Source organism: Sphaerodactylus townsendi, linkage group LG08 (genome assembly GCF_021028975.2).
Source record: "Sphaerodactylus townsendi isolate TG3544 linkage group LG08, MPM_Stown_v2.3, whole genome shotgun sequence".
NCBI lineage: Eukaryota > Metazoa > Chordata > Lepidosauria > Squamata > Sphaerodactylidae > Sphaerodactylus > Sphaerodactylus townsendi.
In genome coordinates, this window is record NC_059432.1 from 94,090,139 (window position 1) to 94,378,496 (window position 288,358).

Sequence of the window (288,358 nt, forward strand, 5' to 3'; positions counted from 1 at the left end):
GAGATACAAACAACCCGCTATGCAGTGGTGGGATCCAAAAATTTTAGTAACAGGTTCCCATGGTGGTGGGATTCAAACTGGCGTAGCGCCAATGGGGCTGGGCGGGGCACGACGGGGGCGTGGCTGGGCATTTCTGGGCGGGGCTGTGGCAAGGACGCAGCCGCTGCGCCGGTCCTTGGGCAGGAAACGAATGTACGCAGGCACAGGCTGCCATGCACGCCGGTGCACCTCCTGCTAGACTGCTTCAAGTTCTGCGCACTACTGCTGAGAAGAGGGGCATAACTAAGGCAAAAATCACGTGGCAAAATCACCAATTAGTAACCCCCTCTAAGCACACACAAATAATTAGTAACCTACTCTCGGGAACCTGTGAGAACCTGCTGGATCCCACCTGTGCCGCTATGTATGATCCTGGTTCTACCCCAGGGTAATTATGGCATGCGGAAAATGCCACTGACAATGTATTTTTGAGGGAGTTTGTTCTGGTTTAGGTTTACTAGACACCAAACCCTACTGCCCGGTTACATGGTCCCCCAAACCATCATGTCCAGAAGGTTCTGTACCTGCAGTTCCTTCACTCTTAGTGGGCTTGGGGATTTTCGCCAATTCTCCCTTTTTTGCTGTAGTTCTCTACACTGCATCCTACTTTGTTCTGTTTATTCCTGGATTACAGGATGACATTCCAGGAACAGCAGGGTCTGCAGGGGAGACTGTGGGAATGCTATTCACAGTTCATAGGATCTACCATCATGGAATTCTTCACATTATGAAAAGGTCCTCACTTTTGTAAACTGAGCTGTTAGAACACATATTAGCCCTAGAGGAATCTGGCAATGTTCCTCTGATGAGCTGGGAACTCCTACAGGAGGCTGAGAGATTGATTTGGGCAGGGTGTACAATTTTCATAACAAACACTTTGACTATCTAATGGGAAAAATAGGTAATATCCTTTTCTTACCCGTTCCTCTTTAAACTTTCCAACAGTCCACTTGACAATAATCCAGGTGGTAAAACTGATAATAAACGCCGTCTGTTAATCATTCCACTTACCCCCTAAGACTGCTCTAAATTGAAATAATTATTTTGGGGGCTTTCTTGTGCATACACTTTGTGCCAGCTACCACCTAAGTGGAGTCTATTATTGCTCTTCTAAAAATAATAAATGATCTTCAACAATGAAGCAATGCATAAATATTTAAATGCTGCAGAGGACCACTATCATCATGCTGCGTGGGTTGCAAACCACATTGGCTCAGCTAAAGACACACAGCAGGGGGAGAAATGGTGTCCCTGAAGAAGATATGGTTATAGAGCAGATACATTTTATTGTGGCACATTTGCACTGAATTAGTTGCTTCCCCATTGGCCTGAGTGTTGGAAGGAAATAAGGAACAGATCAGACCACAGATATTAACACATTCACACATATACACACACTGATTGTGCACTGTTCTTGACAGGTGGTTTATGCAACAAACCCACAGCTATTTTTTTTCCTGAAATAGCTATATAAGGCACAGCAGCCATACAGCAGATCCAAAAGCTAATCATCTAAATTGCTGCCCCATCATTTTCCCTAGCACAGTTAGAACTGGTTGAGAAATCTCTATTTTGGTGCAATACTGCAGTTATTTTTTTTATGGCAAAACATGACACAAAAGCTGAGTTAATGTTTTCTACTAATTGCTCAATCTTATAGATTAGTTTCAATGTGTGATGATGATGATGATGATCATCATCATCATCAACAGCAAATTCCTCACAGGCCAAAAACAGCGCCCCTGGAATGGTAAAAACGCCATTCCAGGGGCGCTGTTCACACAGCTGCCACCTCTGCATTGAGGCATTGCCGTGCTTCCCCCTCCCCACTGGGGCAGAAACATTTTTTCCTGCCTTGCTCAATGAGTGAGGCTTTTGGGAAACAGTGTTTCCCAGCTGGCTCCATGCAAATGGCACTGGGTTGGAGGCACCACTTTTTGGCACCTCCATTTCCACCCACACTTACCTTTTCTCCCTGCAGAGCTCCGCAGGGATGGGGAGGCACACCCATGCTGCCCTTCAACCCCCAGGGGTCCAGTTAAAAGGGTCAGTGAGCAGGTGATGTGAAAGACCTCCACTTGAGATCATGGAGAATGGCTGGAATACATTCCCTTGTGAGGCTTGTCTGGTAATTACCTTACTTTCTTCTATGTACCAGGTTAAAACATCCCTTTTTATGAATAGGCTTAATTATTTTGTCTGTTTAATGGTGTGCTTTTTTGGCCTGTTTTATCTATATTTTGGCCTAAGGACTGTTTTATCTATATTCTTTTTGGCAGCTTTATGTTTGTGTTATAGTGTGCCTAATGTGTGGCTTGAATTGCAGTGGGGGGTGTTTTGTTTTACTGTTTTCACTGTAAACCACCTCGAACAGATCCTGAAAGCAGTACACATTTTTCTAAACAATTAGTAGTTTGGGCAAATTACTATTTGCCCAATAGTATTTGCCCAATTAGTATTTACTATTTATTTTTCTAAACAATTAGTAGTTTGGGCAAATTACTATTTGCCCAATAGTATTTGCCCAATTAGTATTTACTATTTATACTACATCACTGCATTATTTGTGAAGCCTGTGGAATGTCCAGGGTGGGAGAAAGAACCATTTGCCTGTAACAAGTGTAAAGGGTGCAATTAGCAAGCTTGATTTGCATGTGTTGGGTGGGATCCATCCATTTAGCATGTGAGTAACCATGAAGATAGCATAATCAATTAGTGAGGGCATCTGCGTTGTAGTAGCCTGGCCTTTTGATCCCTTTGATTGCTTACTGCCTAGAATGGTGGGTGGTGTTCTGGATAGTGTTCACTAGCCCTTCGACTGCTTACTGCCTGGAGACATCCTTTGTCTGGGTGGTGTTCATTAGTCACTGTCTTAATTCTAATGTTTTTCAGTACCAGTAGCCAAATTTTGTCCATTTTCATGGTTTCTTCCTTTCTGTTAAAATTGTTCATGTGCTTGTGGATTCCAATGGCTTCTCTGTGTAGTCTGACACATTGGTTGAAAGAGCGGCCCAGAATTTCTCTGTTTTCAAATAATATTCTGTGCCCAGCTTGGTTTCTCATATGTTCTGCTGTTGTTGATTTTTCCAGCTGAATTAGTCTGCAGTGCCTTTCATGTTCCTTGATTTGTGTCTGGGCACTGCATTTAATGGTCCCTACGTAGACTTGTCCACAGCTGCATGGTACGTGGTACATTCCTGCAAATCCCTCTTATCCTTTGCTGACTGTAGCATTTGTTGAATTTTCTTAGGCCCTTTCCGCATGGGCCAAAAACGCCGGCCTGGGGGTGGTAAAAACGCCGTCCCCAGGCCGCCGTTCGCACAGGCGGTGCTGCTGCAACGCAGCAGCGCCGACCTGACTGCGCTTCCCCCCCCCAGGGTGGCGTCAGGCCGCCCTAAACAACAACCCTTTAAAGGGTTGTTGTTGGGGGGAAAGCGTCTTCCCGGCGGCGCGGTGCGAACCGCGCCGCCGGGAACATGCTGTCTCCCTGGCCCGTCCCACTCACCTTGTCCCCGTCGTCGCCTCTCTTCTAAAAAAAAATAATAAAATGATCTTCTTCAACAATGAAGCAATGCATAAATATTTAAATGCTGCAGAGGACCACTATCATCATGCTGCGTGGTTGCAACCACATTGGCTCAGCTAAAGACACACAGCAGGGGAGAAATGGGTGTCCCCTGAAGAAGATATGGTTATAGAGCAGATACATTTTTTTATTGTGGCACATTTGCACTCGAATTAGTTAGCTTCCCATTGGTCTGAGTGTTGGAAGGAAATAAGGAACAGATCAGACCACAGATATTAACATTCATACACATATACACACACTGATTGTGCACTGTTCTTTGACAGGTGGTTTATGCAACAAACCCACAGCTATTTTTTTTTTCCTGAAATAGCTATATAAGGCACAGCAGCCATACAGCAGATCCAAAAGCTAATCATCTAAATTGCTGCCCCATCATTTTCCCTAAAGTACAGTTAGAACTGGTTGAGAAATGGCTTTGGTGCAATACTGTAGTTATTTTTTTATGGCAAAACATGACACAAAAGCTGAGTTAATGTTTTCTACTAATTGCTCAATCTATAGGATTAGTTTCTAATGTGATGATGATGATGATGACTATCATCATCATCAACAGCAAATTCTCAGGTTGAACAGCCACTTCTGGAATGGTAAAAACGCTTATTCCAGGGGCGCCATTCACACAGCTGCCAATTCTGCACTTGAGGCATTGTCAGTGTTTCCCTCCCCATCTGTGAACCAAATGATGCCCTTGCCTTTGCTCAATGAGTGAGGCTTTAGAAAACAGTGTTTCCCAGCTGGGCTCCATGCAAAATGAGACTGGGCTTGAGGCACCACCTCTTTGGCACCTCCATTTCCACCCACACTTACCTTTTCTCCTGCAGAGCTCCTGGGTGAGGGATGGGGAGGCACACCCACGTTGCCCTTCAACCCCCCAGGGGTCCAGTTAAAAGGGTAATAGTGAGCAGGTGATGTGAAAGACCTCCCACTTGAGATCAAGTGGAAGAATGGCTGGAATACATTCCCTGTGAGGCTTGGTCTTGTACTCAATTACCTTACTTTCTTCTATGGCAAAAACCAGGTTAAAACATCCCTCTTTATAGAATAGGCTTAATCTATTTTGTCTGTTTTTAATGGTGTGCTTTTTTTGGCCTGTTTTATCTATATTTTGGCCTAAGGACCGTTTTATCTATATTCTTTTGGCAGCTTTTATGTTTGTGTTATAGTAAAATGCCTAATGTGTGTGGCTTGAATTGCAAGGGGGGGTGTTTTGTTTTACTGTTTCAATTGTAAACCACCCTCAACAGATCCTGAAAGCAGTACACATTTTTCTAAACACTAGGTGGTTTGGCAAATTACTTCATTTTGCCCAATAGTATCTTAGCCCAATTAGTATTTCTTACTATTTATTTTTTCTAAACAATTAGTAGTTTGGGCAAATTACCATTTGCCCAATAGTATTTGCCCAATTAGTATTTACTATTTATACTACATCACTGCATTATTTGTGAAGCCTGTGGAATGTCCAGGGTGGGAGAAAGAAACCACATTTGGCCTGTAAATAAGTGTAAAGGGTGCATTCTCAGCAAGCTTGATTTGTATGTGTTGGGTGGGATCCATCCAATTAGCATGTGAGTAAACCATGAAGATAGCATAATCAATTAGTGAGGGCATCTGGCGCTTGTAGTAGCCTGCCTTTTGATCCCTTTGGATTGCTTGCTACTGCCTAGAATGGTGGGTGGTGTTCTCGGGATAGTGTCTTCACTAGCCCTTCACCGCTTTACTGCTCTGAGACATCCCTTTGTCTGGGTGGTGTCTTTCATTAGTCACCGTCTCTAATTCTAATGTTTTTTTCTAGTACCAGTAGCCAAATTTTGTCCATTTTCTAAAGGCTCTCTCCTTTCTGTTAAAATTGTTCATGTGCTTCTTGTGGGATTCCAATGGCTTCTTCTGTGTAGTCTGACACATTGGCTGGAAAGAGCGCCCAGAATTCTCCTGTTTTCAAATAATATTCAGCCCAGCTTGGCTCATATAGGTTCTGCTGTTGCTGGGATTTTCCAGCTGAATTAAGTCTGCAGTGCCTTCATGTTCCTTTGATTTTGTGTCTGGCACTGCATTTAATGGTCCCTACGTAGACTTGTCCACAGCTGCATGGTACGTGGTACACTCCCTGCAACTCCTCTTATCCTTTGCTGACTGTAGCATTTGTTGAATTTTTCTTAGGCCCTTCCTGCATGTGGGCCAAAAAACGCCAAGCCTGGCGGTAAAACGCCGGCCCCCAGGCTTCATTGCCGTTTCAAGAGACAGGCGGTGCTGTTGCAACGCAGCAGCGCCGACTCCACTGGGCGCCTCTCCAGGGTGGCGCCACAGTCACGGTAAACAACAAACTCCCTTAAAGGGTTGTTAGTTAGGGGAGTGCCTTTCCAAGCGAAGCAGCTGGGTGCGTAACCATGGCTGAATATGCAGCTTTGTTTTTCGATTGTCTTTGACCATTTGCCAAATGCCATTGCTGGCCATCGGGAGCTGGCTTCAATCGCTGTCCTCCTCCAAACCCGCGGAGGTCGGAGGGCAGCGTATGGGCGGGCTTCGACGGCCAGCAGGCGCACGACGTGGGGACAAGCAGTGAGTGGGACGGGCTAGAGGAGGCGGCTCCAGTGCGGAGCCATTCTGCCATTTGGCCGGCCTTCACAAGTGTCCGGGCCACATAGCAGATGCGAATGGCTCTCCACGCCACAAGCGAATTCTCGCCGGAGTGGGAGAGGCTATGCATAGGGAGGGGCAAAATGAAATGGCCTAAGTGGGAGTCTATAGGATTGTTTCCTAGGTTATAGTTTCTTCATCAGCTTTCTATAATGACATCAGTGATTCCCTTTGATGTATGGTAAGAACACACCTCTAGGGTGGCTGTTTATCTCTTTCAGGGAGTTTGTTCTTCTTGGTCTCATGCAGCTCTTCTGATGTCTGTAGCAGAGTAACCATTAGCCTGCAGAGCCCAGTTTAGGCGATTCAGTTCATCTTGAAGGAGGTAGGGTTCACAAATTCTATTGAAAAACTATCAAAGTTTTTATTGTGCTCCTTTTCTGTCCTGGGTGATGATTGGAGTTTTTATGTAGCTATCTATCAGTGTGTGCAGGTTTTCTATATACTGTGTGGTCCCATCTAGAAATGGTAGCTTTCCCTCATTTCTTTTTCCATAGTAAATTGGATGTTCGGGTGGATATTGTTAATATGGTCCAGAAGAACTAAGCAAGTGTTGGGAGGTCCATGTATTTCTTATAATGGAGGCAGCTTGTTCTGAATAGCAGTTGCAAAAATGAACCATCCTGGAACTATCTTCTGCTCCAGTTAAACTCTCAACACTGGCTCGTTGCTTTGAAGAAGAAAGGAGGGGTACTCATGAGCACTACACAGGGCACCACTGCATTGATTTAAACAAATCAATGGTATCAGAGTTAAGGAAGTTCTTGGAGTGCATTTGGTGAGCTTGTGTCCAATCACTGGATTTTCAGAGAGCTCTACAAATCTTGTCAGTCAAATAGTTAAGGGAATCAATCAATGGCAATCGGGAATGCTTAGAGTACTAGACCAGTCTCCAAGGATGTTTGTGTGCTGCAAAGCGTAAGAGTGAAGCCTTGTAAAAGGCAACCATCATCATATAAACTGTTTTGTAGTTTTATCTATACCTGGCACCATTAAAGTGTCAGCCCAGCTATAGCTGACACCTTGTGAGATATCGCCTTTGTTCCCCTCTTTGTTTTACTTCAGTGTTTTCGAGCAACTGGATGCAGCACCGGCTCCTTGTTCCTTTGTTGGTGTAATTTCTCTCAATTGCCCATTGTTTTTAGAGGTTCATGTTTTTACATTTTTCTTCAAAATCTTACAAGATTACATTTCAACAAGCCTGCCTTGGAAATTACTTCCCTCACTAAATCCATTTCCTCTGGAACCAGTAATCTTGGTTGCTTCTTGTCACCTGTAGCCGTTGCCTGGACCTGCTCCTATTTAAATGAATGAGAAAAGTCATCATAAAAGATTTATTTCGGCTGCCCCATTTTTTCTTATTTATTCCTAACATTCAGCCCATTTACCACAAGCTTCCTCACATTTCAGCAAACAGCAAGTCTTCCTAGAGAACAAATTGTGCTATTTACTTCTGTCCTCCAAAGAAACTAATGATTTTGTGGGTGAAATGTCCAGAACAATGAGAAGAACTTCGTAACAGAAGAAATATATCTTTGGTAAACAATTCCTGGTGTAAAGCATGACATTTCAAGGAGCTTGGTATAAGATTTCTGGTCTTTCTACTTTCAGGATAACTTGTATCTGGTTGTTTTGCTAGAATAGAAACCATTTAGACAACCAAATTATCTTGTGGTGAGCCTCCTTATGCATGGGTAGCAGTTGTTTATATTGTCTTTCCAAGGTATCTTGCCAAATTTTGGTAACATATTTGGTTAACTGGAGTTCTCTATTTAGCCATAATCTACTAGTAACAAATATAAGCTAGTGACTGGAAAATGATTTACTGAATGACAGATGGCTACAGAACCACCATCTGCTCTCAGAGAAATACCTTCAACAGTTGAGTTAAGAATAGCACTTGATGTAGTTAGTTTTTATACTTTCTCATAATCAGGTATATAAGTTTTCTTAAGGAATAAAAATGGTCTGAAATACCAGAGAGAAGAGGGCCATTTCTCTTGTCCTCTCTGAGAGCAGAGCCAAATTTTTATATAATTTTTTTTAAAAAAAACCTACGGTTTAGGGCCTTGGATTAACCTAAATACAGAACAACTCCACCAAATTATGAAATTACTATTTTTACAAACACAAATGCTTGGGGGTCACTGCTAGAAATCAGCATTTAGACTTCTATTGCCAGAACTAAGAATAGTCAATATTGCAAGCACCACCCACCCAAGTCACCTCCACATCCTCTCACCCCACCCCGCCTGCCAGTTCCCAAGGAGGAAGGACATCTTGCCAGTCCCACAGTCTGCTAGAAGAAGAAGAAGAAGAAGAAGAAGAAGAAGAAGAAGAAGAAGAAGAAGAAGAAGAAGAAGAAGAAGAAGAAGAAGAAGAAGAAGAAGAAGAAGAAGAAGAAGAAGAAGAAGAAGAGAGGAGGAGAGGAGGAGAGGAGTAGTAGTTTGGATTTATACCCCACCTTTCTCTGGATGCTTATAAACTCCTTTATTTTCAGAGAGGATCCTCTGAAGATGCCAGCCACAAATGCAGGCGAAACATCAAGAGAGACATCGTTATTAGAATAGAATTTAAGCCTTAGGATAAATTAGGAACTACACCCTATCAGTTTTCTGTCAGCATGGCCAATTGGCCATGCTGGTAGGGGCTGATGGGAATTGTAGTTCCTGAACATCTGGAGAGCCCCAGGTTCCCTACCCCTGTACTAGAACATAATCATACAGCCTGGAAACCATACAACACCCCATTATCAGAATACTATCAAGCACATACATAGTGTACATTGAATACTAGAATTCTTACAATAATTTAAATAATCCAGAGGCTATTTAGTACTAACTTGTATTATGTGTAGACTCAGAAGAGAGAGCTGGGAGTTAGCACAAAGAAGAAGCTAAAAAATCAGAGTTTTTACCTATTCTATTCAAATTAAGAATAGGGAAGTTGTTAGGGGAGTTTCAAAGAATCAAGATGGCTTAGCCTTTAGAGCTACACAAACTGGGAGACTGGGAGTACCCACAAGGAGTGTTTGTCCAAGTCAGATAAAACCCAAGTAAATGTTTCAGGTAGATTTGAACACATCAAGCTGCCAGTAGTCTATCAAGGACAGTGCTGTCTGTTCTGATGAACAGCCATTCTCCACGATCTCAGGTGGAGGTCTTTCACATCACCTGCTCACTGACCCTTTTAACTAGAGTTTCATGTCAGAAAATGGCATTAAGTAAAGGGTGAAGTCACCAGAATCCCCTTTATTAGATAGGAAGGTGCCAATGATAGGGAGGCATTATGCCAAGAACACCTTTATTGAGCCAGAATACTTCGAACCTTTGTCTAAAAGCATTTCTGTGCTTGAATGGATCAATATCTCTCTTGAACTACACTGTGCCAGTTAATATCTCTCTGACCTTACCATTTTGCCCATCAATATTTCTTTGGATTTGTCATTGTGCCATCAGCCTGTAAGACCAGCAGGCTGGATGTCTCTGCTCCTGCCTCTTCTCCTGCCATCTCACCTCCATTATTCTGCAAATTGTCCAAAACTATACTTCTGAACCCCAGATGAGTAGCAGACTTGAGTTGATCACGAAACCAAAGCAGAGTGCAGCTGAGAAAAAGACCAACGAAATGAAGCCTTAATGGAAACATGTGTATGAGGAGGAAAGCCCTTCTTTCACTGCCTTTCACTCATAACAGCTTTTTGCTTTAATTTCAGACCTGGTTTAGAATCACTCCCAGTGGCGGAGCTACTAGGGACTGGGGGGCACATTGCACTGAGGGTGCGCTTGGCCTGGTCCCGTCCCACCAGCCTGGCCTGTTTTCAGCAGGCAGAAAGCTGTTTTCTGCCAGCTGAAAAAGGTAACTGGGAAGCCACGGGGCGGGGGGGGAGGAGGAGAGAGAGGAGGGGCCATGGGGGAGAGGCCAAGAGGGGCAGAAAACACTGAGTACACCCCAGGCACACTCCTGCCCAGCTATGGCCCTGATCACCCCCACTACCAAACAAACTTAGTTCACCAGATTAGGCTCTCCCGCTCATGTGAAGGGGTGGGGAATCAAACCCACTTCTCCAGATTAGAGTCCACCACTCTTAACCACTACACCACACTGGCAAATGTCCTCAGACTGCCCAGACAATTGGGCAGTATTCACCTACTGTGATATATCGGGTGTGAACAGCCATGAAAGACTTGAAAGAAAATATTTTACACTCCACATCCCTGGCAGTGAAGATGAGGAGAGATTACAGAAGTTCAAGGCTTTGTAGGACAAAGAAGCTGCCTGATTAATATCCCAAGACTAAGTGACCTGGTTGGTGCTGACATTGTAGATTTTACAAAATTCCCCCAAACACCCTGCAACTGGGCTTAATCGACAGAAAACTAGCAGGAGAAAAAAATGATGTGGTTTTGGCTCCCTCAAAACAGAGAAAAATCACTATGGCAGACTTTCTCTCACTTCACAATTTCTCACCATGTATGCTGATAACACAGAATGTGACCAGAAAAAGGGATATAGAACTGGAAATGGGCTCAAGTCTGAATACTAGTGGAACCTGATTGTCACATGAATCCAGCTGCAGATATAGGGCTTAAAACAGATTCAGCACAACTTTGGTAGCACAGAAAATATAGCCTTACACTTGTTCAGGGTTTTGATTTCCTTTGGGATGAAATACTTCAAGGCAGTTTGGGATGCATTCTTTGCTATCAACCATAGCTCATATTGCTTCTGCCTGAAACGTATACTAAATATTACACCAGTTTGCTAAAACCCTGGGGTGGAATTTGTTCTTTTTTTGTCAAAGAAATCCTTTGAGTCTCAGTTGTCCATTTATTATATGGCTTCTCTCTCTCTCTCTCTCTCTCTCTCTCTCTCTCTCTCTCTCTCTCTCTCTCTGTGCCATATCTCTTTCACTCGTTAACTCTTCTGTTGTTTTCAGGTACTGTACAGATGTAGTTTTCCTTTCATACACCTTTCTATTGCTAAGCCATTGATTGGTCAAAACTTAACATAGCTTGTTAAGACATCCCCAATACCAGGCAAAGTTCTGGAGGGTTCTACCAAAGCTCTGATTTCAGAGGAGCAGCCCAACTACAGAGAGAATGTCTAATTCATTTATGGGATTCACTTTCACAAGATGAGGCACTAGGCAGAAGTTTAGACGTCTTTAAAAATGGATTAGGCAAATTTATGTCTAATCAACCAGTCAATGACTAGTAACTGTGATGGCTAAATGAAGCCTCCATGGTCAACAGCATCATAGCTCCAGATACTTTATGGGAATGACATACCTCATGGAAAGCCAGTTGTCTTGCCATCCTGTCCATAAGCTTTCTACAGAAACCTGACTGGACACTGTTTATAGCAGCATGTAGGATTAGATGGACCTTCTCTCTATGTTTTTAGGCTGCTTTTTCTCCAAAGAACTCTGGATGGTATACATCAAAGGTCTGCAACCTATGACCTTCCAGATGTTCATGGACAATGATTCCCACCAGCCCCAGGCAGCATGGTCAGTCGGCAGAGCTGATGAGAATTGTAGTTTATGAACATCTGGAGGGCCATAGGTTGGAGGCCCCTGATGTACATGATTCTCCCAATTATACGGGTACCAAGAGAGCTTTGACTCTAGAAGGCTTACACCCTGGAAATCATGTTGGTTTTTATGGTGCTACAGGGCTAGAATCATATTCTTCTACTGCACGCCAACATGGCTACCCACCCAAAAATATCACACTCTTTTTTTTAAAAGGTGTACATACCTTTTCGGTGATCATCCTACAATTGCCTGAATAGCTGGTCAATCTTTCCTTTTCTTCACATCAGGCAGATTCCTTCTTAACCAGCAACACTGAGCAAGCAGTTTTGTAGCAAATAGGTCACACAATCTTAAAAGGAAGAAAGCACATCCTGTAAAAGTGCTGTTCTCTGTGCTTAGCTGTGTGTTATCAACAACCGTTTCAGTGACCCAGACAGAGCAGAGGGTAACAGCTTGAAGAGGATTATAAATCAAACTGACCACAAAGTCTCCAAGTCTTTAACTGTGTAAGGCAATAGGGCTTTCTGGGTTTTTTTTCCTAAGGTATATGTTTTCAGCAGGAATTATGCTGCGGATAAACTGAAAATGAGTGTACAACATTATGCTGAGCGCTTGTAAATGCCATGCCTTCCTTTTTCCATGAAGTTCTTATTTGCTGTTCTGGTCACACATCCAATCACCATGCTCAGTTGTTGGTTGTTGCTTTTTTTCATTTGTTCAGGGTTTTTTTTTTCTTGCGGGCATGATAAATGGGCCACTGTCTGCACCAATCCTGTACACATTGATTTGTGTAGGTTTTTTACACACAATATGTCATGCACACAAGTCAATTGACACATGATTGCTAAGCCCTGCAACCAGTTTTATTATGTATGTTGAGTTTTGAAGATTGAGTCTTCCTGCATGGCAGGTTATTGGACTTGATGTCTCTTGTGGTCTCTTCCAACTCTATGATTGTATGATTCTATACAGAAGCTTCCTCATTTGCTCAGTTTTTTTAAAAAAAATTCTATCTATCTTCAGTGTGAATTTGGTTAACAACAAAAAGTTGCTAAAATGGTAATAAGTTTTTTTTTTCCTCTCCCCCTTAGGAAATCCTGTCGAAATATAATTATATTTTCTAATTACCTGATTTCCTCATGTAGCAGCATTCTATACCCACAGGATCTCTTTTGCTGTTGCTATTCCATCTCAGACAACATAACTGTGAGTACATTGTTTCAGTGATGCAAATCACATTCAAAATTATTCACACTTCTCAGTGGTGAAACTATCATTCCCACCTATCCTTTGAAATATCTTGTTCACTTTCATTTTATTTGGTTTTGATTGTAACTACAATAGGGTAATGAAGTTATGCTGGCACAGAGGGAAGACTGTGTTGAATAGCTCATTGTCATCAGATCTCAGAAGCTACGATAGATTGGTATTTGGATGAGAAACCACCAAGGAAGACTGCAGAGGAAACCACCTCTGCCTCTCATTTGCCTTGAAAGCCCCTTGTTGGGGTCAGGGAAAGTCAGCTGGGATTTGACAACATATATGTAACTATGTCAGCCAAACATCCTAATCATTAAAGATATCTGAGTGTTTCTTTGGGGTCCATTCCTTCAGAGGGAAATAATAGTGTTCTTATTTAGGCCTGGGAACATAAGAAGAACTTTGTTGGTTCCGACCAGTGGTGTGTCTGGTGCAGCATCCAGGCTCGCTCATTAGCCAACTAGTTCCTTTGGAGGTCAGACAAGGCAAAGAGGCTGAGGCCTTCTTTTGATGTTGCCTCCGGCTCCTGGCACTGACATTCAGAGGTTTACTGCCTCTGAACATGGAGGTTCCCTTTAGTTACCCCAGTTGATAGCCACTGATTGACCTATCCTCCATGAATTTGCCTAATCCCCCTTTTAAAGCTGTCTGTGGCTGTCACCATCACCACATCCTTTGGCAGCAAATTCCATGTTTTCATCAGTTGCTTTGTAAATATGTATTTCCTTTTGTGCATCCTGAATCTACTGCCCATCAACTTAATTGGCTTCTGCAATACCTTGCAAATTTCAGGGATCACATAAGAACATAAGAAAGAGCCTGCTGGATCAGACCAGAGTCCATCTAGTCCAGCACTCTGCTACTCGCAGTGGCCCACCAGGTGCCTTAGGGAGCTCACATGCAGGAGGTGAAAACAATGGCCTTCTGCTGATGCTGCTGCTCCAGAGCACCTGGTCACATCTAGGACTTTATGTAAGTTGTGAAATTGAGGTCTGCACCCTGCCTTATCCATCACTGAAATATCTGCCAGCCCGTGAGTGACTGGTTAATATTATCAGACTTGGAAAATTTGGGCCTAAACATCACATGAAGAAATGTTGACACTTCTGTAAGAATTCTGAGGGAAATCAAGATAAATTTCAGGAGAACAGGCAATTCAGACCAGGTTTACACATGTCTGAGGCTTGGTGCATATACTATGAGATATTGTGCTGTCATAATTATTTATGTCCTGGGTTTTCTTGTTCACACATGAAATCCAGGAGGTGAATGATTGCAATTGTTCAATATTCAGCAACAGATGGATCTTGCCTAAGTTACACAGAATTTCACCTAAAGGTGTACAAGACCTATGGCTACCCATGGGAAGGAGAAGTAATTGAAATAGATGTACTTTACCTCCAGTTAGAGAAAACTGCAGATGGAATGGTACTGTTTGACTGATTCCTGAGTGTTCAAATCACTTTACATTAATGCATAGGGCGGCATGCAAAATGTAGCTATTATTTTGGCTTCAGAACTTTGCCTTGCCACTGTGTTTCACTGCAAGATTTTGAAGCATGCATGTGAATATAGAATTCAATGAAATATTGGAGGGAAATGACAGCAAGGCATGGATCTGAGGGAAAGGAGGGGAGAAAGGCTGATCAGGAATTTTAGATTTTCCAGCATAGCCATCCATATTTCCCATCAGCCCCTACCGGCATGGCCAATTGGCCATGCTGACAGAGGCTGATGGGAATTGTAGTTCCTGAACATCTGGAGAGCCGCAGGTTCCCTACCCCTGGCCTAGACCATGTAGGTGGCTATGATATCTGATCAGCGATTTGTATTCTATCTCCAACTACCTGGCTTCAGCACCCCTAGTCTGGTCTTTGCTGAGCCACATAACTCTTCAGCCCCTCAGGTGGGGAATCTGAGCTTCAGTGCCAGCACTGGTTGGAAAGTGTGTGGTTGCGTCATGAGAATCCCTCATGTCCAGAGATGGAAATATAGATTAAAAATTATTTGCATGCTCATATTCAAGTCCCAGCATCTGCAGCTAAAAGGATCAGACGGTAGGTGATGTGAAAGACCTCTGCCTGAGACCCTGCATAGTTGCTGCCAGTCTGAGTACACAATGGGCGAATTCCCACTGCTTCCTTAGCACGGTTTCGGGCCACTTACTAACACGGTTTCATCGACGTCCTCCCCATGACTTCTGTGGCAGCAACCGTTTCTGATTCTCATTTTACCCATTAATGTGTGTCCCGGCAGAACCTGGATGCAAGTGGGTTGGGCCCCGTTACCACAGTTTACGGCTGTTCTGAGGGGAGGAACAAGGTTTGGAACCTGGAGTTGTTCCCCGCCCCAGAGCGTGACGTGCATTTTGCACAGCCAATCAGTGCAGTCTACTTCCGGGTTGAGATCACGTTTCTGAGCATGTGCAATACAAGTGAAGGATCGCCTGTTCACCGATTTAACGGTAAAACTTTCAGAAAATAGTTGTTGTACAGTAAATGACAAGTATTCATAGTGGTTGCACTTCAGCATTCGCACAGGTTTTTTAATGGGTAAAAATGGGTAGTGTTTCTGAAGTGGCTAACAGGTCCCACCCAACTGAACACCGACCAATCAGATTAGGGCAATGAAGCGCTATCACATGGCTGTGGGGATTGCAACGATGCCTGCACCCGGGAGTGTCTGCTGTGTGCTCGCTGTTGTGGGGCGGGAGAAACTGCGGTGAGGAGGACACGGATTCACAAGGAACAGGTTTGGATCTGCTTGCAATTTTCAAGTGGGAATTCGCCCAATACTGACCTTGATGGGCCGAAAGGCAGGTTGCATAAGGTAGGTTTGGGACATTCCTGGAGATTTGGTGGTGGAGCCAGTGGGGAGGGGGGGATTTGGAGAGGGAGGGACCTCAGCCATGTATAATACCATAGAGTCTACCCTTCGGATCTGATTTCTGTCATCTGGAGATCAGTTGTAACTGGTAACACTAGTATAAGGCAGTGTCATGTGTGTTCGTGTGGTTAGTGTTAATGCAGATGTAAAAGCAATAGTGGAAAAGGGCTGTGGCTCTGTGATAGAGAATCAGCTTTGAACACAGGATTCCTGGAATTCAACCTCTGTTAAAAGGATCTCCTGGCAGTTGGCATGAAAGATCTCAGCTTGGCCTTAGGTAGCCGCCGAGTAGACAATACTGGTTTTGATAAGCCAATAGTCTGAGTCAATATAGGGCAGCTTCACATGTTTATGAAAAGTGGTGCAGAGAGCATGCAATAGAGGAGGGGGAAAGGTGCAGATCTTTTAACCCAAACCACAGATTTTACATCTGTACTAGGCCTCCAGTAGTGGAGACTGTACTTTCAAATGTCAGGTGGGTTTTCTTGCAGAGTATCGGTTCAAGAATCCTTTCTGTCTCCTCAGGCAAAACTGTCTAATCCATTCACTCCGGCATAATTATTTATGGAGAATGCAGCCATGGAGAGATGTCATCATTTCCGATATCAGCCTGTATTTCCTGAGATTTATAACAGCCATGAAATATGTACTCCAGTGTGGTGTTTGGCCTTGAAGCTTTCTATGAAGTCACGGGGTGTGTAAGCAAGCATACAAGGCGCGATACATGAAGCGCATGCGTGCAAGTGCATGCAAGGAGGCGTGAGTGTGTGTGTGTTCACTTTGCTGTTGATTAAGAGGAGAATAGATATCAAGTAATAATCCAGTTCAGTAAAATGGCATGATGAGTCCATATAGTTGAAGATCTCCTTCCCCACACCCCCACCTGCTGCCTAAAGCACATAGCAGTTTTACTTTTTAAACTTTTAAATCCTCAATCTTTGTACCATTCCTCTCTGCCATGGAGACAGGAATATTTCCAGATTAATAGACAGACTAGAAATCCATTTAAGGATACACCTTTGGAAGCTGCTTCTCATTGTAATAAACTGGTTAGTTGTTTCTACAGGCAGAGTGATAAACTTATGCATTGTTATGGAGAAGGCCACTGCTGGCCAGAGACTGAGGCTCTGTAGTAGCATAGAACGTTCTATGTGCAGAAAGTCTGGTTCATCTGGTTCTTCGTCTGGTACCTCCAATTAAAATAATCTCAAATAACAGATATTACTAAACCTTTCATTTTATTGCTGCTAGGCAATAGAGATAGTATCAAATAAGCAAATGGCCCGACTGGATAGGTTATAAGTATGATGCATCTTGTTTGAGTCTTGTTCATGATCTGAGTAATTTCATTTCCTGGTTCTATAAGGATAAGGATGTGGGGTGTTGGTTAATCAGATTTTGTTTGGAATTAACTCGTTTTATCATAAGATCTTTTGACTGGTAGCCTGTTGTCTATTCCAGATGGGAACCCAGCTGAATTCATCCTTGGAGAGACCTTGTTGCGTAAACTAGCATTGCAGAATTACTGAATGTTGTGACCACACTGTTTCAGTTTGTAAATTGCCATTTCTGACATGTTCTCCTTGCCTGGAATGGATTCACCTTCTTTTTTCCCAACTGTGCAAACACAAATAGAAAGCATTGTTCAACATGATCACTGGTTTAAATTATCTATAAATATGCTCTTGGCACTCTGACCTGCATAGCTCAGGCTAGCTTGATCTCATCATATCTCAGAAGTTAAACAGGGTCATCCCTGGAGAGTATTTGGATGGGAGACTTCCAAGGGAAAAAGATGCTCATGGCCATCAGAACATCTACTGTCAGTGAACTCCAGAATCACTCATTGAGTTACAGTAGTATTTCCTGTTGTCTGCCAAAATCATCTGTCCATCAACTTTATTGAGTATCCCATGTTATGATTGAAGTCTATAAAATTATGGATGGGGTAGAAAATGTTGACAGAGAGCAATTTTTCTCTCTTTCTCACAATACTAAAACCAGGGGGCATACATTGAAAATGCTGGAGGAAAGAATTAGGACTAATAAACAGAAACATTTCTTCACGTAATGCATAATTGGTGTTTGGAATATGCTGCCACAGGAGGTGGTGATGGCCACTAACCTGGATAGCTTTAAAAGGGGCTTGGATAGATTTATGGAGGAGAGGTCGGTCTATGGCTACCAATCTTGATCCTCCTTGATCTCAGATTGCAAATGCCTTAGCAGACCAGGTGCTCGGGAGCAACAGCCGCAGAAGGCCATTGCTTTCACATCCTGCATGTGAGCTCCCAAAGGCACCTGGTGGGCCACTGCGAGTAGCAGAGTGCTGGACAAGATGAACTCTGATCTGATCCAGGAGGCTCGTTCTTATGTTCTTATGTTCATGTTCTAATATCACAAGAGGAGCAAAGCCCACAATTCATTAGCCTTTTCTCATAAGAAAGAAGCTTCAACCCCTTAATCAATCTGCTCTTTTTCCATTTCTGCAATAACCCTTTTCTTGAAAAAAAAAGATATGGCAACTCTTTCCAAGAAACCAACTTTTTCAAGCCTAGTGCAAGGATAGTTGGACCTTTGGATTGATTCACCTGGTCCTTCAGTTTCAAGCATTTATTTTAGAGAGGACAATATAGTTCTTGGAATCCAGTGAGAACTTCGAGGAGAAGCATGTCAACCAAGACTGATTCTGTTTGAGGAGAGTCTCTTCAGTACAGTATCTGTGAATGGTTTGTCCCCCCACCAATGTACACTCTCCACAAAAGGCATTTTCTGCATTCCACATCTGAACCACCCACTGACACAACCATTATCCTCAAATACTTCCAATGGAAACCTGAGTTGCCTCCTGTGGTGTGAGTTCAGAGGGAGGCATGCCACACTTTTGAAAAGAAATGGCCTCCAGTTAGACTTGGTAACCCTGTTCTGCGGGAAACAGCCAGTGCACCGTCCTGCCTTGATGGGGCTTCAAGCTGTTCCGTAACTGCTGGCTAATTTTCACAAGCTTATTTCACATCTTTTAACTTGTATTATCTTTTTAAACTTGAATTCGAAGGCAGTAATTGCACAATCAGTAGCCTGGTGAGGGGATGTTTTAAAAACCCCTCAGAGATGGAAAATGTGTTTCTCAAGGGGCAGTCAGTGATGAAGTGTTGGCCATGCTTTTTTCTTTTTTTAGGGATGAAATACATTATGCCACCAACAAGGGGCTCAGTTGTATATCATTGTGATTGCATGGGGTACCTTCAGCAGAAATGAGCAAGCTGAATTATTTTCAGCGGTCACAGTTTTGTTTCCCATTGGATTAGTATCTTTTTGTCTTTTTTCTCCCCTGTGGTGCGCTGAGTATCTTTATATATCTCATGCAGCAAAGGATCATCAAACATTTGCACTGTTTTTATGCTGTTTAGTGTGCATAAATTTGTATTTAGTTACAAAGAGCCAGTGGGGTATAGCAATTAGAGGGTTGGACTAGGACTGTGGTGGCGAACCTATGGTACTCCAGATGTTCATGGACTACAATTCCCATCAGCCCCTGCCAGCATGGCCACCACTGGACTAGGATCTAGAAGACCAACGTTTTAATCCCCATTTGTGCCATAAACGTTCACTGGGTGTTGTCTCAGTATAGTCTTCCTCACAAGATTGTTGTGAAGTTAAAATGGGGGAGAGGAGAGTGAGGGAAGTAACTTTGGGTACCCATTAGGGAAAAAGGCTGGGTGTAAATAAATAAACAAACAAAAATAACAAAAAAATCTGGAGTTTCCCTGGAGCTCTTCATTCAGTGCTAAGCCCTGTGCCCAAGAAGAAGGCCCACTCCACATGGGCCAAAAACCATGCCCCTGGTATGGTAAAAACACTGTTCCAGTGGTGCGCTTCTCATGGCTGCCGCCTCTGCAACATGACAGCACCGTGCTTTCCCCCCAACTGGTGGGGTAACACCGCTTTTTAAACTCGTTCAATGAGCGAATATTTTCAAAACCAGCGTTTTGAACCTGGTGCCGAGCAAACGGCACCGGGTTGGAGGCGCCACTTTTGGGCACTTTCATTTTGTTTCTAAACTTACTTACTCTTCCCTGCGTAGCTCTGCAGGGATGAGGGGGCACACCTCCTGCCCTCCGACCCTTGAGGCGCTGCTATGACCACAAGGGGCATGTCCCCTTATCCCTGCAGAGCTGCGCAGGGAACAGAAGATAAGTTTATGAACATAATGGAGGCACCTATGTGTGAAGGTGCCTCCATGGGCCGCGGCAGCTCCAGGGCTGCCCACACGGGAACATGCAAGTGGTCCTAGGGCTGTACCGGCATCATGTATGCCGGTGTGCTGCCACTTCACAGGCCCATGTGGAGTGGGCCAGAGAGACACAAGCATTTCAAAACCAGTTTGTGTCCTTAATTCCTCAAATGTCCTTAGTTCTTACACCCCAACTCAACATAGTAGCTATGAAGCTCTGCTGACTTGTCAGTGTGAATAACTGACATGTGTGCCAAATTCACACCAGCTTCATTTCCATCTGTAGAACTGCTGCATATCTAAGGCTTACAGGAGAACTCGAGCTTGCGCTTTTCAGCTTGTTTGTTTTCATTCTCGAGAAGACGGAAATAAGCAGAGAAATGTTAACTATTCAAAACTTTTCTTTGTGGTTGCTGTTTTAAGACAACATGAATTCCTAAGCAGTGGTTTGTATTCTTTACGCTGTTCTGAAAAAAAAAGAAATAATGGAGGAGTGAAACCCAGAAACATCTGTCTCGTTTATGGACTGGTGAGCACCTTCATTTGGATTTCTATTTGCAATTGGAATGCCACTGAACCATATGACATATCTTTAAAAAAGAAGGGAAGAAAATCTTTTCTTCCGTCTGTCATGCATGCTTATGCAAATTAATAGTGATGTACTTACCAAGCAAAAAAAATTGCAGTGTGCATTGCTGTTTGGAAATGGGGATCTCTAACACTAACACAGTATAATACCACAATCAAACAAACAATGGCTTCATTCCAAGTTGCTCTTGTGAGGGAGTCACTGCCTGCACATAAGGTCTACAGTAGACTTGTGCGTGAAAGTTTGTTTTGTTTTTTACCTTATTTACCGAAGAAGAGAAGAAGAATTTCGATCTATACCCAGCCTTTCTCAATCACAAAGAGTCTCAAAGTGGCTTTCCTTCCTCTTGCCACAACAGACACTTTCTGAGGTCGCCCAGCAGGCTTCATGTGGAAGAGTGGGGAGACAAACCAGATCAGAGTCTGCCACTCATGTGGCGGAGCGGTGAATCAAACCCGATACTCCAGATTAGAGTCCATCTGCTCTCAATCACGAATCAACCATGTTGTCTCCCTATTAATTCCCAAAGGTCCATGTTTCATTATTGTATTGTTTCATATGGGGTTTTTTTTGCTTTCATTATTGTTTCATGTTCATAATTCTATTTCTTTATTATTTCCATTGATATCAGTGAAAAAATTCCCCTCCCCTTGTTCGGTCTGTACTATCAAGTTTTCCCATTCAACTTGGACAAAATTCAGAGGAACTGTAGTATTCCTCAGGAATACACACTGCCAAAATTCAGACAGAATAAAGTTCTGAGGCAATGAAAGATACCTACCCTGGACACTCCAACAGGTATATACACTCCACTTGCTTTCCCAACATCAGATCCTCTGAAGATGCCAGCCACAGATGCAGGCGAAACGTCAGGAGAGAATGCTGCTAGAACACGGCCATACAGCCCGGAAACCACACAGCACCCAAAAGATACCTATTATTAACATTACAGTCCAAGGGGACTTGAACAGTGACACAGACAGCCCAGCAGCTGTATCACAACAAAGTATCACAACGAAGAGGCAGACCGACAACACAATGGTATTTGGCAGTTTTAGGTGGGTAAAGCATCTGGGTGGACAGACAGCAGGAGGAGGATTTTGTGGTGGATTTGCTCAGATGGGGGATAAGGTTTGGAGAGCTGCAGGCAAGCAGGGGAACACAGGCTGCAAGGGAAACATTTGGCACAGCGAGGCTGCCTTTGGAAGGACAGAACTGATATATGTCACAGTTTTGCAATGAACTTGAGGCCAGGCTGAAAATTCATTCAAGAAGTAAATCCTTAACTTTCAGATACACAGAACTGATGACCAAATAGGTATAGTGCAAACCTCTCTCCTACAGCAGATCCAGCAAGCACCAAAAGGAGGACATAAACAAAACGGAAACCAGAAAAAGCTTTTATGCCTCAATTAGTTACTGAGCAGCAACTCCTCCCCCCCCCCCGCCTTATCTGTTGAATAATATAGTGTAATCCAGCAGAACCCTGGCTGCATAAATGTCTATTGGAGGGTCAGAGGGAATTCAAAATCAGTTAAAATGACAGCACCCTTGGTAAACAATGTGAAATTGCTTCAAATATGAATAACAACATTCAGCATTACAAGCATCTAATATAAACACAACAGCTGTACAACTAGAAATTAAATTGTGGTGGCTATGAGCATAGCACAACTGAAGTAGACAAGATCTTCAGTGTTTTTCAGGAAGAGCATTCAGAACAATGGCAAACAACAAATGGTGCACAGTAGTACAGAGAAGAAGAAATCCAAAATGTTAACTAGAAATTCAGGGCTGCTTTTCTTTCTGTTACTATGGCTGCTGCAGATCTTTCTCCAGCTTAAGCCTGCAAGGACATTATCAGTTCTTTTAGGAGGTTGGAGGGTAGCATGGGCGTGTCCCTCCAGAGCAGCTAACATCCCCCCTCTGCCCCACAGAGCAGGCAGCTGCCTGCTCCGTCAGGCAGAGGGAGTTTCCCTGCCTGGTGCCGCTGCCTCCCACAGTGCGAGAGGTGGTGGCTCCCGGGCAGTCCACAGATGTCATGCCCCCTTTGCCCCATGGAGCAAACAGCTGCCTGCTCCGTCAGGCAGAGGGGGTTTCTCTGCCCAGCGCCGCTGCCTCCCACAGCACGAGAGGCAGCAGCACCAGGCACGCCCTACAGAGCAGCACTGGAAGGAAAGGTGAGTGGAAGGGCCAAACCGGAGGCGGCTCCATGTGGAGCCACCTCTCCGGCTCCATAGATCTTCAGGGTCGTGGAAAACAGGTCCAAATGGCCCTTTGGGTAGTAAAGGTTGCCGACCCCTGGCCTAGAGTAACAATAAACAGGCCATAGAAGCCAAGGCCTCTGGTTCTACTTCCTAGCATTGGTAATCAGAGTTTTGAGACCTCATTTCAAGAATGATCTCATAAGACCCACTCTGGCTATCTGGATGACACTGAGGGGAGTGGGTTCAAAGCAATGAATCCCCCAAAGAATATCTGGCAACCCTACAATATGGTGGTATATTGCTGAAAGGGTAGAATGGGCTGTGCTGTGCCACTTAAAACTGCAGGTGAGAGATTGTACTTTTTCAAAGTCCCCAGACATTTATTCACTTCTACAAGTGGAAAGCTAGCACAGCAGGTGCAAAGGGAGGACAGTGCCTCCCTCCCTTGTGTTATTCATTTTATTTGCAGAGGGCTCTTAGATCAGGGGGCATTAAGAATGTGACCACCGGACTACACCCCTGCATTCCCTTTCTACAGTTTCACAAGTTATCACCTGCTGTTTGAGCCCGCCCAGCCTTGGGGAGCATTAAATTGGAAACAAAGAATGCATAGTAAGCATGGCTGCCCTATTAAATCCTCTCAGATTTTACATTTCTGTTTTATTTCACAGTATTCTGAAAGAAAAAAGAGAGAGGAGTGGGAGCAAGTAATATAAGAAAATCATGTTAAGCTTTTCAGTGGAAGACAGTATTGTATACATGTTTCTGTGTGTTTTGAAAATCACAGATCTCTTCAGAACTTGTTCCCGTTCAAATAGGTGCCATTCTGATACCTCAGATCAAAAAGGGGGAAAAGAGAAAAAAAAACTGAAAGAAAGGGGGGGGGGGAAGCTTATTTATAACGAGTACAGAGGCTACATTTTTGACAAGATGCTATCTACAGTATAACATAATAACCCCTTTGTGTTGTTTTCCCAAGTTGTCATTAGCCGAGGAGAGTGTCATATTTTTTCCTCAGCATCTTTATTTCCATGACCGGATCTTTTGTCTTGCATCTCTTGTCAAAATGTCAGCCAAGGAGGGCGCAAATCTTTTCCCTCATGTCGGGAAATATTCTGAAAAGATGTTGTTAACTTCAGTGTCTTTTGTTGTTTTAAAGTGGAAGCTTTGAAGCAACGTTGTGCTCTGGAGTTGACTCTTGGGTAGATGATATCCTTTCTTGTTATCGCTGAACTCTCTCTCCTTTTTTAAGACAGGAAAAGAAGTAATATGGCTTGAGCATAATAAAACATCTGTGTCATTCCGGGGCTGTTCAGTTTTCTGATGAATTCATTAGTCTGTTTGATAGTTTAACTCAGACCAAATCGGGCCTCAAAGAATATGTGTGTATCTCTGTTGGCCTTGGAGAACATAAATTGTACTGGAGAGAAAGATATGCTCACTCTTCTGTGCTCTCAGGGAAAGGTCCAACCTAAGTTTTGCGCTGCCGGTTTTGAAACTGCCAAAAGCTGATCTGGTACTGAAATGGACAAATATAAATCAGAGAAAAACAAAATCAGATAAGGGGTAAGAATGGGGCAAGACCATTAAAATATCATTGATATGGGGTACGACAGTTTAAATATAATTGATATGCAGCAAATAAATAACCAGGTCTCAATAATAACAGCAGTTGGGGTAAAGAACAATGGCAGGTTTGTCCTACATCCATAGAAGCTATTGGGGGTGGGGGTGGGGGGGGCTTGAATTAAGCCAGGTTTGTTGATCTTTTAAGATGTATGTTTTTTTTTTCGTGTTTTGCACGTATTGTTTTCATTTGTTAGCCAGTGTGGCATAATGGTCAGCATACTGAACTGGGGAAACCAGGACTCAAATTCCCTTTTCCATTACAAAACTCACCAGGGAAACCTGAGCCTGTCGCTTTCTTTTTCCCTTTCTCTTTCTTTTTAGTCTACCTCATATTAGATCTTTAAACACAACCCCTGCCAGGTTGACTGAAAAGATGGGGAGGAACTTTTTGCTTCTGTACATTCACTGGATCATCTGAATGGCATCTACCTGTGGAGGAAGAGTCTATGCATGTACTCGCTCCCCGTGACTGGGGACACTGGTTTCTGAGGCTGTTTCTGCACAGCCAAGGGAGAGAGCCTGCATTGGCATTAATCATGCCAATGCAGCTCTGAGGCCGTTCACACAAACGGCCCCATGGGATGCGCAGCTGTTGGAGCAAGCTTTGCATAGGCGTGTCCCCTTCCCTCCTCAGAGTGATGACAGAGCGATGGCTACCAGCAGAAAGTAAGGAGGCGTTTGGGGCCGGGGAGGGGAGGGGAGGGGAAAATGCCAGCTTCCACCCACTGCCGTTCGCATGGCAGCAGATGGAAGCCGGCGTTTGCAGGAAAACTCGCTTCCCAAGTGAGTTTCGAAAACACAGTTTTGACGGCAGCAATGCCAAGTGAGTTTCGATTTGGCAGCAATGCCGTTGCGAAGGATCCCCGCCAAAATGGTGTTTTACTGGACTGAAGCCGTTGCTTTCAGCCTGTGCAGAAAGCACCTGAATGTTGCCTAACATAGGTCGTTTCCCCACTTACAAAATGGAGGTTATAAGCTGTGGTTTCCTTTGCTGCGGGATCTTTTGAGCGTGGGTTCCTGGTCCCCACCACAGCCTCCGCACCCTTGGTACAATGAATGCAGCAGTGGCCACGCAGCAGCTACGCAGGACTCCCCACAATCCACTCAGTGGCTGTCCTGATTGGCTGCGGCGTTGTGCTGGGACGGGAATTTTTTTTATTGTGAAAAGGACGAAGCAACATCTCCACGCTTTGCTGAGGAATCCACGTAAATTTGAGCAGACACAATGTGCCCATGTGTGCTCAAAATGACTTCCAGATGTGGATTTTAAGCATTTAAAATAAAAAATAAAAACCCAGGCTGTGCACGTCCTAATTGGACGGTTGGCTCTCGTCACCAGCAGCAGCAGGAAAATCAAACCCAGAGTCACCCCCCGGGCTTCCCCACTCCCCCATGCTCGGCGCGGGGTTTTCAAAAAGGTGCTCAACCATTCAGGAGCAGAAATGCCCAGCACTGAGGAGGAAAGACAGCCACAGAATTGGGGTCGTTGCGTGGTCGCCGCTGAGGTAGTGGGGAATGTGGCAGGCCCCCACATTATTTGACGTGAATAGCAGGTGGCAAATGGTGAGTGGGGAAACGACCACAGGGAGGAAGCATATGCATGGAAAATTTCTTTCTGTGTAGGGTGCTTTGAAGCCAGTGATCATCTGAAGGCAGGCAGACAGGCCTGGGATCTAATGCCCAGGGCTGTCAAGCTCCAGGCATTTCCCATTTGAATTTCTAACCTCAACATGTTTTTTTTGGGAAGAAGGGTTAGGGGGAGGGGTAATTCTGGAATCTCCACATGGTGGCTGGAGACCTTCTGCTATTACAACTGATCTCCAGGTGACAGAGATCAGTTCACCGGGAGAAAATGGCTGCTTTGGAATGAGGACTCTATGGCATTATACCTTGTTGAAGTCCCTCCCCTCCCCAAACCCCATCCTCCTTAGGCACCACTCCAAAATCTCAAGGTATTTCCCAACTGAGAGCTGGCAATTACACCTGTGCCTGCTCTCCATTTCTGTGTATTCAAGCTCGGCACAGAGGAGTAGTTCTTTGCACATTTTGTGAAGATAAAATGGAAATGGGGACCCAGGATATTTCTCCAACTTCCTTGGAGGAAGGGCTGGCTAAAACTGTAGTTAATCACTTTTCAAACTTTAAATCTCCTTGTTGAAAGCCATCTTGTAAGCACTGCACGTAAATACATTAGTAGATTATATATTTTTTTCCAAATCAAATCTTGTACTGAAGTACAGTGATAGTGATAGATTGGTTTTACCCACTTCAAAACTTCCCATGATTCATAAGTGACAGCTTTCTACCAGGGAAGAAAAATGAAAGAAAAGCAAGCCTAATGTGTTTAATCTGTGCTCAAAGGATAAATGAGAGAACATACAACTCTTCGTTATTTTAGTTTACTTCTTGTCCTGCAAAGAATTACTGCCTCTCAGGATTATTTTTACAAAGCAAGAGTGAAAGAGGGTAGAAGAGAAATTGCATCATACTGAAAAGGGAAGTACATCCAGTCTCTCTGGAGATTACTCCAGATAATTTTGATGAATGGTCTTCTCATCAAATTGCTTTCAAACGGTTTAGAAGTGATTTCTTTCCGAAATGTGATTGTGCCACTAGGAGGAAAATGAGCCCTTTTTTTGTCTGGCTTCATGGCTGTTCCATTTGGAAGGGCTGCCAAGGCACAGCAATGATAACAACAGTAAAAATTACAGTTTGCCAGCATGCCTTTTGTCATGGGGAAATAGTTGTATGTATTAAAAGTGTACACACACCCACATACAACAGTTACTTCCCTTTGCAAACGAGGCTGATTTATTCCAGTAGGATGAAGTTTGTATTGTAAGTGGTCGAATGCAATGGAAAACCCTTTAATAATTGTGTAGAAGGAGGCATTGGAAATTGCAGAGAATAGCAGATTAAAAAAATCATCCCTTTCCCTACAGATTAGGTAATGGGGCTGGATAGAGAAAAGGCAAGACAGAGAGAAGCTTATAAAATTATGCATGGCATAGAGCTGAGTTCACCAACGTGCTTCCCTTGAGTGTCATGGTGCCTGCCACTTCTGGCACCTATTGAATTTTTCAGAAGGAGGAGCTGTTCTTCAAGTGAAATGTGGTAGCAGCCACAGGCACAAGAAGATCAGGACTAATGGAGAACATTCAAGGTTTCCTTGTAAATCTGATTTACTGCTTCCATGAGTTTCTTTTGCAAAGCGGAGAGGGAGCTTTATTCCAGTCTTGGAGACCTGGGAAGTGAACTGTGGGTGAATTTAGTGTTTGGGAGTATTCCTATGCTTGGCTTTCTGCCTCCAAGAAGCCAGATTATGCTTCTAACCAAAGTACAGAGCATACCAACCTTGGCTGACCATGGCCAGGCTCTCAATAAGGCAGCTTCATGTATTGAGCGTGATTGCCACACAATTCTTTGACAAAGGGAGAAGGGCTGGATTGCTTTTGGTTCCAGTACGTACAGCAGCCATTTTGAGTTTGGCTCCACCTTCTGTGGCAGCCATTTTAGGGTGGAATTCTCCACCTCCTTTCAATATACCAACTGTGCCTGAATGCATTCCAAAAATCCAAAGATGAATTCTAAAATTCAGAAGATGCCTGCATGCTCAAAAAGTTTGGAAAAAGTGGGTGTGGAGAAAGTTGACAAGAGAAAGTGAATAAATGGATAAGGAGAACTTGTTATTCCCCTTCCATATTAATAGAACGTAGGGATGCCCAGTTTCAGATGGGTAGCCATGTTGGTCAGCAGTAGAACAGCTAGACTCAAGTTCAGTTGTGCCTAAGAGAGAAACAACATTATTGGGAACAGGCTTTTGAGAGTCAAAGCTCCTTTTTTCAGATGCCCAGTAGATTGAAAAGGCTGTTGTGGGTTTTCTGGGCCATATGGCTGTGCTCTGAAAGTTTTTGCTCCTAATGTCTCACCCGCATCTGTAGCTGGCATCTTTCAGAGGTAAGATGTGTTTGTCTTTGTTCGGTCACATGCACAACTGCATTTGCATTCACACTTGTAATTGCCTTTCCAATTGCATTTGCAACTACATTTGCAAATGTGTGTAGCTTCAAGACTAAGGTGACCAAATGTTCACCTTTTTAAACCATTGGGGAGGGATGCGCGCGCGCGCGCATGCGCGCACGCAGCCTCAGGAGCGCACTGCCTTCTGGGGCACTCCCCTGTTTCCCGCCCTGACACAGGGTGGGAAACGGGAGCACCCCAGAAGGCAGTGCGGCAGCGCAGGAGGCTGCCACACTGCCAAACCCGTTTCCCGCCCTGTCACAGGGGAGTGCCCCAGAAGGCAGTGTGGCAGCCTCCTGCCCTGCCTTCTGGGGCGCTCCCGTTTCCCGCCCTGTGACAGGGCGGGAAAAGGGGAGCACCCCAGAAGGCAGTGTGGCAGCCTTCCAAAAATCAGGACATTTAAAAAACCATGCGGGACGCGGGACAAATTAGTCAAAAGCAGGACTGTCCTGCCAAAAGCAGGATGTCTGGTCACACTATTCAAGACCCACAGAAGGAGTACTCACACGTGTTTTTCCAGCCATCAGCTGGCCACCAGCGGGACTTGGGGGGAGGCAGAGACACAGTCTGTTGTGAAGAAACTCTAACCAAAATCACTGAAAAAAAGAGCAGTTGGGCAGACTTTTGAAAAACCTAGGCAGAGAAGCAATTTTATGAATTTCTTCTGGCTGTCCCTTTCAAAGAGTGGTTAGTTTCAACTGAAAACATTCAGATGACCTTGCTGCAGAAGTTTGGATTTGCTGTGTGACAAGTAATAGGCTGAAGGAAAGGTTAAGCAGACCTGTGTTGTGGAATAGGTAAGCATGGGAGAAACAGACAGGGAAGATGGATGGCCCAAAAACTCCCAATAAAGAACAAACCATCAAAGGCTCTGGGATTGCCTTGGGACAGTTTGGAAGACATCTCTCCCTGCCTGGGAGTTTCTGTAGTCCCCATGTGTGTTCCATCAGAACCATCTGCAAAGCTGTAATAAGAGTTCATCCATGCAGGCAACATCCACTGTGTTACAATTACTGGCTGAGTTGTTTGTGGCAACCTACAGCTGCAGCCCAGCACTTGCCAGGTTTCGGTGTCATGCGGTTCATACAAAAACTGTCATGAGGGGAGAGGCTGTCAATTTGCTTTTCAACATGCTCTTCGTGTTGTGTTTGAAAGCAAAAGAGAAGGGCAGAAAAAGTAACAACATCTTCTTTTCATTTGGAGTGGGGGCAACATTTTAGCCACGTAGGGTGGTATTTTCGGGAGGGGTGTGTGCAGCACCCTGCGATGAGAATGAAGCTTCCGAACCAGCTGTGCCGAAATTAATGGCCTTTGTTCAGGTTGATGCTAAGCAAAGGATCATCTGGGATGTATTTTTCACTGCCAAGTTCTCAGCTTTGGAAAATAAGAGCAGTGGGCTGTCTTTACATTGGAAAGGCATTTCGTCCAGGTACAGGGTTTTATGCACTTACCATTATAGTGTTCGTCTGGTGCTCTCTGGCACACAATGAGGCTTCTCTTGCGCTTATATGGCACTTTGTTCATATTCCAATTTAGACCATTTAAAGTAGGTCTTCCACAGGGATTGAACAGGCCAGAAGACCTCAGGAAAGTCAGCCATACAACATCATATGGGGAAATTGGAGTATTTTTTTTCATATAGGATCTGTAAGCCACTTTGACTTCTGAAGGCAAACAGATATTTCCCTGCAAAAAGGTTTCACATACCTAAGAATAAAAATGTAGCAAGATGTCCAAGCAAAACCGGTTTAAAGCTGAAGGATGAGAGTTTTACCAGTAATGTGTGTATGATTCTTAGCCACTATGCAGCAGTGGCGTGGTGGCTAAGAGCAGCGGCTAAGAGCAGGTGCACTCTGATCTGGAGGAATCGGGTTTGATTCCCAGCTCTGCCGCTTGAGTTGTGGAGGCTTATCTGAGCCTGGGCACTCACACACACCAGCTGGGTGACCTTGGGCTAGTCACAGCTTTTCAGAGCTCTCTCAGCCCCACCCACCTCACAGGGTGTTTGTTGTGAGGGGGGAAGGGCAAGGAGATTGTAAACCCCTTTGAGTCTCCTTCAGGAGAGAAAGGTGGGATGTAAATCCAAACTCCTCCTCCTCCTCCTCCTCCTCCTCCTCCTCCTCCTCCTCTTCTTCTTCTTCTTCTTCTTCTTCTTCTTTTCTCTCTCTCTCTCTTTTAATATGTCTGCCTTGAGAAGTCAAAGTAGGTTAAAAAGCTCAACAGCATTTTAGCAGCTGTCCTAAAGAGGGGCCTACAGAACTTGTGACCCAGCACATACTGTTAGTGAGGGTGGTGAATTGTGAGTGTGCACAAGCTTATAAAGCAAACTACCCTCAATCAATAAGCTTCAACTTTTTCCAAAAAACTGCTCCAGCAATTTTTAAAGACCCCTGTGGCACAGAGGAGTAAGCTGCAGTACAGTAGTCAAAATTCTTCTCACAAATTGACCTTCGATCCCCAGGGTACCCCCTCAAAAAAAATCTCCAGTTATTTCCTAACCTGTACTCACAAGTGCCACCATTGTGTTTGTGCTCTTTCCCCAAAAGCTGAGAGTGATGTATGCACCTGCTAGACAGCCAGAGTGGTATAGTGGTTGAGAGTGGTGGACTCTAATCTGGAAAACCAGGAGTGGTTCCCCAAACCTACACAAGAAGCTTGATGGCGAACCTTGGACTAGTCACAGTTCTCTTTGAATTCTCTCAGGCCCACCTACCTCACAAGGTGTCTATTGGCTGCTGAAGGGGTGGGGCTTCTCACATTTGTAAATATTTTCAGTTAGTGCTGAAGGGGTGGGGCTTCTCACATTTTTAAATCTTTTCAGTTAGTCTCTGGAACCAGCAGAGAAGAGGAGCAGTGGAGAACAGCAGTGGGCCAGAAAGGGCTGAGGAGCTCTGATTTTTCTTTACAGAGGGCTTTTCTCAAAGCCACATCTTTTAAACAGTGTATTTTAAACAGGGGGTTTCTCTTTTTTTTCTCCTTGTCCTAGGGCTGCTGATTGGTGGAGGCTGCTGAAGGGGTGGGGCTTCTCACATTTGTAAATCTTTTCAGTTAGTGCTGAAGGGGTGGGGCTTCTCACATTTTAAAATCTTTTCAGTTAGTCTCTGGAACCAGCGGCGCGCGCAGGTGTTTTACTAAATAAGAACATATTTTAAGGGATAGTAGAAGGTATAGAAACCTTAAGAGGGAGGCACTAATTAAAATCAGTATTTGAATATCTAAAAAAATTAGATATGAAGGCAGGAAGCCAGCAGGGGGAGGGGGGCTTTCCAGTGTTTTGCACTGAGTGTCACATGTATGACTATCTGCCACTAGGGCAGAAGTCATGGGTGTGCCCTCGCTGCAATGAGCTCCTGGCACTCAAGGAACGTGTGCGTTCTCTTGAAGCCAAGGTGACAGACCTGGCGAAGCTGAGAGAGGCAGAGAGGGCAACAAACAAGGCTTTCAGGGACCTAGCAGCCGGGTCCCACTCCCAAGGTGACATCTCTTCAGATGTCATGGAGAATGAGAGTCTGGGTGACGGAGGGTGCCAGTCTGAGGTGGTGGAAGATGCTCCCTTAGATGGTTCCCCTTCCTTAGCTGGTGGTCAGATATCCTCTCGCACTGAGGATACCCCTCAGGGAGGTGGGGGGCTCCTTGTAGTGGGTGATTCGATCATTAGGAATATAGAGAGTTGGGTTTGTGAGAGGCGTGATGACCGCATGGTGACTTGCCTGCCTGGTGCGAAGGTTGCGGATGTCACACTTCGTCTAGATAGGCTGTTAGACAGTGCTGGGGTGGAGTCAGCAGTTGTGGTCCACATTGGTACCAATGACATTGGGAGATGTAGCCGGGAGGTTCTGGAAGCTAAATTTAGGCTGCTAGGAAAAAGGTTAAAATCCAGGACCCCCAAGGTGGCATTCTCCAAAATACTACCTGTTCCATGCGCAGGGCGAGCTAGGCAAGCGGAGATACAGGGTAACAATGCGTGGATGAGAAGGTGGTGTAAGGCAGAGGGTTTCAGCTTTGTCAGGAACTGGGGAACCTTTTGGGATAAGGCAGGCCTGTACAAAAGGGATGGGCTTCATCTTAACCAAAGAGGAACCAGGCTGCTGGCGCTCAACATTAAAAAGGTGGCAGAACAGCTTTTAAACTTATCCTTGGGGGAAAGCCGACAGGAGCTGAGGTGACTTCAGTTCGGAATACAGAGTCCATGGGGATGCAGACAGAGAGGGAGGTTTTTCTAAATCAACCACATACAAGCGAGGAGCATAGCAATGTGATAAGTGATAGTGTCTACAAAAGGCTGGAGGGCAAAACACATAAATCCCAGGTCAGGGACAGAGACAGAGTATACAAGTGTCTCTATGCTAATAGTAGAAGCATTCGACCTAAAATGGGGGAGCTGGAGTACAGAGTTTTGAAGGAGGACATTGATATAGTGGACATCACAGAGACATGGTGGAATGAGGAGAACCAGTGGGATGCTGTTATCCCAGGTTACAGGCTCTACAGGAAGGATAGGACAGGGCGTATTGGGGGTGGGATGGCCCTCTACATCAAAGAGAGCATAGTGTCACATAAAATAGACAATGCAGGGGGAGCTGATTCCCCTACAGAATCACTGTGGATATCAATACCAGGTGTGAAGGACAGTTTAATATTAGGAATATATTACTGTCCCCCTGACCAAAGTGCACAAGAGGATTCTGAGATGGAAAAAGAAATTAGAGAGGCCAACAAAAGCAAAAATGTCGTGGTAATGGGCGATTTTAACTATCCCCACATAAACTGGAAAAATGCATGTTCAGGTCATAGTAAGGAGAGAAGATTCCTGGATATGCTAAATGACTGTGGCTTAGAGCAGAGCAGATGGTTGTAGAACCAACCACGGGAGATGTGATCCTAGATCTAATTGTATGTGGGACCCAGGACCTGGTGCAGGAAATCAGTGTTGTTGAGCCGATAGGGAACAGTGACCACAATGCTGTCAGATTCAGTATCTCTGCATGCGAACAAGTGACAACTACTAATGTAGTTACATTCGCCTTCAGAAAGGGAAATTTCTCAAAGATGAGGGGGATAGTGCACAGGAAGCTGAAAGAGAAAATCAAGAGAGTCAAAAATGTCCAAGGTGCTTGGAGGTTATTTAAAAACACAGTCTTAAAAGCTCAGCTGGAATGTGTTCCGCAGGTTAGGAAAGGCAGCGCCCAGTCCAAAAGAAAGCCACTATGGTTAACAAGGGAGGTTGAGGAAATTATTAGGGAAAAAAAGATGTCTTTTAGAAAATGGAAGTCCAACTTAACTGATGAAGAATACCAGAGAGAACACAAATGGTGGCAAAAGAGAAGCAAGTTAGCTGTAAGGGAGGCAAAAAAGGATTATGAGGAACGCATGGCTGCGAACATCCACACCAGCAACAAACAGTTCTTCAAGTACATCAAAAGCAGGAAGCCAGCTAGGGAAGCGGTAGGCCCGTTAGATGATGAAGGAACAAAAGGTGTGCTAAAAGATGACAGGGAGGTTGCAGAGAAGCTGAATGAATTCTTTGCATCTGTCTTCACCCAAGAGGAGGTGAGGAAAATTCCTGCACCTGAACCAAGCTTCTTAGGAGGTGAATCCGAGGAATTGGCAAAGATAGTGGTAGACAAGGAAGAAGTTCTGGCAGCCATTGATAAACTAAATGCTACCAAATCCCCGGCCCAGATTGCATTCATCCAAGAGTTCTTAAAGAGCTCAAGCATGAAATTGCTGATGTTCTCACATTAATATGCAACTTATCCCTGAAATCAGGCTCCATCCCTGAAGACTGGAAGATGGCCAATGTCACACCAATCTTTAAGAAAGGGTCTAGGGGGGACCCAGGAAATTACAGGCCAGTCAGTTTGACATCTGTTCCTGGTAAATTAGTAGAATCTATCATTAAAGATAAAATTATTAAACATGTAGAAAAGCAAGACCTGCTGAGGAAGAGTCAGCATGGCTTTTGTAGAGGCAAGTCCTGTCTTACAAACTTACTAGAGTTCTTTGAGTGTGTAAACAGACATGTGGATAAGGGGGAACCAGTAGACATTGTCTACTTGGATTTCCAAAAGGCTTTTGACAAAGTTCCTCACCAGAGACTGTTGAGAAAACTCAGCAATGAATAAGAGGGGAAGTCCTCCTATGGATTAAAAACTGGTTGAGGAACAGGAAACAAAGGGTGGGTACAAATGGGAAGTTCTCACAATGGAGAGATGTAGGGAGTGGTGTCCCCCAAGGATCCGTTTTGGGACCAGTGCTCTTTATTTTATTCATAAATGACCTGGAAGTAGGGGTGGGTAGTATGGTGGCCAAGTTTGCAGATGATACCAAATTATGTAGGGTGGTAAGAACCACAAAGGATTGCGAAGAGCTCCAAGCAGACCTTGATAAATTAGGTGAGTGGGCTAAGAAATGGCAAATGCAGTTCAATGTAGCTAATAAATGTAAAGTGATGCACATAGGGGCAAAAAATCCAAACTTCACATACACGCTACAGGGGTCACTGCTAACAGTCACAGACCAGGAAAGGGATTTGGGCGTCTTAGTTGATAGTTCCATGGGAATGTCAACTCAATGCATGGCAGCTGTGAAAAAGGCAAACTCTATGCTGGGGATCATTACAGGAAAGGAGTTGATAATAAAACTGCAAGGATTGTCATGCCCTTATATAAAGCAGTGGTAATTAGAGACCGCACTTGGAGATACTGTGTTCAGTCTCTGGTCTCCACATCTCAAAAAAAGATATCAAGAGATAGAAAAAAAAGTGCAGAGAAGGGCAACGAGGATGATTGAAGGATTGGAGCACCTTCCTCTCAGATGAGGAGAGGCTGCAGTGTTTGGGACTCCTTTAGTGCTTGGAGAGGAGACGTCTGAGGGGGTGGGGATAAGGATTGAAGTCTATAAAAATTATGCATAGGGTAGAAAAAAAACATGTTGACAGAGGAGGAATTTTTTTCTCTCTTTCTCACAATGCTAGAACCAGGGGGCATACATTGAAAATGCTGGGGGGGAAGAATTAGGACTAATAAAAGGAAACACTTCTTCACGCAACGTGTGATTGGTGTTTGGAATATGCTGCCATACAGGAGGTGGTGATGGCCACTAACCTGGATAGCTTTAAAAAGGGCTTGGACAGATTTATGGAGGAGAAGTCAATCTATGGCTACCAATCTTGATCCTCCTTGATCTCAGATTGCAAATGCCTTAGCAGACCAGGTGCTCGGGAGCAGCAGCAGCAGCAGAAGGCCATTGCTTTCACATCCTGCATGTGAGCTCCCAAAGAAAGGCAATCCTTCCAGGTGGAGCCACTCACGAGAAAAGCAGATTGCTGGACTAGATGGACTCTGGTCTGATCCAGCAGGCTAGTTCTTATGTTCTTATGTTCTTATTGTGGGGAAAGGAAGGGAAAGAGTTTGTAAGACACTTTGAGATTCCTTAGGGTGAAGGAAAGCAGGTTATAAATCCAAACTCCTGCTGCAGTCAGGAATGCTTTGTCTCAGTTATGTGATGCTGGCCACCGGGTCAGGTCCACTTGCATGGCATACATTTCCCTATTTTGCCTACATTTTGCCTATATTTTGCATACATTTCCCCATTAACAATCTGCATACATTTACCCATCAACACTGGGAAGCTGGGCACATTGTTGGGGTGGGGGGTGGGGAGCCCTTGCAAGCTAGTGGCAGGAAATGGCACACAGACAGACAGTGATGGGGGATGCTAATGGGTGGGACGTGGCAGTGGCCCACACCAGAAACTTCAGGCCCTGGCAGCTGCCTCACGTCTGGATGTGCTGATGCTGGTCCTGAAGTGATTTTTTTGAATCTCATTTTATGATGGAGCTGGTAAGTTCAAGAATTATGACATGCCCAACTTGTTTTGGATTTTTAAAACGTCTTCCAGCTTATTCAAGGCTGATCAAAACATCATCAAATTGACTAGGGCACAAATTACGTTTGCGGTCCCTTTCTTTTTAACTTGCACTTTCTTTTACGCCCAGCAGTCTGTCTTTACTTATGCTTTCATCTCTCTTAGTGCTGCAGTCATCTTTATCTGAGATATTACCAACAGTCCTGGAGAGATCTCTTGATTAATCTCTTTCAATACAGTCATCTGGCTAACCTTCTCGCTTACCCATATTTTGTAAGCTTCATTGTCTTTTGGAAGGAGAAAAAAATCTTCTCAGCTCTGCCAGTGCAATTGTTTGGGCATTAATAATAAGCTCTTTGAGAAATGCCTTTAATGATAACATAATATCTCCATAATAGCCCATTGCTCTTTGATATTTATATCTCTAGTGAAATCGTACAGAGGTATCTCTTACAGCCTTTTTCATCTGAATTAATCACTCTCTATTGAGAAACCTTGCGGAGTCTGAATTTTTTCTACTTCTCATGACCTGCATAATTTTGGAGAAAGATACCGTATCTAGTGATACACTTGCTGGAATGCTGGGGGTGGGGAAAGAATAGGCAAAGCAATAGTTTACCTTTTGGCCACTCAGCCACAATAATCTCACTCTTTTCCTGAACATAAACACCTTTAACATCAGGGCTACCCAGAGTGTTTTCGGGACTTACAACAAGCATGGTTGTTAAGATTTCTAGCTCCTGGTTGGGAAATTCCTGATGGAGGGCAGAGTCTTGGAAGGAGAAGGAGGTCAGCAGGGGTGGAATGCCATAATGGGATCTGAACTTTGTCATCTGGTGATCTGGTGATCTGTTATAATTCAGGATCCACCTAGAAGTTCGAAACCATAGTCAATGCAGGGATTACATGCATGAATTCCATAGGAAGAACTTCCACAAAGCAGGGTGGGGAAAAATGCCCCGGGCGGGCCACCATTCGGTCTAGTGGGGGTGGAAAATCACCCCCTACAACCACACCCCTCATCCTTTCCCCCTTGGCCTGCCCTGGCCTGCCCCTGGCAGGCTGCTCCTTCAGCCAGTGAAAGATTTCAGAGGGTACCCCTCGGCCCAGCCCCACCAGGCTGCCTGGGACCGCCGCTGGTTCATGTAAGTGGAGCGCAGGGCTGCGGAGCAGCTCCACGGACACTTCTCTGCTTTCCCCACCCCTGCGAGTAAGGGCAGGCCTGCGGAGCAGCTCTGCAGGCCCTAACCTGCCTCCCCCCAACCCCATGAGCAAGGCTGGGCCCTGCCATCCACCCTAACCTACAGCTTCCCACTTTCCCACCACCCAAGCCTCATTTTCTAACCTTCCCCCACCCCTACCCTCACTTTACCTCCCTCCCCAACCCCAACCTAACTTCCCACCCTCCCCACCCTCATACTCACCTACCAATCCCCCAGCCACTTTCCACCTCCTCTTACCCCTAGTCACACCTTTCAATCCTCCCCAATCCAAGCCTTACCTTCTAACGCTCCCCACCTTCAAACTAACCTACCAACCCTTCCCTTCACTAGGCACACTTTCAAACCCTTCCTCCACCCAAAACCTTACCTTTCATCCATCCCCCACCTCACCCCACTCCCCTCACCCCACTCCCCTCCACCCTGCACCTATCCTCACCTTCCTTCCTATCTCAAACCACACTCTTCAACCTGTCCCACCCCCAAGCCACAAATGCACACCCAGGTAAGTATCACACCTTGAGAATGGTGTGGTGGGAGCTGCTCAGTAGTGGGATTCTAATTATTTAGCTACCAGTTTGCCCCCTCACTGTGCCTCCTCAGCCAGCCACTTGCTGGCTGCTGTGCCCCCCCTTTTCAATGTTGGGCTGGGAGGAGGTGAGAGAAGGTGGCAGCTGTGGCTTGGCCTGTGTGCCACCGGGCCAGCTGCCTGGGGTAACCTTCCAAGGGATGCAACCAATGGAGGCCTCTGGCAACTGCCACCCTACTGGAGGCTTCCCAGGCTTCCCGGCTGCTGCCCTAGCCTGGGATGGCCACCATGGTGCAGCCTGCCCTGGTGGCCTTCCCGGGCTAGGGCAGGACGTGCCTCCAGCCCAGGTGTTTGGCCTGATCTGTGGCCGCCCAGGCTACCTCCCCCCCAGCGTTTCCCAACTTGGAGCCCCAGGTTGGGGAGGAGACCCAAGCCAAAGCCCTCTACTGCACACATATGCACACACTGCCTGGCTCGGCTCTTCTACCAGGGGAGGGGGAGCGAGGGGCTTTTAACAACTGGTTCATCCAAATTAGGCCAAACTGGCTGATTCCCACCACTGGGGCTGCTACATTATGACCACGGCCACACCGACCAGAAAATCCACGACAGCCAGTTAATTCCAACTGTGAAAGTCTTCGACAATACATATGAGTGTGAAAGCTGGGAAATGAAGAATGCTCACGAAGGAAGTTGATTCATTTGAAATGTGGTGTTGAAAGAGTTTTACAGATACCATGGGATGTCAAAAAGACAAATAAGTAAGTTCTACACCAAATCAAGCCTGACCTCTCCCGAGAAGCTAAAATAACTAAGATGAGGTCCAAGCCTCACTCTGATTAAAATTGAATTCCTGTTCATTTCAGCTGAGAGAATTAATTTGCAGGCACATTCATTTGTGATTGGGATACTTCATACAAAATGCATGGAAATCTCTTTGCCTGTTCCCTGCCCCCACCCATGCCGAAGGACATTGTGGACCTTTGGAAAAGGATTTGGCTTTCACAAAGTAAACCTACAGACACTTTCCTATTTGTAGTGGTTCATATGATCCATTCCATTGAATAACAATTGGATGGATTTGTTGCTCTAATTTAGAAATGACAATCCATGCACAGAAGCAGAGTCCTTTTGTCAGGCTCCGTTGCTGGATTAGGAGTCATGCACATGATCCAACCAAAGTGATCTGTGTGCACATTTTCAGTGTGGACTGGGATAGGTATTTCCATGTATTATATAATCCAGATCAATGTGCACAATCGCATGTGATGTTCCAGGCATGAAACAAAAACAAATATTCTAATACACATAAAAATGTTTACTGTGGGTGTATTGTTGTCACATTTGTATAAGTTACAAAAATTAAAGCTCTGTTGTATTTTATGACACATTTTTGTACAGAAATTTATAAACATCATCATAAAAGACAATTACATATAGCCCATTATACACGGCATTTCATCTTTATACAGACATTTTAGTTCCTGGGGTGGAGGGTGGGGAATCAGGCCAAGAAAGCTCTCTTGTCATAATGACTACCCTGTTACAATTAATCTTAAAAAAGAAATCACCTGCTATTTTACAAAATTATTCTGCTTCCCAACTTATTTATGACTTGATTCAACGGCTAAACAAATACTCCAGAACTGTCAGATAAAACAATATAAGGCTTATTTTTTAAAAAAAGTGAAAAATGGGCTGTGTGACATATTACCTATGGTTGTCACTATCAATGTTTTCATTAGCCTATTGCTAACATTTCTGAACAAAATACAATTGATACATGAATATAGTTATTTCTGATGGAGAGGTTGTCCGCAAAACTCGTTTTCTACATGCATTCAAGTGCTTATTGTCCATTTGAGTTGGTGTACTTTATGAAGGAGGAGGTTTTTGCCAGTGAAATCAGCTTTCAGTATCTGAAATAAAAGGGATTGAAAAAAGAAGGGGGAAAGGTTATTAAATACCATTTGAGGAACATTTTGGAACGATAAATACATGAAAGTCTCTCTTATGGTTTGACAATGCTGGAACCCCATTACCACAGAATACTACATGCATAGGAGTAGATCCTGCTGAACAACAACTGAGTGAAGAAAGTATTTGACCAGAGGAAGTAACCATTTCTACAGCTGCATATGTTAAAAAGGGAGATACGGTCCAACATAATTTCAGAAACCATATGCTCTGTTTTGGCTTCTGTTCTTCAGATATTTTTTTCTCAAACAAGGGGTCTCCACATTCACCTAAAATTATGGTGACCATCCTAACTCAGTGGGCTCTATATGAGATCCAGTTTAAATAAGCCTAGGTTGTGAATGTGGAATTGTATAGTATAGCCTGATCTTGTCAGATCTCTGAAGCTAAACAGGGCAGGTACTTCGATGGGAAACCACCAAGGAAGACTTTCCAGAGGAAGCCAACAGTTAACCCCCTTTGGTGAATCACTTGCTTGGAAAACAGTAAGTGATCACCAAAACTTGATGACGCACACCTAACTAAACTGGCGGGGAAACCAGAGGTGGGATCCAACCAGCTCACGGTTGATCTTGAAAGCGGTGTGACTTTTGTCTCCCTGAAGACGATTTGCATGAAAACTAGCCGATTTGTGATTATATAATTGCATTGTAAAGACTTGACAAGAAGAGCAAAGCACTGCAGAAGGGAAAAGGTGTGGAAAAAAGAATGAACCAACCATATTTGATCTGGGAAGAATTCTATTGTGTTTTAGAAAGACAAGAGTGGTGGCAAAATTGGGATGGAGGATATCAAGCAAAATGTAGTCAGTGTAACGTTTAGAGGTAGGAAGATGATCACAGGTTAAACATAAGAAAAGAAATGGTTCCATTCAAGTTGAAAATAGGACACTGTAACCCAAATAAATGTGTAGCTTTAATTAAAACTCTTGGAAAGAAACTTTTGTGTGCCAGGAAAAGTTTTCAGAATTTTTTTTTAATTTCCTCCTACAAATGTGAGATATAGAAAGAGAGAGATTCACTGTCACTATAATGCAAGATCCCTCAATTTCATTGGAAAATGTTTGTTATAAAAGAAAGAGGGCAAGGGGAGATAGGATACCTTTCAAATTACGGCATGAAAATGCAGTATGGAAATATGTTCCCTTTCTGAAACTCCATTCTACTGAGGGAGACAATAGAAGCCTGAAGAGCATTTACTCTATACTTGAAAGCAACCAAAGGTCAATAGAAGAAAGCAAAGAGCCTGGCAATGAACATGAGGGGAAAAAGGAGACGCTGGGAGAGATTAACTGAATGCAATTTATTAGAGAAAGGAAACAAAAGCTGGCCAACAACTGTGTTTTCAGTAAAGGTCTATGTCATCGGAAAGCGATTCATTCATGCAAGTAGCTGCAAAACACAAAAGCAAAGCAAACCCCTCAAAATATACAGAATTAACACAGGGCAAGATCCCCATGCAATCTTTCCATTAGTTTTTTTTTCTGCAGAGGGGTCTAATAATAAGGATTATCCTGAACTGAAATTCCTATTTGGCATGATGAACTGAATTTAGGAAACCATCCATAGCAGCACAGCCAGATCTACTAACTAGGCCATTTGTGATAGCTCCTAGGGGAATGGCTGAGTGGCACTTTTCCAGAGTCATCCTAAGAATACTTTTCTGAGAATGAGCCCCACTGAGCAGTGTTGAGCAGCATTTTGAGTAGATCATCTTAGCATGAGCAGAAACACAGAATAGAAACACTGATAAAACAAGATGACAGCCATAGAGTTTGAAGAAGACAGAAACAGTGGTAGGGATGCCAGGTTGGTGCGCATGCACATACAGAGAGAGAGAAAGAGAGAGAGAGACCTTTTACATCTCCTGCTCCCTGATTCATTTATGGGACCTTTGGCATACTAAACAGATTCTCCACCAGTGAGCCACGGCCCCTGTCTCAGCATGATAATGTTTTACATAGATTATCAGCATTTAACAGCCTTTCATCATGCAAATCAGTCTAGTTGCTTTGCAGTTAAGCACAATTTATTTAATGAAACATATATCCTGCCCTCTTCCCAACCAAGGTCGGGCTCACGGCGGCTTACAAAATTTTAAAACATCAACAATACAATAAAACAGTATGAAATTTGACATAACTGAAACCTCAACACTGAATCCATTGATGGTGAATAAAATAACATCTCATCATAACCCATACCATATATTTCTCCATCCCAACAGTTATTCTGTGTTATCCGATAATGGGGGCGAGCAGAGCACAGGAGGGAAGGATATAACTTTTGTCACGGATAGATAAGTTGATCGATGGAAGCAGTTTGAGTTTAATATTAGCATCATTTGCTGTCCAAGGGTGGATCATTTTGTGCTAAGCCCTTTACCAATAATACACACTACTCAATTGCTGGGGTAATAAATTGGCCATAGCCATTTTGTTGAGCAGAAGCGTGAGGCTAAGCATGGGTCTGGATCTGGTCATACGGGTACATGCTACAGCTCAGCAGGGCGGGCACCCCAACCAGAGCTTCGTTCTACTGTGGGGCTCTGCCGGGCTGATGCTCCTGGCCAGAGATATTCCCCTTCGGCCCGGTTCATCAGGGCAGTTGCCTCTGGCCGTTACTGCTGTTCCAGAGGGGAAGGCATATCTCCCTAGCTCCCTTCCCCTTGCCCTTCCAGAGGGCATGCACCATGCGCCAAACGGCCAGAAACTAAGCTATGACAAAATAAGCATGCATTAACATAGAAAAAAAATAGGGAGAGGCGGGTGGGCAAATCGTCAGCTGATGAGCACATGGCCTGGACAAAGGAGAGCAAGCTGCTTTAAAGTCTCAGCTCCCTCTCCTTTCTTCCGGTGTCACTAGCCCTTTTCAAGCATGGCTCTCCTTCCCCTTCCGCCCTTACCAGATGGCACCAGCAAGTCTTGCATTTCCCCACCCCGAGCAGCAAACGCGCCATGTGGTGATTCATAGGCGTCTTTCTAATCAGGCACAATTTGAAATTACTCGCACATTATGTATTCTGGTGGCTGGGCATGATGCCAATTAAAAGAAAAGAATACTACTGTGTAATGCTAGAAATGTAAACAATGCTAAAATAATGGAATTTTAAAAAAATCGATAACTACTTTGTTACCTACCTGGCTTTCTGGATTATACTCAGGGATCACATAATCTATGCCCCCATCATAAGTAATGGTAACATTTGTGGCTGATGTGGCTGCGAGTCCCCAGATATGAAGGGAGCCAAACTGCAGAGGGACCGAGTCCTCTAAGTAATTGTTGTGATCCACATAAACATTCAGTGCATTCTGGGGAGAAAAAGACAAAAAAAAGGATTCAGTAGGTGCTGAGATTGGCTAGTTTACTGCCAGCATAGTGTAGTGCAGGGGTCTGCAACCTGTGGCTCTCCAGATGTTTATGGACTACAATCCCCATCAGCCCCTGCCACCATGGCCAATTGGCCATGGTGGCAGGGGCTGATGGGAATTGTAGTCCATAAACATCTGGAGAGCCACAGGTTGCAGACCCCTGGTGTAGTGCTTAAGAGCATTGGACTCTACTCCTGAAAATCAGGTTTGATTCCGCACTCCTCTGAGCAGCAGATTTTCCCAACTCCTCTACAAGAAGCCTGCTGGGTGGCAGCTTTCTTTGAACTCTCTCTGCCCCGTTTACCTCACAAGGTGTCTGTTGTGGGGAGGGGAAGGGAAGGGGATTGCAAGCTGCTTTGAGATGCCTTAAAGGTACAGAAGAGTGGTATATAAAAACCAACTCTTCTTCTAACCAAAGTAATTGATTATTCTTCCCCCAGGTCATTAATAGTTGTAAGCGGTATGTCCACTAGGGATGATTTCAGGTGTTCCATTCCCGCTTTTGTGTCCCCAAAGCTCATGTTTTGTTTTTACTTTTTCTGTGGTGCAGCTCAACCCTGTGATTCTTTATTTTATGCCATTTTCAGTTACTTGCATTGAATCTTTTCCTATTAAATGGATACATTTTTCAACCTTATTTGTGCACCAAGGAATCAGCACTATATACACTCTACATTACTGATACATATAAAAGGCACAGCTGTTTCTATAGTATAAGCAAATCTGCAACATTAGCAGCAGAAAGTGTGGAACCAAACCTGGTTGCAAAAATCTAATATAAAGTTAAAGGAAATATAATATAAATAATAATGCTCAATATAAAGAATTTTGAAACAGAGATTAAAGGGCCTGTTGAAAGAAGCAGAGGGGTTGGTCTCTCCATGATCTCTAGTTCAAGCACCAAGATTACCCCAAGCCATGAATATTTACAGGAATGTCTGTGTATAACACAAACATAGAATCATATGCAAAAGCGGATTCTGGATTGTGTGGGGAGGGCCAGTCAAACATGCATAGATCTTTGTGTGTCTTTATGTATAAATTCGAAAGAACACATATGGTTCAGGGGGGGAGGAGGCAGAACTTGCTGCTTTGATGTTGTTCCCTTTCCAAAGTGCATCTAGCATCTGTGCCTTGAGAATCTGAAAGGGCTTTTATTTGTATTGGTTATGTGAAGAAGAGTATGAACATCAGCTTCAAAATGATGCGGCTGGCCTCCACGCGGGCCAGGACCTTTACGGCCCCGGCCCCGGCCTGGTGGAACACCCTTTCTCCAGCTGTCCAGGTGAGTTCCGCAGGGCCTGTAAGACCGTGCTGTTCCACCGGGCCTTTGGAGTGTCCAGCCGCTGACTGGTGCCCCTCCCTGCTCCCTGTACTGTTTACATCAGGGTAATCCTCATATTGAAAGGCCCGCTGCTCTCCTTTTTGGGGAAGGTTTTAAAGGTGGGTTTTCTGGACACCTCTTATTTAACTTATTTAACTTTTAATTATTTAATTATCTGATTGTGTTAACCGCTGTTTAGATGGAATTTTAGTGTATTTTAGTGACTATTAACATTGTATGAATTGCATGAATTTTTATGTTGTACACCGCCCAGACCCCTTCGGGGATGGGGCGGTATAGAAACTAAATAAATGAATGAATGAATGAATGAATGAATGAATGAATGAATGAATGAATGAATGAATGAATGAATGAAACATTCACCAAAGTGTTATCCATAGCTATAAAGTAATGGTTATCTTCTGTTACATCTAGTTAAAGCGGGGGGGGGGGGATGAAATGGTAAATACATACCAGAGTTACTTGAAATGTTGCATAGTAGTACTTGCCCTCCTCATAGGTATCTGGAAAAATAAAGGGAGACAGAGAGAATATATTTTTATTACAAAACAGTAAGCTGGAATTTAGATCAACAGCATAAGAACTGAGATCCATGTCATGGAATGGAAGAAGAAAATTTACCTTTCTTTTCCATTCTGCGTTCATAAATACCTACATTCCTGGATCCATTTTTTGTTTTTGTTTTGCTGTCCTGCTCCAGTCGAGAGCCCACAGCAGCTATTTCTAGGCTCCAGATTAGTTGGGGTTGGGGGGGTGGGGGGTGGGATGAAGTTGACGGGTGTTCAAGAGAGAACTTGGTCCTGCCTTCTTGCCCTGAAGCCACCATGGGTTTTTTTTCATTCACTCATAGAATGAGCATACGATCTGCAACTCTGGGTTGTGAAATTTCTGGAGGTCTGGGGATGGAGCCTCAGAAGGGCAGGATTTGTTGGAGGAAGGGAGCTCAGAAAAAGCCTGACGCAGCTCAGGATCAGAGGCCCTTTCTGCATGGGGCCAAAAACAGCAGCCCAGGGACGAAAAAACACCGGTCCCTGGGGAGCTGTTCGCACAGGCAGTGCTGCTGCAACACACCAGTGCCATCCTGTGCGGCCCCGAGTGGCATGAAGGCGCCGCTTTCCACCTCCCTTCCCGAGGGAGGTTTTTGGAAAGTGCCGCCTTCCCATTGGCACGGTGCGAACCGCACCGCGCCGAAGGCGCCACTTTCTCATCCCCCCACTCACCTCGTCCTCCAGTGTCGGTTTGGAGGGCTGCTGAGACCCACCCACGCTGCCCTCTGACCCCTGCAGCCCTCCAGACCGACGCTGGAGGACGAGGTGAGTGGGGGGTGTGTGCAGAAGAGGCATAATTTCTGCCAGTGGAGAGGTGCTCTTCCTGCTGTGCGGAAAGGGCCAGAGTTTGCCCTCTGAAAATGCCATCTGCTCCAGGGGAACTGATATCTGAAGTCTGCAGATTAACTGTAATTCTAGAAGAAATCCAGGCCCCCCTGGAGGCAGGCAAACCTCCATAAGCATAGCATGATGCTTAAATCCTGTGATGGTAATAGGACTGAAGGAGGCAGGAGAGAGCATGTCCCTACTCACTTTTGCTCTGCATGTATTTGGTTCATAAAAAGCAAATTCTCTTAACCTAATTCTAGTTATTTGTGTACCATGGAGCAAGTTTTTTATCATATAAGAAAGTATCCTACAGGGTTGGCTTCCTTCCTTTGCTCATCCTTCTACCTTCATTTCTTATACCCTCCTTGCAGGATCACTCCAGTCTAATCAGGAGATCCAGATTTATTTCCCCACTCTTCCACAACAAGCCTGCTGGGTGACCTTGAGCTAATCACAGTTTTCTCTGAACTCTCTCGGCTTTATCTACCTCACAAGGAGGAGAAAGATTTTGGTCTCATATTGTCTAGAAAGACACTTACCAATACCAACTCCATCATCCCAGAAAAGCTGACCTTGAGCGTTACCCCGGTCATCCAAAGCAATAGTAAGCCCTAGAGGATTCAGCCGGCTGGAAGAAAGTAAAACTTTAGAAAAAAGTTTCTTAGGAAATGTGTACCAACTTCACTGTTGTTTTCTATTACTGAAGAGGGGGGAAAGAACATCAACATGTCAAAGACTTTCCCTGAAAGGCACAAGAAATACGATTTTAATCTTGGGGCTGAACCCTACTGGCGTAAATATTTGCTCAACATAGATGGCTGCAAGGATGATTCACACATGGACTCTAAGGACCACAGCTAGGTCTTTGAGACCTACAATCCTACTGCATGGATTTATGGGATAGAAATGAGTATCATGATTCAGGACATGAGGTGCTTAATCCAATTTTTTTAAAAGAAAAAGTCATTCTTAAATACAAAGTTGAAAACAAGAACAATGTTAATGGTCTTTTACTGCTGCTGCTAATAACATAAACACTCATGTTGGAAAATATAATGAATGGACTTTGCTCAAAGAAACCCCTTTAATAATTTAAAACAGCACATCCTTATGTGGAGCTTGCCACATGGCGGTAACCCAAATTTGCTGTCTGTTCAGCTAACGGTGGAGCTTTCCAGCACCAAGTGGGCACCAAATTCTATGAACATTTTTGTGCACTTTGACCACCCTCCTTGGCAATATTTTGGGGGAAGGCTCACGGTTAGTGCAATGAGATTAACGCGCTCTATCTTGTTGAGCGGCGCTGGCCAACTATGAATACCCAGTGTTGCAATTCAAGAAAGATGCTTCTATTCTGCTATGAAGATGAGAATGCTGACAGTCAGGCTTCCATATGCCTGTCAACGGATCCAATTAAATCAGGTAAAATCAGGTAAATACCATCCTACCTCACTGTTCAACACTTAAGAACAAGGAGTTGGTAGCCAAAAAGGTGATGAGTGCTAATTGGCTGAAGGGGTCCTGACCAGAAAGTATAAATCCAGACACAGTCTGGTTACAAGGAGACAATTAAGGAAACTGTATGGGGAAAAAACCCTCTTCTTCAAAAACTCAGTCCCCAGTTTTTAATACTGAAAATGTGCATCTCAGAAATCTAGAAAAGTATCCTGTTCCATAATGGACAGAAATGATGTTTATCAATATGATTCCGTATGTAATCTATGGTCTCCTGATTCTGTGGAGGTAGAAGATACTTGGAATTGCACATGAAACTCCCCTCACCCTTGAGTAAGATAATTTTTATTTATTATGGCACAGAGAAGGCTGCTGTGTTTGACATAGTTTCATTGCTCAAAGACACTGGACAGAAACTTGAAGGGAGATTATTTGGAACACTCTCATAAATTGGTTTGATCTCATAGGAGAAACTGATACAGTGGAACCTCGGTTTTCATTGCCTTCGGTTTTCATCGGTTTCGGTTTTCATCGATTTTTTTCAGTGAAAAATTTGTCTCAGTTTTCATCGATTTGCCTTGGTCTTCATTGATTTGCAGTAAGGTGCAGGGGTTTGTGGAGAAAAATCACCCGGACAAAGCTGTTGCAGGCCGTGTCTGCAACTTGTTTAATGACAATGTCTTGCCCCATTTCAGACAAATCTTAAAGAGGCATCAGAAACAGACCTCTTTGGACAGCTTTCTGGTGCGACATTGGTCCACTGGCTCTGAAGCTGGTCCTAGTGTTATTGTTAGTTACTGTTTTCAGCATTAAACACTATGTTTATTCACCAAAAATGTGTTTTTGGTATGTTTTTTGGAGTACTTAGAACGGATTAATTGGATTTACATTGATTCCTATGGAAAAGTTTGCCTCGGTTTTCATTGGTTTTGGTTTTCATCGATTCTTTTCGGACGAATTACCAATGAAAACCAAGGTTCCACTGTATTTACAACTGTCACAAGTAAATACAATTGTAAAGGGAAGACAAAGCCACAATAGGAAGTGCTTATTCTCCTTGAGAAGCTGCGTGGTGTAGTGGTTAAGTGCTTGCACTGCCACTCACACGGTCAGGAGTTGGAGCCCCCTGTGGGTTGGATATCCTGGCTGCTGGCTCATGGTCAACTCAGCCATCCATCCATTTCTTGGTCGGTAAATGAGTACCTAGCTCATAGCCACAGGGTAAAGAATAGCCGGGGAAATCAATGGCAAACTACCCCACAAAAACGGCTTGCCTATGAAATCACTGCTTGCAGTGGTACCCCAGGGTTGAACACGACTGAAGGGGAAACTGTACCTTTTTTATTCTCCGTGATGTATATCATTCATATGCATCACAATGCACACTAGGCTTTAGATGAGGAAAGTGATTTACTCTATGAGAAGTTTTACATACCTTGCTGTGGTGGTAGTCTCAGGATCTTGCCAGGGGATGATGTAACCACCTCGAATATGGAGATTTATATGTTCCAGTGGTGCTTGCAATACCTTGAACTGTTTTCGCACTCCAATGTACTCTCCCTAGAAAAATGTTAGCAAAACTTTTATAAGGTAGCCTTGTTCCCAGACCAACCTATTATGGTGGTGCTGGAATTCTGTTTTAGGAACACTGTCTCTATCCATCCTGCCAACTCTCAAGGTGCCTAAAATTGCCTTGCAAAAATGGGGAGTTCAAGGACACACTAAAATCTTGTCTGGACTTGCCTTCACTCACATCTGTCTTGCAAATAAGCCACTGCAACCTTCCCAAAGGGATTAAGTAATCATAATACCTCTGCCTTGGAAGCAGTTGCTTCCCATCTCCAGCCCTGGACTTTCCACCCAGTGAAGACTAAAGACCGGTTAATGTATTTTCCCAAGTGTCCCTGCCAGTGTTGTATTAACCCAATACTTCTTTCTCTGACTAATCTCTCCGTAACGACCACCACATTTACATTAACCTTGTTACAGAAACTATAATTTCATCAGTTTCCTCCAACCTTCAGGCATTCCCAAACTTGGCCTATCAAGCTAATGCCTCAACCATTAGATTGACTACTCAACATTTACAGTTGATGTCTATCTCTTGTCTTTCCCTGAAAAGGAAGGACTTTTCTTTATCCTGGGAGATTAAGGATCACTCTGCATAACCCTGAGGGCCCCTTTTTCACTATCAAAAGCCTCCTCTACCAGTAGCATTCAATATCTCTGCACATTTGCTGGTCTGTTGATTTTGTCCCACAGTGTATTGTTCTTTCTTCTGCCAGAGTTAAGCACAGGACACTATGCTCTGATCATTATGACCTTTCTGCTCCAAGATCAGGTGACTAAAACCCATATTCTCCCCAATTTCTTTCATCTATTCCAAACCTAATCACTCAACACTGCTTATATGATAGGATTGTGTGAGTTCTGCTGCTTTGAAGAGTGTTTGTGTACCCCTATTATCTCCAAATAAAAATGTATTTGCTCTCCTGCAAATCTCTTGCAAAAGCTGGCTTCTATATACATAGGCAACAAACATCTCGAGCTCGGCTGGCCTTTTCTTAAACCAACAGTCTGTTCTCACTAATTCTCCCACTCTAAAAGGGACAGACTCCCACCATTTCAGGTAATAGCCTTGCTTTGCAGGTGTACACTCCAACTCTTCTCATATGGTTCCAGCAGTAGAAGGCCAAAATTCAGTCTGCTACACTAATTTTACAGACTGAGAAGCCCTGATTTTGACTTTATTTGGAAACCATAAGATATGTGTATGATAGCCATATGTTAATAAATTATACAAGCAAAGTTTTAAATTTGCAAGGCTCTAGAATCTGAATGGCTGTTTATAGCTTTGCCAATGAGAACAATTATATGTACTGCTCATTCGTGCAAAATACAGACCTAGCCCAGCAAATTGAAGCAATTTAAAATCCTATTGAATTTCAATAGGACAGTTAAGTACATACTTAACTGCCTTCCTTTGAAAGCAATGAGACTAGCAGGGCAACTCTGTACAGAAATACTCTCATCCAAGCCAATTTAAATCACTGGGTTTAGGATGGAATAACTCAGCACTGGACTGCATTGTTGGGCATATTCTGCCTTTTAAGTCTTTTGTGAAACCCCGGATGCCAATTGCCCTTTTCAAAGTGGGACAGGACAGCTTAATTTCTAGCGGAAAAACATGGGCCTCTCTTCCATCTCCCCGCATTAATTTAATTGTTCCACTATGTCTTTGCAATAGGGCCAGGCTCTACTTAATTCACTTTATACCCTGTCTTTCTTCCCAGTGGAAACCCAAAATGGCTTAACCGTTCCCCTCTCCTCCACTTTACCCTCACAACAACCCTGGTAGGTAAGTTAAACTGACGTGTAACCAGAGGTGGGATCCAGCAGGTTCTCACAGGTTCCCGAGAGTAGGTTACTAATTATCTGTGTGTGGCAAGAGGGGGTTACTAATTGGTGATTTTGCCACGTGATTTTTGCCTTAGTTACGCCCCTCCTCTCAGCAGTAGTGGGCAGAACTTGAAGTAGTCTAGCAGGAGGTGCACCGGCGTGCGTGGCAGCCTGCGCTTGCGTCCATTCGTTTCCCGCCCAAGGACCGGCGCAGCGGCTGCATCCTTGCCACAGCCCTGCCCAGGAATGCCCAGCCCCTGGAATGCCCGGCCACGCCCCTGTCATGCCCTGCCCAGCCCCATTGACACTACGCCACAGTTTGAATCCCACCACCATGGGAACCTGTTACTAAAATTTTTGGATCCCACCACCACATGTAACTAATTCAAGGTTACCCATGACACGAGTTGGAGATGTAAACCTGAGTCCTTCATGTATGGGTCTGACACTGGTAGATTCCACACAGAACAAATATAACTTCTTTAGGATGTTATAAATAGCATTTTGGGGAATAACTTCACACAGGTCTCTCCCCAAAATGAGTTCAGCCCATTTTATTTCTCTAAACCCAGGTCTTTCAGAAATCATTAAATGAGCGATTTTTCCCCCCAACCCAGGTTGAGGATGATTCCTGCCTGCTGAACGAATGTCAGCAGATAGGAATCGCTTTATTTCTCCTACACAAACCTCTTACTTTTGCTTTCGCTGCTCGCACCTGCCATTTTGCTGCAGCACATTCTCCATGGAGATGCCTTACGGAGGTTTTCTCTGCCTGCAGCTCACCCATTTACTATTTTGCTGTCAAAAGTAGATGAATAAAGTTTGTTTCATCTAGTGATTCTGTGCACATGTCATTTCCCTCCTTTTTTGAGGGGGCGCTGTTTGAGAAGCTGTGGCAACAAGACCAGTGAAGTTGCAGTATGTGCATATTTGTGATGCTGCAGCTTGACAGACAGCTCCCTCAAGATTAGAAAAAGGGGAAATGACATGTGCACTGGATTGTGAGGCTAAACAAACTTTATTCATCTACTTTTGACAGCGAAATAGCAAATGGATGACCTGCAAGCAGAGGAAACCTCCATGGGAAATCTCCACAGAGAATCTGCTGCAGCACACAAAATGGCAGACGCCACAGTGAAATTGGCAAGAACTCCATGCAGCCGGTGGGAAGAATGATCCATTTGGGCTGACAACGCTTGTGTTCTCTTGCGCTGTTTCTAAAACAAAATTCTGAAACAAAACTTTTTATAATGTCCCAAAGATGTTACATTTATGCTGTGCAGAATCCCCCACTTTTAACCACTGCACTACATTTTGATGCTCTCTATGCCCCATTTACCCTCTAGAAGTACCATAGGTGGATTTTTTTTTCCAAATGTGTATGAGGCCTGTGAACAGAGGTGGGATCCAGCAGGTTCTCACAGGTTCCCGCGAGTAGGCTACTAATTATCGTGTGTGCCGAGAGGGGGTTATTAATTGGAGATTTTGCCATGTGATTTTTGCCTTAGTTACGCCCCTCCTCTCAGCAGTAGCACGCAGAACTTGAAGCAGTCTAGCAGGAGGTGCACCGGCGTGCGTGGCAGCCTGAGCCTGCGTGCATTCATTTCCCACCCAAGGACCGGTGCAGCGGCTGCATCCTTGCCACAGCCCTCCCCAGCAATGCCCCGCCCCCGGAATGCCCAGCCATGCCCTCGTCATGCCCCGCCCAGCCCCATTGGTGCTACGCCACAGTTTGAATCCCACCACTATGGGAACCTGTTACTAAAATTTTTGGATCCCACCACTGTCTTTGAACCCATCCATATAATTCAGCCTGTGTCTGAAAAAAACTAGAATTGTGTTTGTTTATTCACACATACATTTGAGTAAGATACATCAGTGCAATCCTATTCTGAGTTGCTCCAGTCTAAACACACTGATTCCAATGGAGTATCTCTGTAATTTGTATCTACACTTCATGTTATTTATTCTATTAATTTTCTATACAACCCCTTTCCTTTCGGACTCAGGGCAGTTCAAAACAATTCATGAAAAAACAGCATAGACTACAATAAACTATAAAACTGTAACACACACACACAGGAAGTATAGATTGTAAACTGAATCTATTATTTTACAGATTATTTATATAATCACACACACACAAAATCTGTAAAACCGCAGATTGTATTTAAAATATATATTTCCCAAGCAGATAAGATGAAGGAGAATATCTCATATCCAATGAGCTCAGATAATTTTTTAGAGAGAAGGAGGATGGAAAAAAAGAAATTGCCACCTAATAGAACAGGTGCCAGGTGAGAGTGGTGAGGGGGAAGTCATGGACGGTAACCATTGCCGCCTCAACCATATTCCTGATGGAACAGTTCTGTCTTACAGGCCCTGTGGATCTCATCACTCTGAAACTTGTATCTAACCTGAAAACAGCAATTTTGATTTGAACCTCTCTTCTGATTTAAAGGCACTTTTGAGTCACTTACCGAATGGTAATCATACCATCGTGCATTAGGAATGTAAGCATTCACCGACACGGCACCCTAGAATGGACAGAAATGAAGAACAACATGAAAATATTCTCAATATGTTTATTCATTAATGTATTTCCCCTGAAATGCTGCTATTTTAACAATGCTTACTTCATCCAGTACAGGGCTTATCAACAGTGCTGGACCCCACAAAAACTGTTTGTAGATATCCCATGTTTCCTTTTCATCCACAAACCTTGAAGAAACATTGTGAAACAAGAATTATTCCACCATTCAAACTCAGTTTCAATACACAATAAATCATGTCCTACTCTAAAGTTTCAGTTCAGTTTATATGCTACCTTTACAAGTTCAGGGCAGCATCCAAAGTAGAAAGTAATAAAATCATACATTAAAATAATGTAAAAGACCCCTTCTGCATATGCAGAATAATGCACTTTCAATTCATTTTCAATGCATTTCGCAGCTAAGCGGAATAGCAAAATCCACTTGCAAAGAGTTGTGAAAGTGGATTGAAAGGGCATTATTCTGCATGTGCAGAAAAGGCAATAGATGGTGACTAAACAATCTACTCTTAAATGGTAAGATACCCATCCCCAAACCCCTTTAGATCTCAACAATAAAATAGAAGGCATAGGGGGGAAAGGGGGGGATGGGAACAGTGAGGCCATTTTGATGGTAAAGGAACGGTCTCAATCATTTGATGGTAAAGGAGCTGTCTCAACCATATGACTGTTGGAACAGCTCTGTCTTACAGGCCCTGCAGAATTTCATGAGGTCCAGCAGGTCAAGAATGCCCTGGCCCTGGTTGAGGGTGGCCCTGTTTCATTGCTGTTTGTTTTTCTGAACAAGACCAGAAATACTGACAATACTTCTGGGCCCCAAAACCCCAGTGCACAAATTTCTGTTAGCTACCTATTATTTAACATATTAATCTTTACAAATCCTGAGAGATGTAAAGTGAAAATATTATCTGTTTTGCCAATTCCAGTCCACGACGAGGCCTGCTGGTGCCATTTACAAGTATGAAGCACTGAGTTGAAATCTCCTCATCCATAAATATAGCTGAACCTGCAGCGGTTACCCTTTCCCTGTGTAGCTTACCTCATAAGAGATGTGTAACATGAAGCTGCCTGATGTCAAGTCAAACTGCTGGTTTTTCAAGATTATTGTCTACACTGACACATGGTTATTCTCCTGGATCATGGCTACCTGATTTCTTTCTTTCTTTTTTATTTTTAAACTTGAGATGTCAGGAGTTGAACTTGGTACATTCAACTTCCCAAGCAGAAGCTCTGGAACTAAGCCACAACCATCGTGACCCTAAATGAGATACAAACTGTAACACATTTTGAACATGTAGGTTGGTTGAAAAAAAAATTAACAGCCAACCACCAATTCTGATCTGAATGTTGATTAAGACCTTGATTTTGATTACGTTCCTCCCAATCAACATTTCAAAGGAAGATGATGAATTCTTATTCATGAGTTTGTCTCATGACTGAAACCATGTCTAACCTCGTAGCATTCTTCCCTTTGGCTTCACCTTCTCTTTATTGTTTTTTCTAGGTGTAAAAGCTCAAGTAGTTGGATGTGTGGAGCTGCTATACGCAGATCTGTAATCAGCTTAGTTGTAGGAAAATACAGTAGATCTTTGCTCAGGGTTAAAGGGAAAAATCAGCTCAGTTTCTTTCTTTGTAAAAATAGTCATTTGCTTCAACCTGCAAGGTGAATGCTAAATCACTGCTCCCTTTTCTCACAGGCAGGAAGCACCCCTGCTGTGGTGCCAGCTGTTTTCATCCAGCTGTTTATTGCCTTTTATTAATTGCCTGAGTGAAGTTCTTTTTCGTTTCTCTATAGATGTTGGTGCAAACTAGACCAAGATTTCCACAAGATATGTGGCAGGGGGTGGGGGTGGGGATTTAGATGAAAGGGTTTCCTATCAGAGGGTCAGACCTCTGTAGCCCAGAAGTAGAGTTCTGCAAAAGAAATTAGACCCCAGCATATGGCATGAGGCCACCATATCAATCTACCCTGATCCAGATTTGCAAAGTGTCACAAGCACAAACTAAGAACCGTGATTACGACTGATTATGCACAAGGTGTCTGCAGAGAGTGCTTGGTGCTACCATATACTCAATGTTTCCGTGAACTCAGCCCTCCCGCTTCCAGGGATGGTGTAATCCCACCCCACCCCACACACTCTACAGGGGTGGCAGAAAGCAGATACGGGGGTTGTATGGCTTTAAAAAAAATATTTCAAGCATTTGTACCTTATTAAATTTAGCGAAATTATGAATATCAAAATGACAAGCCTCTCTCTCCTTCTGGGGCAGCAGGAAGCATGTCTATGTATGTGTGTGTGAAGGGGAGGGGAGGGGAAGAGAATAGCAGATCTAGGACATGGTCTCCTTCAGCAATGTGGTTCAGGGACCTGATCTGCCTCTTCATTTGGGTCTATTCTCTGGTAATGTGTGCCCAAGTGATTTTTCCCCTTTAATACTTACTCATGCAGCAAAGGACGTGAAACAGTGCTACCTTTTGCATGGGCAAGATGCATTAATGTGTAGAGATAGGGTAGCAGTCTGTATCGTATGCTGAGCGCATCCCTAGATATATTGATAAATCGTTCGTCAAAGGCTACAGGTTCTTGTTTCTGCAAAAGAAAAGAGAGTTGGTCCCAATTAGAGAACTTGCTCCTCTATCAAAAGAAAATGTGCATAGCCATCCATCAAAAGAAAATATTGCATCATGAAATTTAAGAGAATGAACAAATACATGATGATCCAATAAAAAGAGACAAACCCAATGACTGCAGTTGTAGATCTCATATAAAGCTGCCTGTGATCTAAAGCCGATTATGCACAAGACATCTGCTGGGCGATGGGAGCGAATGTCAATTGCTGCAAAATTTCTTACAGACATATTTCCTCAAGCCCCACTTTCACTTTGCATTCTCTCGGTGGCAAGTGAAACCATTCTAGCACGATTTTAATTTCCTTTGTTGCCAGAACGAGACAGATTTGCCAGTGAGCACAGCTTTGCCCTGGACATCTTCCCTCTGCCCACAGTGACCCTTCCCACACCCTTAAACTGCTGTCCACGCCTTCCCCCCTTGCCTCCCTCATGTTGCTGGTTGCTTCAAGTCACAGAAAAGAAGTTCACTCACACAGCCTTGGCCCAAAAACACCAACCTCTAATTCTTATATTAATATATTAATATATTGATATAATAGCAAAGAGTGCTTGGAAATACTAAGTTTCTTTGTTTTCTGGCAGCAGCAGGAAGTTTGTGTGTGGAGGGAAGAGGAGACAATATCAGCTCTAGAACAGTCCCCTTCTTTTGCAGCCTGTGGTCTTGGGACTGCTTTTATTTGGGGGGATTATTTTTGGAACAGTAATATCAATATAAATGCAGCTTAAAAGGCTAAGCCAACAATCTTACTGAATGTAATGAGATCTGTGCCTTCAAGGATATTTGATGGGCAAAGTTAAGGGAACCAAGCCTGGGAACGTTCTCTGTAGAAAAGCTCCATGGAAGAAGTGAGTGCCTCCACTTGGGTACACAAAGAAATATGAGTAGATCCCACTACAAACCCACTGTACAGAGAAGAGCCCCAAGATAAACATCCCATGCATAATGGTTTAAGAAGAAAGTCTAAACATTCTGGGAAGCTGATCTACCTATGTTTGTGCAAACTCTTTATGTAACATGCACAAGAAGATCTGGATTAATAGATATACACTGTTGGGATCTGAAAATCCAAGACACCAACAGGGGCAGCCATTTGACTAGTCTCTCCTGCAAGGGGGTGACTAAAAAGAAATAATGTTACCTTATGTAACCCATGCTATTTTAGGATTTGTGATTTGGTTGGATCTTCAGGTCCAGAGGACAAGAACTCAATGAACATATGCAGTTGGTAAGCTTGTTTACATATTACCAACTGCAAGGTCCGCACCCTCCTCAGTTGATTCGGCCTGGAAGAGGAGAAGGAAGGCCCACAGCTTAATTGAGGGAATTACTTATTTTTACAGGTCTGTGGTGGGCCCAATAAGAGAGAAAGGTATACTAGAATTTCCCCAATGTAACGGAAGGGTTTATTAGGTGGTTAGTTATGTTATGTTCCAGAGTTGATCCAGCCTGCAATAGAAGGAAAGCTCACAGCTTAATTGAGGGAATTACTTATTTTTTTAACAGTCCCAAGTTGAAGAAAGACCTACATCCTATGCAGAAGAACAGATGGGGTAAAGAAACCCTTCATTATTAATTGTTTGGACTTTCTCACTTTTCTTTATGTACTGGGCACCGTTAGTAATTGTAACTGTTTTGAGTGCTTTTCTTTTCTTTTGTATAATTGAGTTGTGCTATATGTATTATGATTTATCTCTAATTAATATAAACTTACTGTGTTTAAATTAAAGGTTTGTTAATTTGTTGAAGCAATTTCACATTTGTTTGACAAGCCACAGGGTGCTGCCATTTTATTAAATTTTAAATTTTCCTAGGTCTCCAATGGAGATTGATTAGTTGGTTACACTTGCATTTTCCAAAGAAAACTGAAGTCTGAAAAATAGGGGAGCTGCACTAAAGAAAGCCCACACCACAGGTAAAAAGAGTTGGAACTGGGCAGATGGCACACTATTGGGTAATCCACTTCTCACCGATTCATGGAATTTGGTCCTGCATTGGTCAGGAGAAAGCTGAGCTTGTAAATATTGTAGCTAAATAAGAGAAGCCTATATAATACAGGTGAGTAGGTTAATCTAAATTTCTAATCTAACAAAAGTAAAGAGAAGTGCTTCATAGAAATGTACCTGCAGAATAAATTCCTCCAGATGACAATGGCAAATAAGCTAAGGGATATATATACAGGAACAAAGAAAATAGGATGTAGAGGTTGGCCAGAGTAGAACAGGACAAAACCAGTTGAGACCAGTTGAACTGGGGAACTAGGCCACAGGGCAAAGCTTGCATCAGATTGTACGTACTGAGCATGCTTAATGAGCTGATGCACATTAACTTTTATGCCCCAGCATGAACAAGGGGTGTTGATAATGAACATATAGGAAGAATATGGGAGGGGGCAACACATCAAGGAGTAACATGCAGATCGGCAGACCAGAAAGTTGTGACTCTAAGTATCCTTGGCCAATGGGGGAACAGAGAGGGCGTGGTGAATTTGAGCAAAGGGAATAAGCATGCTTTGGACATAGTGTTTTGGTGGAGTCTACCCAGGCGGGGGGTCTTCCCTTTCTTTGTAAATAAAGCCACTTAAAACTCTCTTCTGTTGGTTTGATATTTGGTAAAGAAAAATTGGGTACCTCATGGGGAGGTACAGTACTATTTTATGCAACATATTGCCCCAGATTGTTGACGCACCATAGTTCCCATCACATTATGGTTTCTAGAGAAGGTGTAAAATGCTCCGAGCTGCATCCATCGAGCACAGAGTTCATAGGTTGTGTCATTGAAGAAGCCACAGATGTCAGCACCACACTAGAAAAGAACGAAACCAGGAAAGAAATTAAAATATCAAAGTCATACGGGATTGCTAGAAAAGGGGTTTAAAGAAATTCAGTTAATCCAATAACACAACTTACATAGGAGATTCCAAAAATACTGTACTCCATGATACCTATCAAAATGACAACATGGCATTTTTAAAATACATTTACACTTAAGTAAACACAAAATGATTTATGTAACAAAAAACTATGCTTTTCACACTTTTACATTAAACTAGATTTGACAATGAGACATCAAATCTCCCACTTTTTTAGGTGTCATGATAGGGCAGGGTGAAGTATTGGGGCCCATGCTAACTTCCTGATGTAAATCTCTCTCTCTCACACACACACACACACACACACCCAAAGGTCCTATTTGTAGGGAAACATTAAGGTACCCAACAGGTGCCATTGTCATTCCACATAATACTGATTCTAAATGCAAACTGAATTTTCATTGCATTATATTAAAAAATAAAATAATGCTAGTGAAAGTTATTCATGAGAAATCAGAAACTTTAGAGCATAGGTGTCAAACTCGCACCCCTCCAGATGTTATGGACTACAGTTCCCATCATCCCACGCATTCGACACCTATGCTTTAGAGTGTTCTTCTAGATTAAAGAAGTAATAAAGAGGGCAGATGGTAGGTATTTCAGTTGGAAATACCAGTGACCATGGTATCATACTAAGCATCTCCTGTTAGGCAAACTCTCCTTATTCCTAAGCAGGACATTACAGATGACAAAGTTATGTGGAGTGAGACTCAATAGGGGACACGGAGTTTAGACATCCGCATGGGCTTGAAATCTCATGAATATTTCCAGTAAAGTCACAAGTGACAGGAATACATTATATTGCAGTGTTTTGAAATATAATTTCCAAGTATTCCAAACATTTTTTATGAATAGCCCACTAAAGATATAGACAAATGATTTTCACTGTAAATGTTTGTGGTTAGATTCCACATAGACAATTTTCACTGTTGGAAGGGGAGCAATGACAGACATCCAAATCTCACATTTTTGGGGGGATCCCCTGTCCCACAGGATCAGCAATTTAGGAAGGATTTTAAGTGAGCGGGAGGCAAAGAAGGTCTGCTCCGCTAACGAAATTACCCTTCTGCCAGGGAAAAGTTTCTGCAGGATCAATACCTACATTTCCCCAATGATATAATATAACAGTATTTGATTTTAAACATGGGGTGTATTGATAAATGCATCCCAAGTTACTTGAATCTTGAGTCTTTGCCAGATGTTCTCTAGATGTTTGGTGAAATAATCCAGCATTGAACCTGTGTCTGGAGCAGACTGTGTGCCTGCTGAAATGCCTAACACAAGCTTTCCATGCTTATCTCTTCCCCCTAATGTTGAGGCAGGTTATGGGGGGATGGCTTGTACCAAGTTCTGAAGAAGGGTCTCTGTAACCCCCTGGATGCTATGCAAGCAGGTGCAGAAGTGTAGCTAGGCCAGAGTGCCCGGTGCGAACTCTGTGTTTTTCGCCTTCCCTGTGGTGCCCCCACCCCAACCCACACACTTGCGAGCCCCAAGGTCTCATGGGAAATGTAGTTCCCACCAGGCCATTTTCAGCCTGAAGGGAACAGGCTGCTTCTCCAGCCTGCACTGTTTAATGAAGGTAAATGTGTGTGTGTGGGGGGTGCCGTGGGGGGTCAGGGGGGCCATGGGGGGCAGGGACATTCCTGGTGCAACATGCATCCCCCGATCCCCTTGTAGCTCTGGCTCTGAGCAGGTGTCAATCGGCCAGAAATGACATTTCACATGACGAACAGAATTTCTACATATGTTCATGTCGCCATGCATGGCCAAACAGCAGCTTGTCTGGCATCCTAACCATCTAACAGTGCATTAAGGAAAAGGGGGATGCTAGGAGGGATTTCCATGGCAGGGGGCTTAAAGATGTCACATAATGATACAGGACATTTGGCTTTGGAGTGGGTGGGAAGTATTCCAGGATTCCAGTGCTGGGATCTCCTCAAGTTAAGATTTTGCCCTACTTCTACTGCTATTAACCTGATATCTTACAAGAAAATAATATGAATGATACGGGAGATTCTTCCTACCAATAATAGATTTCTCAAGCTGATCCCATCGTGCAAAGTTATCACCGAGCCAATGTCCTGCCCATTTTCCACTGGATGGATATGTTGAACGGGTAATAATGATTCCACGTTCTTTTGTGGCATTGCGCATACCACTGGTAACAGATACAAAAAGCAAGCACATTAAAGGTGTCTTTTAAAAGAAATATTTTACATACAAAAATAGTTGTGGCATCATTACATTGTTAAACAGGCACCCAGCGATGTAAAGCAAAGTAAGGAAGATTACACTGTGATGTCAACATATCACTGAATTTTGATTCCTAGATTGCTGGTTATTGAAGAAAGGAGAACCCTCCAGCAATCACACATTGCCATACTGGTCTGAGTAGAATGTAAAATGTTGAAAATAGCTCATTTTGTGGTGATAAAGACCTGTTCAACACCTTGAAACTGACACACAATATAAGCAAATTGAGGCAGTAAAACTAAGAACAGCAGAGATCCTGATATAGATGTATATTGTTTTCAATAAGAAACACATTTAAATAAGCATTAGAAACATTTTTTTTACACACTGCTATGACTGGGCAAACTCTTCTGTATTAACCAAATATCTGAATATCTTCAGATGCCTCAGGGTACTTGCCAATTATCCCTGTCTATGTTGTAGCAACCCACCCCTTTCTTGCCATCCCTAGTTGACCTAACCAAAGGCCAGGCCTAGGAATTCATCTCTGATATTAGCACAGAGCAGGTAAAAAAGATCCCCCCAGGTACCAATTCAAGGACACACAAACAATCCAACTCAAGGAATACACGATGATCCAACCATGTAAATTACTTACTAGTAGGTGGATTCTGCTTGGGACCATCCATACAGGTTATGCACATTATAGTGGCTTACAGGTGTGCCATCACGAAGTTGCTGTTCAACTTCCATGCATGTTGTCACCATATCCAATCCTCTCCCTCGTAACGCCAGATCTAAGAGGATGATAATGTAAGACCATGTTATTAGTTATACATTCATTGCAGATAAATAAATTGGAGAGAGGGAGTAATGGTAGCTTAAATTCTCTTGATGGCTGCTCAATCCACACATCATTTTCAAAAGGTATGAAGCAGACCAGGTTCCTTCAATCACGGTGGGGGGTGTGCTTGAAAAACAATTAGGGCACACTTTAGAGCAGGGGTGTCCTTTGTGGTCAAGCACCATGACACCCACCAACACCTTTCCTAGCACCCAAAATGTTTTTAGAAAATGGGTGGAGCTGTTTTGTGGTGATGCAAATGCTTTTGATTAGCTGTGCAGCTTTTTAAAGCGTTTACACCGCCACAAAAAGATATTCACTGTGTGACTGAAGGTAAGCGGAGCACATGCAAGACAATATTTTTCAACAACAGGTTCATTTTAAAAGTCATCCTGTTAAGCAGTCTTGAAGAATTACTGTTAGGGTTATGTGTAAACTCACTCCCTGATGTTTTGTTGGTGAGACTGATTTTGGTAGTGGCTAGTTTGTGGTTGTGCCGCCAACCTGTGTTAGATGCCTTCGAGCTGAAAAAAAAAGGCTGGGGAACACTGCTGTGGATGAAAGTGCCTTTAAGCCACTAAACGTCTTCCGTTTATAATTAACACTGAGAATATTAGAAGTTTGGGTGCCTATTTTATCCTATATGACCTGTATGGGTTATACTGTCAAACTGTGGCTTTTTCCGCAAAGAACATTTAAAATGGTTTGAAAAGAACTCTTTTGAGGAGGTTTTTTTGTCTGCATGGTGCAGAAAAATACAGTGTTTCAGACAAAAATTGTTTTTTTTTTCCTTTTTTTTAAAAAAAGACATCTTCATATCTTCAAACCTACAGAGACTTTAAATCTGTGCAGTCTTGCCAGTATCTACGAAGATACTTCAGATTTATTTGTATGTATGCCTGCAGGGGTCTGGGTGGTTACAGTGCAATCTCCAAAATAGCCCTTGGAGGGTGTTATTTTTCACATTTGGTTGCTGCACAGACATTGACTCTTTGCAGGTGCAGTTTTTTACCATGTGAAAATATGCCCCTCCCTGTGGCCAGTTTGGCTTGGGGAAATGGCATTGGGAGGAGGGTAGAGAGGAGCATTCACTCCTCCCTCTCTGTATTGTGGTTCCAATCAAAATCAGGCCCCTGCGGCACTTTCAAATGGAATTACCACAGGGAACTTGCAGTTCCAGTATAGTTGCAAAGTCTCTGCGCTGAACTTGTATAAAATGTAATCTGTAGTTTGGCCCTCAGAAGGGTTAGACAAGATTGACTTTGAATAAGGTTGCATTGTTACAAAAGTAACTTTAGATAGATCCTGCTGCGTGTGTTTAAAAAATACAGTTTCTTACCAGGCATATAAGGAGGATGATTTAAGGTCCAATTTCTGCAGCCTCCAATAGCTCCATCGATGAAATTGGATGGTTCGTTCATGTCCTATGGTAAATTTTTTGAAGAAGAAAAAAATGAAGTACATCATAACTGCTCTGGATTGAGAATTCCAGGCAATGTTTTTGAACACAATTACATTTAATAAAAAAATATTCTAGTTTCCTTTTTTTCTGGAATATACTTATTTATGTTTAAAATTCCATTGCACTTACCTGCCATAAAAAGCCTCAACATGACTTCTATTTAATTTCATTTATTTATTCAATATTTTTATTTACATCCCACCCTCCCCAACAGGGCAGCAACAACACAGAATCCAAATACAATAATAAAATAACCAACAGTACAGTATTTAACACAGAAAGACCAGTCATAGATGGCGAAAAATCTGTAAGCCCTCTGACCAATCCTATAAAATATATATATTTCTCATAGCAGTATATTTTCCTTTAAAAATCATATTGGCAAAAGCCAGTTGCCAAAAGCACTCCTATGGGTGTAGGTAGCCGCATGATCACCTGACCCCAGCCAAAAGGTCAAAACCACTAACAAAAGCTGAGTTAAGATAATGAGTTACTCCTGGCAACTTGGAGGTCTCATTTGAGTCACTAGAATGCTTGATTACCACACCTTGCTATAGAAACTGTTAAAGACAAAGAATATGGAAAGCTGGAAACCACACAGCCGGTAAGGGAATACCTTAAGATCTCCCAGAATCACAACTGATACCCACACTACAGAGATTAATTGTTCTGTAGAAAATAGCTGCTTTTGGAGGATAGATTTGATGGCATTATACTCTGTTGAGGTTCCTCTTCTCTCCAAACCCTGCCCTCCCTAGGCTTCACTCCTAAATCTTCAGGAATTTCCCAATTGGAAGTCCTACTCTTGGATCCTGATCTGTCTCAGTCCAGGGTCTGAGACACCCAAGTTTAAGGAGGGGAGAATGAAGTCATGTGCCCTGAGATCCTTGCAGGAGTGCAAAACGTGCTGAACAAGTAATTAAAATAAGAAGTATCAAATAGCTTATTAATCAGAGAAAGAATAAATATACAAAAGCTGGTACTAACAGTCCAAAGGCCGTCAAATTTAAGAGTGTTGTTGTAATAATTCTCGATTTCTCTTTGCCACCATCGTCCTGTAGAATTGCGCAAGAAATCTGGGAAAGCCACATAAGCCCGGTAATGCTGATAAGTGAAACATAAATAAATAAATAAAATTTAAAGAAATACATAAACTTGGACAAACTATATAGAACGAACAGAAATACAATAAAGACATGCATAAACTTGGACAAACTAAAACTTCTCTACTTGGACAAACTATAGAAACAAAAAGCTCACCTGGAATAGTTACATTAAAGCAATCTCACCATCATTTACCAGACCCATGAAACTCACAATGTAGAGTTTTTTTTAAAAAAAGTCAAAGCATTCAAACCAGAATCAAACTTTTTTTTGTTAGAAACAAAGAATAATCAGTGCAAGAGGGACGCAAACATACCTCAATTTGGTATTCAAAATTTGCATTTTTATCAATCGTTATATTTGGGTAATCTGGCCACACCTGGGGGAGAAGTTAGACATAGATAGTATGTTAATGTAGGATTCTTGAAGCTAGACAGCCATTTTAAGGTCTGAAGTGTTTCTGTATTTTGCATTATTTCTGCATAAAGTTGGGCAATTTGACAATACCAATTTGACAGTAGAAACACACAGAACAGGAGCATCAAATGAACACAAATTTAAATCTCCATCATCCATAGAATTGCCAACCTCCAGCTGATGGCTGGGATCTCCCGCTATTACAACTGATCTCTAGGTAACAGAAGTCAATACAGCTGAAGAAAATGCCTGCTCTGGAAGGTCAACTCTATTGCATTATACCCCACTAAAGTCGCTCCTCTCTCTAAACCACACCTTCCTAAAATCTCCTGGTATTTCCCATCCTAAAGCTGGCAACTGTAACCATCAAACTGATCCTATAGGCCAGTGATGGCGAACCTTTTCGAGACCAAGTGTCCAAACTGCAATCCAAAACTCACTTATTTATCGCAAAGTGCCAACACTGCAATTTAACCTGAATACTGAGGTTTTAGTTTAGAAAAAATGTTTAGCTCTGAGGTGCACATTACTCGGGAGTAAGCTTGGTGAAGCAACCGTGCAATGCTTTGAATGGATGAATCACAACCCTAGGAGGGTTTACTCAGAAGCAAGTCCCATTGCCAGCAACTGAGCTTACTCCCAGAATCATGCCCAGGCTAGCCTAGATGTGTGTGTGTGTGGGGGGGTGATTTTATGCCCCCTCCCACATGATGAATTCTGTGCACATGTGCCCACAGAAAGGGCTCTGAGTGCCACCTCTGGCACCCATGCCATAGGTTCGCCACCGCTGCTATAGGCATTCCGAAGTGCTTCTATATGGCAAAGTCAGATTTTCAACTCTTTATATGGTGGGATCAGGACAGAGGTGGGATCCAACCAGTTCTCACCACTTCTGTAGAAGTGGTTAATAACTTTTTCTGAGTGCCAAGAAGGGTTTACTAAAGCAACCTCCCTGCACAATAGGGACTGGAGGTGCGTGTGTGCGGCGGCACCACTGTTTGAATCCCACCACCATCGGAACCTGTTATTAAAATTTTTGGATCCCACCACTGGATCAGGACAATGGAAAAAAATCCTCTGCTTGCACACTGGCAGTGTACTGCAGTGGTTAGAGTGTTGAAGTAGGATCTGGGAGACATAGGTTTAAATTCCCATTCTCTCATAAAGCTTGTTGGGTGATCTGACCTCAGCAAAGCTCTTTTAATCATAGGGTTGTTATGAGAATCGAACTGGGAAAGATGAATGATGTATGCCACCCTGAGCATCTTGGAGGAATGAATGAATATTGAATTTGTTACCACTAGGGAGCCATGGTGGCCAGAGAAACAGGCCAGCAATTGTCTAGACAGTTGGTTAAACAAGCACAACTTCAGAGATGTTTTGTGAATGTAGCACAATGGACCTTCTGGTGGCTCTCCTACTCAAGTGCTAAATAATATTTTACCTTTGCCCATGGTATGTCATCCGTGCCGGGCCATGTGATGAAGACTTTCTCATTCATCCCATCTGTAAATGTTGGATATGGTGCAGTTTCATTGCCTGATATGGCTGGATCCTGAAAACAAAATGGCACTATTAATGAATTCCATTTCCTCCCTCGCCTATGGTTTGGAAGAAGAAAAAAGTCCAGAGGAAGCTAACAAAAACTATAAAATGCTAAACAAGTTGTCCATGGACCAGAACAAGGCAAATTACTTCCCCATTCTGAAGAAATCTTCACAGAAAATTGTATACAAAGAAACCTTACAATGGTCACTAACTGATTTAAACACATCCCGCTTCATTGTTGCGTTCACCACCAATACCTGTCTAGAGCTACATTGTATTGTTTACCAGAATGGGCTTTACTGCTATTTTTTCATAAAAGAACAGCTCATATTACAAGGAACCACCAAATTAATAAATAGGTAGGCAGTGTACCTCTGAATGGCTAGGGAGAGTTGGGTCAAACATTAGAGGAAGACGGTTACCCTCAAGTCCTGTGTGTGGACCTTCTGCCAGCCAATGTTAGAAACAGGATGCTTGACTAAATGGTCACTATAGCAAATCCAGCAGAATTCATATTAATTTCTCCTGGACAGATAATATATTCTATACACCAATTCATACGGAAAGCAACTCAAAAATGAAGAAACTACAAACCAAGATGATGATAAACCTTCTACCATCTCCATGAATTCGATCAACTAAATCAGGAAGACCTTGAAAGTGAGGGCTGAGTGTAAAGTCCAGCTGCCGTTCCATGTAGTCAATATCTGTATACTGTACATCCTGTATTAAAATGAAAGCAGTGAAGATTTGCAATGTTAGAGGTTTTGGGGTTTTTTTTGCTTAGCAGTGAAAATTAACCAAACATTACACTTTCCATAAATGCTAGCACAATTTTGCCGACTTAGGCATCCATCTCTATGGTTGCCATAACTTTGATTGCATCTGCAACTCCCCACAGCATAGGCAAGAACAATGAAAATTTTAATTCTCATCAAATTATTAATTACAGATATAATATGCAACGATGAATCTTATAAGGTTTAAAATTAGACAATTAAGTTTATGGTGCATGACACATTCACTGAAAAATACTACACTGTACTGTGCTTGAGTTTCTTTCTTCATTAATGGTAAGCTGTTATCAAAATGACACTTATGAACAAAGGGCTAAAGGAGATTAGAAAATTTGACATTCTATTTAGAATCTTCAGAGTCAATACCACAATCTTCAGAGTCAATACCACAACAATACCAGTTTATCTACATATCTGTATCTATAACTGTATCTATATAAATACACACACATACACATTTCCCCAATATTCTAGTTATCCAAATTCTCCTGAATATCTTCCCCACGTGTAGTTTTATATTCATATTATCCTCTACAAAGAGAACTTTTTATGTTATACAGAAGGTTTAAAGATGAAATACATGATATAATATTCTGTATGAGACTCCAATAAAAAAGAGATAGACTACCCATTGAAAGGGATAAAGTTCTTCCTTCATTGCAATGTCTTTCTCATGGATTGGGCCCCAAATACTCCCAAAGAAGCCATAGTGCTAAGAAGTCCTGAGCTTGATCTAAAAAGACTACATCTACATGGACGTTAAGTCCCCAAGCTAACAGTCTCTGTGTGTCAAACACCACAGTGCCAATAATTACCGCAAATTCAGAGCCTCGGAGGAAAGTCATATGGACAGTAGACTAGCAAGATGCCCAACCTATCCTTGGATCCAAGAACAAGGTACACACAATAATATCTTGTATAAGTTGCTGTGAAAGAAAGATGATGGAGTACAACAGCAACCCTACCCTTGACCCTATTCCACAGTCTGAGTCTGATGGAGGACAACATACCCAGCTAGTGTCACCTGAGTCTGAGTCTTACTTCAGTCAGCATGGTATAGTAATTAAAGTATCAGACTAGGATCCGATTTTGAATCCACAATCTGTCATAGAAACTTGCCAGGTAACCTTAAGCCAGTTATGTTCTCTCCACTCTGTTATTCCTGTTGGAGTGAACAACTAAGCATGTCTGGTCATTGGGGAGAGATGAATCACTCTATATGTGTATAAGTGTTATATTCTTGAATGGGATGCCCCTCTCTTTCTTAAGAGAGTTGCCTTCTGAGCCCAGTTCTTTCTCTCTCTGTTCTTTCCACTCTCCACATGGCTCTCCATGGGGTCACATAGATTTACAGGTCTCTCCTGTAGAAGCAACGTCTCATACTTTCCTACACATAATGCCAGATCAGCTGGCCACTTGTGACAGGGGAAAATACTCTTTTGATTAGGTTTTTCTCTCTTCCTTTTGACTGCAACCTGATTGTGAACAGAACCTACCTTACCAAATGTAAATTTCAATTGGTTGCAATATCCTTCTTGAGAGATTTATTTGCTGTACCCAATATCATGCTTCTATGACCAGGCAAATTCTACTATAATAACCAAATATTCCAATAATTCTATCAGAAGTTCAAGCAAAAACAAAATTTCCCCCATAGCAACTCAAAGCAATTAGCTACCAATGGTCTCCCCAGGTCTCAAAAGCAACTCTGAGGGAAAAAAATACTAACAACAAACTATAAATTGTCCCTAAAAGTGTGTGGTGGTAACAAGATGGGAAAATCCCTCTTCCTTAGCTGTTGGTAAAGAAAACATTGTTGGCTATTCTGTCTTCAGGCAAGCTCTTAAAACACTCTGTCCCTCCCAGTAGCATAGCGCCAAGGGAGTGGGAGGTGGGTGCATGACAAACCAGATGTGTGCCCCTGAAGGCATTCCGGGGGTGTGGCGGGGCACAGGGTGAACGCGTGCCCCTGGTGCAGTTCCCCCTTGCTCCGCCCCTGGTCCCTCCACTACCATCAAGTAGCCGGACCACTGTCGGTGAGTCATAGCCTAATTTAGCAGTGATATCATTTCAGTTTATTCTTTGCTAAAATTGGTTTTGGTTGGATTTCAAATAGCAGCACCCCACAAATTGCAAAATACCTACATAGGGTATCTCAGATGCCTTCATATCATCATAGAGGTCAGAGACTTCAGAATCATTTTGGTATCCATAGCGGCACAACTGGAATCCCAATGCCCAATAGGGTGGCATTACTGGTCGTCCAATCAGCTGCAAATAATACAATAAAATGGTTTTTATTTATTTATTTATTTATTTATTTATTTATTTATTTATTTATTTATTTATTTATTTATTTATTTATTTATTTCGGCTTTTATACCGCCCGATCCCCGGAGGGGATCAATCAGGAAACAACGTAGGGAAGAAATATAAACAATAATATGACCCCGTTCTAGTTGAAGGTGCATGGGCCAATCATGTCTAACAATGAAAGACTCAAGAGATATGTTGGTGATTTTTTATTTATTTATTTATTTGACTTCTATAATGCCCACCCCCGGAGGGCTCTGGGCGGTGTACAACAACTGATATAATCTAAAATAACAAGAAGAGCACATTCAATAAATACATACAATATAATAAAATTAGGGCTCTAAATTTCACATTTAAAACCATTTAAAACAGCGCATAGAACATCGTGTCCGGCAATTATGTGCATTAAGAGATGAATTTAGCCAGTTCACTTGTTGTAACAGCCCGAACATCAAAGATGTCTATACTGGATGAATATGTTGAAGCCCCTTTTACAAATACCATTTGCTGGGCAAGGCACATAATTTAATATTACATTTCTTACTTTTGTATATTGCTGAACCACTTGTTCTGGAGTGGGTCCTAAAACTAAGTAAAAATCCAGAATTCCTCCAATTGTACGGTAAGTTAAAGCCGGTGTTGGCTGGAAGGTGACATCTGGAAAATGCAGAGAATAAAATAGTAATGGATTATTGGAAGCTCTGAATGAATCAGTCAACAATAAAGTGTGAGTTTTTTAATTATTTAAAAGTGATTCTTTACCCATAGCATTACTGTTTAGCAAAAGAACACCATGAGCGTTTCCATCATTTTCAAGGCCCATGTAGAAGGGGTGGAAACCATAAGAATTCAATTTGTACTGTAAAAGTAAAAAGGAAACAAAAATATTTTTCTGCATCTATATATTTTTTCCTCAGAAACCTCTAGAAATAATTACTAGTCAATTAACTAAGTAATGTCTTTGCTATTGATTATAGCAATCGTTATTAATTGTACTTATTTATTGAACCCTCAACTATCCCCAGAGGTTTACAAAGACATAAGACATTCAAACAAATCTACTTGTACACATATGTGTGGGATCCCACAGAAGATTTCTCCAAATGGAACTGTCCCTCCTCTGGAAGTAGATTTACTACTTCTCCCTCACGTTCTGAGCAGCAGTAGGAAATATCAGCTGGGGACAAAAGATTCCTTGGGCAGCCATGGGCCTAGCAATCCCAGCTCCGGTGCTTCCACCATTCCACAAACTATATAAAATGAAGTTATTCAGGAGGACTTAAAGATAATAAAGCTATAGCATAACAGAATGGTTCAGGAAGGCACTTTATAAAGGTAAGGATACTCTGGAATGAATTTAGGATATATTATCTGATTGCTGCACCCATTAAACATATTAACATCATAATATATATTTTTTTGCATTCTATACTCTGTATCACATATTATATGTTGTTTTTATTCAGATTTTTGTAATCCTAGTCCATTGCTTATTAGATGACTCTTGAGACTGATTGTATTGGTTTGTACAGTATAACCCTCTTTGAATCTCAGGGCCTTTCCCCACTCTCCTCGATCCCCTCCTGCTCTCAGCACGCGGCATTCCAGGCGCGTGCCGGGGCGTCCCCACGACCCCGTGAAGGCGCTGTTAAGAAGAGCGCCTGGGATGCCACGCGCTCAGGGGGCGCAACAGCAGCAGCAGCGGGGCGGCTGTGCTGTCACAGCCCCTGTCGTGGGGAGTGCCGGGGGACCCCGCGCTACTCTCCTCAAGTAGCGCGGGGCTTAAGGTAAGTGGGGAAAGGCCCTTAGTCACAAAGGCAGACTATATATACAGTAAATAAATAAATTAAATGTATTGTTGAAGGCTGTCAAAGCTGGAATCAGCTGGCTGTTGTGGGTTTTCTGGGCTGGGTAGCTGTGGTCTGCTCCCTACCAGACCACAGTCATTCATTAACAGAAGAGCATGGGAAGGAAATGGCTGCTAGCCATTTAGCCATACACTATTCTATCAGGGCAAGTGGGCATTCCTGAGCTGATTTAAACTCTGGCAGGAAAAAGACAGGCTGCAGCATCTAGCTAACTGTTGAGTTTTGATCAGCTATGGGGGGGAGGGAGGGAGGGTTGCCATCAAATGACAGCTGGTTTATTGTGATCTCAGAGGGTCTTCAAGGAAATAGATGTTCAGAGGTAGTTTGCCACTGCTTGCCTTCACGTAATGATTCTGGACTTCCTTGGTGGTCTCTCATCCAAATGCTATCCAGAGCCAACCCTGCTTAGCTCCTGAAATCTGATGAAATTGGGCTAGCTTGGGCCATCCAGGTCCAGGCAACTACACAATACCAGACATAACTTTTATTCTTCAAATTTCTTCTGCAAAACATCTCAGCAGTCAATTATTTCTTTCTTTAAAAATGCATTTCATACGTTAACGCAATCTGAATAAATTTTATCTGCTTTGGAAAAAAAACTTAATTTGAACTCACCTCTTCCCCCCCCCCCAAGTGAGATGAATTATTAAAGCAACAGAAATCTAAACATCAATAACTTTGCTTACACCAGGAGGTTGATCATGAGTGAACATTCCCCAGGTTTGCCAATTCATATCCCTCCGGTATTGAGTGTGTTCAGTTTCTCCAAATCCATACACATACTGTGATGGCAGCAGAGTAGAAATCTGAATGAACATGTCAGTGAAGGTGAAGCCAGGCACCTGAGAATTCCAGCTGTAAGAGAAGCATGGTTACACTTATTGTTATTGTTTTTCTATACATTTTTCTTCAATCTTTTTTTTTTTTGCTTTTTTCAGTTGGTTGCAAGTTCATCCCTCCTTCCCCATGCCTAACAGGATTTAATTTCAGGTAGGAATGCGAGAATGGATATGATGGTTCCATCCCCCCCCCCACATAATACATGTTAAAGTACATTTACTAATAAAAACAATGATATAACTTACATAACTGTTCCTGTACTTCTCCGTATGATCTGTATGCCAAATGGTTCAGCGACAACTCTTACATCATAATGCCGCTTACTATTGATAATCGGTGTGCTTGGGGTGGAGAGTGGTACTGGAACTTCATATCTAGCATGGTTGGCATCTTTGATCTATGAATAAGATTGAATTTTAAAATGTGCAGAAAAAGTAGATTACACCAACATTACCTTTTAGGTCATTGCAATGCCCTCTTAGAATATAAGGTCAACCCAGAACACCAATTCAACTACTGTAATTTCAGTGTGGAAACTCATCTATATAATAATACTTTGCTTGGTTGGTATAGCATTTAACAGGCCAACCTAGAGGTCTCAATTGGACCACTGCTGCACCACTGCTGCACCACTGTGCTGCCTCCAGAGGGCTTCCAAGAAGTGCAGCAGAACATCTCTCCAGCTACCTGAAAAGCCCCCATTGTGGCAAATGGACTTATGTCGCTCAAAAGAGTGGTATAAGCCAAAGGCCTGCATCAGGAGCTGAAAGCCCAATGGAAGCCAATTAAGATAGGTTCCACCTCTAGAAATGCCACTAACTTGCCTCCAGCTGTGCCAACATCCAGGTTTGAGCTGGCACAATTATGAGGCCAGGGGCTGGCACAGTTATGAGGCCAAAGGCTACATCACCAAGCTGTGCAGCACCCACTTCCAGTCGTGTCTGCCTCCTCTGCCAGGACATTTGTCACTTGTGCCAGTGAGATGTACATCTACATTTGTGCAAGCCCACACTGACTCCCAAAGTCCGTTTGCCCCCTACCCCTGGATTGGGCTGCCCAACTTTTATCCCGTATATGATACAATCATCATGTGGTTTCCACACATCAGCGTTGTATTCACCTGGTGTAGCAATGTTACACAACAGTTTTGTCATTCAATAAGGGTGTCTTAAATTTTAGCCCACTGTGCATAAAAGCAAAATGACATTAGAGTGTTTAGTGACTTCCATTTGTTTTGCTGTAACATTCCCCTAATCCTGGAGAAAGGGAAAAGTTATATTTCTTACAACAGGACCAACCTTAACAGACACACTCACACAAAATTCTAGCAAAAACTAGGGCCCCTTCCGCACACACAAAATAATGCTTTTTCAAACCACTTTCACAAACTGTTTGCAAGTGGATTTTGCTATTCCGCACAGCTTCAAAGAGCACTGAAAGCAGTTTGAAAGTGCATTATTCTGCATGTGCGGAATGAGCCTAGGAGGCACAAAAAAACAACAACCCAGCAGCTTTTACTAAAGGTTAAAAAGTAATGATTATTGGAGAATTTTTTAATCTCATTTCACTTCATCTCCCAGTTAGAATTCCATTATAAGGGAAATAAAAAGACCAAAAAAAGGGAAAGGAAAGAGGAATAGGGACAAGGACATGGGCACACTGCTTCTGCACTGTCTCTGGCCACCATTCTACCATCCTTCCCTTTTGGATTGGACTGCCCATCATGGTTTAAATCAATTTCATTTAAATCATACTAGCAGGATACCTGTGCTTTGCTATGCATACTTCATCACAGCCTCTCTATGAATTTTGGGGTGAAATTCAGCATACTTCTTTACAGCCTGTTTGTGAACTTTGGGGTGACATGCAGCATTTTTCCTCACAGCCTGTCTGTGGACTGACGGGTTGGTTTTCACATATTTTGCAGCAGCTTCCTGTAGTTGTCTTTTTCTAATGCAATGTGTAAATCGCTTTCTGCATTTAATTCCTCTTCTCTCTTTAGCGGTTTCAGCAGAAGGAACAGGTTCGTATGCATTGAGGAGGGCGGTGTTAGAATGCAGTTGGTGCACCATTGGATAAATTGTGCTTGTTAATTGGTGGGCATTAGAAGAACTTGTTGATGTGACAAATGGAGTTAGAGCTGCAAAGTGCCCTTCATTAAAATGTCCTGTGAAACGATGCTATATATATAAATGCGAAATACCACTCACTGACTGACTGACTGATCAAAAGAACTGAAAAACCATCAAAAATACCATGTTGAAGGACATGAAACTCATGGTGTTTAACTGTCACCCTTAGAATGTTCATGCAGATGGCCAAAGTTGAACAGTAAATATGTAATAAGTCGAGTGGAAGTGAATATTTTGGAAAATCCTTTCTTAGCAAGCACCTGAAGCACATAACAAACCGGTGTGCCAAATTTCAACTTTGTAGTTTTGGTGGTTTTTGAGTTCTTTTGATGAGTCAGTCAGTCAGTGAGTAGTATTTCGTGTTGATATATATAGATTCACCGTGACTGCAGACCACTGAAATATGCAGACCACTGGGCAAAAAAACTGGTACCTAAAATATATTTTGGAGGAAACTGGCCAACATATAAATATATTTTGGAGGAAACTGGAAACTGAGGAGCAGAGAAGAGGAGCAGTGGAGAACAGCAGTGGGCCAGAAAGGGCTGAGAAGTGGGCCAGAAAGGGCTGAGGAGCTCTGATTTTTCTTTACAGAGGGCTTTTCTCAAAGCCACATCTTTTAAACAGTGTATTTTAAACAGGGGCTTTCTCTTTTTTTCTCCTTGTCCTAGGGCTGCTGATTGGGAGAGGCTGCTGAAGGGGTGGGGCTTCTCACATTTGTAAATCTTTTCAGTTAGTGCTGAAGGGGTGGGGCTTCTCACATTTTAAAATCTTTTCAGTTAGTCTCTGGAACCAGCAGCGCGTGCAGGTGTTTTACTAAATAAGAACATATTTTAAGGGATAGTAGAAGGTATAGAAACCTTAACAGGGAGGAACTAATTAAAATCAATATTTGAATATCTAAACAAAATTAGATATGAAGGCAGGAAGCCAGCAGGGGGATGGGGGCTTTCCAGTGTTTTGCACTGAGTGTCACATGTATGACTATCTGCCACTAGGGCAGAAGTCATGGGTGTGCCCTCGCTGCAATGAGCTCCTGGCACTCAAGGAACGTGTGCGTTCTCTTGCAGCCAAGGTGGCAGACCTGGCGAAGCTGAGAGAGGCAGAGAGGGCAACAAACGAGGCTTTCAGGGACCTAGCAGCCGGGTCCCACTCCCAAGGTGATATCTCTTCAGATGTCATGGAGAATGAGAGTCTGGGTGACGGAGGGTGCCAGTCTGAGGTGGTGGAAGATGCTCCCTTAGATGGGACCCCTTCCTTAGCTGGTGGTCAGATATCCTCTCGCACTGAGGATACCCCTCGGGGAGGTGGGGGGCTCCTTGTAGTGGGTTATTCGATCATTAGGAATATAGAGAGTTGGGTTTGTGAGAGGCGTGATGACCGCATGGTGACTTGCCTTCCTGGTGCGAAGGTTGCGGATGTCACACTTCGTCTAGATAGGCTGTTAGACAGTGCTGGGGTGGAGTCAGCAGTTGTGGTCCACATTGGTACCAATGACATTGGGAAATGTAGCCGGGAGGTTCTGGAAGCTAAATTTAGGCTGCTAGGAAAAAGGTTAAAATCCAGGACCCCCAAGGTGACATTCTCCGAAATGCTACCTGTTCCACGCACAGGGCGAGCTAGGCAAGCGGAGATACAGGGTATCAATGCGTGGATGAGAAGGTGGTGTAAGGCAGAGGGTTTCAGCTTTGTCAGGAACTGGGGAACCTTTTGGGATAAGGCAGGCCTGTACAAAAGGGACGGGCTTCATCTTAACCAAAGAGGAACCAGGCTGCTGGCTCTCAACGTTAAAAAGGTGGCAGAACAGCTTTTAAACTGATCCTTGGGGGAAAGCCGACAGGAGCTGAGGTGACTTCGGTTCGGAATACAGAGTCCATGGGGATGCAGACAGAGAGGGAGGTTTTTCTAAATCAACCACATACAAGCGAGGAGCATAGCAATGTGATAAGTGATAGTGTCTACAAAAGGCTAGAGGGCAAATCACATAAATCCCAGGTTAGGGACAGAGTATACAAGTGTCTCTATGCTAATAGTAGAAGCATTTGACCTAAAATGGGGGAGCTGGACTACAGAGTTTTGAAGGAGGACATTGATATAGTGGGCATCACAGAGACATGGTGGAATGAGGAGAACCAGTGGGATGCTGTTATCCCAGGTTACAGGCTCTACAGGAAGGATAGGACAGGGCGTATTGGGGGTGGGGTGGCCCTCTACATCAAAGAGAGCATAGTGTCACATAAAATAGACAATGCAGAGGGAGCTGATTCCTCTACAGAAGCACTGTGGATATCAATACCAGGGGTGAAGCATAGTTTAACAGTAGGAATATATTATCGTCCCCCTGACCAAAGTGCACAAGAGGATTCTGAGATGGAAAAAGAAATTAGAGGCCAACAAAAGCAAAAATGTCGTGGTAATGGGCGATTTTAACTATCCCCACATAAACTGGAAAAATGCATGTTCAGGTCATAGTAAGGAGAGAAGATTCCTGGATATGCTAAATGACTGTGGCTTAGAGCAGATGGTTGTAGAACCAACCAGGGGAGAGGTGATCCTAGATCTAATTCTATGTGGGACCCAGGACCTGGTGCGGGAAGTCAGTGTTGTTGAGCCGATAGGGAACAGCGACCACAATGCTGTCAGATTCAGTATCTCTGCATGCGAACAAGTGACAACTACTAATGTAGTTACATTCGCCTTCAGAAAGGGAAATTTCTCAAAGATGAGAGGATAGTCGCAGGAAGCTGAAAAGGGAAAATCAAGAGAGTCAAAAAATGTCCAAGGTGCTTGGAGGTTATTTAAAACACAGTCTTAAAAGCTCAGCTGGAATGTGTTCCGCGAGGGTTAGGAAAGGCAGCGCCCAGTCCAAAAGAAAGCCACCATGGTTAACAAGGGAGGTTGAGGAAATTATTAGGAAAAAAAAGATGTCTTTTAGAAAAAGGAAGTCCAACTTAACTGGATGAAGAATACCAGAGAGAACACAAATGGTGGCAAAAGAGAAGCAAGTTAGCTGTAAGGGAGGCAAAAAGGATTATGAGGGAACGCATGGCTGCTAACATCCACACCAGCAACAAACAGTTCTTCAAGTACATCAAAAGCAGGAAGCCAGCTAGGGAAGCAGTAGGCCCAAGTAGATGATGAAGGAACAAAAGGTGTGCTAAAAGATGACAGGGAGATTGCAGAGAAGCTGAATGAATTCTTTGCATCTGTCTTCACCCAAGAGGAGGTGAGGAAAAATTCCTGCACCTGAACCAAGCTTCTTAGGAGGTGAATCCGAGGAACTAGCGAAGATAGTGGTAGACAAGGAAGAAGTTCTGGCAGCCATTGATAAACTAAATGCTACCAAATCCCTTGGCCCAGATTGCATTCATCCAAGAGTTCTTAAAGAGCTCAAGCATGAAATTGCTGATGTTCTCACATTAATATGCAACTTATCCCTGAAATCAGGCTCCATCCCTGAAGACTGGAAGATGGCCAATGTCACACCAATCTTTAAGAAAGTGGCTAGTGGGTACCCAGGAAATTACAGGCCAGTCAGTTTGACATCTGTTCCTGGTAAATTAGTAGAATCTATCATTAAAGATAAAATTATTAAACATGTAGAAAAGCAAGACCTGCTGAGGAAGAGTCAGCATGGCTTTTGTAGAGGCAAGTCCTGTCTTACAAACTTACTAGAGTTCTTTTGAGTGTGTAAAACAGACATGTGGATAAGGGGAACCAGTGGACATTGTCTACTTGGATTTCCAAAAGGCTTTTGACAAAGTTCCTCACCAGAGACTGTTGAGAAAACTGAGCAAATGAAGGACTACGAGGGGAAGTCATCCCATGGATTAAAAACTGGTTGAGGAACAGGAAACAAAGGGTGGGTATAAATGGGAAGTTCTCACAATGGAGAGATGTAAGGAGTGGTGTCCCCCAAGGATCCGTTTTGGGACCAGTGCTCTTTAACTTATTCATAAATACCTGGAAGTAGGGGTGGGTAGTGGGGTGGCTAAGTTTGCAGATGATACCAAATTATGTAGGGTGGTAAGAACCACAAAGGATTGCGAAGAGCTCCAAGTGGACCTTGATAAATTAGGTGAGTGGGCTAAGAAATGGCAAATGCAGTTCAATGTAGCTAAATGTAAAGTGATGCACATAGGGCAAAAAATCCAAACTTCACATACACGCTACAGGGGTCAGTGCTATCAGTCACAGACCAGGAAAGGGATTTGGGCGTCTTAGTTGATAGTTCCATGGGAATGTCAAGTCAATGCATGGCAGCTGTAAAAAAGGCAAACTCTATGCTGGGGATCATTAGGAAAGGAGTTGATAATAAAACTGCAAGGATTGTCATGCCCTTATATAAAGCAGTGGTGCGACCGTACTTGGAGTACTGTGTTCAGTTCTGGTCGCCACATCTTAAAAAGGATATCGAAGAGATAGAAAAAGTGCAGAGAAGGGCAACGAGGATGATTGAAGGATTGGAGCACCGTCCTTATGAGGAGAGGGCTGCAGCATTTGGGTCTCTTTTAGTTTGGAGAGGGGAAGTCTGAGGGGGGGGATATGATTGAAGTCTATAAAATTATGCATGGGGTAGAAAATGTTGACAGAGAGAAATTTTTCTCTCTTTCTCACAATACTAAAACCAGGGGGCATTCATTGAAAATGCTGGGGGGAAGAATTAGGACTAATAAAAGGAAACACTTCTTCACGCAACGTGTGATTGGTGTTTGGAATATGCTGCCACAGGAGGTGGTGATGGCCACTAACCTGGATAGCTTTAAAAAGGGCTTGGACAGATTTATGGAGGAGAAGTCAATCTATGGCTACCAATCTTGATTCTCCTTGATCTCAGATTGCAAATGCCTTAGCAGACCAGGTGCTCAGGAGCAGCAGCAGCAGCAGAAGGCCATTGCTTTCACATCCTGCATGTGAGCTCCCAAAGGCACCTGGTGGGCCACTGCGAGTAGCAGAATGCTGGACTAGATGGACTCTGGTCTGATCCAGCAGGCTAGTTCTTATGTTCTTATGTTCTTAACATTTGAATGCACAAAATGTACACAGCCGCGTACCCCCTCTCTTATCCAAAATACTGCTTGGTAAATACTGTAGAAAACCAGTTACCTTGAATTGAAACATGTTGTCAGTATGGAACACCACATTTAAGCTCAGAGTATCAACAGGTGATGAAGTAGGATATGGGTTAGGAATGCTGGTGTTTCTGTGGAGGAGAGCTGACAAACCACTAGAATGTTCAATAAGGTTGCTGACCGAATAACCATAGTTCATAGGATAATAGCAGAGTGGAACACCAGGAACAGAAGAAATCTGTAATAAAATGAAAACTCTTCAGTAGTCAATAAAATGCTCCTGTGTTAGTTTGCTTTTATTAATTTATTTTTTGGCAGTCTTTGCCCATGATCCATCTGCACATGGACTGCAACAGTGCAACAATGGCCACTGTAGGATTGGCAGACAGCTGTGTGTTTCTGCTATATCCTCATCCAGCCTTTCTTCTTGGTCATAGAATCATAGAATTGTGGAGTTGGAGGGACCATCCAAGCCATCTAGTCCAACCCTCAGCTCAGTGCAGGATCAGCCTAGAAGATACCTGACAAATGCTAGTCCAGTTGCTACTTGAAGACTGCCAGCGAGGGGAAGCTTACCATCTTTCTAAGCAGCCAATTCCACTGCTGAACTACTCCTACTATAAAATTGTTTTTTCCTGATGTCCAGCTAGTACCTTTATGCCTGTAATCTATACTTATTATTGCAAGACCTATCCTCTCTGCTGCCTACAAGATCAGCTCCAAGTGACAGTCCTTAAAGAGAGCAATTGCAACCCCCACCCACCCAGCTCCTCTTTCCCAGATGGAACATTTCCAAGTCCCTCAGCCTTTCCTTTCAGGGCTTGATCTCAAGACTCCTGCTCAACCTCATTGCTCTTCTTTGCTTTTGCTCCATTCTGTTTATATCATTTTTAAAGTTAGGCCTCCAGAACTGTACACAGTACTTTAGATGCAGCCTGACCGATGGGGTGTACACTGGAGTATAACATCTTGCAATTTGGATGCTATGCCCATGTTATACTACTAGTCTAATATTAAGAAGATGTATATGCAAATATGAGCATTATTTTCTTACTGCCTGTACATATAATACCTATGCCTCTCCCAGACCTCCTAGCTTGCATACCCACACATACATTGTGGAGTTGTAGAGGAAGAAACAGGGCTCCAGGGAGCCACTGGCAACACATTCCTAGACAGGAGCTGGACCTATGCTAGAATGGACCATCAGCTCAGATTTTACTTGCTTGCTCCGATGTCATCTTTGTTAGGATTACATGTTGAACTGTATAAACTCTCTAGAGCTTTCGATGTAGGCAGACTACAAACTGTAAATACAATCAACAATCTAGAGATTAGCCACAATGCTGGAAACTCTCCAGGCCCATGCCTGGAGTTTGGCAACCCAAAAATTATTACCAGATAAAGAGAGGCAGGAGGCACAGTACCCTTGTTTTCTCTGCATGCACAGTAGCAGGAGGAACTATACAAAAGAAGCAAATGCCATTCTGTGAGGGCCTGTGATCTAGCAGATGGAATGCTGCAAACTCCCAAGAGTTCCAACCCAAGTATTAAAGACCCCTGCTCCACAGGAGAAGAGTCTTTATCAATTAATGTACTCCTGCTCCACAGGAGAAGAGTCTTTATCAATTAATGTACTCAGGCAACAAGAAATGGGTCTCTTCACACACATCACTTCCACATACCTCCCAGATACAGCCACGGAGTTCACAACTGGCTTGAGATGGTTCTGGATATGGGTGGCAGTTGAATCTTTCGTTTTCAGGAAGGCTGTCTTCAGGAGGCTGACCCCATGTTAATGAATATGCTAGCCCCAGGCTAAGTTGAAGGTCTTTAATGTGCAAGAGCTTCAGAAAAAAATAAGTAAAAAGCAGCAACAAAATGAGGGATTCCATTTTGCATTATTTGTGTAAGTTGAATTAGGATTATGATTTTATGGGCATTTGTACACATTTATCTACAGCTACCTATAAAATAGTATAATATAATAAAGGGGAGGAGGAGGAAAGATTGACCTTTCTGCATTCTTCTGCCAGAAGCAAGTAGGAAAGAACACCTGAGGAACAAAGCTTATTAGGACTAGTGGATTTCTTGTCCGTTCCATATTAAACAAATTATGTAGCCGTCATCTGAGATTTTAGCTTGTTATTTATGGCTTTATGTTTTATGATTGTGCTGGGATAGGTTGCAAGTCACCCTGAGCCCAAAGGGAAAAAGCAGCATACAAATGCAATAAAATAATTAAAAATAAATAAATAAAATGACCAGAATGTGGAAGGAGTGAGATCAGAGCAAGGGGCAAAGATGAGAAAGCTTGACTCTTTTAATGGGGAAGGCAAGTTAACCAGTATGTGGTGGTAAACCTTTAGCATTAAAGACAAAATTAGGGAGAATCCTCACCCAGCTACAAGACCAGACCTGATGGTTAATTCTGATTTTCGACATACCACCATAACCAACCAAGAACATTCAAGGAAGCATAATGCATGCCATAGTTTTCAAGTTGGGCTGGCTGAGACAATTGCCTCCCTGCCTGAATGTTCTTGCTTCTACTCTCATGACGGCTGGCACTCTTTTTCTAACAAATGGTCACAAATAGGAGTTGCTTTTCTTAACAACTGATCATCCCCAATCACAAATGAAAATAAATCAGAGCATACTGAGCCATTTTGGGGAGTGCAGGTGAACTGAAGATAAACAGACATTTTATCAAATATTTCTAATTTGGAAAAAAAAAGATGATAGTGAGAATAACATAAACAAAATTAAAATAAATTGTACTCGATCCAGAGACTAAAAGAAAGAAATCTCTTTAAAATAACATAGTTTAAAAATCATTCTCTTACCTTAGTTGTAAAGTTATAGGTTGTTGTATGATCAGACGGGATCACTTGACCATACTGATACACTATAACTCTGGGGGTGAAGGAAGATTCTACACCGAGGATTTTAATTTCAGCAAATTTTAAGTTGTTGGGGTCAAAATATCCTGAGTGGGCCACATTGATGTCTAATGCACGCTGAAAAACAAAATTGTCTTATGTTTCATTTATGATTTCACAATTGCTCACCTTTACCAGTCTCTTGCTCTGTCTTCTTTTTCTATGTAAGCAAGTCCTGAAACAGTATTTATTATTTTATCTATTAAAATGTCTATATCCCGCTTTTCAGTTTGAAGAGTCTTCAAAGATTGTAGTCGAAAAGCTATGCAGAGTTACTCCAGTCTAAGCATATTCAAATGAGTCAACTTATTCTGTAGTAATTCTCCTTAGGAATACACTGATAATGTATCAAATCACAGTATAAAACACTAAGGGTGGTCACTTTTGGGAGGGATATTTTTGGGCTTTGGATTTAATAGACTCAGAATTTTTTTCAATCCTGAACAAATGGGGGGGGGGGCTTCCTTTTATTGCTGCCTTTTTTCAGGTGAACCTCCCACCCCCAAATATTGACACAGTATTTTTTAAGGTGTTTCCTGGTTCAGATTTACCAAATGCCCACCCTACAAAACACTACAAAGAGATGAAGTAGTGTATTACAAACCCATTTAGCAACAAATGAAACTTGCTTAAGCAGTTTGATATTGTCAGGATTCTGAAAAACTAAGAAAAAAGATCCAAGATAAACCACTTTCCCCTCCTCCTTGCTTTTACTGACAACGAAACTTTGGAATGGTGTCATTACCTAGCAACAAGTGCTAAGGAAATCTGTGTTCCTTTTATTTTTTTCATAAAAAAACAACAACACTCCACTGTTGTTTTTTAATCACAATCTGGAACTTCTTCAGGTTTGTGGAAAGATCTGTCTTGCCCATTCACAGTGCCACTGGATTTAAGTATCCAAAGATTTGTTCAACTTTTCCATTAAAATATCAGATTGACTCATGCAGATATACATAACTTTAAAAAACTGTTTTGTCTATGGGAATTCCAAAATCTTGGAACTACCAAATAATACTCTCTGTTCCACGTAACTACTTGTCAAATTTCAGGTGAGGAACATGAAGCAAGCAGAACCACTCAAAGTGATCCAGATGGCTGAGCAATCTCAGTTTTTAGGTGTCCTGGTCGCAAACTATTTCAGATTTTTGAGATAAAACATAAGCACTTATCCAAGGAGCCCTGAAGCTGAGTGGCAACTATATACCCAATCACAGCTTTCAAGTTATTACAGTCAGAAACACTGAGAGAAGGTTTCATAAAAGTGGACACTTTACAAGGGGGCACCATGCTGTGGGAGTCTACCCCATTCCTCAGCACCTCCTTTCAGCCTCTACCATCTGTACATCTGGGCTTAGTTCCTGTGACATCACTTCCCTCAAGATCAAAAGTCGTTTGATGGGAAAGTTCCTCCTGAATTCATCAATTTAATCCCAAGACCCCCCCATTCCCAAAATAGTTGGTTCATCACATAGGAAAAATAACTATCCTTCCAAAATACTAAATCCACTGTGATTCTGAATGGTCTCTTCAGGAAACACAGAGAATAATCCAATCTAGATTACAGTCCATCTGTTTTACAAGTGCAAATGTACAATTTTAATTGTTCGGGGGGAAATCATCGTGGTTTTTGCATCTGTAACAATTATATATATAACCAGGTACTGTCTCCTATCTCATAAAATACTATATCCTCAGTGAGCAATAATACAGCTGTTCAAAGTCTTCTGTTCCTAGCTGGTCTATATTTGAATGCACTACATATGTTTGGAATTACAATGCCCCATTTTATCAAATGAAGAGACTGGGATTTTAACTGAAAAGCCCGCCACTTACTGGTTATTTGTCAAGAAGAGAGTAGGAAACAAGCATTTACACTGAGCTGTATCTAACCATACTCTTCCAACAATGATAGCAAATAACAGTGAAATAAATTCCTTCTTCACAATTAACATCTAATGGCTTGACAGGGAAACCAAATTAAATATGAAGCAGTAGTGCCAGGAAACCTATTACAAAGGGTCACTATTTTAGAACTCTAAAAAAAAGATAGAACCATCAAGTTTATTATTTTTACCCTGTGACTAGAACTGCTTTTCACTCAATATCACGCATAATAGCAATGTAATCTTATTCCATAACTAGAATAAATGTGAAAAAGTAACACCTTGACAGTGTCAATACCTATTACATGCATTTCAATTCACTGGCTTCCTTATTTCTTATAGAGATATTTTATTATAGAGGGCATTTAACACAGGGAAAGAAAGCTGTAATTTGGACTGGATTAATTTGACACTGAATTTTATTCTATTATCCCTATTCACAATATTTTTAAAAAGGCCTCCTGAGAGAATTAAAATCCTTCATTCAGGTAACTTGACCTTAGCTCAGGGGTCCCAACCTTTTTGAGTCTTTGGGCACCTTTGAATTCTGACATACGGTGTCGGCACAATCACAAATGGCTCTCATAAAAGGTGGAGCAAACCATGAAATGTCAAGGTGTGAGTTCATGTAACAGTAACTCCTCAACATTAAGAACATAAGAACTAGCCTGCTGGATCAGACCAGAGTCCATCTAGTCCAGCACTCTGCTACTCGCAGTGGCCCACCAGGTGCCTTTGGGAACTAACATGCAGGATGTGAAAGCAATGGCCTTCTGCTGCTGCTGCTCCTGAGCACCTGGTCTGCTAAGGCAGTACCTGGTCTGCTAAGGCATTTTAGGCAAAAGCTCTGTTTAATATGATGTCTTTTATGAACATATTGTATAAAAATATCCTTGCATACACACAGCTTTACTACATGTCTAAAGGTAAGATCTTTGTCCTAAGGTTATCAACTCCAGGTTGGGAAATATCTGGAGATTTTAGGGGTGGAGTCTGAGAAGGGTGGGATTTGCAGAAGAAAGGAACTTCAATGGTGTGTTACACCATAGAGTTGGCTATTTTCTTCAGGAGAACTGGTCTCTATCACCTGGAGATTAATTGTAATAGAAGACAAATTCAGTCAACACCTGGAAGTTGCCAACACTATCTGTGGCGGAAGCTGCTGCTGAAGCCACTGTTTAAAAAATCTGAATCAGATCTCCAACTGCCAATCAGAAGTCCTAGGGGAAAAGTCCCACCTGGTTCACTACTTTCTAAAAATCTTCAGAAATCTGGTGGCCACTCGTTATTTGGAGTCCAAAGTTGGTGGTAGGGATCTAGCCTAGCTGACAGGCCTGACATATTCCTGAACTCTGTTTCTCCTCTTTATCAATGTGGCTGCTCAGATAAGCAAGAAGAGCTGGTCTAAGACTTCATGAGAGCAAAGAATACAACATATTCCAGGTAGGCCAGGAGGTTCTTGCAAACATCTCTGCCAGGACTGTGTGAGATCTGGACTGAATTGTTATTTTCCTCCCTGTTAACACATCATTTATTTGTCATCGACACAGCAGGCCAATGCATACTACTTTGCATACCAAGTGCATTATTATGTCAATTACTTCACTTCAGATCAGCTTTTGTTTTCTTGCTGCACTCAGTCAGTAGAAGCAGGTTGATCATGTATCACTTGATCATTACAATTTCTCCTGATCATGTATTTTACCTATATGTTTACAAACTCAACCTATTACAGATAATCTAGCTGATTAGATTTCAACAGGCTTCTCTGATATATCTCAAGCCCTCTCTCTTCTTCTTGTTTGTCCAACAAACAGATCTAACATTGTTTACTGGACAACATGGATTAACACAAACTGTTTCCCACCAAGCCAAACTTCTCTCTCCATTCATTAACACCATATACACATGAATATATTGGTAAAATATGCTAGGTAAGTTGTACCTAGCAGTATTCTGTTCTGACTGCTCTCTAAGATCCCACATACACTTTTCCAGTTCAGCTACTTAGGACAAATTAATTGGAGATGTCAAGGCAGAACTGGGAACTTTCTGTATGTAAACAAGCACAGGTTTGACTGCTGTACACACTTCATTTGGGTTTGTCCTCAATAACCAATTGGAAACTTGGTACAGAATAGAAGCCTACTATCTGTTATCAGTGACTAGCCATAGGTAGCATATTACTTCCATTTTCTAATCTCTTCAGAAGTTGTAAATTTCTGGGATAAATGCAGGGTTACAAACAAACAAATAAATAGTGTACTGTATAACTGAGCCATAGGTCCTAAGGAAGCTTAATAGGAACCTCAAGAACTTTTTGTTGTTGGCCTAGGACTGCCCACGGAGGGTGGGAGGGAGTTTTTGCTGAGGAGTGGCAAAACCAAATATTCAAAGCCAAGTTCCTTGGGCAGTGGATGGGATATAATTCAATATGTAATATAGATAATATAGTTCATGCCAATCTGGGCAACATCTACAATCTGTCTGTCTGTCTCTCTCAATCACTGTAATATTCAAACACTACAAAAATTACTGATGCTTACACAGGACCGGACATTATCTAGTTCTTAAAAATAATATTCAGCTTCAGAAGTATACATACCTGGCTTGCATTAAAGGTTTGTAAGAGGTAAACACCATTCTCATAAGCATCTATAATAAAAAGGTAGAATAACATATTTTTGTGGATGCCCATTGTACATCAAATAATTAATGAGTTTTTTTTAAAAAAAAGTATAGACTCTTAATATATGATAAAGTAGGAAAGACTACAGAAAAGGGTAACCAAGATGATTAGGAGGTTGGAGTACCTACCCTATGAGGAAAGGCAGAAGAGTCTGGGCTTTTTTAGTTTGGAAAAGAGACAATTAAGGGCATACATTATAGAAGTTTATAAAATTATACACAGGGTACCCTAGAATACAAAGACATTCAATAAAGCTGATGGATGGTAGATTCGGGATAGACAAAAGGAAATACTTCTTGAATGGTTAAGTTGCTGACTTTGCTGCCAGAGGATGTAGTGATAGCCATAGGCATAGGCGGCTTTAAAAGAAGATTAGTCAGATTCACAGAGAATAGGCCTGTGAGTGCTACTAGCCATTGTGACTAAAGGGACTCTGGTGACTAAAAGGAACGTCCACATTCAGAGCCAATAATCCTCTTATACCAGTGCCAGAGGGTAACATTAGGGGAAGGCATCAGCCTCAGCCAACTAAGTCAAGGCCTATATACTCCGTACATACCAATTTTTGTTCCATCATCCCAGTAAAGTAGCCCTTGAGCAGCTCCGTTATCATCCAAAGCAACTGTAAGACCCATTGGATTTTTTCGGCTAGAAATGATATTTTTAAAAAATCAGTGATATAGCTTTCACAGTTCTTACAAATTAAGCTTAAATGTTTAGGACATTCTCTGGCATTTGGAACATATGATATATGTCACCTTATTTTGATCTCATGGTTTAATCTATTCCCATGAGAAAAACCTGCAATTTTTTTTAAAAAACCTACTTCCAAAAACCAGACATCTGACCATACCTGATTTTGGTATTTGCAGCTGGCAGTTGCCATGGGATAATATATCCTCCTCTGAGATGAAGGTTTATATGATCCATAGGTGCTTGTAAGAGTTTTGTCAGTTTCCTTTGCCCTATGTCCATATCCTATAAAAAACAAGTAGTTTGGTGTGTTACATCTAAAAAATCCCCCATAACCCCCCCATAAACACATGTATTCTACTTAGCTATGTACAATCATAGCTGATTATTGATACCTCTCCTAACTCCAGTGAATTCCACTGAGGTATAAATAGCATAATTCTCCACTCAGCAGATTAACTCCAGCACTTATTGACCACAGTCAAATTACTCTTGGGCCCCCAACCCATATAATGTCAGTCTTAATTAAACCATCTGAAATTAATGGGTCTTAAGTTAGTTGTTCTCTACTTAAGCACTACTAACTCAGTGATGGGATGCAGCCTATTTGCACCACTTCGGTAGAACCAGTAGTTAAACCCACCTCTGAGTGACACTACCAGTTGTAATCTCACCACTGAGTCCCATCACTGGAAGTTTGGAACCAGTTGTTAAATTATTTGAATCCCACCACTGTACTAACTTCTCCTGAATCCTTTCCAAGTGACTTTTCCAATGCTATGGCAATTACACATTGATTGAACTTAGCAGTGAACAAATTTTTCCCATTAAACTCCCATATTGTTTTGGAATATCACTGTTCATCCCCCCCGGGTATATAATACATATAATGGTATATAATACATGTATACATAATTAAATCAAGATTTTCCCCTCTTTTTCATTCTATTACAATAGTCGATCAATGACCTTATGCACATCCATAAAGTAGAAAAGAAAAAAATAGATATAGATGAATGGAAGGAGATGGAACTACACACACTCAATTATCTTTAATTCCACATGATGAGATAGTTATAACTGGGGGGGGGGGGAGTTACATTTGATCACAGGGATGAGGTAGTCTGGGAGAGTTATTGTTTTCATTGTTGTTTCTACATTCTCTGAAGATAATCTCTGGTTTGTTTTAACTTTTGCCCTTCCATTTTCTATGCTTCTGAGTTTTTTTATTGTGGTTCATTTTTTTAAAAAAAAAACTTGTCTGATTACCCTCAGGAAAAGAATTATCTGTTTAGTGATTTTGGGTAATCACATTCCACGTTACTTAGTTCTGAATATAAAGGATCTGCAAAGAGAGACTGCATGATCTGCCCTTCCCCAACACATACCAAAACCAATTGCAATGTATTGTGTGATTACCTCAATTTTTGGAATGCCCTGTTTTCCCCAAAACGTGATTGGTGGGGCAGGTAGGAGCCTCACCTGACTGGCAATATGGAAGGACTTTTATTCACACAGCCTAACCCAGAAGGTTCCAGTGGAGGATAATGTCGCTGTCGCTCCTTCAGAGGCCTTCCAGGCAGCATGGGGAGACAATATAAAAGAAAACCCAGGCCACCTGAAAGCTCTTTACCACCCAAACAGACTTACCCATCCTTGAAGGTGGCATAAGTCCAAGGGCTACACTGGGGGCATTTCTGGGCTGAAAGCCCATTGGAAGCCAACTACGGTCAGCTCCTCTACCCCTAGGAACAATATGTTCCTAGGGGTACAATATGTACAATTATAATACACTAAAATCCGCCCCCCCCCAAAAAAAAACAAGTGCTGGCTGAAATAGGAATGTGATCACTTGTTTCCAGAAGCCATGGAAGCAATAAGGCTGCTAAATTTCTCTTTGGCTCATTCCGCACAGGCAAAATAATGCACTTTCAAACTGCTTTCAGTGCTCTTTGAAGCTGTGCGGAATAGCAAAACCCACTTGCAAACAGTTGTGAAAGTGGTTGAAAACGCATTATTTTGTGTGTGCGGAAGGGGCCCTAGAAAGGAAGATGCTATTGCAGAGCAACCCCTCCTATTTTTTCCTATCAATTCAGCTACAAACAAAGAAGAATCTTAGAATTGAAAAGTATGAGAAGGTACTTTTGTAAATTGGGACCATGTTAGGTGGGATATAGGGACTGGTGCCTTCCAGGGCTCACTTAAGGTGTTGCATTTGACATATACAATGCAATCCAAAGCAGAGTTACACCATTATGAGCCCACAGATAACCCATTTTAAGGTCATTGCTCTCATTAGATGTATGGATGATTTGGATTGGTTAGGAGGTGAAGCTTTTTATTCTTTTCAGATGTTCAGTGTCTGAGTTTCAGTAGGAATGGGGGGAAGGCTGCTGCAATTCATAGAAACTTTTAAAAAGATTTTATCACATTCTTAGATCTAATTTTCAGAAGGTTTTTGTGTTTCTGGTTTTAAAGGGTTGTAATTATCTCTTAATGGTTGGTCCACTTAAAACTTGAATAGCAGGACATCAGCTTGACATTCTGCTACCTATAACGTAAGATCAGTTCATTATCCTTCCATTAATATCTAATGGCATCAATGTAAATAAAAAGGGGGACGTGGGTCAGACAAATATGACTGCATACACTATTATTATTATTTTGTAATTCTCACACTTCTCTTCAGTTATTCCTTTCCATCACAATGTCTCACCACCAAGCATTTTGTCTGTGCCACAGCCACCACTAATTCAATCCCAGGATCTTTTAAACAGTTGATGTCAAACCCTGTGTTCATATTTTTTTATCCAATGCACACCAGGGAGACCTAGGTTCAAATCCATGTTTGCTATGAAACTTACTATAACCCCACTTATCTAATTTAATTATTACTGTTATTAGAAGATGACTGGATTTATATCCACTTTTCTCCATCATAAGGAGTCTCAAAGTGGCTTACACATTCCTTCCCTTCCTCTTTCCACAACTTCATGTGGAGGAATGAGGAATCAAACCTGGTTCATCAGATTAAAGTTGTTGTGCATGTGGGGAAATCAAACCCAGTTCTCCAGTTTAGAGTCCACCATTCCTAACTACTACACCATGCTGCCTTTCCACCCAACTCAAGAGTCCCAAGGTGACAAACATTAATATGTTTTAAACATTAACATTAAAAATTAAAAATATTTAAATAAGCAAACACATCTAAACAGACAAACAGGGAGAGCAGCTAACAACAGTTAGCAAAGGAATGACAGACAAGAGAAAAGAAAATCTTAATCACTGCAAAAGACAATGATAGAGGGAGACAGAGGAATCTCACTGTGGAGGGAGTTTCAAAGATTTGGTGTCACAACTGAGAAGGCCTTTTCTCGGGCCACTTTCCATCTAGCCTCTGAAGATGGTATTATAGAGCCAGTGTGGTGTAGTGGTTAAAAGCAGGTGCACTCTAATCTGATTTGATTCCCCGCTCAGCCATTTGAGCTGTGGAATCTTATCTGTTGAACAAGATTAGCTTGTGCACTTCAACACATGCCAGTTGGGTGACCTTGGGCTAGTCAAAGTTCTTCAGAGCTCTCTGAGCCCCACCCACCTCACAGGGTGCTTGTTGTGGACAGGGGGAAGGGAAAGGAGATTGTAAACCCCTTTGAATCACCTTACAGGAGAGAACGGGGGATATAAATCCAGACTCCTCCTGTTCTTCTATTCAGTTTTACTGTGCTCTGTTGTGCTTTTACATCATTTTTATGCAAGTGATGCAAAAAAGGCACCTATATATCTATTAAGGTTTGCTAAGAGGATTGAGGGAAAAAGGATGACCATGGCCTGGTTTGGAGAAACAACAAAAAATAACGTATTGTCAAAGGCTTTCACAGCTGGAATCAACTGGCTGTTGTGGGTTTTCCGGACTGTGTCTCCATGATCTGGTAACTTTTGCTCCTAATGTTTCACTCACATCTATGGCTGGCACCTTCACAGAAGGAAACACATCTATGGCTGGCATCTCCATAGAGAGAAACACATCTTACCATGCCCCTGGAAATGCCAGCCATAGATAAAGGCAAAACATTATGAGCAAAAACGACTGGATACAGTCTGGAAAGCCACAACAACCAATCAAAAATAAACTTCTGAAGTGAACCAAAGTTATCATTAAATTCAGTAACATCCTTAAGTATAATCCTAGAACCAACATATGTCCATCTCAGCTATACTATCCTTATATGTAGACACTAGGGAAGAGAAGTATAAATCTATCTGTTTTGTGATGACAACCCTAACATTGCCATCTACCACAGGGAAAACCATAAATTTCTTCCATCTGACAGATAATTAGGAAGCATCTAAATACGGTCACTAAAGCTGTTGTTTTCTCTATGCCCTACAATGCCATACTAGCTCTGGGAATTGTAGCCAACAGCACAATGAAGTCATTGGGGCTACCCCTATTGAAATAATTTTATATCTATTTTTAGGAACTACTGTGTCCATTAAGAGCTTACTTCTATATATATTTACCACATATTTTGTCATAATATCCTTTTCCTCAGATCTGGCAGATAATTTTGCCAAATAATGAGACAGAGCACACAAAAATACGTATGCACGTACACAGGTATTTCACTTACTGTGTAATAATCATACCAGCGGACATCAGGAAAATATGCATCCACCACTGTCTGACTCTGAAATGTGAACACATGGATACATGTTATAGGCAAAAAAGAGTGATTCTAGTTTTTTTAAAATGTCCACATGTATTTATATTCTTACCTGTTCTAGCACAGGACTAATGAGCAAAGCAGGGCCCCAGAGAAACTGTTTATATATATTCCATGTTGCCTGATCATTTGGAAACCTAGGAATAAAATACTACATTACTATTGTGTGATGATATTATTCCCCAAGCATTCTCTGAGCATATTCTGCCTCATTTAGTAACAAATAAAATGGTCACATGCTAAAAAATAGCGATAAACTTTTTTAAAAATCCAGTTTCATCTGCCAACAGGTTTATTATACTAGGTAAAATTATAAACAAGTCCAGTAATTGACAGATGACAAAGACACCCTATTGTAAAACACAATAAAATGCATGTTATCATTAACGGATTTTGATAAATATTAACAAGAGTAAATACGCCTGGTTAAAGGTTATTTTGCACCTTAAAGTAATTTGATTCAGTTGCAATATGACTGACATATTCAGAACCTGTTTTGTTTCCCAAAGAATTCAAAAGAAATTATGTGAGTCTCCTTTGTGTGTGTGTGAGTGCAAACATTATGTTCAGATTATTGTGGTTATTTCATGATAGTGCAGCTATGAAAGGGTTGGCAACAATCAACATGGTGAGTCATCACAGCACCACAGATCTTATCAGTAGTGCTGAGTCACAGATCTTATCAGTACTATTGAGTCACAGGCAGGGCGAGGGGGGGGGGAACCGTTGAAGGTGAAGCAGTATATGCATGCTTGCAATAATGATAAAGAATTATTTTATGAAGAAAGGAGGCAAAAGTGTCCATAAACTAACCAAAACTACCAATAGTATAACAGGGCTGCATGTCAACAGCTTTTGTGTACATATTGTGATTAGAACCTTGGTGGTGATGTCGTGCATGGTAAAAGACACATTTATATATGCTGTTTTTGTTGATACTTGGAAGGGAGACATCTGAAGAGGATTCTGGAGAGGCAGGCAATGGTAAACCTCTTCTGCTTCTCACTCGCTTTGAAAGCTCCTTGCTCGGGTCACCATAAATTGGCTGTGACTTCATGGTACTTCACACACACACACACACACATGAAGCAACACAGACCTTTGAGCAAGGATAAGCAGGGTTGTTTGCGATAATAAGATTACATTGTGAGCTTCCACAGGCTATTTAAGACTTACTCATTCAGTAAAGGGCGGGAAACTGTGCTACCATGAGCATGGGCTTCATACATCAAGGTGTAGAGATAGGGGAGCAAAGTATATCTGATATTGAGCACCTTCCTTGACATTTCTTCAAATGCTCGATCAAAAGATACAGGATCTTGTTTCTGAAAAAAAAGACAACTTCAAGTAACTTCTAGACCTATGGAAATTCTCCAGACTATTAATATATATTGCAATTAGACCTCCTTATGCATTCATAAAAATATATATATATTGAGGAGTCAATTCAGTATGAAAATGCAGATAGTCTTTCCTATAAAGCCCTATACAGCTTCGGTCTTGGGTTCCTGAGATAGTGCATCCACCCTTATATTCCTTCCCAGGCACTGAGATCATAGGGGGAAGCCAGCCTGAATGTCCTACAGTGGCCTAAATGCCACAGGGCAAAAACGCCGTCCCCAGGGAGCCGTTCGCACAGGGGGTGCAGCTGCTTCGCAGCCGCGCGGCCCTCGCTCCGCCTGAGTGGCACAAAGCCGCCGTTTTCCTACCTCGCTCCCCGAGCGAGGTTTACGGAAAACAGCAGCTTCGAGCTGCTGCTGTGCGAATGGCAGCAGCTCGAAAGCGCCCTCCCCCCTTTCGCCCTCCACCTACCGTGTCTGTGGCCGTCCAGCGTGTCGCTGAGGCCTGGGGACACGCCCCCTGCCCTGCGATGCCGGAGCACTCGCGCAGGGCAGGGGGGAGTGTACCCAGGCCTCGGCGACGTGCCAGACGGCCACAGACATGGCAGGTTGGCTGGGTGACGGCGCTCCGCGGCGCTGTCTTCCCAGCTGTTTCTGGGACCGTTCGTGCGAACGGTCCCAGGGGGGTTGGGTCGGCGTTGTATATGCCGACCCAACCCCAATCGTGGCCATGCGGAAACGGCCACAAAGTGCTTTCCAGCAAGTGGAGGAGATGGGCAGTTGTGTGGACATCAATGAAGGGACATGTGCTGGTGAGTCAGTGGGAGTGGGACCTGCCACTGACCCTGGGTCCATGTGGCTGCCCCACTTCAGGATATGCTGGCACCAGCCCTGGTCAAAACAGAAATATAAGCCCCATCCTGAGCAAAGTGCATGTGTCTATTTGCACTAGTAGGGAACCTAGCAGATGCATAGAGCCATTTTAGGCTGGGAAACACTTCTCCCTGCAACATAGTGTCAGTCCAAACTGGGACCCCCTGCAGCTGTTCTTTCCAAAGGAAAAAATGTTTGAGAGCTTCAAAGACAGAAATCATAACATCTGGTTTGAGGAGGAAGGGAGAGATGTGGAAGAAAGAAGGAAAGGAAGGATGGGGGATAATTTTTTTGGGGGGAGGGGGTATGTGCCACATACTGTTGCTTTAGCCTTCTTTTCCTGCAGGGCAGCACTGCAGAGTTTTAACAGAAGAAAAGGCGCACTAATGAGTGATGTCAGGCAGCCCTTTCAATCTTTATTAAATGGCCTGAACAATACTGTGGCAAATTGGGTAAGACTGGAAGCAACGTGATAACCCTGAATCTGCATTTTTAAAGGCTTTAAAGGGCCTATTGAAAGGTGTGCGGCTGCCAGATAAAGCATTGAGCGTGTGCGTTTTAAAAGGAAACTGTAATCCTTTAGAAATATGCCATATAAATACATCTCATTTTGCTGCTCCTTAAGCTTCAGTAAGAATGTAAGTACTATTTTCTATTTATTTCCCCACTTACTCGATTAACCCATTTTCTACAACACTTTTCTAGGCTCGCACTCTTTTATTCCTCAGGGAACTGCTTTTCCGTAAAATGTTTAAGGAACAGGTAACTGATAAATGCTGATCCCAAGTAATTTTGCAGACTTATTGAGGAATCACATCACCAGCCTGTTTTATCACTGTGAATAAGGGTTAATTGGCTAAATGTAATTCCTTATATCTACAAATGAAGGTTAGTGATCAACAGCCTAGATATAGTTTCCAGTGCTGTGTAACAAAAAACTTCAGAATATTTTGACAGTGTCAAAGCACAATACGGCAGCGTAAAGCTTCCTTCTCTCTTCACAGTTTAGATCAATAAACTTAGAATTTCTACAACAAACAAGGAGGGAGAGAGAGGGGGGGATAAGAGATTTCTGAAATAAATATACTTCATAATTTGGACATAGGAGATAACAAGTATAAGAGAAAGACAGGAGTGATGAGACTAACTGGATATGAGCAAAGAAGAAGAAGAAGAAGAGTTTGGATTTATATCCCCCCTTTCTCTCCTGCAGGAGACTCAAAGGGGCTTACAATCTCCTTGCCCTTCCCCCCTCACAACAAACACCCTGTGAGGTAGGTGGGGCTGAGAGAGCTCCGAGAAGCTGTGACTAGCCCAAGGTCACCCAGCTGGCGTGTGTGGGAGTGTACAGGCTAATCTGAATTCCCCAGATAAGCCTCCACAGCTCAGGCGGCAGAGCTAGGAATCAAACCCGGTTCCTCCAGATTAGATACATGAGCTCTTAACCTCCTACGCCACTGCTGCTTCATATAAATGTTATTATATGAATTTAGATGTTGCAGAGAGACAAGGCAAGGTTTAAAAGGACGGTGTGTGTGTGTGTGTGTGTGTGTGTGTGTGTATTAAACAAGCACTGAATGGAAGAGTGAGGTCATAAGAAAGTGTCTGAAGGGAAAGGAGGACTTTGGAACTTAGGGGGACCAAATGTTCCCCCTTTGTTCCTCACTTGGTTCAGTTCCACAAGCCTTGTAAGGCAAAGTCCACCAAGCCTATGGATGAGGACAGCAATGTTATTACTTCTTAATAAAATAACAGACAAGCAGCCCCATCCAACAGGCCGGCTGCCAAGTTGCAACACTGAAGCTGTGCCAGCCCGCCACTTCCAAAGATACTTCCCAATGGTTTGGGGAAACTTAAAATGCAAAAAAGCCTCCCTGCCACTGGGAAGCCCCAGTTGGGCTTAATGGACTTATGCCACCTTTTCAGCGGTGTAAGTCCAATAAGAACTTTTAAAATACTCATTTGGACTTTTTTCCATAGAGGGTGACCTCTATTGTTAAAGTTGTCCGCTGTTGCGAAGCACATACCTCTGATACATTCTACTCATGCAAGTCCAGTGTCTTGCAAGGACAGAATGTGCACAGAGCCAGAGAAATGTGTCCCACAACACAGAACTACTTCTGTAAGGAGAACAATGCTGCACAACTGGGAGGAAACTAAGGCCATTTCCGCATGGCCACGCTGGGGGGTGCGTCGGCGTACACAACGCCGACGCAACCCCCCAGGACCGTTCGCACGAACGGTCCTGGTAGGGGCAGGGAAACCACTTACCTTCCCTGTGACCTTCCGGCACATCGCCCAGGCCAGGGGACACTCCCCCTTCCCTGCGTGACCACTCTGGAGTCGCAGGGAAGGGGGGCATGTCCCCAGGCCTGGGCAATGCTCCAGAAGGTCTCAGGGAAGGTACGTCATTCGGGAAGGGGGGGGATGGCGCCTTCTGGAAGCCGCTGTTTCCAGAAAACCTCACTTGGGGAGCGAGGTTGGGAAACAGCAGCTTTGTGTCGCTGGGGGGGGAGTGAGGGTGGCGCTGCTGCGATGCAGCTGTGCCCCCCATGCGAACAGCTCCCTAGGGACGGTGTTTTTGCCGTCCCTAGGGCGCTGTTATTGGCCCGTGCAGAAAGGGCCTAAATATCTGAGCCAAGGAGTTTGGAGGGGATACAAAAAGAACAGAAATACAATGTACCCATTTAAGGAGGTAAGAAGGCTGAAATGTATCAATGGCAGGACTAACAGAAGGTTCCAACAATCAAGGAAAGCAATAATCAGACCATAGGAATGTAGTACTTTTTTAAAAAAAGTTAAACGAAGCAATTAGAAAATCTGTGACCAACTTACCATACTTCCTAGACCATTGTGATTCCTGGCATAAGGATAAAAGGCTCCCAGTTGCGTCCAACGACTACACATTTCATAGTTTGTATGTTCATTGAAGCCACAAATATCTGCTCCAACCTGAACACATTACAAATAACAATGTTTAATTGTCATGTTTTTTTAAATATCAAGTAATTGTTTAAAGGTTGGAGTGAAAATTGAGACTTACATAGGACATTCCGAAGAGGCTGAACTCCAGTAGACCTGTAAGACAATGTGCAAAACTTTCATGGCACCTTTTAGAGTATTTGTTTTTGCCTTCCTCCATCCCCTTCAGATAAGGAAGGGAACAGGCAGGGACAGGCACATAGGTTGTAGATGGAAAATTCCCCAGTCCGTCTTCTAATTACTTCTCAGGAAGCCAATGCTCTAAAGAACCATTTCCCTGCCTAATACTCTGGAGGGATATGTCAGTCAGAATAAACAATGTTGATTTGGATGGACTAATAATCTATAAAGCTGCTTCATGCTACTGTTCAATTTATTTGAAATATTTATAACCCAGTCTTCTCCAGGATTATGGTATTCAATGTAGCTCCAAGATGTTCCATGAGAGTTTTAAAGAAAATCTCTGCAATATTGGAATAGCACAGAACAGCTTTTATTCCCATTAAACTGTTTCATTCCCAAGAATATTTGGGGAGGACCATAGCCAAAAGACAAAATTCTTCACCTGCAGAAAGCCATAGATTAAATGTCAAGTATCTGCTTCTAAAAGGATCTTAGACAAAATCCTTTGGAAGGTTTTAAATCGCAAAGCAAGATATTCTGAAATCAGGCATTCCAGATATGCAAGCAAACATTTTTAGTATACCCTGAAAAGTATATATGGAACTACTAAAGAGAAAATGTAATATTTAAACATATATTTCAATTATTGTTCTATGATATTGTCTAAAAACTCATGTACAGTATAGACTTCCTTGAATAAATGAATGTGAAAAATGATATGATATACTCTGATCAATGCAAAGAAGTCAAATACAAAGACTGTCAAGTGCAACAAAGTAATATTCACAGAAGAAATTAATGGAAATATGTTTTTCTTTCTGTTAAGAGAGAAGAAGAGAAGAAGAGTTTTGGATTTATATCCCCCCTTTCTCTCCTGCAGGAGACTCAAAGGGGCTTACAATCTCCTTGCCCTTCCCCCCTCACAACAAACACCCTGTGAGGTGGGTGGGGCTGAGAGAGCTCCAAGAAGCTGTGACTATCCCAAGGTCACCCAGCTGGCGTGTGTGGGAGTGTACAGGCTAATCTGAATTCCCCAGATAAGCCTCCACAACTCAGGTGGCAGAGCGGAGAATCAAGTCCGGTTCCCCCAGATTAGATACACGAGCTCTTAACCTCCTACGCCACTGGTGCTCCTTTGCTTGAGTAAATCAGTGCTTGAGTAAATCAGTGCTTAGATTAACATTTTTAGTAAATTACTGGAAGAGAACTCACACTTTCAGGAGGGCAGATATAACTGATACACCATGGGAAATGACCCTGAACTTCCACTATCAGAAAGCATCAGGAATATTTGTGATCAGTGTGAGTGTTCTGTATTGATACTGGAGCAAGTTTTTTTTTTAAATTCTTCCCAATTTACTGAAATAAAATGTAAATTAGGAAAGTTGATAGAGCTTGGATGCCAAACATTTTTTAATATGATAACAATGAAAGTAAGATCATAATTTACTAAACCTGGCTCAGTTCTTAAGTATGTTCGATTAGTATGCAAGACTCTTATCTAATATCTAATTGTTTGTATTGTTTATTATGTAGCTAGGTAACAGCTACTATTTATGTTGGACAACTGCAAAATGAGTTAACTAATTGCTTGAGTAATGAGTTCAGAAACTCAAAATTAAAGAAAGCTTGTTTCTTAAAGAAACACAAGCAACAAGAAGTCAACCATAGATACGGACTAATTGTTAGGAGCAAAAGAACTGGATTATGGCCGCACAGCTCAGAAAACCCACAACAGCCAGTTAATTCTAGCTGTGAAAGCCTTTGACAACACCACAAGTCAGTTTCTTTACACAAAATTTCTTTTTTTTACATAAAAACTCGTGCATAAGTTCAGCTTTGCCTTACCAATTATAGAAGTGGCAAGATTGGACCACCTTGAGTAGTTATCTCCTAGCCAATGCCCTGCCCATTTGCCACTGGATGGATATGTTGAACGGGAGATGACAATTCCACGTTCTCCAGTGACACTGTGTAAAGCACTAAAATTGAAAAAAAGTTGATATAAACAGAGATGGGAAAAAACACTTTGAAATATGTAGGGATATAAACAACTTCTGAAGACAAAGCTTCTCTGCTGTAACATAAAGGTTTAGACACAGGTTTAAAATATGAAATTAGCTGGATGAGAATATCAATTTGCCCTGCTAGTAATGCTCAAATGTATTTTGAGCATCATTACACCCAGAGTATTTTTTTTCCTGGCACAGAATGTTGAACAAACATTTTGAGGTTAACAGACTGTTTTGTATTTATTTAGCCCAGGACTTGGCAAATCTGTGGCTTTAGGAATTAAACCTGGGGGTCCTTGTAAGGAGAATAACCATCAGCTATGCAGAAACTCTTGTGCCTCTACCTTAAAGAATAGCCACTCAGAGGCCTTGAAACATTCCCCATATATTTTAAGGGGGGATTTAAATTTAAATGCCTCAATTGAAGTTTATGGAAATTCTTCCTGAGCCTCTCCCTACACCAAGTTTTATTTTTAAGGTAGAGGCACCAAATTTGCAGCACAGCTGCTGGTAAGTCTCCTTACAAGAACCCCCATGTCTGGCAAAAAATGGGTCAGGAGACCAAATTTTATTGGCCTATACACACATTCCCGATATTCATTCGTTCGTTCGTTCATTCGTTCGTTCGTTCGTTCGTTCATTCAACCTATATACAAGATATTTATTATATACCCAACCTAAGTACAAGATACAACATTAAACCATACTTATACAACATTAAAACATCCCCATACATAGAACCATCTCATCTCTATTGCTTCTTGATCACAACATCCTGGCCAACCACTCTCCAAAGTAGCGATTTGTAGCAATGTAGCCTTGCAATGGGCTACATTCCTTTCTCCAAGGCCAGGTACAGAGGGTTGCAATCAATGAGAAGACCTCCGCCTGCCGGGTGATGGCGTGAGGAGTCCCCCAGGGAACAATCCTCTCCTGAATGTTATTTAAAAGTATTAAACCCTCTTGCTGGATTAATCGGAAGGTTGGGTTAGGTAGTCATCAATATGCAGATTACACCCAAGTGTATCTATTAATGGACACCCATCTGGACTCCACCCCAGATATTCTGGTCAGTTGTCTGAGGGCTGTGGTGGAAAGGTTAGGATTAGGGTTAGGGCACAAAATGTAAAGAGCCTAAGTGTGTACCTAGATGGCCCCTTATCAATGGAGGCCCAGCTGTCACATGTGGCTCACATGGATTTTTATCATCTGCACCATGAAAGCAGATGGTGCTGTTCCTTTCCCAGACTACCCTAGCCAAAGTTGAGCTCCCAGCACTAATTCCAAGACATTGCCCAGAAATGAAATGTTGGTCATTAGATGATAATTGCCCAGTTCCATAGAGTCCAAGCAACTTGTACACATCCTCGGACCTGAAAAACTGAAATTAATCCAACAAAACAGGACCAGATGGGCTCTGGACACTTCCACAAGGCACTGTTGAACAGTAGAATCCTATCCTGTGCAAATCTGCATGACTGAAGCTCAAGTTTCACCGGACAGTGATCTGTCCATGACAAGGGACAAGTATTAAGTCCTTCAACTGACATATCACCCCCTCGCAACCCACGCCATCACAAAGACCAGGTCTAGAGTATGTCCAGTTATATTCAACCTTTTCCAAACTTGAGGTTTTTGTTAAGGAGAGTCACCAGTAGCTATACGTAAAATGTGGTACCCCTATTTAAAAAAAAAACAGCCCTCTCAAAGTCTCAGGAAGATTTCCTATAGGCTATCCTGGAGTTGGGGAGGGGAGTTAAAGGAGTTTAAAGGAACTTTAAAGGAGATGCACTAAAAGGAATGACAGGATTGCCCACTAGAAACAATGGGAGAGGCTTGAAGGCCCATTTGAGATAAGGGGAGCCAGGAATGCCGATTGACATGCAAAGGTTCCATTAAAATACATTAAGCACAAAAAGGTTTCAACAAAAATATGCAATGGTTTTTTAAGGGATCTGGGTTCAGATAGAGTGCTCTGGAACTGGAATGCCAGTCTCCACCTCACCAGCCATGAAATGAAGGCCTCTGAGTGAAGCAGGTGTGCCCTAGAGATCTTCTTCAATTACAATTGTCCTCGAACAACTGAGATCAGTTCTCCAGGAGAAAATGGCTGCATTAGAGGGTGAACACTATGTCATTATACTCTACTAAAGTCCCTTCTGGGTTCTACCTTCAAAATCTCCAGACTTTCCCTGTCTGCATTTGTCAACCCTAATTCAGCTTGATGAAAACAAATGTTATGGTTTAGCCTTTTCCTCTCTCTTGTTCTCTTTATGATAATATCTAAATGACCGAGGACTTTAAGTTCATGGGCGTTTCTACACTCAGCATGATCCCCCCTATGCCGCGTGCTGCTCTCAGTGCACGGCATCCCTGGCATGCGCCCGGGGGTCATCAAAAGGTGCCCTTTGCAAGAGCACCAGGGATGCCGCGCACTGAGGGGGCGCGACAGCGGCAGCGTCGGGGCAGCTGCGCTGTCACCGCCCCTCTCTTGGGGAGTGCCGGGGGACCCCGCACTACTCTCCTCAAGTAGCGCGGGCCTTATGGTAAGTGGGGAAAGGCCCCATGTCAGCCCACACAAAAAAATGCTGTTCTTTTCTTTTTCACTAAGTAGCAAAGGAATCAACCTAGCTATCTTAACATCATATAAGACATTATCTGAAATGGGATATAATTCTGTGAGGAGTCCACATAATAAAGTTGCCTTGCAACTGAAAAATAAAATTATTGAAGGATAAGGCTTGCCCATTTCCTTGTCCATTCACCCTATTACCCTCTTCAGTATTTACATTTTTGAAGTGAATTACTAAGATTATTAATTTAAGAATGAGTACACAAGACATTTAACTTAAAAGAATGATTCTGCACATCCTACATGGAATCCTTGCCAAACTATGCAAGCTTTTTAATTAAAGTAGTCCATCACAAACCACGCTACAAGCAAATGGCTATTTTCCCCTTTGATTTCTAAGAGTAGCAACTTAATAGCCTACCCAAATGCTGAAAACTGTTCTGTGTCATCTGTGAATGGACAAGATCTTGCTATTACAACCGACATTTTTTAATTTATTTATTGAAATTTACTTTTTGTGAATGCACTGATGTAAAAATGCTTTTGGAAGGATCTTCTCAGAGGAATCCCACTTGTGGACTCAAGATGCTGTGTCGAAGGTGGTTTCTGATAAGATGTGTAACTGATAAGATGTGTAACACGTTATTAATAAACTGGGTTTCCTATTTGCCTTCACACTGGAGATTTCACTCCTCCAGGAAGAAATTGCAAACAATCTGAGTTGCAGTGGCTCCTTTGGTTTCTCCAAAAAGATCGCTAGTGTGGCGATTTTTGTAAAACCCGAGTTGAGGGAACTACAATGGGCTGAACCGATTTTGGGGAAGAGTCCTGTGTGAAGTTCTTCTCCAAAATGGGATAAATAGATTCCTCAGTCTGTTACATTTGGGCTGTTGAAAAATAAAGCATTCGGCCAGGTGTATTTTAACACCAACAAGTAAGTACCATATATACTCGCATATAAGTCAACTTTTTCAGCACATTTTTTGTGCCGAAAAAGCCTTCCTCGACTTATACGCGAGCCACCCGCCACCGCTGCCTGTCGTCCTCCTGACTCACCCACTCATCTTTTCCTTTCCCTGGCTGGCTCAGAGGCTTGGCTTCAGGGAAGCTGCCACTCGGGCAGGGTGTCTCTATGATTTTCTTAAATGGGCAATGCTCCAAAGATTACTTAAGCCTTGTTTAAAACCTGATTGGGTTTCCCGGCTCTTCCCTGCCCCCATCTGCCCTGGCGTTTCCTTGCTTGCAAGCAAGGAAACACTAGTCAGAGAAGTTGCCTGCTTTTGGGATTTCCTTGATTGCAAGCAAGGAAACCCCAAAAGCAGGTGAATGCTCCTTGTAAGCAAGGAAACGCCAGAGCAGCTAAGGGTTGGGGCTGCTGTGGGGATCTGGGAGGCAGCAGGGGGGAGCGATCCGGTGGGGAGCAGGCACCCTGGCTCTTCCCTGCCCCCACCTGCTTTGAAGTTTCCTTGCTTGCAAGCAAGGAAATGCCAGAGCAGCCAAGGGCTGGGGCTGCTGTGGGGGTCCGGGAGGTGGGAGGAGCAATCAGGTGCGGGGTGGGCTCCCCAGCTCTTCCCTGCCTCCACCTGCTTTGGAGTTACCACCCAAGACTTATACACGAGTCAATAAGCTTTCCCAGTTTTTGGTGGTAAAATTAGGTGCCTCGACTTATACACGGGTTGACTTATACACGAGTATATACGGTAATCCAAATCCACCTGATAATTGTTGATGAGTTTAGCAATGACTATATTTTGTTTGTTACCAAATCAGTATAGTAACAAAGTAGTTTAAATGTCCTGAGCATCTAAGTGTAACTGAAGACAAAACAGCAGAACAAAATATGAACTGATGAGTGTAAATGTCTGTTTTTGTTAGAAACTTTTTAAAAAATGTCTGTATTATTAAAAAGATAAATAAAGCATCAAGGAAACTGAAGCCATAACAAATAACAATTACGACTTACTCATATGTCGGCTTTGTTTCTGACCAGCCATAGAGATTGTGGACATCATAGTGTCGAACTCGTTTTCCATCAGGTAGAATCTGTTCACTTCCCATGCACAAGGTTTTAAAATTCAACCCTCTGTCTTTGTCTGTCAAACCTAATTAAAGACAAAATTGGAGCCTAACAAAATGTACAAGGCAAGAGGCCTAACCTGAAAAACTTGTCAAGTGATGTGCTCTCTCTCTCTCTCTCTCTGCACTCACACATACACATAGTCCCTTGCAGTTGCGTTGGAAGGGGATATGCTTCAAGATGAAACAGACATACAGAGAAATTTGCATGTAATATTGATGCTCAAAAGGCATCTTTTTAGTGGTGAGAAGCTCTCCCCGCTTCCAGTGCTTGTGAGATTCTAAGACAGCAACACTAGAGGCAGTTTTGTTGTCATTGCAGATTCATCATAAGGCTGGCATTCAGTTTTTTTTGATTGAAAATCAGAACTGTGAGTACATAGTAGATGGGCTCTGGTTTCTTCTTTCAGGAGAGACAGCCCAATTGCCATGTAAGTGGCACTGCCTTCTGTAGTGTAGACGAGAGATCTGGAAATGAATCCTGGATGGAAAAGATGCTTTAGCATTTTCTTAAATTCAGTAAAATAGTAATTTCTAGACAGTATGATCCTCTGTTTCAACAGGGAGCTGCAATGTATCTGATGAAAACTGAAAAAAATATTAAGATACCATCATGGAGGACAAATTGATTAGTTGATCCTAGTCATGGTGACTGAAAGGAACCTCCATATTTTAAAAAAGTAAACCTCTGAACACCAGTGATAGGTGTCAATATCAAGGGAAATCCTTGATCTGTGCCTTGGTGGGCAGCTGATCTGTGTCTTGGTGGGCAGCTGATTGGCCGCTGTGTGAGACAGGAATAAATGGACATATGATCAGATCCAGCAGGGTTCTTCTTATTAAAAGGCAATGCCAGCAGGTAACTGAATCATTCTGTTTCCAGGGGCATCACTGACTGGGAAAATGACTGCACACCTCAAAGGGGTTACAAAGAATGTATGCACTTGGAAATCCTCTTTCAACTCACAAAATGTACACTATATCATATTTCAAGTGTTTAAAAATAATGCGTAATAAACACTCACTTGGCATATAGGGGGGATCATTTAGGTCAGATACACCACAACCATTAATTGCTCCATTGACAAAGTTGGCTGGTTCATTCATGTCCTTAAATTACAAAGAAAAGTAAAACACATAAAACAATTGAACATTTAGTATACTTACACAGAGCTATTGCATTAATACATTATATTTATGCAGACCTGCTACATTAATACAATAGACTCTTTTGTTGGTCATTTTTGTTTGCAAACTTCATTCAGACAAGATATTCTCTATCACTTTTCTGGGTTAAGAAAGAAAGAAAGAAAGAAAGAAAGAAAGAAAGAAAGAAAGAAAGAAAGAAAGAAAGAAAGAAAGAAAGAAAGAAAGAAAGAAAGAAAGAAAGAAAGAAAGAAAGAAAGAAAGTGTACTAGGAGGAACCACGACTCATGTCCATGCACCGAGCCTCACATGCGTGTTTTTCTTTCTATAGCAATGGTTTGTTTGTAGCCAGTAAGGCATTCCAAGTCTTCCTCTACATCCTCCTTCTTACCCTCCCTATTTCTAAACATCAGATTCTTCTGTAGACCAAGGAAAATATCTGTTTGGGTGCATTTAAGTATTTAGATCAATGTCAGTCTATACTTCTCTCATCTGTAAATCTGTAACTTAAAATATGTGCAACATGATATCGTTATAGTGTTGCTCCACTAACTTGAAGTGTTTTACCTTGCTAGTGCTATTTCTTGTTATTTGGCCTATTTGGATTTTTCTCAGTTTTTATGCTGATTGGGTTTGATTTCTCCATTCATAACTGTTGACTTCTGCTGATTTTTGTTGTTGCTTTTTTTATTTTGAGGATTCTATTAATTGCTTAATATGATACTTTTATTGGTTTGATTTGCATATGTAAGCTGCCTTGAGCCACAAGGTGGAGTGTAGATATTTTAATAAACAGTGTGTCAACATGAATTCAGTGAACGTTCATATAATTCAACCCCTATTAAGTAAGAAGGGTATAACTGTTTATAAAGCTAAAATAAGGTATTTATAGTTGCTGTTTCTTATATCAATGGTTAATAAAATAGCTTAGATATGATTAAAATAGGAGGAGACTTACAATCCATAAGCCATCAAATTTAATGCTTATATTTGGCTGCTGAGGGTTGTTATAGACTTCCTGGATTTCTGTTTTCCACCACTGAATTGTCTCATTGCGGAAGAAATCTGGGAAAGCAGCTTTAGCGGCATATAACTGTAGGAACAGATAATATGAAAATACGCATGAATCCATTGAAATTACTGGATTTACAACAAATCCAAATTCAGGAAGTACAGTAAAACACAGTTCAAACCATAAAAATCAAAGGGATCAAATAAAGCTCTATGGTGGGAATGAGTTTTGTTTTTCAGCCTGGAATGATCAGCTTTCTTTAGAAAAAAATATCTGCTTGCTGCACTTACGTGTTTTAAATCTGTGGAGCAAGACTGAATACTCCAGTACCTTAAAAACAATTAATCTGTACTAAGAGATCCTGAACACACACTTATCATGGTTCAATCTGTACATTAAGACAAACACACTATTTATCTAAAGGGGGATCCCCACCACCAACAGTATCCATGGTTTTTTTTAGACTCAAACATCCAAACCTTGCCACCTTTATGATGATATCATTAAAAGAATGTGGAGGACAAACATCTCACCTCTGTCAAGTACCCAAATCCCTGACAGCATCCATCTCTTTCCCAACTAAAACAATTTACCTGTCTAGGAAATTTACTCAGTAATATTCATGTCTGTTGGACAACAACTAAAGAACTGCTTGGGCTTGTCCAAGGTTAAGTTTTATTTTTTTTTCAAATTGAATCCTACTCATCTTGTATCTAAATGAGAAAGTGGGGCACAGACGATTAGTTTAACACTGCAAAAGTTCTGTTGTTCAGCATTCATTGGGACAGGGGATTGCTGATTAATCAAAGATTCAGGATGTTCAAGTTCATTGCTCTGCCCTATCCCACACCCAGAGGAATCCATAGTGACCAACCTCACCCCATTGGAAAAGGCAGGACAGTGGTCCTCATGTGTGGTAAGATCTTCGCTCCTGAGTAAGGTTGCCAGCTTCCAGGAGCTGGCTGGAAATTTCCTGCAGTTACAACTGATCTCCAGGCAACAGAGATCAATTCCCCTGTAGAAAATGGTTACTCAGGAAGGTGGCATTATACTCCACTGAGTCCTTCCCTTCCCCAAACCTCACAAAACCTCTTAGCCTGTACTTCCAAAATCTCCAGGTATTTCCCAATCCAGGACCTGGCAACCTCACTCCTGGGCCATGAGCCATCCTACACAGCAGGCAGAGAAGCAAGCCAGCTACTCAAGTGACTCTAGCAGAGCTGGCTCCTGAAAACTTGAGACAGGCTGAGGAAAAGAAGACACTTGGAAGTGCCAACTGTCAGAATGCCAGCAATCGCTGGAGGCATCAGGCTGGCCATGTAGACAGGAGCTCATCACACACCTAAATGTGGAGGACTATGGTGGCTGAAGGGGAGGAGTTTGATTTCTGGGAAATGTCCGTTAGCTAAACAGGGGTGTTGGGGGAGGGAAATGGTGCCCTGGACAAAATGGCACCCGGGCCCCACCCCTGTGGCCCTTGAAAAGCCCCCCGCAAAGCCCCGCCCCACAGAAGAGCCTCACTTCCCGCTGACTTCCTTCATTTCACCCATCAGCCAGCTGAAAAAAACAGCCTGCTCGACTGCCAGGGCCTGGCAGGTGGGGTGGGGCGAGGGGGGAAAGGGGAGGGGCATGGGGGCGCCTTCCCCACAGAGCCCCACCTCCCACCCATTTACTTTATTGTAGCCGGCTGAAAAAATAGCCTGCTCTGGCTGCTAGGGCTTGGCTGGTGAGGTTGGGTGGGGCAGGGGGAGGGGAAAAGAGGGAGGAGGAAAGGGGAGGGGTGTGGGAACATCCCCCACAGAGCTCTACCCACCATGGAGCCCTGCCCCCCCCCACTTACTTTATTTAACTGGCAGCCGGCTGAAAAAACAGCCTGCTCCAGCTGCTGGGGCCTGGCTGCTGGGGCAAGGGGGGGCAAGGGGGAGGGTTGTGGGGGCGCTTTCCGCCCCCTACGTGACCCCAATGGTGTGCGCCTGCAGCTAAGCATTCTGGATGATCAGATGCTATATCTCAAAGTTTTGACTTTGATTCCCACTTCTGTGTTGACTAGCCTGCAGAAACGGAGAATTGCAGGTTTGCCATGGCTTCCAACAAGCGTTGAAAACAGAATCATCTCCTCCTGAAAAATAGGCTATGCCTCCTTCAAGAGGAAACTGAGTATTGACCATCTCCTCTGTAATACTGTGTCCCAAATAAGACTCCCGAATAAGGCCTACAGCAGTCACCCTGAAGGATCAGGCTGACACCATCAGTTACATGACTACTGACATGGGGCGTTTCCCCACTCACCACGACCCCCGCTATGCCGCGCGCTGCTCTCAGTGCGCATCATTTCTGGCATGCGCCCAGGCTCTGCACGGGGTCATCAAAAGGCGCCGTTTACAAGAGCGCCAGGAATGACGCGCGCTGAGGGGGCGCGACAGCGGCAGCACCGGGGCGGCTGCGTTGTCGCCGCCCTTGTCGTGGGGAGTGCCGGGGGACCCCGCGCTACTTGAGGAGAGTAGCACGGGGCTTAAAGTAAGTGGGGAAAGGCCCATGATCTGTATGGTTTAATGACTTTCTGCATTTCTCTTCACCAATTATCTTACTATTTCTCTCTGCCTGAGAGCATAGAAGAATAAAATAGTATGCCTATCCAAGACTCCAACATCTCTCATGTACATGTGATTGTATGTTAGGCTTAACAAACTTCAGATGGTAGCTGCAATTCTCCTGCTATTACAACTGATCTCCAGGAGATGAAGATCATCTGGAGGAAATGGCCACTTTGGAATGTGGACTATAAAGCATGAGATCCCATTGAGATCCCTCCTCTCCCCAAGGCCTGCCCTCCACATAACCCACCCACCAAATCTCCAGATATTACCCAAACCAAAGTTGGCAACCCTATTGTATGCATATTGTTCATTTTTCTCCAATGGATCTGTTTTCACATTCTCAGAGTTAGTATAGGGCTTTTTTTACTGAGAGAGTGACGCACTTACTTCCACTTGCTGTTCAAAGGTTAGTGATGTATTCACAGTGGTAACATTAGGGTAATATGGCCACACCTAAAAGGGAAAAGTTGAAAATAACAGTTTGCTTAATCAGATAATGAAATGTCTAGCACACACGAAGCACTACATTTTGTAGATGTATATATATGGTTGGATCCAACAATCTATGAGGACAACTTCACACATGGACTGGAACTTACTAATTTCCTTTAAGCATGAGAGCCATTGAGCAAACATAGTGTAGTGGTTAAGAGCAGGTGGACTCGTAACTGGAGAACTAGGGTTTGATTCCCCACTCCTCCATATGAGTGACGGACTCTGATCTGGTAAACACCTACACCTGAAACCTTGCACTAGTCATAGTTCTCTCAAAACTCTCTCAGTCCCACCTACCTCACAAGGTGACCTCACAAGGTGTCTATTGGTGGGAGAGGGAAGGAAAGCAGTTTGTTAGCCACTTTGAGGCTCCTTACAGTTGAGAAAAGCAGAGTATAAATCCAAACTTTTCTTCTCCTTTCTATAGTAGTCTACCATATCCAGAAAATGATTTCTCTGGGATTGAGGGCACCCCCTCTCCAAAAAAAGAAAAATTAAACATCTCTGGGTTCCCTGTGGGACTTTGCACTGGGAAGGGCAAAACACCAAAAATTGATCCCCATCCCAGGTCATCATAAGTGTCCTCATGCTGCCAGAAGAGGGGATAATGGGATCCAATCCTTTGGCATTTTAAATGACTTACAAATAACAAAGGTGATGGTGTTGTACACAAAGTATTACCTTTCCCCATACGATATCACCATTGTTAGGCCATCTAATGAAGACATTGTTTGCAAGACCTCTTTCATATGCTGGATAAGGTTTGATCTCATTTCCTGAGATGGCTGGATCCTGAAATGGAGAACAGTTTTTATCCTTCTCTCTAAAAATTATTTGTCAGTTATGTTAGCCAGATATCTACACAATCCCACACAAACATGGACATTGAGACAAGGAGACAAACAGATATTAAAAGCAAAGATAAGAGAAGAAGAAGTAAAAATGTACTAACCAAAATGATGACAAATCTCATTCCATCTTTTTTCATTCTGTCAATCAGTGACGGAAGCCCTGCAAAGTTGGGACTGAGAGTGAAGTCTAACCGCCGCTCCATGTAATCAATGTCTGCATATTGTATATCCTATGGAAAAGAGAGTTACTTGTATGAATATGGGGGTATATACCGGGGTATAAACGTCAACCTATCAATTGTTATTGATAATTTTCATTAAAATTGAACAGTCAAAGCCAGGGATACAAAAAGTCCCTTAGATTTTCTTTTAGCCCAAGGACTTTTAAAATCTCTTTGGAATCACTCATTCTTCAGGTCGTACCAATTCTTCTGGAACACCTATCACTTTCAAATGCAATTTATCTAGTAGCACGATGACTCAGTTATTGAGAATAAAAGCAACAGGTTGCACTCCTGGGATTCTGGAACTCTTTTCACACTTCAATGGATCCTGCCACTCGTGAACACAGATATTGAATAAACTTTGAAAATTCTGCACAGTAGCATGTGGGACTTTTTATTTAATTACAGAAAAGTTTAGCCCTTGATTTATTTATAAGTACAATCTCAAATGCCTTTCTCAGTCGACTGAAGTCGATGGGCTTAGAAGGGTTAACTCTTATGAGGAATGCAATGCACATTTTCAGAAATGTCTAGACAATCATATAAAACAGGGATCATCTAATACCCTGTTCCCACTATGGTTGGAATGATGCTTCTACAGCAGGGATCAGAACTCTCCACAAAAAACACCTCTTTAGATTCTCCAGGTCAACTATACTTGTGTCAAGAGAATGCAAGAATTCAACAACAGTTATGCTGTATTAGATCTAGAATGCAGCAACAGTGGTCCCAGAAGGCCTACATCCATGACACAGAAACTAAGGTCTTTCCCTGTTGTTGCCTACCCCACTGAAAGCATCAGCATATAGAGGGGCTTTGCCTCTGAACATGGACCTTCTGCTGATTCATCATGGCTAGCAGCTACTATTCTCCATGATCTAGTCTCATTTGCTTTTAAAACCAACTAAACTAATGATTGTTGTATATATTCTGGGACACTGACTTGTCTTCCCCGAGAGCCAGGAGCTATCAAACCAGACACACACCAATAGCTTCTGCCCAACAGCCAAATAAGCTTGCAAATGACACAGAGCGAAAACAAAATAAAACAGATGCCCCCCTCGTTCTTAATGTTTATGCAATCATAACCATTTGAATTTCAGCAGGAGAGCTCCAGTCACCACAAGGAGGTTGACACCCCACAGGTTGTACTTTACTTTCCTCATGTGAACTCTCACCTACTTCCTACCACTTTGTGACTGGGACCACTAAATATTCATTACCAGTGTATTGTCTAAGGCAGGGGTAGGGAACCTGCGGCTCTCCAGATGTTCAGGAACTACAATTCCCATCAGCCCCTACCAGCATGGCCAATTGGCCATGCTGACAGAGGCTGATGGGAATTGTAGTTCCTGAACATCTGGAGAGCCGCAGGTTCCCTACCCCTGGTAAGGCTTTCACGACCGGAATCACGGGGTGCTGTGTCGTTTCTGGGCTGTATGGCTGAGTTTTAGCAGCATTCTAGCAGCGAAACGTCAGGAGAGAATGCTGCTAGAACACGGCCATACAGCCCAGAAACCACACTGCACCCCTATTCATTACCACTTTGTGACTGGGTACTACACCACTAAATATTCATTTGATGCTTTTGTACGATACATTCTATTGACCAGATTTTTTTTTTAAAAAAAGAATGTCAAGAGTCACAGCTACATGCAACTTACATAGGGGATTTTAGCTTCCTTCATTTTGTTATACAGATCCAAGATTTCTGCATCACTTTCATATCCATAACGGCACAGCTGGAATCCCAGTCCCCAATATGGAGGCATGACTGGATGTCCAATGAGCTAGCCATAGTAAACATTGTAGAAAGGTATTTTGTTATATTATTCATACAGAACAAGAGGCAAAATGACAACAATTTTAATAACAGTTTTATTTCTGTCTTACTGCAGTGTATTCCTGGGCAACTTGTTCTGGAGTTGGGCCCAAAACCATATAGAAATCCAAAATTCCTCCAATGGTGCGATAAGTCAGAGCAGGAGTTGGTTGCAATTTTACCTCTACAAATTTCAAAAAAGGTGGGAATCAAGAAAGCATTACCATGCACATTAACAATGACCAACATCTTTACCTCATCCTATTTATCCAGCAATTGTTCTTGTTTTATATTCTGAAGGATATGGTAAAAACCTTTCCCTCTGGAAAATTATAATTTTCCCCGGAGAGTTCAGTAACTGAGTAATTTCTCATTTCCTAATGATGGGAATCTCTGCCAGCTTGTACAACTGCTGCAGCTTGCATTTGGCTTTCTCTGGTAATGCTTCCTGAACAAAGGCTCATGAGATAGCAGTGTTGTGAGCAAATACAAGCAGGAAAAGTGACCCCCTGAAACAAGAATGCAATAATGTAAATGTTTCTGGAATGGCCACAGATTTGCCAATAGAAGAGTGCCCACCAGATAAGAGGTGTTACTTTCTTCCCCCAATTTGTTAGTTACCTGAGCTGGGAAAATCAAGTTGTAGTTCATGGGTATAGTTCCACAATGACATAGACTATTGTCATTCAGAAATGAAAATCCTTCAGAAGAATAAGAGAAGACTCACCCATTCCATTGCTATTCAACAATAAAACTCCATGTGCATTTCCATCTTTTTCCAGGCCCATGTAAAAGGGATGAACGCCATAAGTATTTTTTGCGTACTGACAGAAAAAAGAGGGGGGGAAAGCTTAGGACACTCTCTTTACTTTGTACATGTGTATTCAAGAAGAATGTATGATTGTTTTACTACAGTTGCCCTTCTCTTCTCCACTGGTCTTTGCTAACCTTTCTTTTGCTCACCAACAGGGGAAATGCAACCCAACCACACCTTTGCAAAGCAAGTTCCACCCAAACACTTACTGATTGGTTCCCCACCCGGGGACATGGCAATTTATACCTCACTAAAACATTCTCTTTTCACTGGACACAGTGTGTAACAGACTTTCACTGGACACAGTGTGTAACAGATACACCTCTGAAGATGTCAGCCACAGATGCAGGCAAAATGTTAGGAACAACACCAAATCACGGCCACACTGCCCAGAAAACTCACCACAACCAGTGCAACCCCTGTGTCCACTCGTTCTCCTGCAACTCATACTTTTTTACGCACCCCAGTTTGTCCATTTGCTCTCCCAGCCTCTCACTTAGTACTTTTTCTTCACTCCACCCCATCCACTCATCAGCATTCCTCTTTCCTGCCCTTCTGTCCTCAAATCTTTTTGGACCCCCTTCCCTCCTCTTGTTCTTAGGTGTCACTTGATTCAGCAACCTAAAATGTCACCAGACTTAATTTTTGTCCCTTAAGTGCCTCTGAACATGTGTAGGCACCTGTATTACAATTTAGAGGGTTTTTTTAAGTTCTACAATTTTTAGCTGGAAATTTTGGGATTTCAAGATTATTACAGAGAATGTGGATCGAACTCATGATAATGAACATAAAGAAATAAAACAATTGTAACAAGAAGAAAAGAACAAGCTCACTGAAAGACTTAAAGGTGTAAACCTTCAAGAGATAGATGTATAAAATGACTGAAAGTCACTGGACAGATTATTTCAAAAAAGTGCTCTGCATGTAGAGGCACAAAACCCAAACACCTGCACAAAATACCAGTTTGCTCATACTTGGCTCCAGAAGACACATAAAGATATTCGAAGTCATCCTCAGTATAGTCAGGATAGAACTTGGAGTGTCTGATAAGGTTTGTTAACCTAAAAGTCCAGGGAATGTGTATCATTAGATTATAGAAAAATATGAGGAAAAATGTCGTATAGGCATTATTCTATGTGTGCGTGAGTGTCAAGTCCTTTTGGGGTAGGGCGGTATACAGAACCCATGAATGAATGAATGAATGAATGAATGAATGAATGAATGAATGAATGAATGAATGAATGAATGAATGAATGAAAGTCCCATCAAGTCACTTCCAATGGATAGTGGCTCTATTAATCAATGTGCTCCAAAACATCTTATCATTAACACCTTTGAATTGTACCCTTCTAAATCCATGTACTTTCATGGAATTCTTCTTAGTGCTACTCTGACTAGGATTGCACTGGTAATCTTTAATTTTGTGGGAAATCCTGTATTTTTCTGAAGTGTAATTTTTTTTACCACCATTTAAAAGTCAGGATTAATATGTACGTTACTGATCAATTTAAGATTTATTTTTATTTACTCATTTATACCTTGGCTTTTTCCTAAGATGCACAGAATGACAAAACAATGAAAAAAGGTGAGTAAAGTATATCTAAACAAAACTATGAGAACTATAACTGCAAGAAAACTGTATGTTTCCAACAAACAATGCAATATACAGATAGAGATATATAAATTTACCTAAAATTTTACAGACACTAAGACTATAATGCTACTCCCTTTATAAAAATGCCCAGTGGAAAAATACTACAGTAGGCCTTTGTCATGTGCTTTGGTAGGGTTTAAACCAGGCATTTCATTATCTGAGATTTGGGTATCAATGACTTAGCTACCATAAACTTTGTGTGCTTTGACTTCTGAGTGTCCTTTATGTTAAGGTGACCAGATGGTCACCTTTGTAAACCAGGACGGGCGGGTAGGTGGGCGGCCGCGCGCGCAGCCGCAGGAGCGCACTGCCTTCTGGGGCGCTCCCATTTCCCACCCTGTGACAGGGCAGGAAACAGGAGTGCCCCAGAAGGCAATGCTCCTGTGGCCGCGTGCGCGGGAGGCTGCCGCACTGCTTGCACCCCAGAAGGCAGTGCAGCAGCCTTCCAAAAATCGGGACACTTCAAAAAACCCATGGGACACGGGACAAATTGTTTTAAGGCGGGGCTGTCCCACCAAAAGCGGGACGTCTGGTCAGCCTACTTTATGTGTAAAAGGGAATATCCTTGATGACTGAAGGAAGCCTCTGGATTGGAGCCTCGGACATTTTTCCTGAAACATTTTGCCAGGCCAGTGGCGAAATACTTTAATCTCTTGCTCTTCAGGTTTTAAATCTCCATTACAAGCCACTAATTTTTGCATTGAATAAATGGAACTACCAGTTCACATGTTCTTTCCAAAGGCACATTGGTTTATACTAAAAATCTCATCAATAAATGGAGATCGTTTGATCAAGCATTGTCTTTTTAGTGCATTAATATTTGTCTCATCTTTGAAAGAATCATGAATTTTACACTGACACTACTGCCTTTTATTATTTTGAATTGCTTTCAATGTCATTAAACATCTCCTTTGTACGTGATTTGATAAAAGGGAACTTTTGTGAGAAAGACACAAGACCCATCAGATCCAATCACTGCAAATGCCATGTTTTCGGTATTATCTCTATGACAAGTGTTAGACAATTATCCATCTATGGCCAAATCCCTTCTATACTGAGTTTACTCAGTTTAAAATTATTTTTTAATCCATCAAGAAAGCATTACTTACTTCAGGAGACTGATCCCTTGCAAACATTCCCCAGGTTTTCCAGTTCATTTCTTGCCGAAACTGCGCATGCTCTGTTTCACCAAACCCATACACATATTCTGAAGGCAAGCGGGTTGAAATCTGAATGAACATGTCACTGAAGATGAAGCCAGGTAACTGGGAATCCCAACTGCAATAGGAGGATTGTGGTCAGAAACAAAACAAACAAAATCATAAAAAGGACAGATAGGAGGGAATGACATTGCTGCTGAGAAGAGTGTTGAGAAGATGATTTTTCAAGCTCCTTGGTGGAAAGGGAAAGGGAAGAGCGATGTATTATTGTTTCCGGCAATAACATAATGGTGCTCAATACATAACGTAGTCTCAACAATTGTAATACTTTGTTCTTCGAAAAATGTTCACAGTAGTTTATTCCATTAAAGTTTCAATAGTAGGTTATAAATATTGTTATGCCAGCTATAAACTGCAACTCCTTCATAAAAGATTCCTCTCAAGTAGCATGTGGTGGATCCAAAAGTAGTGTTCCATTGGGATAACTACAAATAAACTAACAGAAGGGTGGAGAATGAGAAGGGCAAATTTGGTCGATTCCCTTTCTTACTATAGATCCCCACTTCACTCATGCTGTTTGTTTCCTTTATATTACCACATTTATAATATATATATATTACCATTTATAATGACCCTTATCTTTACTCCAGTAATTTTTCCATCCCACCTCCCCCTTATTACCTGTTTTGTTTGTTTGTTTTACAGCTAGATTGTGCTGTAACTGGCAATGGGAGTGGATGAAAGCACAGAAGCATCCAGATTATTTGTTAAATCCATATGACAACTTGTGATAGGTCAAAATTCCTTAGAAACGCTGTGGGTCATGATACCCTTATGTAGCTGGAGTGTCCAGTTCAAAATATTTGTTTTCTGGTGTTGTTATTTCATTGTAAATACCCCAAGTCAGTTTCCCAAAAAAGAAAACCGGCAAATATTTGTTGGGTATTCTGGGACAGCACATATTTGTTGGCTAACGTTTCACTTGTTCTAATTATTACTACACCTATCCATGACAGGCAGCCCACGGAACAGCCCTTTCCTGGCCCTTCCCTAATAAATTGTGCATCTCTGAGTGAAAGATAATTAAGTCTAAGAAATCTAGGAACTTAACACAAATAATGATATAAATATTCCTAGAATTAAAATCCTGAAAATCGCAAGTTTTATCACTGACTCACATAGCTACAGTATCACTCCTATCCTACATTCCTTTATAAGGAATTATCACAATAGTGGGGAAGGGATGGGGAAAACTGAAGTCAATATCTGCTTTTCCCCACTGGTGAATTCTCAAGGGGGAAAAACAATCAGTAATTACTCAGAATCTATGAGACAATTCACAGCAATGATGATGTTGAAAGGGGTTTGGTGATCTACAATACCTCTACAATGTTCTTCTCTTCTTAATGTAGGGTTTATCCCTGTTTTCTCTAATCATACGAGATGATAGGCATATAAAGGAAAAGATAAACTAAGCTTAGATTGTCACTTGCTGATCCGAAAAGAGCATAGCCAATTCACAAAAATCTACCAGAAAAAGGAGCTTCTCTAGAAGCTTTACACTCTAAAAATGATATTTCTTGAATTCACCCATCCCCTGCATTCATGTATAAATTATTGCATCATTACTGTAAACCAGTGTTTTCCAACCTTTTCGACATCACAGTACCCTTGCCCTCACTCTTCATATCTCATGGTACCCCTGCCATCCTCCCCCCACCTTCCCCTCCCAGTTCCCCTGCTTGCCACCCCCTACCTTCTCCTCCCAGGGTGAAGGGAAGCACAGGGGGTGGGGGTGGGGTGGGAAGTGGCTGCTGACCTTGCGGCAGGCCATACCCCCTGGGCCATCTCCACATCCTTGCTGGTGCTGGTGGGAGACACCACACAAATGAGGGGGGCCAGTAGCATTGCCGCAGTACCCCTGGAACATGCTCACTGCACCCCAGGGTACCACGGAACCCTGGTTGGGAATCGCTGCTGTAAACCTTCCCAGCTGCACCCAATTTCCTGCCTCCATACTCCACCAAACCTGCACATTCTCTCCCCATCGTCATCCTCCCAGTCTTAAATTCCAAACACCGACATATTTTGTCAAACGTCTTAATATCCACAGCTATTTCATCAGAACCTGAAAAAGTATATGGACTAGTCCCCCAAGCCATGTAAAACTCTGTGACAAATACAGCCTATGGCTAAATTGCTGCCTTCAAATCTAAACAGAGCAGCCACCTTCATTGCAATGCTTTATCATTCCCACATCAGTGTTTCAGATTAAGTACCTAGTCACCAAGGTGCGCACTGGGGAGTGGCTGTCAACAATGAGATGTGGGCTCTCTGCCCACAACCTCAGGCTTGCGTCTGAGTGATTAAGAGGGTCAGTACTGAGATATTACCAGAGTTGGTAAAAGGAGATCGAATTTTGGCACCTCATCATTTTTTATTTATGCATCTCTGTGTTTTTGAGCTTTGGGTATTCAGACAAGATCTGATCAAGTGTCACCTTCTAGTCTCCTACTGATCCATCCAGGGCCTCAGTCTGAACATGTGTAATCCCCACTTCATTAGGATGTTTATGACAAATATAAAACGAGAACTTGCCCGTTCTAATGACATCTTCTTATAGTTATAAAGGGTGGGAGTTCTCATTGCTAATATGGATGTGTTTCCTTACAGGCCACTCATGCCTCTTTTGAGAGAAATCTCCTAGGGTCCAAAGAACCACACTGTCATGCACACAAAAAGGAGCACTGGGAGTTATGCTTCTTGAGCACCTGTCCCCAATATGGCATCAAAAATTGATGGGAGTTTCCAAAGCAGTTTGTGATTTGGCAAGGGAGTCATCTTTTCAAAAGGGGAGAAAAATCCCAATTTCACTGGGTGCACAGGATTTTTTTTAAAAAAAAATCACATCAGCACACAACTCTTTGGCAGATTCATGCCACAGGTTTCAGGCCTGTGTGTATTAAGGTGCCTTAAAGTCCACTGATTAAAAATAGGGGGTTCAGTAGCTTTGTGCAAAACTGTCATCTGGAATAGTTTCAAAACCTTAGGGCAAATGGTATGTTGGGAAGAAACAAAGAATTCTCAAACCCAAACTTTCTTTACAAGGTAGCTATATGGAGGGCTAGAGCGAGCATGGGGTGACTATATGAAGGCGAGCATGGGGTGACTGAGCCTTGCCCCTATTCCTCTCTCTCCCTAACCATTTTTAATTGCCCCATATAAGCATCATGAGCAGGGGGCAGAAGGGGCTCAAGTCCTAGATGCAACAACTCCTGGGGGGTGGGAAGGGGGCTGGCTGTTGAACTTGCCCCCACATGACACTGGGAAGTTGCGCCTAATGCTTGAGCCCCCTGGGGCATTGCGCTCCCTGCAACCTCCGAATCCTGCGCTCCCTGAAACCTCCGAATTCTGCACCCTCTCCTTACCTCGCTACTGCTGCAGCCTCTGGTTGCTTTAAAATTAAGTTTAACTTACTACCAAGCAAGTGAGCAGCGCTATGGCCAGGAGGAGGCTGGGGTTAAGAATAGGTCAGGAAGTAAAGTAAGCTTAATTTTAAAGGAACACAAACTCTTTTTTTTGGCAGAGGAACAGAAAAGTGGCCCATGTTTCCCACCTCTGCCGTTAAAAAAAAGAGGCCAGTATTGCTTTGAAATTAAATTTACATAAGCGTTCACAACTAGGACTGCTCAGTGTCCTCCCCACTGCTGCAGAGTCTTGGGGGGGGGACACAATGTTAGTGTTTGCCCCAGGTGCCCCTCTTCCCCCTCCGAAATTTCTTATGAAGAAACTCAGTTGAGGGGAAAAAGTGGTCTGGAGATATATTTTGATGGGAGAAATGATAAGGTTGGAAAAGAATTGTCAACCTTTACATAGTGGCTGAAGAACTCCCTCTGTTACCATTGATCTCCCAGTGACACAGATCAATTTACCTTAAAAATGGCCTCTGTGGAAGGTAGATTCTTAAGGTATTGAACCTCAAGTCCTTACTCTTCCCAAACCCTGTCTTTTTAAGGCTTCATCCCACCCCCTGCAAATCCCCATGTATCTCTCCCCCTAACCACCAAGCTGGCAACTGTAGGCTGGAAGGAGTGAAGCACCCCTTCTTCCCACCCACAGTTCTTCCCTATCAATATCCTCTTCATTTCTGCTTGTGGTTGACTATCACCCCCATGCTGTTCCTGAAGGTCCCCTTACTCACAAGAGCTCAGTGGACTGTAATGGCGTGGAGAAATTCCATTCTGCAGGCAGAACTGCCTTTTGAAAAGGAAGATGGCCTTTGGCCGTCTGTAGAAGGTGCAATAAAATGTCACACAGCTATGCTACTATTTGAGGCAGATCTATTGAGAACTAGATAGTGTGAAGGCCTGTATTGCAGTTACATTTGTGACTCAGGGAAGGAAATGAGAAGCTGCCACTTTGGTGCAACCAACCAAGAAGGCCTCCATCTAATATCAAGAACAGCTGACCTCATGATTACTATTTAAAACTTCTGTCTGGCACAAGAAGTCAGGTAAATGAAACAACCTCCATACGAAGAAACATATTAGTATACATTTCATTAAAAGTCTACGTTTAGGCAAGATTGTAACGAAAGACAAACCACTGCATTGTCTGCAAGATGAACTTTTTAATATAATTGGTTAACTCAGAAGCTGGCAGGTGCACACGTTTAATTTGCTCACTATGCTCAAAGACACATAAGAGCTGGCCTACAATTCTCTGCCTTCAAAATGAAAATAATTTGAAAGAAGGTTATTGTACTAAAGTTTCTTTTCTTTTTTTGATCTAGCTATTTCAAGAGTCCCATTGTTTTTTTGTACAGTACAGTTGTGGCACAGTCTGCAGTATACGTGACAGAAGCAACTGAAACAATTGATAAGAAAAATAAACTCAACTTCCTAGTGAAGTCTACTGACAGGAGTAGATTGTTTATGTTGTACTGACATCTTTGCAATAACAGTGCTGACCTCAATAGACGTACACCCTTCACAGACCATTGACTTAAATAACAGGGTCAAGCCACATGATACGCCTGATAACTGTTGAGCTGTGGGCCTGCAGTTGGACTTGCAATCAGTCACATGTCTGAGGGTTGAAAAGAGCTAGAAGAAGGGGGCAAAAAGCTCCCCTCATCCTTTTCACTGGTGAGAGTAGGGCGGGCTGGGCTGGAAGCTGGAAGTTCTTTCTACCTTTGACAGTGCCCAGTGAAGGAGCACTTTTAAAGGAGTACTCTTTAAGGACTACTTCCAACGAAGGAGCACTTTTTAAGGACTATCTTGCTCTGACAAAGCAGCCAGTGAACAGCAGTATTAGCATTTCCTCCATGGTTTTATAGGGTGTGTAAGATATGGAGTGGGGAATGTAACAAGGCTTGGTTTCAAGGCACACTCCACGAAAAGAACTTGAATTAAAACATTGTGAGCTTCTCAACAGATGGAGCAGGTCAGCTAATGAGCAGTGCTGATTTCAGAGAAGATGAAATGGGATCATATGTATAATCATACATGATTCTGAGACTGTATGTAAAGTGAGAATAAGATCAGGTCTGAGAAACTATTCTTCTAGGGTCAGGATAACAATGAAAGCAACTTGGTTTATTTTGCCATTACGTATTACCTATTACATGAAATATTTACTTACAGGACTGTCCCAGTGCTTCTGCGCCGAACCTGGATGCCAAATGGGTTGTTTTGAATTGACACATCATAGAGACGATTCACAGGATCACTTGCAGGAGTGTTGGGGAGATTCAGAGGCACTGGGACTTCATATCTTGGGGTACTATAGTCATAAATCTGCAAAGAAAAAAGGAAAATAGGTATATAACATGATCCCATAATGTTGGGGATCATGAGACTGCAGGCACATTTGAAATTCTGACATAGCCTGGTGGGTACAGCAACAAAATGGCTGCCACGGGAAGTGCAGCCAGACACAAAATGATTGCCACAGTTTAACTTCAGTGACACAATGTAGATCTTGGTACTGTGGTGGTAGCAGCTGCCAAAGCAACTTTTAAAAAAATCTGCACAATTAATCAAATGTCCAATAGTCAATCAAAGGCCTTGCTAGGCAAAAGCCCTACCTGGCCTCACCCACTTCATAAAAATACTTGGTGTGTGCTGAGAAAGATGTTGGTGGGCACCGTGGTGCCCACAGATACCAGGCTGGAGATCTCTGCCATAATAGGTACCAGTAGCTTGTATTACATAGTAATTTCCCTCCTATCAATTATGGAAAATCTACCTTTAAAAGTCAGAATCTTATAACAGTGTTAGATTAGTCAAGAAAGCACAAGGCTGTTTCAGCATTAGCTGTAATCCCTGATTCACTATCCTGAATAGCATGCCGGATCTACTTTCTACTCTGGTAGTGGTGCTCTAGTTCATGGTGGTACAACATGCCCCACAAGGCTGAATGTATCTACATGCTTTCCAGGTACTTTACAACTTCCTATTTTTTGTAGATCCATGCCAGCTGCAAAAGACTGGGCCACTGATGGGCTTCCATACATGGCTAGTGGAATTCATTCAACTAGGTAGGGGACAAGCTGTGCTGATATTTTATAATGGTATGGGTCTGCTATGTATAGCTTCCCTTGTTGTAATACTGGGACCAAGCAAAAGTACTGGAGGAGGAGGTCAAGAGCTGATAACCATCTGATTGTAAGGATCAACTAGAAGACAGATAGTGTTGGAGGAGGCCATTTAGGCCACCTAGTTCAACCCCCTGTTCAATGTAGGATCAGTATAGACTCAAGTATCCTTGACAAATATTTGTCCAGTTATTGCTTGAAGACTGCCAGTGAAGGAGAGCTCAACCCCCCACCCTGGCAACCAATTCCACTCTGAACTACTCTTATTTACTCCTACTGTTTTGTCCCAACTTAGTTGAGATGTAACAAATTGGAGGAGGAATCTCAGGAACCCAGCTGATGTCCCTTCTCTTTTTTGCACCCTAAATTGTCTTTATTACACTCCCACCCCATAAGGTTTTGTCTGTGGAGGTCCCCAAATCCCACATTTTGCCTCTTTGTTAGTTGTTGTGGGGACTTCTTGATTCCTTTTCACCAGCTAAAAAACTGGTTGGATCTAAAACAATCAGTTTGCAGTAATTTCAAAGGATTTACCTTAAATTGAAGCATGTTGTTCTCATGATATTTCACCTCCAAGCGAAGTGTGTTAATCGGTGTTATTGTTGCTCTAGAGTGTGCAACAGATGCACTGTTTCCGTCAAGGTTTGCCACTAAACCAGAAGATGAGTATACAACCTGGTTGACTCTATAACCATAGGTACGAGGGTAGTAACAGTGTGGAACTCCTTGAGTTACATTTGTCTGGAAATGAAAACACATTTAGTGACAATGAAAGACAGGGAAAAGAATTTTCAGACAGATTCACAAATTACTTTAAGGAATTTATCAACATCCAGTGTCAACCAGTAATGGGTTATACTATTGACATACACATCACAACTGATCATTATTCAATTTCTACTGAGCTTTCTCAGAAACAACTCAGATGTTTTGATGGGAATCCCCCACGAAGCTTGGGGGAAAAACAAACACAAGGGAATTCACCCATAATTCTCCCAAGAAAGCATTCCTTTCTTTGTATGAGGAATCAGCAGCCAGGAAAGTAGGCTAACAATAAATAAGGTCTTAGGTTCATCCTTTAAAGTCTGAAGATTCCTGCATATGCTCATAAGCATCCTTCAGTACCATGGAATCAGAATTATTTTGCAAACCAGTTCACTGAAAATGTTAGTTATCATGTATCTAAGTGGCAAAGGCTCACATCTTAGCATATGAGCTTATTTGTATGTGTGATGAGTGTCTGGCTAATAAGGTGTACTGGTCAGACTGTTTGACTCGACCTAGAAAGCAGGCATGCTAGCAGACCAGCTGCAGCAGGCAATCTCTTGCACCTGTCCCTCCACACCCTGGGTTCAATTTATTGAATAGAAGGACAAAATTATGGGGGGGGGGATGTCACAAGGGACATGATAATGTCACTTCAGTTTTATTACCCAGAAGTGATGTCACCATGTCTGCAATGGAACACAGAAATTGGAGAAATTTCTATAGTGTCATAGATTTAGTGACATCACTTCTGGACTTACAATGACCAGGCTCTGCCCCACTCCCAAATCTTCCAGGGCTTGAAAGCACGGGGCTGGCAAGCCCACTGAGAACATCCAAGTTCAAATCCTGTTTGCCACCAAACTCACTGGGTGACGTTGGGCCAATTATTCTCTCTCAGTCTCGACTGGTTACAGGACAGTAGGATAAAATGAAGAAGAAAATTCCATTTATGGGTTGCCTGATCTTTTTTGAAAGAAAGACAGGATAAAATGTTTAGTGAATAAATGAGCTGGCCTTGTATCGTACCTCTGTGGCCATTGGTTACATTGCAAGATCTTTGTAAAATATTTGGGAAAGTTCTTAAGAGCGTCTGACAACACAAAACAAACAAGAGTCTTGTAGCATCTTCAAAGATTCTCGACATTTTATGTGAGGGGATAAAATTGTTAGACATAACATTTCACCTGCTACACTTGGCTGCAGAGCAAGCAGCAAATACAGGACTGAACCCAAATCTTTATGAACATCTCCAGATTAATGTCACGCATATCGTGTTCCAGCATCACTTCTCCCTGCCTGAATAGGAAGCCCACAACTGACGTACATAGCCGCTTGTAGTTGTGTCTTGTATTGTCCTTGCCAGTCTTCTCCAAGAGAATGAAGGGTGATGGAAGCTAGGAGAAAGATTTGTGGCTTCCGACTGCTTGCTCACTTGCCCTGTGGGCGGCAACAGCAAGCAGACACAGCTTGAGGCAGGCAGACAGGGCTGACCGAAGAGCAGCTAATGCTGCTAGTGTTCTTCCTTGTCCCTCTTGCCACCTGCATGTGCATTGAGAGAAAGGCCAGGAGCAGCAGCCACTGCTCTGCTGCTTACTCACCTGGCCAGGAGCAGCAGTGGCGTAGGAGGTTAAGAGCTCATGTATCTAATCTGGAGGAACCGGGTTTGATTCCCAGCTCTGCCGCCTGAGCTGTGGAGGCTTATCTGGGGAATTCAGGTTAGCCTGTACACTCCCACACACGCCAGCTGGGTGACCTTGGGCTAGTCACAGCTTTTCGGAGCTCTCTCAGCCCCACCTACCTCACGGGGTGTTTTGTTGTGAGGGGGGAAGGGCAAGGAGATTATAAGCCCCTTTGAGTCTCCGGCAGGAGAGAAAGGGGGGATATAAATCCAAACTCTGCTTCTTTTCTTCCTTCCCCTGTGGTAAATTAGCAGGAGAAAAAAAGTTCAATCCTTTCCCCTCGGGATGTATTTTTGATCAAAACTGGGCCCTCAGAGATTTTCTTTACCTACCAGAGGGAAATATACCAATGCCTCCATATATTATTTCCATATGCTGAAAAGCAATGAAGGAGGGTCAGTTTCAATTAGGGAAAAAATGGCCAAGAGGACAGAATTAAGCACTTTCTTCCTCCTCCATCTTCTCCACCTCCTCACTGCTTCTCAGATAACATGGGCAGCTCATTTGGCTGTGTTTTAGTTCCTTCCTTCCTTCCAAAAAGCCTTTGGAACACTGATCACATATCTCCTGATATGGTTATTACTTGGTCATTATCCACTTCATTCCAGTAAAGTAATGACATGATTGATTGCAGGTCATTTCCGCAAAGCATAATAGCAGATGTGAGGACAGAAAGAAGTCTGCTTCTTGGAATCAGGCCTGGCAACAGCCTCTCTATTCTCCCACCTCCCAACCCCCTAAACACCAAGCTGGGTCTAGTGGGACAGAGGTAGCATGCCACCCTCACCCACTGGGCCAGCAAAAGCCTCTTCATTCCCTCCTTCCCCCCAGCCCAACTACCAAGCTGGGCCCAGGAGGACAGCCGTGGAAAGCCACCCTCCCCTGCTAGGCCTGGCAACAGCCTCCTAATTCTCCCACCTACCTTCCCACTGTCACAAACACCAAGCCCGGCCTGCTGCTGTTCCTGCCTGCTCACCTCCCCCCAACTCACTGGTCACTTGGCCACTGCTTCTGGTAAGTTAAACTTTCTCTGAAGCAGCACAGTGGGGGGGCTGGGGCAGCCCAATCTATGCCACTGCTAGCATCCAAGTTATAATGCTCGTAGTCATTTAAGACTATTCTCTACTATGGAAGCACCCTGCACCACTACTGAATGCAATCAGATCTTTTGGTGGAAAAGGATACGGTTACTACATTTATTTATCTTTGTCATGTTCTAAGGAGCTTGGGGTGGCATACATGGCTTGGTTCCCATTTTATCCTCATACTGAAACTGTGAGATAGGTTAGATGGCAAGTGAGTAGTGGTCACAACAACACCCGGATAACTTCACAAGGCAGAATGGCAATTTGGAATCTGGATCTTCCCAGATCCTAGTCCAGAACTTTACCCACCACACCACACAAATTCCAACTGTCCCAAAAGCTGTACAGAGCTTCAAGAAGCATGCATGGTCATTCTAGTATTATTTAGGGTAAACCAACTAGGATTATGGGTAAACAATAAAATCTCCAGCCACTGGACAAGAAAAAAATCGAGACAAGAACTGTTTTTCTTGCTTACCTGCCAGATGCAGCCAAGAGCAGTACAAGCACTTTCAGTTGCATCTGGATAGGGATGACAATCAATCCTGTCAATTTCTTGGAAGATCTGGTTCCATTTGATGGTGTGTCGATCTCCTAATCTAAGTTGAAGACCTGTTATGTGGGCAACCTTTGAAAATCAAAATAAAAGCCCTCTTTGGTCAATAGCTGCATATTACTTCCTCATCCCTCTTGTCAGAAGCTAATTCTAGGTTAAAATACATATATAATCCATTACCTATAAAGCCTACCTAGTAAAAACAGCCACATTGGATTGGGGTCTTGATCTTTGGATCAAGAATCCTTGGATCATTGAAGTCTTTTCTTTTCAAGATAAAGAATATCTTGAAAAATAATCGCATTGCACTGGGGATCTTGATCCTTCAATCAGCTTTTGATTCAATGCATTTTCCATGTATGTACAAAATGCCTATATCCTTCATAGTTGAAGGGTAAATGTGTACATATTTTGTAGTTAGACATTAAAATCTGAGTTTGAGAAAATTCCTGATTACTAATCATTTAGGCAATAATGTGCCTGTATTGCCACCAGATACTGACGATTAGCATCTTAGTCTAATTGACATCAGTTTACAGGTAGCCTCTTTGGTGTCTCAGCATTTATTGGAATGTAGATTAAATGGAATTATAGATTTTCACCAGCCCCATAATAATTTTCATTGGCCTCTCAGGGTACTCTCACACTGCCTTGGAGTTTAGAACCAAGATAGCATCATTGTGCCCTACATATATAGTTCAGAATCTTAATTCCAAAAAAACTCCATGTCAGCAGAGGCGGAGCTACCAGGGGACTGGGGTGTGTGCACTGCACTGGGCGCATGCCTGAGGGGCAGAAAATTGCCCCCTATGCCCCCCCCCTTTACCTTAGTTCAGCCTGAAAGTGCAGGCTGGAAAAAGTGGCCTGTTCACTTGAGACTGAAAACTTTCATCAGGGCTGTTCAACAGTGGAATTCACTGGCTTGGAGAGCAGTGGAGTCTCCTTCTTTGGAGATTTTTAAACAGAGGCTGGAAGATTCCATGTCAGGAGTGCTTTGACTGTGTGTTCCTGCATGGCAGAGGGTTGGACTTGATAGTCCTTGTGGTCTCTTCCAACTCTATGATTCTATGTCCGGAATTAAGGAACACATCATGAAAACAACTGTTATGTTGTCAACCTCCTGCAGACATCTCAGCTCTGACTCGCCTCCAAGCCTTGATGGTCATAAAGTTCCCATAAGTTATTTTCTGCAGATCTACCAATAAGATCCACATTACAGAGTCTTAGGCCCCTTCCGCACACGCAAAATAATGCGTTTTCAAACCACTTTCACAACTGTTTGCAAGTGGATTTTGCTATTCCGTACAGCTTCAAAGAGCACTGAAAGCAGCTTGAAAGTGCATTATTCTGCATGTGCGGAATGAGCCTATGACTCTGTTGTGCTTGAGCAAATAACTGTGCTTCCCTTTGCACTAAACCAGTCAGCTATTCAAATGACACTAGTTTCTAATTTAATTGTCTCTTGGTATCTGCGGAGCAATGCATAGGATGACTATGATATTCTGACATGAAGTCCCGGTTACTGAAGATAATCACATGGTTAAATAGCTGCTTGACAGTTTTACCTCATGGAGGGCTGAGTTGAATGTTAGCTTTGCTAAATGCTCATCCTGCTCCTGTAGAACTCACCCAAGTCCTAATGGCATAATGTCCTGTACCTCCACCACCCTGGGCCACTTTGAGCAGCAGCCAATTGAAACACATAATGTGATAAAATCAGAACACTGATAAATTTGTTTTGAAGCAATGGAAAAACAGGAAATGCTACAATTTTCAGCTGCAACAGTGAATTTTGCTTAATGCTTACCTTTGGCATCAAGGCCCGTGTTAATTACAGCCATGCAAATTAGTGTACACCACTGCATTTAGCTGTCTCTTTTTTTAAAAAATTCTCTGATTCTATGCCACTTGGGAAGCCTACTTAAAAAACTTCATTTCCTGATATTTATTTAAACAGTTAGCAATATTTACCTGATCTCCGGCATTGTAACTGACACTGCTGGCAGGCACAGCATTTGAATTCACAGTCACTTGTGTAGGTTTGAGAGGTAATCCAATAATTTTGATTTCTTCGAACATTATGCTGTTTGGATCTTGGTAGGTGCTGTGTACTGGATTCATCACTAAGGTTTCCTAAAAAAACAAGGTATTTCTGATTTTATTGCTATTGTACCTCTTCAATTATATCTATATCTATATCTATATATAACACACAGTTAATGTCAAATATGAAACATAATGGATTCCATTTAGAACTTCCACATTTAAAGACAATTCAAAGTGCTTTTCCCACCTCTCCCTAAAAAAGTGAAAATTAAGATTTACAGAATTCACCAGAACAGCATGCTTTGTGATATAGGACAATACACCAAGAAATTGCACCCTTCACCCTTATGTGAGTGAAGCTCAAGTTTGGGACACAGTTTGGTGCAGGAGTGGGGAGGTAATCAAAATTAGTAGGCATGTAGTTCTAGACGCCCCTGGGGTCTCTAGGAATAGGGAAATAAACATTTTGGCAAACTAGGATCCACCCCTATAGCAGGTCAGTCAGCAAACAATGATTTGTCAACTGCCCGAATTCTAGCTACCACAGAATACTGAACTCTTTTATCATATGGTAAGAAATACAGATATAAAACATTTGGAAAACATTTCAATATTCAGTAAATATGCAGACAATATCAAAACTGAAATGTACTTACATTTGTTACATTAAACTGATAGAGGAGATAGTTTCCTGATGAAAATGCATCTAAATATTGGGAATGAAATATACAGTTGATTTTTTAAAACAGCATATTATGTGGCAAAAATTTATCACATTCATACCGGTAGCAGTGTAGCCAGTAATTTAGTAATTTAAATTACTCTGAGAAAGCAAATACTAAATGCAACTTCATCCCAATGTTGCCGCTTTCATAGCTTCAGAACACAAACAAAAATCACTGCAGGGCCATGTATAAATGGGGGAAAGTTTCTACATATGAGGAGTGGGTCTAAAGGGTCCCTTTACCACCACTGGGACCCATCGCCTTGCTCCTCCTTTTTTTCTTGGTTGAGGAGGGTTTTTTTAAAAAAATGGGTTATTTGCAGCAGGATGCTGTTTTTTATACTGTTTATTGTATTGCACTGAACGCTGCTTTTAATGGGGTTTTTAGCACTTATGTTTTTGGAGTTTATATTGGTTTATGATCTGTATTAGTTTGATACTCCATCTGTTTTTGTGTGTGTTATGTCGTGCACCGTTCAGAGCCCTTCGGGGGAAGGGCGGTATATAAGTCTGGTAATCAATCAATCAATCAATCAATCAATCAATCAATAGCTAGATGAAAAACAAAAACAAAGGCATAGAAACAATTTCAGTCCTTGCATGTAAAGCATGCTTGTATGATCTTGTAAGATATTGGTGGACATTCCAACAAATGGCAGAGGGGAAAAAAAGCATCAGAAAGGTTGGGGAATGGAAAATGACATCATTACAGCAGGAAGGAGCAAGGTGGTGGGAGTGGCAGGAAGAGGAGGAGAGTACCAGGTGAAAGATAGTAGGACAGGACGAGAGGAGGTGTTGACAAAGCGGTGGCATGAGGAATGAAGGAAGTAGTGTTGGCGGTATGGAGAGCCAGTGGGGACCAGCAGGAAAGGATCAGAACAAAAGTCCACCATACATGCTTTCAACTCCAAACCTCCCCCGGTCTGCCCAAAACAATCACTGGCAACCTAATTTCAGCCTCAGGGGTCTTTTACTCCTTTTCTACTAAGCATTCCCATTTTGGACTTATTAACGGAACAGAAAACCTTGAAAATAACTTGAAAAAGTTTGCCAGCAAAGTCTAAAATTGCAAAATGCTTTTGACTGCAAGGAAAATCCCATAACTCTTTAGAAAGTCTTGTTTAAGAAAATGATAACATTTCTTATTGGTTTTTTTTTAAAAAAATGGTACAGTAAAAACCCAGTTACTTTAGGTCTTGGAAAGAATCAAAGCATGTTCTCATTGTGACATGATACAGCCCAAGGCACTTGATATTTATTGTGGCAATTATCAGTCCAATCATCCTCGTTGCTGTTGTTGTTTTTCAAAAGGCAGTTCAAGCTTTAATGAGATTTAAATGACTGGAGATGGCCTGAAAGGTTATCCACAGCACCACGCTTCTTGCGCAAGGGGAAAGGAATGAATTGTGTTTCAGAGGCAAGATATGTAACTGTTATTGCACAAAGCTTTTTTAAAGCTATGGAACAGCTAGAAAAAAGACAGTTGCCAGAGAACCATTTATCCTACTAGAACCAGCACATTTTCCATGAAAAACGTTCATACACAAATGAAATAATGAGGCCTCTTTGCAAGAAATAGCATGACAGTGGCAAACAGTGCCAACATTTCTGCCCTTATGCCACTGACAATGTGTGTATAGAAAGGAGAAGGAGAAGAGGAGGAGGATAAGTTCAGATGTATACCCTGCCTTCTCAACCATAAGGAGTCTCAAGGTGGCTTTGGATCAAGATACTGAAACCCTCTTCCCCTCCTCTCTCTCTCTCTCTCTCTCTCTCTCTCTCTCTCTCTGGGTGCTGCTACCACAAAAGGAGAGAAGAGAGAGGCTTTTTTCAAGAAATCTATACATTTATTTTGGATATTAATTTTGAAGAGTTGATACCAATATAATTCTCTTTATATATTCCAACAATCTAAGACTACTATGGAAGATATATTTCATTTGTTTTAATTACATTCATAATTTTCACTGTTGTAGCACATTTTTGCTCTCATTCTCAAGGTTCTGTTCCTCTTCTCTTCAAATAACATTTACTCTGTTATGGTTGATGACAGTGGCTGCTGTTTCTGATGCTTCAGTGTTTGAGAATCCAGAAGAATGATACCAGTACTGTTTCGTTAGTAGATTTTCATCAATTTACCAATGAATTCAAATTATTTGTTCCAAACAGACTAGGAAACTGGGGTAACTAAGTGTATAAGTATGGGTATAAGTATGGGTGGGTATAAGTATAAAACAATTTAATATGCCATTGAATAATACACATAAAAGAAGGCTTCAGAATCTGACCTGGCCTTAATTGGATTATGAATTATTACTAATAGGTTTGAACGATTCAAAGCAATGGATCGATGTTTATACCCAAATAGCTTCTAACATTAGCGTCGTTACCTCTGCTTTCACCATCGTCCCAATAGAGTTCTCCATTTGCTTCTTGATTGTCATCTAAAGCAATTATAAGTCCCATAGGATTTTTGCGACTGTTTAAAAAAAGTAACACTTTTTAATTTGCATTTACAACTCCAGCCAGCAGGTCAATCAATGGCCATTTCCGCACAGCACAAATAAAAACATTTTCAGAATTTAAAAATAAGTTTTGGCGTGGAATTCCACACAGTTCCCCCCCCCCCAAAAAAATGTTTATTTTCAGCCTCAAAATGTTTTAAATGATCCCTTTTTCTAACTATCCTTTTGGCTAAAACATTTTTTAAAAAGTTTCACTTGTGTGCAGTCACTTTAAAAGGCTATTTTTTAGATCACTTCACCTGCAGAAGCTCCTTGCCCTGTTTTTGGAGCATTTCAGAGGGTTTTTGGGGATATTTGAGGGCTTAATCATCACAGTGTCCACTACAGAAGTCCCAGGGAACTGCAATATGACACTTTGAAGCATAAAGCACTGATTTGTTCAGAGTAGGAAAACACCAGGGAAAAACAGAAAATAGCAGTCAGAAATTGTTTGAAAAGGGTGAATGCAAACAAAGGGATGAGAGTGGGAGGTTGAAAACATTTTACAAATGTTTCACAAACATTTTATGAGATTTGTGCGGAAAGGGCCAGTGACTGCAGATTCAATCCAGCTTTCATTCTGATTGTTGCTCTTAGAATACCAACATCGCAAATTTACTACTGTGAGATTGTTCACAGGAAAATGTTTGTTCAGTTTTCCAGACGCTAATAAATCCCACAGCAAATATTAAACCTAAGAATAAAGCCACTTTCCACGTAAAAATACAAATAGATCATACCTCAGTTTTTTCCTATGTCTCTCTGAAATATCTGGCAATTATTTTTAAATGCTTATGTTTGCAGTACTCCTGCCATTACTAAGGCCAGACAATGCAAAATAGCATTTATTGTGTGGAGCCAAAGACCATTATTAGAAGGTGACCATATTAGTTTGCTGAAGCAAAACAATTTTTTAAAAAAAGAAGCCGTTTGACACCTTAAAAGCTATTGGACACCTTAAAAGCTATCACAATCCCATTATACAGAGAAACATTGAAAATTGAATAGTTTGTCAACTTATATAGGCCTGATTATTGATAGCATTGCCCACTAAGCAGGTTAACATTGTTGGTTGAGAGCAGATCCAAAATAACGGATCCCCTTGTTGTCTCGTCAACCTTCTGTACCATGGAATTGTCTGCAAGGCAAGTGAGAAATTTTTGGAGCTGACAGTCTTCCACAGCTTGACTCCCAACAAATATCAGGATAACTGAAATCCCCCTTTACTACTAGTACTTTCCTTTCTGAAAGTTTGGTCATCTGTTCCAGGAAGGCTTCATCCAACTCTTCAGTCTGGTTTGGGCTGAACAGACCCCCACAATGAGATTACTCCTATTTTTATGTCCTTTAATTTTTACACAGACGCTCTCAACATGGCTTCCAGGATTTAAGTCATGGACCTGCTCACAGCTGACATATAACACTCCTCCTCTTCCTTTCCTGTTTGATCTATTTCTCTGAAATAGGTTAAACCCTTCAATTATTACATTCCAAATCTCCAGGCCCTGATGAGCTACATCCCAGGGGATTAAAAGAACTGACAGAAGGAATCTTAGAACCACTTGCTATAATCTTTGAGAACTCCTGGAAAACAGGAGAAGTCCCAGTGGACTGGAGGAGGGCTAATGTTATTCCCATTTTCAAAAAAAGGGAAACAAGAGGAGCCAACCAATGACATTAATGGCAGCAAAGATTCTGGAGAAGATCATTAGACACTTGTAAGCACTTCAAAGGGAACAGTGTGATCACTAAAAATCAACATGGGTTTCTGAAAACCAAATCATGCCAGATTAATCTTGTCTCTTTTTTGGATAGAGTGACATGTTTGGTAGATGAAGGGAATGCTGTTGATGTAGTATACCTAGATTTTAATAAAGCCTTTGATAAGGTGCTCCATGTCATTCTTGCAAGTAAGCTAGCAAAATGTGGACTGGACAATGTTACTGTCAGATGGATTTGCAATTGATTGACTGACCAATCCTAAAGAGCGTTCATCAATGACTCATTACACCAGCGCCTGAGCATTTAGATTTATGTAACCTTTTTTGATGGTGTAAGTCTATTAACTCCTATTGGGGCTTCTTGGTAGCATGAAGGCTTTCACATGCTGCCAGGAAGTCCCTTTGGGGGGAGCATGTTGCCGTGGCCAGCCACCTGAAGTCTTGTATGGGGCTGCCCCAAAACATTGCTAAATACTTGACATATGAATAAGAAAATATTCAAAATAAATAAGGCCCCAAGACTGGTTCTCAAAAAGTACCTGTAAACAGTTGTGTTGGCTGGTTGCTGAGTAGGAAAGATGTAACCTCCTCTGAGATGAAGACCTATCTTGTCTTCTGGAAGATACATCTCACAGTGCTGTTTTCTCCATGGTGATTTTATGCCCTGAGAATAGAGTGAGTGGGTTGAGAATAGATCTGTACAATGCACCCAGAATCTCCAGATATTAGGATAATTGAAATCTCCCATTACAACTATTTTTCTCCTTTCTGAAAGTTTGGACATCTGTTCCAGGAAGGCATCATCCAACTCTTCAGTCTGGCTTGAGTGTCTGTAATAGACCTCCACCATGAGATCAGGGTTGTTTTTCTCCCCCTGAATTTTTATCCAGACGCTCTCAACCTGGCTTCCAGGATTTAAGTCATGGGCCTGCTCACAGCAGTATTCAACCCTGATAAATAATTCTGCTGCTCCTCCTTCCCTATTTCTCTGAAATAAGTTATACCCCTCATTCTAATAGTGAGATTCATCCCATCAGTGGGATCAGTTATACCCCTCATTCTAATAGTGAGATTCATCCCCTCATTCTAATAGTGAGATTCATCCCATATCATATTTATTGTTTATAACTGCTGCCTGTATTGTTATTTAGTTTGATGTTCACTGCCCAGAGCCCTTGGGGGAAGAGGCGGTATATAAATTTGAAGATAAATAAATAAAATAAATAAAATATTTGCTTTGCTGTGTTAAGAGTTCAAGTTCGACTGGTTTATTTCCCATGCTCTGTGTAAATACATCTGAGATAATGGTTCATCACCCTGGCTGCTTATTTAAAGGGTTTTTTCCCTCCCACTGTTTGGTTCTTGAACTATTCACTCAGTTTTCTGTATAACCTTCAGACTGTTATCTTTAGCACTTGATGAACTTCTGTGGTAGATTGCAGGGCCAAGCAGGGGAGAAAAACAGTAGAGGTTGGCTTCCTCAGTGGGTGCCATTAACCCACCAACAGTTTTTTAGAGCCCACTGTATTTGTTTGTACAATGGGCTTTACTGCTAGTAATTGAATAATAGTTGTACACTTACAGTCTCATAGTCATACCACACAGCATCCGGCATATATGCAGTCACTGTCACCACACCCTGGAATTTAAACACACAAACATTCATTGATTCAGATGAGGAGGCAATGTGAAATACAGGTGAATGTGTGTGTGTGTGTGTGTGTGTGTGTACACACAAATCTAAAATCAACCTTTTAAAAAACTGTACTTGCATTATTTAATTTATATATAAGGTAACCACCTACTGATTTTAAAAAGTCTAATTTTAAAATAAAATATAAATTTGAGATTAGTAAGCTTGAATATACATACTGGATCCAACACTGGAGTAATAAGAAGTCCAGATCCCCACAAAAACTGCTTATCAATGTCCCAGGTGGTTTTATCTGTGTAGAACCTAAATCAAAAGAGATGGTTAATGTTACTTTTATTTTTATCATTAGGTTATCATGGGTTAGGACTGATGCTTTACATAGAAAACATATGTCGTTATTTCAATAGAATCTATCCTATTGCTTCTCACAAAGCTCAGAGGGATATGGATCTCCTTGGCATCACCTATTGCAGCTGAGATTGACTCTATTTTTGTAATGTACCCCCCTCCCCCATTCTCTGGGCGAACACATAAATACAAATTTATACCAATCCTTTGATGACTCAATTTCTTCCAGTGGCTAAATAAGGTCTGAAAAGCTTTGTCATTGAGTAACATGAACTTAGCCTATGTGTGCAGCTGTATGTACACTCAATGACTACCTACACTAAAACCGAACTAAATCCAGGAGCTCCTTACAATCCCCAGAGCATACTTGGAATTTTAAACTTTTGGAACTGTGAACAACTTAAAATCTTTAAATATGCTTGAAGTCAACACTGAAATCAACACTGAAATTTCAAACCAAATTATTTTGGCTCTTTTATAGAAATATTCTTGCTTTTTTGGGTGGGGTGGGAATTGGGGAAAATAATAGATTGTAAAGAATTATATATCTTCTGAATTGAAACTACTAATGAATGTAACATTATAGCTTGGTACAAACACCTTTACACTGTGACTTATCGCACAGGGTCAAAGAATGGGCACAAGCATGCCTGCCCCTGCTTCTGCATAATTGCTTGGTCCTCTGCAGAGTGTGACCATGTAGAGGAAATGGTTGGTACATGAGATCACTTCCTCAGCAGAGTTAAATTCTCCATGTGACCTGCCAATCAAGTGAAGAGCCTGCTCTTCCTTCCCGCATGGAGAGTCAGTGTGTGGGCAGGTCATCCATACTGGGCACTTATGATTAATCTGTTTCTGATTTCTAAGAAGACTGAGATTCAGATGAAAGAATAGTGACTGTACACACACAAACATGCACACACGTAGGATTATTATAGGTTATTATGGATCTCAAATATAAAATACAAAATAGCATCAAAAGGGTTTTCAGCCACTATACAAGATCCTTTCTTTTAAAAGACACCACCGAACTTACTCATTCAGGACTGCCCTTGCAACAGTGGTTCCCTTGGTATGTGCATTGTGGAAGAGTGTGTAGAGATATGGTAACAAAGTGTAGCGTATGTTCAGATAGTGCTTGGTTGAGTTCACCAGAAGAGAATCCTTTCCAAAATATGCGGGATCTTTGGGCTGGAAGCAAATGGGGCAATCGTTATCAACTGGAAGAAGAGGATTTCTACAAAGTATAAAGGTAATCTGATTTGAAAGGAAGGACCGACCTCATAGGTTTCACCATTGTGATTCCTAGAAAATGGGTAAAATGCTCCAAGTTGCAACCACCGCCTGCAGAGCTCTTCTGAGACATTGTCAATGAAACCGCAAATGTCTGCTCCAATCTGAAAAAGAAATGTGTATATGGTCCCAAATGTGATCATGTGACAAACAGTCCATGTAAAGTTTCTGTCTCTAATAACATTTTAAACATGTACATAAGGGGAGTGAGGGGTAGTATAGAAATTTAATTAAATAAATAAATATGTACATACATGTGCATACATATATAGACATATGTATTTAAATAAATAAGTGTATACATACATACATACATACATACATACATACATACGTGTGTGTGTGTGTGTGTGTGTGTGTGTGTGTGTGTGTGTGTGTGTGTGTGTGTGAAGATGACTGAATATCCTGTCCTCCTCCCCAAATGGACAGTGTGACTAGTCTTTAAGAACAGGAAAAAATTTACTTTCTGTGTTGTCTGATCAAATAATCTATTCTCACATTAAATGGTGACATAGTAGAAACACTCTGAAATGCCTTTTGCTTATCATTTTGCAGTTTAGTGTACTTAACGTCAAACTTCATAGCATGTTTTTTTGGTTGAAGCTCTTGATGTGATTCTGGACTTAAGAAACAACCTTGGGGAGTTCAGTACTGATCAAGTGAAAAAGAGAAGGGGTAATTCTTGCTCCCTTGTCATTGTTATTTATCATAACTTGCTGCCATTACATTATATGTGTTATTAATTGTCCCTTGGCCTGTTTTTAAACCCAGTATGGGAAAGTATAAGCAAACTAACAGGGATGTGTTTACATACACACACACATATTTGTATGAAGCAGACCAGGAAATTAGTTTTGAGAAAATGTGATGATTGTAGATCTAGGGATGTCTGTTATTTGATTGCTCTAAAGCATTTGTACACTATTTTTGAACATCTTAGTATAACACAGTCTATCAGCTATGTATGGCTGTCCACTGCTAATGATTATCAAAACAAACAAACAAACAAATGAAACACCCTACTTTGCTTCCTGTAAGCAACCATAAACACAGAGAAGTGTGAAGCACCAAACAGACTGTAATACGCTGACATAGGGATTGGTCCCAAGTTTTTCAAGAATAATGCAGTATATTCCTGATCTTGACATAAGAAGATATATTCAGAAGAAAGGATTAACAGGTAATAATCATAGAAAAGGCACCTTACATGACTGTAACCACAACAGACGACATAGTGAAAATTGGACTGGAATCTTAGACGTGTGTTGAAACTTACAAAAGGGAATCCAAAGAGACCAAATTCCAAAATTCCTTGTATGGACCATTTCATATTGTCCCAGGTGGCAAAATTATCTCCTGTCCAATGTCCGGTGACTCTTCCAGATCCAGCAAAAGTGGAACGAGAGAGCAGGAAGCTTCTTTTGTTGACAAAAATAGCTTTGAGAGCCCTAAAAAAACAATGAATTTGCAGAATTAGTGCAAAAATGGTGAACGCTGAGAAGCATTTTAAAGGAGTAAATCTGGTGCACAGATGTCAGCTGTTAAATGTTTTTATCAGCTATCATGATGAGGATGTGAAGGGACTACCTGTTAAATTTACAAATGACACCAAGTTAGGTGCAGTAATGAACACTGCAGAAGATATCGATAAAATACCATCAGAACTGGATACATTGGAAAAATGGACAGATGTAGACAAGATGCAGTTTAACAGAGATAAATGCAAGACTGTTGTGTGTTTTCCAGACTGCTTGGCTGTGGTCTAGTAGTTTTTTTCCCTAATATTTTGCCAGCCGTAGATGTGGGTGAAATGTTAGGAGCAAAAACTATCAGACCACAACCATACAGCCTGGAAAACTCACAACAGACAGTTGATTCCATGAAAATGTCATGCACACATTTCGAATGGGGGGATGTTCATCTGTGTGTGAGCTGATTGGCTACAGTTAATATCAGCAGTGCAAACACATTCACTTTGTTGGAGGTCTTTAAAGCATAAAGCAGCTTCTGGTGCAAAGACTGAATTGCTCATATCCAATCAGAAGCACAATAGCATGTTTCTAAGCTTCTGTCCTATAGAGAGGCCGCACAGCGGAAAGGGCGCTTCTCCACCAGCAGAAATTATGCCGGTGGAGGGGAGGGGGCCGTTCACACGGGAGCGTGCAAGCGGCCCCCGCAGAGGCCAGTACAGAAGAGGCAGCTCCGCATGGAGCCACCTCTTCTGCATCCGCCCCCCACTCACCTCGTCCTCCAGTGTCAGTCTGGAGGGCTGCAGGAACCCGCCCATGCTGCCCTCTGACCTCTGGGGGAATGCGGCGCCATCGGCGTGGTGCAGTTCGCATTGCGCCGATGGGAAGGTGCCGCTTTCCAAAAACCTCCCTCGGGAAGGGAGGTGGAAAGCGGCGCATTCACGCCGCTCGGAGCCGCACAGGACGGCGCTGCTGCATTGCAGCAGCACTGCCTGTGCCAACGGCTGCTCAGGGATGACGTTTTTGCCACTGTAAATGGCCCGTGGAGAAAGGGCCTAGTTTGTGTTTAAATCACTTGTGTCAAAGGTATGTTAATCACCATAGGCTCTATCACGGGCTAACTAAATAGTACAAAAAAAGGTGTTTTTGAGTTAACTCTCACCCCCAACCCCCCAAGGGGAGGAGAGAGGAAATGCCTTGGGAATTTGCTAAGATATCAAGCCAGTACAAGTGTTTTTCTTTTAAGCGGGGTGGAGTAAATCTCTGTTACACAGAGGAAGGCAATGGCAAACCACTTCTGTTACTCTCTTGCCTTGAAAACCCTACTGGGTTGCCATAAGTCAACTGCAACTTGACAACCCATTACACACAAATCTCAATGGGGGGCAGGGGAGAAAAGATGAAGAAGGGGAGAACTGAGAAAAGCTGGACTCTTGAGACTAGTGTTTTTGTCTCGTCCTGACCTAGATGGCCCAGGTGGTGGCGAATTACAATTCCCATCAGCCCCCAACTGGCCATGCTGGTAGGGGCTGAAGGGAATTGTAGCTCATGAACATCTGGAGTGCCATAGGTTCGCCACCACGGGCCCAGACTATCTCAATCTTATCAGATCTCATTTGCTAAGCAGGGTCAGCCCTAGTTAGTACTTGAATGGGAGCCCACTGAGGAAGTCAAGGGTTACTACACAGACTCGGGCAATGGCAAACCACCTTTGTTCATCTCTTGCCTTGTAACCCCTATTGGGTTGCCACAGGTCAGCTGTGACTTGATGGCACTTCCCACTACCAATTTTGTTTGACTCGGAATGGAGAGCCTGCGTATGAAAGCACGGAGTTGCTTTCATTGCAGGTGACAGTAGAATTTTGACCCTGCACAATAACATTTCAAACTGAACTTCAACGCAGAATTTCCCAGAGCCCATTACTGGCGGTGCAGGCCGCATGCATACAAATGAACCTTAAAGAAGAAAAGGATAACGAAGCAATGCCTTACTGCTCAGTGGCATTTGCCATGGAATGTCCATAGAGGCTGTGGACATCGTATTGCTTGCCCCAGTGCTGCACCGCGTCCATGCAAATTGTTTTTGAATACATGACACCGTCAAGAATCTCTGTGGGAGAAGAAAGAGGGTGCTCTTTTGAAGCAGACGGAACACTTCAAGATACTGAAGGGGTGTTGAATATTTCTGCATCTAAAATCCCATGTGCAGGAATTAGTAGTTTCATATTTAGAGGTCAGTTCTGTGTGCTGCTTTTACTCGTGAATTTGTGTGCAGTTGATCAGCAAGCTTAAAGATTGGCTTTATGACGAATGCTCTGCACCTCTGCTATATCAGTCCTGCATTACAATTGGGTTTTTTTCCCCCTGTTCTGTACATATGCAATTACCCTGGCACAGATTTTCATTCTCCCGTACATCACTGATGGCAACAGTGGCATCAAAAAGCCACCTCTTTTTTGTTTGAACATCTGCACAGGTGAAACTGTGCTCTACTGCCAAATGCACTGATATCAAGCAAAGTACGTAACTGAAAAGATCGAAAAGGGCATGGATGCTTTCAATGAAAGTTCAGAAAACAAGTGCAATATCACTAATCGATTGGAAATGTTAAAAAAAGTAATTTTATATGTAGAGAAAGGTCCACAAGAAAAACACTGGCAGCACACGAATGCTCTTACTAGCAATGTTACTTGCTTGCAAGAAAAAAAATTCATGAGTTTAAATGTACAATGGATTGTCTACAGTTGTCATGGCTGGATTCAACTGGCTGTTTGGGTTTTTCAGGTTTTGTGACTGTAGTCTAGTAGTTTTTCCTGCTAACTTTGCACCTGCCAGCCGCAGATGTAGGCGAAATGTTAGGAACAAAAACTGACAGACCACAGCTGCACAGACCAGCAAATCCGCAACAGCCCGTTTAAACAAACATCAGTTTGTTACTTCTTTGTTGCTTCCCATTATCATTGACCAAGTATCGCTGGTGCTTTGTGTAGGCTTAAAAATGGCCTGATGGGAACTATACTTCCCAGGAGACCTTGTGAGCCCCAAGGTCTCCTGGGAACTTTAGTGTCTCAGGCTGTTTTTAGCCTGTATTGTGAACAGGCCTTTTTTTTCAGCCTGAAAAAGTTCTAGGGAAAGGAAAGGAACTAAGGTAAGTATGGGAAGGGGGTTGGGGCCTGGGGCACTGTGAGGGGGTGGGGAGGGGCCTGGGGCCTGGGGAAATTTCCCACGGCCCCCCAGGCGTGCGTCTGGGGCATGGTGCACATACCCCCACCCCCTTGTAGCTGTTCCACTGCCCCAAAGTGGAGAACAATGTAGGAGTAAAGGGAGAGATTGGAGGCAGGAACATGTGGTATGGTAGGAATTCTCACAGCACATAACAGAGGGCATACATTTCTAGAGACAACAAATTAGGAAAAAGAATTGTGCATGAAGAGTCTAGCCAATCTACTAATGCTATATAAGGAAAGATCTTTATGTTGAAAGTGCTCGGGAAAATCCAGTGAAAATACAAAGAGAGCTCGAACAAAACCAGAGATGGACCCAGACAGAATCAGATTTGCTTGTAACACTTCAATAAAATGTTGTTATTATATGACAGCAAATGTTAACATGCTGAGATACAATCAAATTCTTTCCATTCTACAGGCACCATTCATTAGATTATACACACCATTATCTACAACAAAATGAGGTTTCAAAGCGTTTAAAGTTTTCTCTTAAAGCACCTTTTTAAAACATGTTTATAGATTGTTTAGAATTGCCCTCTTAGAATATCTCCTTTACAAGTATGAAGAAAGCCAACCTTGCAGATCCTCATGATCTATGAAAAAAATGGAATTTTCACTTAACAACTTACTTGGTGTAAAAGGTGGGTAATTTAAGTTGTTTGGTGCACAGCCAGTTTTTGAACCTTTAACAAAATTGGATACTTCATTCATATCCTAGGGGGGGAAAGATGTGCAGATATACAAGATTACACAATTGGTGTTTTTGTTAACCTGAATTTTCTTTTAGGCACAATTGAAATGCTATCAAATTAATTTGAATAATGTTTCCCATTTTAGCAAGTAGACTTTACACAAAGGGCTCAAACTGAGGTGAAGAATATCATAGCTCTTCATCTGTTAGAGCCAAACTGTGCAACAGGAGAAGGGATTCACTGCGCAAACCCCTGCTTGGTTCTAGGAGATGGAAACTGGGATATCTGTTATTTGTATTTGGAAAAAAAGTAGACAATTTTTAAAGGGTATGTCCTTTTCCCTTTCAAAGAGGGCCCTTATTTTCTTTAGCAAAAATAAAGCAAGTCTCCTCTCCTCTCCCTGAGCAGTCTCAACCTCTCCCCCTCCCCCTCCCCCCTCTCTCTCCCTCCCCCCCCTCTCTCTGGGCAGATTAATTTAGAACTCTGTACTGGTCCCTAAATGAATGAAAAAGTTAACTGAAAAAGTATCATTTTCATTATGACAACAATGGAAATAGTCATTAATAAACATATTCTACTAGTTGATCCAGGCTTCCCTTCCCCTCTTCTTATCCTGTGGGGTGTTTCAGGGTTTGCAGCAGTGAAAAACAGATTGCAGATGACTGGAAGACCTCTCCTTTCCAGCCCAGCCCACCTTTCCATCTAAGGCACAGTACCCACGTTGTCACATCTTAGGGCCAAACTACACATTATTTCTTACAGGAGTTACCCACAGGCAGCCAGATTGCAGCTATAACTCCCATATACAGAAAGGCATTATTTGACCCCATGGAAGGTCCAAAAACAGTGCAGTTGGGCTCCAATAGTACTATATCATAGGAAACACAATCCTAGCATGCACTTGACATTAGAAGTCAGGAAATCCTGATTGACTGTTCAAGAACAGAGACTGACCCCTTCGCCTATAAGTTGCAGGTTTCTCTATTCCTTAGCAACAGAAATTTTTTTGCCAAAACAGGGGACAGCAAACAGACAGCAGAAAGGCTGGTTAGATGCAGAACTGCTGTCCTTTGCTGACAATGGAATATCCATTTTCCTGCCATTGTTTCCTGATTTGGCTCAGGAGGCAGAGAAACATCAAGTTCCATGATCACCAGCAGGAATTTATGGTATGGAATATGGGATTTGTGTTCCAATTTAAGGAGTATCTAATGAGACATTACCATAACAACGTTCTCTTCTCCTCACTGCAACAGTGTGTTGTTTGGGACAGGGAGGAACGGCTAAGCAGGACTGGCTAACAGTATACGGAGGATATACGAAAGCATCACTTTGTGTTGGGTACAATTTTAGATGGGATTAGTTTGACTCAAAATGTGGTTATTAGGTCATTAAATTAGAAAAAAAAACCACCCATTCAAAATTCACTGACATTGGCAGAGGGTTCATTCATGCTAAAGTAGTAAGCTTTTAATATTTTTGTTTTCAAAGCCAAAGACACAAACTGCATGTAACATGTACATAAACAACATTAAAATATATTTTGTTGTGCATACTTCAAAAGATCCATAGTACATACCACCCATAGTCCATCAAACTGAAGGGTCTGGTGAAACAGACGGCATTCGTCAACCCACCATTGAACAGCAGTAGGATTTGTAAAATCTGGGTAGACAGACTCTCCTGGCCATACCTGCAGTAGAAAATGAAATCAGTGAAACTTCAATTATGCAGGAAGATGAAGTCTCTGGAAAAACTAGACACTTCCATGGGCATAACAGCCACTTGTATCAGAAGAAGCCTTCTTGCATGAGAAAAAAGCATTAATATTACTGAAACAGATCCATGGGGATGTAGGCAGTGGTGGAATCCAAACATTTTAGTAGCAGGTTCCTATGGTGGTGGGATTCAAACTGTGGCGTAGTGCCAATGGGGCTGGGTGGGGCACAATGGGGGTGTGGCCGGGCATTCCTGGGGCAGGGCATTCCTGGGTGGGACTGTGGCAAGGACACAGTCGCTGCGCCGGTCCTTGGGCGGGAAACGAATGCACGCAGGTGCAGGCTGCCACGCACGCTGGTGCACCTTCTGCTAGACTGCTTCAAGTTCTGCGCGGTACTGCTGGGAGGAGGGGCGTAACTAAGGCAAAAATCTTGTGGCAAAATCACCAATTAGTAACCTCCCCTCGGCACACACAAATAATTAGTAACCTACTCTTGGTAACCTGTGAGAAACTGCTGGATTCCACCTCTGGATGTAGGCCAGGATCAAAGATCAGTTTTAATGTATTTCTCTGGTGTAGCATGAACTGGAGAGAGCCAGCATGGTGTCTTGGTTAAGGTGCTGGACTAGGATATGGAAGTCCCAGGTTCAAATCTCCACTTTGACATGGAAACTTGCTGGGTGACCTTGGAACAGCCGCATACTTTCAGCCTCAACTCCGGCAAGTATGTGGAATGCCAGGGTTGTGATGCAGAGGCAATGTCTCTTGCCTTTAAAATCTTATGGGGATGCCCAGTGGTGAAGTTACAATGGGGTGGGGTGAGGATGCTGTGCCCCGTGTGTGTGCCATTGGCAACATGTGGGGGCAGAAAAGCACCCCCAGACCCCCCTCCCAGGGGTGGGGGTTGGTGTGGGCAGATCAGGGTGTGGGCAGATTGCGGTGGGAGCGGATCAGGGCAGGGCAGGGTGGGGGCGGGGGGCACACATGGGCAGGTCGTGCCCGGGTGCAGTTTCCTCTCCCTCCATCCCTGGGGTTGCCATAGGTCAGCTGTTCCTTGACAGAAAAAAAAAAGAATTGGCCTGGATCTTTATGGTCCAGGCTAGCCCAATTTTGTCAGATCTTGGAAGCTAAGCAGAGTCAGCCTGGATGAGAAACCATTATGGAAGTCAAGGGTTGCTACTCAGAGCCAGACAATTGTCAACTACTTCTGTTTGGTCTTGCATTAAAAATCCTCCAGTGTCTCCATAACTCAACTGTGGCTTGACCACATTTTCTACCATCACCAGTAGAACCTGGAGTCATAGTCTTAGTGAAGAATCTCAGAAGTAACAAAAATGATTTTTTGTGAGTCCCTAATAGAGGAACAAGTGGCAAAAGTATAAAACTTCATTCATATCTCATGTTTCAAGTTATTTACTTAATTGGTGTTGCAGTTTCATGAAGTAGCCTCAAGCTCAACCCATAATCAAGTTCTACTTTAGAAAATAACATCTGAAATCTCTGTTATATAGAGGCTTTGGATGAGACTTCAGGATTTGGATGAGAAATAGGCCTGAAAAAATATGGAATAAGAAGGAGTGATTTATTCTGCAACTGTTTCACAATTATGCTCTTTAGAGAGAAATTATGAAAGTTAAGAGTCCATGCAAGCTATCAATTAATTTAAAAGTTCAGAAATAGTCCTACTAAGGGTCTGTAAAGGGCACAGATTATAAACTTGAATGTTTCACTTGAAGAACAACTTTCAAATCTACCTTCAGATGTTAACTTAGGCTAAATTTGGTAGCAACCATAATAGTTATTTGTAAGTCCTCAGTTAATTAAAAATTCTTACTTTCGCATCTTTTTTTAAAGAACCACCAGTTTATATTGTGAATAGTTAACCACTTCGTCAGAACAGCTAGGGTTGGCTCTAACTATGCAACTATTTTTTCCCCACTGGTAAAAAAGGGAACAGTGTATCCCCTTTGACAACCAAAAAGTTTTTGCAGTTGTTAGACCTGCATAGAAATAAGCCTTGTGGAATGCGGGCCAAATTGGGCAAAACTGAATGAAAAAGATGGCTGGATCCAACCCTTAATGTACAGAGAGCTTTTATTTCATGTAGCCCTGCCACCCAGCCTCCAAACCCAGGCAGGCTAACATAAAGCACAGTAGGTTTCAGGAAAATAGTGACAACTTCCTTGTTCCTTCTTCCAACATGAAATGCAGCCAGCTTTTTTGATTATTTAGGGAAGAGAAGAACCCCATTTTGGCAGTTTCCCCGGGGGCCAGCAGATTAAAATTGGGGATGAGGCAGCAGATGCTTGTTAAGCTCTTTAGAGGTTCACTGCCCTCTGCTCATGAGGACAAGAGCCATTGCTACACAAACAATTTGGATAAATGCACAATGTCCATGAATTATTATGGTGGATGGTATGCATAAGCAAATTAAATGTCAGTACTCAGTGACTGAGAAAACAGAATCTCAGCTGGCCTGCATCACATCTGGTGCTAAAATGAAATATAGTAATACTTGAAACAACAGAATTTGACCTGGTTAACCTAACACAGGAAATAAATGACATATTAAGGTTTCAAACACAAGACTTTAACAGATGAGACCACATTCTGGGGATGGAGAGACAAATTGGTTAAAAAGAAATTTGGAGTTATGCCTAGAGGAGAAAGTATGATGCTGGTCTAAGGATACCTAGATTCAAATCTCTAGTAATTCATGAAGGTTACTGAGTGGCTTTGAACTTAAACAAACTCACAGGGCTGTTCTGCAGAAAAACTAGAATGGAAGACTCAGACCAACCAATCTGAGGTCCTTGAACAAAATGTGGAATAAAGCTAATGGGAAAACAGCTTGCTCAATAGACCCCCCGCCCCGGACCTTACCTTTCAAGGAGATCCTTTAAATAACCATGGAGCTTGGTGAGTGGACTTGCTGCATGGCTAAGTTAAGTCATGAAGATAGTGACTAGCCCTGATACAGATACCAATTATACACATTCCTTCTGCTCTGTTCCCACAAGCTGCAGATTAGCTGATGAGAATGTATCCCCTTGTATAGTTTGTTTCCATTCATCACAATGGGGGTTTCATGGTGAACTTGTTAATATAAATTGTGCCTGAAGTTTGTAAGGAAGCTGGTAAGAAAACACTACTTACTTCTCCAATAAGGGGCTTCGATCCCTGTGATTCCTTTACCCACACATCCTTTGCAGTTCCACGTTGGTAGGCCTCATAAGGGGTATTATTACGGCGAGGCCCAGTAGCTATGGCGGGATCCTAATCAAAAGACAGGAAGGAAACTATTTCTAGAATTGTGCAAGAGACTAGCAAACAACATAGTCCATGGTCGAACAAAAGTACTTGGGATTAAAAATCAACAGTATTTTCTACAAAATGTTAAAATCATTGAAATTACCAATATTATGACGTATTTCTGTCCATGGCTGTGAAGGTCAGCAACAAATTCAGGGAGGCCTGCAAAAGCTATTGTATCATAAGTGAAATCTTTTTTGTCTTCCATGTAGTCAATATCAGTGTACTGAACATCCTAAAAGGGGGAAAAAGTGAGTTTGATAAAAAAAGTCTTTAAAAAAATAACCTGAGGTTTTTAAAGTATTCTGCATACATAATTCCATTTACAAAAGTTATTGACAAGTTATTGTAATTTCCTCACATTTTTGTATCTCTTCGAAAAATCTGGGATTAGTGGATTGTGAGAAATTCTTCATCCTCCCAACACACAGCCAATTAACAATTTTCCTCCAGCAATGAGGAGGGGGAGGATCTTCGGAGTTCATAACAGCTCTGATCATTGCTAGAGTGATAAACCATGCAGGCCACATGATATAGGCTCATTCCGCACATGCAGAATAATGTACTTTCAAACTGCTTTCAGTGCTCTTTGAAGCTGTACGGAATGGCAAAATCCACTTGCAAACAGTTGTGAAAGTGGTTTGAAAATGCATTCTTTTGCGTGTGCGGAAGGGGCCATAGACAGGAAATATGGGGCATGTTGACATCTCAGAGGTGTGTCTGAGTAGGGATTGGCTCCTTCCACTCAGGACAGATTCAACAGGGGCACTTTTTCATGCTTCTCTGTGACTGCTAAGAACATAAGAACATAAGAACATAAGAACAAGCCAGCTGGATCAGACCAAAGTCCATCTAGTCCAGCTCTCTGCTACTCACAGAGGCCCACCAGGTGCCTTTGGGAGCTCACATGTAGGATGTGAACACAATGGCCTTCTGCGGCTGTTGCTCCCGATCACCTGGTCTGTTAAGGCATTTGCAATCTCAGATCAAGGAGGATCAAGATTGGTAGCCATAAATCGACTTCTCCTCCATAAATCTGTCCAAGGCCCTTTTAAAGCTATCCAGGTTAGTGGCCATCACCACCTCCTGTGGCAGCATATTCCAAACACCAATCACACGTTGCGTGAAGAAGTGTTTCCCTTTATTAGTCCTAATTCTTCCCCCCAGCATTTTCAATGAATGCCCCCTGGTTCTAGTATTGTGAGAAAGAGAGAAAAATTTCTCTCTGTCAACATTTTCTACCCCATGCATAATTTTGTAGACTTCAATCATATCCCCCCTCAGCCGCCTCCTCTCCAAACTAAAGAGTCCCAAATGCTGCAGGCTCTCCTCATAGGGAAGGTGCTCCAGTCCCTCAATCATCCTTGTTGCCCTTCTCTGCACTTTTTCTATCTCCTCAATATCCTTTTTGAGATGCGGCGACCAGAACTGGACACAGTGCTCCAAGTGCGGTCGCACCACTGCTTTATATAAGGGCATGACAATCTTTGCAGTTTTATTATCAATTCCTTTTCTAATGATCCCCAGCATAGAGTTTGCCTTTTTCACAGCTGCCATGCATTGAGTTGACATTCCCATGGAACTATCAACTAAGACGCCTAAATCCCTTTCCTGGTCTGTGACTGATAGCACTGACCCCTGTAGCGTGTATGTGAAGTTTGGATTTTTTGCCCCTATGTGCATCACTTTACATTTTGCTACATTGAACTGCATTTGCCATTTCTGAGCCCACTCACCTAATTTATCAAGGTCCGCTTGGAGCTCTTCGCAATCCTTTGTGGTTCTCACCACCCTACATAATTTGGTATCATCTGCAAACTTGGCCACCACGATACCCACCCCTACTTCCAGGTCATTTATGAATAAGTTAAAGAGCACTGGTCCCAAAACGGATCCTTGGGGGACACCACTCCCGACATCTCTCCATTGTGAGAACTTCCCATTTACACCCACTCTTTGTTTCCTGTTTCTCAACCAGTTTTTAATCCATAGGAGGACTTCCCCTCTTATTTCTTCATTGCTGAGTTTTCTCAACAGTCTCTGGTGAGGAACTTTGTCAAAATGCTAGACACTGGCAGTGCCGCAGTGATCTCTAGAGCTGTTGCTGAGGTAATGCTACAGATGAACGGTATATGATCCATCTATTCCAGAGAGCCTAGGCAGGTCTGGGCCCAGTTAACTTGAATGAGAGACTTTTGGTGGGAATCTTATATAAGCCACCTTCAGTTTGATACAGGAAGCAAGGTGGGATATACTTTCATTAAATGAACCAATCAGGATTTGCAACTTCAAACTCCCTTAAAAAATGAACCCTGGTTAGTATGAACTAGAATTGGCTGGCCACTGGTGGGGGATGAGGGGTCAGGTTGGGGCACTCCTGAAGATTTTGGGATGGAGCTGGAAGAGGACAGGAACCTCAGTGGGGTACAATGTAATAGAGTCCCACCCTCTAAATTTCCATTTTGTTTAGGGGAACTGGTTTCGGTGGTCTGGAGATGAGCTGTTATTTTCCTAGGTGTCACCTGGAGGCTGACATCCCTAGTATGAACCTAGCAGAAAGGTGCCCCAGTCCGTAGGCCCACACCCATCTAGTGCTCCATCAGCTGCACTGGCTCCAGGTGGGATACTGAATCGGGTTTCAGGTTTTTGTTCTAACTGTCAAACCCTGAATGGTCTGGGACCTGCATACCTACAAACCCGCCTCTCCCAATACAAACATCAAAGAGCATAATGTTCATCTAATAACAACTTACTGGTGGTCCCTGGCCTGAAGACTGTTTGTCTGAACTTAACCAGAGCCAGAGCTTTTTCATCTCTGGCCTTGGCCTGGTTGAATGCTCGGTCTAAGACCAGGGACCTGAGGGCCTTATCGCAGTTTTGCAGGGCCTGTAAGATGGAATAGTTACATCTTAAGCCCGAGAATAGGGCTATGGTGAGTTGTACGTTTCGGGTTTTTGTTACGAGTTTGGAAAAAATTTATGACTGAAAAAATTAAATAAAAATAAAAAGTTAGGGTTAATGTTCAGGCAAAGGCAAGGGTTAAGGCAAAAACCCAAAACCTGAAACGGACCATAGCCATAATCTCATACTGCGCCCTAGAACTCAACATAACACAAAGGCAACCCAGAGCCCCTGCCTTTGCCTTAACCTTAACCCGAACCCTAACTTATTATTTTTATTTAATTTTTTCTGTCATAAATATTTTCCAAAATTGTAACAAAAAATGCAGCAGCACCTGATGTGCGAACACCCACCCCAGGGATGGTGTTTTTACCATCCCTAGGGCTCTGTTATTGGGATGTGCAGAAACAGCCATTCTGTTCCCCCTGTTTATGCTGGAAAATTCAAAAACAAAATGGCCTTCCAAAATGCATTTTTATGCATGCATAGACTGAATAAGGAACATTTACTGTATGTTATATAATTCATTTCCCCCTTTCTATTACCATGGTAACCTGCCAAGTCATTATATTTTCTGTAATTTCTACCTTAATGTATAAAGAAGGAATGTAGGGAAGCAGATTGATGAAAAGTGAACATCAAGAAGCAGGCATCGTCACAGGCATCCCTACGCATTAACATTACATATAAAATTGGTTTCCCCCAAATCCAACACCCTTAATCAAAACAAGAAAATGTTGTTTCACTTTCTGTTAGAACTGACTTTTTTGGCATCAACAGACTATTCCTTGCAGTAAGTAAATTCTCCCAAGTATGAGGAAACTTAGCACCTGTTCTCATTTTGATTTCCTCAACCACTGGAGAATACTCCCTTTCCACTTGGCTCCCAGTGTGCATAATTCCTTTTAAAATTATATCCTAAAATTTGACAACCTTATTATTCTTTAGATTTGTTTGTCTGACGCTATTGAAATACCTTTTGAACAATGTTTGTTTCCTAGAAGAAACATTCTCTGGTAATGTAATTCTAGCTAAAGACTTTTTTCCTTATCAGTTTTAGAGGTCGTTCTCATGGAGGTCTCATCTCTGGCTGTCACGCGCATGAAATTCCAAGAAATTGATTCACATTAAATTTTGCAGTAGCAAAATGGAAGTCCTCTACTTCTCCCTTCTTTCTCCAGCCTTCTACAGCCTCCATTATTATGGTGTGATTTCTTGGTTTTATTCATGTTCCTCCCTCTGGTGGTCACCCAAAATTTTATTGCAATAATTGTGGTGCCAAATGGGAATTTGAATGGTGTTGTCTTTAATGAACTTAGGTATTTCAGTTGCTGATATTTTTATGCTATTAGCTATCCCAAGACTGACCTAATAAATCTAATGAATCTAAAAAATTAATCTAATAAATAAATAAAATTTTAAAAATGAAGTCATTCATGGAGAATGTGGGATCCTGAGGAATGACATAAGGGGGAAGAGAAAATTGGGTAGAAATTGCCAAATTTTATCTCAATCCAACTTCTTGGCATTCCAAACACATGCACTTCTAACTACAGTTCTTGATGATTGATTACTGCGAGTTCCACCCAACAACTTCCTTTCCAAACAAGATTCTATGATAGTATATGAAAAGAACAACTGTATGGGTTCCCAGTGGTACTGGGGGGGAATGGCATCTGGGGCAAAATGGTCCCTTGCACTGCCCCCCTGCGGTGCCCCCCCACATGCCCGGAGCATGGAATCCCTCCACCCTGCTGCAGCTATGCGACTGTGGGTACCATCTACCTGATCACTATTCTTCTTCCTACAGACAATTGAATCTAATTTAGTTTTTGCCATGTTCACTAGTACATCGGAGTAGGGAAACAGGAGCACAAAACTGAAAGAAGTTGAAACTGCCTGTAAACAAAGAACTGGCTACCATTTCAAAAGCATCCTAGAGGTCACCAGACCCTTGTATTGCAAGTCCCCTTATACTTACATAAGGTATTCCAGCTGCCCGATTTCTTTCTACCACAGCTTTCAGATCATTAATATCTCCGTAGTTCCAGCGACAAATCTGGAATCCTAAATTCCAATAGGAAGGCATTCGTGGCAATCCTATAAGCTGCAAATTTAAAACATGAAAATAAGTTTTTTTGAAAACGATTCTGTCACATTAATGAGTTTTTAGGAGGGGAAGGTAGAGATGATTTAAAGGTAAAGGTAATCCTCTGTGCAAGTTTCTGGTCATTACTGACCCATTGGGTGAACTCATAGACTATATTTACAGGGTGGTTTGCCGTTACCTTCCCCAGTCATTTTTAACTCTTCCAAGAGTTAATTTGTACTAGGGGACTTTTGCCCTAGGCACAATATGAACAATAGTGCCTTCTCTACACAACACAGAAGTATTGTTAGGATGATCACCAACTCTTTGCATTTCAAACATTGAATGCAAATTGATAACCCCTGAAACTGCAATTTATAATATAAAGCAAGCCAGACACCCCAGCTTGTTTCTAAGGGAAGTTATCATGCTAGAATATTGAAATTACTTTTTAAAAAAATAGATCAAGGATGGGGTTACGCATGTAGCACCCTGAAGTGTTCTCCTTTGGTTCCAGATATAGTTATATGAGTGAAGACAAGCATTTTTATCTTGAATAGAAAAAGCAAGTTGAAAAGAAATCAAGGGAGAAAACAAACAGTGTCTGTTATTGTAGGAATACAAGTAAAGTTACAGTGCAATCCTGTGCAGAGTTACTAACCCCATTGAAATGAATGGGCTTAGAGGGCGTAACTCTCCTTAGTATTGCTTTGTTAATGAGTAAACCATTTGCAATATTTCAGAATCCTGGCTTCACTGCTCCCTTCTATTTTCAGGGAAGAGTCAAAGGTTCTTTACTGCAATTGGGAGCATTCTTTGTGAAAACAGTGTTTTCCCATAGAAAGGGGTTGTGAAAAAATATAACGATTAACATGTCCTTGGATCGAAAGTAATCCTGTTATTACAAGCAACATTCACAACAGCATGAGTGGCACCAGCCATTCTTAATGGACTCCACAATAGTAGTACCTTTCCCAAAATATATCCAAAGTTGCATCGCTGACTAAGAAGAAATATTGAAAGCATTAGAAACCTACTGATGTATATTCTTGGACAACTTGTTCTGGGGTATCTCCCAAGAAAATATAGAAATCTAGAATTCCACCAGTTGTTCTGTATGTTATGGATGGAGCAGGCTGGAATACAACATCTACCAAGAAAAAACAAAATCAGATTCATTGTAAGTATAAGCTAGACACAAGAGATTTTTTTTGCCACAAACAGACATAGAGGGTCAACTCACATTTCAGCGGAGGATGACTGTCTACAATACTAACTGCATGGACCATGGGTATGGAAAAGGGAATGAAAGAATGCCAAACCAAAAATTAATGGCTATTTGCACGGTTGCCAGCTCCCCAACAAAGGCCCTTTATGCACCAATGAAACGTCTTGAAAACATTTGGAAAAGAACTGTTTTGGCTTTTTTTTTTTTTTGCATAGTGCAGAAAACCAAAAGCATTGCTGGGGGGAAAGTTCTTTTTTTTCAACCCACTCCCCACTAGATTTTACTTTCATTTTTGTCACAGCTCAGACCCATCATTTTCTCCCACTTGTGATTCTCCCTGCCACCTGCCACTTGGTGAAGGTTTCCCCCAGAGGTTTCCTCTGATTGCAGTTCATTCCCCCGTGAATTGACTGCATAAAGTGCATGAATAAAGTTAGTTTGGACTGGCGATCCTGCGCATTTGTCATTTTTCTTTTTTTGTTTGTTTTTGTTTAAAAGCTGCAATGACTCAAAATATAAGCTGGTTCTTATATCTTGTTGTCTTAGCTTTGAAGACACCTCCCTCGAAACAAAAAAGGGAAAACAACATGTGCGCAGGTTCGCCAGTCCAAACTAACTTTTATGCATGTACTTTATACAATGAAATCACAGGCAAATCAGCTGCAAACAGAGGAAATCTCTGAGGGAAATCTTCACCAAATGGTGGGTGGCAGGGAGAATCACAAGTGGGAGAAAATAGCCAATGGCACCTGGGACAAAATGGCTCCGTGGCCCTGCCCCCAGGCCCCATTGAAGTGCCCTGCCCCTCCCATGGGGTCCCGCCCCCTCTTACCTTAGTTCACCCAGCTGCAAAGAGCAACCGGTTAAAAAACAGCCTGGCTGGGCCGCCTGCTGAACTAAGGTAACTGGGGAACAGGGGGGCACCCTCTGTAATGCCCCCTTTGCAGCTTCCCACCTTCATTTACCTTAGTTCAGTTGGCTGCAAAGAGCAGCCGGCTGAAAAAGCAGCCTGGCTGGACCACTAGCTAAACTAAGGTAAGTAGTGGGGGTGGGGGTGGGGTCCAGCCCCTCATGCTCCTCTCTTACCTTAGTTTAGCTGGCTGCAAAGAGCAACCAGCTGAAAAGCAGCCTGGCTGGGCCTGCCAGGCTGCTCTGGGCTTCTGCCAGGCTTGGGGGGGCAGGCAAGGGGGGAAGGGGGAAGGGTATGGTGGTGATTTTCCACCTCCCATGTGACACCAAAGGTGTGCACCCAGGGCAGGGCGCCCCTTCCCCAGCCCCGTGGTAGCTATGCGACTCCTGAAGACTACTTGTAATTGCAGGAGCTCTCTGGCCCCATTTGGTAACTCTATTGTTAGACCTCATAAAAACCTTGTTAGGCCTTCAAAAACTGATGTGGTTTAAAAGGCTACCAAATGTGGAGAAGAGATTGTTTCCCATCATCACTGGTCACAGTGATTACACAGGCACCATCCAATAGGAATCTGTGATACTTCTGCAACCACATTCTCATTTGATATTTGCTATCACAGCAATGATGCAGATTAGGAGGAAAAAATCTTGTCTTACAGGAAGGAAAACTTACAATTTGCTGCCCAGGAAAATATCTCACAACAAATCTAGAAATTGGGGCAACAACAACTGATCGGCCTCTGGGCAAGAGTTTCTTGAAATGATTTTAAAAGGGCATAAGGAAACCAGCTGGATGCCTGACCATACATCAAAAGAAATGTTCTTACCCATTGCGTTGCTATTCATGAGGAAAACACCAAAAGACTTTCCACTCTCATCTTCCAGGCACAAGAAGAAAGGATGAGCTCCATATAGGTTAATCATGTCCTTTGAAGGAAAGAAGAGAAAATTTAAATTTATTTTGTTTTGACATTTTTCCACACCTTTTTGAATCCAATTACCCTTCCTTCCTTCCTTCCTTCCTTCCTTCCTTCCTTCCTTCCTTCCTTCCTTCCTTCCTTCCTTCCTTCCTTCCTTCCTTCCTTCCTTCCTTCCTTCCTTCCTTCCTTCCTTCCTTCCTTCCTTCCTTCCTTCCTTCCTTCCTTCCTTCCTTCCTTCCTTCCTTCCTTCCTTCCTTCCCTCCCTCCCTCCCTCTTACAATAAACCTGTTTATGAAGGTTTTTTGTTTGTTTCACTGAGTACCATCTATTTGTCTGGGATATTTCTCTTGATCTCTTCCTTATGTGCTGGACTGCATAGGTGCTACCAGGTTGGTTATAAATTATGTTATTGCTTTAGTATTGTGCTGGAAGACTACCTTCCTGGCAATGTTCTCAGGGGGTTCTAATCCCCTCTGGTGCCATCCTAGTTTGCTGTGTGACCTTGAACCAGTCTCATACTCTCAACCTAACCTACCTCACAGTATTGTTGTGAGGATAACATGGAGAACAGGAGAATGATGTAAGCTGCTTTTAGGGCCCATTCAGTTTTTGCCAGATAGCAGCAGCCAGGTTGGAAATGTCCTCTAACATGGGGAAGGATTTTGTCAACTGGGGACAGCCAGGTTGGAAAGGCCCTCTAATATGGGAAAGGCCACTGTTCCAGGGGTATCAGTGTATAGCATACTGACAATTTTCTTCTTAGGTTTTTGGTCGGCGCCAATGATGTCTGTATCCAAAGTCCTTTCTATTCTAATCATATGTTCTTCATTGATCCTCACTAGGAGAAACAGGTACAAAGTCACTGACATGTTCATCAGGACATGACTCAGATAGACTTTCAGAGCCACAGACAGAGGCACAATCAACTTCCCCTTCTTTCAAAACTGGGTATGGCAAGGTGTAAGAGGCAACTTCAGCCAGAGGAACCAGGGCAGGCTTTCCCATAGAAGAGTGAAAAGTGTTTTCATCCACTGCTGGAACTGAGCTAATGATGGAAAGAAAGGTAGCCAAAACACCCTGAGGCCAGGTAGTAGGCAGGGATGCCTGAAAGGGAAACCATTCTTGAGGTATGTCTAGATGCAGCTCATCTGCAGATACAGAGAAAAGCAACTCAGGAGGCTTGGATCCAATAGATGGGGTCCCAGTCATAGTCGGAGACACCCTTGGTGCTATGTCTGGAATGGAAGCAAGCACAGACTTGGACACAGACAGTTTTTAGACTGATCTGAGGAGGTTGAACGGGTGCAATCTGAAGATTTCAGAACCAAAGCCTCACACATGATAGGGAGTATTCCGAATGGACAGAATGGAGCACTCAGGAATGAAGAATGATGGCTCAGAGTCTGGTTTAGAATGGATCATTGGAACTGTAGGAGGTCTCTCAGAAGCAAAGTGAGATGAGAGTGGGCGAGAAGAAGTCTGGGCTGCCATGGCTGAGGTGGCCGATGGAAGGGTCCATTCCCAGAGGACTGCTTTTAGTCAACGCACCCTTGGATCTTGCCTTAGGCATAAACCACTGACAGTTGTTTTTAAGACTACACCAAACAGGCTTCACCCAGACAGAGTAGGCAAGAGATGTGCTCTTCACTGTGGAACATTATTTTGCTCCACATTCAGAGCATTTCTTAAAGGGGGCTTTGAAGGCCATGACAAGTCAATCCTACACCTTATAGCCAGCAAAAGTCCAGCAAAAATGTCCTTCCTGAGGAGTGAAGAGAAGCCCACGAAGACCAGGTAGTAGGCAGTGAGACCAACCACAGTGAGACCAACCAAAGCCATCTCAACTGGTGTAGACACCGTCCTCACAAATCGAATGAAGAAGAAAGGAAATGTAGCAGGTCTGCTCACATGGGCAGCAAAGAAAGAACTGGGGGGGAGGCGCACCCTCCTAGAACATGTGATGGTTTGAGTGGGAAGAAACCATCACAATGGGCTCTGGGAGGGGCACACCTCCTGTTGCTAAGGCCTAGGAAGAAATCTGTCAAGATCTGCAGGCCTGTGAAAGCCCCTTTGTAAGGATGCAGTGAAGATGAATATAAATCGCACATAGTCCCTGTGATTAATGTCCCCTTTTATTTTCATATACTAAACAAGTATTTTCGTATACTAAACAAGTATTTTGAATATCTCCCATTCCACCCTATATCCTGGAGTGCCCATGAAATTAATCACTTCATAAATCCTTCAGGCTTCACTCTGAGCCGAACCTCAAATTTTTGCCACACAGAAGGAGGGAAAAAAGCCAGTGTTTAAAAAAGCCCATTTCACAACATCAAAAATTCTCAGTTCCACCCGCCTCATCCTTATCTGCTCATCATCTGTATCTCTAGTTTATAAAAGTGTTTACATGCCTTAGCAAACAAATGCTCTTGTTCAAAGAGAAAATATGCATAAATATAGCAAGAATATACGACAATCCACATCCCCAAAAGGGTTATGCTGAAAATAGAAAGTTAGTACTAGTGACAAAATAAATTCTCACATTGTTTTTAAATTAGCAACTCATGTTTGACATAACTGATTTAACTCCATTGACTCTCTATAGACTCTACTGGTCTAATTCTTCCTGATGTGGTATTTTTTTTTGTCTTGGCTGTACCACTTCAGATGACACACAGACCTCACACACTAGAAAATAGTTTCCTCTCTAAGGGAAGGTTATATTTAGAACAGAAGAAAAAGAGTTTGGATTTATACCCCTTCTTTCTCCCCTGAAAAGAGAGTCAAAGGGACTTGAAAACACCTTTCCCTTCCTTTTCCGACAACAAACACCTTGGGGCAGGTGGGGCTGAGAGAGTTGCAAAGAACTGTGACTTGCCTAAGGTCACCCAGCACGAATGTAGGAGTGGGGAAACAAACCTGGTTCACCAGATGAAGAGTCCACAGCTCAATTAGAGGAGTGGGAAATTAAACCCAGTTCTCCAGCTTAGAGTCCACTGGTTCTTAATCACTACACCATGCTGGCTCTTTCACACAGTATTATGTGTGAATGATATAACTCCAAGCCCTACATGGAAGCTTCCATTGTTTTCTTATGTTTTTCTGAAAGTAGGCTATGTGCCCAAAACTGGAAGAATGAACTGCTGAGTATTGGAAAAAAGTATTTAATAAGTGGCAGGAATTTTGTCCATAGAGTTCCCAGTGAATCCTAGAGAGGCATGATGTCACTTCCAGATGTTATTAAAAGTGTCCCTGCCCCACCTGGTTGCCCTCTGGGAACTCTTTTCCAGATGCAGCTAAAGAAGTGTGGTCAGACTCACAAAAAGCTTATGCTGGAATAAACTTGAACGTTTCCGCACGGGCAGAATACAGCACCCCAGGGACAGCAAAAACGCTTTGCAGCAGTGTTGTCCTGGTTGCCCTGGAGCGGCGTGAAGCTGCCACTTCAAACCTCACTCATCCAGCAAGGTTTTTGAAAAGCAGCGTCTTCCCGCTGGCGCGGTGCTTTTCCCATCGCCTCCACTGACCTGCCTGCCCAATGTCGCTCTGGAGGGCTGCAGAGACCCACCCATGCTGCCCTCCGACCCATGGAGGTCAGTGGAGGCCTCTCCGGTGTGGCAGATCTGCGGGGCTGCCGTGCGAGCAGTCCCCGAGCCTCCACTGGCATAATTCATGCCGGTGGGGCTGCGGAAACAGCCTTGGTTAGCCTTAAATGTCCCACTTCATTGCTGCTTTTATTTAAAATAAAATTAGACATATTCATGGAATTTAGTAAACTATGCTTAGAGCTGCCACCTTCCAATTTGGACCTAGAGATTTTCCCAAATTAAAACTGATCCCCAGGCTACTGTTTCCATTGAAGAAAATGGTTGCTTTAGAGGACAGATACTATAATACCCTACTTAGCCCCCTCCCTTTCTGAAACCCCATCCTTCCCAGACTCCACCCCCCCAACATCCTGGAATTTCCCAATCCTGAGTAGGTAACCCTATAAGTATAAGAAAACAACAATGGGATGCTTCAGCGTCTTTGACCCACTTGGACTCACAGGTTATGTGAGGACAATGTCAACGGACCCTAGAACAGACAGAACATTGGTCTGATTCAGAACAGCTGTCGTTATGATATTTGGTGCTTTTTTCAACTTGGTTTAATTCAGGTGTATCATTTTCTCTATCATTGCACAGAAACTTATTCTTAATAAAGCACAACAAAATATTTATCACTTACTCCATTAGTCGCAGCATCCCGGGTAAAGATAGGCCATGTTTTCCAGTTGAAGTCATGCCGGTACTGTCTATGGATGTGTTCTCCTATCCCATAAACATTCACACTGGGCACTCGAGTTGTGATCTGCAAGTATTGGTCAGCATATACCAGTGGTCCTACAGTGCTGTCAAACCTGATGAAAAAATGGCGAGATATCATTTTGAAGTAAGATATGGCAATGGCAAACCACCTCTGCTTCCCACTTATGTTGAAAGTCCCTTGCTGGGGCCACTGTAAGTCATTTACAACTTGACAGTAATTTACACACAATATCATGAGGAATTAACACCACCAACAATAATTGAATGCAGCTATGGGAACCCTTTCCACACCTTCCCTGGAATTCCTATTATGTATGTCTTCTGGTCAATTTATTCCACTATTTCCTGAAGAGGGTATTAAAGACCTACCTATCACATATTTCTTCCACCCCTCCTCTGATTAACATCAGGTGGTGTTTCTATCCTACATGTTACATTCACAACAGCCCTGTAAAGGAAGGTTCTGCTGAAACAGAAAGTGGCCGGTCCTAGGTTGCCTAGAATTTTAAGCCTGTGTGAATCATACATATGTTTCTTGTACCTTTTATTGTGTGTTTTAAATAGTAAACCCCCTTGAAATGTCATGTCGAGAAGGCTCTCGTATTGGACAAAGCAAAACAAAAAACCTTGCGCTAAAATAAAAAGGAAGATACTGTGTAAGCTGAAAATTCTAAATAGAGTTTATCACTGGAAGGAGTCTCTGAAGCACAGTACCGCAGCTATTTATTCCACACCTTGATAATAAGATTGGGGTATATTTGCAACCATAGCAGTTCTTCTCATGAATTCTTAATTAGATGTGTAGTCTGTTTCATGCTGTTGTTAGCTGCACAAAGCAGGTGTCCGCGCTCAGAGGTACCGCCAAAATACCAAAGCTGTTTCAGCATCATTACTTTAAAACTGGCTGCTCTCTGGGCTAGGGCTGTTTTCTCTGTAAATGGCCAAATATAAGCCAGCTCTGAAGAGGTAAGTAATTAATCATCTTTTGTTTGTCACTTTAATGGTGACCTGAAAAGGAAACAGAGTGTATTTCTGCACTCCCCCCCCCCCCACTTCTACGTGAGAGGTTTATCAGGAATAGAATCTTTATCCAATTTTCTCCTAGGGCCCTGCTAGACTAGTGTCTTAGTGGACAAAGATTGCACTGTTATTACACAGCTGTTGAAGCAGTTCCAAACCTCTCTCCTCTAGTTGGAACATCAATTGCAGTATAAAATTAGCAATATTGTTATAATTGGGAAAATGCAGTTCTCTTACCCAATATGGCACACTATGGCATATTGTGTAGTTCCATGAATGACAAAGGTTCCTACTAGCCAGTGCCAATCCCATCACTAACCACCCAATATTTTTACCTATGTAAAAGGACCTGTTCCATGGTTATTTCCTGGGAAGAAATCTTTAATTGGCACAAAAACATAATCAACTGATTTCAAATACATTGCAATGTTATTTCCCAAGAGCCAATGAAAATACTCTATCAGATACTTTTGAAAACAGGTTATAGCATTCAAAAGCAGCTGACACAGGAAGGTGCCACATGTACTTCCAGATGGGAGTTCCCATTCCATTCGAATTTCATGGCCCAGCACAATTTCAATCCATAAAAGCAATAAACCATATCAACTCATTTCATTTGTACAATGCATTGCAAGAAAGAATAAATACTTGTGGTTAGCTCATAGTTGATGTGTTATTTTGTCAGTCCTCAAAAGGGCACAAGCTGGTGTGGAGTCTCAGTGCTGGTTTACTAGAATCTGGGAGAACCGAGCCTTTCACTCTCTCAAATCAAGCTACCTCATCAGGTGATGTGGTTAAAATGGGAATGGGAGAACAATGTACATAGCCCTGAACTGCCTGGACAGGGTGGGAGGAAAATGTATTGGGGACCATTCATCAAATTGTTGTAGTTGTTAAAACACACAGCCAAGAGTATAGTGCTGTCTTTTATCTATGAGCTGTGGTGCCATACTGCAGTTTTCAGCAGCAGTGTTTTATAGCCATATGCCTCCGGCTTCCACTTCCTGCAACTTTGCAGCACTCAGATTTGATTAAAAAAATACACAGAGGATTCCATCAGTAGCCAGTTGCTTCTGTAGAATTCAACAGAATCAAGTCTGTGCTAACCTTAAAGAAGTGTTTGAGACTAAGTCGCAGTACAACCACTATACTTTCTGTATTGTATTGTTTGATTGCACATGATCATGAGGTTGTGATCTAAATGTATCTGTTTTAGATCGAGATACATATATGTTTATGTACATACACACATATAATATATACACACATGTGTACACATGGGACTGTGGCTCCAGAGACTAGGACCAGGAGTAATGGGTTCAAGGTGAAGGAAAAGAGATTCCACCTAAACATCTGGAAAAACTTCCTGACAGAAAGGCCTGTTCGACAGTGGAATGCACTACCTCAGAGTGTGGTGGAGTCTCCTTCTTTGGTAGTTTTTAAACAGAGGCTGGATGGCCATCTGTTAGGGGTGCTTTGATTATGCATTCCTGCATTGCAGGGGGTTGGACTTGATGGCCCTTGGGGTCCTTTCAACTCTATGATTCAGAATCTTTTGCAAAAAGAGGTTCCATTACAAACGTTCATGTGTTCTGCAGGTTCCTGGAAGCTAGACATTTTGGAAACCCCTGGATGTGCACTTTAAAGGGAATGCTTGGATATTGGAGCAGCATTAAAGTAATAAAATCAGCAGTATTAAAATGATAAAAACAAGCAGATCACTTACAGAACTTTGTTGTTGCTGTTCCTGATCACTTTGATGCCAAAGGGATTTTCAGTTAGTTCAGTTCTGTAGTTGAATGTGGTGTCCACAGTCCCTGTAAAGGGGTTTAGAATCTCAGGCCGGACTTCATATCTTGCATTGTTGGGATCAGTAATCTTTTTTAAAAAATCAATTAAAACAAGGTTAACAGGGGCCTCCTAAATTGCAATCTACTTATTTAGTAGCATAACTCCCCTCATCAGGGGTCTGCAACCTGCGGCTCTTCAGGTGTTCATGGACTAAAATTCCCATCAGCCCCTGCCAGCATGGCCAATTGACCATGCTGGCAGGGGCTGATGGGATTTGTAGTCCATGAACATCCGGAGAGCCACAGGTTGCAGACACCTGGAATAGATGTTATATGTTAGAGATATAATCAACTGTGTTAGACTTCAAAATTAAATCCTGGATTTATTAGTCACTCTCAGTAGCTGTAGTTAATGAATACATACAAATTTTCTGATTGGCAAAGTGTTTTTTAGACTCTTCCATTAAAAGCCTATTTTATCAGTAGTTATATTTTTTTTTCTGAAGAATGCATTTTCATTAAATGGATTGTCGAAGAGTGTATTTTAGAGAGCTAGCATGGTAGGGTGGTTACAGTGTTGGTCCTAGAATGTGAGAAACCAGGTTCAAATCCCCACTCATGCCATGGAAACTTGCTGGGTGTCTCAGCCCAGACCTCAGCTACATTTTGGACGGGAGACCTCCAAGGAATATCAGGGTTGTGGAGGCAGGAAATGGCAAACCACCTCCAACATTTCTTGCCTAGAAAACCCTACTGGGTGACCTGTGACTTGATGGTTAAAAAGGTATATTTAAATATGCCTGTAGTGAAACTGAACAATGCCTGAGACGCAACAATATAACAATAACTTTACCACAATTTCAAATACTTCAGTATACATTGTTGCCTCATTTCAACTATTGCCAAAAGAATTAAGATCTGATATTTGGTTAAGTGAATATTTGTAATCTATTGGAAAATTGGATACTGGCAGGGAATCAATATGTCAACTATATATTGATACAAATCTGGCAAATGTCTTCATATAAAATAGATTACGATGAGTAGCTGTGTTAGTATATCTGTAGCAGCAGGAAAGAGCAAGAGTCTAGTAGCACCTTAAAGATTAACAATATTTCTGGCAGGATATGAGCCTTCATGAGTCACAGCTCACTTCTTTGCATCTGAAGAAGTGAGTTGCAACTCATGAAAGTTCATACCCTGCCAGGAATTTTGTTTGTTTTTAAGGTGCTACTGGACTCTTGTTCTTTTCATATAAGGTGCTGTTTATAATGTCTGCATCCGAAATATTTACTTTTTTTATACTCAAGGAAACACTAAGGAGTCAAATCAGCTACATGTTATTGTGCTAACAAGGATTTATAGAGAAGATTCAACCTTGAGATTGCTTTTGTTTTTTATTTAAACTAGCCTGTGGGATCTCCTTTGCTTAAAATTAGATTCCTGTATAGGATTTTGGTAGATTCTCCCAAACAAAGCTCTTTTACAAGTTCATCCTCAAAAAAACTGCTATTCAAGCTTCTCTTCTGATGTTCCTTTCCTGAACTACCCCAGCCATCTGTGGGGGACTCCTGAACCTTTCATAATATTTGAAGATACAGGCTCTTCTAGCTTTGCTGCTACTCCTCGTGGACCTGTCTGTGAAAATATTACCCTGTGGCTATACATTGTAAGGAAAGATTGTGAGGCAAACTGTGTTTCTGAGACTTTTGTCCATTGAAAATTTTGTAATAGGCAATCCCTGGAGATTTGGGAGTGGAGCCTGGAGAAAGTGGGGTTTGGTGAAGGGAGCAGAGAGACCTCAGCAGGATACAATGCCCTGGAGTCCACCATCCAAAGCAGCCATTTTCTTCAGGGGAAGTGATCTCAGGGGATCAGTTGTAATTCTGGAAGATGTCCAGAGCCCACATGGAGGCTGGCAACCCCAGCTAATAATGTTCTTAGTAGGAAAGCCCTGATGAGCTTCAAAGGAACTCTGAAATTCTCCAGAACATGGTTTGAAAACCACTTTGATACAGCCTGGTCTCAGCCATGGCTGCAAAATGATGTCCACAGCTGTGAACATAGTGGTTCAAATCCAACTGATATCCATTTAAAGTAAGTGCTTGAAGTGTTCAAGAATGCAACCTTTAGCTCCAAACTTGAAACGTTCCTATGAACATCTAGCAGTCATTTTCAATGAGATAAAGTGTACTAAGTATAATCAGTCCATAACATAAACAGCTCTCCTTTTATCACCTCAATACAGCTCCTGTTTGCAGTAAAGGAACTTGCTATCTTCCTGCACCCTCAACTCAAAACCTCTACGTAATTTTAAAAGGATATTCATATACATTTGAATTAACAGATATGGCCATGCCAAGTATGCCCTTCATCCACCACGTCTGATGCATCATGACAGAATTTCCTTAACCCATGGTTTTCTTACTAATTCATGGCAAATCCCATTTATCAATGAGAAGAGATTCAAATACACTATGCTGCCTAGCAATAGTGTGCTAAGCAGAGTTAAATCCATTGAAGTCAGTTTTCGTAGAAGGATTTAACTCAGTTTAGGATTACATTGAAAAGCTAGAGGTTATGGTTTCAAACCATTTTTATGTTTCCTCCTTCCAGTCCTAAAAGGGGTTGAGCTTACCAAGGTAAAGTCTGCCTATTATTTCTTCTAATAATCCCAGAAGGCTTATTAATAAGTATTTAAAAGAAAAAAAATACCTGACCTTTTTTTCAAGCACTTAAAATCAATATTGTTTGCTTGTTGAGTAGATTTATGGTTACTGTTCTAGAATATGCAGTAAAGGGACAAGGGCAAAGTATGAGTCACTCCATTGGCTGAGATACGTTTTCCATCTGGACTATCATATCCTCTTTTATAACAAAGACATGTAAGCACCTAACACGAGTTACAATAATTAATAATCTAACCTTGAACCGGAACCGGTTTTTAGTCTGATGTTCTGCAGTCAGAAGAAGGGTGTTAATGTCACCTCCAAACAGGGATGGAGCAGGCAGCATTGTTAGTCTAGCCTCGAAGCCTTGGGAAGAACAATGAGAAACATGACTTATAACATCTGAACTAGGAGTCAGCCTTTGAACTTTTCTGGACAAATGCACTACCAGGCTCCTAAGCGACTAGAGAAAGACAGGATAGAAAAGAAAAGCAATTCTCTCAAATGGTCATTTTGGCAGCTCCCACCAACCTGTTCAAAATGACCACTGAGCAAAATTAGCTGGTGTTGATGAAGACAGCACATTAGCTGTGCAATCTTAGTTCTCTTTGAATCAAAAATCACTCTCACTTTGTTCAGTGACACTTGCTCCATAGATGGCAGTATGGAGAATGGTAAGGTTTACAATTCTGTTTTTTTTTTAATTTACAGCCCAGCAATCTTGTGAGTTAAGACAACACACACAAGCAAGCAATAAAGCCTGTTTTCCAATTAACATACAATGGGCTCTAGAAAAGGTTTGCAGGATGCTAATCCTTCCAGGGCAATAGATCTCTTTCCACCAGTTCGTCTGCACAGCTCTTTAGAAAGTGAGTCATCACCAATATGCCTTGCCTTTTATGTTGGCCAAAGCCAGTACTTGCAGTTTAGGATGAATAAGGCTTGGGGTCAAGGTTACCAGGACCATAGTTGTGAATTTGGGGAGATTCTGAGAGGTAAAGCCAGGGAGGAAGTGTCTTTGAAGACTCAGGTAATCACAGTCACCACAGCACTCTAGGAATCCCCCCTACCTTTGTGGCAATGACCATAGAGATTGGGGAAATCCCTTTGTGCTGGAAAGAGGAGAGTGGCTGTGATTTCACAGCATTTATAAGATTGGACCCCTCCCCCATTTTTCTCCAGGTGCTAACTTGATTGAGCATTGGCAATTGAGGGCAATTCAGCCACCGTGGATAGACACCTCATAAGCCACCTGGGATTTATGTCTGTATTCTAACCTAGCTATAATGATTCATTGTCCTATTTTTCTGAAGAGATATTATTCAGATCGTAAATGTAAAATATTAGTATAGGTGTTGTGCACATACAATAATCTTCTTACCTGCTCGGTTGTCTTTCCGTGACCCATACATTTGGTACCCATGACTCCTGGAGATGTAGCACCAGGGTATATATGATTCATTCTGGGGTTTCCAGCAGCAGCCACGAAGTACGCACAGTTTCTGTATTGGGATTCAAACAATTTAACAACTGTAGCAGCAAAACTCTTTAAATACATTTCTGGAGATTAAGTTGTGTTTCATAAGCTTCTCGGAGCTGATTTGTGAGATGGATTGTTTATAACATCACAGAGTAAGAAAGCATTTTGCGCCTGTTACCCCCAAGTGCTAGCTGGTTTTGAACTGGAGACCTCTCAAGCATTAGGCAAGCCTGCTGACCTTTAAACTGAACCACTTTTGCCTGGATTCAAACCAGGGATATTTTGTATGCTAGGCAAATGTGCTAACTGCTGAACAATGGAAATTCATATGTTCAAGCTATCCTCTACTGCCTTCTTTTTTTCACACAGGCTAGTCCAGTCTTATAAATGGTTTAACACATGTCCAGATTATTGTTCAACATCTCTTAGTTCAACTAGACACAACCCAAACAGTGATAGAAGTAGGGCAAATCAAGAGAGGAACATATATGTACAGTCACTCATAGCTGGATGGAATTGGAGGTAAAAATTGCACCTGATCAGCTTCATCCACATTGTGAATTCTACTCCTATCTTGCCATTCCACTGAGATTGAAGTCTTCTCTCCAGTTTCAGGAGACATTCTCCAACTTAAGTGGGTTTTTTTTTCTTCAGTGGAGGAATCCTCCAACAGAAAAGACACTTCAGCTGGAGGAAGACTCCTTAGTCTGAGGAAGGCTCCTTCAAGGATTGTTAGAGCCAAGCCATGATACAGAAATATACTCCTCAGTAAAATGGCATAACACCATGGAAATGGCACCCATGGCACTAGGTAAAGAAGAAGACCAGAGGAGTATCTCAAATAAGAGGTAACAACTAACATGAGAAGGGTGGAATTACTGGATCCACTGGGATCTTAGAAAATGTCAGATACTGGAGACTGACAACATAGGCTAAAAACTTTAACATTTCATCCCATTAATTATAGCTGCTGTTTCCTACTTCCGTTCATTTGTCCAGCTAGTTTATCTGATGTAACACCAATCAGCATGGATACCGAATGCCATGATTTATGCCTTTGGCAACTAAAATTTCTGAAGAAGTAATAGCAGGGTACCCAGCTTGCTGGGATTAATGCATAAATGACTGGGGAAGGCAATGGCAAGCCACCCTAGAAACAAAGTCTGCCCAGTAAACATTATGACATCACATCACCCCATAGGTCAGTAATGACCTGGTGCTTACACAGGAGACCACCTTTACCTAATAGCAAGGCATAAATGTTTCTCCTAATCAAATACCTAAAACATGCAGTTCCATTTGCAAACACCCTAAGATCACGTAGAGCTATGCCCCACTAAACTACATGTATAGCCAGTTAACATTTCTCTGGACATTCTAAAAAAACTAAATCGGCCATACAAAATGTTGGTGTTTTCCTAGCTGGGGACAGGAAAATATATGTCCCTATAGTGGCTGCAACCTTACAAAAATAGTCAAACAAACCCTGGAAATCTGGAGAGAAGAAATATAAACCCCTCAGAACTTCCTTTGCTGCCACTACTGTTGAACCTTCCACAGTAGCTTTTAAAAACAGCAACAAAGTTTTAGGCATATTCAGTCTGGTATAAGAGGTCCATATGGTGGGGCTACTTCAGCAGGTACATGAACAAGTATAAAACTTATTCTCTGTGTCTTGAATCCAGTGATGGGATTCAGCAGGTTCGCACCACTTCGGCAGAACCAGTTGTTAAAATGGTGCTTGTAAACAACCAGTTGTTAAATTGTTTGAATCCCACCACCGGAACCGGTTGTTAAATTATTTGAATCCCACCACTGCTTGAATCCACTAGATTTCTGTCTATGGAGAGCATGACTTCCTTGCCTACTCCTTCCTGCTGGAGCCAAAAATGCCCAGAGCACACCCAGGAACCACTCAAACAGGGAGTCCAAGGTTGGCAATTGATTAAAGCACTCCTAAATTGTGGTTTGGGGAGGAAAAGCAGCAGGGTACAGCTTGATCTCATCAGATCTTAGAAGATAAGTAGGGTTGCTACTTGGAAGAGTGACTTCCAAGGAAAACTCTGCAGATGGAAGCAATGGCAAATTACCTCAGCTTCTCACTTGCCTTGGAAGCCCCTTGCTGGGGTCACCATAAGTGACCTGTGACTTTGCAACACATTACACAAGCACAAAATGTGATTTTAAACATTTTGGTTTTATTTATTTTCAGGTACTTTGTTTATGTGCTTTGTATGAGCTCTATAAGAAAGAAAAGCAGCTAATATAAGTTTTAAATAAATAAATGGGTGGGAAGGAAGGAAAGAAAGAAAGAAAGAAGAGAAATCAATGCCCTTCAGTCTGTACATGTCCTCCAAGAGTCAGAGTGAAAATCCATTGAGAAAGTCAGTTTCATCTGAGTCTGATTAAAAGGAAAAATAGAATAGGAAGAAAGGAGCAAAAATGCACCTCCAATAGAAACACAAGTGCCCTTTTCTGTATGCAAAAACATACTTCTAGCTAATGATGGTTCAATGTGGAAAGATCTGTAAAATAGTGACTTCTAATTAAAGTCTTGCTTTTGGCCCTCAAACTGTTTGCACCCATGTTTGCCATTTAGCTTGGACAGGATAGAGCGTTACACTACATGCACACTTTATCAGCGGTCCATTAACCACAAGCTTTCAGCCATATATCAATAAATTTTGAAATCATAGAGGCCAGTAAACACCACAGACCACATCAGTTGATAACCTTCTAACATGTCTGCATACTTTTTATGATTGTGTAAGTTGGTCCTTTATCATCCTGTAGCAATAAGTCAATAGTTATATGTGTTTTATTTTATGTGAACTTTTTGGTTATTATTGACACGAGATATGGTCATTTGAAGCTTTTGGCACCAGATGGCATCATTTTAAATGGCTTTTTTTCATGAGTTTGGAAGCATCTTTCAGTGGGAAGAAAGCCACTGCATGATTAGTCCAGAACGAAGCAGCACCAAACCTATTTTGAAGACTGACCAAGATCTGTGTAATGTATTAAATCTCACCTGGTCACGATTCACCTACATTAACCATTGTACATTTTTGCAACAAGCAATTGTGGGGGTATAACTCCAAAATTTTGGGAGGAGTCACTTTGGGCATCTCTTGTTTTTCCCATATGTCAATTCCACATCAAACTGCAGATCTTTCAGGATGTAGCCTTATTTAAAATCTGAAACTGCCCTTTGATTATCCTTGATCTATCCCATCCACTCATCCTAAGTCACACGGATTTCCTATGTGAAGAGGAATGGGGAAACCACAGGAATGACACAGCTGCTGTACCCCTGAACTGTTTAATAACAATAAGTATTCTCTTGATTTCTTTACTGCGAAACAGCATCAGGAATAAGCATTTATACTTCTATTGCCAAAATGAAGCATAGCCAGTGTTGCAGCCACCATTATACCCCATGTCACCCCCCATGTCACATCACCCTACCCTGTCTGCCAGTTCCCAAGAGGAGATGGCACCCCTCCAGTCCCACAGTCAGTTGTAAGAAGAAACTGCCTCCTCCTGAGGGTCAAAGCAATCTACATACCACACTACTGACAGAGGTACAACAACAGGTCTATAATGAGCTGATAAGGGCTGAGAAGCAAGGCAGGAAAAAAATAAACATAGCAAGGAGGGGAAATGGGAAGAGATAGGTTCCTAAATCCCGGGTAGGAGATAAAAAACATAACAGGATCAAACAGGGGCTGATCATGAGTTGTGTACATGAGGTTTTGAATATTCCATCGCCCACATTTTTTAAAGAAATGACAAAAATAAACAGGCAAATCGACAGACAAAGCTCAGAAAATGGCACCAGGGAGGAAGTCCAGGGACTGCACAGCGGCATGGGAAATGTTTCAAAGAGATATGCACAGCAAGCGAAAACACTTCCGCAAAAGAATCACTAAAGAACATTTAAAATGTTTTCAGGCTGAAAATAAAGTGTTTTTTTTTTTAAGAAAAAAAGTAGAACTTCTCAGAGGAAAAAAAATCCTACCTCAAAATGTTTTACTTGTGGAAAATGTTTTACTTGTGGAAAAAAGGGCCTTTGTTAATTCTCCAACTCAGAGGTGTTCCTAGGCAAACTTGAGCCCTGGGCAAAACCTGACTTTGGTGCCCCCCCCAAGTCTAAATAAAGAGCAGGGGGTGGAGTTTCTGTATTGCTTCCACCCCAGATTGTTAACTTCTGTGTCTACCCTCTTCTAGAGAGAAGGGGGGTGGGGGTGCTCCCTGCTGCTTATTTCCTCCCTAGGGTGGCCCCTTCCAGCCCACGGACCCGGTTGGATCATGCCAATAAAGCCTTGCCTCTTTCCCAGGAGGAACTCCGCCACATTCAGCTTGCCCATCCCGTCCAGTGCCTGGACGGAGTTGTCTTGGCCAAATCGAGCCAGCTCGGAGTCCAGCACTGGTAGCGGCGGGGTCAGGGCCGTGTGCTGCTCGCAGCTCGTTGAGGTGCCACTGAGCAGACAATAGCCCCCTAAAGTGTTCCCCCTTAGTTGCTTTGCTTGTCTTGGAGTCCTGATACCAAGAGGCAGGGGAACCGCAGAGAAAGGCTCACAGGGTGTTTTTTTGATTGCCATCCAATCCCCCCTCCCTTTCACCTTGGTGGAATCCTTCTCCAGAAATTCTCTTCCTAACACACAATGTAAAGCCGTCCTTTCTGGCTTGGGGGCCAGTGGTGGGCTGGTCACTTCAGAGTCACTTTGGAGAGAGCTCAGAAATGCCTGAGCACGGGCACACGTGTCTTTGCGCACACATGGAGATGGGTTTTTTTAATAGGTGTTGCTTTGTAGCTGCTGCCTCCCCACCCACCCCTTCTGTCTTTTGGCTGAGCTTGAGAGGGGAGCGTGGTGGGGGCAGCCACTTTGGGGAAATGGGGGCAGAGAGCGGCGAGGACGAGGCAGGCTCCTGACTGGCAGCCTCTCGGCATCCTTCATGCTTGGAGAGAGCACAAGAGCTGATCCTACTAAAGGAGCAGCTGCAGTGATTACATTGCAAGCAACAGCCTTCTTGGCTCCGGGTGCAGGGGACCTTTTTGTATATATGCGCGCGCGCACGCACACACACACACACACACAGAGCTCTGCTGTTGTGTTGCTGCTGAGGATTTAAGATGCACAAAGGTTTGAGAGCTGAGCCTGCAGTGTAAGGGCAAGGGAGGAAGAGTGAAAGGAAGGAGAGGGAGGGCATCCAGAAACTTTCCCTAGTTGGTGGGGGCCACCTCTTCTTCTTTTGCTCGTGCTTCAGACCCCACTGTTGCGTTAAAACAAATAATCCATACCCACCTCAAGCAGCAAAAGGCTTGCAGAGGACGTAAAAAGTTTGCATGGTTTTTTTATTGTCTGTTATCTTTATCCCCCCCTCCTTACAAGAGGCAAGGGCGGACAAATCAAGTACACAATATCCCTAACACAAAGCCTTTATTTATTCCCCCCCCCCCTACACACACACCTGTTGGCTTCTGTCCTTTTCTGTTGTGTCTTTTTGCAAGATTTACTGAGCGATTGATACTGAGAACGGAGGATCCTGCAGGGGTGGGGCATCTTGCAGTTGGGCTGGCTGAGCTCGAGAGGGGAGCGGGGTGGGGTGGGGGTAGCTGCTGGGGGGAAAGGGGGCAGAGAGCGGCGAGGCTTCTCCTTCATGCTTGGAGAGAGCACAAGAGCTGATCCTACTACAGGAGCAGCTGCAATGATTGCATTGCAAGCAACAGCTCTCTTGGCTCGGGGGTCCGGCAGCCAGGAGACGCCAGCAGCCAGCTCCGCCTCCTGGCAACCGGGTGTGCGGATGGAACTGCTGTGCTGGGACGGGGAGAGGGAGCGATTGGAAGAGGAGGCGGGGAGGGTGAGCTGGCATCTCCCAGCCTGGCCGCTGGGTGCCCGAGCAGCCCAGGGGCAGGGAAGCCAGGCCAGTCACCCTCACCCAGGCCACCCCTTCCCGCCTCCTCTACAAATCCCCCCCCCACGTCCGGGTCCCAGCAGCAGGTTTGCATGGCCCGCCGGTCATCAGGAGTTGCCGTCTCCCAGCTCGGCTGCAGGACACCCCTCCCCCCCGCTGCCAAGCCCGGCCGAAACAGAGCCAGAGCAGCTCTGAGCTCCCCTCCTCCTTCGTCCCTCGCTGCAGGCTCCAACGGCTGCAAGGTCTCCATTCCTAGACTCAGTGTCTGCTGGGCTCTCAGTGCAAAGGCAGGCCACCGTCGGGAGTGGGCGGGGCTTCGGCTCAGGAGTCGTGGTGTGCCCCCACGTGACCTACAATTCTGCTATGCCCAAGGCAGCTGCCCACTTTGCCCTATGGGAGGTCCGCCTCTGCTCCAACTATACAAACCAAACATTACATTTCCAAAGTTCATCATTTCTGTCATTCTGGAAAATATACCCCTTCACAGAACAGCTCACAAGAGTGGTCCCATTTATGCAAAAACAAAATGGCACCAAATGCTTTCTTACTCAGTCATCTGAGAATAAATTATATCTGTTCAATTATGTTGGGAGCTAATGTATCTAAGTTCATAAACACAAGTCCAGATTTTCCTTTACTGCAGGACTGTTTTTAATAAATAAATAATGCAAGAAATTTGTCTGGTAGCAAGAAAAATATTTGCGAGTATACTCTGGAATCATTCCTCTTCAATTACCAAGTTGATTTAATATGCTCTGTTTTGCTGAGAATATATTTGAACACCCATATTAATTCTGTCTCCTTGTGCGAACCACATAAATCCCTTTTAGATTCATATAGTTCTTTTTTTAATGCTGTGCCAAACTTTCCAGGGAACTGAATTTTCAAACTAAGCTTCACTATAAAAAGAAAGATGTATGAAAGATGAGGTGTAAACACATGATTTGTTCGCGATTTCACATACTGGCTTTTTATTTTTTGGCTTTTCCAATAATTTTCAGGTTTTTTTTTAAACCAGACTCGAAAAATACTGAAAAAATTGATCACTCCTTGAAAGTCCTTGCTGGAGTTGCTGCAAGTCAGTTGCAACTTGATAGCACATTTGTATATACACAATAACTTCTCCTTGGGGGCAAAATAATCTTATCAGCAATGAAGGCAGAGAGGCAAAACTTACCAATAGTCCATGTTTAGTATTAATAATAATTAGAGATAATGCATTATGATGATAACTATTCTTGCTTTTTTTAAAAAAGGGTTCAAAGCTCAACGACAGTTAATGTCTCTTCCAGCCACATCAATAGTCCATTGGAGGCCAGCACTGCTCTTGAGAGACTTTTGCCACTCAAAACTTTTATCTGAGGTTAAATAATAACCTCTCAGGAATTCAACGGGAATAAATAAACGATAGCTAGATCTAATTGCTCTCTGGTCTCTGAATCTGAACAGAGGTCAATGAGCGTTCTTAAGTCTAAGGCTCATTCTGCACATGCAGAATAATGCACTTTCAAACTGCTTTCAGTGCTCTTTGAAGCTGTGCGGAACAGCAAAATCCACTTGCAAACAGTTGTGAAAGTGGTTTGAAAACGCATTATTTTGCATGTGCGGAAGTGGCCTAAGGTTAGGTCAAAGGAAGCTTGAGCCATGAAGTCAATCATAGTGAAGATCATGGTTCATCTGCCTCAATTTCCATGAAGTTATGTGCAGATCAATGATGCTGCTACCCAAATCACCCAGTGCTAAACGCAGAAAGACGGTAAGGCTTTAGCACCAAGATGCCTTACATAAAAGTTGAAAGAGTACAAATATGCCCTTTCCATGTGGTTTTATGGTGTTGCTGGGAGTCTTTTCATTTTCTGTTGCTCATAGTCCTCGTTTTGTTTGCTTCTTTTATGGCATTTTTACATTATTTTTGCAAAGTTTATATACCATTTATACAAAATTCTTACAAAAAAACACAGGAAGGAATAATTTGATTTAAGTTTTGTTGTTTTGTTAGTACAATCAGGGATGACTTCAGTTTCATCCAAGCTAGGGGAATCCATCTCAGAAACTGGAATTTTTGAACTGGACTGAACTGGAACATCCCTAACAGTTGTATATCAATGAATATTGATATATTTTAATGAAGAATTTTTAGACTGCTGTTCTCTGGCAAAGGACACAAATAGTGTCCTGAGATTATGAAAACAACCTCAGGGAGTAAACCAATTGCCATTTGGTTGGATGATAGATGTGGATTGGGTAATATGTAAGTGTACACTAACAGGATTACTGCCCTTGTCTTAAGAAAGCACTTCATCTGTATCTATCCAGTGATAACACTTCTTTGGTAAATTTCTGTTTGCCCGCACTTAACCTTGTGGCTTTCTTTTTATTCACAAATTTATTAATTTTTTATTTCTTTTTCATACCTCTGTTGATACTTGATCCGGAATACAGTCTACTAACTCAGATACAGATACGTTTGGACATGTTGGTGAGAATTCTGCAAAAAGACAATTTATAGTGTTACTCAAAATACATACATAAGAACCCTCTGCCCAAGGTCTCCGGCAATCACTAAAGTTGCCCCATGTCACGTCTAGGGTAACCAATGTCCAAGTGAGGCCTGGAAATTCCTGGAATTACAGGTGATCTCTAGGATACAAGGATCAGTTTTCCTAGAGAAATTGGCTGCTTTGCAGAGTGGACTCCATGGCACTGGTTCTCAACCTTCCTAATGCCATGACCCTTTAATGCAGTTCATGTTGTGGTGACCCCCACCCCTAATTATCTATTTTACAGATGGAGAACACTCATACAGAGAGTCTTAGATGACCTCTGTGAAAGGTTCGTTCGACCCCCAAAGGGGTCATGACCCACAGGCTGCTCTATGGCATTATGTCTCACTGAGGCCCTCCCCTCTCCAAACTCTATGGCCCCTTCTGCACGGGCGGAATATGGCGGCCTGGGGACAGCAAAAACACCATCCCCAGGGAGCCATTCGCACAGGGGGTGCAGCTGCTGCGCCACCGCGCCACCCTCGCGTCACCTGACAGGTGTGAAGCCGGCATTTCCCAACCTCGCTTGGGGAGCGAGGTTGTTGGGAAATGCTGGCTCCAAGGCGCCTTCCCCCCCCCACTCCCTCCCGTCACTTACCTGGTCTCCGGCCCTCCGGCGCGTCGCCAAGGCCTGGGGACATGCCCTCATGCCCTGCGACGCTCAGGCAGGTGCGCAGGGCCGGGGGGCGTGTCTCCAGGCCTCGGCGACGTGCCGGAGGGCCGGGGACAAGCCGGGTCGGCTGGGCGACGGTGCTCCGTGGCGTCGTCGTCCCAGCGTCGTGGGGTCGGCGTGGTTTATGCCGACCCAACCCCTTCCGCCTCCGTGCGGAAGGGGCCAAACTTCCTCAGACTTCACTCCTCAAATTCCAAGACTTTCCCAATCTAGGGCTAGCAATTCTAGTCATGGGACATCCTATGTCAACCAGATCCCCCACCTCTTCACATAGCTGCTTTGAGAGGCAGCAGACATTTCAAGGCGCTAGAAATACGCCTCCCATTATAGTGGGAGGAGGCCTGTCCATCCTATTCCACCACCTTTCATTTCATGTAAAAGAGAGGACTGGTTTTCTGCTTGATGTAAATAATTACTTGTTGCTCTATGTTGTCAGCTTTCCCATTCCTCTATGAAAAAATACGGCATGACGTTATAAAAAAATAAGCAATATACGAGGTAATGCCAGTGAACTCCAATAATTTCTTAATATATCATTTGCTTGGTTTTGCTTAAGGAAACATCATACGGCAACTCCTCTGCCCTTTCATTTTCTTGATCCTAAGTGAATAGCTGAAAACACCTACAGGGTACAGAAATTTCCACTATCCATTTGAAGATTTGCTGATTCACCCTCACGGACTATTTGGTCTGTGCTCCTGTGCTCATAACTAAAGAACACATTCCCAAAAATTACTTACTTCAAAATAATTTATTCTTTTTGCCGTCAAAGCTACATTCAGGCAAAACATGTTCTTTTGAGCCAATTTATTTAATGAAAATACAGGGTTTTTTTTAAAAAAAAAGTTATGTGTTCTGTGTTTTTCTAAAGTGAGTGGACAACAACCTGGCAAATTAAGTTCAATGTGGGTAAGGGCAAGGTGATGCATATTGGAAGAAAAAACCCTAATTTTAAATGCATGCTAATTAGGTATGGGTGAGACTGAGAATTAAGGTGATTTTGGAGTTATTGTGGAAAACGTAACAGAAGCTTTTTACAAGGCAAGCTTTATGGTAGGAATTATTAGGCAAAAGATTAGAAATAAACTGACCAATATGTAGTGCCCTTATTTGGAATATGGTGTGCAAGTCTGGTCGCCAAACCTTGAACAGGACACTGCAGAACTGGGAAAAGTACAATTATAAGAGGGTTGGAACACCTTTTCTACAAGAAAAGGCTGCAGAGTCTGGGACTTTTCAGTCTAAGGGAAAAATAGCTAACAGGAGACTCGACAGAGATTTATAAAACTATATGGGATGGAGAAAGTGGATTGAGGGAGTTTTTTCCTCTTTCTCACATAGTACTAAAACTCGAGGGCACCGAAGAAATTGTTCAGAAATAGGCTCAGAACAAACAAAAGGAAATACTTCTTTACTCAACAAGTTATGATGATATTCACTGCTAGGGAAGGTAGTAATGGTCATGAGTACAGATAGCTTATAAAGAATGATAGACAGATTCACGGAATAGAATAGAATAGAATAGAATCTTTATTGGCCAAGTGTGATTGGACACACAAGGAATTTGTCTCCGGTGCATATGCTCTCAGTGTACATAAAAGAAAAATACATTTGTCAAGAATCATAAGGTACAGCACTTAATGATTGTCATATTGAGGAGAGGTCCCTCAACGGCTTAATGATTGAGGAGAGGTCCCTCAACGGCTAGTAGCCATGGTAACTGAAGGAAGTCTCTTAATCCAGAAAAGACGAGTTTGTTTTTATATGCCACTTTTCTCTCCTGTAAAGAGTTTCAAAGCAGCTTACAATCACCTTCTCCTCCCCACAAGAGAAACCTTGCAAAGTGGGTGGAGCTGAGAGAGTTCGAAAAGAACTGTAACTAGCCCATGGTCATCCAGCAAGCTTCTTGTAGAAGAGCAAGGAAAACAAACCCACTAGATCACAGTACCCCACCCCCCCCTCATGTGGAGAAGTAGGGAATCATGTGGAGAAGTAAGGAATCAAACCTAGTTCCCCAAATTAGAGTTTATCGCTCTTAACGGCTACAACCCACCAGAGACAGTAAACCTCTGAATTCCAGGGTTGCAAGGCAGTAACAGAGGAGGACCTCAGCCTCCATGGCCTGTTTGCCCTCCAGGGCAACTGATTGGCCACTATGTGAAACAGGATGTTGGACTAAACACAGCTCTGGTTTGATTCAGAATGCTGTTCTTATGTTGTTACCCCTTTACAGTGGCTAATTAAGAAGGCATTTCAGTTTTCCAGTGTGTCAGGTACATGAAAGTAGTCACTGTGATTTTGTATAAATACTACCTCCATCATTTCAGTAGCTAGACTGCTGACGGGTCAACCTGGCCATGTGTGTACACACAACACTGGCTCCCAATTCACTACTGGACCCAATTCAAGGTTCTTACATTCATGTTTAAATGGCTTGGGTGCCATGCATCTGAAAGAGCATCTGTGCCCATATGAATCTGCCCAAGTGCTGAGGTCAAGTTGGGGGGTGGCTCTTGTGGTGGTACCTCCCCACTGTATTATAGGAGGAGGGAGTATATGGGAGGGCTTTCTCCAAGGCTACCCCCAGACTGTGGAACAGTTTCTCCATGGAAATTTACCTGGCGCCAACCCTCTCTGGGTTTCGGCATCTGGCGAAGATCTTCTTATTCAACCAGGGTTTGGGATTTTGACCTCCTAGGTGCCCTCTTTGGTAGCTGCTGGTCTGGGGCTGGGGAGGACTTGTGGGTGAGTAATGCAATGTTTTAAAAGATTGTCTGTCTCTCTCTCTCTCTCTCTCTCACACACACACACACACACACACACACACACATATATGTTTTAATTGATGTTTTACCATTTCTAATTTTGTAAGCCATCCTGAGATCTCTATATAGGGAGGGGTATAAATCTCAATAAATTAAGACAGACATTTCATATATCTGCACCAATATTTGCACCATACTAGCATCCAAGCACACGTTAACTGATCAGTCCTAAGCAGAGATAGAACCTTCAAAGCTCATTGACTCCAGTGGACTTCCAAAGGTATAACTCTGTTTAGGATTGTACTGGAAGTGCAAGATCATAAAAGAAAATATGTTGATGAACCCAACTTTCAGACATTCTGAATGAAAACTTTTCTGTCATAGTAAACATTCTTACAGTTTGGACTTCATGGAATTTAAATAATTAGATTTTGTTACCTTGTAAACCTTGTGAATCTTTTACACCAGAATGCCCAGTTGCTAAAAGGCCAATCAGCACACAGGTTACAATCACCAGCAAAGTGAAGAGAGTGATGAGGGAAATTTCTAATCCAGTGAATTTCTTCCTTTCCTTCCCCATCTAGAGAATCAGACAAACAAAAATGCTCTTGTCAGCAATTATGTAGCAATTATGTAGCAAATAATTAATTTTAGAAAGCATGTATCATTTGACCAAAGTGGTTAAAATACACCAAGTAGTTAAAATGCACCGTTACTACCCATGACACCTATTGGAAACTATATCAGAAGCAATTTTGTCACACAATTGGTCTGGGTTATTGGCTGGTCCAGATAGGATGAGTTCACCTCTGCATTGTAGAAATGTCTCTTCAACTCCCTTTCTAATTGCCAATTATTAGATCAGCATACAAATTCCCAAACACAGATGTTTAATTCTTCTGGCAAGAAGTAACTCACTTCCAACAGCCAAATATGCAGAAAAGCTTAAAGGTATTCCCTGGACTGAAAGAAAAGTGTTCCTGTACATCTGGAACTCTTGAGACCATTTTGTATGTGTTGTTATACTGTATTTTCAGAAACTTGACATGGTGTTTTGGAATCTCTTAACAACTCCAATGTTTTGTATTTCAGGAACTATATTATTCTGAAATTGATATTTTCAGATAATGTGGGCTGGCTGAGAACTGGGCCAGCTTTTTTGCATACGTTTCTAATTGATTTTAGCATTTAAGTGTTATGGTATTCCTCTTGTCTTGTTTTACTTATAATCTTACCAATCTATGGTTGAAGGGATTGAAAATGAAGTAATATTAATTAATTAACTCTTTTTAAAAAACCCTGTATCACTCTTAGTACCACTGAAATATAATACCTATGCACTTCTATATCACAAAAATACTCCCACAGACTGACTGACAGAGCAATCTAGAGACATTTTGACACTTCAGTTGAATATTGTGAATCATATATTGTGAATATATATGACCAAAGGATTTGTCTCCTGGATAAAAACATTTGTCTACTGGATAAAAACCTTCACCATTGTAAAAATGAAAACACCTCCATCAAATGGTTTCCCTGTTTTTATAGCCTATCATATAATGATGATGTTTGTTGTGAAAGGGAAACCAACAGGAATATGGGTCAAAATACACTTTAAACTTGATCTCATAGACTGGGATTTGCAAGGAACAAATTTAGCAGCTGCTTCTGTTGTCAGACAGTCCCAAACTGACAGGGTCCTTAGGAAAGTCAAAAACAGTGTCCATCATTGACAAATGCTCACTGTGGAAGTGGTAGTACTCCACAGCCAACTGCTCAACCAAGTGTGAAGAACAACATGGAACCACTAATGTTTAACTATAGCTAGCAATAAAACACATTACAATTAATCTCGAGCATTCTGACCAATCAACTGGTGGTAGAGACTGCATTTGTTTCTCACATAAAAGCATTTCACCTATAAGCTGAAATGCAATGAAGTTCACTGTTTGCTTTAAAGGTACAACAAGGATAAATCATTTCTAGAGACAAAATAATTTTCAATATATATAAACTATGAAATTGTTCAGACATAAGAGAGATGATAGGCTCAAAAACTATGTAGATTCAAACTGGAGTGCAAATTCCCTCAGTGTTATTTACATTTCCTTTTCATCCTAGGAATCTTCCTCAAAGGGATGGTTTTTTGTGATTTCCCCTTTCTAATGAGGCTGAAAGGAAAGGACAGAAGCAACAGAGCTTCCACATGGCAGGTTTCACCACACTTTCCCTATCCTGTTGTCTAGAGGTATCAACAGGACTTTAACAATATATATATTTTAAACAACACTAGAATATTATTACATCAATATAGTGTTGCCACAATATGTGCAGCAGGGTCTGTGAATTCCCATTTTCATTTTTTAAAAGTAAGCCTGTTACCCTTTCCCTTGCAAAGATATGCCTTCTTATATTTCCACAAGGGAAGAGGCTAGAGCAGCCATTTTGAGTCTCTGGGCACATTTGGAATTCTGACATGGTACAGTGGGTGCAGAAACAGAATGGCTGCCACAGAAGGTGAAGTCAGCCACAAGATGATTACCATATCTTAACTTCAGTTACACAGTGTAGATCTTTGGGATGTGCTTGCAGCTGTTGCCAAAGCAACATTTTAAAACATCTATGCAGCCAATCAAATCTCCAATTGTCAGTCAAAAGCCTTGCTAGGCAAAAGCCCCATCCACACTCTAATAACACTTGGTGGGTGCAAGAAAAGGTATTGGTAGATGCCATGGTGCCCAGAGGCACCATATTGGGGATGCCAGGGACAGAGACTTACATTAGTTTCAAATGAAAGCTAAGAATCAGAGAACCTGCTATACCCATTATTGCAATGGCACATTGATTTAACAATATTCTAGTGACATTTTTAAGATCCCCTGGTGGGAGGGTGGGATGAAATGGCTATCATATGAGCCATGCAGCAGCCATTCAGACATCACTGTGTTCTCTCCTAGAACATTGGAGCAAAGCAGATTTGAGAAAGATTAAAGAAAGCCTGGAGGAACCTCTAGAAGTACACAAATTCATCACAATGCTGTGAGGAAGCAGGAAATAAAAAAAACTTTCCAAAAGGACTACATTGGGGGGGGGGCAATAACCCATGTGGAAGGTAGCTTAACCATCTATGCCTGCCACTGAAGAAGAGGATGCTGTTGAAATGCAGCAAAAATTAAGTCATTGAATTTGCATTTCATAATATGAGTCCCACAAGCAGGCCTGACTTGTTAATTTGTTGCATAAGGCAAAATAAGGGACACTTGGGGGGGGGGGGCTCTGGGCAATGAAATTTGTGTAAAGCAACATAATGCAAAACAAACTTGTAATGACCATATAATATTACACATGTATTTAGCCTTCAACTTACATGCACTGCATTTAGTGTATATTTCCATCGCAAACCAAATTCCAGACAAAGGAGTCCCACATGTCTATTTTTAATTATTAAACTCATGGGGAAGATTTTAAAAAGGGGGTATATATTCTACCCACATGCCTAAAAAACTCCCAAAAGCATAAAGGGGTTAGTGGCTGTTCTTAAGGTGCATTTTTTTCTTACGGGGGACAGCATCCTCAAAGGAAAAGGTTCTAGAAAAACTTTTATCTGGATTTTAACCAAAACAAAACAAATGAGATAGCTAATTTATCCCAATAGCATTTGCCGGGTTAAAATGTAATCTATTGCGACCACTGGTATAATCCTATGCACACTTACCAGTGAACCGAGTAGGATTTCCCTTCAAACAGACATGCACGGAGTTTTGCGTTCCTCTCCTCCTTCGGCTTTGTATGTTTTTTTTATGACCCTCATCCCATCGTTCAGTCTTCTTGCCAATTGGTAACACTCCCAAGTGCAGATAGTTATTTTTACAGGTGAACTGTGCACAGATGACCTGTGTGCTCTATTTAAAGCAGCCCTTCTCGCCAACAAACAGTTGAAGGCAAATGTTTAGGCTGATTTTCTTTATCCTTCATCCCAGCTCCAATGTGTAAAAAATTCTATATTTTGTAAATGCATATAGCTGTTTGCTATAGACTGTTTCAAGCTCAAAACATTTTAATGCCACTTTAAAAAGGGAGAGAGAAAAAAACATTGCACAGTACATAAATTACAATTCTTTTGCCCTCTCTGGAGAGTTTATATGTAACTTTAAAGACAGTGATTAATGACAACAGGAAGATCCCATTTGGCATTCTACAATCAGTAGAAGAAACAGGGCTTTTTCCCTATCATTCATGAAAATCAGAACACAAATTTCCCTTCACCATAATTCGGAGTAATTGTGAACTAAGAGCTCACACTACAGCAGAATTATTGATACATACTTGCCAATATGAGTTTCAAAGTTGTCTGTTGGAAAGAAAATGGCTCAAAACATACCTTTACACCTTTTTGGTTTCCCCCATGCACCACTGTTGAATGGCCTCAAGGCAATGGTGATTGGTTACCTTGTAAACCTGACCTATATACTGATCTCTTATCAGTTTATTACATTATATTTTAACTAGGCTATCAGCAAAATATACATACATTCAACAGGCTGATCAGGTGTTCCCTTTGCACTGCTGAAACAGACATTCCAGCTGGTGGTTAGCTAGTTAATTAATAATAATTTTATTCATCCTATCAGTCACATAATGGTTAACAAGCAGGATAGTAATGAAGCTCCATTTGGTCAAGTATCTTTTCTGCTTTTTTCACCCTCTCCTTGGGCTTCTGAATCATTATAGTTCATTATTGCAGTTGGCCTTTGATTTTTCTTATCATTCTTTCTTTCCCTCTCTATAACCTCAGGATAACCCAAATATTATTTCATGTGTGTGTGAGAAAGACACAGGATTCACAACATAGCTAATAAGGTACTGATCACTAAAATATTTACAGAGTGTAAATGTATGCTGTGATTAGTAGTATGCATACGTAGTCTTAGATATATAATTTTAAAATAGTAGAAAAGTAGGCAAGGATTCTCTATTTTTTTTATAAATCAAATGAAAAATTCCATCTTCTTATCTACCTACTTGCTCACTACAGCTAGAGTTGCCACTCTAGGTTTGGAAGTACCTGGAGGTTTTGGGGTGGAGCCTGATGAGGAGGAACTTCAATGAGAAGGGGAGGAACTTCAATGGGGTGCAAAGTCAATCTTCCAAAGTAGGCATTTTTTTCCAGGGGAACTGATCTCCGTCACTTGGAGAACCACCATTTTGAGACTGGCAACCCTGTTTCGAAGGCAGGGGACTATGATGTCACCTAATCATGGAGGCATATGCCTTTATTGACTTTGTTTTTGTTCAAATATTTTAATTCACTTTTTTTTTCTTCAGAAAGGTGTTCATTAGGGTTGCTATAAAAGAAGTAACCGGCGACAGGGAAATAATCCAGCAATTAAGTGGTTCTGAGTCAACTAAACTCTTATCTTTAGACTCTGGCACTATAGACCATGCTTTCTCAGGCTGTAACTCCACTTCACGTCTCCCAAGTGTTGTCCCTGTGACCTTAGGGCGGGAAAGGGGGGGGGGGTCCAGACAGTCCAGTATTATTCTCCTCCATCTTTCAGTTCCCATCCTAAACTGCCTGACCAGGGCCTCTGGCTGAGTCATTGGCCTCCTCCCTAACCCATCTAAAAGAAAAGTATCAACTCCCACAAGAGATTGGGAGTCAATTTCTGCCATTATGGTGGCTGTACTGTTTGGTAGCCATGCCTCTCACTTCCAGCTGCAAATGCTATTCTTCTGCTGATATGGCAGTTCTTAGCTGCTCTCCTTGGGGAGATTCTGCACAGGCCAAATATAATAGATTCAGGGGTGTGAAAAAAGCATTATGGAGAAGTTCCCACAGAGCTCACCCCTCAAACTCTTCTGATCCATTATATTTGGTTGAACTCAGGTTAAATGAAAATGTTTTTCCTTTAACATGGGTTTCAGAGGCTTCCTGCTTGCCTGTGTGAACTACAGCAAGCAGGAAGCATTTTATTTCCCCCCTCCTGTTCACCATTATGGTGGATTCTCCAGGCAATCACCATTAGAGTGGGTTCTCTAGGTGGCCACTATTTTGTGCAGGTAAGTACGTGACCAGGGATTCTTGGGTGTGGAGATTCTTGGATGCTTGGTTGCAGGGAAACACAGTGCAGGGAAACACAGTGTTTCCTGAGTAAGCCATGCTGCATCCTGACACCAGGAACCCAGCAATCCTGGATGGCCCCTGCACCTCCCATGCAAATGGCGACACAAACAACACAGTTTCACTTAACCCATTTGTGTTGCTTGTGCAGAAGGGATCACTGTCAACCAGAAACAGGGAAAACACCCATATCCCAGACACTTCTAAAAACAATATGCAGTGAAGACTTCAGAATATATGTGCATGAAAGGGATTTTTAGTGCTTTCTCTTCTGGTGTTTGCTTCCACAATGAAAATACCTCCATCCCCAATCATTCTTTATCATTTCAGCTAAGATATGGATAGTTTAAAAGTTTTTTTTTCCCATTAGTGAGCAAAGGACAATGTTCTTTGAAGCTCATTTGAAAACCTGTTGTAGGGGAAAGAAGTTAAATCTCCTGCCATTGGTTTTTTTTTGTTCATTTTTTCTTTTTTTGTGTGTGCCTTGATCAGAAGGACTTGGGCCCCCACCACAAGAGCGTTGCCAGGGGGTGTTTAGGGCACATATCAGCTTCCTTGGCTGCATCTATAAGATTATGACTTAACTGCGGAATAGAATAAGTCCCACATAGTGTAGCCCTGAAGCCTGCCTGAAATGAAACCAATACATTCAGGAAAATGCTTTAGACCATGTGCAGCAACAAAGTTACATTGTAAACTGAGACATACAGCCTTTTCAGTAAAAAATAAAAGCACTGCTTTAAAAATCTGTAAACAATGATAAGTGGGAAACTCAAAACAGATTCAGCTCCAAGGTAACTAAAGGTGTAAAAAAAGCCCCCAAACTACTACTGTACAGAGCTCTAATAACTTAATGAGCTGACATATAATTTGGCTTAAAAAAATGAAAGAAGAAAGAAAAGTGACCCCCCCCCCCAATACTTCAGTTGTTTTGCAATATTGTGATCCAGCAAGATTCAGCATTTAGACTGTTACACATACTGTTAAGGCTGTGGAGGAGGAGTGAGGCACCAAACGTAAGTTGAAATAGAATAAGTTTTTTCTCATTTGATTGACTCTGATCTAAATTCCACCCCCAAATTCCAGATTAGAGCCAGTATGGTATAGAGTGGGTAAGAGCAGTGAACTTTAATCTGGAGAACTGGGTTCACTTTCCCACTCTCCACACAAAGCCTGCTCGGTGATCTTTGGCCAGTCACAGTTCTCTCAGGCCAAGCAGAGGCAGCCAATTGCAAAACACCTCTGAATATTCAAAAAACCCATGGGGTTGTCATAAACCAGCTGTGACTTGACAGGACTTCCCACATACACACACATATTTTCTACACTAGCAGTAAAGCTCATTTTGCTAAAAAAAAAAAAATACAGCGTGCTCTGGACAGCTGTTGGCGGTGGGCGCAACAGTGAGGCAGGATCTGTGTAAATCAGTAGTTTAGGATTTGAGGAGGGAAAGTTCTCAGTAGGATGCAGAGCTATGGAGTCAACCCTTCAAATCAGCTATTTTGTCCAGGGGAATTGGTTTCTGTGGTCTGGAGATCAGTTGTAATTTCAGATCTCCAAGCCCCACCTAAGAAGTTAATCGGTCCACTCGATGATCTATTAGCAGAAGATACTGATGATCACAGGCCTTCACCTTTTCCTCGTCCCCTTGGCAGCCATTCTCCTAGGCCGTTTCCGCACGGCCAAAAGCAGCGACGCGATGACGTCGCAAATTGCGACGCATACGAAAAAAAGCGTTCACACAGACATGGAGCCATGAAGCGCCCGCAGTTCTCAAGAGCCAAGAGAAATGTGACGGTTCGGGCGACTGAAGCGCTTCGCGGAAGCCGGGCGTCTCAGCGACGCTATGCCTGCGCAAAGACTCGCTGCCGTGCAGGCCCGACGCCATGCTCCACGCAGCAGTGCGATGGACAACGTGACTGCCCTGATGTCCTGCCCGTCCCCCATCTGTCAGTGCCTCCCCTCCCAGCTACTGTCAGTCCCAGTGCATGGGTCTGGGAAAGGTGCTTGGCCATGCAGGGAAAGCACCAGGGACAAACGTGTGTGTGTGTGGGGGGAAAAGGTGACCCAGCTTGGCCGTCTGGCAGTCGCCATTTTGAAGACGGCTCCCTTGCGGCTGTTCGCACGAGTGCAGCGTCGATGCATCACATGGGGAAAAAGAGTGGTTTAAAGCGCTTAACACGGCGCCTTTCGCCGGTTTAGCTGCTTCGCCGACGGCGCTGACAAGATCCGCCGCTGCGCGTGCGAACGCTCTCGCTATGGCGGTTCTTTTACCGTTTCCACGACGTCATATTTCGCCCGTGCGGAAACGGCCCTAGAAAGTTTATTCTTAAGGTTGTGGATTCCATGTGGAATATTAGCCGTATGGGGAGTGGGGAAAGTTGGAATGGCCAGAATTGATCCCTCCTGCCTCTAGCATATATAGAGGTCCACTGATGGCAGCAGAAGAAGGAAGCAGTTTTCTCCTTCCTCCTCCACCTCATGGCAACCCAACTTGGGTCTCACAATCCAAGAAACTGGGAATTTTCCTAGGATCAGAAATGAATATTGGGGGCGGGAGGGGAAAACAGAGAATATCAGGGATGCTTGCATGGATCTCACATAATTTTTACATTGGATTCGAGTGTTGTCAGTACTTACATTAGCATTATTATGTTAGCTTGACAATTGTAAACATTTTCTCATGAAAAGTCAGCATACAACACTTCAGTCAGTGACTAACACAATAAACAATTAGCATTCACCACAATCAAGTAAGGTTAAATAGAAAGTAATAAAATAGCTGAAGACTGTGAAAATACCAATAACTCCCAAGAACCTCTTAGGAGTGCTGCACTTGTGACAAACTAAGGACCAAACTAGATTATAAGACATTCTCAGGGATGATCTACCATTTTGGAGAAGTGTGTTCCCACTGGGTAACATCTTTTAATTGTAATGTGGGAACTAATTCAGATCTTGACCACCACAGTACAAGGTGGAGGGGATCCTCCCTGGCCCTACCTCATTTTTTGACATGAAACAGCACAGTGTTGGGCCATTTGTCCAAGTGTCCTTTGGCTCCAGTTGAGTTGGATAAACACCACGGGGAGAGGCAGAAGTCTCTCTTCCCTCAACATGCAGATGGTTCCAGTTAGAACTGAACTCCCTAGACAATTACAAGGAGCTTCCTGGGTGGAAACTCTGCCTGTCTTGTATATTTTGGCCTTGAGTGATGCAGGTACACCTCAATTTGATGCAGTTAGCAAGTGAAGAGATTATGACCTTTACTTGTCATGAGGGAGACAGCTCATGCACAGGGGCAGGTTCTTCTGATTCTTCAGAATTAAGGAGGCTTAAAGAACTTGCCTTCAGCAAAACAACTGCTAACTTGTTTAATTTGCTTCCTTTTTAACCTTATTACCAGGTCAAGTCTTGGGGAAGAGAGGTCAACGGTAAATGCAGAAATCACCCTTCTTGTGAGAGCTGGAGAATGATTCTGGCGGTGTTCTTACATGTTCCTAGACCTTCAGGATAGTATTTGAGGGGGGGGGGATGTAGAAGGCTGCAAGAGGAAGGAAGAGGAATCTGTTCTGCACCCTTCTTTCCTTCATGGTTCACTGGGTAAAACCAATTGTAAGCAATCAGACCCGCCTCCTCCCACTAAGGGGTGCCATAGAAGCACGGGGTCAAAATTGGGCATTAGAGCAAGATATTGCTTCCCACAAAATGATCCCCCCCCCAAGAGTTTTGGTATCCATATTATGTGTCAAGCTTGGGCAGGAAGGCAGTAGGCTGCTGAAATTTTCCTTGGTCCTAAAGTGTTCCTGACTGGACAGTGGGACTAAGTAATTCCCACTATGTCACCATATGATAATCCAATAAGTGCTCCAAGTAGATCATTGCTTGCCCTATCTGCACCCATACCAGCAATGAATCAATATTCAAGACAATAGTCCAAGTATTTTCTTGGATCCTGATGCCTCATGAAGCCATTAAGAAATCAACTCTTTGTCTCTGGCTTTCCTGCCAGCTTACCTCATACTGCTTCAGGACCTGTTTGGGGATAAAAATATTTGTCCTTTGTGTGTGTATGTTCTAGATTCAGATGTGTACCCCCACTTGTGTGTGGGCAATTCCTTTTGCTCCTGAAAATTGTTTTTCTTCTTCAGTGCTGCTGAAGATGTCCCTTCAAGACAGGCAACTTTTTAATTCCTTTTTCATCTTGGGTCCTTTTAACATCAAAAGAACACACCATTCCCCCCTCCTTGGGAGGGATTTTAATGCTGGATGCCAATAATAATTATTCTATATTTTGTATTGAACACTGTATTTTGAAGGGTTTTAGCATTTATGGTCAATGGAGCCTGTATTAGTTATTTATAATTTGTATTTTGTTTATGTGCTCCATCTGTTTTGTTGTTGTATTCCATGTTGTGCACTGCCCAGAGCCCTTTGGGGGAGGGGGGGTATATAAGATTAATAATTAACAAAAGAAATAAATAAAAACTGTCACTCGTCCAACTTCCTCCTTTATTGGTTGTTGTGGGTTTTCCGGGCTGTGTGGCCATGTTTTTATTTATTTTTATTTATTTATTATATTTGTATACCGCCCTCCCCGAAGGCTCAGGGCGGTTTCCAACAACATAAAAATTTAAAACATCATAAATATAAATATAAATATAAATTAGTTAAAATACATAAAATTTTAAACTAGAGATGGCTTCAGCTATTCTATTCCCCCTTTTATGAACCCACGGGAGGCATCTTCAGAGGTGTGTCACAGAGGGAAGTGTGTAACAGACTTCCCTCTGTGATACACTCTGAAGATCCCAGCAACAGATGCAGCTGAAATGTTAGGAACAAGATCTACCAGACCACTGCCACACAGTCAGGAAAACCCACAACAACCAGTTGAATCCGGCTGTGAAAGCCTTCCTCCTTTATTCCTAGTCAGCTCTTGTATGCTTTGTGTATATATTCATTGTTTTATTATTTTTATTCTTTAATAAAACCCATTTTAATTATACAACTGCTTGATCATTGGAGGCTTCAGCCAGGACGATCCTCGTATACATAGGCTATCGATCCCAGTTACCCCCTCTTGCTCTCTATCTCTAGCTAATTCCCCCAGCAAAAAATTGAGACTTCCTACTTAGTGTAGCTTGATGCATCTGCAGAAGAAGCACTGGGGTAGCAAGAACGTACATGGATCCATTAGATATGTATGACCTGTTGCGAGCTGCCCTACTTTAACTTTGCAGGGAAAATTGACCATGTTGTACCTAATAATAGTGCTCATATCTCCTGGAGCTACTTGTAACTTGCTTCATTTATGAATATTATCTCACTCCTTACCAGGTATTTTCATGGTTTCTTGTCATGAAAGATATTTGCATGGAAACAGGGTTTTGTTGCTTAGCAGTTCATCTGTTCCTGTTGCTTAATTCTCACTTTAATCACTTTCCTTGGCTGGAAACATCATAACCATCTCCCAGGAACCAACTGTGATGACAGAAACATGGAATTATGACTCCAAATGAGGACAGACAAAGCACTTTCCTAAAAATGAATGTAATTCTTTGGAACTGTTTTTTTTTCTCTCTCTCTCTCTTTAATGCTGAATACAGCTTGTTTCATTATCCGGCAGGGGTAACAGTACAAGAGTCTATACCTATTTTTGCACATACAGACATTATTATGAAGACATTCTGTTGAGAGTCAATAATTCTCAACAGACTAATTCACACACACATATTAATTTAGTCAGTGACTGTCAACGTCCTGACCTGGAGCGCCCAGGCTAGTTCACTGGATCTCAGAAACTAAAAAGGGTCAGTCCTAGTTAATACTGGGTTAGGAGACCACCAAGGAAGTCCAAGATCTCTAAACAGATACAGGCAAGTGCAAACAACCTCTGTTCATCTCTTGCCTTAAAAGTTGTATGGGGTCATAATAAGTCGGCTGCAAGCACTTTCCACCACTATTACTGCCATGAGTAATATGCAGGAGACTTAGAGTTTACATGCCTGCCATGTACCTTCTATGGGCCAAGCCTTCCTCCCACATTTTGGAATGAGTTAGAAAAGTGGTAGATGCTCCATAGAAGACCCAATCTATGGCTCATTCTGCACATGCAGAATAATGCACTTTCAAACTGCTTTCAGTGCTCTTTGAAACTGAGCGTAATAACAAAATCCACTTGCAAACAGTTGTGAAAGTGGTTTGAAAACACATTATTTTGCATATGTGGAAGGGGCCTATATTAGGACAAACAACGCAAGCTCAGAATCCCTCAGGTCCTGCTCATCCCTAAATTATAAGATAAACGCCAGTGATTGTACCTTTATGAGCCCATTTCTGTCATTTGGTGCTTTCAAGGGAATGGCCAAAATGGGGGATAGCTGCCAAAATCAACAACCCTCCACTCTGCCAAGTCCCATTTTCACTGAATTTTATTGGAAATTCTACTCTCTACCCTTAATGAAATGGGCTTGGGGCAGAATCTTGATTTGGGCAATCACACTCATTTGGCACATTCACTTAAAAGCAACGAACGACAGAAATGGATTCGTAAAGGTACAAAATGGTTGCAACTGCCTGCCTGAATGAACGTGAATACCCAAATCAATGTTTTAAAAAATCCAATTTGCACTAAGATTTGCTAGAAATTCTGTCCTCTGTGTACAGCCCAAATCTTTCCCTATGGCAGTATTCTGGCCTAATGCACATTTTCAGACACACATTTTTAGAGTAAGTATTTTTGTTCTCTCATTCCCTGGAGTATGCTCCTTATGCATTTCAGTGTGATTTGAAGCACACACAAAAAAAGCTACATTCTATATAGCTTACCTAAATTCAAAAGCCTGGTAAATGGAATAGAGAGATTCTGATCATTCCCAACACAACAAATGGGGATCAGTAGTGCAGGACTATGATGCTTGCCTTGAATCCTGGACCAATAAATGGCTCATGGGAAACTATTTCCATTCTCAACCTTTCCTCCTTGCCCACCAAGAAGAAGATTTGGATTTATACACACCCTTTTCTCAACCATAAGGAGTATCAAGGCAGCTTACGTTCACTTTTCCTCCCCCTCCCTACAGCAGACGCCTTGTGACGTGGAAGGGCTGAGAGAGTTCAGAGAGAACTGTGACTGGGTCAAGGATACCCAGCAGCCTTCATGTGGAGGAAAGGGAAAACAAACCTGATTCACCAGATTAGAGTCCACCACTCATATGGGGAATCAAAACCCGGTTCTCCAGATTAGAGTCTACCTCTGTTAATCACTAAACCATGCTGGCTCTACTATACCAACACCTCTTGTGTCACATAGCTATGTTACTCTTGGGACAAGCTAATTTTGTTAGCGTGTCTGATGATTTCACACTAGTATTTTGTTTTGCAAGCATATTTCTATCCCATTTCTTCAAATGACTCAGAATAGCTGACGATGAATGGTTTAAACTGATCTGGACCATTGGCCTTTCAAAGTCAGTATGGTCTGCACTGGCAGCTGAGTGGTCAGGAGTCTCAAACAGAGGTCTTTCTCATCACCTACCAATTGGCTCTTTTGAATGGAGATGTTGGATACTGAATGGGAAACTAGGATTACCAATTTGGAGGGTTGGGGAGGTAGAAGGATTTGGGAGGTGGAGACCATGCAAAGTGTCACACATTGATTGCTCCGAGGTTGAGCAAGAATTCAGAGGCCTTTCTCGACCCAGTCACAAGATGGGCTTTTTCTGCCTGTTTCACATGGCAAGCAGCCTCTTCTTTGGCTGAGCGCCCTAATTTAGGATTGGCAACATAAAGCAGGTTTAGAGATCCAAGTATTTTAAATTAGCAAGGACCTGGAGGCATCCATGGACAAAGAGAGCTAATCAAACTAAAAATTATGGCCTGCCAAGGAATAAGCCCTGTGCAGAGAACTGTCTGTGCTGGACATAGGGCATGAACTGTGGTTGCCAACCTCCAGCTGGTAGTTGGAGACCACTGGCTAGTGCAACTGGTATCCAGGTGACAGAGATCAGTTCAACTGGAGACAATGGCCACTTTTTGAAGGTAGATCCCATGGCATTATATCCCACTGAAGTACCTTTCCTCCCCTAAGCCCCTCCTCAGGCAGCACCCCCATATTCTCTAGATATTTCCCAACCCAGAGCTGGCAATCCCAGCCTGAACCCAAATGTTGACTAAAATCACACATATCTATAAATCAGCAGAGTAAGGTCGATTCCTCACTTGAGTTATCGACCTAAGTTCGAGCTGCGTTTGACCTAAGTGCTCCGCACAACCACTGGGATCGACGTGGTTTTGTACCAGCTTCGCCCCGTGTAACAGTCAAATTTCTGACTCCAGTTGGGAACTACTACTTTTTCAGGGAACCATGCTCAAACTCAGCTCGATTCCAGTAAAGTGTGGAATCTCTGGTGCCAGGAGTCCCCCATTCAGCCAATTACAGCTGAGTGTTTCGGGCATGCGTACAGCTGGCCAATCAAAAAATGCCACCTTCATCCCTCCATTCCTCTGGCAGTTTTTTTATAATGTGTGTGGGGATAGACAGAACATGGCCGTAGAACAGTAGCCAATCGGAACAGAGCGGCGAAGAGGCACAGGATGATTCCGCCCTCCGAGCTGGGATCAAGCTGGTTGCAGTGGGGAACAACAATGGCTTCGACCTAGGTCAGTACCCTTCTCAGGGAACTGGGTCGAACCTATTTTACTCATGTGCGGAATCGCCCTAAAAGGCACAACAATAAAGAATAGAAAGAGTAGTTTAAAAAGAACAAAAAAAAGGAAACATCACAGCCGTTTGAGATGTTCAGCAAATCCGAAAATCTTAGATTTGGATCTTTAATCATTCAAGTTTTGTTGGGTTTTGGGGTGTCTAGATAAGGCATTGAAGGTACAAACTGTTTCTGGGCATCAGAACCGGGTGCTCTGTGCTGAGGCAAATTAATCCAAATGTGAGGGGGGTGTCCCAGGCCATAAGAATTCTTCTGCACACCCAGACACCAGCTTAAGGGTTTGACCCATCATGGCTGTTTTAATTTCCTAACTATGCTAGAAAATGTGTGGCAAGATGTGGAAGCTCTGCTTGCAAATTGCTGTCCAAAAATCAATAAAGATTTTCATAGCCATTCATCACTCATGTCACCCTATTCCCGCACGTTTGCAAATGCGTAATGAATGTAAACTGGCTCAGGGCTGGAATATGATATTGGGATGGTGTGGGAATGATTTTGACCGTGCCAAAGCCTGGTGAGAAAAGAATATGCATGGAGCTCATTCATCCAAAGTGACACTTTACAAAGTCTCAGCTTTTGGGAGAGGGGAAAGAGTAACATAATGAAAATTCATGTCCTGAATAGACTTTCATAGCCTGTATGTCATATTCAGATTTCTGTTTCTTAGCATACACTCCTAAGCAGAATTATAACTTGGATAGGGGCTGTGGCTGAGTGGTAGCATGCAGAAGATCTCTAGTACAATCCCCAGCATTTCCAGTTAAAAGGATCAGGTAGTTAGTAGGTGATGCTAAAAACCTTCCACCTGAGACTCCTGGAAGGTTGCTGCCAATCCAAGCAGACAATATACTGTATATACTCATGAATAAGCCGAGTTTTTCAGCCCATTTTTCGGGCTGAAAAATGCCCCCCTCGGCTTATACGTGAGTCCTGGAGACTGCCCAGTTGGCTGGGGAAGAGGGGAGATCTTCCCCTCTTCCCCAGCCAGCCCAGCAACCTCCGTGCAAGAGAGGAGCCAAAGACAGCAGCCCCAGTCTGTTGCTCAATGCCTTGAGCCCTTGTCGGGGGGGGGGGGGGCAGTATCCAAATCCAATAAACTAAACTAACTAAGCTGCTGCCTTTTCCACCCTTGGCTTATACACGAGTCAATAAATTTTCCCCAGGTTTTGGTGGTAAATATAGGAGCCTCGGCTTATACATGGATCAGCTTATACATGAGTATATATGGTAGTCACTGTTCTGTACTGTGTGTAACGAACTAGCAAAGTCCAGGCCAAAGTAACCGTTCTCAGTTTTTTATTGTGTTGGCAGTCATAGTCAGATACAGGCAATTCGCGGTCTGAGAGCCTCAGACCTCTGACTGTAGATTTTACACAGTGGCATTTCACGTTCCCGCCAATACAGAATAAACAAAGCAAATACTCAAAGCAATACAGAATAAACAAAGCATAGTTCACACAGGCAAGTAGAGATAGCCTACAAGCAAAAATCCCCATCCTAGGCAGAAAGCCAGAAGCAGCCGGCAGCCACCTCCCAAGGACAAATCACACACTAACCACATCCTGACACTGTGCTGTTTGAATATACACAAAGTAAACCATGAACTAAGGTCACAATTAGCTGAACTGCTCAGCAAAAAGTTGGTTTTCTGTGTGACCAATGAGCAGAACATGAGCCTAACTGGTGGGTGTTCGAACATCCCCTTCTGCATATTTTTCTGAAGCCTCTGAGAATGTATAACTGTTTGTTATACGAGTCCTATGCAAGTTTAGACAGAAGTAAACTCCACCGCAAACATTATGACTTATGAACGACTAAACTTACCTTGCATTGTGCCATTTATTTCAAAAAATACAACCACTGGTCCAACTTGAAGCCAGTTGGAGTTGATCAGTGGCCGCTGATGGCCTTCCTAAACAGACCACCGCAGGAGGCCCAACTTTCTGCAACTCTCATTAGCTCTGATGTTCTGGAGTTGCCCACACATGCATCATATTTGGCACCAAGCAGACAAAAGGACAATTTAGCGTTGGGCACAAGCCTAGAAGCCTGTGGCTTAAGCTTTATTTTTGGCCATATCCTTGCAGCCTGAGAATGTAATAATAAGGTTCCAATAAGCTTGTTTCCTTCCACTGAGCAACTGTGGTTGCTAAGAGATTAATCCTGTTTTGATGGAAAGGTCAGCACTGAAGCTTGGCACTATGATATGGCAGACTTTGTGGCCAATGGGTAGTTGAGATAAATGATGCAAAGGACTCAGGGTAATTTGGTTTGACTTTTTCCACATTTGGGCTGAGTGTTAATATGGCTGGACGTGTCACTTTCCCCTTTGCATCTATTCTTCATTCTTATGGCTTCTCACAGGAATCCTGGGACATTTTTACAAAACCCAATAGGTTTATTCATGTCAAAGCAGCATACACAGAGGGTTTGGGTGGTCTCCTGTCCAATCACTGATCAGATCCAATATAATTAGATACACCATGGCTTTATCATGTCTTTAGAATAAGTTATGCTGTTGTGCACTAACTCAGATTCCTGGCCTGTCAAGAAACTGTCTTATCTGACTTGCACTGATGGTGCAGGGTCACAGGTGGAGTTTGTTCATACCACCTACCACCTGATTGTAACTGGAGAGGCCAGAAATTGAAACTGGAACTTGTTATGGTGTACCAAAACAATGGCTCTTCCACTGAGCCATGGCTCCTAAGCCACAGAGGGTGATGCTTGTTGGTTCCAATCAAAGGTCTACCTAGTCCTTAACATCAATAAACACACATTGGCATTGATAAAATCTTGTAATGCGTGCGTCTGCAAGCATCCTGTTCTTGCACTTCTTGATCATCTGTGTCTACACTGGTAGGCCTAGGGCTCTTTCTACTGAATATGTGGAGATTGGGGTTGGACCAATGTGTTCTGTCCTACTCTCCTCTATGTGTCTTCAGTGTATAAGTGCCTGAAAAAAGGCTGATATTTTAAATAAGCAACTGTTCCTTTATGAGATGAATGTGAAAAAATCTGTTCCCAGTACCTCCTGCTGAATCTTAGGCCCTTTCCGCATGAGCGGTAAAGAGAGCTCCAGGGACACTAAAAACAGCGTCCCTGGGGAAGGGTTTGCGTGGCTGCCGCTGCTGCATCACAGCAGCGCGGGCCTTACAACCCCTGAGCGGCGTGAAGACGCTACTTTCAAATCTCGCTCCCTGAGCGAGGTTTTTCAGAAGCAGCGTCTTCCAACCATTGTCGTGCGAACGGCAGCGGCTGGAAGGTGCCATTTCCCCCCCTTTCCCAAAAGCCTTACTGTCCCCACATCACACAGGCCAGGGGACATGCCCCCCGCCCTGCGACTCCAGAGGAGTCACTCAGGGCAGGGGCGTGTCCCCTGGCCTGTGCGACACGCCAAAAGGCCGGAGGGAACGGTAAGGCGTTCAGGGGATGGCACAGCCTCTGTGCAGGCTGCACCATCTTCCCCACCCCTACCAGGACCATTCATGCGAACGGTCCTGGGGGGTGCGTCGGCGTCATTTATGCCGACGCACCCCCGCAGCGTGGCCGTACGGAAACGGCTTTAGTCTGAGGGAATTTGAGAGTTGAATGGACTCTAGCTTCTTTGGTTAGTAGGGCTGCTGTCTTCATTAGATGTCATTAGAAAGTGGACCTCTGCAACTGGAGTGGAATGCTTTCCGGCTCCTTGCACCATTTCCTTGGGAAGGTAGGAAGGAGGTGGAGGTTGCCAGCCTGCCTGCACTGTGTGTCTCCCCTTCCCCATGGCCTGTCTCTGCCATGATTAGATGAAGTCCCTCTCCTCACCCCACCCCAGGTGCACCATACTCTATTTTGAGTGAATGGGCCTTAACCCCATTCACACACTCTGCTCCTGTGGTGCCTTCCCTCAGGTGCACCCTGGTTCTACTCCCACACCTGTTCCAAGCAGTGGCCCAGCTTCCACTCTCTCTTCTGGCACTGCTCTCCTGCAGAGCACATCCTAGTCCCACTCTCATTCTCTGTTCCCAATGGTGCATCCTGGCACTGATCCCACACTCTGTTCTAGCACAATTGTCCCCCTGGACCAGAGGTGGGATCCAACCAGTTCTCACCACTTCTCTAGAAGTGGTTACTAATTTTTTCTGAGTGCTGAGAAGGGGTTACTAAAGCAACCTCCCTGTCCAATAGCGACTGGAGGTGCGTGTGTGCGGGGGCATCACTGTTTGAATCCCACCACCATCGGAACTTGTTATTAAAATTTTTGGATCCCACCACTGCCTTGGACATACCTTGGCCGGCACTCTCTAGCCCCGTGGTGGCGAACCTTTGGCACTCCAGATGTTATGGACTACAATTCCCATCAGCCCCTGCCAGCATGGCCAATTGGCCATGTTGGCAGGGGCTGATGGGAATTGTAGTCCATAACATCTGGAGTGCCAAAGGTTCGCCACCACTGCAAGTCTAGCCCCTTCCACACATGCAGAATAATGCCCATTCAATCCACTTTCAATGAACTTTGCAGCTGTGTGGAATAGCAAAATCCACTTTCAAACAATTGAGAATTATTCTGCATGTGTGGAAGGGGCCTCTGTTCTAGCATGTCCATAGCCCCGGCCCTGCTTATAAGTTCCCATGGTTTGTTCTGGCACTGCTCCTGAGTTGGTGGGTGGCCAGGATACCTCCAGTCAACTGGTGCCCAGGGCATGAGCTTTGACTTGCCCCACCCAAGATACACAATTTCTTTGGTGAGGTGTTTCACCATAATCCTTCCTAGTAGCGCAGCACAGTGTGATCAGCTTCTTTGCACCTGTACTTTCTCACCTTTTTCCACTCAAAAGACAATCGTTATATTTTTAAATCACACACATATCATACAAGTTATGAGTATAGGGTTTTTTAAAACCACCGTTCACAGCCTGGAAAAACCACAACAGCCACTATTCACTGTTTGCTTACCTATTCTTCAGTGACATTAATGGCTGCTGATCTACTTGGATCAAAAGCATTATCACACGTGTTCTATTACGAAGAAATCTGTTCAGCAGCTGTTCAGAGCTGACCTGAACAGAAATCAGTAATTGGCACATTTCTTATAACAATAATTAAATGTGGTACAGTCAACTGTTTGCAGTAAAATTTGTGATATCCATGTTGGAAATGTCATATTATTTATCTTACATAAGCTTTGAAACAAATGTGACATCAGATATTCTTTAATATTCCTTGATAAGCATCTTCCTTCCTTCCTTCCTTCCTTCCTTCCTTCCTTCCTTCCTTCCTTCCTTCCTTCCTTCCTTCCTTCCTTCCTTCCTTCCTTCCTTCCTTCCTTCCTTCCTTCCTTCCTTCCTTCCTTCCAGCACTGAACTGTATCTCCAGAAAAAGCTTTCATTGTCAATAATACTCAGTTCTGTCAGATTGGAGGTCTTTGTTTTTTAAACTTTCCACTTTTTCATTAGTTAGCAGGTTTCTATCCAGTATCAGGAGCAATTTCAAGTGGGTTTGTTTCCTCAGTACCCTGCCTTTTGCTTTGCTTGCCCCCGGCAGCCATTCTGTTTGCCATAGAGTTCACCTGCCTTTTTCCCCTCCTTTCTTTTCTTCTCAACTGCTTCTCTTTTATCTTTCCCCTTCACCCACACAGACTTCTATTTTGGGTTTTTTTTAAAAAAAAAAAGGAAAAAGAAAGAAAAAAGAAAAAGGAAAAAGGAAAAAAAATCTCTGAGCCTAGTGAAGAATTGAAATGATAAGGAACAGTCAGCGTGTTTCTGATCTCATGTTTTTAAGTTCTCTGGTGACACTTTTCCCTTTCTACTGCCCTAAAGCAAGAGGGCACCTAATTACATTTTGAGGTCTGCCAGTATTATTGCTGAGGGTTCCAATGTGTGTTTGTGTTGGGGAGGAGAGGAGAGGAGAGGGGAGGGGAGGAGGTAGAAAAACAGCAATCTCTTTCTTCCACTGGTTGAGGGGGAACAGGAAAGGCAATCGGTCTGGGTTTTTAACTGTTTCCTTAAGCAAACATTGTTTATTTGTTTTATTTATGTACTATAGAATATCACTATTTTCCAGAAGTCAATTGACCATATGCCCAACATTCTGGGTTGTATCCTGGGTTTCATAATCTAACTGAAAGTGTCATTCTGACATCTGGGATAAACATTGGGTGTTCATGGCAAGTGTGAAACTGGATGATCCTTGAACTTGGATGCTGATGGTTTAGGAAATCCTAGACCAGGGGTAGGGAACCTGCGGCTCTCCAGATGTTCAGGAACTACAATTCCCATCAGCCCCTACCAGCATGGCCAATTGGCCATGCTGACAGAGGCTGATGGGAATTGTAGTTCCTGAACATCTGGAGAGCCGCAGGTTCCCTACCCCTGTCCTAGACTTAAACATATCCAAGCTAAGCAGGAACATCCTGGCTAGTACTTGGATGACAGACCACCAAGGAATACCAGGGTCACTGTGCAGAGGAAGGCAATGGCAAACCACCTCTATGACCCTCTTGCCTTGAAAACCCTACTGAGTTGCCATAAATTGGCTGTGACTTAACAGTACTTTTAACACACACACACACACACACTTAATCACAGTTCACTGTGATATCCAAATATAATTAACAGATTGAAAGTACCAGAAGGCATATCTGGAAATGCTGGAGATTGAATCTGGGATCTTCTGCATGCAAAGCAGATGCTATAATAGTGAACCAAGGTCCCTCTCTAAGCTCCTATCTTTCCATTTGCTTATTTGTTTTAAAAAAATGCTCTTACACTGTTACCCTACACAGCAGGGTTCAAGGCTGTTTACAAATATGAAGTTGCATACAACAACCTGAAATCTCAGTACAACAGTAAAACAAAAATTTAGAGTGTGGTTTACCGTGCAATTCCAAGGAGATTCAGTTCAATGTTCTTAGACCGGAGTAACTTCGCACTGTTAATCTAATCTAATTTGTGGGCAAGAAATGGACTTTGGTTTCTGAAACTTGCAAATTCAGATTGCCTTCCCAACTGTGCTCCAAAGAATCCCCAAATCAGAAAGTAGTCAGTCTCAGCTTTGTATGCAATGGCAAAAGAGAAGGGGAAGAAGTGAACAAAAAAACAACCTAGGCTTGTGAACAAAATGGCATATATTCATGAAATCTAAATATAGAAAATAAGACAACTGGAAGTACTCACAAAATGGCAACAATCCCATACAATCCCAATCCCAAGAAAGCATGGTCATCAATTGCAATAGGAATTTGGGGGATTTACCTGATCATTCATATTCACATCAGCAGTGAGGAAAAGTGCTTTAAACATAAGGAGTGCTGGACGCTCAAGATGGAAGGAGTGCTCTCTATAAAATACCACAGGGTCCCTTTAAAATATACAAGAAAAAGGGACAACATATGGTAATTAAACTAGAAAAAATGAAGCAAGGATGGTGGTGGTCAGGGCAAAAGAGAGGGAAAAATTCAAAGTTGACCATAAGCATAAACAGGCATTTAACTAGAGCCACCATACATTCCAAAAACTATCTAGAGAATATATCAGTCACCTGATCGAAGTGTTCTGTTGAACCCTGTCTTTGCCCTGGCCTCGTATCTGTATCACCTTTGTTCTGCATGTTACTTAACAGGTTCCTTCATCTGAAATAGTTGCAGAACTGTAGGGCTGTCAATTCAAAATAAAAATGTGCTTATCTAGGAGTTATTTACAAAATCAATATGGAAGAGCCAACGTAAAACTTAATTGAGCAAACCATTGTAAACGTACCTGTCCGGAGGTCTCCTGTGTCTGAAAGGACAAAGGCAATGGGCCCCAGTCTGATAAACACCTTGTCTCTTACTAAATCACCCACGCAGCAGTGCTGCCGTAAAGCATACTGCTGGAAAAGGCAGTAAGACTAAATGCATTTGAATCTGTGTATCCAGAGAGAAGATTTTACCCACACTTTAAAAGTACTGAGATGGGATGTAGTTTGTTAAGGGAAAGTTAGAACAAGATACCAAACATTCCAAAAAAATAAATCTGGCCATTTACCTATAAGTGTCTGACAACCACATGGTAAAAAAACACATCACTTGAAAAAATGCTTTCTTTCTATATGAATTGGTTTCTCAGACGTAAAATGCTGCGTGACAGTGCTTTATTCGACCCAGTAGCTCCATATTTGTGCACATCAGCCTCCCATGCAATTACAGTTGATAAGAGACCAGAGAAATACATTCATCTAACCTGCTCTTTTGCCATGCAGCCGCTGCAGCTGTTCACAATACAGAAATAAACATTATCTCCAGCTGAAGCTTGCATAGCAAGCTGCTATTAACGCCATGGCTACAGAGGACAGCTGACAACCCTCCATGTGGTCTTGGTAAACAATGCCAATACAATCTCTCTCCCTTTGCCCACCCTCTGTTTTGGGTTTGTAGAAGTGTAATCAACTGTACCTGAATGGCATGGACAGACGCTTATAACATGCTGCTGGACTGAACACATTGAACTGGCATTTCAGCTTCTGTTAAGCTGGTGATGTGGCCATAGGGAAGATTCGGTGGAAAACCTTCCTAGTGAGACTGTTGAGGTCAAAGGGCATGACTTGCCGCTGAAGATACCATTCACCGATGCAGATGAAACATTAGGAGCTAAGAGCACCAGATCACAGTCACCTGAAAAACCCACAACAGCCACTCCTGTGAATATTCTGGAAGCCCTTCATGGCATGTGTGCATTGGGCTGCCAGCTCTGGGTTGAAAAGCACCGGAAGATTTTGAAGGTGAATCCCAGGGATGATGGAATTTAGTGATGGGATGAACCTCAACAGGGTATAATGCCATAAAGTCCACTCTCCAAAGCAGACATTTTCTCCTGGAGAAAATGTCTGGAGATCAATTGACTGGAGATCAATTGTAATAGTATACCGTGCACAGGGACCGAGGGCCAAATTACCTCGGGCGCGCTGGAGGGCAGCACACAATCGCCCCCACCCCTCTATTCCATGACGACCCATGTCCCTGTGGGCAGTACGCAGCGCCTGTCTGAGCTGCCTCCTTCCCTCCCCAGGCCCTTAAGGGTGGGGCTTGGGGGCAGAGGCAGCTCGTATGGGCACCACAGCAGTAGTCCACCTTCTGGGCCACCTGCCACGGCTCCCTGCCCCCGCCTCCCTGCAGGCCAGTTTCTGTGGCAAGAGATGGCCTGCAGGGAGGCGGGGGCAGCTCAGAGCCAACCTGCTGCTGTGGTGCCCATCTGAACTGTCCCACCACTGTCCCCAAGTCCTGCCACTGAGTGCAGGGGCACAGGGGTGTGCAGGGCCAGGGGGGCATCCAGAGCGGGTATTGCCCCTGGGTGCCATTTCCCCAGATATGCCTCTGATAGTGTGAAATCTCCAGATGCCACATCAGTTCATGCCTAGGCCCAGAAAGCCTACAGGCCCAGAAAGCCTACAGGACAAACTTTCTGCTGAACGAATTCCTTCCTCAGCTGGCCTGGCACAATTTCACCACAATTGGAAAAAGAAGAGAAGTTATATAACATGTTTTTTGAGTGTAGCTGTAGTCATAGCCAATTAGCAGTGGAGAGTAAGAGGGAATTTAGCCTTGGCTTCATGCTCAAAATGTTCACCACTCAGGTGTTTTTTGAAGGACATATGTATGATTTTTTTTTAAAAAAACCCTATACTCTTGCCAATGAGATTGGAACATTTAGAGTTCCAATCCATGTGGCATACATCTTTAAAGATACCCGAGGGAGAAAGTTTGGAGTGCTGGGTTACAACTGATCTCCAGATTTCTTATATCGTTTTTTTAAAAACGTATGACATCCAGCTGGCCTTGCAGAGTGAAATTCAGAAGGTGTTTAGAGTGGGAAGTGCTGCTTCTTCTACCTTTTGATTACCTGGCAAGTTTATTTTATGATTACCTCTGAGCATTTCCAGAGTGCAAATCCAGAATTCACCTTGCAAAGTGATAAATGATTACCCAGATACCACATCTCTGATCTATTGCTATTTTTGTTGCTATTTTTTTAAAAAAAGAGTTGTGAAAATGCCTAATCATTGATCTCTTGTATCGTATCAGAAGTAAGAAAACGTGTTCAGAAAGTTACCGTTTCCAATATTCTTCAGAGAGCCATAGAAGTGGACTTGTTCCTTTGGTTTGTTTGTTCACCATCATATCCCTTATCGTTTAATGCAAAGTAGTTGCATCTGGTTTTCCTCTCTGACAAATGTAATATTAATATCCCACTTCACCTCAACTGCATCCCAGGTAATATTAGCACTTTTCATGAACTTGCTATTATCAGAATAAATGGTGCAATAAATGAAGGAATAAAGGTCAGGCAGGAACTGAACATCTGATTAAAATGAAGCCCTTTTTTTTGCAAACACAGAGGAGGTGATGAATAGGCCAAGACACACAGAGTTAGGAATGTCCCAACTATGTGCCAAAGTATGCTAGTGCACCCCTGAAGAGTATGACATATAACACGTGACAACAAAAAGGAGATGCCAATGAGCTTATTTTTAAAATTAATTATTCAGGGTCCAGAATTCTGCAGATTGTGGTGCAGAAATTCAGAATTCCTGACCCTTGAATATTTTTTTAATGCCAGAATGCCTGCACACCTGTTCTGTAGCTTAATATTTAGATTAGATTATTCCTACTGCAGAAGGGGGGGAAAGTTATAGGCTCATTCCGCACATGCAGAATAATGCACTTTCAAACTGCTTTCAGTGCTCTTTGAAGCTGTGCGGAATCTCAAAATCCACTTGCAAACAGTTGTGAAAGTGGTTTGAAAACACATTATTTTGCGTGTGCGGAAGGGGCCTAAGATACAACCCATTTGATTCCATTGTAGTAGGAAATCTTTGCTGGCTTTCAGGTTGCAGGTTTGGTGCTGCTTAAATAAAACATGGAATTGATTGAACAGCATGTAAAGCTGTAGTTTTCTGTTTCCTGGCTCTAGACTTCAGCTGATCTAGAACACAGAGAAAACATGAAACCAACTTCCACTTAGATTTCTAGGGATTGCTGAAGAAACACTTCTACCTTTTAACTGAAAGGTTGTCATGCCCCATTAGGAATCCATATCTCTTTCTTTTGCATTTCTACCTAATGAATTACATACTTTTATTTCTTTTTCATTTCATAGGTCATATTTTTAGTTTTTGTTGTTGCTGTTGTTACTTGAGTTTCTGTTGTATCAATTTAACCCCAAGTATAAACCATTTCAGACCCTTTTATATATGGTATGCCACTTTGCTGTAGTGGATTGAGTGTCAAAGTGGGATCTGAAAGACTCCACATTGATTCCCCACCCTGTCATGGAAGCTCACTGAGTGACCATTAGCCAATTACATATTCTCAGCCTAACTACTAACCAACCACATGTGAGCACTGTGAGGAAAATGAAGGACAGGAAAATGATGTTAGCCAATTTGCGTCCAAAGGTTGGCCAATTTGGGCCCCAGCTTCCCACCTAACAGTGGTCGGCGCAGAAGAGAAGACTGGGGGGCACAAAATTGCTGGCCCAAACCCGATTGGCGTGGGGGATGAGGGGAGATTTTGTGCCTCACATGTGACAGGATGCCATGTACCCACGGAAATGTGACCCCACATGTCCCCGTGGGTGGTACACTGCTGGTGATTGTGAGTAGGCAGAAGGTGGGGCAAGCACACTTGAGCACACCGCCTTGCTATTTACATTGATTTTAGTATGGGTAAGGTTGTCTCTGTTCAAGATTCTTAAAGCCCACTGTGATTTCATGTTGCCTCCCTTCTCCTTGACACTCAAGTTCACTGCAAAGATGAAGCCAGCAAAAGTTAAATCCCGTGCTCACACATCTCCAGCCTTCAATTCACTTCTGCTTTATATATTGGTTTAAAATGTTATTGGCCTTCGCTGAAACAAAACACAAAATCAAATCACTGGCACTTTGGGGCTTTACCTAATATACTGATTTAGGAACCTTGAGAAACACAATCAATTACTGTTTTGTTGAGTTTGAAGGTGAGAAGAATAATGAGTCTCCAAAGGGGAAATTGGGAAAAAAATGTCATTAAAGAAACAAAGGAGAGGAACGGTTCCTTAAAGTTCATAGATAACAGCATGATACATAAATGACATAAGGTTTCATATTTGTATCTGAAATAGTTCAGTACATAAATTGATAAACAGTGTACGTGTGCTTTCTTAAACGGTTTTATAGATCAAACATTAAGGTCATTTCACGATTCCACAGGAAAGTGCTCCAGCTGCTAGCTCATAGAACACCCAGATAACATATACCGTCTGTTTTACAAAACCTGCACTAGTTTCTAGAGAACAACTCCATGCTAGGGATTATTAAGAAAGAGACAGAAAATAGAATAACCCTTACATAGGTTATGGTGCAACCTCATTTGGAATCTTGTGTACAGTTCTGGTCATTGGATGTCAAAAAAATGCAAAAGAGAGCAACCAAGAGGATTAAGAAGAAGTTTGGAGTTGTACCCCACTTTCCTCAATCATAAGGAGTTTCAAAGCAGCTTAGAAACTCTTTCCTTTCCTCTTCCCACAACAGGCATCTTGTGAGGTTGGTGGGGTTCAGACAGTTCTGAGAGATGATGGTCACTAACCTGGATGAGGTGATGGCTACTAACCTGGATAGCTTTAAAAAGGGCTTGGACAGATTTATGGAGGAGAAGTCGATCTATGGCTACCAATCTTGATCCTCCTTGATCTCAGATTGCAAATGCCTTAGCAGACCAGGTGCTCAGGAGCAGCAGCAGCAGAAGGCCATTGCTTTCACATCCTGCACGTGAGCTCCCAAAGGCACCTGGAGGGCCACTGCGAATAGCAGAGTGCTGGACTAGATGGACTCTGGTCTGATCCAGCAGGCTAGTTCTTATGTTCTTATGTTCTAGAACTGTGACTGGCCCAAGGTCACCCATCAGGCTTCATGTATAGGAGTGGGCAAACAAATCCAGTTCACCCAATTAGAGTCTACTGCTCTTAATCACTAAATAAAGTACAAACCTATCTACAGAATGCTCACTAAAGGGAGTAAGAAGAGAAGAAATAAGCAGAAAACAAAAAGAAATCAGAGTTGAAGAAACAGTCCAATGAAAGTTATTATAGCAGTGCAAGAGCCCAAAGGAAATGACAGAAGTTACTAAAACTTAGAGTTGTAGTAACTCATGTTCCATTCCACCTCTGAAGCACTGCTGTAACCTTTTGACAGATGAAAGATCTGCCATTGTTTCTCTGGTCTGCACTTCTGTGTACAAACAGTGAGAAACCAACCCATGATACTCCAAATTACATGAGTGACTGAACTGGTTGAAGGAAAAACTAATTGATAGCACCGTTAAGAGAAATTATCTTAATTCCTCTTTACCCAAATATATCGCTGAAATCCGACAATGCATTTCTTTTCCTCTGTTTTTCTTAGGAACTTGGCGTCAGTTTATAATCAATTTCTTCTTTGATCAGAGGGAAATTCAAAGGGAAGAGAAACAGAAAGAGAGGTTCTGTGAAATTTCAGTATTTCACTTGGTAAATACTCAGAGGCAGGTAATGTCTTCCCAACGTCTTCCCATCTTCCTGCCAGAGCACCAAAGATAAATCAAACAGAAAGGGAAGAAAAATCTTTCTACTAAAGATAAAATAGAGAATAATAGGAATCAATTATATTTTTAAAAAGTGAATTTCAGGAAAAAGAAATTTCTCTCCCTATAACAGTGTGGCTTGTGGACTTGAATTGGCTTTTGCTGCTGTAATGAAAGCACTGAATTGTGCTCTAGATCAGTGTTTTCCAACCTTTTCGACATCACGGTACCCTTGACCTCAGTCTTCATATCTCACAGTACCCCTGCCATCCTCCCCCCACCTTCCCCTCCCAGTTCCCCTGCTTGCCACCCCCACCTTTCCCTCCCAGGGTGAAGGGAAGCACTGGGGGTGGGGGTGGGAAGTGACTGCTGACCTTGTGGCAGGCCCTGCCCCCTGGGCCAGCTCCATATCCTTGCTGGTGCTGGCGGGAGACACCACAAAAGTGAGGGGGGCTGGTAGCGTTGCCGCGGTACCCCTGGGACATGCTCACGGCACCCCAGGGTACCATGGAACCCTGGTTGGGAATCGCTGCTCTAGATGGTAGAATGTCATATTGAACATGGTGGAATGGTAAGAAATATCTCATCCTAGCCTGATTAGGGATTTTTAAGCACCCACCAGTTAGACTCACGTTCTGCTCTTCCATTGTAAGCAAGCAACTGATTTTTCAGTGGGCAATATAACCTGCTAATGAGCAGCTCGATCCTATTTGCTAGGCTCTTTTCTGCACACCTTAGCCCTTCTCCCATTCACTGCTGCCACCTCACAAAGCCTCTGCCACCAATTGTTCAAACGAAAAACAAACAAGAACAGTTTGTGTCTGTCTGATTAGTATTAATGTCCAGAACTACAATAGTTTGCTCATGTGCACATTGGTGCATTCCCATGGGAGTTTCTTCAAACCTGCTCCCTCAGTATCATTTTGTCATCTGACACAACCATCCACGATGCAGGAGAAAGATCAGTTTCGCTGCCTACCCAGACATCACTGTGGTCGTAAAAAGGGCTTGGACAGATATATGGAGGAGAAGTCAATCTATGGCTACCAATCTTGATCCTCCTTGATCTCAGATTGCAAATGCCTTAGCAGACCAGGTGCTCAGGAGCAGCAGAAGGCCATTGCTTTCATATCCTGCATGTGAGCTCCCAAAGGCACCTGGTGGGCCACTGAGAGTAGCAGAGTGCTGGACTAGATGGACTCTGGTCTGATCCAGTAGGCTAGTTCTTATGTTCTTATGTTCTTAAGGCAAAAGTAAATGAAACTCTGCTATCGCAACTGCTTTGCAGTTGAAAGGTTACTTCAGAGGTGTATGGGAGCCATATGACGCCTGGAGACAACTCCCCTCCCTGGGTACCCCCATAACATATCAACAACCATAACAGAACAAAACAAAGCTGATCACATTTTTCTTGACTCCAGAGTGAAAAAAATGTCTGCAAGAATTAATTGCAAAGGATCCTTCGCTTCCCAATTTCCAGCATAAGGTGGTCCAAAATAAATGTTCTGTCTTGTACGCTGAGGAAGACAAGATTGCTGACCTCATAAGAGTTCTCTATGGAGACTAGGGATGTGGGGGGTGGGGGGTTGCCTCTTCATGTCAACAACAGGATCTTTAAGCAAGCTTATAGTGTAGGATGAATTCATGTTGGTTTAAATATTACACTTTCATCTAGAAATCCTGAGAATTGTAATTTGGGGAGGCTACTGAGAGCGCCCATGCTTCTCTGAGGAGATGGAAAGATGATTAAACCAGTCGAAGTCTGCAGTAGAATGTCAACAAGCCTTTGACGAATATAATTTGTGACAGAATGAAGAGATAGTTTGGGGACTTAAGAAAGGGTTTGGGCCAACAAACTTACAAAGCAAATGATGTCGGTTTCTAGTTTTTGTTTTTTTAAAAAAACTGGTCGCTGTAGTGTAAAGCATTGAGGTGTTGATAGTGTCAGCCAGATCTACATATCATCTGCAATACTGAGCTCCCTGAAAACAAGTCCTGTGCCAAAGTGGACTCACAACCACTTTATCTTCTCTATAGTTGCTGTTATGTAATCCATAACTGGCAAAGTGATTAGGGAGATATGAAGATATTCTTGGCACACTGTGCTACTGAAAAACAAACAGCTCAAAGAGAATATGACACATGCAAAGTTATTGCTGATCTTTTGGTAGAGCAGTTTTTTTCTCCAATTTATATTTAAGAGCTTACTAGGAAAACCACACATTTTGCAAGATTGGTTGTATAAAACAAACAAATGAAAGATTAGCCATTGAGATTGATGCTAAACATGTAAGTACCGGTATGTCTTTTCTGAAACACTGTATCTATTTACTTACATCTTTATATTGTCTTTCCCAATAATTTCCCTTGGGTGGCACACAAACTGACCATGTAAACCTAGAATCAATACAAAGACAAATTTAATAACAACATCAAACCTTATAAACGGCATAAAAATAGCAACAGATTGAAAAAGACACACATTAGGCTACAATACTTACCACAGAATCCTAAACAGAGGTACAACCTACAAAAATCAAATACAAATTCAAATACAAAAACCTTTAATGGCATAGAAGAGGTGGTGGTATACAAAATATGATAAAACCAAATGACTGAGACTTACAAAAAGGTTTCACTCTTGATCGGAGTGCCTTAGTTAAAAACCTGGCAACTGACTCAGTAGTGTGGGGATGATGGTCACTGAGCAAGTATGAAACAGTATCCCTGTCTGATCTCGCTGAAAATTTCTTCAGGATGGCCTCAAGGAAAAGTGACCAATAGTCTGCCAAATCTTTGCATTGAAGGAGCACGTGTTCAGTTGTTTCAGGTAGGCCCGCTGCACAGGAACATACCCTGTTCTCCTGTGAGATGCTGTGATATCTGCCTCTTGTTTGGGCAGTTGGTAGCACATTAAGCCGAGCAAGCAAGAAGTATCTACGAAGGTGTGGACTGGCATGTAGTTTGGCATAAAGCCCGGCAAAGGTGGTGAGATGCCATAAAATGTGGGAGAGCAAGTTCTACTGGCTCCAGCTGTAAGAAGCTGCCCTTCGATGTCAAGAGTGCGTTGTTTCAAAACTCCAAACGCCTGTCCTTCATCCATCAGTAGAAGTTGGTCAAAAGATACACCTATGTTGTTTATTTGATTGATAATTTTGGTGTGCCAAGTGCCAAGTAGAAGTTGGTCAAAAGATACATCTATGTTGTTTATTTGATTGATAATTTTGGTGTGCCAAGTGGAATGGAAATGGTCTCTTAACAGAAGGTAAGTCAAGCTGCCCGGGAGGGCTCTGAAATGAAGGCGAAGCCAATATTTAAACAAAGAAAGCCAAACCCGGGAAAAAATCGTCTTGGCTCCGGTTTCCAAACAAAGAACTTGATATGTGACTGAGTTTGGAAAACCCAATAGACAATGAAAAAACAAAGATTGAACACTCTCTAATTTTTCAGCAGTTTTTGCTCCCCAGATTGGGGCTCCATAAAGTAACTGTGGCAATAGTTTTGACTGAAAAACTTCCATAGTGGCAGGGAAAAAATGACCACCTTGAGTATGAAAAAATCTGGATATTGCCAACACTTTGGTTTTAATTGTGTTGAGAGTCTGATGGATATGAGAGGTCCAGGTTAAGGAGTGATGGAAAATAATTCCTAAGCATCTGTATGAATGAACCTGTTCAATCGATGTACCGTTTATTTTCCACGCGCTGAGTTTTTTAGAATTCGAAAAGACCAACAATTTAGATTTGTTATAATTAATCGACAGGGCGCTGTTGCAGGGTGCAATACGTAGCAAAGGCTTGAAGTAGTCTTTGCAAGCCCACCTTGGACCAAGACAGCAACACGGTGTCATCTGCATATGTAGGTCTTTGTCCCAAAATGGGTGCGTGACTTTCAATCTGAGATAAATGAGGGGCAAGGTCATTTAAGTAGAGGTTAAACAAGAGAGGAGCAAGAATACATCCCTGCTTAACTCCCTTGTTGGAAACTATAGGTGAAGTTAGGCTGCCAGCACGATCACAATGAACTTGACAGGTGGTTGAGGAATACAGTTGGCGAATGAGAAACAATAGTCTCTCGTCTATTCCCAACACTGTCCCCCTAGAATCCTAAACAGAGGTACAACCTACAAAAATCACTGAAGTCAATGGGACTCTGTTTTGGATTTTTCTGTGACTTCCTCTTGAATAGGCATTGCCAACTTCAGGTTGTAAAATTCCAGGAGATTTTTGGGGAAGGCGGTATTGGGGGAAGGGAGCTTAACATGATATGATGTCATAGAGTCCATTATCCAAAGTAGGCATTTTCTCCATGTCATATAGACTCTGTCATATAGAGTTGTAATTTTGGGAGCAATCCAGTGAGGAAAAAGTGAGTAGGTAGGAAGAATGACGAGAAGGGAATGGGTCAGCACAGCAGTGAGGAGAGGAATAGGTGTTGGGGAGGTCAGCCTGAGGTCACAGGGGGCAGCAAGAGGGGAAAGGGGAGGTGGGGACCAGTGTTGGGGTTAAGAGAAAAAAGAAAAGTTGGCTTTTATGGCCTGTTTTTATCTACCTACAAGTCTCAAAGCAGCTTGCAATCATCTTTCCTCCCTAGCCCAACAGGCACTTTGTGAGGCAGGTGAGGCTCAGAGAGTTCTGAGAGAACTTTGAGTAGCCCAAGTAGAGTCTGCCACTCATGTAGAGGTGTGGGGAATCAAACCTGGTTCTCCAGATTACAGTCCATTGTGCTTAACAAAGCTTCTGCCACCAATTGTTCACATGAAAAACAAGCAAACCATGCTGTCTGTCAGAGGAGTAGAATATTGAAAGAAAAAGATGGGGAGAGGAAATGGCAGGGGCCTTGGACTGTCAGAAAAAGCGACTGGTAAGGAAAAAGCGACTGGTAAGGAAATTTCCCTGTGAGTTTGTGTGTTGATATGGGTTTGTATTTGTGTGTGTGTGTGTGTGTGTGTGTGTGTGTGTGTGTGTGTGTGTGTGTGTGTGTGTGTGTGTGTGTGTGTGTGTGTGTGTGTGTGTGTGTGTGTGTGTGTACACTTTCAATAATAGGTCCCAAAGCCATACAATAAAGCCTATGGCAGTGGTGGCGAACCTATGGCACGGGTGCTAGAGGTGGCACTCAGGGCCCTTTCTGTGGGCACACACACACATCTAGACTGGCCTGGTCATGATCCTTTACCTGGGAGTAAGCTCGGTTGCTGGCAATGGGGCTTGCTTCTGAGTAAACCCTCCTAGGATCGTGATTCACCCATTCAAAGTGTTGCACGGTTGCTTCATCCAGCTTACTCCCGAGTAACGCGAGCCTCGGAGCTAACTGTTTTTTTCTAAACTAAAACCTCAGTATTCAAGTTAAATTGCCGTGTTGGCACTTGGCGATAAATAAGTGGGTTTTGGGTTGCAATTTGGGCACTCGGTCTCGAAAAGGTTCGCCATCACTGGCCTATGGAATACCAATCTGACATTGGTATCCAGATTGGAGCAGCAGTGGCATAGTGGTTAAGAGCCGGTGCATTCTAATCCGGAGGAACCGGGTTTAATTCCCCGCTCTGCCACCTGAGCTCTGGAGGCTTATCTGGGGAATTCAGATTAGCCTGTGCACTCCCACACACGCCAGCTGGGTGACCTTGGGCTAGTCACAGCTTTCCGAGCTCTCTCAGCCCCACCTACCTCACAGCGTGTTTGTTGTGAGGGGGGAAGGGCAAGGAGATTGTAAGTCCCTTTGAGTGTCCTACAGGAAAGAAAGGGGGGATATAAATCCAAATTCTTCTCCTTCTTCTTATGTAAAACTGAAATGGACTCAAGTACAGTTATTTAGTACAAAACGAAGCATTTCTAGAAGCAAACATGTTGAGCTCTTATGAAAATGTGCAGTGGCCTCATTCCTATCCAGGTCAGTGTTGTGTACTCTGCCTGGCAGTGACTCTCCAGATTCAAAGACAGGGGTTTTTCATAGCACCTTCTACAAATCCTTGAACCTGGAGAGGCTGGAGGAATGTGTGTGAAGTATATGCTCTTCTGCTGACCCACAATCCCACCCCTCGGCAGTTCACAGTGTAGTACTTGTGTGCGTATGTCACCATCTTCCCAGTAGCTGTGACACATAGAAAACTCCTGTACCAGGAGCTAACAGTTTGGATGAGACTCATCGATCCTAATACTGATGATTGCAGAACAGAAGATACATTTTGTGTATTGGTTTTTAGTTCCTCCGTTCTGTCTTGAGAGAACTTTTATTTTCAGAGGTACAAATAGAACATTTATGCAATTGCTTTTCCTTGACATTTCTGCTTCTTCCCAGCACTAATGACAAATATTAATAGTCTCTTTCAGCTAAGTGAGACCTGCAGAAGGTCCATTCTTCTTCGTTTCCTTTCCCCCCGAGTCATTCCAATTGCTCTTTAGTGGATATATCTGAACAAGTAAGACAAACCAGATTTGTCTCAGGGAATATATATTCAAGCATGTCTAACACTACTGTTTTATCTCAAGGAAGTCACACAGTTGATCAAAACAAAAGTCTCTTTTTTTTGCAACATCAAAAAAAGAAGGAATGAATCCATGCTTGAAATCACACTATTAGCTGAAGTGGGCGGGGGGGGGGGGGGGGGGGTTCCGCTTTTACAACCCATTGAATGAACTTTCTGCTATAGTAATTCATCTGATTTTTCTCTAAGTGCCTCTGCGGTCTTAAACATATCATTCAATGCAGACAACTCATTTACTCTTTCTTAGCCGTGCACTTTAACAATGTCAAGAAATGCTGCTGCAATTTCTTTTCCCTTCGGTATTATCTAGCTCTACAAAACCAACAAAAGTTAAAACAGACCTGAATTTTTTAAAAACAAACAAAACCCTTGAAAACCTGATCATCTTTGAAAAAAGTCTGCTACGAAGTTATTCTTAAGTGTGATGGGAAATGCCTTCCATTGTATCCAGCTGTGTTTTCTTGAAGCTCAATGTTCCCATGGATGAAAAAAGAACAGAAAAAAATCATTGCTTGCTTAGTAGTAGATCCTGACAACATTCATTACAGTTAGGTGCGTGGGCCACACTTGTATCTGAGATTTCCCTTGTTTCACACAGATAGTGTTCTTGGGCAAGTTGTACTCCTTTCTTTCTCTCTTCCAGATCCCTTTCACATACGCCACAGGTGTCAAACTCGTGGCCTTCCAGATGTTATGGACTACAGTTCCCATCATCCCCTGCCAGTAGGGTGCTGGCAGGGGTGATGGGAACTGTAGTCCATAACATCTGGAGGGCCGCGAGTTTGACACCTATGACATACGCTGCTGTCAAACCAGGTGTCACCCATCTTATATCTGTGCATTTCATTTTTTCTGCCTAAGTGTAGTATCTTACATTTATCTCTGTTGAAATTCATTTTGTTGGTTTTGGCTCAGTTCTCTAATCTGTTCAGGTCATTTTGAATTCTGACCCTGTCCTCTGGGGTATTAGCTACTCCATCTAACTTGGTGCCACCTGCAGTATTGATTAGCATGCCCTCTATTTCATCATCCAAGTCATTGATAAAAATATTGAATAGCACTGGGCCCAGGACAGAATCCTGCAGCATTCCACTAGTCACTTCTCTATAGAATAAATACAAGTTATTGTTTAGTGCCCTTTGGGCATGGTCAATCAAATCTATTTAACAGTAGTATTGTCTAGCCCATATTTTACTAGCTTGTTTGTGAAAAATATGATTTGGTTTTGAGAAACCCATGTTGACTTTTAGTAATCACACTGTTCCCTTCTAAGTGCTTACACACTGTCCATCTAATGATCTGCTTCAGAACCTTTGCTGATATTGTAGTGTCGAAGGCTTTCAGGGGCAGATTCAACTGGTTCTGGTGGGTTTTCCAGGCTGTGTGGCCATGGTCTGGTAGATCTTGTCCTAACACTTCACCTGCATCTGTTGCTGGCATCTTCAGAGGTGTATCACAGAGAGAAGTCTATAACAGACTTCTCTGTGTGATACACCTCTGAAGATGCCAGCCACAGATACAGGCAAAACGTTAGGAACAAGAGCTACCAGACCACGGCCACACAGCCCGGAAAACCCACAACAACCAGTTTCCTGATATTGTTGTCAGGCTGACTGGGCGGTAATTGTTTGGGCCCTCTTTTCTCCCCTTTTTGAATATGGAGAAAACATTAGCCATCTTCCAGTCAGCTGGGACTTCTCCTGTTCTCCAGGAGTTCTCAAAAATTATAGCAAGTGGTTCTGAGATTACTTCTGCCAGTTCTTTTAAAACCCTTGGATGTAGTTCATCAGACCCTGGAGATTTTAATTTATTTAAAGTAGCCAGGTATTTCTGTACTACTTTATTCTGTGCTGAGTTTCCCTTGCTGCATCTTCTGTTTCATTTTCTCCTGGTTGACTGCTGTTTTTCTTTTGGCAAAGGACCAAGGCAAAGCAGGTGTTGAGTAGCTTCATCTTTTTTCCATCCCGTTAGCATTTTCCCATCTTCTCCAAGCAGTGACCTACCTTATCATATCCTTTTCCTTCCTTTTGCCATGGACATAACAAAAAAAAAAAAACCAACCCTCTTTTTAAAACTGTTTTAACCTCTCTGGCAAGCCTGAGCTCATTCTGCACTTTAGTTTTTCTGACTTTCTTCCTACATGTCCTGGCTTTTTGTTTGAATTCCTCTTTGGTGATTTCTCCCTGTTTCCATTTCTTGTACATGTCCCTTTTAAATCTCAGCTCAGTTGAAAGTTCTTTAGACATCCATCCTGGTTTCCTTAGACACTCTCATTTTTCTTCCTCATTGGAACTGTTTAAAACTGTGCCTTCAAGATTTCACTTTTATGAAACTCCAATCCATCATGCACTCCCTTCTCTTTTAGTATTCTTAACCACAGGATCACCCCAGTAGTTTCCTACGTTTACTGAAAATCAGCTTTCTTAAAGTCTAGAATGTGTGTCTGACAGTGCTTGACATCCCCTTTCCACTGTATAACAAACTCCAGGAGAACATGGTCACTCCCACCCAAGGATCCTACCACTTCCACCCCATTAACCAGATTATCAATAGAGCTTAACTTCCAATAAATATCAGGATACTAGTAATTGAAATCTCTCATTGCTATTGCTTCCCTCCCTTCTGAATATTTGGTCATCTGATCCAGAAAAGAATCAACCAACTCTTCAGTCTGGCTTGGAGGTCTGTAATAGACCACCACAATGTGATTACTGTTGTTTCCCTCGCTCTCAATTTCACCTAGATGCTCTCAACCTGGCTTCCAGGGTTTAAGTCATGGACCTGCTCACAGGTATAATTCTCCCTGGTGTACAAAGCTCCTCCTGCTCTTCCTTTCCTAGTTGGTCTATATCTTTGAAACAGATTATACCCCCCCCCCATCTTTTCTTTTCTTTTTTTGGTTCCTCTAGTTTTATTTATTTTTTCTCTATCTCATTCTGTCCTTTTGAAGTGTGCCTGAAGGGTCTTTTGAAGGGTCTGGAGTTCATGCCCTACGAAGAGAGGCTTGGGGAGCTGGGGATGTTTAGTCTGGAGAAGCGTAGGTTAAGGGGTGACATGATAACCATGTTTAAATATTTGAAGGGATGTCATGTCGAAGTGGGAGCAAGCTTGTTTTCTGCGGCCTCAGAGACTAGGACACAGAGTAATGGATTCAAGGTGAAGGAAAAGAGATTCCACCTAAACATTAGGAAGAACTTCCTGACAGTCAGGGCTGTTCGACACTGGAATTCATTGCCTCGGAGAGTGATGGAGTCTCCTTCTTTGGAGGTTTTTAAACAAAGGCTGGATCAGCATATTTCGGGAGTGCTTTGATTGTGTGTTCCTGCATTTCAGGGGGTTGGACTTGATGGCCCTTCTGGTCTCTTCCAACTCTATGGCTCATTCCGCACATGCAGAATAATGCACTTTCAAACTGCTTTCAGTGCTCTTTGAAGCTGTGCGGAATGGCAAAATCCACTTGCAAACAGTTGTGAAAGTGGTTTGAAAACGCATTATTTTGCGTGTGCGGAAGGGGCCTATGATTCTTTGATTCTATGCCTGCTTTAATTTATATTTGCCCAGTAAGAGGACAGAGTTCATTTGTAAACAATCCAAGCATTGCCACGGCTTTTGTGGACAGAAAGCTTAGAGATTCATTTACTATCTCAAATGTGAAAGAATATATAATAATCATGTGCTTTCTCTAACAGTAAAGTGAAGTCATTTTATAACTTCATTCTATTCTTTATTTTCACATGAAATGACAGCTATCATAGGATGCTCAGTTTTCTGTTTGAGAGGGTATGCCATTCTCAACATCAGACATTTCAAGGATCGTTTGTGCTAAGGACTCAGATTTCATGGGAAGGATTGTTCCTGTATATATCATTTTAAATATGGCCTCCATTTCACTACAAATACACATATATATTCCATGTTATCTTTGTGATTTACAGTCCCAGCCAATGGGGAGCAAAATGGCTTTAGGGAACAGTGTGACCTTGTGCTGGTACATTTGCCCTTCTTGGGGCACTTGCCCTGGTGGAGTTGGCAGATGTGCCAGCAGCCTCCCATCATTGAGTCTGTGGCGGGGCTGCGCTAGCATCCCAATTGGATGCCAGCAGGGGGGGCAGGCCAAGTCATTTCTGGGGCTGAGCTCACAGTGGTCAGCTCCCTCCCTGAGTTTGGACCGTGAGTGCTACACCCTGGTCCTTGAACTTTCACAACCCTTTTGGTGGATTGAATCCTGTAAGACCTATGGGGCTTTCTGATAGTGGGGGGGTGGGGTGGGGGATGGGGTGGAACATTTTCTTGCACCTCTCACCACTGGAAAATCCTCTTGAAAGTGATGAGGTGGCACTGCATTGGCACTGCAACCCACTGCCTCTGGCTTTGGATGGGGCTGTGAGACACTGAAAAACTAACTTGATTTTCATCAGCTTTGGTAAACAGGACTCTGGTGCACTTTAAAGACTAACAACATTTCATTCCAACATAACAGCTTGTGCACTAGAGTGCATTTCTTCCAAAGGAGTGCACCATATGGCCCTTTCCCCACTTACCTTAAGCCCCGTGCTGCTCTCCTCAAGTAGCGCAGGGTCCCGGGGCACTCCCCACTATAGGGGCAGCGACTGCGCAGCCACCCCGACGCTGCCGCTGTCGTGCCCCCTCAGTGCATGGCATCCCTAGCACTCCTCAAAATGGTGCCTTTTGATGACCCTGCGCAGCGCGGGGTCGTGGGGACGCCTGGGCGCGTGCCAGAGATGCCGCACACTGAGAGCAGCATGCAGCAAAGGGTGGTCAAAGGTAAGTGGGGAAAGGGCCTAAGTTGGTATCTGACTTAAAAAAACCAAACCCTGGTTTCTTCGAAAGACAAGTGCCACCTAACCATAGCCCTGTAGGATTTTCAAAGAAAAGGCTAACAGAAATGGTTTGCCATTGGCTGTCTCTGCACCACAATTCTGAACTTCCATCCAAGTACTAACCAGGATTGACCCAGTTTATGAGATCTGATGAGATCAGGTTAGCCTGGGCCAGCAAGTAAATCTTGGAGTTCTATGCTGCTCCTCATTGAGAAATCCTAGAAGCACAGGTTGGGGTGGGTTTTCCAGGCTGTATGGCCATGGTCTGGTAGATCTTGCTCCTAACGTTTCACCTGCAAACCCCAAGAGCATGTTAAGTTCATGAACACCTCTGTGATACACCTCTGAAGATGCCAGCCAAAACATTAGGAACTAGATGCAGGTGAAACGTTAGGAACTAGATCTACCAGACCGTGGTCACACAGCCCGGAAAACCCACCACAACGAGTTGAATCCAGTCATGAAAGCCTTTGACAATACCTAGAAGCACAGTCCTCCTTTTTACATGTCCTTCCATGTAGCAAACGGCATGGCCAAGTTCTCCCAAGCCACTGGAGGGAGAAGGGGGGGAGTTGCCAGATCCAGGTTAGGAAATTTCTTGAGATTTGGGGTTAGAGTCTGGGAGTATAGGGAGCTTAGTGGAGTACAATGCTATTGAATTTACCCTCGAACACATCAATTTTTTTCCAGAGGAACTGATCTCTGTAGTCTGTAGAAAAGCTGTAATTCTGGGAGATCTCTATGTCTCACCTGGAGGCTGGCATCCCTACCAGCAACAGGAAACTGTTATTTAAACACTGGGTGTCTCAACAAATAAGTTGACATAAATTGTAAATTTAAAAAATAGCCACAGGGTTGGATCCTCTTCCTTCTGACTATGGTCCCCATCCTGGCCAGCAGAGTGCTCATTGAACTGTCTCCCGACTATCAAAGGCTCCTTCCACACACGCAGAATAATGCGTTTTCAAACCACTTTCACAACTGTTTGCAAGTGGATTTTGGTATTCCGCACAGCTTCAAAGAGCATTGAAAGCAGTTTGAAAGTGCATTATTTTGCATGTGCGGAATGAGCCAAAGGTTCTTTCTATCCCATTAAAATGTTTCCAGAGGTGCTTAGACTACTCTGACCCCATTTTGAACTTTTCTTCTATACCTTAAGGGCTATAAATATTATCAGAGTGGCTGATATCATATCAGTGGTAATTCAGGTGCTATGTGAACGTGCCAGTTGCCAACCTCCAAATACTTGGCTTGCCTTCCTTACGCAACATCTTTTCTGAGCTGCTAGAGCAGATCCACTTCTTGAAAGCCCCCACCCCACCCCCACAAAGACTATGCACTGAATGTGCTGGCAGCTAGTAAACAAACGGTATTAGTAAACCACTGGATTCCCATAATATAATTCTTGACCTTTATTTATTATGTACCTGATTTGCAAAGCACATAATTGAACATGTTCTAATCACAGTTCTCTCTGAACTCTCTCAGCCCTATCTACCTCACAATGTGTCTGTTGTGGAAAGGGAAGGAGAAGGTGAATGCAAGCCACTTTGAGACTCCTTGTAGAAGAAGAAGAAGAAGAAGAAGAAGAAGAAGAAGAAGAAGAAGAAGAAGAAGAAGAAGAAGAAGAAGAAGAAGAAGAAGAAGAAGAAGAAGAAGAAGAAGAAGAAGAAGAAGAAGAAGAAGAAGAAGAAGAAGAATTTGGTTTTATACCCTGCTTCTCTCAACCATAAGGAGTCTAAAACCAGCTTATAAACTCCTTTCATTCCTCTCTCCACAACAGACACGCTGAGTGGTAGGTGAGGTTGAGAAAGTTCTGAGAAAACTGTGACTGGCCCAAAGTTACCCAGCAGGCTTCATAAGTAGGAGCAGGGAAAACAAATCTGGTTCTGTAAATTAGAGTGCACTGCTCTTAACCACTACACCATGCTGCTTGAAGCATTGTTTCTGTGCGAAACTCTAAACAGTCAGGGGCTTTTCTGTTCAGAGAAAAGATAATGAAAGAGAAACCAATCCCCCACCAACTCTGTCCAGCCAGAACAATCACTGATGTTCCACGCCACAAAAGTGTCTCATGGGAGCTCATTTACACTTGGAGTGCAAGCCAATGTAAAACAGAAATGCTTCTCACTGGGACACTGCAAAGTTAGCCAGCCTGCTTCTCATTGCCGTTTCTCCTGAGACCACTATCCCATTTACTATTCACCATGCTTGTGCAAAATTGCTAGGAAAACAGTTTCTACCAGTATGATCGTACAGGATCACAAATGGTGGGTTGATTAAACTATCCTCCAAGGATCCTTTGTCTAGCCTAAGAAGTCTTCCTTCAACTTGAGTGGCTTTTCCTCCAACAGATGAGCTACTTCAGTTGGATGATGTCTCCTGAGGAAAACTTCAGACTTTGCTAAGTAGGGTAGTAGGATAGGGTAAAATCCACCTCAATATCTGGGCAGATGATTAGAGTGTGACTGAAAGAAAACTCTGGCTGAATGTGACTGAACACAAGGAACAGTGCATTATTTGTCCTATACTGTGATAATAATGAAGTAGCTTCCCTTCTTCACTGCCATTGTATCGGCAGGAATCCATCTGGCATAACTTTTCTAGGTTGTCAGGTCGCTTGTTGTTCAGGCCCCTGGAGAGGTAGACTCAGAAAAGTCACAAGCTTGCTATTTACAGACTGGCAGATTTTACAGACAAATAGGTCACATCTGCCAGGACTTGGACTTTGTGCTTAATCCAGTTCAGTCTCAGGGTTCTGTCAGAGGACAGCCTGGGCCCAGTTGTTTGGATAACTTTCTTTCAGGAAGGCCTGAAGAAGTGGAGAAAAAATCTGATTCAAAGTGTGTGGCTTACTGCATCTAGCTTCAACCATTGTCCCTCTTGGTCAACAGCTGAAAATCTAGCTGGGCTGGATGGGGAAATCTGGGAGATTTGAAATGCCTCCTTGAGGGAAGGAGTGGTCACTTGCCTTAAAGAAGGCATCTCCAGAAGAAGGTTCCTTGACCCCTGATGGTTTTAATAAATGCCACCAGGGGGCCAATATTCTGCTTCTAGGTGAGGTTTTCAAGTGCATAGCGGCTAGGCAACTTCAGGTGGCATTTGAAGAGAACCAATATTCTAGACTGATTTCAATCTAGATTCAGGCCTGAGTTTGGGACAGAAATGGCCTTGGCCTCCCTGATTGCTGGGATTGTATCTGTACCTGTTTATCTTTCTATACATCTCAGTGGTTTACACTACCACCAACAATTGTACCCTTCTGGAGAATTAGGAAAAGGGGACATCATGTTTGGTTTACTGTTTTCACAAGACGTAACTGGAGGATGCCCTGACGTGGAGGCCCAGGCTAACCCAGGCCATTACAAGTCACTAAAATGTTTGCAAAATGTTTGCAAAATGTTTTCAATCCTTCACTCAAAACGTTTCCTGGCTGCCATTTTGTGATTTTCCTTTTTTATTTTATCTACCCTATGGATTCTCAGCTTCAATGCTTCAAAGCCTCATACTGTGATTTTCCAAACATCATGTCTTCATAGCTTTGAAGATATAATCCCCCCCCCCCAATAACAAGTGAGACAATGGAGCAAGGTCAGAAAATGGCATGAGGGGGAATTCTGGGGACTGCAGAGAGACTTGTAAAATGTTTTAAAGAGACACAGACAGCAAGTGAAAATGTTTTGGAAACATTTTCACAAAAAAAGAATCGCTAAAATCCAGGTTGCATATAAAACATTTTAAGGCTGGAATAAAATGTTTTGAGTTAAAAACCATGCTGAACTCCTTAGAGGAAACATTTTATTTCCTGCCATAAAACATTTTATGTTGGTTGTGCGGAAAGGCCCCCAATCTCATCAAAGCTCCAGAACTATGCAGGGTTGGTCCTGGTTAGTATTTGGATGAGCGTCTATCAAGGAAGTCCAAGGTTGCTCTGAGGAGGCAATGACAAACCACCTTTGAATGTCTCTTGTCTTGCAAACCCTATGGGTCATCATAAGTCAGCTGTGACTTAGGCTGATTCCGCATGGGCCAAAAACAGCAGTGTGAAAACGGTGTGAAAACGGTGTAAAAGGGTTTAAAACGGTGTAGAAGGGTTTATACTGTTTTCACACCATTTTCACACCACTGTTTTTGGCCCATGCAGAATCAGCCCAAGCAAGCCTTTCCACCACCAACAATTAGGGGGTTCCTAGTCAGCCCTGTGGTATTTTTGCTATGGAGTCCTGCAGGGGGAAATTCTGTGAGACTGCTGCTTCTAGCTCTTTGTCAATACCAGTTTGTGTGAAGCTGCTTTCCAGAATGCTTTTCAGGCATACTGGGAAAAACCAGGCTAGTCTAAACCACAAAACAACGATGCTTTTCAGTGAATCACTTAGCAAACTGCAATCCAAGAGACTCCAAAAGCATCCTTCAAGACACTGCAAAGTATCTTAACGCTCACCTGTCAGTATCTCCGCTTGGACCTGCAAAATCTGCCCTTTCATCTACTTAGCTGAGCTGACCAAAACATGAACATGCTGTTTCTTAACCTGAGCCTTCAAATTGCCTTTCCTTTTTTATTTCTGTCAAGAGGACATATATCCAATCTTTCAACATATTGTTCATTCAACGTCTGCCATCTGATCAATAAATAACAAATACCCTCCGGCATGACTCTCTTGGAGTATCATTGTGTCTGGAGCGCCTTCATTTTGTACATTCTACAATAATCTTCCTTTGCAGTTGCCATGACTTGAACTTCCCTTCTCAGATTAAAGACTGCATATCACTATTCCCTCACTTGCTCATGACATCTTTCTCTCTCACGTGCCGTGGGGACCACCGCGCACTGAAGTGATTATGAGGATCGCAAAGGAAGGCATATTTCACATGATAAATGTCTCTCTTCTATATCTGATTACATCAAACCAGGAATTTGAGTGCAGGAAATGTACTACTACTCAAGGAAGAATAATCTGAAAGGCTGATAATTGATTGCATTCTTCCAGGGCTAAGTTTTATCATCTATCCATCTTTCTATCCTGAATTAATAAAAAGCTAAAAGTGATTTTTGTCTATCTCCATTTCTCAAACCGGACAGCTCCTGTTACATGGCATATGTGTGTGCCGTTGGATGATTGTGTTTGGGTGGTGATCAGTCCACTCATGCACTACAGGCCCCTTTCTGAACCAGGCCCCGCACACCTGGGAATGCCCAGCAGAAGTGTGTTTATGTCTGCCTTAACTAGGCAAGTAAAGAAGGCATTCCGGGGATAAAAGAAGATGTGAAAGGATTTTTTTGGGGGGGAGGGGTGATAGCATTTCTGTGATCCCATTACAAGCTGCCTTTCACACAATATATATTGTGTTCTAACTAAACACAATATATATTGTGTTCTAACTAAACGGTGGCCTAGTAGGAAATTTCTAGACACTTGCCTTTTGACTGTGGAGTGGTGTGTGACTGCTTTTTCAATCAGCAATGACTGGCTAGTTTTGACTGTGACATTGAACAACTCAAAGTGTTCAGAAACAAAGAAAATGAGATACTTGGCAAAGAAAGGGTCTCATACATATCAGTCCCTGTGTGGTTTCTTTTTATCAATAGGCTCATCTCAGTAAAAAATGAAAATAAGAGCGTAATAATAATTGCTTGGTCAGATAAGATCAGATTTGGTCATGTTTACTTTCTGGATTCCTATTTATCAGCTGAAGGTCAAATACCCTGGTCTTGTGAAAGATCAAATACTTTTTTATGGTGAAAAAAGTGTAAAAACTGGGGTGGGGGTGGAGAAGATGGCAATTAATTAGTGTGTTAATTCCCAGTTACTACCTGGAGGTTGGTAACCCTAGAGAAGATAGTGATTCATCTGTAGCTTAACTACTGAAAGGGGAGAGTCCAAAATTATACCTGCCTATAACCCATTTCCTGCAACCTAGAAATGATTCTCTAATAGTCGTGTGTTATTGTTGAAGGGAAGGAGAAGCATTATGTGCATGTGGAGAAGAGTTTTGGCATTCAAAGAAGGGATTATTTTTGGTTCAGATTCATCTAGATCTTCCCAAAGACCTTGTTTGCAGACCCAGGGGCAAGAGAGGAGCTGGGCAGGGGAGATAAATATCACTCCGCACTCGACCAATTGGGGAATTCAAAGAAGGGATTATTTTTGGTTCAGATTCATCTAGATCTTCCAAAAGACCTTGTTTCTCGGTAATGAATGATTGTTGACTTGAAACTGCCAGGATATTGTCCCCCTCAGCCCTGTGGTCTTCTGCAGTATGTTATGCTCCCCTTCCACCCCACATCTCAAAACACGCGTCCAATCTGGGATATTTATGAACACAATATATATATATATATATGAGATATATTTCTGATATATTAATGTTAACAGACATATGGTGTGGCGCAGGATAAAATAGGCTAAAAGCAAGCCTAAGAAATGGCAAACAGTCAGTAGAGAGTTAATCTACTCATTTGCTCCTTGATGTCTACACCCAAGCCAGAGCTACAGTTGATTGAGTTGTAAATGTGAACTATCCCTTGAATTGTTTCTTCAGCTTCCTTCCCTTCAGCTGTTCCCTTCAGCTGCCTCAGCTAAATTACAGTAGCCAGAGACTCACTCTGCCAGCCGTCTGTTCAAGGTGTTTCTAATGTAATCAAGAGAACAATTGGCTACCAATCCCCTGGGTTTAGAACAATAGATAGAGCTGCTAATTAGCTCAGCCCTGCAACCCTGCACAGCTGCAAAAAACGAAATCTAATGCACAGGGTTGCTTTTCCCGCCAAACCAGCAATCCACCCTATAAAAGTCCTGCTCACCTTAAGATCACTGCTCATTTCTAACCTGAACCTCCCTTGGTTAAGTTGGTGTGAGACACGATATTGTCCTTCTATGGGATCACTGTGCTGGCCTAGAGTCCCTGCCTTCTACTTCGTCTGCTGCATTGGAACCATTAGGTAATGTATCACCCTGCTGTTTCCCAATTCCCTTTCTATCATCTAAACCTATTTTTCTCACCTTTTTAAATCTCTAGAAATTTGAGTGTATGTGCCTCCATATCTTCCTGTATGTGTGCTTGAAACCAAATTTATATAAACATTTTAAATTTAATTTGGACTCCTTGTGTTACTCTGCGGAACGCTCCTTGTCAATTTCCCCGTATACATAGTCTCAAATATCCCCGCCTAACCTCCTCTCGCATTGCCAAGCTAAGTTGTTTCTTCCCCAAAAAGCTCTGCCAAGCTAAGTTGCTCTCCCCAAAACACTTCCATGCTGAGTTATTTCCCCATTGCTACTTTGAGAAAGATAGTCATACTGTTAACCATAACAAGTGAAACACCTCTTGTAGTGAGATGTCCTGTAGTAGACATGAGTGGAGTTTAAAACAGCTGGAGCACTGTACTTCTTCAGTTCATTTGCTCTTATTCCAGATTTGGGAATGGAGATGTAGATATGTGCTTGATAATAGTTATTCACTGGTAAGTAATGGGCATTCTATGCTCGACCTTAGAGGCATTGCATTCCCTTACATAGGCCAAACTGTTATACCAAACTGTTATACCAAACTGATTTGTAACTACCAGTAATTTTAAAACTGCTTGTTTACAAGCACCATTTTAACAACCGGTCCTATCGAAGTGGTGCAAACTTGCTGAATTCCACCACTGCTTCCACTTCAGATTTTCATGTGTCGGAAAAAGCCAAATATGAAATTAAACCATTTAAGGGCCTTCTTCGGGTATTTACCATCCTTTATTAAATGGAGGCCCTGACCTGGATGGCCCAAGCTAGCTGGATCTCATCAGATTTCATAAGCAAAGCAGAGTTCATCCTGGTTTATATACTTGGATGGGAAACCACTAAGGAATCCCAGGGTCACTATGCTGTAGCAGACAAGGGCAAAACCACCTCTATTCGTCTCTTGCCTTGAAAACCCTACTGGGTTGTCAAACATCGGCTGCAACTTGACGGCACTTTACACACGCTCATTATATTGGAATTGAATTAAGAATTAGACTTTTTATCTAACTATTTTCCTGTCTTCAGAATTCTCTATGCCAGGGGTAGGGAACCTGCGGCTTTCCAGATGTTCAGGAACTACAATTCCCATCAGTCTCTGTCAGCATGGCCAATTGGCCATGCTGGTAGGGGCTGATGGGAATTGTAGTTCCTGAACATCTGGAGAGCCGCAGGTTCCCTACCCCTGCTCTATGCATTTCCCAGTTTCCTCAATAAACAGATACACTGATCCCCAGTGGTTTTATAAGAAGACCTTTTGGCTCTAAGGAAGCTGAGCTTGCTGCCTTCTATGAGTAGTAGTGGAGAAGTTTGCATTAAAAAAATCAATAGGCACCTCTTGCAATCTACAGAAATGCTGACATTACTGGTCTGCTCAGGAGTAAAGTCTGGCGCATTAGGGTAAAAAAAAGCCTAGAAAGGAGAGGAGAAGCAAGGTTGTGGTTCAACGGCAGGAGGAATTTTGGTAGGAGAACTGGTTAGTTTATTTGCACAGGCAGAAAATCTTGGGAGAAATGCCAGCAAAGCTTGTTGTCTCCACATCTTAAGGCAGGGGTAAGAACAGGGTTGCTAGCTCCAGATTGGGAAATTCCTGGAGATTTTAAGAGTAGAACCCGGGGCAGGTGGGGTTTGGGGAGGGGAGGGACATCAATCATATATAAGGGTACAGAGTCCACCCTCCAAAACAGCCGTTTTCTCAAGGGGGCAGATCTCTATTGTCTGGAGGTCAGTTGTAATTCTTGGAGATCTCCAGGTCCCACCGTGTGGTTGGTAGCACTACGTAAGAGCATCCTGATTGGAAGGAAGAGAGAACCTGAGGTATAGCTGCCTCAGGTAGTAATGGTGCAGAATGTTGAGGCTACAGTTATCTTTGAAAGGGATGCCATTGCAGGGAACAAACCTGAAGAGTTGATCTTAGACCCTTTCCGCACGGGCCAATTAAACTGGGATAACACTGGTAAAAAAACTGAGTTGTGGGGGAACGTCACACAGATCCTGATCCTAATGCAATCCTCTCCGCATTTTCCCCCCAACCCAGGTTTTTCGACAATCCTGTTATGTGCATTTCTTTTGTTTTAACGCGGTTCGCAGCCATGGCCAAGTGGACAAGTGGAGCCACATTAAAACAAGAGAATCACACACAACACAATTCTGGAAAACCCCTTCGCCAGCTGCCAGCTGCGGAGCCATGCAGGGGAAACCAAACGGACCATATCATGGCCGGAGGGGTTGGTCCTGCCTGCTTGCAAGGCTGTACTTTGCAGGCAGGCGGGGGGGGGGGGAAGGCAGGCAGGGGAGGGGGGAAGCACCTTCGTGCAAAGGCGCGCACCCCAGCCAATGTGCTGGCTGCCCACAAGACAACTCGCCATGCAAAGGGGCTGGGGTGAGGGTGGGTTCATATAACCTGCCTTTCCTCTGCTTTTATTGACCTGTGCAGAAAAGGCCTTAGGCAAGCAGCAAAACAGGCTGAACTTGTTGTTTCCACCTCCCCTCAAGAAACTATGTTTAAAGGTAGGGTTTCTTGGCACAGCCTGACAAACAGTGGAAGTCTGGGTAGACAAAGATATGGTGGATGCTGTCAAATTTCCATTTTACATATATTTTAGAGTTTATAAAGATTAGTGTCAGAAAGACAGCTGTGAATCACCCACCGGCTGCGGTTGCCTCTGGGGGTGGGATGGGTAGAGCCAAGGTGACCGCTTCCGCTTAACTGAGGGTGGAAGCGATGCCCGGGCCATGTTGGGCAAGGGCTGACATCACCAGGAGGGGAGGGCGGATTGACCCCTTTAAAGGGGGAAGCCCTCCTTTGTTCTGGACATGTGCTTCGGCCAGCCGACGATTTGCCCACCCACCTCTCCCTAGGCTTATTCGGTTGTTGCATGTTTCTGTCATAGCCGTTCAGCGGTGGCACATGGGTAATGATCTGGAAGTGCCGATGGCAGCAAGAGGCAACCGCCCTGCCGAACTGGCAAATGGGGATCACCTCTTGCCAGGCGCGTCCGTCCGGCAGAGCCCTTCAGCGGAGCGAAGTCCAATACAGGGCATCCGCCCATTGGAGCTTCGCTTTGAAGCAGACAGGCCAGATCAAGACCCATGCTACGCCTCACACTTCTGTTTTTTTGGTTGGCTAATAAAATGTTTATGGCCAAAATGTTTATCCCAGCAAAGAGTCCAGTGTGGTTATTGGAGAGGATTCACCCTGGTAGTTCCCACCCTCAGAAGGCAAATGTGTAGATTACATAAAAACAGCTGTTTTTCAGTTGGGAAGAGTTGTACAATTATACAAGGCACTTTTCTTCCTTAAGTTGCTTCTTCTCACCTTCGTAGTAGCAAAATGGGGAGTTCCTGCTGAGATATGAAATGTTGATTCTTCAACAAACAAATCAGTAGATTGGATCGCTAACCTTTACAAAGTTTGGCTTGCCAATCAAATACAACAGAAATGAAAACTTGTTTGCAACTGATCAGCATTGACTGAGCATACCAGAAAATACCCGAACATCCTATGCAAAGAAACAATCTTATGTGTATTGTGTTTCAAACTAAATATGAAAACCCAAGAACAGCTCTGCTGGATCAGACCAATGGCCCCTCTAGTCCAGCATCTTGTCTTACGCAGTGGTTAACCAGTTCCTCTGAAGGTCCAACCACAGGGCTTAGATGGCAGGGTATAACAGGTTATGATAAGAAGTATTCATAAATGATGACCGAATAAGGATTTCATGAATGCCAGAAAACATAATGCTCTAGGAAAACTGTTATGGAGAGTAGTAGAACTTTAAAAGTATATATAAATGCAAAGAGCCGTTAAGCTTGTCTTCTATATTCTTTACGGACAAGCAGGATTTGGTTCTGGTGGGTTTTCCCGGCTGTGTGGCCATGGTCTGGTGGATCCATGGCCACACAGCCCCAGAAAACCCACCAGAACCAGTTGAATCCAGCCGGGAAAGCCTTCAACAAAGCAGGATGTGTTTTTATAACATTATGATTCAAAGCTAGCCTTTCCATTTCAAAAGCTTATGAGAATCTCCCCCCTGCCCGAAATATTGCATTAAAAACTGATGTTGTATAACAAATTTTATTTGCAGAAATCATACTGCATTATTTTATCATTTTAACAAATAAAATATGAACTGCAAAAAAAAAATGATGTCAAACTCTGGTAATAAACCAAGAAACCTTTCTATTAGGCCTCCTGAGTTTTCTGTGGGGAAGCAAAACTTTGTTCACAATTAATGACAATACAAAATCTTTGCACATAATGAGAATTGAGTGTAATAAGGTCCCTCTGAGAAGAGACATTTGATGTACACAGCCCCACACTATTTCCTACTCCTCCTCAGAAAATACTTTACTGTTCCTTCGGTTTGTGACAACATCAAAAATTATATCAGCAAATATCAAAATCAGACTCTATTGCCTCATAGATCTGATTTTTAAATAGTCATTGATCACTAACTGTAGAACCCTAAGAATAGTTACACACTTCTGAATTTATTGAAGTCAATACTCTTAGGAGATAGTTTCATTTAGGATTACACTGTGAACTATTGTGTGTATGTGATTTTGCCATCAAGTTGCAGCTGATGTATGGAGACCTTATAGGGTTTTCTAGGCTAGAAACTGTTATGGTCCATGACACCCCCAGAATATTATTTCTGTATATTTCTGCTGTAAAATAATATTGGCAAAAGCCAGTTACCAAAAAGCACTCCTCTGGGTGTAGGTAGCCACATGATCACTTGGCCACAAGCTAAAGGTCAAAACTACTTTAACAAAAGATGAATTAAGATAATGAGTTACTCTTGGTAACCTGGAGGTCTCATCTGTGTCACTAGCATGCTTGATTACCACACCTTGCTATAGTAACTGTTAAAGACAAAGGATATGGAAAGTCACCCTGCCAGCAGATACTGTATTCTTTAGTTTGCATTGGAAACACAGGTCATCAGCAAATACTTACTGCTCTGCATTTCCCCTCCTTTTGTAATGGTTCTCCTAAAAGCCTTTACCTCTCCCAAGTCTAAAGGTCTCAGCCAAAATCTGAATATCTTGGGCAGTGACCCTACAGAGTTAATCTGAATGGGAGCATTGCAGCCCTCCCTCATTCAGCTTGATAATGTAATTTGGCTCTATTGTCACGGTGTTAGCAGCAGGTGAGCTGACTCATCGAAGCCAGCACCCCAAATCCAGCACAGATGCTACAGAAGTAAAACTTGCTCTGATTGGTTCCTTTTCCCGCCAAGGAACAATCTACCCTATAAAAGTTTAGTTCACCTGGAGCACATTGCTCATTGCCACTCGTTCCTCCCTTCGTCTTGTTGGTGTTGAGACACGATATCGTCTTCACTGGGTTTCTGTGCTGGCATGGAATCCCTGCCTTCTACTTCGTCTACTTCTAAGAATCGTTAGGTAACGTATTACCCTGCAAAAAACCCCATTCCCCTCTCTATCTTCCAAGTCTATTTTTCAAACCTGCTTATATACTAGGAACTTGAATGTATGCGCTCTTGTGCCTTACTGTGTGTATGTATTTTTGAACCAAATTTATATAAAACGTTTAAACTCAATTTCGACTCTTGTGCTCCTCTGTGGAATATTCTTTGCCAGAATTCCTTCCCCGTAGACATAGTCCCAAAGATCCCCTCGGCCAACCTCTTGCAGCCAAAAGTGAGTTGTTTTTTTATTCCCCTGTGCTACTTAAAACTTAAACATGTGCTGTTACACTCTTAGCAGCTGGTGGAGAATCCCTATCCTTAATCCCCTTCCCCTGTTAAGGCCGTAACAGAGCATTCAGAGGTGGTTTACCCACAGAATTCTGAAAGAATTGTAAGGTCCCCTACCTGGCTTCAAATGAATATCTGGGGAATCGAATCCACTTCTCCAGATTAGAGTCCCACACTCTTAAGCACCACCCAAATGATAGAAGCTGCACCTCTAACTTTAAGAAACAAATGCCCTCATTGGCCGTTGCTAGACAACCACAACACTATTGCCAGTCTCCTGGCCTTTGCTCTTGTCAGTAAAAGGCAGTAGGAAGGACAGGGCCCTTTTCAGGTCAGTTTTTGTCTTTGAGGGAAGACTCATCAGGGACAGTTGTGACAGGAACCACCAGGGAACCTGCTACTGTGTGACTGCATGATTTTCCCTAGCCCGGCTGCTTTCTACTCTTCAGAAGCCATTAGAAGCCACTAGCAGCTGTCAGTCAGCATCAGTTCTTAGATGGGTGTCTAGCACCTTTAAAATGTAAAGGGAAATGCTGAATAACAGCTCCTTGGCAAATACAGCTTCCTCTTTCTTGCCTGTTGTCTTGGGGAGGAGGATGTGGGGACTGGAAAATGGTTTTGAATTTTCAGGTCTCGAAAAATCCTGAAAATCTTAAAAACTTGTAAAACAGTGAAATCCTAAAACTGTAATCCTGAAACAGTAACGAGGGTTTTAAAAATACAGAAAAGCATTCTGTTCCCAGAATTCGGATCCAAAATTGACTCTTGTGCTCCTCTTATTGAAATGTAACTAAAACAAGAAAAAATGATCTTTTTTATATGCTAATTATTTTTGTTAACATTCTTGGTTTTATTTATTGTTCCAAAGCACCTGCTTTTTATTTATTTATTGTTCCAAACAAAATTATCAGGGAGTAAAGGACTTAAACTTGAGAACTGGTGAGTCATAATTGAGGCTGATCAGAGGTTTGGGACCAGGTCTCTGATATTTCCACACAGTCCATCACATGCATTTTCCCCATCCTAACTATCCAAGTCTTCAATTTAAAGAGATTTGTATGTACACAGATGGATGACTCTCCACTCTCATTCCCCCATCAGGAACACATCATAACCAGAATTGCAAGAACTTCACTTGCGTGCGCGCACATGCGCACACACAAACACAAACACACCTTGCTATGCAAAACTGTGACATTCTGGAGGGAAAAAAGTTCTTATTTGTGCAGAAATTCATGGCTATACCAAACACACAGTAGCATTCATTAAAAAGAGGGAATGCTTGTAATGCTGCCAACGTTGGCTAGTGCATTGATCTGAAAACTAAGGTGCAAGTCTGTTAATGTTTCCAGTTCCACTTTTCCTTCAATTATTAAAGCTACTCAATAAATATTTCTACAGCCGATAGGATTTTTTTGCCTTTACATTTGCTGATAACATTTAAGAGCTTTTTACAAGCCATTACCAAGGCTCCGCTGTCAGCCACAATTCTTTAATTTTATTCCCCCATATGCATTACTCAGAGTTGGATGGCATCTCGTATAGATAATGAGCTCAGCTTGGAATTGATGTGGAAAAGAATCCCCTGTAGTCAGGGGCAAAGGCAATGGAGGTGCTGACATTATTCCAGCTGGATTATTCACTCAGAACAATCACACTTAACATCTGTTGGCATCAAGGGAGAAGCCGCATTTCTACTTTGGTTTCGTTCTTCGTGGACTTTGCCAGCAATGCAAGGAAAGGAGGAGGCAGGTTCAGGGTGCAGGTTCAGACCCTAGGACAATGCAAATTAATATGACCCATGTCACTTCCTGATACAAGACAGCCGATAGGGCACGTTCCTATTGTTTAAGTCTCATTTCAAAGCCAATCCAAGCCACAGCACTAGTTTGGCAATAACTCGCATTCAGAAATGTGAGAGCGGTGCATGCAAAGTAGATCGGCATCTTCTCAGAATTCTTTGGAAACCTATCTGGAAGGGCTGTACATATGAACTAGGGTTGTGCACCAATTTTTTCCAGATTTTCTTTCAGGTTCAGGTTTAATAGACCTAAAAATTTTCAGAAGAAGAAGAGTTTGGATTTATATCCCCCCTTTCTCTCCTCAAAGGGGACTCAAAGGGGTTTACAATCTCCTTGCCCTTCCCCCCTCACAACAAACACCCTGTGAGGTGGGTGGGGCTGAGAGAGCTCTGTAGAGCTGTGACTAGCCCAAGGTCACCCAGCTGGTGTGTGTGGGAGTGTACAGGCTAATCTGAATTCCCCAGATAAGCCTCCACAACTCAAGCGGCAGAGCTCGGAATCAAACCCGGTTCCTCCAGATCAGAGTGCACCTGCTCTTAGCCACTGCTCTTAGCCACTATGCCAATTAAAAAAGGCTGAATGCCCATGCCAATATGGTTTTTTTTGGCTTTTTCCAAATATCCAAAGATTTGGGGACCCATTAAACCCTCTGGAAAATCTTCACAGAGTTCTGGGGTAGGGTCAAGCAACTTTAGACCAGAAAATCAAGCTAAGACAAATTTCCCCACCAGTCTAACAAGTTTTTTTCATCAGCATTGCACTCTTTGCAGGTCTCTAGAAGACTGTTTTTTGAGGTAGAGGCACCAGATTTAAGCATAGGTACAGGTGTCTCTTATTACAAGAGTCCCTGAATTTGGTTAAGTTTTTGTCCCTAACTCAATCTTCACAAACCTGGGGGTTCCCATAAGGTGATTCTCGAATAACCCATTTTCATGGGGTAGACTTGCATTATGGGCAGGAACCGTGCAAAGTTCCCCCAAAAAAACGGTTTTCATCCTGTTCTTACCCCAGGTGTTTTGGCCCATACAGAAGGGGCCAGAGAGCAACCTGGCTTCCTGTCCCACAAGATAAGGGATGTAACCCTTTTCTCATAGATACCAGGAGAAGCCTAGTTGTCTACAAAGCATGTGAAGCCATAAAATAGAGATCAAGGAAAGAATGCACAGATGGCAGTGGTTACATATAGCAAGCTGGTTACATATATCTTTCTAGCAGCATTGGTTTGTTACTTTAAGCAGTTACATTGAATTGGGAATGCATCTCAATCACATAGATAACATCCCTCTGACAAAAAAGCTAGTTGTAGTAGAAAATCAATTGGATAGCTGAACCTTTTGGTTTCAATAGACCACACAACTCCCAAGCAAGGATCCTTTGGTGAATCTCAGTAACAATTTTGTATTCAACCAATTTCCATGTCACTTGCTTACAAAAGTTACAGCTAGGGGGGAAAAGGCACATTCACACTCATGTATCAGCTTTTTCAATAGATTTCGCACATGAAGAAAGCTCCTAGTGCATCCATACTGATTGCATGATGGCATGCTCCTCTATGCCACTTGCTAATTTTTGCTTAGATCCATGTAGATAAAACAAAACACTTTGCACTCAAAATTCACTTTGAGTCAATAATGTTTAATTATTCTCTCTGAACAGGGGAAACCTCACCATGTTTACCATGTATCAGCAAAACAGCACATACCGGTAAGTATCTTTCATAGTATTTTCAAGCTTTGGGACAGAAGAGAATCTGAGCAAAAGGAAGCAGCTGAAAGGAGGAATTAAACCCATTTATAAAAGATTATACTTCAGCATTAGATTGCAGCAAGAGTCATACCTGGAGGGAATAGCATTCACAACTCTGTCTTCCAGCCTACTGTTTCTTCAGTCACTACAAAATAAAAGACTTGAATTTCCACTTATGGGATACTGTATCATCGCGTTTAATCTCTCATACGTAATACTGTAGTTTCCCAAGCTCTGCTCCTAAACTTCCGCCTCCAACTTTTCTTTCTCTCTTTTTTAAAAAGGCATTCAAGCTAAAACACTGTGCTGGAGTTACCTAAATCATGGCATGGTCTTTTCAACTATAGTCCTTTAAAAAAAAAAAGAATAGGAGCCCAGGACTTACCTTGTTTTTGAAGGAATGTTGCAGCAAAACCAACTTCTTTGTCTATAGTGTACACTTTAGGGTGTGTGTTAAGTCAGACAACGAATGGTTGGAAATGTAGAAATAATGGTTGGAAAAAAGAAATAATAATAGAGGGCTACTATTTGAATGGGATTGCCAAGTTTGCTGGGGCTAGTTCCAGTACATTGTTTCTTTGTTTTTTTTTAATTACAAATGAAATAATCAGTGTGTACGGTAATTAACTTATGAAATCCACAATCATAGTGAAGTGAAAATGCAACACCAGTCACTAGCTTAGATCGAATGGATGTAGATCTAACAATAACAGTTAGCTGTTCTAACTAAAGAGATGTTCCATGGAACAGAGAAAGTACATTATTGAATAGCAGATTTAGGGACAAACAAGAAATACCGGTAGATGAATGTTGACTTGGCCCCACAGGGAACCTTTCCTAACAGAAGTGCTTCTGTCAGTCAAAAGGAATTTATTTTTCTCTCTATTCCTGCTGAAGTCTAAAGCATTGCTCTTGGGGAACAGGAGACTACCAAGAAATCAGGAAGAGGGAATGACAGCTCTGCAGAATCTACAAAAATCACACACATACCTTTCCATTAACAGAAATTTAATTTACAATGGGATCCAAGCCAACTTCTAGAGATTATTAGTGTAAACTTTGCTTTGACATGTCTGCATTAAGTAATTTCACTCTGAAAATACAGTGGATTGTTTTGTGTGATTTTATTGTGCTTTATAGATTATTATGATTTATTGGACACCCCCTTGAGTGTCAAGTAAGATGACAAGTCAGTTATTCAGATGTAATTTTCAATTAGGCTTTCTATAGTTTTTTTTAAAGTTCTTAAAAGTATATTATATTTTTGACACCACTGATCTGTATCTATCTTACTTGATACACACACACTCTGTGGTGTTCTTGCAATTCTGTGTCAAGCTACTTTGGTATAATGGTTAGCTTTAACTTGGATCTGAGAGACCTAAATTCTATTTCCCACTCTGCCATAGAAGCTGGCTGGGTGATTTTGGGCCAACTATCAGCTAGTCTATATCACAGCATTGTTGCAGGATAAACTAGAGGAGAGAAGAATTGTGTAACTTTGGGTGCCATTGAGAATAAAGGTGAGGTATAAGTCAAGTAAATAAATAGCACTCAGGAGGATCTAATCAAAGAGGAGAATTTGGAAGTTTGGTATGATGCGAAACATTCAAGGGGAAGCAAAGAATTGCAAGAGTTAATGAGAGTTTTACTTATGATATTTTTGCTTCTTATTATAATATAAAGATGAAGGATCCCTTAATTAATACTCAGAGGCCCTGATTTCAGGGGGGAAAAATCTGGTTTGGGAAATAGAACCATAAGTGTCTTAAATTGTTAACTTTGAGGAAATGAGTTCCCTTATTGAGACAAATAAATGGAAGAAAAAAAAACATCTGCCCACCAGCCAGGAAGAGGCAAAGCTGATGACTATTTAGATATCCTCAATTTGGTCATAAACGATTTGAAACATGCTCCTTAATGTCATTGGAGAAAGAGCACAGAGTAGTACACATGAGACTCACTCAAACTTTCATGGTAGGTTAAATAAAACCCCACTCACCTGGGACAGAAAAGGTACCCTGTCAGAAGTGGGCAAGTCAGAGTCATATTACGTCTGAATCTTCTCCGTTCACATGGTTAAGCTATTTGACATATATCCACAAAGCATCTTATATATATATCAAATGGAACAATCAGCAATATTCTTTTTCAACTGCATCTCTTGCATCACAAGAAAGAGAGAGGCGTGATGGGTACAATAGAAATGGAGGACTTGAAAACTCACAGAGCACTGGGCCTTTACATAGCACCAAAAATAGCTGGGGGGTTTTGGGCAATGTGGCAAAGCTAACTGGTGGCCACCATACAGCTCAGATTTTCACAAAGTTGGATTGCCAAAGGAAGGTTGGGAAATTCCAACCTTGATTTGGAGATGCAACCGCAGAATGACAGGATGGGGGAGGACCTCTGGAGGGAATATGACACCATGAAGTTTCCCTCTGAAGCTGCCACTTTTTCCAATGCAACTGATTTCTGCTGTCAGTAGTAATCAGGGCTCTCTAGGTCCATGTGAAGATTGGCCAGCCTATTCTCAGGGAGATGATGCCAAGAATAGGGAAGGGCAGAAAGTTGAAGAGATGCTGACAGATAAATATAGGTTGGTTGGTGAGTGGGAAGGAGAGAAAGAAGCTGACCCAACACAGCAGTGGTGGTTGCCACTGCACCTCTGGACCTGGCCCATTGCTATCAGTGGTCACCATGGAACTGGACCATACCTAGCCTTGACACTGCACACTGCACAACTGAAGCTGGCTCAGCATGAGAGGCCCCTATATAATTTGGCCTGGCATTGTACTGATGGCCCCAGGTAACTCTGCCAGAATTTTTCCTGTGGAAATGCTCTGCATTTTGTGATACAATTTGTATAAATAAAATGCAAAGAAATGTTCATCAACCATCCTTATGTAAATATGAAATGTATGTGTGAGGAAAAGTGTTTAGTGTGCAATAAAATCGGATATATTTGCATAATGATATAGACTATCACTTTGTATACTATCAGTACATTCCTAAGAAAACTTTCCTAGGTATTAGCCCTCTGAACAGATTTAGCTAAGAACTTCCTGTAAGTAGATGAGGCCTTGTTTGTTTGTTTGTTTGTTTGTTTCAATCCCCCCCCCACACACACACACACAGACACCAAACAACCTTTCTGCTGTTTGGCAGGCTCTTACTGGCAATCCTAACAGACTACAGTAGACCAGCTCATAGTTTGGGATGGGAAAATGCTTGGTGCCTGAGAAGGGTGGGGCTTGGAAAGGGGAGGACTTCAATGGGGCATAATGCCAGAGACCACCTTCCAAAGCGGCCATCTTATCCAGGTGAACACATCTCTGTTGTTTGGAGATCAGTGGTAATGCCAGGGTATCTCCAGAAACAACCTGGAAGCTGGCAACCTTTCCTGCTTAAGCTTGCACTGTAACAGAACCAATATTTCTCAAAAGTTGACAGAGTCATAAATGAGAGCAAAAGTTTTAGTAAAGTTTTCTGCAGGCATCATACGTCCCTTTTTGGCCTCGGAAACTACACGTTGGAAGGAGCCGCTCTAATCTAGACTCGCATCCAGTTTGATAAATCTACACAATTTCGCTTCTGTTGCTGTTGATCCTTTTGGAACTTCATATTAGACGTGTAACAAGATGGAACTAAATTTCAACTTCTCAGCCTTCTTTGAAGAAAAAAAAAACCCCGCAAGGATAAAGCATGGAAAGTCAATCATTCACTCTATTGACTTCTGATAGTTTGCTTGTAAAACGTATTCCTGGTGACATTTGGCTTTGCCTAATCATATTTTTTTTTCAATTGGCAGAGAGCTACCGAGTGACTGTCCACGTGATTATCAAGGACTAGATTCTACTGTGCATATTATCAACTTGCAGGCAGAGATTTATAGGAGATGAGGCTTATCTTTGGCATTTGCTTTCACTGTAGGCAAGCAAGTGAAGACATGATTTGTCCACCTGATCCAAGACCTGATTGACAGGAAACCACACCTTACCCTAGCCACAGCAATTGACTGGCTCATATGAAAGTGAAATAGACTCCATCCAAACACTTATACTTCCACAGAGTAAAACAGAATTGTTTAGAAAGGCCTTTTAATAGAGAAATTGGGGTGGCAGGAATTAAGTGGAGGAATTATACTTTTAATTTTATGTTTTTAAACTTATATTGTACATTCTATTTGGTATAGATTGTTTGTAGGAGGCCATCTCTTTTAATATCTTTATCAAAAAAAAAGAATACATACAAAGAAGAAAGGGCGGGGGGAGAAATACATGAAGAATATTTGCATATCAGTAAACAGATTTCTGACAACCAAGGGATGAAATAGATATTTTATCAATGAACGAGAGTAGTCAAAAATGAAACAAAAAATTCTACAGCTGAAGTTCACCGTTTGTCATATGTGTTCTTTTTATTATGATATTTTTTTTAAAAAAAAAAAGATATGTGAGTTTATATATACAATGCAACTTTTGTTGGTTGACCTGAGCAGGATAGGAAAAGAAGATGGATAGCTAAGTTCAGGAACACATGATAGAACAAATGTGCAGCATGCTTTCTCTTTCCATTCTCCTAATCCCTTCAAAGTTTGCTTTTGTAAAGCCTGTCTGTAGAGCATTCCAGTGTTGGTCAAGGCAAGGCCACATTTTCTCTGTGAACACCGGCTTTATGCTTTATGAGTTCCTCCCTGACATTTGTGTGGCTTGGAACTGGAGTGATTATTCTGGCTGGAGAGAGCTGTTAGTTGCTCCGGTTAGCAGCTGTACTTTATTGCCATGTATTAAAATGAGTGTTTGGTTGTGTGCTTAGCAAAACAGGTACATAAATGCCAAGAATTATGCCGTGTAAATCTAGTGGCTCTTTGTTAACCAGAAGTTAATAAATTCAACAGGTTTCCAAAGATGGTAGAAACTGAATGCAGAAAGGAAGTGTTTACATGTGGATCAGGTCCACTACAGCAAACTACTGCTAAATATCCCATAACTAGTGCCTGCGTTTGTGCTTCTGTAAGCATATCATCTCCCATTAAAGTCAATAATAATCTCTCATAGGTTTTAACAGCTGTGGATATTTCCCTGGGCATGACCACAATCTAGTTGCCCTGATGCAACAAACATTTAAATACAGCCCCAATTTAGTTTTCCATTCACCTAGGGACTGCCAACATGTGAATACTTCTTTGCTCAAATCAGTAGTTTGGTCACAAATGTGGAGTGGCAAGAATGCTTGCATTTCAACATACATCCTAAATTGGAGCACATTTAGTTTGAACAGACACATTCTTGCACATTCTTTGGAGGTGAGATTAATCAATGGAAGTACACCATGCTTGTGCTCTCTATCCTCTGTCCATCCAATCCATACGTCAGAAAAATAATCACATGTGATTTTTTTTGTGATATTCAAATATTATGGGCATGGAAACAGCGTTGTTACTTTGTGTCATGACTTAAAATGTAGCCACAAAAGAGATGCTTTGCTGCTTCAGATGAGGGTATATGCCATGCACATTTTGCCTGCCAAAATCCCCATCTTGCCAGATGGAAGGAACTGTTCCAAACTGGATCACAACGGTTTTCTTCTTCTACATTCTTGCATTGATGCAGCACATTGTCTAGGCACCTGTGATACATCACGTGCTTTGCTTTATGACCCTGAACTCATCCCGATAGTAGCTCCTAGACACTTGTTTAGAGTTAAGATGAATGCCACAGACTTCAGATGCAAAACCAACACATACATTCAAAATATAGTTTATTTAAAATACACAAATTTTATCAGGAATGTTGGGTGACCACCTTAAAAACAATAGGCATTACAAGCAGGTAAGTTGCAGGGAACCTACTGTCATTAATAGGCAGGGGTCTGGTTTCTCTCTAGCGACACTCATGTTGTGAAGTCTCACTATGGTGGGTATCTGTGCTCACTTCGACAGCACGTGCAAGGAAATATTGAAATGTCAGAGATACCTCATGATATATATCCATTGGAGGATATGCATTTTTACCACGCTACAATCACGAACAGATCACATGGCGACCAGAGCTCTGATAACATCGCAGTCCATTACGTCTGAATCATTTTATTACCCAATCTACGAACAAAATATGCAGTTGTTCAAAATTAGCCCTTGTTATCATTGATAGGTGTTATCAAAATTTACCCTGACCCATTATTAGCAATTTGATTCTATGCTTTCATCAGTGGGGAAGCCATTACTGCTTGGTGAGGTCAAGTATCTTCCCTTTTATTAATCAAGACATGCTGTGTTTGCACTGAAAGGAAAAAAAAATACAAGATATAACAAAAGGAAAAATGCAAAATATAACAGTGTTCTACAGCAGGTCTCTCTGAGGGCTACTGTGACATTTTTACTAGTTCACAGGATATGAATCACAGGGTAACTGGGAAGAAAACCATGCTTTTCTTCCCCCTCTGACCCCTTTTCTCTGTTACTGATTTTCTTAACTCTATCCCATAACATCGATCTCTCTTTGCTCTCCTTTACTCAAAGCCAAAATCTATGTTTTAGGTAGGGGATGTGAACCGGGGTATTTCTGTTCAGAAATATACCCAAAAATACCGATAAGGTATAGGGGGGGAATGCGGCGGGGAGTATATTTTGATATGTCAAAATGGTATTTAGGATTCCAGGAACATTTCAGAAATATTCGGAAATATTTGGACACTGTTTTAAGGCTTCCATGGCAGTTTTTCTCCAATTCCTCAGGATTCTTTGGCAACAAGGTGGGGGAAGGAGACAGGTGTGCAGGGCAATTGGATCAGATGTTAGAGAGAACTTGGTTCCCACCCTGACACAACTTGGGTTCCCTGAAGCCACATAACAGCTTCAGGGAATGAATAGGTTTTTTTAAAAAAAATAGAGGAGAGCCCATGTGGCTTGGAATACTGTTACAGGAGATGAAATATTCCTGCCCCCCCCCCCCCCCAGGTGTTTTCCTGTGCCAAAACAAAGCTGGGAGGAATTGTTTCCCAATTCTTGCTGTCTACATGGAGTCTTCTGAGCATGGGGCAAAAGAGGATAAAAACACTTTGGCTCAGTTTCTGAGCTAGATTTTTTGGACTGTACTGCTGCTTGCTGCTGCTATGATCTACTTGGGTTTCTGCTGCCTGCTGCCCACCTGAGAAGGCATCCTTCTCTGTCTACAGGACATCTTCAGGACTGGTGGGATTTGTATTTCAAAATATTATGTTATGTCAAGTTTTTCTTTGTATGTATGTTTTCCCAGAGGGGGTTAGCCTTTTTCCCCTTTAGGGGTCTTTTGAAATAGTTTACCTTGGCTTTAGTTCATGGTTTCATGATTTTTTTTGGTCATTGCTGTTGATTTCTGAAAATTTAGTTGTTGCAGAAGTTCAGAAGAAAATTTCTGGTGATGTTTTAATAGAAGTTAACTGTAGGTGAGGGTTTAGATTTTTTTTTTTCCCCAAAAAAGGGTCGTTTTGGATTTGTTTTTCTGGTTTGATATTGGTTTTGTTAGATTGTTGGTTGGAGGAGAAACTCAATACCAAGGAACAGTACTACACAAATATTAAGAATTTTAATATTGGATTTTAATCTATCTTAAAATACTGAAAAGCAAGAGAAGCACTGAAAAATAATCTGAATGGATTAATTAATATTTTGAAAGAATAAAAATCAGCAAAGGAGAATTCTATAGCAGGCAAATCCCCACTGTCACTCTCTGTCCCCCACTTCACTCAGTAGAGCAATGAGGAAAATTGGGGTACAGCATTGCAGGACTTCTTCCAGTTGGAACCTAGAAGTAATACTGGCACCATGTGGCAACACTCTATAATTTTCCCAATTTCTATGTTTTTAACCATGGAGGTTGTGAAAATTTACACTATTCACCACATCCTATTGTCATAACTGCCAGGTTCCCAGCCAAAAGTCATTTTATGGCATCATGTGATGAGGTCTGCACCCCCATCACAAAAGCTGCTACTGTAGCTCAAAGCTGAACTGACAACCCTAATCTGCAGATCTCTGGGCTTGCAGTCATCTTGCTTAGATTGACCCCTTCCTCCTATGTGCAACACCTCACCAAAATCTCTGAATAGGGCAAGACATGGAGGGTCTAATCCATTCCAGGTATACTCTGAAACTTCAGGACCTCACTTATGCAAGGGTGGAATGCAAGGGAAGAGGAGTGAGGGAGAGGAGAGAGTGAGGGGTGGCATGCAAGGGAGGGGAGGGAGGGGCCCCGGTATCTGGACATGACCCACCCACCCTAGAGGAGGGAGAGGGAAGGGAGGGAGGGGTGGCATGCAAGGGGGGAGTGAGTGAGAAGTGGCATGCAATGGAGGGGATGGAAGGTGGCCCGGCATCTGGACGTGGCCCACCCACCTTAGAGGTGGGAGGGGAGGGTGGGGTAAGGTGGCATGCAAGGGAGGGGAGGGAGTGAGGGGTGGCAAGCAAGGGAGGAGAGGGGCCCCGGCATCTGGACCTGGCCCACCAACCCTAGTGGAGGGAGGGGAAGGGGAGGGTGGCAAGCAAGGGAGGGGAGGGGCCCCGGCATCTGGACATGGCCCACCCACCCTAGCTGAAGGAGGGGGAGGGAGGGGTGGCATTCAAGGGAGGGGCAGTCATTATTTCAATCAGCCCTTTAAGACTTCCAATGGAATATATTCATAAAATGCCTGATTGTCTGGATTTGCAACCCCCAGTTTAAAAACAGTAAGGCTGATTCTGCATGGTCCAAAAACAGCGGTGTGTAAACAGTGTGAAAACGGTATAAACCCTTTTACACTGTTTTAAACCCTTTTACACCATTTTCACACCGTTTTCACACCACTGTTTTTGGTCCATGCGGAATCAGCCTAAGAGGGAAGAGGGGGGTTTTTTTGGTGGTGGTGTTCAGGTTTCTTTAGAAGATTTATATCCTGCCTTTCTTTGTAATGATGTCCAAGGATTTAGGTTCATTTGTAGAAAATGCTTTGGCTGTCTTGATGTAAAGTCATAATTTCAGGTTTCTTTCATTCCACCTGATTCCTGGGAGAGATGGTTATGCTGTTTCCAGCCAAGGAAAGTGATTACAAGCAAGAATTAAGTAATAGGAACAGATTAACTACAGAACAACAAAAAGCCCTGACAGGAATCCTTGCAAATGCATGATAATGAGGAAGGGAATATTCATAGACAAAGATTTCTCTAAACATATCCAGGAGATAGGAACAGTGCACCAACCCCCCCTTCTCACTGAGGAGAAAACAGAGCCTTCTGGGGAAAAAAGGAGGGAAACTCTGTTTTCAGGCGATGGATTTTTAAAACGGACAGGCACTACCCTTTCTCTCAATCAGTCACACCTGGTACTTGGTAAAGTTTAAAACAAAACTAAATTTTATTTACAGACTGGTTTAGCTTCTCAGATGGAACAGAGAGGTTTCAAAGGGATTTAGGTTTCACAGGTAGTTATTTCTTTCTCAGATGTTACGACACAGTTTTCAGAACAGACTTATTCACCCACAGGTGCCTCTTGAGGGAAAACTTTCCGCCCGCAGTCAAGCACACTCCTAGTTCACCTGCCCTTTATCACCAAAAGGGAATGGTCACTGCCTTTAGGGCTCCTATTCCAGAGATCCAGGCTATCTAGCCTATAACAAACACTGTTCCTCCCTGACAGTCTGAGGTTAGAGGAATCTGGCCACCTAGCCTTCCTCTCCCTGGCTCTCACTGGCCTCACTGCCACTAGACACAATCTCCAGACTGAAGGAACTGGGAGCTGACACCATCTGTGTCTGACTCCTGAATCTGCGTGTCTCTCCACTCAGACTCAATTCCCCAACCAGCCACACTGACAGGCTTCTTTCTGCTTTTATAGCAGACAGCGCACCCTATCTGTGGCTACCAGCTATAGCATTACAGCCTAGCCAATCAGGTTGTGCTCTGTCTGTTACTGTGATGTTTTGCTCTGGCTAACTGCACCTTTGCAAATTAACCCCATAAAAGCGTAATCCATCACAAACAGCTATTCTCAGGCAGAACATAGTCCATCATACCTACAGCATGTTCAGGGTAGCAAAAGTGAGACATAGCCAGAATCAGTTCAAGCCAGTTTACACTGTACATGAGACACAAGAAAGAATAGAAAAAGTTCATTATTCAACCTAAAGGCCTTATTTGCAGTCCAGATCTGTATAAATAATCACTTATCCAAAAATAGGTGTCAGAAATGAGATTCATGTCACTCTGCTAGACTATAGTGCTTGTTAAAAAGGGCAAGACAAATGGGTGTATTTGCCTCAGTCAATACTTTAGAGCTATCCTAAGCAGGCCTATTTGGAATTAATCCTCATATAATTTGTGGGATTTATGTCCACAAAACTTTTCTTAGGTTCACATCCTTTGTACAAAAGATGATGGGTGGAAGGAAGGAGTTTTTAATTTTTAAAAGAAGCTTCCTTTACTTTTTATGCTTTTCTCATGTTATGGATCTGTTCTAAATTTCTAGATGTTTTAGAAGACAGAATGTCATTAAACAGATTGCAAATGAATTTTAGATGTTTCTATTATTATTCCATTCCATTCTATTATTGCATTATACTAAAGTTATTGGGTGAGAAAAACCATGGAGAAAAACCATGGTTGCTCATTTTCTGTAGTCATCCAGGGAGGCTATGCTGTGGGAACTCGTGACTGCAGAAATGCACCAGCTGAAAATCCACATGGAGGACTTCTTGAAAGTGGCCTCAGATCTGTAGCACTCCCTATCCCATGAATAGCATCTGCCATATCACTAGCTCGTTGCAATGTTTTACCTACTGCTCTTCGACAAGGAAGAAGATTGGAGCTCCCGCACCTCGAGAGGAAATGAATTTGTGATCTCGCCTGTGAAGAGACTGTTTGGCATGTCTTATTACAGTGTCCCTTGCATGCGTCTATCAGAGTCAAGTACCTAGCCCTCTTGTTGATGGACCAAGTTGAGGCAAGCAACGCACAAAAAGCTGTATTTCTCCTCAATAACGAGAACAATGCGACGTTGGAGGCCGCAGCAAAATTTCTGTGTATTGTTATTTCAATACGCTCTTAACCATTCCTTCCTACCAGAATTATTGTTCTGTTGCTTCTCATGCCAATAAAGGTTATGAAATGAATTGCATCTGCCCACATACTAAGGGCATTTAAAGACACACATATAATAGATTGCTCTGTGGTCCTTTCTGCACAGCACAAATAAAATGTCTTGAGGACATTTAGAATAAATGTCTTGAGGACATTTAGAATAAATGTTTTAGGGAGGAACTCTGGACATCTTTCCCCCAGAAAAAATCCTCAGGACATTTTATTTCAGCTCAACCTGGATTTTTTAGAAAACATTAAATTAGCAATCTTTGTTTCCCAAGACGGGGTTAAGACATTTCCTGCTTCCTGTGCAGAAAACAGGAAAAACATCATATTTTCCCCATCTGACTTCTAACAGCTCTTACTTTCATTTTTGCCATAGCTCATGCCTGCTGTCTCCTCTTGCTTGTGATTCTCTATGCTGCCTGCCATTTGGTGAAGGTTTCTTCTGCTTGCAACTCATCTGCACATCCTTTCTGTGCATAGCATTCATGAAATGATTTTAGTGTGTTTGTGTGTGACTTTAAATTGAGAGCTGAGTTGGAGAAAGAACATTCTGCAAATGGCAGCAGTATGGAGCCTCCTGAAGAGGGGAAAAAATGGTGGGTGTGAACTGTGGAAAAACCAAAAGTGAGAGCTTTAAACTCGGGCGGGAAAAATAAAATACTTTGTGTTCTGCGTAGCCAAGGGAAAATGTTTGGAAAGATCAGTAACTTAGCATTTTGGAAAAACCTGGGTTGAGCAAAAATAAAACATCCTGAAGTCATGTTGGAGAAAAAGCTGTGTTTAATTCTTCCCCAAAATGCTTTCTGCACCCCCCCTCCCCCTGTCCTCAACACATTTTATTTGTGCGGTGCAGAAAGGGCCTATGTGTAACAACCATTGAATTCCTTGGTGGCCTTCTCCCAGCCAAGGACTATCCATTACAATTATACATTAAATAATACATAATACAACACATCACCACGAAAATGAATTCTAATTTTGTTAAGTTTCTTTCTCCCCCCCCCCCACATCTGCAGGTGTTGTACCATTGCTCTTATGGGATTTAAAAAAATGAAAATGGATTCTGCTCCACTCAAAAATCCATATGCATGCTGAATTTTTCCCCATTTACAAGAGCTACTGGTATACCTATGAAATTGTATCAATCCAGACCAATTTCAATAAATGGTTAAAAAGCAATTAAAAGAAAGCACTCATATTTTCTAGGTAAATTGTGAATAGGAGAATATTTTTAGCAGCAAAGAAACTTGCCTCAGTTGGATAAATCAGTCATTCAATAACATTCAACATGATCAATAAAAGATTAGTTACCCATCAAATTAGATTGTGCTCAATTAATCAGACAGCAAAATGCAGAAAAGTTCTACTCAATTTGTGAAGTGTTCTGAATCATGAATATTGTCTATAAAATATTTTCAAGGAAAGAAATACCTTTTGACTACAAAAAGATTTCACCATCTCCCTGTGATGATATGTGTCGCCTACAGATACCCTTGTTGATCGGTTATTCTAGTCACGCTGTCATTATGCTGACAACCCTCGTCCTTTGGGGTTCCAGCTAGGGCTGTCCGTCCCCAGGGAGAGCCTGTAGTTGTCTCAGGAGTACAGCTCTTCTTCAGAACATAGAGATCAGTTCCCTGTAGGATGGCAGCTTTGGAGGGAAGATCGTATGGCGTAATATCCCTGCTGAGTTCCCTCCCCTCCTGACACTTCACCATGCCCAGGGGACACCTTCCTTTGATCTCCAGGAATTTCCCAACATGGAATTGGCAATCCTAGTTACAAGGTATTTTGCTGAGGGCATCAGATGTCAGGAAAAAGCAGTCACATTCCACTCTTTCAGTTATCAGTCTTGCTTTGCTGAACCTCCTCCACCATTTGCATATTTGAATTACATTGTGGTATGTGCATGGGATTTTGGTTTGGTCCCTGTCATATATATGCTTATATATGCTTAATTACTTCCAAAAAAAGCATATATGCTTAATTACTTCCAAAAAAAGCCACAATAAGTAATTGTGCTTATTTCATTGGTAAAGGTAGCCTGAAAAGTTACACAATGTTTAGGCAATCCCACCCTGGCTCCAAGATCCGAAGAGAGTTGCCAACCTTTAGGTGCCACCTGGAGATCTCCTGCTATTACAATTGATCTCCAGAACACAGACTTGGTCAATACCCTAGAAACTTGGTAAAGTTCGGATTCGGATTTATTTGGGCATAAAATAATCTATATGCCCGAATAAGACAAATAGCATATTCGGATATACCCGAAAAATTTGGATCCGTCTGATTTTTTTTGTATTTTGGTGCTTTTTGCATTTGTGCCTGCAGGGGGTGCATTTTTAAAGCTGACAGCATCAGAATTTCAGGGTATCATCCGGAGACTGTCCTGATGATACCAACCGAGTTTGGTGAAGTTTGGTTCAGTGGGTCCACAGTTATGGACCCCCAAAGGGGGTGCCCCGTCCCTCATTGTTTCCAATGGGAGCTTTATCCCCAATCCTATCACAATTCCTCAAAACTGATTTAAATTCCAATTTACTGTTTAGATTTTTTAAAAAAATAGCATGTGGAAAGTTTGAAGCATTTTGAGGCAAAAGTGCAAAGGCATGAGCTCTTGTTTTTTTAAAAAAAATACTGAGAATTAGATATTCTGATTAATAGATGAATAGATATTATTTCAGTCAGTCATTAAATTCAAACTCTATTTTCCACTGCATTTCAGTTCTTAATAATACTAAAGGTATAAACATACCGTAGCTGTACACCCAGGAATGCCAAAACTTTTTAAGTTTTTAGTACCATGCATGATCTTATCACACAGAGCAATCCTAAACAAGTCTACTCAGAAGTAAGTTCTATTTGGATCAATGGGGCTTGCTCCTACTTTTAGGGTTGCAGCAACCATAATTTAACATCCTCCCAAAAGTCCTCCATATTTTTCATCACTTTCAATAAGGTTCATTCTCAACCCAGCCAGGGTTTTTTTTCAACAGTTTAATCCAAACCCCAGGTATCACAGTTTGTATATGCAAATTCACCAGATCTACTGCAAAGTAAGACATCCCAAAACATCAATTTCTATTTTATCATAACTTAAGAACCATGTGTTGTTATTGCAACTTTTCCCAAAGCAGGTAGCAGATTTCACAGATCTGCAGGAAAGAAGGAAAACACCAGATCATCAGAGAAAAACAAATTAAATAGTTTCCATTTCCCATCACTTGATAGGGGAAATATCAAAGTTCTATAGTCATGCCATTTTCATATACAATTAAACCAGGGCGAAGCTCCCAGGGGGCGGAGGGGACGTGATGCACTGGGCGCACAGAGTTGGGGGTGCAAAATCCCCCTGGCCCCTCCCCTTTCCCCTGCCCCCCCCCCCGGCACCCGCCCACACACACTTACTTACTTTAGAAAACCGAGCAGGCTGGAGAACAGGAAGGCCTGTTCTGCAGCCTGCTCAGCTTCCAAAAATAAGTGTGTTTGGGGGGGCGCCGTGGGGGGGACACCGCGGGGGCCCAACTTGATTCCCCCCACAGCGCCCCCCATACTTACTGTAGGAAACAGAGCAGGCTGCAGAACAGGCCTTCCCAGGAGACCCTGGGAAATGTAGTTCCCACCAGAACAGGAAGGCCTGTTCTCCAGCCTGCTTGGTTTTCTAAAGTAAGTGGGATTGGGAGTGGGAGGGGGGCACCACCGCGAGGGGGGGGTGAAAAAGCCAGAGTGCACACCGGGCGCACTCTGGCCCAGCTACGCCTCGGAATTAAGCCCAATGATCAAGAATGCTATTTATTTATAAACTTTAAAAAGTGATTGGTGTCAGAGCACAATATCTCTAATCTATGTATTTCAATTATTGTACTTCACCCATGGTATAGTAACCAGGTTTGTGCAGCTCCAAGCAGAGTGGCGCCCGGCAGCACAGAGCGGTAAGCTGCAGTACTGCAGTCAAAGCTCTACTCACGACCTGAGTTCAGTCCCAATGCAAGTTGGTTTGGGTAGCTGGCTAAAGAATGACTCAACCTTCCATCCTTACGAGGTCACTAAAATGAGGGGGTAAAGTGTAGTCAATTGGGTAAGGCAATGGCAAACCACCCTGTAAACACAATCTGCCTAGTGAATGTTGTGATATCATGTCATCCTGTGGATCAGTTATATGACCTGGGGCTTGCTTACCTTTAAGCAGAGTAACAATATTCTAAATTCATTGATTTTGAAGGACTTAAAAAGACCTAATTCTGTTTAGGATTGAACTACTAATTTTTGAGAATGGAGTAGTTCTGCTTGGCTAGTCTTCCAGAAGGTATGTTCTTTGGATTTCTTTTTCTAATTGTAAAATAAAAGAGTACTATATAAACAGAGCATAACCTACCTCTTTATCATACCACACCCAGTCTGCAAAGCAGGCAATGTGCCTTTAGGAAGCTTATAACTTCCACAGTTCATTCGCAGCTGAAAAGAAACATTTGCCTCTGCACAGTAGGCAGAGCTCCAGATAATAAAGTAGTTAAAGAGTCAGAAAGTCCTTTCAAGGCACTAACAGTGTAATAATTAGTAGACAGTGGGAGTTAATTGGGATGACCCAGTTTAGCTGGAATTACAGCAAACTATTCTGGTTGGACAATGGCCTTATCATGCATAAATCTGTTGAGCTGTATACCCTCATTGCTCTTTCCCCCATTGCCAATGAAACTGACATGCTGTAACAAGAAGAAGAAGAAGAAGAGTTTGGATTTATATCCCCCCTTTCTCTCCTGCAGGAGACTCAAAGGGGCTGACAATCTCCTTGCCCTTCCCCCCTCACAACAAACACCCTGTGAGGTAGGTGGGGCTGAGAGAGCTCCGAGAAGCTGTGACTAGCCCAAGGTCACCCAGCTGGCGTGTGTGGGAGTGTACAGGCTAATCTGAATTCCCCAGATAAGCCTCCACAGCTCAGGCAGCAGAGCTGGGAATCAAACCCGGTTCCTCCAGATTAGATACACGAGCTCTTAACCTCCTACGCCACTGCTGCTCCTGAAGGCAACCTGAAATCCTGTAACAAGGCAACCAAAAATAATGATCATTCATGAATGCCAAAAACTGTTCAATTTAGATTTGGAGCATTATATCATGTGACAGATCTTGAACAGGTAGGTTTCATTCATTCATTCATTCATTCATTCATTCATTCATTCATTCATTCATTCATTCATTCATTCATTCGCCATAGCTGACCTATAGGATTTTCAAGGCAAGAGACTTTTGGATGTGATTAGCCATTGCCTGCCTCTGTGTCATGACCCTGGTATTCCTGGGAGGACGAGCCAGGGTCAGGACTGAAAGTGTATCTAGTCCAGGGTCACCCAGCCAGTTTTCATTGTGCAAGTGGAGAAGTGAACTTGGTTTTCCCATGTCCTAGTCTTCCACCTTAACCATGACACCATGCTGGCTCTCTAGGTTCCAATTACGCATCCCTAAGATGTGCAGACATAGAAGAGCTGTCAGAATGAATATAACATGGAAACATTCATTTTACCCTATAGGATTTCAAAACTGGTATTGAGTTGGCATCTGAAGACTTTCAATGATTTTTAAAATCATTGTTACCAATAATCACAATCTTTTTTGTCGACAGAAATGCATAACTGTATTATATTCCTTTGAAATAAATAAGAAAGAAATATTTTGATGTATTTTAACTTATAAAATCAGGTAACATGCTTTTAGCAGAATGACCCCTGCTGACTTATTGATCTGAACGCCAGTGTTAAGTTTTAATGAGTGTGATTGCGAGTGTGCAGTTAAACATTAATGGCACCATGTTGTTCTCCACATAAGACTGAGCCGTTGGCTGTGGAGCCCTAACACTTCAACAGTGAGTGTTTGTCAAAGATGGGCACTGATCCTAACTTTCCTAAGCATACTGTCTCCCAAGGGATAGCAGCCAAGAGGAGCAGCTGCTATATTTATTCCTTGCAAATCACAAGCAAAAAGATCAAGCTTACATTGTATTTTAATCCAGCATCTTGTTGGTTTTCTTTTCCCAATAAACATCACCAACCAGGCCTGCATATTTTTTGAGAACTTGGTCAGGATTCTTATTTTATCTATAAAGACAGGAAAAAAGTATTGTGGTTCATTTTCATGGATGTTATATTTCCCAGCCAGGAAGTGTATGTGTGTGTGTGTGTGTGTGTGTGTGTGTGTGTGTGTGTGTGTGTGTGTCTATCATCTATATATCTATCATCTATCTATCTGTCTTTCTGTATATATGTCTGTATATGTATGTGTGTGTGTGTGTGTGTGTGTGTAATCTCCTCAAGAATTCACAGTATTCACCTGAGGTGTCACAATGTCTAAGCAAAATTTATCAATCTATCTTCCTTTAAGCTATATACTTCAGGGGATCTACAAGTATTTTGAACTATTTTTGTCAAATGATAGAGTTTTTAAAAAATATAGAGAGAGATGACACTTTTCTAAAACATTTTTATCTTAATGTACATTGCTTTCGAAATTGGAAAGAAGAAATTCGCTGGATTAGAAATAATCCTCATAACTCTCTTCCTTTTAAACATGATTTTATTCTGTATTCTGATCAAGCTTATAGCAACTGGTCTCAAAGGTACATAAATCTACACATTTTGTTGAGCCAAAGCTAGAAAAAGGCTTCACGTGGCAGAAAACATTACCGTATATGAACGCCATGTTACGCAACATTTCCCCCCTCTGCGCATACTTATATGAGGCCATTTTCACACCTGACAGAACTACAGGTAGAATCTGCAGTCTCCACCTGTGTTAGTGGCAGGTTTTCTCAATCCCTGTGAATGCATTGCCCAATTTGGATTACAGCAGTTTCAGCCTTTCCCATCTACCATTTCTTTTGACATGCAACAGTCCTGGTGCCTGCTATTTGACCTTTTGAGGAAACCCAAATGTACACTTCAAGATTTCCCCAGCAGACAAGGCAATACTGTGTAACAAGCTTAATTCTGTAATTTTCATTGAATTGTTAGACAAGGGCTGGTTCATGAAGAAGAATTTGTACAGGTTACCCTACCCTAGAGTCCAATTGGATTTGCCAGGAAATCCCTGAATCAAATCTAATCTCATAACATCTGGAGGGCCGTGTGTTTGACACTTATGGTCTGGAACTATTCACAGGGCTGCCAACAGACCTGGAGAAAAATGTCCTGCCCCTTAAATGCAGGCTTAAAGTATGGGAACGGGAAGTTGCAGCTTCTCATGACATGGAGGTAGATTACATCACCTGGTAAATATCAAATCTTAAAGCCTCTGTTTAAAGGGTTTTCCAGAGTCTCTGGCAACCTCATGCATATTCAGTTTGTGTACACAAATAAAATTAGTGGGGAATCAATAGAGAGCCAGTGTGGTATAGTGGTTAAGAGCAGGTGGATTCTAATCTGGAAAACCGGGTTTGATTCCCCACCCCTCCACCTTATCTGGTGAACCAGATATATTTTCACATTCCTACATTCCTGCTGGTGTCTGTTGTGGGGAGAGGAAGGGAAAGGAACTTGAAAGCACCTCGAGTCTCTTTACAGGAGAGAAAGATGGGATATAAACAGAGGTGGGACTCCGGGAGTTTCGAAGGTTCCATAGAACCTGCTGTTAAAATTTAAAATATCACTTTTTGAAAACTTAAATATTTTTATTAAGTATTAATATATTTAATACTTAAAATAGAAAAGTGATATTAAAAATATTTTTAAATACTTTTTAACCATCATTATTTGAATCCCACCACCATCGGAACCTGTTAAAATGTTTGAATCCCACCACTGGATATAAATCCAAACTCCTCCTCCTCCTACTCCTCCTCTTGTTCTTCTTCTTGTTCTTCTTGTTCTTCTTCTTCTTCTTCAATAAGCAAAGTCAAGCAAAAGGCAAATTAATTGTTGGAGATGGAGATCAATGCTGGGAAAGTCTTGGATCAGAAAGGCTTGTGTTTGAATCCTCCCTTGAGACATGAGCTCACTGGATAACCTAGGGCAGTCATTCATTCAGTGTGGTTGTGTTGTGAGATTAAATAAAGGGAAAGGAGAGTTATGGATATCAATCAATAAATCTTTATTATGGTCATAGACCAGCATAAGGCAAACAAAATATGACTAAAATATGGAATGGCCTGAGTTTCTCGGAGGGAAAAAAAGGAAAATATGTACAAACATCATAGTTCCAAAATATTTTTTTTCTAACTAAATTATGAAGTTTTAATAAAAAAATCAGTTTTTCCATGAAGGTGAATGTGGGTTAGTGATCATGAGCATTCTCATTGGTCAATTCCACACAGCACAAATATAACATCTTTAGAATGTTATATATAGTGTTTGAGGGAAGAAATTTGCAGAGCTCTCTTCCCCAAAAAGAGAAATCATATTCCTCTCAACCTGGGTTTTTCCCCAAAACCTGGGTTGAGGACGATTCCTGCCTGCTGAGCAAACCCCAGCAGGCAGGAAACACTTTGTTTCTCTCACCCAAACAACTTACTTTCATTTTCACCGCTCGTGGCCACCATTTCGTGGGCTGCAGGAGATTCTCTTGGAGATTCTCCATGGAGATTTCCTTTGCTTGCAGCTCATCCATGTGCTATTTTGCTGTCAAAAGTAGATGAATAAAGTTTGTTTAGTCTAGCAATCCTGTGTATGTGTCATTTTTTTCCTTTTTAGTTGTTGTTGCAAAGGGCTGTCTGCGAAGCTATGGCAACATGACTGGAGATGCTGCAATATGCACATATTTGTGTTGCTGTAGCTTTGCAGACAGCCCCCTTGAAGTGAAATAGCACTCAGAGCTGCAAGCAGAAGAAACCTCCCTGGGGAATCTCCACAGAGACTCTCTTGTAGAATATGAAACCACAGGCTCCACTGTGAAGAACTCCTTGCAGCAGGTGGGGAAAAAATATCAATTTTGGTTGACAACATTTGTGTTCTCCCATGCTGTGGGAACGCAAAAACTCAAAACGGATCTCTTTATAATGTCCTGAAGATGTTATATCTCTGCTGTGTGGAATTCACCAGTGTCTTATTAGTTCACAATGAATTAGAAAACAAATCACACAATTTAAAGGATTGAATGCAATGTTTGGGTTGTCATTTATTGTTTAAAGTGGCAATAGTCAAGTTTTGGGACCTTGCTTGAACACCAGTTAAGAACATTAGAACATAAGAACTAGCCTGCTGGATCAGACCAGAGTCCATGTAGTCCAGCATTCTGCTACTCGCAGTGGCCCACCAGGTGCCTTTGGGAGCTCACATGCAGGATGTGAAAGCAATGGCCTTCTGCTGCTGCTGCTCCTTAGCACCTGGTCTGCTAAGGCATTTGCAATCTGAGATCAAGGAGGATCAAGATTGGTAGCCATAGATTGACTTTTCCTCCATAAATCTGTCCAAGCCCTTTTTAAAGCTATCCAGGTTAGTGGCCATCACCACCTCCTGTGGCAGCATATTCCAAACACCAATCACATGTTGCGTGAAGAAGTGTTTCCTTTTATTAGTCCTAATTCTTCCCCCCAGCATTTTCAATGAATGCCCCCTGGTTCTAGTATTGTGAGAAAGAGAGAAAAATTTCTGTCAACATTTTCTACCCCATGCATAATTTTATAGACTTCAATCATATCCCCCCTCAGACGTCTCCTCTCCAAACTAAAGAGTCCCAAACGCTGCAGCCTCTCCTCATAAGGAAGGTGCTCCAATCCTTCAATCATCCTCGTTGCCCTTCTCTGCACTTTTTCTATCTCTTCGATATCCTTTTTGAGATGTGGCGACCACAACTGAACACAGTACTCCAAGTGTGGTCGAGCCACGGCTTTATATAAGGGCATGACAATCCTTGCAATTTTATTATCAACTCCTTTCCTAATGATCCCCAGGATAGAGTTTGCCTTTTTCACAGCTGCCATGCATTGAGTTGACATTCCCATGGAACTATCAACTAAGACGCCCAAATCCCTTTCCTGGTCTGTGACTGATAGCACTGACCCCTGTAGCGTGTATGTGAAGTTTGGATTTTTTGCCCCTATGTGCATCACTTTACATTTTGCTACATTGAACTGCATTTGCCATTTCTTAGCACACTCACCTAATTTATCAAGGTCCGCTTGGAGCTCTTCGCAATCCTTTGTGGTTCTCACCACCCTACAGTTGTTGAAAGGATCAATGAATGAATAGAATGAAAATACTGTGTTCTCAGCTGATTAAGGGAAAACGGGAAAAATAAGTCCACCTTTCCTCTTCAAAAATGCTGCCCCTCTTACCTTGCACTAATATAGCTGCAGAAGTTTGAACTCTTTTTTTCAATACTATTTTCCCCTTAGTCACATAAAAGGTGAAATTCTAAAAGTTAAATCCTAAATAAGATGGTTAGCAAACACATTTATGTAAAGACCTTGTATTATCATATCCCCCCTCAGAACTAAAGCTCCCCAAAGAGTTTTATGATTTCACTTCCTGCTAGTCCTGAGCAGACCCACCTAAGTCCATCAACAGTGCTATCCTGAGGAGAGTTACACTCTCCTGAATCCATTGAAGCAAATAACCTTAGAAGAGTGTAAGTCTGCTCAGAATAGCACTGTACACAGAGTAAAATTGATTCATTTCCCAAATTTCCCAAAGTGCTGGAATTGCTGAGGTACGTTTAAATTGTATTTTTATTTATTATAAGCTGTTTTGGGCCCCATTAGGAAGGGGAACATCTGACAAATACCTAGCAGGATGTATATTCCTTTTTGTCCCTCAGCATGGATGCAGTGATGTGAAAATACCGCCTCAATCCTAGGTGATAATGTTTAAGGAGAAAAACATGAATTGCTCATCATGGGAAAATTCACCAGGCCAGTGCTGACGTGCCAAGGGGGCGGGGGGGGGGACCTGATGCACTCGGCACTCACCCCTGTGGGGGTGTGGCAAGGGCCTGGAGGGGGCATTCCAGGGCAGGTGGATGGGGCGTGGCGTGGCGGGGGCACAGGGTGCACACATGCCCCAGGCACAGTTCCCCCAAGCTCCACCCCTGCACAGAAAGGACTGATAGATAGCTCTCTATCTCAACTGTTTATGGGGGTGGGCGGTGGCTGTTCTTAACTCTGGCATACTAAGCAGTTGTGTGACTCCTGAGCTTGTTTGTTACTCTAACAGGTCTATAGAGAGGAAACAAACATTTTCTAAATAAATAATTCTTTTTTCTGTGTATTGTTGAAGGCTTTCACGGCTGGAATCAACTGGTTGCTGTCTGGGCTGTGTAGCTGTGGTCTGGTGGTTTCTGCAGAAGACCTTGGCCCCAGAGCCCGGAAAGCCACAGGACAGTATAATTTTAGCATGTATCCTGATGGAATGGTTTGTGAATGTCAAGTAGTCTAAGGCCCTTTCCGCATGGAGGCGGAAGGGCTTGGGTCGGCGTTTCTGACGCCGACCCGACGACGCTGGACGCCGTCGCCCAGTCGACTCACCTGCTCTCCGGCCCTCCGGCGCGTCGCCGGGGCCTGGGGACATGCCTCCCCTGCCCTGCGCACCTGCTTCCGTGTCGCAGAGCAGGGGGGCGTGTCCCCAGGCCCCGGAGACGCACCGGAGGGCCGGAGAGCAGGTGAGTGAAGGCAGGGAGTGGGGGGGGGGAGCACCGGGAAGCCACTGCCGTTCGCACGGCAGCGGCTTCCAGCCGTCGTTTCCAAGAAAGTGCGCTTCCCAGCGGCCTGGGGAAATTTACATAGGCATTCCAATAATTGCTGGTATATTTCAGGGGCATTCAGAATGATGCCACTTTAGTTCAGCACGAGAACCATTATCGTTCCTTTTCGCACAGAGAATCCCAGATAGAAACTAGCTTCAATTACAAATGTAGGTGAGTGGGTTAACTGGAATCTATTATCTCAACGGCCATCTAGTGTTGCACCAGGAGATTCATGGTTGGTTATAGAATCATAAAATCATACAGTTGGAAGAGACCACAAAGGCCATCAAGTCCAACCCCCTGCAATGCAGGAACGCATAATCAAAGCACTCCTGGCAGATGGCCATCTAGCCTCTGATTAAAAACCTTCAAAGAAGGAAACTCCACAATACTCCAGGGTAGTGCATTCCACTGTCAAACAGCCCTTACTGTCAGGAAGTTTTTCCTGATGTTTAAGTGGAATCTCTTTTCCTTCACCTTGAACACATTATCCTGGTCCTAGTCTCTGGAGCAGCAGAAAACAAGCTTGCTCCCTCACCAACATGACATCCCTTCAAATATCTAAACATGGCTATCATGTCACCTCTTAACCTTCTCTTCACTAAACTAGGCATACCCAGCTCCCTAAGTTTCTCCTTGTAGGGCATGGGTTCCAGACCTTTTACCATTTTGGTTGCCCTCCTCTGGGCCCGTTCCAGCTTGTCAATATCCTTCTTGAATTGCGGTGCCCAGAAATGTACACAGTATTCCAGGTGAGGTCTAACCATTGCAGAATGGAGAGGTATAATTACATCCCTCGATCTAGACACTATACTCCTATTGAAACAGCCAAGAATCGCATTGGCTTTCTTGGCTGCTGCATCACACTACTGATTGTGCTCCCAGTCTTCAAACTGGAAATCAAACTTTGGGATTCTCTGTTGAGTATCTAAATCCTTTAGGGACAAGGTAGGAAGAATAGAAATCCCCAAATGTATTCAATTTCACACCAAGTTAAAACTTACTTTATTAAGACCATGGTCAGAAGAACAAAAATTATTTTCAATTTACAATAATGGGATTAAATTGATAAAAATATGCTTTCAGTGGACAAGTTTAGAGACAGAAAATTTGCATGGATTCATTAGCTCCAGCTGCAGAGGGTTGCCTAATGAATACAGTGTTTAACTCCACAGCAGCCTAACATAATTAATTATATTCATTAAACATGTGGCATGTATACCATTGATCTAGAAATACATCATGAAGAGGGAAAACGTGTTATTAGATAAGTAGAAGTGAATTTCAGGATCCCCATTAACCTTGTTTTAATTGATTCATTTTTGCAAGTTACAGCTTCTAAAAGTACAAAAATCTCACACGAACGTGTTAACTCATTTGATGAATCTGAAAATCCATTTCAAGGGAAGGTTTGAGCTTGATGGGAACTCCTTTTTCAGTCTTCGGGGGATGCGTTGTCCTTCTCAGACGTTTCACTGGATGCCGAAAGGCTAATATTAAATACATGGAAAGACACATCTTGGCAATCATGACAGGAAACATAGGAAACTCTAGCAATAGGTACACTAAGTACGCTAAGCAATAAAGAGACAAAACTTTACAGCAGTGGTTACATTTTGAGATCCTGTACGGCATAGCAGTTTCAGACCAGGATCTGGGATACCCAGGTTTGGCCCCTTCCGCACACGCAAAATAATGCGTTTTCAAACCACTTTCACAACTGTTTGCAAGTGGATTTTGCTATTCCGCACAGCTTCAAAGAGCACTGAAAGCAGTTTGAAAGTGCATTATTTTGCATGTGCGGAATGAGCCTTTGATTTCCCATTGTGCTATGGAAGCTTGCTGACTGACCTTTGGCTGCTCAAACACTCTCAATCTAACTTAGCTCATAGGTCATTGTGAGGATAAAAAAATGGAGGAGAGGGGAATAAGGTAAGCCAATTTGGGTCACAACTGGGTAGACAGGTGGGATATAAGAGGAGTAAATGAATTTAAATACCTAGGATTGAATACCATCAAAACAATGATTTTTTTAAAACCCTTTTTTTAAAGAAAGAGGAAGTGTAGCTTACTCCTATCCTGAGACACTGTTCGCATCAACCAAAATTTGGTATTTATTCAACCACACACATATTTATTCAATCACGAACACATTTATTCATGTGCACAGGAGTCAAACTTGCACCTATGTAGGTACAAATACTGCAGAATATGAGAAGGGAAAATGCTGTTTCCTGATGTGGGGCATTCTAGCGGAAAGTCTGGAGCATGGAACCCCTGCAGTAATTGGGAAACTGTTGATTCCTTATCCAATAAACCAACAGACTGAAAAGGCCCCAAGAGATAAGTGGATGAAAAGAGATAAGTGGATGAACGAGAAAGAAAGTGTACCTTCTCCCAGAAGCAAAAAGAGGGGCAGAAACACACTGTTCCCTTTTGGAATCTCCATTAAAATGTCAAACAAAAGATGATTAATTACTCACCTCTTGGGAGCTGGCTTAGGTTTAGCTGTTGACTGCAGCCCAGAGAGTTGCAAGTTTCCAGCTGATGATGCTCAAACTGCCTGTGTTTTTCAGAGTTACATCTGCGGGCAGACACCTGCTTTGTGCAGCTAACAAAAGCAGGAAACAGACTACAGAGTCTAATGAAGAATTCATGAGAACAATAGTTAACTGCTGCAAACATACCATGGTTTTTATTATCAAGAAGTAAATAGCAGCAGAACTGTCCTTCAGAGGGTTCTTCCAGTTAGAAGTTTACTTTTATTTTTCAGCTTTTAACTGTCATTCTCCCTTTTATTGTCATCTTCTGCGTAATTGAAATTTATTGTAGTCTTCTGTTGTGCAAATATAGAGAAAAAATATGGCTGGAATATGACGATGGGCCTTTTTTTAAAGGCAACGTACATATTAGGACAGATGGTGCCAGCATGGTGTAATAGTTAAGAGCAGTGGACTCTAATCTAGAGAACCAGGTTTGATTCCCCACTCCTCCACATGAGGAGTGGACTCTAATCTGGTAAACCTGGTTTGTTTTTCCTTCTCCACAAGAAGCCTGCTGGGTGATCTTGGGCTAATCACAGTTCTGAGGGAAGGCAATTGTAAACTACTTTGAGGCTCCTTAAAGGTAAAGAAAAGTGAGGTATAAAAACCAACTCTTCTTCTTTGCCAGGGTGCCAACTTGTCCAAAGATTTAGGATATTTTTCAGTTTATTCAGTCTCAGGATGTGGATGGGGTCTTTGGAGGTTTGAAGCCTACCACCTGCTTGTTTGAACCTTCTTATCTACCAATACCTGTGTGCGTTTGATTGGGCCTGAAAGGTAGTTATTTCCTCCTTGAGAGAGAAGATGATCTCCCCAGCCTTCAAACAGATTGTAGTGCATCTGCTACTAAAGAAACCTATCCTGTTACCAGGAGATTCCAATAATGATAGACCAGTCTCAAATGGGTAACGGCTGGACAATTTCAGCCATTCCTGAATTAAGAAGTTGGTTTCAGGCCTTGTTGTGAGACTAAACATGCTGTGGTTGTTCTGGTGGAGGCCCTGTGCTGAGAGATTTTAGTTGACCTGGACCTCTCTCAGCGGGGAGATCATGGTTTCCTTGGACTTCTCAGCAGCTTTCATTGTAATCTATTATGTCCTTCTGAACCACCTTTTTGGGCTGCCAAATTCCAGTAGGGAAATTGCTGGAGATTTTAGGAGTGGAATCTGAGGAGAATGAGACATGGGAAGAGGAGGGACCTCAACAAATAAACAATACATAAATGTTAAAAGATAAATTGCTCCTCATGGTGTGAGCTAAATAGGTGTGACAGGTTTTGATGTCATTACCAAAACCTGCAAAATCTATTTGATCATAGTTGTCAGTGGGAGAAAAGAAACATATGTGTACAAAACCCCATCACAAGTCATATTCAGATTTCTTAAAAGCTACTGTTCATCTTCAGCCAGCACTGAACTATTTAAACCCCTGGAAACTGTACTTTGAAAAGACCTGTGCCCTGGTTTTTAAAATTATTTTGTAGCACAATATAAACATGCTGTGATCATCTAAACCTGGCTATAGGTCTGAGTATATGTTGCATTCTGATATACATTTAATCTCTATGATCCATCATACACATTGCTTCTTTGTATTCCTTTTCCATGTCTTTACAACACAGACAGAAAGCAAATATTGATGGCACTGTGGAAGTTTAAAAAGTAACTCAAATATATATGGTATGCTTGGGGACTTTGGAGTTACGTGCTTTATGTGGGGATGCTTGTTTGCATTTAAACCTAACAAAGGAGGGGAAAGAACAATGAATGAATGCAGTGGTTAGAGCAGCAGACTAGGAACTAATAATCACATTCAAAATGCTATCCTCTGTGTTTGGTAACTGTTAAGCAGTTGGATATTCAGCTTCTACCCAGCTATTTCAAGCCGAAGCAAGATTTCCAAACTTCTCCTAGGAACTTCCTGCAGCAAATTCTTCCAAGTTTTTGACACACAGATTTTCCAGGAGGATAAGGACAGCACAACAGTGTATGGAAACTTGGGGAAGAACAAACCATTCCATGCTCCTCATGGAAATGAATAAGATTCAACCGTAGAAGTCATTTTCCAGCATTAGTACTGGGAACTAACCAATGGGGAATGTCTGCTATCGACAATATTCCCAATACATGTGGTTTCTGTTTCATATGAATAGGGAAATGTATTCATTCTCCTTGCACATATTCTTTGTACATACATGGAAAATCCATAAAATTGATCCTGTTCACTTGAAATGATTACCACATGTATCAGGAAGCACTGTGGGTAGCCATCACTCTCATTGGTGGCCTTCTGGTATAAGCAGTCGTAACATCTGCATATACACAATATGAGGCCAAAGTGTGGCACATCCTGGCAGATCCCTGACAAGAACATAGGCAGATGGTGGAAGATTTCTTTATTCTACAATGTGATTCATGTGTTGCTGTCACTGGCGTAATGCCCATTGGGCAAGGTGGGCAGCTGCCCAGGGCATCACCTTGTGGGGGGCATCAAAATGCTGGGTTCGTTTTTGGGTATTTTAGTGGTTTTCCATTTTTGGCCTGCAGGGGGCACAGTTTTTAGGCTAGCATAAGGAGACTGTCCTTATGCTACCCCCCAAGTTTGGTGAGGTTTGGTTCAGGGAGTCCAAAGTTATGGACTCCCCCCAAAAAATTGGCCGTGGTGGAGTGGCCGCCCATGGGGGGGGGCATCCAACTCAGGTTTTGCCCAGGGCTACAGTTTGCCCAGGGCTACCTCGTTACGCCCCTGGTTGCTGTACAATAGGGGTGGAATTCTAACTGAAGGCTCAGGACAACAGACAAAAGTCCACCACTATCAGTTCATCATAAACTGTAATAAAATGTGCCACAAGCCAAAACAAGATTTAGACATCAGTGCAGAACCCGTAACTTTGCAGTTTATTTAAGGGTGTGTGTATGTGGTGTGTGTTTATACATACACACACGTACATATACACATACAATTTATCTTTAAAATAAACTGAAATTTAATTTCCCAAACATTATTGCTGTCTGATAACATAATTCAACTAAAAGGGGAAACACTGAGAATGTCAGACAAATAAAATAAAAATAGACCCCAAGATAATAATTAGACAGGGTGAGACCTCTCGGAATTCTACCCCACAGGTGGAACACGTAGGATTGTGTCTATATTTCACACTTTAACCATTCAGTACAGATCAGTACAAAGAGCAAAAATATCTGAAAGAAGATACAGACCTTAATTTCCAATTTATAGTCTGTTGGTAAACAGGCCCCATGAACTACTGTTTTCTGATACTTGTGTACACCCCGCCAACCTTTAACATCTTGAAACCCTCCCAGGATCTGTTTCAAGTTTTATTCTGTTTTGCACTTTTTAAACCATATTGCACTTTTAGTTTCCTGACCACAGCGATTTGTTACATAGGAGTCTACAGAGAATTGATGGAGTAAAGTCGGGTATGCCAATCATGAATTGCTGATTAAAAATAATGCAAAATTCATTTTCTACTTGTCACTGGAGCCTACCTTCCACTTTCATGCATGACCCTTTCTAATCTGTTGGGGATGTTGATAATCATATCTTCCTGATAATATTTATGCGTATTTCCCCTTTGAACAAAAGAAATACTTTGCTAAGGCATGTAAACACTTTCATCAACTGTGGCTGCACATGAACAAGCAAGAATGAGAATCTAAATCTAGCAGACTTTATCAACAGGGGCCTAAATGAAATATTAGAGGTCTCTATTAAATGTCAAACTAATTAATGCATAAATCTACCAGTCATGCATCTATATGCAGAGATAAACATATAGATATAGATAGTCTATCACTTTATATATATTTAAGGATAAATCTAAGGTTAATTTTGTCCAAGTTGATAATGTGAACTGTAAGTTTAAGAAGAATAAGAGTTGGATTTATATCCTATAAATCTCCTATAGGAGATTCAAAGGGACCTACAAACTCCTTTCCCTTCCCCACTCACAACAAACACCCTGTGAGAGGTAGGTGAGGCTGAGAGAGCTCCGAAAAGCTGTGACTAGCCCAAGATCACCCAGCTGGCATGTGTGGGAGTGCACAAGCTAATCTGAATTCCTCAGATAAACCTCCACAGCTCAAGCAGCAGAGCGGGGAATCAAACCCGTTTCCTTCAGATTAGAGTACACCTGCTCTTAACCACTATGCCACTGCTGATCCTTTAAGGGTAGTAATCTAGTCTAAAGCGTAGATTCTAATAGCTAAGATGTTGTTTATCATCCTTAAAATATCTGCATTTAATAGTGGACAGATCACTGTTATGCTTGTTTGATAGCTGACACTGAGAAAATATTATCTCCACCTCCCCCACCCCCCATTCCCATGTCCATCGCAGAGTCGATGTGGGAATAGAAATTGAGATAGGAGCTAGAAGCTGAAGTTTAAGCTCCTCCTTCCAAAAAAAAGATATCACGATGACACTGTTCAGAATAAAATACCTTTGTGCCTCTGAGGTAATTCCCATTCCAGTTAAAGCAGATTGTTGGTCTGGCAAGGGAACAGGGTTCAAATTGGATTTCAACAGAGTTTTCTAGGTCAGGCAATTCATGCAAAAAGAATGCAGGGTTGTCAAATTTCAGAATATCATTTTTGCAGGCCTACCAGAAACCAAGTGGGAAGGATGTCTTCTCTGGAGGATGAAGAACTCAAAATGAGAACAGGTGCTAAATTTTCTCACACCTGGGAGACTTCAGTTATTGCAAAGAATGGCTGCCAATGCCAAAAAAACTCAGTTTCATCAGAAAGTGAAAAGATGTTTTCTCACTCCGATTATAGGTGTTGCATTTGGGAAAAACCAATTCTATATGTAACATTAATTTAGGGGAATGCCTGTAATGATTTTTGCTTCCTGAAGTTCACTTTTCATCAATCTACTTTACTTCTTTATATATTAGGGTGGAAATTACATGAAATATTGCCACACAGCAGGTTACCATGGCAACAGGAGGGAGGAAATGAATTATACAACACATAATAAATGCTTTTTATCCAAGCTCTACATGCATAAAAATACACAGTTGGAAAGCATTTCAGTTTGCAAATTTACCAGTATCAACTAAATGAGTAAAACTTTTCATTAAATAATAAGAACAAACCACTTTATGGGAAAACTAGCACTAATGGCCATTTTAAATTAGAATAAAATGGACTAAGGGAGGGGAGGGTGACCCTCCTCCTCCTCCCCTTTAGAAGAGCAGTCTATATTGTTTGGGGAAAAGTGGGTAGGGAATGGGATGGAATGTCGTGAGTCCTGCTCACCTATTGACTAGGGCTTTGTCGTTGGACATTCCATCTCTTAGGCGATGATATATAAGGATGAACTTGTGACACATTGGTACTCATGGATGGTCAATTCTGACATGAGATGGATGCTAGCAGGAACCATGAACCAGTCAATGTTCAGTTTTGGGGGAGAGGATTCAGTTTGGAGGGAATTCTTCAATATCCAAAGTTCCTTATTTCATCATTCACTAAGTTATTTTTGAAAATTCAGATTGCTCTGTTACAATTTATCTGTATGACACTTTTTTGCACTTTTTGGAATCTCTTTTTTCCCAGTAGAGGTCCAGTTCAGAGTGGGTAGTGTCAAAGGCAGTTGTGGAGACCACGGGGCCCTACGCCAGCAGATTTGGCCTCCTCAGGGCCCTTACCCTGATAGAGGGCCAAATCTGCCAGTAGGTGGCCATCACAGTCTCCCAGGATGCCCTGATGTAACACAGAGCACCGCATCAAAGGCCCTGTACCCCCACTGGCTCTGCCAGCATAGTGGAGTGTTCCAGAGGTGGAGCTGACATTATTCCACAGTAGCAAAGCAAGAGTATAATTCTATTTGAGCCTTAGCCAGGCACCTATCATGGAAAATGCCTGCTCAAGATTCACCTTCTTAAGGAGCATTCCTAGTTGACCTGCTCAACAAAAACTGCTTGGCCATTAGGGGGCAACTAATGGGTACATATAACACAAAAATCATTTTTTGTCCAAACTGAATACCCGCTTGAAGTCTTAATTGGCTGGTTTCATTCTCTATGGTTTAGACTTCTGTTCTCTATTACAAACTAGATTATCTTCTTCTGTCATGCAATCTCTATCTCTTGGCACTAGTGGATATCATTCCTCTTGCACAAATCTAGTCATCCTTCCCCAAACAGAATTGATCCTTCCTTCCTTCCTTCCTTCCTGCCTTCCTGCCTGCCTGCCTGCCTGCCTGCTTGCTTGCGCAACCCAGCAATTTGCAGCTGCTTTGAAGTACTTATTGGCAGCATCCTGGGTGACCTTTATTATCCATTCAGGTGCCAAAGATTCTAAGTTGATCAACATGATCAATGTATTCATTTTAATCAGCTGTTACAGCTGCAAATTGATTCTGGCTTGCAGTGAAACCCACATGATTGGCAGACGGGGGCATTTCTCTTTCACGAAGAAATTTGGCATTGTAGAATGACAGTTCAAAAAACCAAACAGGATACTTTGTGTTTCAAAACACATCTTGGAAGGAGGGAATGGCAAGGCAGCTGATGTAAGAGCGGGTGCATAATCTTCGTTTCAACTTTGCCCTCAGCTTGCTTTTTGGATGTTCTGTGCAATGATATTTAAAACATGGATGAATCTAAAGACTTCACTAAGGACATAAATAGATGTTGAAGGCTGCCCTGACTTTGTTCCAGACCTGAACATCCCCTCAAAAGCCATCTCCCTGCCTTTTTAACCCCTCCCCCCAATACATACACGGTTTCCCTGCTTTACCAGTACACCAATTCCTTTTTCTGGCTTTCCAGCAATGTTGCCTCTCTTTCCCAACCCATTAACTGCTCAGCCACCAGTGCCGTAGGTATAGATTTTTTATGCGGTGGGTTCAGTGACTGAGCTGACTTTCCAGCTGTTCCATTCTATGATCGTTTCATGCAAGCGGGACATGTAATGGGTTTGAACCTGTGAACCCCTTCCTTACCTAAGTCCCTTTCAGCCACTTGCTTACTCACTTTCCAGACCCCTCACTCACCCATCAGGCTGCCAGCTGTCTCACTCACCATCCCTATTGCCTAGGTTGCCATCTCAACATTGGGAAATTTCAAGAGATTTTTGTGGTGGAGCTTGGGGAGGGTGCAGTTTGGGGAGGTGAGGGACCTCAGCCGGGTATGATACCATAGAGACCACTCTCCAATGCAGCATTTCCTCCAGGGGGAAAAGGGCAGGCTAAAAACCAAAATAAATCAACAATAGATAAATAAATTCTGAAGACAGCAGATACTGAGTACTGTGAAGGAACGGGTTGAGCTGGGCAGGAACCCACCATCATCCATGAGCCCATCCAATTCAAACACTCTCAGCACTCAGCATCTACTGGCTTCAGAATCCCTCCCTCCCTCCCTCCCTCCCTCCCTCCCTCCCTCTATCTATCTATCTATCTATCTATCTATCTATCTATCTATCTATCTATCTATCTATCTATCTATCTATCTATCTATCTATCTATCTATCTATCTATCTATCTATCTATCTATCTATCTATCTATCTATCTATCTATCATCTTAGTCAGAAAGAAAAGAGTGAAACCACTAAAGGATGACACCTTTAATACCAACTCAATTTTCAATCCAGTGGACAACAATGGAGTGGCCTACAATATCAAAGGCAGCTGAGAGGTCCAACAGTATCAACATGGAAAGTTGTTTCCTGTTCAACTTTCAATAAAGATCATCCACCAGTAGAATTAAAGGTATCTTGGTACCAAACCCAGGCCTGAAGCCAGATTAGAATGGGTCAAGGGTACATGTATCATTCAAGAAAGCCTGGCACTGCTCTGGAATCATTCACTTTAATCCTTCCCTAGAAAATCTAAATTAGAGACTGGCCTGTAATTGACCATCTCATCCCTAGCCAATTAAGGGATTTTTTCCCCTCCGAGCAAAAGTCTAATAATAGGGTTGCCAGCTCTGGGTTGGGAAATTTTTGTAGGTTTTATGGGCAGAACTTGGGGACGGTGAGGTTTGAGGAGGAGAAAAAACTCAGTGGGGCATGACGACATAGTCCACTCCCAAAACAGCCATTTTCTCCAAGGGAACTGATCTCTAACCTAGAGGCCACTTGTAATTCCAGGAGATCTCCAGGCATGACCTGGAGAATATAATATAGCTACTTTGCACCACATGGCTATCAGTATAAAAATACTGTATTCTTTTCAAAAAATACACTTTACTCAACCCTTATACAATAACCAAAAAATTACTCGTATAACTTAAATTTTGAACACATTCCAAAATAAATGTTTCTTAATATATGCAGAGTTTTAAGCATCTTTTGTTGGTACATTTGCTACATTCCCTTATACATACACATGTAATTATACAGGTGTATGTATAAGGGAATGCAGTAAACGTATCATGGTAGACCAACTGGAGACTAGTAACCCTATCTATTAATTGCATCCTTCAATTACCTAGGGGGAATCCTCTCAATCAGGGAGGAGTTAATGATTTTCACTAATGGCTCCAGTACCTTTTCCCAGCAAGATTTTAAAAGTCATGGTGGGCATGGGTTCAGAGCACCAGTGGTGGTCCTCCAACCTCCAAGGACCCTGTCAGCACCCATAGACAGGTTCAGTCTGAAACTATAACAAAAGGATAAGTAGGTGCTTCTGAGACCTCAGGTACCAGATCTATCCTTAACTTCTAGAACAGGATCAAGTGTATTTAATTATTTACTTCATTTATGCCCCAAATCTCTTCTCCAAGGGATCGAACATGGCTTATTGGAGAGCCAGAATGATGTAGTGGATAAGAGTAATGGACTATAATCTGGAAACTGGGTTTGATTCCCTACTTCTCCACATGAATGGTGAACTGCATTGGTTTCCCTGCTCCTATCCATGAAGTCTGCTAGAGGACTTTGGACTAGTCACAGTTCTCTCACAACTCTTTCAGCCTCACCTACCTCACAAGGTGTCTGATGTGGGGATAGAAAAGGAAAGGAGTTTGTAAGCCGCCTTGAGTCTCCTTACAGGAGAGAAAGGTAGAGTATAAATCCAAACTCTTCGTCGTCGTCTTCTTACAAAGTTTTCAGTTTCATTTTATCCTCACAACATCCCAGAGAAACAAATTAGGTTATTTGATTGGCCCGAGGTCATTCAGCAAACTTCCATGGCAGACTAGGGATTCAAACTTGGGTCTCCCTAATCCAACTCTCAAAATTACTACATAATGATTCATCACCATGAGGTGAAAAGGAAAGGTAAAGCTGAGGGAGGAACACATCCTGAAACCTGAGATACACAGGAATATAAAAATACCGATTTTTAAAACAGGTATGTATGTCATAAAAAGGCTTGCTTCCTTTTCTCTTGTTCAGCAGGAAAAGGTTCAGCAAAGAAAGTGAGAATAAATGTAAGGGACAGAGTTTTATTCATCAAAGTCTTGGAAGCTAATTAAATACAAAAAAAAAAAAAACCCACCACCCACACACACCCCTCTTCTGTACATAGGTACGAACCCTTAGTGGTTTCTGGTACATTTTTCAGTTCTAATCTGATGCTTCTTGTTCTGAAAATTATTTTTCTATCCTCTAGGCACTTCACTATCTTGTTACCTTTTTCATTTGATGAGGGAAACACAGCATGGAGCTGCTGGCAACCTTTAGGTAGCTTTGGATAATCCTTTGCTAATGTTACTGACAAAGGAGTAGAAAAGAATAGGGGTTCTTTCTTATCTGCATGTTTCTTTTCTATGAACAGGCACATTGTTTTGCGGAGAGATATCCCTTCTCTCTATAGCAGCATCAAAAGCATCTATGGGCCCACCTCTTTAATGGAAATCTTTCTTTCCCCCTAGTTTTTTAAGTACTTTATCTTCTCATGTGGACTTCTGGCTGCAATAATGAAAGCCTTTGGTTTTTCCTACTCCTGCAGTGTGCCAGAGCTTGTTTGTCCACTGACTCATCCCCAGTTGTATTTTTAACATGGCAGTTCTAAATTCTGTTATACCCTTCTGAGTCCATTGAAACCGGTGGGCTTAGAAGTGTGTAATTTTAAAGATTGCACTGTGAGCGTTCTTATTCTTGGTTTACTTGTAAACTAGGAATTGTGGAGGAGGCAAACACATATTTGGAAATATGCTTGTCATACAGAGTAGGGTTCAGCTACAATGCATCCTTTAGTTATGCCACCAAGTTTACCAACTGAAAACAGGATTCCTTCTTCTGAGCAATTTCAGAGAGACTAAAAAAATATGAAATCAAACCCCAGCCACCAGTACCTTATTTAGTAATGCCTCATGCTTTTGAGATCCCAGCAACCATCCCTTACATATTTTAGGCATCTCTCTTAGCAGCCATAAGAGTTAGAAACCTGCAGCACTCCCATGTGGTATGAACAGGGGAACGTGCTTATTTTGCATGGACTACATCTGAATTTCCCTCATAAGCCATTGGCAGTATTTCACTGTTACCTAATATCAAATTCTATGTTAACTCAAGCAACTCTGTTTGAAGTGGGGAAGAAGATACCAAACTAAATTCCCACTTCAAATGAGGCTGATACTTTTATTTCATCGTACTGACAAGGAGAACAATTAACAGGCCAAATTTCACAACTTGAGCCAGTTTGTTGTTTATCCTGATAGATTATTCTTGGTCTTCAGCTCTTTGCACTTAGTACTTTATTTTGCACACAGCACTCATTTTGGTGCAGAATGCAAAACCTATTTAAGCTGTATTTCTGAAGTGATAGCTCAAACGTTGCCTTGGGGGGAGTTTTTGAACCTCTCTCCCAATTTTTGACTGGCCCAGGAAAGGAACTCACAACTAGAGAGAAAGTCAATTGCTGAAGATGGTGAGACTCCCTCGCTCAATAAGTACACCACAAAGACAGGCTGGAAAGGAATGGGCCGCAGCCCGTTTATTAAACAACAAACATATAAACAAGAACTATATACATCAGAGCTGGGCGGCAAACGGGTCGCACATCACATCCCAATGAATGGGAAACTGGCGGGAAGGGAAGCCCAGAGATCATACTCCTGAATGCTTCCACACTTCCCGCCCCTGCTGAGGAGACGGGCACCGGCTGAGCCCCAAGGCCGCCCCCAGCCCGTCTTCCTCCCGTGCTCGCTGGGGTGTCGGGCACCGGCTAAGCCCATGGCCGCCTAACGGCCCAACCCAACCCCACTCCCTGGGGTGTCGGGCAGCGGCCCGGCCTGCCCGCCAGCCTGCCCGCCCCACCCCCCGGCCCTCATAGGGCGCAAGCCTGGGAGCCCCAGCCGGAAGGCTCGTTCTCTCCCCAGATGTGCGACACCGTTGCAAACCCGCCAGGACTGCGACAGTAAGGACCCAAAAATCCCACCAACCCCAAATTACAGGGAGGGTGGGTGGGCCACGCCTTGCTGGTTCTCGCCGCCGGGAAGGGCGCGGACCGGGGAAGGCGTCTAGATATACCCAGGCTCCTCCCGCCTTTTTCAGGGGGAGCCAATCATTGCACCCGGTTCTGCAGCTTGCCACCAGGCCATGCATGCCCCTTATCTTGCTGCGTTGCTCACCACGGCAGCAATGGCTGCCCCTGGTTATTCAGGTGCATCTTATTTGCTGAAGATGGTGAGACTCCCTCGCTCAATAAGTACACCACAACGACAGGCTGGAAAGGAATGGGCCGCATTCTGCTTATTAAAACAACAAACACATAAACAAGAACTATATACATCGAGCTGGGCGGTAAACGGTCGCATCACATCCCAATGAATGGGAAACTGGCGGAAGCGTAGCCCAGAGATCATACTTCCTGAATGCTTCCACACTTCCTGCTCCCTGCTGAGGAGACGGGCACCGCTGACTTCAAGGCCGCCTGTTCCGTTCCTCCCGCTGCTTGCTGGGTGTCGGGCACCGGGTTAAGCCCATGGTCGCCTTCGGCCCAACCTAACCCCACTCCCTGGGGTGTCGGGCAGCGTCAGCCTGCCGCCCGCCAGCCTGCCCGCCCCACCCCCCGGCCCTCATAGGGCGCAAGCCTGGGAGCCCCAGCCGGAAGGCTCATTCTCTCCCCAGATGTGCGACACCGTTGCAAACCCGCCACGAGCTGCCCACCCTTGCAGCTCACCGCCCAAGCTCCTCAAGCCTGAGCCTGTCTCAAATCTAACCACCGATGAAGGGTAAACTGAACTGACTGAAGCCACAAGTCCATGCCCCATTGGGACAGGCAGATGCCATCCGGCTGGAAAAGGTCCATGACGTCTCGGGTGATTTCGGAGTGTTCTGCCACCGCTCCCCCGAGGGAAAGCACCACCTTGGCGGCCACCTTATTAACTTTTCTGCAGGCCCTATCCACGGCCGAGGGATCCACCGCTCCGCTCCAATGAGCCCGCTGCACCATCTCGGACCAAACCAAGGTCATATTAGGCCGGTGCCTGGCAAAGCTCCTGAGCGTGGCGGCCACCGCAAAACGCAGGTCAAGGCCCGACCTGGCAGGGAGATCTTCCTCCCCGAGGTGGATGACCAGGAGGTACGGTGTAGCCAGCTGAAAAATGTATTCAATGACCTTGGGCTCTAGCTCATGCCAAAGCATGTGCCCCTGCCCCAACCAGGAAATTCTTACGCGGCGCTCGAAGTCCGGTGATGCGGCCCCATTCGGACTTGCAGGCGTAGTCCCCGACTCTGTTGACGAGGCTGTGCCCCACGACCCACACCTGCCGATAGACAGTCTGCGGCGTCCCTGGAGGCACTGAGGAGGGAAATCAACAAGTCAGGTGTGGGCGAATGTACACCCGAAAGGCCCCCCGACCGCCACCTGCCCAAACTGCGGATATCCTCCGGGGCCCTGCCTTCTGCTGCCGCGGCCGTGGCGGCCCCTATTCTGAACGAGTGCAGGCCGAACTCCGCGGCCGGTAGCCCGGCATGAGCCAAGCATGTCCTGAACACCACCAGCATTTGGAACCTGGTAAGGGGGGACCCATCCTCGTGCACCAAAAGCATGCCACCCACCCGAGGCCTGTGCCGTAGCCACTCAATAAGGGGAGGGAGGGGGCAGGTGGCATCGCCCGGTAGGGCCGGCATGGTGACCCAAGCCCCATGGCCCTCTTGGTCGGTTTTTGAATGAGCCAGCCAAGCGTGGACCATGTCCCCCGACAGGACGAGGTGTTCCCATTGCAGCGCGGTGCTGGAAGGTCGAACCCTGGTAGGGGCTTACCAGTTCCCCAGGCCTGAAAGCCCCGTGGTGAGCCAGGTGGAAGGCGGCGGCGAAAAGCAAGCGCTCATAGAGCAAAGCGCACACCTGCCCTAGAGCCCCAGTGACCGCCCTCAACACTTCCTTGGTGACCGGGCGCCTGAGGTCCCCCTGTCTGGTGCCCACCCGCCGCCATCCAGCTACTAGGCGGCGAACTACGAACGCCTTGGTGACGTCAGGAAAACCGAAACCTTGCAGTAGAAAGCGATGCCCACCAGGTGCACCCCCATAGTGCGCGCTGGTGCATCCCCTGCCCATGGAGCCGACCAAATACTCGAGGAGGAGGCCAGTGTCCACCCCACCGCAAACCGGGCGCTCGGAGGACGCAGCGGCTCAGGAAATCGCGCACGGCTCCGTCGTATTGCCTGCACGCGGCCGGTGCCAACGAAGTTCAAAACACCTGTGATGACGCCTCGCTGCCAAGGCTCCAGAGGAACGCCGCACTGTCGCTGAACGGCTCCGCCTCGGGGCCAGGCGCCGGAAACGCATCCACCTGCTGGCAAGATAAAGCATCAGCAATCTCATTCTGCAAACCTGGAACAAAAGCAGCTTTGAAAGAGATGTTATGAGTGAGGCAGGTAAGAACCAAATTCGCGTAACCAGGCGCATGACCCGAGCCGCATTTGCTCGACTGTCTGTTTACCACACGCACCACTGCCTGGGTTGTCGCATCTCAGAAAAGCACCCGTTTGTTTAGCCAGAGGTCGTGCCAAATGTGCACCGCCACCAGGATGGGGAACAGCTCCAGAAAAGTGAGATCCCTGGTGATGCCCTGCGCGTGCCACTCTAGCCAAAGGCCCTGCGCCCACTGACCCCGGAAGAACACACCAAAACCAAAGCCCCAGAGGCATCAGAATGCACCTGCAGCTCCAGGCCAGGTTCCAAAGCTGATTGCCACAGAGAGATGCCGTTGAAGTTTCGGATGAAGGACAACCAGACCAGTAGGTCTTCTTTCATGCCCCGGGAGACCCTGATGTGATGGTCAGGGGACTTGCAGCCCGACAAGGACCTCGCCAGCTGGGAGCAGAAAGCCCTGCCCGGGGCCACCACCCTGCAAGCGAAATTAAGGTGGCCGAGTAAGGACTGGACCAGGTGCACCCTGCATTTTTGGAGGAGAAGAACGGACTGGAGCAGGGCTGAAAGGGCTGTAAGCTTGTCAGCCGGGAGTGAGGACGTGCCTAAAACCGTGTCCAGGTGAATGCCCAGGTAGCTGAGGGCAGTGGCGGGCCCCTCCGTCTTGTTGGGAGCCAAGGGGACCCCCAGCTCGGTGGCCAGGACCTGGAAAGCCTGAAGGGCCAGCTCACACTCCCGGGTGCCCTGCCTGCCGATAAACAAGAAATCATCAAGGTAATGAGTCACCAAACTGGAGGGCACCCGCTGCCTGAAAGCCCATTCGAGGAAGGTGCTGAAAGTCTCAAAGGCGGCGCAAGCAAAGGAGCAGCCCATGGGCATGGCCTTGTCCACATACCAATTTCCTTGGAAGTGGATGCCCAGCAGCTCGAAGTCCAAGGGGGAAATGGGCAGGAGCCGGAAGGCGGACTGAATGTCACACTTTGCCAGGGATGCCCCCGGACCCGCCTGCCTGATGCAGAGGATGGCTTCGTCCAAGGTGGAGTAACGGACCGAACAAACCTCTGGGTCAATGAAAAAATTCACGGAGTCAGCTCTCCGGGGTAGTGAGAGGTGTTGAATTGCTTAAACTCCCCCCGGGCTTCTTCAGGGCACGCACGCCAATTGGGGAGACCCCTGAGGTTGGGGAGGGTGAGGGTGACAGAAAGCGGGCCAGCAATGCGGCTCGCCCTGGATTTCCTTCTTTGTTGAGCGATTATCAGCCAATCCGCCCAGTGGAGATCAAGCCATGACAGATTTTTTAGATTGCTGGCATGGTACAGCTCCTCCGCGGGCCTTGGTATGGAATGCGGAAACCAGAAGAGAAACCCTCCCCAGCAGGCATGCCAAGCAGCCCCCCTGGTCTGCAGAGCTGCAAACCACTCCGCGCAACAGCACCCCCCACTTGAACGGGAAGGGGCCAGGAGACTGCAGCTGAGCCGAAAGCACCTCAGGTGTTTTGGCGGGGGCGAAAGCACCGCCCCTCTGGCCACCGGTAAGTATCTTTGTGGGAGGGGCCCGGCGCCGGGCTTAATCGGCCTGCCGAAAGGGAGGGCGCCCCTACTTCGCTTGGGACAGCTGATCCTGCTGTGGCTGCCAGGAACAAAGGGAGCAAGAGTGCTCATATCTACATCTTTGCCGCTGGCAAGCACCTTTGTTGAATTCCCAACACAACCCCTTGGCCCCCACCCGCCCGGTAGGTTCTTCTTGCCGGGTTTTGTGGGAACGGGAGGATCCGCCTCACCTCCCATGGCGCGGGAAGGCTGGACCACGCACTCATCCAGGTTTGGTCGTGGATGAGGTCCCAACGAAAAAAGGCACTTTGCAGCTGCTGAAGCGCCTTCTATAAGCGGATGGTGGTATCTCGGCCGTAAGTGATGGCCGCAAGAAGTCTTCCCCAGCGCCAGCTTACCTGAGCCCGCATATTGGCATGGGCCATGTGAGCTGCGTAGATGCCAGGGCTCGCGAAGGGATAATGCCGCTGCCCCGATGAGGGCCAGGAATTCGGTGAAGCCCTGCTAGCCAGTTGTTGAAATTCCGCCTTCGGCCGCTGCCTGGACTTTCCTGGTCGCTTTTTTTGTCGGCCTTTCCCGCCTCGACAAATTCCGCTAACTCCCTCCCGGGCCAAGCAGGAACTTAAAGATATCCACATAATAATTCCTATCCAGCTCGGCTTCCGGAGCTTCCTGGGGAGGTGGGACTCCTGGGCGGGTTGCCGTGGTCGCCCTGAGCTGGCCGGGGATGGCGCTTCGCCGCCCCCGAAACGCCCCGCGCTTTGGTAAGCCACGGTGGGAGAGCAGGCACCCTCTCCCCCCCGCGACCCAAAAAAAATTCCCCAGTAACCTGCGCTGCCATCATCCCTCAGTAGACTCACCCGGTTTTATCGAAGAGCTGGGGATCGCCTGGAGGGAACGGGAACGCCTTCTGACGCACCGCTTCCTCCTTCCTGCACTTGGCCTCGGAGGGTCACCGACCGGACGCGATTCAACCGGGCATGTGGACGCCTGCTTAACCGGAGGTGCGGTAAAGTTGCAGCACATCCGCTGTTCGCCGAGGTCTCCCTCCGGGCGCCAAGACTGGCCTCCGCCGCCGCGCTGGTGGCTCAGGGGCCCCCGAATTTCCAGGTGGGGGGCCCGACTCTCGCCAGCCGCTTCCGCCGGCAGGACTTGAGAAAGATGCAACAGGGTGTCCGCCAGGGTTGCGGACCAAGGTGGCAGGATCGGGTGCCCATATGGTCGACATGCGTGTTCGGGCGTGGAAGATGCCGGGCCGCACCCCGGGACCGCTGGGGGGGCCCCTCCCGAGCTGGAGACTGGTCCCGGCCATGCCGACCGGCCGCCTTCCCCTGCCGGATGGGAGATGCCAAGCCCGGAGCCCGCCTGGCTGCCTCGCCGCTGCTCCGATATATCGCATTTCCAACGCACCGGGCCGCCGTTGCCGACGCCCCCTGGCCAGCGTTCTGGGCCCGACTCCTGTTCAGCAGAGCACGCCAGCTTCTGCCCGGATGGCTGCCGCCGCTTCTGCAGCAGGCTGCTCTGCTCTTTGTCCCTTTTCGCCCTACATGGCTGCTGCGTAGACCGCCCAGAAAAGTGAAAAAAGGCGAAGAAAAGGTTGAAAACGAGAGAAACAAGGAGAGGGCCAAGATGAAGAAGGAAAAACAGCTAAAAAAGGAAAGGAAAGAAAAGGCCAGTCTCCTTCCAGGCCTTACGCGAGACGCCAACGCGACCACGCCTTGCTGGTTCTCGCCGCCGGGAAGGGCGCGGACCGGGGAAGGCGTCTAGATATACCCAGGCTCCTCCCGCCTTTTTCAGGGGGAGCCAATCATTGCACCCAGTTCTGCAGCTTGCCACCAGGCCATGCATGCCCCTTATCTTGCTGCGTTGCTCACCACGGCAGCAATGGCTGCCCCTGGTTATTCAGGTGCATCTTATTAAATGGAGCAACCTGGGATACAGCTTGGTTTCATATGTTGGAGGTCTAGCTTCCAGTAACTCAGCTGGACAAATCTAATATCTTAGGAATAGGGGTGCATAAGTTGTGTAACTATTTTGCTTTAAGTCTACCAGCTTGCAGGTTGTTTCCACAATCTGTGCTTTCTAGAAAATATGTGCAGTTAATAAAGCTTTAACAAAAAAAGTTTAACTGTGATCTCTGGATTTTTAGGACTGGGCCCCTTGGCATAGGTCCAGAGGCAGAGCGAGGGGAAATTCCGCCTACTTGGGGCCCTCGTGGTGCGCTCTGTGCCTCTCTACCTACCACGCGCAACCACCCGCCTCCTCTGCCACACCCTGTAGAACACCCCACCACACCCTCCACGCCTTGGCCATGCTCTCCCGCCACTAAAGCTTCTTCAGCCTTCAAGGCATCACACCACGCTTCCCTGCCTCAAGTGGGAGCAAGACGCCACTGCATAGGTTTCACCTATGCAGGAGGAACCAGGTTTGATTCCCAGCTCTGCCGCCTGAGCTGTGGAGGCTTATCTGGGGAATTCAGATTAGCCTGGGCACTCCCACACATGCCAGCTGGGTGACCTTGGGCTAGTCACAGCTTCTCGGAGCTCTCTCAGCCCCACCTACCTCACAGGGTGTTTGTTGTGAGGGGGGAAGGGCAAGGAGATTGTAAGCCCCTTTGAGTCTCCTACAGGAGAGAAAGGGGGGATATAAATCCAAACTCTTCTTCTTCTTCACCCATAAGCCCTTGGCTGGTTTGATTTCATGCTTACCAAGGAGTCACTGCAGAGTCAGGCATCCACAGCATAGAGAAAGTGAAGGAAATAATGAAGCTGAACCTCATTCATTCCCACATGTTCATACAACACATTTTCAACTGAAAATTAGCAGAGAATGACCAGAGGCAGCCTGGGGAAATTGGTCCTAATAATCTTCTGGTAGCAGCAGACATCCCTGAGTTACCCCTGAAGGAAAAAGAAGAAGGGATGTGAACCAGACCTGGTTCCCAGAAGCCTCAGCATGGGGAGATGGTACCCCAAGATAATGGAGGGAATTAGCAGTTTAGAAAGCCTGGGGTTAGGTCCTGACATAGACAAGTACATGTTGTCCCCCAACTCTTTATTGATTTTCAGAATTGTTTGGTTCTCATTGATTCAGTGCTGGGCATATGATTTTTTTTTTTCCTGTACAAAATCCAAGTTTCTGTGGCAACGGGACCTTGGGAAAAGCCGAGGCTTCAAGGGAAGTGTAACACTTTTGAACTTTTGCTACCAGATAACGTGTGGCTTAATGATCTTATATGTGGAACTACAAGTGCTAGAGTTCACCTTAGAGCAGTAACATTTGCTGTCACATAACGGGAGCATTTTATCAGTGAGCTTCGAGGCAATGGATGACATTTTCCGACCATTGTTGGTTGATTGTTAGGAAATCAAGGGTGGGTCAGAGTGAATGATAGCCTTTGAACGCCAAAGCTATTAGAAGGACCAAAATGTCTAAAACTGACAAGATGGCTGAAGGGTGCTCTGATCCTAAGACCCATAATGCACACACAGCCTTCAGCCTGAAAGCTATCTTACAGCTGCTGAAACAACTTGAGTCTGGAAATGCTTGTATGAAGTAGCAGTGGAGGTTATCTCTGTACTTGGCTTCATGGGCACAAGCCCACGCAGTTGAGTTGGGTCCATGCTGTGTCAGCAGGTAGTATCAGTGCTTCCCAGGATCTCTTTGGGTAGGCCCTAAGGCATTAGCCTTGCACAAAAGGGCTGCCGAAATATGGCTTGGGGCTAGGTTTGTCTCCACCTCCAGTGAGCACTCATCTTCTCATGCTATGTTGGGGTGGTCCATGATGTAGTTCCCGGACTATAAAGACAGTTGCAGTCTTTATGTTGTAGTACTGTATACAAAGGGCCTTGCTTCTGTTTAATAAACAAATTGAATTTCCTGCTCCAGGTAACTCCCCCTGAACAACAATAAGAATTCTAAATTTAATTCTTGTGTGTGTGTGATTATTTTCACTTTTTTTACTTCAGTTTTTTTTTTTAAAAAAACCTCTTTCCAATTATTTTTTGTCTTGCAAAATACAAATGCACTTATACAAACTGGCTATTTTTATATGTCCATATATGTTAGAAGTGGGACCCAACTTTTCTCTCGAGGAGAATAATAATCTGCATTGGGAAATTATGTCTTCTCTTCCCATTTGATCCTCAGGTAATGTTGTGCCTTCATAGTAGGAGGCTACCTGTAATGCGCCACTGTGTTTGTAAATCTACAAAAGGTTAAAAAAACACATCAGAACCAGAAAGAGTCAGAAATATGTGGCACAAACAAATAACAGTATCCCCTTTGGTGGTTGCTGAGTGAGGAGAATTAACCTTTCTCTTGCATCCCTATTGCCCAGCCTGAGCTAGCAAGAAGGGCCATAGGGACTCAGCAAGTCTTAAGTGCTGCTTCAATAGAAGAGCCATAGTGTCAAACCTCGGATCTGGAAACCACAGAAACTGTAGATTTGTCCTAAAGCCTTTAATTCAAAGCATAGGTAACATCGTAAAAGAGGAATCTGGCGATTCCCGCACAAACCCCTTACCTATATCCCGTTGCCCCCTCCCACCGAGCCAAACGGCTCCTACTCTCCTCTATAAACTACAAAGCATTCACTACAAAGCATTGTGAGCATGGGAACAGTTCACACCTTCCTTTGATAAGATCTGTGTCCAGGATACCCTGGAGCACCAAGGGGAAGGTGCCGGGCTTTCGCCCCACATCAGAGGATGGTACACCACCTCCCCCTGCCCTACCTGCCATTTGGCACTGACAGGCTCAGTCCTGACACATAGGCCCCTTCCGCACACGCAAAATAATGTGTTTTCAAACCACTTTCATAACTGTTTGCAAGTGGATTTTGCCATTCCACACAGCTTCAAAGAGCACTGAAAGCAGTTTGAAAGTGCATTATTCTGCATGTGCGGAATGAGCCATAGATAGCTTCAAACTTTGCAGCAGTGGAGTTGCTAACTTCACGTTGGGAAATTAAAAGAGATTTGAGGGTAGAGTCTGGGGAAGGTGGAATTTTAGGCAGGATCTCAGTAGGGTATAATGCTGCGGATTCTCCCCTCCAACGTGGCTATTTTGTCCAGGGGAATTGATCCCTGTGATCAGGATATTAATCCTCATTCCATGCCCCACCAATCCTACTTGTGGGGACGCAATGATAAAATTAATGATAGGTTATATTATTAAGATTTTAGCTAATTAATTTTATGGTATTATTAGTATGAAAAAATAGCCTATATAGTTTTACTGCAAATAAACTTTTGTTTGCCACAAACACATGGATGTGGTGGGTAGGAGCAGTGGTGGGATCCAGAAATTTTAGTTACAGGTTCCCATGGTGGTGGGATTCAAACTGTGGTGTAGCACCAATGGGGCTGGGCGGGGCACGACGGGGGCGTGGCTGGGCATTCCAGAGGCGGGGCATTCCTTGGCGGGGCTGTGGCAAGGACACAGCCGCTGCGCCGGTCCTTGGGCGGGAAACGAATGCACGCAGGCGCAGGCTGCCACGCACGCCAGTGCACCTCCTGCTAGACTGCTTCAAGTTCTGCGCGCTACTGCTGAGAGGAGGGGCGTAACTAAGGCAAAAATCACATGGCAAAACCACCAATTAGTAACCCCCTCTCGGCACACACAAATAATTAGTAACCTACTCTCGGGAACCTGTGAGAACCTGCTGGATCCTACCTCTGGGTGGGAGAGTATAATTTAAAGCACAAAGGAGTTGCATGGGAAGAGAATCCTTAAAGTAATAAACAGTAAGCTGATCTTTTGTGGTTTTCTTTTATTTCAAATATCTGTGTTACATTTTGTGTGTGTGTGTGTGTGTGTGTGTGTGTGTGTGTGTGTGTGTGTGTGTGTGTGTAAACCGCCATCATGTCACAACTGACTTATGACTACCCCAGCAAGGGGCTTTCAAGAAAAGTGAGAGGTGGTTTGTCGACAGCTGATGGTATCCTATTGAAACGCCAGAACAATAACATAAGAGAACACATTTTAAACAGGTAAGCACACTGAAAACCAATTGAATTCATTGCTGAACAAAACGTGTACTCCATACAGCCAGGGATGTGGTGACAACTCCACCCTGCTGCCTCCCAAACTGCTAAATTTATATTCGGCACTTTTTTTAAAAAAAGGAAAACAAGCTGAAACACTCCACTAGTGCAGGAGACCCTGAAGTTAGGGATATTGTGTTAGACAAAAGTTTGCAGCATGATAAAAGAATCAAACTGGGTCAGAATGTACTTTTTTGCTACCTACACAGAGCTTTCTTCTATAAAGGGGTGAAGTAAGGAATGTAGCATTAGTTATTCTGCGCACAAGAGTATCAGAAATATACCCACTCTGTTGTGGATTGGAAATGTTCCATCTCATCTGTTCCCATTAACAGTGCTTAAAAGCAGGAACCAGATATGCAGAGAAATCCCCTTATATTTAAAGGTGTTCATATTGAGAGTGAGGAAAGGCAGCTTTAAGAAAGTGATTTTGAGTGGCAGCTGGGTCATGTTCAGTGATCTTTAGCAGATGTCTTGCAGTGTCTTTTTAAGCAGAGTTAAACACTTCAAGATCCATTGATTTCAATGGACTTAGATGGATATAACTCTGCTTAGGATTGTGGTGTTGGGATATTTTATATACATTTTCTTCCAGTGATGACTCCTTAGTAAGTAAGGCCCTTTACTTATAGAAGCCAGCACTCAAATGCAAATAAACATATACAGGCGATTCCCCTGTCAAAAATCAGTACTGCTGCAGGTTGATTCTGTATAGTGCACAAGGAAATGCTTTTAGGGTATCTCCGCTACTATTCTAAGCTTTTTTTATTAAAGCATATCTATTGTGTTTTTAATACAGACTAAATTTACAAAGCATTATATCCTCCATTCATCATTGTTACATAGGCTCCTTCCGCACATGCAGAATAATGCACTTTCAATCTGCTTTCACAACAATTTGCAAGTGGATTTTGCTATTCTGCACAGCTGCAAAGTGCATTGAAAGTGGACTGAAAGTGCATTATTCTGCATGTGCGGAAGAGTCCATAGATAATTAAAGCAAAGAAATTACATGAGTCCACAAAAGTTTCTTATGCTAAAAGTTAGCAGGTCACAGGCAAAGAGCTACTTCTGGGAAGAAGTTCTTGTTCAGTACAGCTTCCCATATTTATAGGATTTTGAAATAATCTAACAATAGCTAATAGCCCACTTGATAAGGGCGCACATTCTACGCTAACTCATTATCGCATAACTTCAAACCCTATACAAGGCTATCTCTACTTAAAATGTCCTCTTAGAATATGTTTAAAAAGTTAAGTCATCCTCGCTACTTTTTATCTTAATGAAATCTGTTTAAAATAATGATTAGAAGTTTCTCATACATATGAATATCTTTTTGGCCCACAACCAATTTTCCCATTGCCTGACAGGACCGGTCAGGCAAGCAAACCTTGGATTCCAGCATTGCAGTTGATCAGAACGGATCATGTAAATCAGTCCTTCTCATATCTAGATGTTGTCTCATCATGAAGGATAGAGGCAGTGGTGGGATTCAGCAGGTTTGCACCACTTTGGCAGAAAATGGTGTTAAAATGGTGCTCGTAAACAACCAATTGTTAAATTATTTAAATCCCACCACGGGAAGCAGTTGTTAAATTATTTGAATCCCACCACTGGATAGGGGTAAGTTTACCTATGAAATCACCCTTCATTCCTGTTCAGTAGCCTGTCCATAAGAGACTGGAACCTTCAGTAACAAGTCTCTTCATTGTTTGCCACAGGGAGTAACCACTTACAGCTGGAGAATATTAAAACATGTACTAGCAGACAGCAGTTAACACAGAGACAGAAGAAGTTAGCGTTTTCAACATCCAAATGGTTGCTGGAGATCTTCCAAAATTTGTTTCAACCCTTGAGAACTGGAATTTTGAACTTCTCACATGTTGTTGAATGGATATATATAAAATGGTAGCATGGGTGTGATTCTTTCCATTGTTGAAGCATTGGATCTTTTACTGACAAAAAAGGACTTTTTAAAAATAATGGTTAAACTAATTAATTTGCTGAGTTTCCCTGAGACTAGATATTCCAGGAAGCTATTAGTATTACCTGAAGGGAATTTCCTCAGGCGTCTCCCTATGAATTCATTTGCACTTTGAATGTGATTGATTCCCGCAGCAATATGCCACACTCATGCTAACAATTAAAAAAAGTTTATTTCCTCAGGTATAATTGCTTGTATCATCTCCTGTGAGTATGGATTTTTTTTTAAAAAAAACAACATCTCATTTACACATGATAGTAGAATTATTGCAAGTCTGTGGTACAGGAAATCCTTTCTACTGTGACTCTTAATGTGAAAATGAAAAATTGTCCTATATATTTCTGCGAATAATATGGAAAGAGGATTTATAAATATGGGATTGGGAAAATGGATCCTATGAATGTATGTAAATGGATGATTATAAAAACTCAGAAGGCCTTCTGGTGACACGACTAGAAAAAAATATGGAGAAAATTGTGGCTTAAAGCCTGCATTTTTAATTTTACAAAATCCTATCCATTTGTGTTTATTTAAGTTGTTGTTGTTAGTTAATGGATGCCATTTTGTTTGAACTGAAAGCATTTTGACGAATACTCAGATTTGGGGAGGGGGAAGCAAATCTGCTTGTTAGGTCTTTGTGGCTATTTGGCACCAACTGAACAGAACAGATGAACAGTTCAGCATGTGTTTCTTAAAGCTCTATGTAAAAGACAAAAATCTGTTTGCAAGAAAATATGCTGTTGCCAAGCCAACTGTATTTTTTTATAATTATATGCCTTCATTTGGAAAAAAAACACATACATTACCCTTGTTAAGTCATGTTACCTTGACAAATGTTCCGAAGCTTGACTGTGTTGATTTAATATCATTAGGATGAATCTGAAGGGATGGAATAGTGTTTTAACAACTGTACCATTGTTAAGGTTGCCAGATGGTTTCAATAAAAATACTGGACACTTGATAAAAACATTATCAACGCCTCCCTCCCCATGCGCAGCATATCCTCAGCAGAGGCCAGAGGCCTCTCAGCATATCCTCTCAGCATATCCTCTCAGCAGAGGCCAATCTGCCAGCCCCTCAATGATACGGCTGGCCTCCACGCGGTTAACTCAGGGCTTTTACTGCAGGCTGGCCCCAGCCCTGGTGGGAGACACTCTTCCTCCGAAGCTGTCCGGACTCTCGCGGGACCTTGAGTGAATTCCGGCAGGCCGCCTGCAACGAGACAGAGTTGTTCCAACCGGGCCTCTTTGGAGTAAATCTCAGCCGCTGATGGTGCCCCCCCTCCCATCTTTGTTTGTTTACATCTTTTATTGATGGAGTCAGCAGTCTTCCCATTTATAGGGAGTGAGTTTTTAAAAAAAAATGGAGTTTGCTGGGTTACCCGATCTCGATTTTAAGAAACTTGTATTAGCTTGCAGCTGTTTTAAATGGGGAGCTAGTAATTTATTTATATTGGATCTTAATTGTTTAGTTTTGATTGTACTTAGCCGACTTGTGATTTAACTTTGTTGTACGCCGCCCAGAGCCCTTCGGGGATAGGGCGGGTTATAAAACTAAACAATAAATAAATAAATAAATAAATAAATAAATAAATAAATCCTGGATGGCTCAGGCTAGCCTGATCTCATGTGCAGAGTGCATTTCTCTAACCACTAAACAATGTCTGCTCATAGTTTTAGGCCCAACCTAAACATACAGTTAGGATTTCCCGTAGGTCTTTAAAGTTGAGAAGGTGTGGGGAGGGGGATTTGGATTAGGGCCATGATATTGGGGGAAGTTATTTTAACCCTGTCCCTGGCCTGTTTTCCTGTGCCCCTCTCATCTTTCACCTCACACATGTAGGTAGTAACTGACAGCCCCTTAATGGTTCTGTTTGTGAGGCACTGAGATTGAGAGACTGGTGTTCTTTTCTGCACTTGTTATTTCATTAGTGGTGCGAGTAACTGCATTTTTTTTCAAGGCACATGTTTTGGTCCCTCTAGTGGTCACTTCAATCTTTCCTAGCTGTTTTTTCCCCCCAGGTTTATTATACTATAGCACCTTTAAACTATTCAGAGGAAACACAGAAAAAAGCAATTGCAAAACTGAAATGACTCCTAGAGCAAGCAAAACACAGGTTGGCAGGCAGAGAGGTGGGGAACCCTGACACAGTACAGGCAAGCAACAGTCAGAAATAACATGTTTGTGGAAAAATCCTGATGATCAAAGGAGGGAGATTTTTTTAAAAAGCTTTTCTCAGTCCACTGGTCCTGACCAAATCACCTCCCTGCAGATTTTTGCCTTTAAAAACCCCGCAAGGGGTTGTCATCACAGATTTCCCAGATCACTTAGTTGAGCCCCATAAAAAGTTTTAGCCTGACGGTCATTTACCTGAATACTAGACTTCCAGAGCCCTTTTACCACCATTCTTTATCCTGAGGAGAAATTTGAATGCAGGTACCTGTCTGTCCACCCACCCATCCAAACAGCTCCAGTGGGGTAGCTAGACATGTGGTATCAGCTTAGTGACGCTTTGGGAGAAGAAATTCTGAAGAAACAATTCTGAGCTGATATAGCATCAAGATGAAGTAGATGAGCTGTGCTCAGATGATCTCCAGTTCTAATGAATTTTGTTAGCGTGATGTTAGATTGTTAAAGAACATAAGAACATAAGAACTAGCCTGCTGGTTCAGACCAGAGTCCATCTAGTCCAGCACTCTGCTACTCGCAGTGGCCCACCAGGTGCCTTTGGGAGCTCACATGCAGGATGTGAAAGCAATGGCCTTCTGCTGCTGCTGCTGCTGTTCCTGAGCACCTGGTCTGCTAAGGCATTTGCAATCTCAGATCAAGGAGGATCAAGATTGGTAGTCAAAGAATGACTTCTCCTCCATAAATCTGTCCAAGCCCTTTTTAAAGCTATCCAGGTTAGTGGCCATCCCCACCTCCTGTGGCAGCATATTCCAAACACCAATCACATGTTGTGTGAAGAAGTGTTTCCTTTTATTAGTCCTAATTCTTCCCCCCAGCATTTTCAATGAATGCCCCCTGGTTCTAGTATTGTGAGAAAGAGAGAAAAATTCCTCTCTGTCAACATTTTCTACCCCATGCATAATTTTATAGACTTCAATCATATCCCCCCTCAGACGTCTCCTCTCCAAACTAAAGAGCCCCAAACATTTAAAAGGGGATTAGAAAGATCCATCAATGGCTACTGGCCATGGTGACTAAAGGAAACTTCCATATTTATCAGAAGCAGTATGCTTCTGAATACTTATGCCAGGAGGCAACATTGGGGAAAGCCTCGTCCTCCATATCCTGTTTGTTGACCCTGCAGGGCAACTGGTTGACCTCTGTGTGAAAGATAGTATGAGACCAGACAGACTATAGTTCTGATTCATCAGGGTTCTGCTTAAGTGGCGGTGGCTACTAGAAATGCTGTTTGTATTATTATCTAACCAGTCAGGGAATCCTACTCCCCTGAAACATTGATCGCCCTACTGCAAGATCACTGGTCCAATTTGGATCGACTGCAACAATCCCCCACAACTGTAAGTCGACAAATATGGTATGTGTTCTATTTTTAATCCCCTGAGGAAAAAGCTTCTCTGTTGGTTTTATGTGTAATAATGATCAGACATGCAAATAAAAAATTTAAAACTTTCAGCCAACCAAAAACAAACAAGTTTTTGTTTCCTCTCTTGGAGCAATGAAATTGCCTGGAATATTAATTATGAAATCCTAACTCTGCTAGGGCGTAAATAGTGCACAAATAAAGATATATTTTGGAAACAGGCAGAACAGCTGTAGAAGGACGTCATGGTCTGCATCATTGCATTGGCATGCATGAACTCATTCTAGATGCCACAGGGGCGCAGCACCTGTACGAACATGACCTATCATCATTAGACTGGGCACAGACTCTTTATGCAAATCCAGAAGTATGTTGCCTGGGAGGAGGAAAGGACTATTTTGTAGACATCTCTCATGAACCAATTGCAACTGAAGGTTGAAATACACAGTGTCTTGGATCCAGAGCAAAGTTTCCACATGTGCTGTGCCCAAAGAGTGTGATTTGTTTGTCTCCCCCTCTCATTCTAGGCTCAAATGTCTCTCCAGAGAGGGGCTCCTGCTGTATGGGGGACTCCCAGGAAAGCATTTCGGGGGTGGGGGGGGGATTTGGGGTTGCTATGGGAGAAAGGAGGAGAGAAATCTTTGTATCCATGGAATTGCTTCTCTGGGTCCAAGCTAATGTTGTCAGCTCCAGGTTGGGAAATTTCTGGAGATTTGATGGGTGTAGCCTAAAGAGTTTGGGGAAAGAGTTTGGGGTTTGGGGAAAGACAAGACTTTAGTGGAGTATAATGCCATAAAGTCTACCCTAAAAAAGAGTCATTTTCTCCAGGGGAATTGATCTAAGTCAGTGATGGCGAACCTTTTTGAGACCGAGTGCCCAAACTGCAACCCAAAACCCACTTATTTATCGCAAAGTGCCAACACGGCAATTTAACCTGAATACTGAGGTTTTAGTATAGAAAAAACGGTTGGCTCTGAGCCGTGCGTTACTCAGGAGTAAGCTTGGTGG

At 42.8% G+C, this 288,358-nt stretch overlaps 1 protein-coding gene across 1 annotated transcript; it reads right to left on the reverse strand.

Annotated features, from left to right (window-relative positions):
• Positions 1–39,571: 39,571 nt before the first annotated feature.
• Positions 39,572–182,958, reverse strand: SI (sucrase-isomaltase). Its single transcript, XM_048507076.1, has 71 exons — positions 182,833–182,958; positions 179,553–179,694; positions 175,548–175,621; positions 167,116–167,236; positions 165,991–166,100; positions 163,002–163,153; positions 160,176–160,347; positions 155,853–155,952; positions 153,926–154,038; positions 152,781–152,906; positions 148,002–148,133; positions 147,743–147,862; positions 144,446–144,559; positions 142,804–142,888; positions 140,940–141,057; positions 138,755–138,926; positions 137,466–137,582; positions 137,222–137,376; positions 136,056–136,140; positions 135,766–135,822; positions 134,723–134,847; positions 132,349–132,437; positions 129,891–129,940; positions 129,160–129,321; positions 127,111–127,260; positions 123,635–123,841; positions 122,146–122,300; positions 116,452–116,620; positions 113,602–113,698; positions 112,946–113,058; positions 112,717–112,842; positions 110,930–111,058; positions 110,659–110,769; positions 109,870–109,935; positions 106,832–106,966; positions 105,753–105,837; positions 104,615–104,753; positions 99,916–100,049; positions 98,006–98,040; positions 97,798–97,914; positions 93,926–94,074; positions 92,802–92,886; positions 92,657–92,713; positions 88,186–88,310; positions 87,892–87,980; positions 87,249–87,298; positions 82,662–82,835; positions 81,501–81,662; positions 79,850–80,053; positions 72,857–73,008; positions 72,458–72,626; positions 70,666–70,762; positions 70,448–70,560; positions 69,733–69,858; positions 67,385–67,513; positions 66,687–66,797; positions 65,142–65,204; positions 64,709–64,825; positions 63,599–63,683; positions 62,074–62,212; positions 61,247–61,380; positions 59,260–59,294; positions 59,039–59,155; positions 56,163–56,311; positions 53,806–53,890; positions 53,650–53,706; positions 49,206–49,330; positions 46,855–46,943; positions 45,393–45,442; positions 43,364–43,534; positions 39,572–40,166 (listed from the first exon to the last, which is right to left on the reverse strand). The coding sequence occupies exons 2-71, from the start codon at positions 179,692–179,694 to the stop codon at positions 40,089–40,091; spliced, it is 8,145 nt and encodes a 2,714-aa protein (XP_048363033.1). The 5' UTR covers positions 182,833–182,958; the 3' UTR covers positions 39,572–40,088.
• Positions 182,959–288,358: the final 105,400 nt, after the last annotated feature.

Excerpts from the sequence above, each read along its gene's own strand:
- SI (XM_048507076.1), bottom strand. The coding sequence starts at position 179,694 with ATGGGGAAGGAAAGGAAGAAATTCACTGGATTAGAAATTTCCCTCATC. Across the intron at positions 134,848-135,765 it reads TGTGGTATGACTATGAGACT|GGCATAAAATCACCATGGAG; the intron begins GTAAGTGTACAA and ends CTCTATTCTCAG. Across the intron at positions 122,301-123,634 it reads ACAACATGCTTCAATTTAAG|ATTTATGACTATAGTACCCC; the intron begins GTAAATCCTTTG and ends TTTTCTTTGCAG.